Below are 202,323 nucleotides of genomic sequence, written 5' to 3' on the forward strand. Positions count from 1 at the left end.
TCAGTTTTGAATATTTTGTAATCAGAGGCATGTGCTACGAGTACATGTGCAGAATAGATTTAGCCATTACTTACCGTTTACTTACGTCCGCAATAATGCACTCGCTCGTTGACCATCCTTCGTATTGTCCGCGCGGTCTGCTGGCAAATAGAGTCGTCGCAATGCTGCATACTGTTTGCGCTTCCACTTTGTAGACTCAATAGCAATCTTTAGTGCTATAGCGCGGTAGCTATTAAATCCTTGTTATGTGGTTAAATATTTGACGAAAGCCGCGCACCCCGGTGCGATGTTTGTGTCGCAGCATGCGGATGCCAGCAGCCAGCGTGGCACGCACTCGGCCAGCAGTGGCAGACTTTTGTCATCTCCTTTAATCCGTTCGTTTCGCCAGCACGCTCGCGTCGTTATTGTCCGAAGCGACACTTTGAAAACGACTGAACGGAAAGAATGAAAATCTGATCGCACCTTGTTAGAAGCTGGTCAGTTGGTTTGAACAGTGTCTATCTTGCTAGTTGTTTGTTGTCCGCTTCGCAAGGCAAATGCCATTGTCAATGGTCAGTTGGACTATGAAAATGTGTTTAATGCGTTTAGAAGCATACCTAATTGTTGTGGTAGATAATCGGCATTTAAGGAACATTTGCCTAGATTTTTATTTGAAATGGGTTGATCTGAATTTTACGGAACACTCTGGTACTTTATATAGGTAGGTACTTAGATCCTAATTAATTCATATCATATAAAAGAAAAGTTTGTCCCTGCGTGTGCCATTGACAAGTATTTAACACTGGTCACTTATTACAACGTAATTGACATGAAAGGTGCAAAAGATTACAGCGGTCAAGCAGACTGGGTTGTTGACAAATAGTAAAATCACCAACTTGAACAAAGATTACACACAATGTGAATCTATCGACAAATAATGCCTATCTACTCTTAGGTACAAATGTTTTACATACCTAATTATAAAATTATAGGTAATGTCAATTTCAGTACCAAAACAAAAAAAAAAACGAATTTAAATGATTATCAGTTAGAATAAAGCAACTACCTCTGCTAAACCACATTGCTCTATTTTAATTAATTCAGCTACTATTAAATTAACGACTTTTTAATTTTTATCATTTCGACTTTTTTTTGTTAATGAAATAAAGATACATATTAAGCATCAGTACCTAACACCTACGATAAGGTTATTACACAACAATCTAGTTCAAGATTCATGTAGGTACATATTATTTGGAGGTTGTTTTTATTGTTCCGGGCACCGCGTTTAATGAGTAGGGTGCTTCTTGGTAGTTCAAAGATAAAACGAAATAAAACTCAAATAAAGCTTTACCAAGTAATTAAAATACAATAAAAGCTTTACAATCTTTGTTTGACATGGTGTGACATTGCGTTTATTATCTACATCATCGTTTTGTATTTGACCATTCGGCTCTTTACCATCACCAATGCCTTCGGTTAAGGGCCAAAGTGGTGAATATTCAATTGACTATAAAACGTGCCGACGGGCACATGCATCAAGTCGAACGAACGTACACAACGCATGTCGTGCAAGTTTGCCCACCGCATTTCACGCCTTTCTAGTTCACATAATCTTATTTCTATAATTTTATTTCTATTCATTTGATCCAATTCAAATCAAATAAAAGTAAATTGTGCACACATTATACCTATGTTTGTGTTTTGCTTGTACAAATCAAGTCATAAGATTAAAATATCTAGGACTCCAAATCTACTCCGGTCTGAGGAGATCCAAGTAAAAACCGTTGGAAGTCCGAGTAAAACAAAGTGAACTTTTACTCGCCGTTTGAAAACAATGCCAGTAAATCACTCTGTGCATCGCGCACCGGCACCGGATTACAGGCGCGCGTAAATCACTGCCAGAGGAGAGGTTTGCTGACACGAGTGAAAGAATATTCCTGTGTTTTGCGCATGTGTGTCGTGTGCATGCGCGATGCTGATTTGTGTTGTCTCTCAGGTGTTGCGAGAGCAAACGTTTTAAGTTTTTAAGTTTTGGTCGACTCAAATCGTGAAATCCGATTTATAAAATGTATATTAAATTATTGTTAAAGCGAATCCAGTAAGGAAACTGGAAATACTTGAAACCTCATAGAACAAGGTTTGCATAGAAAAAGAATGACACGGTTATCTGAAGCTCTTGTCAAATGTTTTGCTTGCCAAACAAAATGATGCTGTCCCGATGGGCGAGAAACCCTACATGAGTATCCTCACAGGTTAGGAACTGTAGTCGATTTAATTATAAATTAAAGCAAATTATATTAGATTTAGATTTATGACGATTTTCAGTCACGAGTTTTATAATTAAAATAGCCGCGTAAAAAATGCATGTTAATTAAAGCTCACGACCGACCAGCACACATTTTATTCCGATCGACACTAAATTTCCATCGCTAACTCGGTAGTAATTCTTTCAACAGTGTCACACCACATTGGCGGCATAGTAGGTACCTACCTACAGGCGCATGATCGCGCTCACGTATAGATGATCCACAATTTTTCACTATAATTAGTCGAAAGCTGAAATACGCAAAAATCCACTTGAGAGCGCTTTGACGCATAATAATCTGGTGTAATATCATTGGCATGCGCTGCGCGCTTTGCTCGAATGTTGATATATCTTTGCATATACATCAACGGCTCACCGGCTACCGTCTTTACATATCCCAAGCCTGCAGAAATGACCCACCGATCACTGCCGAAGTCAACGCATTACTCTTTGGTTAGGCATTCAAACCATCGGTAATGTAACGCCGACTTGATCAAATATCAGCTACCGAAGTCAAGTGGACGTACCATGAGGACATTTAAACAATCCGCATAGTCTGGGTATACATGGATAAAGTTTATATATTTTCTGACTGAAAGGAGCACTTAAACGCATTGGAGTCACAAGTAGAACCAGAGACGACCAATATCTTAAAGTTGTAGTTGCTGATCTTGGACGGCATACTCCGAAGTTGATCGCTTTGTAAAACGTCAAAACCACATTTCTTCGGGTTCCTCTACTTTGCAAGACCCAATATATTTAATTGCTCAGAATTTAACCACAAAGTGCATTTCAAATATTCTCTATGTAAATAACGACTTCAATTAATGTTTTACTTGGCGTTTAAGTCTTAAATAAAAATAAAACCTAACATGCACAAAACGCTATGGAAAAGTAGGTTATTATAAAGTGTTTTCTATTTCCTTTGGTAGGTATATTCTTTTAGGTAATGTGTTGACGTATAACAGGTTGTTGCGTTTGTTTTGTTTTGGTACACGTAGTGGTATGGTAATGCACAGGCTGAAATAGATCATATTCCCATTAACACATGCAAATGAACGGCAAACGAAACGATCGTGAGCACAAGCATAATCTATCAACCTTTGCAAGAAGCGCAGTACAAGTTCACTCACTAGACTAGTCACCACAGAATAAAATTGTACTCGTAGTCGTTCGTACCTAAGTAGGTACGAAACGTACACGGCGCTTAGTTTTTAGTTTTAGTTTTTATCGTATAGACGCGCTTCCTATAGGTATGCTCGGTTGCCGGTTGATGGTTCTTCATGGGCTGTTGTTTACAGTGTGTGCGTGTTTGCGAGTGCGCCACGTTTTGCGTGGATTATAAGTAGATCGTAAATCGCGAGCTTGTCGGCGGTCGGATGTGAATGATTTACACGGGACCGAGGCATCCGTTCGTTCGGGGTCCTGTATGTGTTGTGTGAGTTTATACCGAGTAAAAACCGAGTAAAACGCGGCGCGTTGTATAAAATCTCTGCGAAAGTAATTTCGACCTGAAGGCGCAAGCAACTAAAGTGTTATCTGTTCTTTAAGCGCTCTGCTTGCCTGCCAAAGAAAGTCGTATGCAAATGAGAATTTAAAAAAAACTAACGAAATCGAAATTAAATTTTTCTTATCTTCAGGTACAAGTCTATTTGAAATTGCATACACGTTATGATAGTTTCCTACATTGGGGTTTTAAAACAAGGAAAGTGGAAATAAATTATTTTTAAACCTATCAGAATTTCTTATCTGTGAGCCCCAGAATCGGTCGTATTTTTGACATATCCTCGTACCCGGGCTATCAGATTACAAATCGCCGTTTATTTCGATAGCATCCAGCACGTCCTGCCTAAACACACCTAAACGTTCTACGGATGTGGGGTGAAACGGAGCGAAGCGTTTGGTTCATTAATTACCTGCTCTTGACTTGCCCCATAGTTTCGAGCCGATGCCGACCATCAACATTCCAAATTATATCAAGTAACAAAGTGGGTTCAAGTCGCAAACGTAAACTAACATATTCACATTCGTTGGGGAAAATTTTCTCAGGGAAGTTTTTGTAATCACCAAATTGCAAGCACAAAATAAAACAACAATAAATAAATATTTAAATTCAAAAGGTTGGCTTTAAAAAGAATACTTAAATTTGATGTGTTCAATTGATATGTTTCTTTTCAGCTGGTTTTAATCAACATTAAAAGGGCGCCTAGGAAAGAAATTCATGTGAGTGAAGAGGTGATGTGAATTCGGTTCGGATGAATGAAATATTTATATTAAGCAGTTTGTTTAGATGCTGCCACAGGATGGCTGCGTGAAGTGGCAGCGTAGGGCAGATAGTGATCAATTACGTGAGCTTTTTCTGCTTTGCCATTCTGCATTTTTCATTCATAGACACACACACAACCATTGAGTGGCCACTTTCCTACCGTAGTTCTCAGCTCTCGGGGTTACATTGTTTGGGTAAATTATTATGGCAACTTTGTACTTGCAACTTGCTGTGATACGTGTAGAAAAATATTGAATTGAAAAGTATGGGAAATTATCGGCAAAGAAAATAAAAGTTGAACTCATAAATATGAGTATCAAAAATGCTTCAAAGATGTATGTCGGAGTATATTGAATTGCCTAAGGGCAACTTGCTATGACAATTTATATATTCGGAATGGTTTAACAGTTGTAGGTATATTATACAATAACACTTAATATAATTCACTGTGCACTTAGTACACTCGAGCGTATTATGATCGTAAACCGTATTTATTTCAATTGCCGTTTGTAATGCCGCCCATTTAAATTCAATTAGACACGAAAGACGATGTTCTTTTACGAAACAAAAAGCACAATAATATATATATATATATATATGTATAGGAAAATTTTGTAATTAAGTGCAAGCGGCACAGTGTTATGAATTTTAAATCCAGTGCCTACCTCTTTCCGTTATGTGTCCTACACGTTCTACGAAGTCAATGCAGTGTCTAATTTGCCATCAGTGAGCATGAGTGTCTTACCGCAATTTGTACTGTTTCTTCGCTCATCTTCCTCAGTTGCAGCGGCCACATTTGCAGATTGCAAACAATTAAGATCACCTAAAAGAAGAACACGTCTAAATATTCAATTAGCGTTATCAATGGAAGTAGCTTAAGGTGCACGAGATGTAAAAAGATATTGAGAATGAGTCGAGCAATAAACACATTATTAGACACTTGTTGCATTAAGCCAACATGAGTTGTTTTAAAATGGAATAAGTAGTAGGTATATACCTACTTATTATATGACTACTCCTGTTGGAAGGCTTAACAGATATTTAAAAGTATAAGTTAGTATGTTCTGTATTTGCCCAAACAACAATAAGTAAACTCCGATTTCTCAATTAGTTAGATACAATATTTTTTACAGATTCCTCTGTAATAAGAGGCTTGAATATCCAGTTAATAAAAAAATTTGTGACATAAATCGAGTAAGTGCACACATTTTGCAAATAAATGACATTTCATGCTGCGTGAGCCCCGTCAGTCTTCACAGTTCTCCACAGACTTGATGTTATCAATGAGTATCTATTTAAATAACAGGTGTCGATCAATGCGCGCTGCGTGGTGTGTACAAAAGACTTACGCGCCACTCGTGCGTATTCATTTGCATGCTCTTGTACAGCACATGCGCTTACACGTTACATGCGTTTTTCAGCGTGTATGCATACACACACAACGGTGAAACTATGATATGCAATATACAAGTACTCCTGGGTTCTTTAGCATTGTAGAGATACAAGATGCCAGCTAGCACAGGAAGTAGGTACCTATCAGTCAAGTGGATGGACGTTCGATCATACAGACATCAGAAAATGATACCTCCATCTAGCATTGTAGCGGAGAATTGATGATTTCCATGCATTGCTTTACATATATGCATCCGTTACTAATTCAGAGGAGCGCCATGCAAATGACATTCATGTGCTGATTGGTAACGCAATCATTTCTTCGAAAATATAATGAAAAATGTAGAAAAATATTTTTTCAAATAGATAGTGTTTTGTTTAGATACTCACCATTGATGTCACCTAAATGAGAAATAATTTCGAGAAAAGTAAAAAAAATTACAAGCTCAAATGTTATTTTGAACATTTTATTAGAAAATAATTTAAGAATAATTATGTTCTGCATTGTATACCTACATGAATAAATAGTTTTGTATACCTACATATTGTCTATAGTTTTCAAAATCATTTATGATGTTCAATGGAACTAGGGCTTCACACGAGACGAGACTGGACGAGACTATCAAAGGTATCGTCTCGGTCTCGGTATCGTCTCGGAAAAGCGATACGAGACCGAGACGATACGAGAAAAGTCTCGGTATCGTGTGAAGCCTTAAGTAGAACTCAGTTTTAGATCTTTGCTGTTCAAAAGTTTAATCATTTAATTGCTAATTGCTTTTATTGTAAAGTAAGTCCAAAATACATACATAGTTTAAAATATTAATTTTTGATTGCATCACTTTTAATTGAAAATATATTTTTTAATGTTTCAAAATTTTAAACGTTAATGTATACTAGGGTACAATAATCGAGTTGATTTGTGTTGAAAGTAAGCGGCGCACGTCTACAATTCCTAACTTACCCAGATGTTTACAATATCTTTGCTTCAAGAAGTACAGAAAAACACAAAAATATGTCTCCGGATGGGTAAACAAAGACAAAATTTCATAAAACTTTCAAAAAGTCAAAAAGGTCATGATATTCGGTTACTAACTTGTGCTTTTGAATATACAAAAGAAATATTTCACAGATGGTCATATATTGGATTTCATATATTGGACCTTTTCTCATTTTTCTAATAACAACTTCGTAAAAAAATGTAACGAGACCAATAACGAGACCAAAAACGAGACTCGGACTGTGGTATCGGTATCGCCGAGAAATTGATAACACACGTCTCGTCTCGGTATCGTCTCGCTTTTCCGAGACGAGAACGAGACGATACGAGAAAAGTCTCGGTATCGCGTGAAGCCCTAAATGGAACAAAAATTATCATTTTAATACGCCAGCAGTTGCTTATATTTATTTTGGCAGCCCGTTCGAGATGCATCTAATTATTTGATTTTGAGGATGAGGAAGCATGCGTTATTTGTAAGCAAAGATCGAAATGAATTATTGTAAACGTTCGTCGCAGTGCGCGCCACAGCAAACATTAGCAACGCTTATTAAATTATGACTTCGCATCTAGAGCAATTTTTAACGAGCACTTCACATCATGAATTCACCGTCGTTTCGACGCATCGATGCGATGCTAGAGGAGAGATTTTTGGTGTAAGTTATACACACAAGAGGCAGGAAATTATCACGCAGCATTATGCATTATACATCATCTTAATTTTAACTCAAACTCAGAGCGTACGAATGTAGAAACGGATATAAATGCGTGGCACTGCTTGGAAATGCATGAATATCAGTGTCACATCAAACGAGTGCAACGATCAAACATGCTGAAGACAAAATGTGAAAAATGCACGTTACTGTGCCTCAGATAAAAAAATAACTTCATTTTCTTTTGATATTTATAAACAAGTTCAAGGAAACCATGATAATTTGAAAGTTAAATATTATTTGTAACATATATGAATTTTGTATTGACTATAAAGCAGATCTCATCATGCGTAAAAAATTATATCAATTATATATTTAATATCCAAATTAAATATGTATAGCTATAGGTAGGTATAGCTATATAGTATACCGTGATTGTTGCTTCTTTATTTGTTAAAAATAAGAACAGGTTTAAACATAACTACCTTTATTATCTTCAACCAAAGTTGAGGCTGAAACAATGGCGCAAAGTAAAATCAATAATATTCGATCAAAAAGGAATCAAAGTTCATAGTGATTTACCTTTATATTCAATCAAAATTGACATACGTTATTATTTTTATCGCTCCATGGTACAATCAATCCAATTTCATTGATCCAATGAAAAAGTAGGTATACCTAACAAATTTTACTTTAATTTGGGATTGGTAGCTGTCTTCATATTATTCAAAATAAAACTTGTATTTTTATTTATTTATCCATTATTCTGTATAAATATACTTAAAAAATAAATGCAATAGCAAATATAGCCTCTGTAGTTATTTAAATAAAAATTAATCTAGTGAAATTAACATGCCGCCAGTCATTATCATCCACAGTTTATTGGCACGACATTTATTAATACCATTCCGCTTGAGACTATGTGCCAACGGTTACACCGCTGTGTTGTTGTATTTAAATATTGTTTGAAATGCAAAATGCCCCCAGTCGGCAAAAAGTGCAAAGTGTCTTGACACGCACCTTCGCCGGTTCCACTTTAATTATTAACAAACACACGCTCGCATAATACGAATAAATAAGGGGAACACGCATGCGAACGCATAATTAGAATACGATCGATATTTGCGTGCGATTGGGCTGATATCATAGATGTCTGTGATAGCAAAAAATGAGATTAAGTTGCGTGTGTCTTATTGCACCTGTCATCGATAATTTCTTCTTTTTTAACAGAGGAAGTCTCTTGACGGTTTTGTCCCTGAGTGACCGTGTCATCATCGTGTATCTTGATAGCGCTATAATGTTTCATATAATCAAAAGATATAAAAGATATGACGTATAAATTTATGTACAATGTTTTAAAAAAATATTTAAAAATTGAGATTTCTGTTAAAATGAAACTTATTTTAATTCACTTTTTGCAGGTGTCTTTGAAGTACAGTAGAATCCGTTTATTATGACTCCGCTTATATTGACCAACCGGTTATTATGACGTACCTACACTACCAAGTTTGGTTTTCATATAAAATTCTGTATAAAAAAAGTCGGATATAATGACTTCGCTTACAGTGACATGTCGCTTATTATGACCCATTTTTAACAGATTATGTCCGGTTATATTGACCAACATGATTCTTTACACCTCCGGTAATGTTCGTTGATACCCGACGACGTTCGACACGTGGCGAACTTTTTATATTTATTGCTACATTTCTTTTATGATTGTCAAATTACTTTTATGTATTTAATATCGGAAAGACCAAATGCTTAAATAATAAATATAAGCATTCGGGCAGCAGCACCTTGACCACGACTTAATCCGTATTTTCCATTAATCCGAATTTGGCGTGGGTCATTCGACAATCTTAATGCTTTTTAAAAAACAAGAACCGCATTAAGCAATCGTTCAATTCAAATGTTTTGAAACCGAAGAGGCTTCGAAAATCACAAGAAAATTAATTAAATGAAAAAACAAAAGCAGACAAAAATTACAGATTACTTGCAGTAAAAAATACACTTGTATGTGTTATAATGTGCTGATTACGTGCAATTTTGATTTTGATTTAATATGTATGTAGGTAATACCTACTAGGTATATGTACATATTTACATAAAAAAGGGTTTTCATTTCTCAAAACGCTTTGTATGACGTCCGCTTATTATGACGTGTTTGTCAATTCCCTTCGATGTCATTATAACCGGACTCTACTGTATTAATATTCAAAATAAACATGAACAATACGTAATCAAATGTTAAAACTATAACAACATTTCGGCGTCTGGGAACTAAATTTGTATAAGGTGGCAAAAACCAAAAATAAACTTCCCACCATTAGGGGGTCCTCCATTGAAATGATCCTACAACGTGCCCCTTCTTGTTTACTGCAACCAAATGAAAACTACACCCCGACGCCCTCAGTATCCGGCGCGCGGTTATAAAAAGGCAGGAAAGCTTTTGGAATACACGTGTCCTCCCACTTAGCGGGATATCACGGATACCAAATGATAATCTAACGAAGGGTTTCTTTTTTAACGACTTTATTCTAAGGATTTGTCTGGTGGTCGGCAGCGCAGGGCTATTATCGAAAAATTGGTGGCGCACTGTTGAATCTCGCTGTCGGGGGAAGCGCTAGTTGCATTCATCAGCGAGGTGCAAACTATGCATGCGGGGTTGTTTGCAAAGCCACCCTTTTCAAGTCATTGCAAGTTTTCTGCGTGGGGAATTAAATAATGTCCAAGCTAGCATATGACGAACGTCGGTTGGTATGATTTCAATGTACCTACGTGAAATGCATTCAGAAGTGGTTTAAATCACTAATTCTAAATTTAACCAAATAAAATATCAAAAATAATATTAATAGAATTAATTTTATAATTTGATTCTTTCTATTGATATACTTATTTCAAACTAAGATCTGTTAGGTCATTAAAAATATAATTTTATAGTTAGTTTTAAACAAATTTTTAGCTTTTGCTGGTTTTAATAGTGTAGATCTGTGGTTTATTTACATAGTACCTTTATTTACATAAAATAAAGCGTCGATTTTGTAAGTTGTAAATTTTCTGTGCTTTATGTCGCAGTGGTCACAGCGAGATTAAAAATAAACTAATCTAGATTTGGTCTAAATGTTTAATTAATACAAATAAAAAGAAGAGTAACTATAGCCGCAAGAAATAGTCTTGTTCCCATGGAAGTAAAATTCATTAAATCCGACTGTAATTTATTACCCGGGATTGAAAAACTAATTCGGCACACTGCTTTGAATTATTCAAAAATTATCAAAGTATTTGCATAATTTTGTTGGTTTGTATAAATATGCTAAACGAGTGATTTTGACATCACAAACTAATTGCTGATAACTCTGGAGTTCACGGCAATTAATGCAATTTAATTTTTATTGATAATTTAATGAAAAAAACTTGAACGATGATAGAAAATAACGAAGGTAAAAAAAATACGTACGACTTAGTTGGGTAGCTGGATGTTGCTATAACAAGTTACGCGCTTTTCACCAACCCTACAATGCGAACGTCTGTTTGGTACAAATGAGGTACGAAAATCTGTACGTCCCCAGGACTTCACCAAACGCAGGCGTCGGGGTCGGCTTAACGACGCGAACGGTCGTTTGTCGTGAGTTTTCCTCTGCGCGGAATAAAAATACGCCTGCATTAAGTCGACGTCGACGGGCGGCGCAGCACGTTTTTATGACACATTTCGAGCCGACGTTTGCGCACCGCCGCCGCCAACGACTGCGACGCCGACCGACGCCTCTCGGAATTCACTAATGAGCTGTTGGCTTGGCATTAGTCGGCGCCGCGCGCGTGCAGGAGAGCGTGTTGCCATAGAAACTTGCACACTTGCCTCGAACGCATGTACACTTTCACACAAAGCTTCGTATCCCTACAGTTTGTTGAGATAGAAAATTGTACATTTTAAGTTCCCTAGACAAGCGACCGAAAAAATCAATGTTTTATGTAAGTGATTAATTTATTTAACTTTGTTTTATTTCGTTTAATTCGTGAATTTTATAAGTTTATTGTTTTAGTTCCTTTTTACTTAGCCTAAACATTTGCGTGAGCACTGTTTGAAAAAGCACACTGTAAAGCTACTTGTACGTGGATCATTGACGCAACGCAAACGTTATTACACAGGTCAACAGTTACCGCTTTTAATTTACCGTTTTGCGTTCGGTTCGTCGTCGAACATCGTGTCAATGAGTCTCGTTTCTTCTAAAATTATATCATAATGTACGAATATTGTTTTAATATTAAAATATTTTTAGGCTTTATATGCTTTATTGTTTTAGTTTTCGTAGTTTGCATTTTGGTAACTCTATTTTTTTTTAAAGGGTAAGAAGATTACAACGAAAACTTACAGAAACAAATACTTTACCATTGTTAAGAGTGACAGCATAATCATTATAGTTTATGGTGCTTATTAGTATTATTATATAGCATGTTTGCATTGAATATTGCTAAACACCTATGGCTTTATACTTCCGTGCCACTTTTTTTCTTCAAATGTTCAACATTGTTGAAGAAATGAATATTCATATGAATTGTTTTATTTTACTGAGACTTTGACGTCGGCGTGGAAATTAATTGTGGGTAATATCTGCGTGCCTGCGCTTGGCAAACAGACCGAAACAAAGTGTCATGACACAAGACATGTCGTTGTTTTCAATCTTTGCTTTGTTTTTATTTTTAGTTGGGTTGTCTTCTGTGGTTAATGTTTATTTACGCGCTCGTGTTCTTCTGCGTTCGATCGATTATATCGAGAGCAAGTCAAAAATGATTGATCTTTTCGTGCGCCGGGTTATAACTTTTGGTCGGGCGTACTCAGTGAGAATGAGAAGATGTTGTCTTGGGGATGATACGATGACTGACGATATCATGCGACAAATCCCACGGTCCAATAGTTGATCAGTTTGCAAATTGTAATTAATTAATGTCACTTGTTCTTCATTGTTTTTTACCTATACCTGCAGTGGAAACTCGATTATCTAACCTTATGCTGATCGCGTATTTGCGATTAATTGAAGTATAGTTAATCTATATATTATAGTTAATCTATTAATATTTTGAACCATTCTCATAAAAAAATAATAAACTATTCGGTTGGCGTTTATTATCAAGATTTTTATTTCAATGCCTTCAATGCGATTTACATTTGTTTATAAAAAATACATTTTAAATTCGAGCATGTTTTTACAATGAATAGAAGAAGTAGTTATTTTCTTGAAACTTTACATTTTTAAGTTGATACGATACATTTAGTTTTAGTAATGCTTTATACATCCTTTAGTATTCTTACTACTACAGGTAGTCTAGCACTAATCAAAAACTAACGGCTGTCTCATCGTAGTATGCATGCATGTTATTTATTCAAATTTAAGAAAAAAGATTTTGTGCACTTTAATCACAGTTTATGTAAAGTGTCTGCACCAGATTTGAATACAAACAACAATATTTAAGGAGGAACTACGTCTTTACTTGTCATTTGCATATTTATTTTAGAAAATATCTTAAAATTTATGGCTTATGTGTAATTGGAATTTAAAACGAAACAATTATTTTTGGTGTGGCGGAGACGAGTTGTTTTGAATAATTTGGTAATTTTGTTATCTTAAAAACTTGAATAATGCTAGTTAATTAGTAAACTTATGATTCAAATGCTAATCTTTGTTGTAAATATGATAATTATTAAACACGAAATATTTCTTATATTATGTTTATAGTTAAAGAAATGTTTAAGTTTCCAATGACAAGATTTCTGTGTGTTTACCTTGCGTTTCCTTTTTTCTACTTCCATCTGTAAAGCGTCAGTTGTTCAACGGTTTTAAGTCATGAAAAGTGGTACTGATTAAAGTACTTTAGTCACGGCCTTTTGTCACGGGATGGAGCTTGCGCCTGCGCATTAAATAATATTTAACTGCATAAAACCACCAACCATATTTTATTTAAATACCTAAACAAATAAATACAAATAAATTTATACTGTGGTCCAGCACGAAGTCGAAAAGAGTCTTACCTCTGGGTTCAAGTTATTATTGTGCACATGAATGTGGGCATCATTCATGCGGCATGTAAAAGTCTTCGTCAGAAGTTAATTCTCCATACGCGAATGGATTGCTCGGTGGTTGCGCATTTTAATAGCGCTCGCGCGTGTTGCCACCTGTCGTATAGCATAGTGCGGTGCGCTTTGGTCCTCGCGGGCTCACGAGCCACTCATTGAAGCCATTTGCATGCATGGGCGCTTCTCGACGTTCGTTCCCTGCTTCATTCATTCATCGGAACCTTTTCCGGCGATAATTTTGGCCGCCTTGTGCCAAAATAACCGCGATTGCCCGATATCGGTCCGTTCCACGCGCACGTATAATAGCAATATGCCAACATTTGTACATATATGGATTATAAGGGACTATCATAATACGGTGTGTATTTTAGTACTATACCTACTTACCCTGAATTTATTGGAAAAAAGAGGAAATTGTTAGGCATCACCGTCATTTTTGTTGCATTTAGTTCTACAATTTTCTAATATATTGATGCATATGTAATACCAGCACCTTGTTTATCTTTAACGTAATGAGCTTTTTTGAAGCGCGTCTACATTGCAAATTTGCGTGCGCCTTAGGCTTTTTATTTTCATCTACATTTGCATGTTAAGTTTCCAGCATATGTATTTGTAAGTATCACATATTGACATGCTTATGAGCTACTGGTCGTACACAATTTTCTTTAATGTCACTTCCAAAGGTGGTCATTATCTTTTACTTGACTGTCAGTTATCTGTCGATTTTTAATTGGTTCATGCGTTAATTTATTTTTGCAAATTTTTCAAATTTAAATAAGAATAAATTAAAACCGAAAAAAAATCCGTCTATTAATTCTATAAGAATATCGGATCCGGGTGTCACATCGCCAATGCCCCGTATCATATCAATTAAAAGTTTCAAAGTCACCCCAGCGAAAGGCTGCAACTTCGATGCTCTAATTACCACCTTAATATTAATGCCACTTTATTAGTTAATTTCTATGATGGTTATTAAATACGTATTTATATAATTATTGTGTTAGCGAAACATGTTCATAAATTTTCTATTGCCACCACCTGTTTAATCGTTGGATAATTTAAACATCATCACCCAAAAACTAAGCTCCAATTGTTTTTGAAGGTGTTAAAGCTAGTCATTGTTGCACTTCTGATATTGAATTGGTGCTATTTGCACTCCCGAAGGTTAAGGCAGATAATGGCTACCGATTCTTGCACCGTGTGCCTTTAAAGTTTCTACCGGCAGCTTTCGATACGAAAGGAACGCCACGCTTGCGTCTTGTGATCGTGGGAAACGCGAGATAAACGCGCGAGCCACCGACGGCAGCCACCGAGACGCGCGAGACCATGAAAGTCTTCGTGCGTTCTTGCCCCATGCTCAATGGTATCGAATCCAAGTCCACGAGCGGCGCACGCATTTTATTATCCGAGTATGCAGTCCACAATGCGGACATTGGACGCGTCACATCAGTGCAACACCAATGATTCATAAAATCACATTGCTATAACGAACGTGGAGCAATGGGAATCAGACCGATGTGAAAACCGGAGCAGTAAACTTGATTTGGCAATAATGCTTCGATGGCAATTTCCCAGATTGTATAATATAAGTTAACACCATTAGGGAATATCGAATAGGTCGAATATGCATATTATAATGCACATATACCTAGTGCATACATATACATATTTTATATGTAGTTATATGTCAAATATATCAAATAATTAAAATGAAACTGAAGTACGACACAACTTAGGTATTATTTAAATTTTCCAGTTTGTTTTAATGTCATATTGATAGCATATTTTACATATTAATGTGTAATAACTAATAGCAGTATCTACTAATTGACGATTAAGCAGAAGATTTGTGTGTGGGAATAAAATGATTGATATCACAAAGTAGTTGCCCCGGTACATAATAATATCAATAATAAAGGGTTTATCGACAAAAGATTTTTCCAATTTTTTTTTTGAGGAAATTTATAGAATGATTTTTTGAGCAAATCAGAAAAAAAAATGCTAAGAATCGATCCAGCAGTTATTACCATCTACCACTCAAGTCATTATGTTGATTTGATGTATTTCATTGTCAATATTTTAAAAATTTGCCATTTTTGTGCTTCCAATTAAATTGTTGGAAGCTGAAAACTAGAGCAATGACGAAAAACAGATTGTAAAAAAGTTTGGAGCAGGCGCCAGTTTATATTTTCACTGGCATGCCTTCGAAGCACATCATTTGCCTTCGCCTGGAGAACGCCAAAATAAGAAACGCCTAAAGTCGGTTATGAATTTGTGTAATTTATGGGCACCATTAAAACTATACGATACTTCCGAAAATAGTAAAAGCGTCATCGTATTTTATGAATAATTAGATTACACACATGCCTCCCGTGCTTGGTGTGTTTTTGAGTTTTGTGTCTAATATTTTTGTGCTTTGTGGTGTGTCAGTGTTTTATAGTGTTATGTTTGTGTGACTTGTTGACAATAGTACCTACTAACTAAACATCACAGCCACATATTATGCCCACAAAGCAAAAAACAATACAGTTAATTCTCTGTAGAATTTGTGTGTGTGTGTGTGTGTGTGTGTGTGTGTTTGTATTTTAGTTAAGAAATTTGTAAATATTTATAAATCTCTAGATCTGTATTTAAATTGTATAGGTAATTAACTTTACAAAATTATATTATTAAGCCTCCAACACGTGTGATCATTAATAATTTGGTCCTGGCGTGGTTTTTCTGCTTTTAAAATTGAAACATCTTCTATGACTCTTTTCGTGTGTGACATTTTATTCTGGTACATCTGGCCCGGTGTTAGAGGCAAACTTCTGAAAGCAACAAGATAACAATTTTATTTCATCGAGACCTGTTTGGCGCTAGCACACTTATCTATTTCTAGAACGGCTTTTAGTTTCAACGTCCGTGCGTTTCGATTCATTCATGTTTCTGCCGATAAAGATGCCATCGGCGTATAAAAGTATTTCAATGCCCATTGGAATTCGGGCACTGCCGAACCCATGTCCACTCTTATCTCACAGTCGAGGGCTGTTTGGATAGTAGGTACGTCACCCGTACAACTCAATACATCAATATTGGGATGGCAACTTCTTCTCGATAAAACCTTACTTGACGTGCTAATAGCTCGACGAGTGGCCAGTTGAGAATTCTTATAAGTGGGAAATTATACTGTGATTTGCAGACCAACACTATCCGCCGAAGACTAAAAGTCGGTTAGTTTGATCTGGCACAGTATGTAATATACGGCCGGATTTGCCTGTACAGCACCTAAAATACAGATTTGTTCTCCAAACAGCAAAAAAAAGTTCAATCAAGTTAATAGATAGATAGTTGGCAGCGCACCTTACTAGCGACGTGTTATAGCATTCTTCATGGCAAGTTCGTTGAGGCAATGGGCAGATTTCGGGATGTCTATACAAGCAAAAGCTTTTGGCTTCTAAGGTAAGAAACCTTTTCAACATTTGTCTCGAGCTGTGCACTTTCCAATCGCACTATCTACCAGCACGTCCCAACGGACAGATTGTAGCATTTATTTTCATATGCTACTGTCCTAAACTTGATCAATAAAAAATTTAATAATAATCTCGGAGAATATTTAAATTAAATATACGAACTATGGATGAAAACTCATTCGCGTTTATAAGCTTCAATGGTGACGCACCGTGTTGCAGACGCAAGTGTTACGATACATAATAATAAAAAATGTAATTGATACCACAATTGGTAGAGATGGCGAAGATATCTTATTAAATCGAATATCCGCTATAAATTGTAATGTTCATAGTTTGTTTTAACGACGTTGAACTTTTTTGCGATTTCCTTTCAACTTTACTCGTGTGTACACAGCTTTGTTTCGTAACTGCTTCTGCGCAGTCGTTTCAACAAATGTACTCACACCCCTAGTGTATTTTCAACTTCTGGAAACATTGACGTTCTTCATTGGAGTTTGCAAATGGACTCCGTATCGCTTACAATTTATTTAAATGCATTTAGCTTTCGTACAAATCGTCGTCTTTCATGGATTGACAATCTGAAGGAGGCATCGCGTTTCGATCTAGACCAGATCGATCGTAACAGATAGGGCCTTCGATCTGTTTGTGATTCCAGACGGACGGATGTTTATTATTTCGATGGGTTGTCCCGTGTGCCAACATTTGCTAAATCCTCGCTGTTAGCAAATAAAAGTACTGAGTGTGAAGTAAGCTATTTTATTCCTCTTAATGTTAAAACAGTTATTACACCAGAGTTTTGACAGTGTGTCAAACTTGCTAAGTCACAGCAAAAGATTTTTACCGGTATGTTTTAGTGTAGACATGTTGTATGTAAATATTCTTACGAGCTGTAAATCGAAACGACCGTAAACATCCAAAAGGTAATTTGAATCCCCCGTATGCTCTTCAACACGGCGCGGCATGCCGCTCCGGTATGGGAAAGGACATAAGTTAAGGTAATAAAGACATTGAAAGTTTATGGCGGCCGTGTGCACAATGTGCGACAAACGAACGCGCGAAGGACATTCAGGATATACACTGTTGCGACGAAATAACAAGCGGAACCGAAGACAAAAAAAAACAAGATTTGAGTAACAGCGGGAGACGCGACTTGTGATGCATAAACGTCGCGATGCGGCAGGGACATGGACCATAATTGTTTTTCAACGAAGCGAAACATAATCGCTTAATATAATTAAAATTAATCGAAACGAGCGCGCTTGAAATTTATTATTTTGTTGATTTATGTATGCCTCTGTTCGGTGGTGTGCGTCTTTACGACGATCCAGCATAGATACATTTTAGTAGTGAGTTGAAAAACTGTTGTAACATTGGGTATTCTTAGAATTTTGCCTCGAAAACATGTTTGATATTTGATTTCGTATGTTACTATTGCGTCGGTGACAGAACAAGACTGATCGACTTTTCAACACGCTTTCCCAGGCTATGGATGCTCGAACGAGTTCAGTCAAGCATTCAATCTGAAATGTGTGCTGGTTATAATATCAATTCATACTTCAATTTATTGCAAAATACAATAAACAATAATTTTTTATCGTTTGTCTACCTGAAACTTTGGAAAAACACCAATTCAAATTTTGTGGTTTGACGTATCTTAATTTTAAAACTGTGCATGTGCCTAATTGGTTTAATTTGGTTTAGTTAAAAAATGTATCAGTATCTCTATACTATACTGAAAAAAAATATAATTTTTATGGTATTATGCACGAGTACCTGTATTATATTTACAAAGCGTCCTATAATTTTGTCCAGAAAACAAATCTAAAAGATGAAATGTTGCACCTAATTTCATTGCAATATAATTATAACCTTATTACATAATGAGTTTTACTGAACTTGGTATATACAGTTATCTCCTCTGTTTGTTTTAATGTATAGATACCAAAGATTCAATAACACCGGATTGCTTGTACAAATTTTTAAATCAATTATTAATATTTAGCATACAACTGTGTGAAGAGCGGTGTAAACTTTATATAATTAACAGCAAATTACAATGCAATTTTAATTGGTTTGTAAAAATATCAACAAATTGGCAAACTATAGCTGTATTGCAATTACAAAGCCCATCTTAAACAACCAGACACGTAAAAAATAAATGAAACAGGAAGGAATTATGAAGGAATTATAAAAATGTGGCTGCATGCATCAATGCATGAAAGTTATACGAATCAGAACACATCCTTGTTTAAATTCACGTCCCGCGAGACTCATTTTACGCCAGAGATTCCTTTCGAAGTTGCTAGCATATTGACGCAAAGCATAATAAATTTCGGAGTTTAACCCAAAATATGAATGAATTAAAATATATTAGCTGTATTCTTATTTAATGCCAGAATGGCTGTGTGTTTTTGAAAAAGAGTAATCCTTAATTAAACTACCAGTAAATGCTTATTAAAAATATGCCTATACTAGCGCAAGCAAAAAGATAAAAATTAAGATATAAATCATTTGTTTAGGCATTTTGCCGTTGCATTGGCGGTCGGTTTGTTCGAAAATTACAAGCGTAATGAATGAAAAGGTGAGAGTGGGCGTTCGACTAGCAACGCACACGCGTGTAATTATCTTGCTTCTACCTGACTTCCCATAATTAAATTTACAAATTGCGGGCGCAAAAAATTACTCCTCGCGCTTGGATATTGTGAATTATGACATTAATGATAATTTTAACGTTTTAGTTCAGCCAAAAATCAATTGCCCTTGTTTTTCTGTTCTTGCTTACCCACACACATCGTAAATAAACCGCAAAACAGCAAAATAATTGTAATAATAATTTTATTCAAGGTTTTCCATTGTACCTGACTATGTACGTAAGTATTACAAACGAACGCAATATACAGATGAAGACGTTGTGGTTCTAACGAAAGTAAAATGTGCAAATTACAATCAGTGCAATTATAATTTGTTTCCACGTGTATTGTGCGAGTATAATGTGTAGATTATTAGTGCTGATTGCAAAGCACATTCTGTATGCGCTGGAAAAATGAACATTTTTGATAGACGCAAAATCTTCGGCAACAAATTGTGTAATTAGTACCGCTTGTAATTATTTGGAAGTGCAGCAAGTTTTTTAATCGCAGCCATCCAATTTGCTGAATATCTAAAAATCTCTGAGAAAGGGTTAGTTAGTGTTATTAAAGGGTCAATTCTCTATTGCCCATGTAATGTTTATGTTTTATTTTAACGTATTATTTATATACTTGCTTCATACGATACATGCAATATGGAACTCACTTTAGAAAACTTAATAAAATGAAAACTGATATTTTTCATTGTTCTTATATTCAAAAATGCATATCAACGCTTCTAACCATTTGTGTTAAATTTTGAACTACGTTTATTAATTAACATTAGTTCTCACAACTTAGAGAACGTGATCATAAAATATTTTCAGTTATATAGGTATTTTATAGGTATAACCTACTATAATCTACAAAAAACGGGGCCAACTTTGTATCCGCTCGTCAAGAACTGTCGTTTTTAATTAATTATTTACTGGATTTAATTCAGTTTTCTTATTAAGAGCGGATTTCGAAGCCCACTAGGGCCACACAAGTAATGATTTTTAAAGCTACAATGCCAATATGATTCTCTAATTGCCATCAAAGTGTTAAAAACATTTTATTTGTATTTTATGTGTATCTTTGCTATTTATAATCAATACATAATATACTTGATGTTTAAAATTAGTGATAGCTTTGTAATAACAGCATTTGATATTATACTTTTTTATTTGAGTAGCCTTGTCTGATTCCTAAAAACGTTCCCCTTTCTGGGCTTCAAACTTTGATATCTTATAGTAATCGTTTGAAGTGGAACGAAAGCATCGCGTTCACATGCGTCCGCAATGAGCTTCCGAGAGAGGAAGTTGTAATTAACAAGAAACCATACCAACCGTGCACATCACACACATGCTCGCGCATTTTAAAAATGATAATGGCATGCGAGCATATTACATATTACTTTAGCCATTACCTTAGCAATTCGATGCCTCCGTCGAGCAAGGTTTCGAACAAGCACACGAGAGTGAAAAATGAATTAAAATTAAAATGAATTATTAACATTATTTAACCGTGGAATTGTTGATATGTCCGTCCAATGTAAATGCTCGTCTGTGTTCATACGAATAAGCATATTATACGATGCCGACATAATATTAAATTCGTTTTTATACGCACGCTCGCGGCACGATGCAGCGAACGCGCGACCTTCTCGGAAATGTCGAAACAACGCGCAGCCGACGACAAACGTCGAAACGCCAACCGTTTGCGCGATGGTTGGACAATGCCGTCCATGTAATTACCGTCTTTAGCCAATGTGCATGTGCTCTTCTTAGAACGTCACCGCCTAGTCTAAAATATTCGCTGATCATTCCTGCACAAGCGCTGTGTAATTTTCTATTGTGCGCGTAAAATCAGTCTGTTATTTTCGGCCGGTAATTCCTAAAATACAAATATATTTATGTAAAATTAAATTACCTACATACACTTGGAGTTATAAATTTTGAGTGGAATTGAAATGTTTATTTCAGCTTAAAATATTGTTAAGTTGATATCTAATTTTGGAATTGGATAAAATGGCGGACAGACAACTATTAAATATCAACAAGCAGTATTATAATATTTGAGAAAGATTTTAAAACTAGCTGAAGATGAAACGTCGCCAAAGTTACAGTAGCCTACTATATGCCATATGGTGTAATGATGTAATAATTTTTAATAAATTTAACTCATCTTTAAAGTGTTAATGTAGGTATGTGTTTAAGTATTCACATAGTGGAATAATTAAAATTAAAACTTTGTCTTGTCATTTCACAGTTTTTCCGACTCAATTTAAAACATCACGTATCAAGTCGAAGCGTCAGTTTGATCACATTCCCAAAACTTTTGTGACATCTTCGGCACAATTTAGATTTTTTCCCGCGCGATAAGAATCGCTATCACATTTTTGTGAATTGAGTGACTCAACAAACTCAACAGCTACACTCCTCTTGTCTTCTTGGATGCTGAGTCAAGCAACGTGTAAATAAATGCAACGCATGTGGGAATAAAAGTTTAGATAATGCAGCGTCATCTTTACGTCGCGGCATAGTCGTCAATTGATGTTCTTCTGATGTTGCAGGTCGTAGTGATGGTTAAACGCCAACCTATAACTACTGTCAGATAGCCTTCATTGACCGGTCTGGTCTTCCACATCGACGCAGGCTTCCTTATGAATTTGATGATGACGCTCAATTATATCAACCATAATCAGATTTTCTCAGAGAATTGAAAATAATTATTATACATAAATCAGTCTTGTCAGTAATGCAAGTAAAAAAGACAATTTATTGTGCCTATAAGAGAATATTGTTTGTTCTGATAAGATTGCACTTATATCTATTGTTACCCAAATCTGTCTGCAATTCATGTAAAAATTTAATTTACTTATTTCCATATTGAATCCGCGTTGTGATACGATATAATTTTATTATTGACATGTTTTGCCAAATTGACATTTTCAAATAGTTCGAAATAAATATTATAATATGATTACCTAAACAAAATGAAAATAAAAATCTTAATTTTTAGACGAAGTTTTATTTCAAAGTTACTCTATAATATATGGGATACTAAAGGTTCATCATATGCAACCCAGAATACGCAACCCAGTTCTCTTTTCTGCCACTGGCTGCGCAACGTTTCAGATCGAACCGATGTCATTATTATTATTACACGTGAACACGTGCTGGTTTGTGAATATTAAATTGAATTCAATTAAATTTAGAAACACTAATATATTTATTTTATTTTCTTTGACGAATACATAATCAATATTGTTAATTTTTATATGTATGTATGTACATATTTATTTGAATTGAAACGTGATAATATCGCTTTTTTAAATTAATTTATTTACTGAAAATTAATTGTGATAAAAAATGGGAAGGTGTTGTGCGGTTCATGGATGTTTTAGTGGCCGAAAGACAAGTAAAAAGGTAGAAAAAGTAGCTTTATTTAAAGCACCAAAAGTGAGTAACCTCAAAATAATATATGAAAAATTTGTGTTATAAACGATTAATTTATAACTTTTAATACTTAAAAAATATCATATTTTCAAATATCTTGTGAAATATATAAATATATTTTTTAAGGATGTAGAATTGTGCAGTAAATGGAGTTCTGCTCTTGGCCAAAAATTGAAAGCCACCAGCTATATTTGTGAATTACATTTTAATTCAAAGGATGTGATTAGATCTGATCAAACGATTCTGAAAGATGGTAGTGTATATGTACACGAATTTCAGAAAGTTCATTTAAGGAAGGAAGCTGCACCCAAGTCTAATATTATTAGTGATAGTGATGAAAGTATAGCAGATATAGATATGGTTGACCACTCAATAAATGATGACTGCAATCATAATCCAGTGGAGACAGATGCAAATACAAATTTTCCGGACGTTGCAAGTACTGTTATTGAAGATGACAATTTACTGGTCGTGAATTCAACAGAGGAATTTTCTTTTCGTTCAATCCAAAATATGTTAGAAGCTCAGCCACTGCGTAAAAATTGGTGTTGGACAGTCATAATAAATTCTTTTATTTCGTTGTCATATATAAGTTCAAAATTGGAATTAGTTTGTCATGTTAAAATTGATGTGAATTTAAAAGTGATGGTAAGAAGCTTCAAATGAAAACCATTGGAATTCAATTATTTAAATAGCATTAACATTTGTCTTCTATTATAGATTATTAATGCAAAAACTAATATTGTTATTGATATGGATGTAAATATCTCATCATTTGCTTGTGTTTGGCAATTATTAGACTCTTTGGAAAATTGCTTTTTCTGTAGTGGAACTGGATACGATGACAAAAAGTATGAATTTAGAAGAGACACATTAATTTATAATAACACAGCTAATAATTAAAATTTTAATGACCGTTTTTAAAATGTAATGCAATTTTTATATATTTTTTTTATTTTTATAGATGTTCAGACACCTGTACGGGTATATTATTGCCGGGGGATAGATATAAACGAATAGTTTTGGAGTACCGATGTATTAATTGTCGAAAATTGAGACGTTTGCTACAAAAACGTAAGACGAAGACAACAAATGATGAAGCTCGAAGGATGAATTTAAAACATCGTTATAAATTACAACGTAGAAAGCTCAATCGCGTTGTTCAAACGGTAAAGTTTTGTTTTTATTTAATTCTTAAATAACATCACGCAATTAAAAAGTATTAATTGCTAATGAGCACTGTTAAGTTGAAAACGCGTAATATGTTTATGAATGTGCTTGAAGTTTATAACTTTATGTACGACAATTCCTGAAAAATAAGAAATTTTTATAATTTCTTTTTCATTAATTCGATTAATATTTTTCATCTTCAACGTTGCACGTTGGCGTGATCGTTTCAAATTGTTTGTATTTGTTTTCTCAAAATTTTTGAACATTTCTTTTTTAGAATAAAAATTTAAAACGACAATTATTACAGTTAAAAAACCATTGTGCTGAAATTAAAGAAAAAGTTTTATCTGAGAAAATTTCTTATGTAGCCGCTTTATAGCACGAAACAGTTAAAAATTGTTTACAGTACCATAATATTTATCGAGAAAGTGAACAATTATGCAATCTAGAACACCAGCTGATGATTTAAGACCTGTTGATGATAATGTTTCGAGAAAGGTCCGTGAAATATTCTTAAAACCATTTTATTGTTGGGTACTAGTTTCGAAATTTGTTATTAAGCCATGATTTATTATTTTTTGATAGGCTATTATTGTCTTTGATACTTACATAAGGAATTGGGAGACTAAGGAATTGAGTCAATCGACGTGGAGAAGCTGGAAAGCTGTTATTTATCAATTACAGCAAGTACCCTGACTGGACCGAAAATTTCTCTCTGATCTACATTGACATTAATAGGTTCTTTACATTCCGAATGTAACTATAATTATTTGATGACCTCTACATTAACATAAGATATGCTCACGGTGAGTCTTTATGCTTTTTTCGTTGATGTTTCACTAATAAGTTTAAAAGTAACTCTTATGATATTTTGTCTTTTTCATTATAATTGCAATATATTTTAACCAGGCCATCATATACCGAGGCAACAGATAGCTTTCGGAATTATTCGTTGAAGTACGTCAAGTCTAACATAATATGGCGAACATCCAAGCGGCAGGACACATTCATATAGAATTACTAAAGCATGCCCCAAAGCAGTTGTTAGTGCTTTTGGTTCTAGGAAGGAAAGGATACCAGAATGGCAGCTTGCAATAATATGCAACATATACACAAAAGGAAGTTAAAAAAACTGCGGTATTAGTGTGCGATATTTTTCAGTGGAAAACCTTGGAAAACCATGGAAAAACTTTGGACGCGCTATAATTGAGAGAAGTGGGAGTGCTCTCCAAGACGAAGAACAATACTGTGGCTTCAGAATGGGGAAGTGGCTCGCTACGCTCAGTCTTAATCAATCTCGTGAGTAAAACTTTCGTTTAGCCAGTCTTGATTTTTGCTGCAATATTTAAAAATAGTTAAACTTTTACATGCTCTAGTGTTAAAAAATATAGTTCTCCCTCCTGAAATAAAATGTACCTATATAATGTAATATTATATGAGGTGGAAATTCATAACTCCTTTGACTTTTTTTTGGCAAAGTTTTGCAACTTAAAAGTTTCTGTACAACAAAATACATTCAAAACAACAAAATCTAGCATATTCAAGTAGTATTTGATAAGGATATATCAATTTATTTTCAAATGAATATAAATAAGTCCAAATATTATTCACATGATAATTTGAAACTTTACCAGTACGAATTACCATATTTTTAACGTTATTCAGAATTTGTTCTTGTTTTTCGAAATATTAATATTATTTATTTTATTCTAGGAATATTACCACATAATATCATATCGTACAATAATGGTAATCTGACAAAAAACACGTACAAAAGCAATGAAATTCCTAGTTCAAAACAGTTTCGAACACTGCTGAACACCAAAAGTATATAGCAGAAATAAAATATTAATATAGATTTGGCTGTAAAATATTTACACTACGTTTGAAAATAATATAAGATGAAACTGTTTAGAATTTTGACTATTTTGCTTCCTATTGCATTGGTTTCCGGAAGTTCCGAATGGGGATTAGAAGATTTTATTGATCTCATTCCACTTGAAGAGATTACAAAAATAGCTGAGAAATATATTGCAACCGATCCCGAAGTACAACGAGTTTGGCTGTACTTGCATCGATCTAAATGGGCTGAGGTTGTACGAACTATATATGATCATCCCACTTGGAAGGAATTGAAAGCTTACACTATAGACGCTGGAATTGATTTGACCCCCCTCATTGCGCCGTTTCAAAATATTAATATCAAAATGGTTAAACCTGTATGTACCGGCAATAACCAAGCCACTGGTGGCATGCGAAAATTTATGGATGAAATCAACAAAATATTTCCAGCACGTGAACTAACGTATCTTTTTATCAATAAGATAGGCACGAACATTGATATGTTAAACTTCTGGGTAAGAATTACAGAAGACAGCACTCACCTAATGGTCGAAGATATTCTTGCACTTCCTGAAGTTCAACGTATAGGTCGCATCCTCCGGGGCATGAATATCAATTATAGCAAAGTTTTGCAGTTTGTATATGATATGTGCGGTTGGGGTCAGTTTACGAGCACAGCATAATTGACCTGTAAAGAAATAAATCTTATATACAACTTGTCTGTGCGGGTGTGTATGATTGAATTTCTCCTAAACGGTTGGCCCAATTTTGATAAAATTTTGTGTGTTTTCCGGTTGATTAGTGGTTCGTCAGTTTTTTTCAAAAATAAAAAAAATGCATTCATTTATTTTGAATTAATACATTCTAGCAGCATCTACATTTGAAGCTTTGAGTTATGTGTAAAAATTGCTATTCGTTTAGATAGGGTGGTGCATGCGCAGTTGCGTGTACGTGTGACACACGGACACTGTCATTTAAGTGCGTGACCATACATTGACACATAGCCAATCACTCACTGCCTCATATGCACACCACACTTTTTGATACACTTTGTATATTCTTGAGGTACTCAAAAGAAACCTCAGATGGCGCAATAATGCATGTTTTCGCTAAAAATATTCCTGCGAGTGAAAGTCGGCGTGCCCAGTTGTTGTGTAGCCGGCACGCAACTCTTACTTCGTGCGATAAGTACTAATACTTAAATGGATATTCGTCTTTCGTGTTGTAAATTCGTTTTTTCGCGTTATATTTGCTGGAATTTAGTGTTAATAGACGGGTTTTAGTCGCTAAATATTTATCGCGGGTGTACTTCGGAATTCAATGTTTTGTGAGTTTATTACAGTTTCGCGTGTATCTGGGATCGGTTGCCGTCGGACGCCAGTCGTCCATGTTGTGTGATTGTAAATAATATTTTGGAGTTGTGCGAACCAGTTTTGTCTTCAGCTGAACACGACGGGCGGCTGTTCTATCTGGTAAATATTATTATTTAAATAATTATGGCAAATAAGACAATTTTTAAGGCAAAGTTTGGGTTCCTCCGGAACTCGGATTCATATCAACATTGTCCGAAATTGTATAAATAATGTTTTATTTCTTGTTTATTTCAGTATCTACTCGCATTTGATTTACGGTGTTCGATACACTGGTGAGTGAAATTTTTCATCGTTCATAGTATCTATTTTTCGATTTTACGGTTTTCCTGCAATTAGAGAACTTTTAGTTAATTAGAAAGTCCTCCTGTGTATTTTATTTTAGTAAAATTTTACTCTTGAATTCATAGTTTCCCCACAATTTGATCAAATGTGAACTCACATTTTCCACAGAAAAATAAAATTTGATAATTTTAAGTTTTTTTTTGGATGTTGCCATAAACCGTTCTCTTGATCATTTTATTTTAGTAAAATTTTACTGTTGGACTCATAGTTTACCCGTAATTTGGTCAAATGATATAATACTTTTCAGCAGAAAACTTTCAGTTGAAATTTATATTTTTTTCTAGTGAAGTTGCAATAAAACGTTTTTACGAGCCTCTTATTTTAGTATAAACTAGCTGACCCGGCAAACTTTGTTCCGCCTCGCTTTGCTCTTGTGATTGAGAAGTCGAGTCATACTAACACGGCGCTTTTCACGTGCAATTTATTGTTTTTCTTCAGTCCTTTCATTCGAAATCCTTCGAATCCTAGTAGCGTTACGGTTTTGTCGGATAAGATTTGATCGTGTTGGTCGCTGCATGTTGAGTGGCGAAGCTACGAAGCATTGCACAAAGAAGAGACGGTGAAAACTCGATTAGTATCTTCCAAAGAAGTTTTCACTTCAAAAAGTATTAAAACAAAGTATCCTACACTTACAAAATCTTATCCATTCAAACTCATCAATCGGGCAACTTCCAACTCGTACAAACACACACACACGTCTATGCTTAGGGGGAAGCTATGAAGCATCGCATAAAGAGGAGACGGAGACAGTGGCGGATTACGGCCTAGGCGCACTAGGCGCGCGCCTAGGGCCCCGGCTGCCTGGGGGGCCCCCGCCGCGCTGCCTGAGGGGCCCCTGGCACTTATATGTCCCATATAGACATAGTAATTCCACAAATACTTCATCAGTTCGTATTGACCTCAGCCTTTATGAATAGCGTATTGGTTTTCACTTGGCGCCCAAAACGGCATTTCACACGTGTTTGCAAAGCAACCGTCACGGATATATAGCTGACTTAAAACTTTTTATCTCCGATTTTATTTCTTTATGACAAACTGTTTAAAATAAAATTTGGATGTTTTCTGCCACGAATTTTTGTGACCTTTTCTTGAATATTGCATTAGAAAGTTGTAGCTATAATGCGAGTAGTATATTGCCAATTTTTTTAAATTTCCAACATCTGTGGAGGAGATGAGTTGAGGAATATTCCATTGAGGTTGTAAAAAAGCGGGTAACTCTCTTTTTTGGAATATTAATTATTTCGTCTTTCTATCATTTTTTCACATCTGCGGAACACGTTGTACCAACGTTTATCCTCCTACAATTTTTATCTACATTTTTGGGGTGGTAGTTGGATTAAAAAAAACAGAGAGTGGTCAGTGAGTCTTGAATCACAACCCCGACAACACTAGTTCTACAAAAGTTTTTTCTCGAAGTTTTGTGCATAGATGATTTGGCGTGGGTGATTTTCAAAACTTCAGTCAATAATCAACAAGAGCTTCTATAAAGGTACATCGTTAATATTTCTTATTATATTTATTATTTATTATTATTTGTTATTTCTTATAATTTTTACAAAACATATTTGTGCAATATTTGTGTAATTATTTTGCAATTTAAAATGCAACGAACATATTTATCCGGCGCGGAAAAGCGAAAACTGAAAGTACAAAAGGAAAAAAGAAATGATCTTCAAAAAAATTCCTTGTCATCATATTTAATACGACCATCATTAAATCAGGATAATCCTCCCCAAAGCACATCAGAGCAGATTAACACGGCAAATCATGTTGAAATTAAAAAACAGGTAGACAACCTAGACGTGGGTGATACAGTGGACGACAGAAAGGAACATCACACCACAAAATTTCCAAGTGATATTGCTTTGTGGCCAGAAAAATAAGTGAAAGTATGATAGAATATTTCATAGTTAACATTCCCCAGAACTTTGGGAATATTGAAAATTTGAAAACCGAATTTGTTGACAGAAACAGAAAATACTTTAGAAATTTTACTAATGCTAATTTCTATTGCACTAAAGTTAATGGTTCTAAAGAAATAAGAGAATGGTTAAAGTTTTCAGACACGAGCAAATGCATTTACTGTTATGTATGTAAATTATTTTCAAAATCGTCAAAACTTACAACTGGTTTCGATGATTGGAAAAATGTGAATACAGTTTTGAGAGAACACGAACATTCTGAGAGTCACGTCAGTGCAATGCTTGGTCTAAAAAGAAGATCTTCAATTGTGGGACGTGTAGATACCGAACTTGCTAAAAAAGTGGATACACAAGTCATTTATTGGCGCGAGATATTAAAGCGCATAATTGCAACAGTAAAATTTCTAGCTAGTATGGGCATTGCATTCCGAGGACATCGAGAAGATACGGAATCAAAAAGAAGGGGGAATTTCTTATCATGTATTGATTATTTGGCGGAATTCGATAATTTTTAAAGGAACATCTAAATAGATACGGACAACCTGGGAAAGGACATGTTAGTTACCTGTCATCTACAATTTGTAACGAATTTATTTCTTTGATGTCTAATGAAGTACTTCATAGTATTATTTCTGAAGTAAAGGAAGCTATCTATTTCTCAATAATTGTGGATTCTACACCTGATATTACACATGTCGACCAACTAACATTTGTTCTGCGATATGTGGACAAAACTGGTATAGTAAGAGAAAGATTTTTTGAATTTATTAAACTTCTTGGACATGATTCTTCAACATTAGAAGAAATTGTACTTAGAAAGTTACATGATTATGGCTTAGATATCACAAACTGTAGGGGCCAATCTTATGATAACGCTGCTAACATGCCTGGTAAGTACAGTGGATTACAGGCACGCATAAAACAACATTCCAAATCAGCTGAATTCATACCATGTGGAAGTCATTCTTTAAATTTGGCGGGGAATACTGCAGCGGAATCTTGTTCTGGAGCATTACAGTATTTTATGTTTTTGCAAAATATATATACTTTCTTTGCTGCATCTACAAGACGGTGGAATATTTTAACTGAATGCATGAAGGATAAGAATTCTAAAAGTATCAAGAGAATAATTGATACACGATGGTCCGCAAGAGCTGACGCTGTTTTAGCCCTAAGACTCAATTATCATGATATTTACCAATCGTTGATAAAGGTAACCACAGATCCCAATGAAAAACCAATTTCAAAATTAGAAGCAAAAAATTATCAAAAGAGTTCGATCAATTTGAGACGGCACTGTTAACAATTTTCTGGAACAAACTCCTACAGAGAATCGAAATTACCAGCAAATACTTACAGGAACCAAAGACAAATATTCTTAATAGTGTTAGTTTATTAAAATCATTAAACGAATTTATAACAGAGGTCAGAAATAATTTCGAAACTGTTGAAGAGGAGGCTAAATCCCTAACAGCTCATCATTCTTATAAAGAGATGAGACAAAGAAAACGCAAATATCCATATGATGAAACGAACAAAAATGATACAGCATTTTCGTCAAGAAATTTTTATTGTCAACATTTTTTATGTTGTATGTGATGTATTAACATCAGAAATTACTCGAAGGAGCGATGTCTATATCAATGTTCTTAACGATTTTAAAATTTTCTTTGATTTAAAATTAAGCCGTGTTGAGACTAATAATTGTGTAGAGCGATTATTGTCTAAGTATGAAAAAGATATTGAGCCAGAATATTTCACTGATGAGTTAAATCATTTTCTAAAATACATACAAGAAGAAAATATTAGAGATCCACATGAAATGTATGCAACATTAAATAATGGTCTAAAATCAACTTTTCCAAATATACACACAATACTGCAAATTTTTTTGACCTTGCCCGTTTCTAATGCAAGTGGAGAAAGGACATTTTCAGTTTTAAAACGAGTCAAAAACTATCTGCGCAATAGTCTTTCACAAGAGCACTTAAATGACTTCGCATTAATGTTCATAGAAAATGATATTTTTAAAAAACTAGAGTACGACAAAATTATTGAAATCTTTGCCCAAGAGAAGGCAAGAAAAGTAAATTTGTAATTTGTATTTAAATACGATTACCGTTTTTGAGCACACGTACGATGAACTCGAGAACCAAGATAGCATTGAAAACGATAATCCCATCGCGGATAGTATGGCAGAAAATTTTACCTGTGATATTTCGATCGGTCCTGAAAACAATTAACGCACAACACCTGGTCCATTGCGAAGAGCGAATCGGAAGATAATCCATTAAATTTTGGAATAGTGCGTGTGGATTAGGCCTACTGGGGATACCACGATAAAAAACGCGCCACGTACTCTACCTCATGGTGGTGTGGAAATGAGTTTTTGGCACAAACGAATGTTGAAATAGACTTTGCGGCGCCCGTACGCTAAAACTATTAATTTTACTGGGCTAATAACCGTTTTTGAAAATTTTCGGATTTAGGGGCCCCAAACTTGATTTGCGCCTAGGGCCCCACTGAAGCATAATCCGCCACTGGACGGAGATAATAGAAAACATTATATTTGTGTGCTCTTTTTCTCCCGTAGGCTAAACCATATAAGCGAATATGTTTGTTTCCAAAAAGTATCCTAGTAACCTTCTCCAAACAAAAACAACAACCGGTCGACTTCAACCCACACGTACACACATACACACGTCTATGCTTAGGGGGAAGCTACGAATTGCACAAAGGGGAGACGGAGATAAAAAAAACATTATATTTTTGTGCTCTTTTTTTCCCGTAGGCTAAACCATATAAGCGAATATGTTTGTTTCCTTTTAGTGTCGTTTAGTGTTCTCTAAAGGAGTTTTCACTTCAAAAAGTATCCTAGTAACCTTCTCCAAACAAAAACATCAACCGGTCAACTTCAACCCACACGTACACACATACACACGTCTATGCTACGAAGCATCGCACAAAGAGGAGACGGGGATAATAGAAAAACTATGTATTCGCGTTCTCTTATTCTCCCGCAAGCTAATCCATATACGCAAATATGTTGGTCTCTTTTTAGTGTCGTTTAGTGCCCTTTTAGAAAATTTTTCTCTTCAAAAAGTATCCTATTACCTTCTCCTGGCCCTAAGCTACCTCCCCACCAATTTTTAGCTAAATTGGATTAGCCGTTCTTTAGTTATAAAGGAGTTTTCTACCCTTTGAGAAACATTTATTAGAATTTTTTCAAATTTTTTCTAACCTCAAAAGAGTTATAAATTTTAAAAAATAATGACAATTTAATTTTCAAATAGCCATAACTCTTTCCAAAATTGACCTATTGATACGTTTTTTTCTTGAATATTTTTACTTTTAAATGAAGTTTTTGAAGAAGTAGGCAAATTTTTTTTAAATAATTGGAACTATAAAATAATCGCGTTTTTTGAGTAAAATTATAATTTTTTCAAAGTTCGACACTATAAAAAAACTTTTTCTTTTGTCAAAAAAAAACTTCAAATTTTTTGACAACTTTTCCCGCTAATCCCAGATTGGGCCGATTTTATTTTATATTTTACTAGCGACCTGCCCCGGCTTCGCACGGAAGTAAAAAACCGCATCAAAATCCGTTGCGTAGTTTCAATGATTTAAGCATACAAAGAGACAGACAGAGAAAGCGACTTTCCTTCTCCAAACAAAAACATCAACCGGTCAACTTCAACCCACACGTACACACATACACACGTCTATGCTTGGAGGGGGAAGCTACGAAGCATCGCACAAAGAGCAGACGGGAATAATCGAAAACTTTGTATTTACGACATCACATTAGAAACCTCAAAAATAACAGTACTTCTCCACTATTTAATGGATGTTATTATACATACAAACCTTCCTCTTGAATCACTCTATCTATTAAAAAAAACGGCATCAAAATCCGTTGCGTAGTTTCAAATATTTAAGCGAACAAAGGGACCGGAAAAAAAGCGACTTTACTTTATACTATGTAGTGATATAATTAATTGAAAGTAGAAAATTGTCATTTGCGGGACGTAATTTTTTTTTAATTAAATTTAAAAAAATATAAAATAATATCGACCCACTCCGGAATTAGTGGGAGTAGTTGTCAAATTAATTGAAGTTTTTTTTGACAAAAGAAAAATTTTCATTTAAAATGGCGAATTCGAAAAAATTACATACAATTTTCTAAAATGGCAAAAAAAAAATTTCGAATACTATGGATCTCTTATTAAATAAATATTATTCTATTATTATATGGTATGATATTTTCTATTCATTGGCTTTTTCTACGATTGTAATTACTAAGTTTAATGATTAATACTGGTAACATTTAAAAACAATTCAATTAATTATTAATTAATTGCTTTTCTGGGGCTTAAATATCTTACAAATCCTATGTTAAAATTGGAATCTTAATTATTAGAAGCAACAATCAACACAATGTATCAAAAACATGATACAAGAAAATAATTTAACTACATTTATTTAATAAAATATAATATAGCCAAAAAAATTTTTGTCACTTTTGAAAATTGTGATTTTTTCGAAGTTCGCCATTTTAAATGAAAATTTTTCTTATGTCAAAAAAAACTTCAATTAATTTGACAACTACTCCCACTAATTCCGGAGTGGGTCGATATTATTTTATATTTTTTTAAAACTTAATTTTAAAAAATTACGTCCCGCAAATGACAATTTTCTACTTTCAATTAATTATATAAAATATAAAATAAAATCGGCCCAATCTGGGATTAGCGGGAAAAGTTGTCAAAAAATTTGAAGTTTTATTATTTTTTTTTTTTTACAAAAGAAAAAGTTTTTTTTATAGTGTCGAACTTTGAAAAAATTATAATTTTACTCAAAAAACGCGATTATTTTATAGTTCCAATTATTTAAAAACAAATTTGCCTACTTCTTCAAAAACTTCATTCAAAAGCAAAAATATTCAAGAAAAAAACGTATCAATAGGTCAATTTTTAAATTAAATTGTCATTATTTTTTAAAATTCATAACTTTTTTGAGGTTAGAAAAAAAAAATTGAAAAAATTGAATTGAAAAATTTCCCACCCTATTTAATATATACATAAACAGAGCACTCAAAAACTGGAGAAATCAGTGCCATAGGATGGGCGTAGAACTAAGTGAGGACAGGAATCTATACACAGTACACTTCGCTGATGATCAGGTGGTACTCGCGCAAGAAAAGGAAGATCTGGAATTCATGACGAGAAAACTGCTAAAAGAATACGAGAAATGGGGCTTAACAGTAAACCAGACCAAAACTAAATATCTCTGTGTAGGAAACCAAGATGAAACACCATTGCAGCTGGAAGACGGAAACGTGATTGAAATCTGTCAGGAGTATACATACTTAGGAACAACAATAACAACAAGCGGTAGAACAGAGCCCGAAATAAAGAACAGAATACAACAGGGCAAGAAAGTTATCGGATGCTTAAACCCAATCTTGTGGGCCCAAAATATCTCGAAAAAAAATAAAAAACTCCTATTCAACGCCGTGCTGAAAAACATCACGCTGTATGGCTGCGAAGCATGGCAAATAAACAAACAGACGGAAAACGATTTAAGGGTCTTAGAACTTGACTATTGGCGAAGATCAGCCAGGAAATCACGACTGGACAAGGTACCAAATGATGAAATAAAGAGGATCATGGAAGTTGACGACGAACTAATCAACGAGTTGCAGAGGAAACAACTGGAGTGGTACGGCCATGTAGAGCGAATGTCTGAAGAACGTCTCCCAAAACTAATCAAGAACTGGATACCATGGGAAAATAGAAAGAGAGGACGCCCGAAAACAACCTGGATAGAAGGCATTCACAGGTATATGTCCCAAAGAAACCTCACAGAAGGGGACTGGAACAACAGAGATGAATGGAGACAAAGGACCAGAAGGCGTATAACGCTATAGCCTGGAAAATGATGATGATGATGAAATAATTCTAATAAACGTTTCTCAAAGGGTAGAAAAGAATGGAAAAGTTTCAGCTAAATCAAAAAGGGTCGGGTTCAAAAGTGGTCGATTTGGCATGGAATACCCCATATATAGATTGTCTTTAGACTTCAGTTGGAATTGTTCATTGCTAAAATATAAACCTAAGTAGTATAGCAATACATGTTCAAATTAAATATCACTTAAATATTTGATGTAAAATCGGTCAATCTTTTAGCATAAGAAATAATAATTTCATGAATTTAATTTAATTGTTTTATTAATTTTATTAATCTAAATTCCGGGACTCCTATCCGTACCATTCATAGATGGCACTTACCTGAATTATAAATCATATAATAGAATTGTATTCTTTATTTCTATATTTATCGGCAAACGTTGGCATTCGATACGAGAATTGTGTTTGTTTTGAACACAATTTACACTTTGTTACTGAATGCCCGTGTGTCGTCGTTGCCATCCCCGCACGCCGCACGTCGTCGCGTCGTTAGTTTAGTGATCGCAGGTAACATGCCTGTTTCTATTCACGCACAAGATCGCGTGTCATCGGCGGGCCGCTTCGCGCATCTATTTCTTTTACCTGCGGGGTTCATGCTGCAGGCACATTATCTTATTGGGGACTGTCGCATCGTTTCTTGCGCTATCGATGGATTGCAGCCAGTTTCGTGCCGGTCGCTGGCGTATCTAGACGTATTTCGGGCGACTCGTACTGTTTTTTCGGATTCATATTTTCTAAATTTGCATTGTATTCAGTCATCAATACAATTTAGTGGTAACATGCATCTGCAGTGTTTTGTTAATGAATAATTTGTGCATTTAATATCCATAATTTGTATATGTTTGCGTTTGATGTTTACATTCCAAATGAATATTGTTGCCATGATGTTTCCCGTCATTAGGAGGTCACTGCATTGGTAAGTTTTTATTTAAATATATTATTTTGACCTGCGTGTTGCAATAGCTCGCAAATTTAGGGTGCTTTGTTTATTTTAATTGCGGGTAATATAGAAAACGCAGAACACGACAAAGTTTGCCCGTTTTTCGCGTTTTTCAAAACTCACGGTGGAAAACACGCCATATCTCGGGAACCTTTCGTGATATTTTGGTTTTTCTTTATTTTATGATAGGGCAAGAGTGTATTTTTAAAATGCACCCCTGAACCCCCGCGAAATGCGCTCGTAACTGCCTCAAAATGGCCCCCAAAGTTAGGCCTTTTTTTGCAATTTTCAAAATACGAGGTGGAAAACAGGCCATATCTCGGAAACCCTTTGTCATATTTACCCTTTTTATTTATTTTATGATATGGCAAGAGTGCTTTTTCAAAATGCAGCCCTGAACTCCTACGAAATTTGATCGTAACTGCCTCAAAATGACCGCCAAAGTTACGCTTTTTTTTGCAATTTTCAAAAGACGCGGTGGAAAACTGGCCATATCTAGGGAACCCTTTGTCATATTTTAGCTGTTTCTTTATTTTATGATAAGAAAAGAGTGTATTTTTAAAATGTACTCCTGACCCCACACGAAATTCGGTCGTAACTGCCGCAAAATGTCCCCCAAAGTTAGGCCTTTTCTTGCAATTTTCCAATCACGCGGTGGAAAACAGGCCATATCTCGGGAACCCTTTGTCATATTTTCTCTTTTTATTTATTTTATGATATGGCAAGAGTACATTTTTAAAATGCACCCTTGAAGCTTTGCGAAATTCGATCGTAACTGCGATCAAAGTGGCCGCCAAAGTTTCGCCTTTTTTTGCAATTTTCAAAACACGCGCTGGAAAACAGGCCATATCTCTGGAACCCTTTGTCATATTTTAGCTATTTCCTTATTTTATGATAGGAAAAGAGGGCATTTTTAAAATGCACCCCTGACCCCCCACGTAATTCGGTCGTAACTGCCGCAAAATGGCCGCCAAAGTTTGCCCTTTACTTGCAATTTTCAAAACACGCGGTGGAAAACAGGCCGTATCTCGGGAACCCTTTGTCATATGTTCTCTTTTTCTTTATTTTATTGTAGGGCAAGAGTGCATTTTTAAAATGCACCCCTGAAGCTCTGCGAAATTCGGTCTTAAATGCCTGAAAATGGCCGCCAAAGTTACGCCTTTTCTTGCAATTTTCAAAACAGGCGGTGGAAAACAGGCCATATCTCGGGAACCCTTTGTCATATTTTAGTTTTTTCTCTATTTTATTGTATAGCAAGAGTACGTTTTTAAAATGAACCCTTGAAGCTTTGCGAAATTCGGTCGTAACTGCCTCAAAATGGCCGCCAAAGTTACGCCTTTTCTTGCAATTTTCGCCATATCTTGGGAACCCTTTTGTCATATTTTGGTTTTTTCTTTATTTTATTGTATGGCAAGAGTACATTTTAAAAATGCAATGTTTACACTGCACGCTCGCGATATACAGGTATACATGTACCTTCAACGTCTTGCAACGTGTGTTGGGATATTATTTCGCTTTTTCGGTCTATCTGTGTCCTCGTTGTATTTGGTATTTTGTCCCGGGAACATGGACAATGTTCGGCGTGGAAGCGGGGAAAGAACGGTAAAGTGCAGACTTTCCTTATTTTCTTTTTCTGAAATTGCTGTCCCCGTTTAATTCACCTATTTGTGCAAGCAAGGTCTTTGCTTACTCACGGTTAGAACGTTATCTTATTTTGTTATTGTTGTTAACTTTTTTGTTTATCTAACCCTGTCTAGTATTACTGTAGTTAAATGTAATTTAATTTTAGTTATTGGTGAATTCTGCGCCAAATATTTAACTGAAGATCATCTTCTGACTACCAGCAATGGCCTCCGTATTGTCTATGTTCCAGCGACCTTCATGCACAGCGAGAGAGAAAGGTAAAGTGCACATTTTCATTATTTTTATTTACTGGAATTTCATTTAATTTATCATCACATGTATTTTTATTGCCATATCAAATTTAATTTTAGGAATATTATTATAGAAATTAATTTTGAGCGTGAAACAGCCACAGATGCATACTGTGGTGGAGAATGCACTCGAGAATCGCCTACCACGACATCAACCAATGAACACCTTCCAGCCTGGTGGAGAGCAACTGCGTTTCGACGGGATGCGATACCTCTATAATTTATCGCTATCTTGAAAACACTTCTTGCGCACACACATTATTTTTTAAACCAGTACAAATAATGCGCACAGGGAATGACCAACTTCCTTTTACACCACAAACGCATTCTTTTAATTCACTTATAATTAGAATTGTATATATTTAGGGACCTTTGACGGTTGATTTGATGAATGCTTGTGGAATAACATGCAATGTAAACTTTTTATAACGATAATCACTAAGATTAGCTGGTTTAAGGACGGATCTTATTCGTCCAGCCATTTGCCACAAACCAACCTTCTTGTACAAACTTTAGCGACATAAAAACGGTTATCAAGAGTTTACATTGTAATGCACATACGCCTGACGACATTTATTATATTATTGCTTCTCATGCCAATGGGACGACTTTGCGTTTTATTTGTTGTAGTAATGCGGATAAGGGTGTTTGGTAGTTGCAGCACTGATGTCTAGCTTTAACTCGCAAAAGGGACGTCTCTATAGGTGTTAAATTAAATGCTCCGTGAGGTAGTATTAATTTGTTGCGAGAATGACGCATTGGTAAATCCGAAAATTGGGGTGTTAAATGGGATTTTCTTATGCAAAGTGAAATTGTTAGAGTTTTTTCGCGAGAGACGCGACTTAGAAATTTCCGCGCGATCTTTAGTGATGTCAAATTAAATTCACCGTCGGGTTGTATTCGTTTGATGCAGGAATTCGACCTGCAACCCGAAAAAATTTGCTTAAAAGAGTGATTTCTTCACTATTTTTCGTGAAGTGTTTGTATTTATCGAGTTTGCACGCGATTTCGGCGGCTTATGCTACAAAGCGCGGCGCCTAGAGATGCGGAATTAAATTCTCCATCGGGTAGTATTGCAAGTTTACGAGTATATTATGATACCAAAAACCAATACTAGAATTATCTACCTGCTGTCCCCAACTAGATGTTTACGTCGGCTGACAATTTGTGAACACGTGTTTTATTTGTGCGTCTATCTGCATAGTTATTAATCGGGTTTCTTGAGATGTTAATGTACTCGTAATAGCATGGATAGAATTTAGCATTGATAGATGTATGCGACGTGTAATTAATAAGTTATCGCGCGTGGAAGTATAAATTAAGTTGTTCTTTCAATGTGCGCACGTGTTTTCAGTCGCCCGTCGGTTATCTCTGGTCGATACGAAGAATTCTTACTGGATTTATAAACTTTGGTGCATTTTTTAATTAATTCAATCGTGGAAATATACTACGATTGTTTCCCGTGTGGAATGAAGTCCGTAAAATCTTTTCCGTATCAGTTTGTGAAGTTTAAACATTCAAGTAAGTGTAACTTGTAACTTAGGTAACTTTTACAAGTAACGTTGAACACAGGTACTTAAATTTCTTGTAACATAATTAAATTTGTGTATGTACTATCTTGATTATATGAGTTGGAATAAAATTTAATTTAATAGTATATTTTGAAGCAGTTATCTCTCTGTGTTCCTATGGTTGTTTTCAGAATTAGATTTAAAGATCATATTTGATTATCCATGTTTGAAATGCGTACAAGTGATAGATAAATGTTGTTTTTAAAAAGCGGAGATAAAGAACAACATTAATACCTGAAACGAATAGCGTTTGATAAGTGAGCGTTGTGGCTCAAGTGGCATGTGCATATGCTAGCATGCTGGAGGTTCATGGATCGAATCTCAGTTGTAGAAGGCAATTTTATTAAATAATAAGAAATTTAAGAAATGTGGGTTGCATACCACAAAAAGTCAAGATTCGAATGATTCAAAACTAACTTGAAAAGCAGAGTACAACAAAGCAACAACAATAGGAATAAGTATAGAAGATGGTGGAGGAGTTAGGAAAATGAGTAAGTAGAGAGCAGCAGGAGAGAATAGGAAAAATAAGAAGAGAAAAAGAATAGAGTATAGAGTACTACAGGGGTGACGGAATTTTTAAATTTTTTGGCCACGTGTCGTTATAAGACAGTCTACAGGTCGATCAGAGCGCCCACTGCTTCGGTGCGTCCATTGCTCCCGGCCCATCCTACAGCTACGATGTCTCTGCGCTTCATCCCCAGGATTCTCAGGCATATCAACAATTTTTATGGTGGGGGATCACCCCCAGAGAGAGGGAACTCCTTATAAGGTCTTGTTCAAATATTTCTAAGTTTTAAGTCGCCTCAAGAGAGGCGACACTTAAAAATATTCTTACAAGTTCTGACCTGTAGCTGAAATGAAAGAAGGAGCACACAAATCACACAGGATACCTAAACAATTTTTATAGTGGGGATCATCCCCTGAGAGAGGGAACTCTCCTAGAGACCTGTGCCTGAAATGAAAGAAGGGGTATACAAATCAAAGAAGTAAATATATCATACTACTTCTTTATTAACAATAGAATACAAGTTCAGATTTTACAAGTCAACAAAATTCATGTTGCCATATTGAAACAGGACTTACGACCTGCTTAGCCGCGCACATGCCAGCAAGTACTACTTCATAAAGTTCTACCGGTATAATAAAAATAGTAAATAGCCAATTTTCTAGGTGAGTGAAAATGGAAACAAATATACAGGGTGTTACAATTTAAAGTGCAAACAAAAAACTCACTATTGACCTTGTTCGTTTTCACTCGACAATCAAAAAAACTAATTTACAGGGCGTTTCAAAAAGAAAACAACTGGTTTGTTTTGTTGGAGAAAACTTGTGACACAATCCGTGTTGGAGACGACAATTTCCTGATTAATTTTACTTAAATTGTAAAATAAACCGATATATCTAATTATGATCAGACGAAACAGAACTAATTGTGATGAACACGCGCGATTTACCCGGCGTCCGATATAACACTACAATGTGCCCAGTCTACGGCGACAACACGCGGTCACCATCAGTTTGCGAAATGCTTGCTGAACGCGACCCTGGAGATAGGTGGTTTCATTTTGCTTGTTGGCTGCACGCAACTCAAAACAATTACTGAAGCAGATTCCAAATATTTCGAATTTTCACTAGTTTTATTTTCCCGATTTTTGTAGTCGTATGGTATCTAATAAAAAATTTCCCGTATATTAAGAATTTGCAATTCATTCTTTTCTATCGCTTTTATTTTACAATATCGCGGTAAATGACAGTTCATAATGTTTAATTCATCGCAGGAAGACAATACACATGTTCTCGACAATATGAAAACTTACTTGGCAAGCCCCTTGCACGGCAATATGTGTAGCTGAATATCTAGTTGAATATATGTATATTCCAAATTGGAGTTAGCACATGGAAACAGTACACAAAACATTAAATTCACATTTTATAATAAATAATTCCATCTTCGAATTGATTCAATGGTTAATTCACTCCAAATACCATTAAGTATTGATCGAATACGGCGAGAATCACTGAATTAAATAATTAAGAACAAAGGTAAAGCCGACCACACCGTCCGACGGCAAGAATAAAACTATTTGCCAAATGTCGCCGTTGATGTCAGCAGCATGCAGTATACCGTTTGCCTCAGGTAACATTGCGCGGCAACACACAAACCCAAACACTGATAACACGCACTACAAAAAACGAAAACAAGTCTTGAATTTATGTGTATACAAACCAAATTCAATAAAATCAAACGTAAACATTAACTAAATAACTCAAAACTTGTCGCAATTATCTTCTTTCACTACTTCTGCAATATGTTTTGTTATCTTAAAAGTCATTTATTAATTTTATTACAGTGGAATCCCGGTAATCCAACAATCACTTTACAGGGCAGTGTCGGATGAGCGAATTTGTCGGATTATAGAGGACTGCCTAAGACCCCGGAATTTTTTTACAAAAGAGTACCTTGTAATCCGACCATGTCGGATTATCGGGATTCCACTGCAATTTACAATCTACAATTTTTATATTAATTAGAGTCACGTAAATCATTCGCTTTAAATCTAGAATGTTAAAAGTTAAGTGAAAAGACTTAAACGTTTACATGTGGCATAGTTTTCAAATCCATATTATACAAGATTAAAATAAATATCACCGCATTTGGTGCTTTGTCCGTAAATAAAAGTGAGTGAGATGAGAAATTATCACATTCCACACGTCGCATTGACGTCACTTGTTTTTAAAAAACAATAGTTTTGCTTTAAAAATTACCTGTAAAATTTATTTATTAAAAACCAAAGTCCTATAAAGATATCACCAGACTACTACTCCTATACTACTAGTGTATTATTGCTATATTACTGCTATTGCTATACTACTACTTCTATATCCTATACAATATTACTATACTACTTCTATAAGACATACTACCTATCTACTAGCTATGATTTCTTATGCTGACAGAGTACCAAATTTTACATCAAATATTTAAGTGATATCTGCTTAAGTGATATGCTGATGATAAAAATGATTTGCTGATGATGACTTTTATAATAAGATTCTTCATATCCTAAGGAATATTTGCTTAAGTTTACGATGCCAATATAAACAGCAAAATGTGATTTTATTCCAAGAAATAAAGATTCGATATCTGCAAATAAACAAACTTATCTCTTGTGCAAAATCGCGTGATCGCACACGGGCACGGTGTGCACTCACTACACCGACAAGCAATATTTAACGCGAAAACGTGCATCGAAGTGCCATCTAACCAACTATCTAGTAACGGCAGGTTTAAATTCAAAACACATTTTATCAAATCGCAATATTGCTTGCATTTATACTCTATGATATAATATAATAATATGTGTGAATATAGGAGAAAAACAAACATTCTGTGCGGAGTATCGAAATGGTGAGATAAAAGATACTTACTCAAGCCCAACGGGACCTCCTAAGGATGAGAAACAACATGGCAGTACTATGTATCCGATTGATCTAGCAACCGACAACGTCACACAATAACCGAAAATAAAACCGCAGCATTCTTGTAATTTGAAATATAAACATCAAAAGCGAGCAAAAAAATAACATAGTTAAATTAGAAATCAAAAAAGTAAAATTTTAATTCATAAGAAAAAATGGGCAAGGGGAATGTAAGTTTACATTTAGTAAAATTAGGGAAAAGCTATGAGTCCTAGATTAAAATTTTACTATGATAAAATGTTTCACTGAAATTTCCGCAAAAAGAAGTTTAAGATATTCATTCTCTAATTGCAGGAAAACTGTAAAATGCAAAAATAGATACTATGAACTATGAACGTCGTGTTCTGCTGAAGACAAAAGTGGTTCGCACAACTCCAAAATATTATTTACAATCACACAACATGGCCGACTGGCGTCCGACGGCAACCGATCCCAGATACATGCGAAACTGTATTAAACACCCAAAACATTGAATTCCGAAGACACACGCGATAAATATTTAGCGACTAAAACCCGTCAATTAACACTAAATTCCAGCAAATATAACGCGATATAACGAATTTACAACACGAAACATGAATATCCATTTAAGTATTAGTACTCATCGCACGAAGTAAGAGTTGCGTGCCGGCTACACAACAACTGGGCACGCCGACTTTCACTCGCAGGAATATTTTTAGCGAAAACATGCATTATTGCGCCATCTGAGGTTTCTTTTGAGTACCTCAAGAATATACAAAGTGTATCAAAAAGTGTGGCGTGCATATGAGGCAGTGAGTGATTGGCTATGTGTGTCAGTGTATGGTGACGCACTTAAATGGCAGTGCCGTGTGTCACACGCACACGCAACTGCGCATGCACCACCCTATCTAAACGAATAGCGATTTTTACATATAACTTAAAGCTTCAAATGTAGATGTCGCTAAAATGTATTAATTCAAAATAAATGAATTAAATTTTGCAATATTAATGCAAATATTCATCAATTTAGCAATAAATAAACATTATAGACTGCATAAATAGTCAATGAAAGTTTATATTATATAAAATCACATATTTTCTATAAAATTGAATCAAAACTCTTCCAAAACTACAAAAAAGCATAAAAACATTCAAATTTTACTTCTTTAGTAATCTACTCTTGAAAGTAAATACCTATATTATTTTAGTTAATAAAATATACGGTGGCCGGAATCAAGTCACTTCTACCGCAAACAAATACAACCCGACGGAGAATTTAATTCCGCATCTTTCGATGCCACGCTGAACTTGCTGAGCCGCCAAAATCGCGTACAAACCCGTAAAAAGACAAATATTTCTTGAAAAAAGGTGACAAAGCGGTAAATCACCTTTTTATGCAAATTTTCGTGGGTTGCAGATCGAATTCCTGCAACAGACGGGGAATTTAATTCTACATCTCTAGATGCCCCGCTAAAGTTTGTGCGCCGCCCCGTTCGTGCGAAATGATTAAAAAGATGATGTATGCAGCACGAACACGAGTGTATAAAAGAAGCAAGTAATGATACCTTACCAGTATTTTATGCGTTGCAACACTTCGACAAGGGCATTATATATTTTATTTTAAATCGGAAGTCGACCGACGAAGCGAATCAAATTCGCATTCAATTTTAGCTCATGACTGCGATCGGAACTCGAAAGCGATTGCTAAAACAAAGAAGAGAACGAGAGTTAAAACCAGCCCCCTTCAACTCCGTGTTACAGAAAACGACTCAATGTTGTCGCTATTTGCAGAGAGTGTATATTTACAGAGAAGTATAGTTGCAACGGTGGCAATATAGTTGCGTAGTTTAGCCATATGTACTAAAATTATGCGACACACACGCTAACCCTTGCGAGCCTTTCTCCCATTTAAGTGACAGGGGGCTGGTATGAATCTGCCGCTAACGCAGGCAGATTTAAAGTCAAGTAGCCGGGAGTCAGGCAGATATTAAAAACAAAGCAGGCAGTCTTAGAGTGTTGCTGGAAGTTAATAGGATTGAAAGGTGAAGAACGTAGTCGGAAACAAACGAGATTGGTTGTATTAAGTTGAATAGATCGGAGTAAAAGAAATAGAATAGAATACTTGGGTTGTGGTGATAATATTGTGCAACATTTTTAACTTATAAATGGATTTTAACTGAGAGAGTTTTAGTCTATTTGCACTGAGTTTATTGATGAATCGACAATTGTTTCGCCGGTGAGGGCATCGTCAGTGACCCTAACTTCGGAGTTCAGATACTATGTATAAAATGTTTTCGGCTGGCAAAAACAATTAAAAAATATTTGCAACCTACAAAATTTCTTTGATAATCCTGACGATGCCCTCACCGGCGAAACAATTGTTGATTCATCAATAAACTAGTGCAAATAAACTAAAACCCTCTCAGTTAAAATCCATTTATAAAATAGAATGGAGTTAAAATATTAAGCCAGCCTCCGGAGTCTTCTGGTTCTGGTTGTTGTTTTCGAGATAAATTGGGAAACCATGACGGCATATTCGAATGAGGCTATTTTTACGTACTTCACGAGAAAAGCATAGCCCATAAAATTGAGCGCATATCGTTGCAGGCAATCGACAGAATGAGCCGGTGTGCCTTTCAATGTGGTAGGTGAATTTTCGCAATCTGCCTGGGTTGTAGTGGGTGAGACCAGGTACAACGCCAGCATTGCCCTAAGTTTTAGAAATTCGTGCTCCTAACATTGGTGTTATCTGCATTGTGTGCTCTTCTGAGTTAACTAGTCAACTGAAGAAATGTATTAGGAATGTGAATATTAGTAAATATTTGTTAGCCATCTGGGTCAATAAATAGTTCCCCTTCAAGAGAACTTATTTAGCTGTAACTTAATTGAGACAGGTTGTATAAACGTCGCAAAGAATCCCCCACAGCCAATTTGATGTTTGTTCCTCTTCCTGGCAGACCGCAAAAGTGCGATTTCAACAAAAACTGAAATAGAGCACGGAAGGGAACATTAGCTCAGCTTCTTAGATTAGTTTGCAATTTGCCACTCCTCGATGGCATATTAATTATAAATTAAATGGGTAGGTCATTTATGTACAGTGTCACAAACTTCCTATAAGATTACTTAGTGTTGATATATACTTGCCTGATATTTGTTCAACACCGGCCTTGCTATCTTCATTGCTGACTCTCCGACAAGGATTTTGTAATTTTTAAATAACAATCAGTGATCTGAATACTTAACGGAATGGAGGACTCAACTGTATACCATTAAGGTTATGAAGATATGTGTTAACAGTCTATCAATGTCAGATTCGTCAGTGTCAGCTTAGGAAGTTCTGCAAGTCCACGTCAGTCTTCGCAGTTTCTGAGAGATATAAGACATCTGGCGGTGTGTTTATTGCACTAATGAATAGAATCTTCAAATCGTTTGCATCACAATTAGCGATATCGAAATTTCCACAAGATTAATGCAAACATCGAGGATCACTGAAGCTCTCCGCCGCATCCTCAGTTAATCTAAAACATTTATAACGCATTGTAAATTCAGTTGCGCCGTAGCCAAACATTTATAATTTTTCTATTACCTTAATGCATTGGGGATCTTTTCCAAAAATTTAATGCGCTCGGCATCCCCCAGTCTGTAGAATTGTAGAGCAAGTACCTACTTTTGTACCTACTAAGGTTCAGGTTTAGGTTATGGGCCCTAATCCATCCACACATTATATACACACGTTATACTGATTTCTTCATGGCGGAACGTACCTGCACAAAACAGAAGACGGTTGTATAACTTGTACTTCAATGCGGAAGTAGGAAATAAAATACCGCATTAAAATTTCCCTATTCTTTGGAACAAATTGCGTCAGTATTTGTTGAAACTTGGCAAGCTGAGCTAAACAGTTCTTTAATTCAAAAGAAAAGTCGAAAACACCATGCCGTGAATAAGATAATTTCTGACTTTGAATGTGAATGTGAGCGATAATCGTGATAATCTTTGGCAAACAATCAACAATGCTCCAACGCAGTTTACACAAGCAAGGTTTGAAAAGTAAAACATATCTAGACACCTAATGTGCAATACTGCCATCATAAACGCTAAAACAGCTTTAAAGACAAAACGACATATTGTTGTTGATATATTGTTACTTGCCAACACAAGAAGTTTGTTCATGTTCTGAATAAGTGTGATTTATTTTCGTTTTCTTCTCTTTGTCTTCTTCTCGCAGAAAGTGAAAATTAATCCAATTGTGACTTAAGAAACTGAAGAGTGACAGATTTCTTGCGCAACGTGCAAATACCTGTGTGTACGATATCCTACGCGTTTCCACAATTTTGTTCTGATTCGACTCGATGACTGTGGCTCTAGATAATCAAAATATGTCGAAGTATTTAGTCACGCTTCTACCGAACGTCGATAAGACTAACATTTTACACGTATGGCAATGTAAAAGAATCAACGACATAGGACGAGGTTTATTTAATTTCAAGCTATTTAAACACCGCACTTTCACTTGACGTGTTCTTGTCGTGAATTAAATGAATTATGTTTCTATAAATGCGATATAAATGATCTTTTATGACACCTGCGGTTAAAAAATAGAACTATGGAAAGCTAAAATAGCAAGTCCGTAAAATTATACTATTCGTATATGACTATTACAATACAAATGATTAGTATAATACAAAGTTAGGAAAATGGTGAAAAACCCAACTTGTATGATATTAATGTTCAAGAAGATCATTATTCATGAAGCTTTAAAACTGTTTGGGAGTTCAAAGCGTTCCGTTGCAAATAATTGTAGACATAAGTAATATGAACCTGGTTGTCCAGGGTCTTTTAGAGTATAAGTTCTTTCAATACTCTATTTTATGTCTACCTATTCACATTTCCAATTTCAATTACTTTATTTTATTGTCAATCCGTAAACTAGTCCGCACACAGGTATGCATCCCGATGCAAACTTATCTGAAGTGCACATAAATTGATCGGATTTTCATGAATTAATACTCATATATTCTGTGTCGCCCGCAAGGATATTTCAAATTGTGGTTTACTTTTCTCTAAGTTACATTTGTTGCAAGTCTTTTGGAGTTTACCTAGCGTCTTCAGCAACATTTTCCAATGATTGCATGACTCGAAAAAAAATATTATTGTTTCACAATTCTTTCCCTTTCAACCTTTCTTGATGTAGTTTTTTTAATCAACAATTGAATACAACGAAGCACGCGAAGCGTTAAAACTCGGCTAGTGTAGCGTACTAAGTATATAGCACGGAGAGTAAAAGTTTGAACAATTACAAGCTTCGTAGCACCAGCCGTAAAAAGGTTTGGTGGTAAAAGTTATATATAGCGAGGATGACACGAATGGGATCTCACTTTAATGTCACCATGATCAAGTTCTGTATAAGTTTTATAGCAATGGCAAAAAAATAGTGTTGTGCTGTCGGTAAGAAATTTTGTCGCCGGGCAAGAAGATTGCAAGTGCATCAGCGTACCAAAGTTTTCATACACTTTTTGTGAACAGTCAGCGCGGCAAAAGTTGTGCGTCAGAGTTGGCGAACTAATTTATAATCATGTTAAAAGTGCAACACATTCACACTTTGTTGAGGTGTACAATCCTGCTGATGTTGACAAATTTCCCACGTGAGATTTATGGCAGTCAGGCCACGCGTCTTCGCAATTTGCAAGGCACTCCATTTCTACCTCTTTGGAATTCCGGGCATTACAATAATATTAACAGAATCGTACCAACATCCACGGGGTCTCCAAGACGAGTACGTGCACCGATATTACAACAAGATAATTATTCATTTAACAATCGACAAAGTCGGTGTAAGTCCGGATTATTTCAGTGGTACTAAAAATAAATGAAAATAAATGTTTTATCTGTTTCAAGTCCTATCGTTATTTACATTCGTCCAGTTTAGCAACCAGGAGTGCATGGGCGCGACAGGCGATAATGGTACTTGTTTGACTGCGCAGCAATGTCAACAAAGAGGTGGATCATCCAGTGGACCTTGTGCTGGTGGCTACGGAATGTGCTGCGTGTGTGAGTGCTTTCTAGCAATCTGGAATTAATGATAATGTTATAACTATAATATCTAATAATTATAATTATAATTATATTATTAGAAGATATTTAGGCTCATAGTCAAATAGTTTTGTATATATAATCATAACTCTTAAGCCCTCTTATCGAAATTGCGGGTCGATGTGTTATTCTAGTTCTCGCCACATGTGGAATGACGGTTCGTGAGAATGGTACTTACTTCGTGCACAGTGGTTATCCAACTATCTACGATGGAACCGGCTCTTGTCAGATCACGCTGATGAAGATGAACCTCAACGTCTGTCAGTACAGGTGAACGTGTAAAGTTAAACTTTGTAGGATGCGAAGGGAAGCTTCAATTCCCCCAAGAAGATGCTGGCAATAATGCATCCTCCAAAGTCAAGCGAGTCGATAAAATAAATTAAGAAAGTTTTAGTTTAGTTTACCTTACTAGACCTTAATGTAGTGCATTATTTATTACAAAAAGCAAAGAAAGAAAATAGAAAACTTATAATGTACTTCCTTAATATAACGGTAGTAATTGATTTTGGCTAGAATTCTAATTCGAAGAGCATCTTAATTTTACAGACTGGATTTCGATCAGTTTCAAATAATGGGCCCGGAAATACAAAATAATATTTGCAACAACGACCAATTTATCGTCTCCGGAAGTAGCCCCGTGCCGCCCATTTGCGGATTGAACTCCGGCAACCACAGTAAGATTTTTATCGAATGAGTAAAAATTTAAATTTGAAATGCGATGCATAAATACATACTTACATTTTGCATGACTTTGCAGTGTATATCGATGCTGGATCAGGTGCCTCAAATCCAATTACGCTGTCAGTTATAACGAGCGGCCCGTCATATCGACGCAGCTGGAAAATACGTGTCACACAGATTCCATGCAACTCGCCAGTTAAAGGTATTTTCATAAAAAATTATATTATTTATTGTAAGAACAATAACAAATAGCAGATCATAACAAAAAGATGACTGTATTAAACACTAACCATAAACTGAAGTATAGATGAACATTTGATACCTTAATACTTGTACCAAAGCATTCAATCAGGTAGCAGTCCAGAATTCGTTGTCTTTGTATATAAAATACCCCATATTTATTTCCAGTTGAATAAGTACAGTTACATCTTATGTCTTAAACAAAATTTTAACTAAATCCTATCTTCTGAGCTTGATTGCAAATGTACTTTCTATGCGGGTTAATTAAATTAATGGCAAACGTTTGAGTTAATTAACACTCAATTATAAATTCCGTTTCTTTTGCTTTAATTTACTTATTAAATTTCAGATTTGATTCTCTATGATAAAAATTCAGAATCCAAGCAAAACATCAAACATTTCAGAAATAAATGCATTGCGTTATGTATTAAATTTATTATTATAAATGTTTATCTCCGTTTTATATAAACTTTAAAAGCCTAATTGATAATCAATATCATTGTATACACATATATAACGCCTCAAGTTGGCATGTTTGCATTAGTGGTGCTACGGTTACCGCTGCGGTTTTTCGCTTCTGGGGAAGTTTCGTCCTCGTTGTTGTATCACAGCTGTGCGAAACCCTCGCTCTACAAACACTTTACGCGTTCATGGGATGCATCTATTTAAAATCACTGATCTAGAATCTTGCGTTTATATATCCTTCGCTTCATCACTTTTGTTTACGTCTGCGAGGCATTTACGTAAGGTGTTTTTTATATTAACACCTTCATCAATATCAATCTCAAAGAATATTACCTTCCTATCTAAGACAAAGCATTATTCTTTGCTTTTTTTAAATTTGAAACGCAAAATTGACTGGGTTAACGTAGCATATAAATGATTTAATTCTGATGTTCTCATAGCGCTTCCTAAACACCGACTTTAACAATTTTAAAGGATTGATGTTGTGCCCATTTTAATAAAAGTTTTAAGCGTCCTCAAGCATCCATTCAGCCCTAACCAGTGCTCATTCGTCTTCGATTTTCTTTTAGCCGGTTTCACCGCGCGTTGCAAGAAACTGGTGCAGAACGAGAAAGAGAGAAATTCATTACAACGTGTATATAAATGTGTTTGAAATACGCTTTGGGACTTAAACGAAAATAATTTCCCTAGCCTATTTTCTGTCCAGTGATTCAAGGCTTTAATTAAAAAATCTTCCATTAAGAATATTTATCCCTGTCCGACGGAATATTTAGTATAATAATACGATGCCAATGAAGATATAAAATTTTAATTTCTATATTTTATTTCTTTGAAATCTATTTATGTGTATATACGAGTATATAAGTTTTCTACTTTCCAGCCGAAGACGGGTGCCTGCAGTATTTCACAGGAGTTGCAGGCCAGATAATGTCCTTTAATTACGAACCGACAAGCGGGTTGCACTTGTCCAATCAGGACTACAGTATCTGCGTTCGCACCGAGAAGAATTTCTGCGGCGTACAGTACACGCAATGCCCAGACACAGGTCGGTACAAAGTAATTTAATTTTACTTTATTTTGATGATGCACTCAGTCACCCCGTGTTGCTACGATATTGTGCGCTCGCTATTAATTCTGTGCGCATGATGCATCCAATTATTTTAAACAAGATGCACTGCTAATGAAATTAGTCTGCGTGTGATGTACACATCGTGTTTGCAGGGCGTCGTTGTATTGTCGCATTGCGCATGGTGTGACATTGCACTTTCGCAACAGTTTCTCTACAGAAGCGATATGCAACGACACGAATACAGTTTGAAAGAAAAAGAAAAAATATAGATATAATCCTAGTGATTTAATACTAATATTTTTTCTACTGCCACCTTTAAAGCACGGGCCTAAAGTACTTTAGTCACGGGCGTTAGTCACGGAGTCTATCCATGACAATACCGATAACTCACACACACCACTAGATGTTTTAGATGTTTTGCTGGTACGCCATTCTATCCAACTTGAAACTACTGTTTCTTAATTACGTTTCAGTTAATAATCGTTCGGTATCGTTCACATTGAGCGGAAACACTGCAAATAACAACGCCGTGCCTGCAATGGTAGGCAGTACGGGAACTGGTAACTTCTGTCAGAACGATTACCTTATTATTCCAATGGTAATGAATGTGGGCCGGCCAGTAACCGGGGCGTCTGCCACCGTCGATCGGGTATGCGGTGGGACGCTAGCTGCAGACGTCACGCTCCAGTCAACGCCTGTCCGAAGTAAGTACCCATAATTCCAGACTGCAACCATTATAGAAAACTATTACTATTCATCGCACCGGTTCGATCTAGCGCGCGCGCGCCAATTTAATAATTTGCGGTCTTTGATTATTTACCCAAAGGTAATGTGAAGCCGTTCCGATTGTACTTCCACACGGACGCACGTGAAACCCCACAGGATCAGGGCAATCGTGGGTTCTGCCTCAACTACGTCCAACAACCATGTACAAACACTTTGGCATAAAGTCATTTGCTAAATATGAAAGCTAGTTTAGACGTTGTTAATCAGTTTTATTTTGTGGATTTATTTAAGAGAAATGGTGTTTTAATTGTTTTTGACGTTGTAATTTTGTATATTGTTATACTTTGTACTTCAATAAAAAGAATAATTTTAGACGAAGCTCGATCGAGGAGGAATATATTTTGAAACATAAATTCCCAACTTGTTAAACTTTATGAAGAATCTATTTAGATCTCCGATTACATTCAATTTGCTTTAAGCAAATAAATACGTATACTGTGAGTGTGCGTCGGAAAGCATTTGTTCAGATTATGGCACATGTTCAGTAAATCTTAAATTGAAACCTTTATATATTCCAAACAAATACACAATTCTTCTTTCGAAACAATTATTTGAGATGGCATAAATTTGATTAACCATTCTACTACATTTCATATTGGGAAGCACGTGTTTTCTTGCTGAAATAATTAATAAATTGGACCGAAACAACAAAGCGACACACACGCACACTCAATTTATACTTTACCTAAAATTTCGATGTATGAAAAGTTCTGCATAGTAAAGTTGTAAACAAGTTTAGCAAGCAATTGAATTGTTGTACTTATACGCATTTCATTTAGCCACATTTTCAAAACATTGATTTGGTTCTGTTTATGTACACATAGATTATAAAACATTTTGATTCTAAACCTCCATATTTGTAATTTAGACTCTTCTGAATTCAAAATAATTCCAAATTCATGTTATTCTATCCACAGTTGACCATAATTTCTTGCATTAATAATAAATTTATGAAGTTTGAGTTCTAGTAATGCGATACAATATGATAGAAGTATGTAATATTTAATAAACTCTGTAGACCTTGAGTCCGTCACAATCGAATCAATACTTTACGAAGTTATTCCATCAGGTGCAATTACATGCCATACATTATTAATAAATATATAGCCACGATTTGTCTTTGACTACATCTTCATAGGAAATGTAACTAGCACTAGATTTTAAATTAAATAGTATTAATTGAAAATTATGATTTTGTAAGTATTGCATTTAAATTAAATTCATTTAAATAAAACCTATTGCATTAAAAGTTATATGTACGAAAATATTCCTCGGCAAGTTATAAATAAATTTTAATTTTCTTAGATTCAATTCAATTTTCTGTATTATTTGCGTCTAGGAGTAGGAATTTTCACATACGGGTTGAATGCCGCAGTAATTGCAACCCTTAGAATGCATTTTACGTTTTCGAGTGCATATTGTAGAATGGTGTTGCAATAAATCGCTTCATAAATTTTGAAAGCAACAGCGATAAAATCGACCGGAAGGTTATCGCCAAAGAGTGTAAACTGCTGAAATATGCATCGACGTAAACGAGATTTATTCTCGTAGCTTCCGCTGGTGGATGGTAGCTAATAAATTATCGCTTCGCTGACCACAACGACAGGTGGATGCAATTAGTTTATCAAATCAATATAATATTTGAACAAATATAAATGCACAAGCTTACAACGTTTATTCAAATATTCAGTTTTGACAAACATCAACAAAGTTTTGGTAACGCATGCGCCAACGAATTAAAACATGATTTTCTTATAGGTATTTCAACTATTCTTAGTGTGAATTTGCTTTGTTAACTTATTTTACACATAATCATTCATAGGTTGTAACGAGCATAGGCAATAAGCTGTACATACGAGTTCAGATCAAATAAGAGTTGAAAAACCGAGGTGCTAAGATTATTAGTGATTAATATAATAATAAATAATGTGATGTTTTCGAAATATGATTGCATATTTTGTATTCATGTGTTTGGTGAAGTTTATACCTAAAACTGATTAAACCAAACTACTCTGTGTAATTTTCCAGTTAATTCCCAGAAGTCAATACATTTCAATATTAAATTACTAGTCTACTTATATATCTTTGTCACACGATCAAAGTGTTCGAAATCGTAAATGTTGTCATTAAGTGCTTTGCAACGCTGCCAACGTCGCAAATATCACATTTTTATGATGAGTTCTTTTAGGTTTTGACCAATTTGATAAAAGTGACCCAGTTCCAAACGTAGTGCTAAAACTGCATACATAATTGCAAAACTCCACTCAAATGTCGACAATTTAAATATTTCATTTTTGTATTATTCCCCGAATGAATATTTACTGACCCCGCTTAGTTTATAGTAATAACATTGCATGTTTCATTTACAAATTTTAATATGTATCTAAATTGGTGTTTAATCTGTTTCCCAATCATTTTTCCATATGGCGGTCGTATGGAATTCCATTTCGTTGCGAGATTTAAAAATCTCCAATACTTTGCGAAAAATATCCGCAGAAGATTTTTGTAAAAATTCGGCTTATTTGCATAAGAGTCAGAATTGGAGTAAAACTGATATCACAATATGCAATCACAAAATTAGGACACCTTCAACCAGCTCGACGTAATCGACTTATTAAATAGATACCGCTCTAGCTTGTATGCTCAAATTACCAGGCGTTATCAGAAAATATCGAGGTTTAATCTATTTATATTCAATAAACATTTCTCAAGTGTACTAGGTGTATATATATATAAATATACCACAACACAAAATATGATGCCATTTAAAGTTACAGTAAATTCGTAAATCGAAAATAATGTATAGTGTATTATTATCATTAAATCTTTGGACAATTGTTTGATTGGTTGAGTACCAAGTACCAAAATGTCGCTAGTTGTAGATTACAGAGTGCGACGTGCAAAATCTAAACTTTTCCAGCGCTTCTGTACGTGCCCTGTTACTGTCCCCTCGACTGCATGAAGTATGTCATCATGTCGATCGGCAAAGGAAACACGATTGTCGAATTCTTCTCCGCCGAAATCGTATTTAGAGTCTGGAAAATTCACATTCGACACACATGTCAACAAATGAGCAAAAAAAATTCAAACCCAAACCACGCAATCAAACGTCGCGTAAAAAATAAAGAGGCGGTAAATATACTCTAAATTAATTAAAACAAGCATAACTTGCGTAAAAATGTTAGTAATAAGAATTTATCAGCACAGATGTAGTAAATTTAGAAATGTGAGAATTGATGTGTGATTTAAATTAAATTAACTCTGTTATCCTTCCTCCTTCCACCCAATTTAAGCAATGTCTTCAAGCAATACTATTCTCCTGGATTCTCAACAATAATTTTTCAACCGGTCGATACAGATACAGATAGATATAAAAATGATACAGAATTTTTTCAACGAAATTGTTTCAAAAGAATAATATAACGCTATGAAAAATATTCAACGTCACTCTTTGCACGTCTGTTGAAGACCTTAATGGCTAGGCATATAAGAATATAGACGAAAAATAAACACTTTCAACCATCAAGTCCTGGTCCCATGAGAGATGCAAAAAGTGGCATAAAGTAATTTTTATTTTCGAATTTGCATTTTTATGTTTACATTATAAGTCGCAGGAGAGCGAAAAAGAATGGTAGGGCGGATAAAAAGTTGATTTACATCTTTTTTTACAACAAATTTTTATGAGCATCATAAACCGAAAATATCATTCTTTCACTACGTTTAGATGTACATATTTAATTCGCGTGTTTAAATCACACTTCAATTTTCAATTATTCAAAAATAAATCCCGATTTGTTTTATCTTACAAAACTTGTAAGTAATTTATATTCCATTTTATATATTAATCTAGCTTGTTTTAATTATTCGCATTTAATCGACCGCATAGTTTGCAAGCACACACTGCACAGGCAAACAAGAAACATTTCGAGCTGAATGACAAAATGACAAATGATGTATGGTAATACATCGCCATATTACGAAGTTTAAGCACAAACCTGAAGCACATATTGCGTATGATAAAAAAGTGGGTGGCAATTCTCGATGTACAAAAGCATTAAATTAATACATAATGACACAATGATTACTTCGGTAAAAAGACATTAACCTACAACTCTATTATTTATTTAAAACATCGGCCAAAAATAGTTTAGTTGGTGTATAGTGCGAGAAAACTATTATATTCACACGAATCAAAACACACTAAATGTATGTAAAATCGTATCAAACTTAAATTATGACTACAGCCACCCAGTACGCACTGCTGCATACATTTTTGCACTTGTTAGATGCTACAATGCGCAATTGTAATGAGCGGTGCATGTTCAATGTACACTTTTTGTAGCTTGATTTATATATACAGTGCCAACTTTTTCCAAGATGAGGGTGCCAGCCGATCCAGTTTGGCAAACGACACGTCACGCTCAGATCATGGGGCCAGGTAGATTTGCTTTAATGAAGTACGTTTGTAAAATAAACAGCGTCAACGACGCTGTGTTAAATACAAATATGTGCAAAAAAGCAACATACAAAAACAGCATTTTTGTGCAGTACAGATTTTCTTTGGGAAGGTTTGTGGTTGAAATCTTCAGATAGCAGTAGATATATTTATTTGAAGATTAAAAGTCCAAGTTACACATATGTCTTTGCATCTTGATAAATATTCATATACTTATTTATGTATATAAGTAATAAGTGTAATAATCTTGTGTGCAAAAATTGCAAATTGCAACAAATCTTAAAACTACACACGCTTGTTGTGAATGATTTGCGTGAGATCATAAAATCTTAATATTATATTGTAATGATACTATATACCTAACAAAATTTATATAAAAAAAGAGGATGGTAAATGAGTAGACATATGTACTGAGTATTGTGTGTGAGGTCTGTGTGCGTGTGTGTATGTGTGCGCGAGGGTGTGTGAGAATTGTGTGATCTACCAAACATCAACCAAACACCGCAATACTATAAAATCGTTTTGTTTCCTATAAGATGTTTCCGCTTGGTCAGACTTATACCCCTAACATAATCATCTAGTAATCAGCATAGGCCTTATGCAAATAATCTAACCTAAGATAGGTATAGCGTTTTATCGAAGCTTGAAATACGGTAAACATAATTTCATACTTGCAAATATGCTTTCATTACACGTCAATTACGTCACGTTTGTATTCTCGTTAATTCACGTGTGCAAAAAACAACACCTCATTAATTACTTTCGGCGTGCCGGTCGAGGTTCGTGCACGCCACACGTTGGTGGTGAACAAATCGTTCACAGACGCACAATGGAAAAGTCGGTGTTTCGCTCACCTCGGTGCCACATCGTCGCCGAAAGGCCCCGAAAACTTGCTGCTGTCGGCAAAACGCAAACAGTGCGACGATGTGGTACACAGAAACGCCGAGTTTTCCTATAACGCACGACAGCGATTAACCAACCCACAGTAAGCGCGGTTTACATTTCGAGGGTTTCGAGTTGATTAATTTCTGGGCGGCATTAGGCGACGTGCTACCAACTCGACAATGGTATTTCTGAATTATCGCAATAAGTTTCGGCGTCAATGTTGTAGGATATTTTTCGATATATAGACCCTAGTTGCCTATGCATTCAATTTACCTTAGAATAAGTTTGCGTCCACATCTAAATACTTGATTAAGAATAGGAATATAATTTATTTTTATTATAATTAAGTTAGTGTCTGCCCTCTTAATGTACCTTCTAGAACCTAGAACACGAATATTTAGTGTTTTTTTATGTTTGTTATTCTACGTCGATAAATTCGAAAGTACACACTCGCACAAAATTTGCGATATGAATAGCATTGATTTCATGATATGCTAAAAGTTATTTGAAAACATCTAGACATGTTTAACATTTGTGAATCCTTTATTCTATGGCGTCCTCTTGCTTTTCATTTTCGGTTTTCGCAACGAATTTCGACAAAACGCTTTGGTTTTGCTCAGTGGTGTTAGATTCCGTTGTTTGAAGCGTTTTCTCGCAATTGTCACAAAGAGAATTTTTGTATCAACTTTCAATGCCTTGTGTTTTTGACATTAACTGAAAATGATTATCTGTAAATGTCAAAATTATCTAATATAATAGTCTATTATCAAGTGGTCTAAACGGGAGGTTTTTGGCACTAGATTGATTGAGAGCTTTTGTATTTTAAATCTTCGAAATTAGCTCGCACACTACTGGGAAAAGTAAGGTGAGAAATACAGTGCTCCGCGCCGGGCCACGCCCGACTGACGGCGCATGGCATTTCACATATTCTTGTGCTGCAAGAACTTTAGTCACGATCTTGGTCATCTGTGTTTAAAGTACCACTTTTTGTGCCTTAAAACCGTGAAAAAACTGGCACTTTAAAAGTAGAAGTAGAAAAAATATTAAATGTGCAAAAGAATTTTTAATTTTTATTTAAATATTTGACGTGGAAATAAAAGTTATATGGTTAATCGTTGTGTAATAAATGTAATAAAAATGTTTCAAATTCCTTTAGGAGGCGCACAAAGGATAACAACTGCGTGACTGCATTCAGCACAATTTCGTTATAAATATAGTCAATTTTTCCTCACTTTAGGATTATAAATTAAAGCCTACTTAAACAAAAATTTACAATATTTTTCTAACTTCGTGCTTTAATTAGTACGTTTAGTGATTACCACAGAAGTTTTGATGGCTTTTTGTTTCGTTTTAATAGCGTCGTTATCAGCAATTTATAGTGATAATATCATATTTGCAGTCTCCTGTTCAATTAATTTTGCACTCGATTAAATTTCATTATAAACACACCCAAGCGCTAGGGGCAGCTGAAATGGATCTCGACAATGAAACGAATGCGTGTTTGGTTATGTTTGGTGCTTCATATGTTCGCACAAAACGTACGTATAATTATCGCAATACGTAAATATCTTAGAATAGTATCAGTGCTGGTTTGATTGATTACTTTTTAAAGTTCAATGTTAATTGGCACACATTCCAAACTTGCAAGTTTTATATTTAAGTTGTGTTGTTCTTGTAATTATATACCAATAAGTGTCCTGGGGTAAATATTATAAATACATGTGACTAGATATTTGTTTGTTGTGTTAGTATTAATGTGCTTTCCCATTTGTGCCGCACGTTTGATAAGTGATCATGGGAAATTCAACTCCTTTCCCTTAATAAAATACGACAGTATATCAATTGGCAGCGGGAATACAATCGTCGAATTCTTCTCCGACGATATCGTGTTCAGAGTCTAATGAAACAAGAGGCAAGAAGTAAATGTTAGTGATATCCACGCTGAGTTTGTGCGAATTATTTACATTAATTTACAACATGCATTCTCACGCTCAATGAAGAAAACTTTATACAGGATTAATTAAATTGAACCAAGCAAATATTTGTTGTAAAATTTGTATATCATACGAGAATGGTTGAATAAAATTAACTAAGCATTTGTTGGTTCACTTTTGATTACATTTTGTGTTATTTTCCTAACGCAAAATGTTTTGATGATGCGCAGTTTTTTTTTTAATTTCACAAAGATTAAAAATAAATTGTTTGCATTTTCTGTGTATTATACACGGCCGTTAAACCGTTTAGCATTGGAAAACAAAATGAAAACCCTTATAAAGCTTGCCAGCCATGTATGTACTCGCGAGTAGCACAAAGCTAGATTACTAAGCAACAAATTTACATCGCACAAGATTGCGAATTTGCTCACAATCCTAACCAGTGAGAGAAACAGTCGAACATTCAACTCGCACGCAAATGCAAAGTTTTGTCTTGTACGCAAATGCCTGGTTATTGAATGCCACTCTTGATGCATTTTCATTATCGTGCACGCGACGAACAGATATAAAAAAGTCACATTCATACAATTGTAACCACCATGTATTGAATCAAATCCAAACTTCACTGAAGCAACAACTAGAACATCACCGGTTTGATATCATGGTGATTACAAAACCTCAATTTCAACTCAAATTAGCCACCACAAAACTATACGATATCATGCAAAAACATCTAGTTTTGTTTTACCTGCAAATAGCGGAGTTGAAGCGCAGCGGGAGAATCGCCTATAATCTCGGAGGCTTCGCGAAGAGCGCGTGATGCCTTCTGCTCGCCCTCGGCAGCAATGACTTTGGCACGTGCCTCACGCGAAGCTTCGGCTTCCGCCGCCATCGCACGTTGTAGTTGCACCGGCAAACGTACATCCTTGCTGCAAACAACAATTGCAAGTTCAGAGTGGCATAGTTTCACTCCAGAATATAAAATAAATATAATTATCTCACATTTCAACTCGTTCGACGTTGATACCCCATGAATCAGTCGCTTCGTCGAGTAGGGCCTTCATGTGCTGCGAGATGCTCTCACGTTCGCTGAGTATCTCGTGCAAAGGGCGCTGTCCCATGATGTTCCTTAATGTAGTCTGCGCCAGCAAGCGAGTCGAATGATGTGCATTTTCTACATTGGCGATAGATACTGTTGCATTGGAAACTCGATAGTAGACTACAGCGTCGACCGACACCGTGACACTGTCCTTTGTTAGAACCTACATTAAAAAAGAATTCCTGAAGTTTAAGACACACTGGGACACACTTCGGCGACAGTGCAGGATGACTAACCTCTTGCGGCGGAATGTCATATGTCCTTGTACGCAGATCGACTCTTGCATAAGCATCAATGCATGGCAAGATGAAAAAGATGCCTGTTTGCAAAGACAAAGCAAGTAAATACCAGGAATAAAATCAATATCAGTAGAAAGGTTTCATAATGGTGATTTAATCGTGACTTAGAGTGTTATATAAAGGAAGATATAGGTGATATAGATTCTTTCTTGAATTCAATTCAAGAAACAAGAAAGTCATGTAAAAATAATTATATTTTCACTAAAAACTTCGTAGACGAAGTCGCCAGCAACAAATGAGGCAAGATTGGGAAACTCGTACCATATAAACAAAATTGGCTCTGTTCTTCACGATTTATAATTCTTTAACACAATTGACCCCAACATAACCTAACATACGAGTAAAAGAAGGTTTGAAAGGTTGTATGTAATTGGTAAATGTTAATAAACGTAAATGTTAGTTCAAATAAAAAAAAACTGTAATAGAAACAGGTGGAAAGTTATGAAAATTATGTACGTACCGGGACCTTTAGCGCCGCCTGAGAGCAGACGACCGAGACGGAATATTACGGCGCGCTCGTACTCCTGAACGACCTGAGAAATCAAATTTTAATAAATTAAAAAAACGTTCTCTTTGAACCAAATAAATTGTACACAATTCTACCACCGAATGAATTTACATATTAGATATGAAATTTCAAACTTTATTAGGTTCAATGTGATGCATTATTTGGGTCACTGACAACTTAAACTTGACATTAAAACCCCCAATATCGTTACAACGGCATACGATCATCATTTTACAATTCAATCAACATACGTAAACTTAAAATTTATTTCAAAAATTTAAAATCTTCGTTCAATCTCCAGTTTATCTTCATAGTACTGTTTCTGTGCTTTAAATGCTTTATTGATTGATTCCCTGGCGCATTCCAAACCTCTTCTGATTGCAGTCATGTCAACACTGTTGCTGGCAGCCCATTTGCGTATTTTACGCAGGCAATCGCAGTCCATTGGATTCATATCAAGCATCAAGTCCTTTACGCTGAGATTCGAAAGAAATATATCACTAATGCAAGTGAGCATATTTTCATTCAAAGACAACCTCCCCAGTTTGACACCTTGCAAGGTAGTGTCTGAAAGAGCAACAATTTTATTCTGATCCAACCAAAGTGCCTCAATTTCGTCGATATTGCGGAACGCCAGAGGATGCACGTCGTTAATTTGATTTTCGCTGAGCCACAACTGAATTTTCTGTTTACGTGTCGATGACTCGGCCAGATGTTTCAACGCATCCTTGGGCAAAGATTTCACCTGGTTGCGGTCCAAGACAATGCGGTATACCAACGGTGAATTTGAGAACCAGGCCGGATCAAACTTGGTGATACGATTGTCGCTTAACTCCACCGTTTGTAGCTTGGGCATGTTGTCAAATGCACTACTGTCCACATCGCTGATTTGATTATTCGTCAAATTGACGCGTCTGATGTTGAGGTTATTGAAGACACCAGCCGGTAGTTGTTTAATTTCATTGTCGGTAAGATCGAGAACACGCAACTCGTCGCTACCTTCAAATGAGCCAGGTGCAATTGATTTCAAATTGCTATTTTTAATCATCAGAGTGTCTAGTTTTTTGAGATGAGCCAGTGCTCCATTGCACAGCTCGTCAATCTTCTGATTTTCGATTTCCACTTTGTATGCGTCGCTGAGGTCAGTTTTGGATGTGAGTGTCACTATCTGCGGGTCATTTTCGCTGCCGGTGTAAATCGTCGCTTTTACATTTTCGAACGGATTACAGTTTTTCAGTGAAGCACCGAATGAAACTGCAACCAGTGCGAACAGAGTTACGATTCTATACATATTATAGGCTGACTGATGTAATATTTATTCCAAGTTTGTTTATATACAACTTTAGTATCAGATGAAATTTATAATTAATGCTATATAGATAACATGTAACCCTCAATTCTCAGAACGGCTGACCGGCAAAAGTTCGTAAACAAGCTTATAGACTCTGATAAAAAAAGTTCTTATAATTGAAATGCAAAATACTTCTCAGAAAAGTGAATTAAAAACATATACACATACCTATATCTGTAGGAATAAAAAATAAAATGAAAAAAATCTTGATTTAAGAAAACAGTAATATTTTCTCTAAGTACTCGTAGCTACTAACTATTGCTTGCTCTAAATTACTTGGAAACGCACAATAATCATTAGGTTTTTCCCAATTTAATGTTGTATCAATATACACAGCATCCAAATAATTTCACGAACATCAAAATAGTACTTAATTGATACGTTCATGTTTACATTGAATATTTGCACCACAATTACACGCTGTACAGAGTACAATTGATTTCAGTATGCTCGAGGACTTCAATGATCATTTACGAGTGACTTACTCGTATGTACACTTAGTAATGAGTAATGCACCGTGGCAGCAAGGTTAGCAATAATCGTACTAATATTTACACACAATTATTTGCAATTATAAAATAGCCACCATTAGCTGCAAATTAGGTTGCAATTACACCACGACATGCAATGCCAAGAGTTATAGGAATATAATGTAATTTTGATTACGAAGCCAAGATATGTATAAAAAATAAAACAACAAACAAATATAATGCTTGTGTAATTATCTCGGATATTAATACATATTTTGCGTTAAATTATTTATTGTCTTGTAGCACTTTGAGGAAGCCTGGCGCATTGGTATTTACAGTCTGGATAGCCTCTTGCGTAAATTATGCTGCCTTAATTGCAATTCCTAAAAGCAACGCGGAAATGTGTACCAGCGCGGAGAGAAAATATGCGACATTTATATGGGCATTGTATTGGATATTTGCGGTTGGCTGCTGAAACTTGTTTAATCTCTACATTTACAAATGCGAACGGATAATGCATAGCATGTTAATTTGTTATAGGTCTTCTTTATCAGAAAGACGTTTAATCAATACCCAAAAGAAAAAAACAAAAATAAAACAAGAAATCCACAGATGAATACGAAAATGCGTCACAAATGGCCCACTTTCTCTTTCTCTTACGATGCGCATGGTCAAAAAACATCACAAGACTGCATTCGCATCGTTAACACCATATATTACTGTATCGCCGTAATAATAAACAACTACCTATATTTTTACTCATCACCTTTCTGTATAAATAATTTTTGTTCGTAAAGTGTTTGCCATATTAAAAATTCATCGAAAATTTTGCAATTGAATGAAAATATTTGACGAATCATTATCAAACGTATGTGCAAGCCTATGACTTAATTGTATTACGTAAACTGTTAAAAATCTATCAAACAAAACGATTAAGCGACGCGAGTGCCTAGACATCTGATGAGGCAATAAGTCATTCGCAATGTTGGCTTCAAACGCGTCGAACAACTGCGAAATCAAAAGGGCGACCTGTTGATTCTGGCGTCAGTGGCAAGAAATTTTTATTGATTTTCAACCATTTTTGTCACATCCCAGCTATATAGTGAAACACACTTCACTTTTCCAATCCCTTCGTCATAGTTTCTATAGTGGATCTACAAAATTCTATTTTTTAAAATAGAATTTAGATGTGGTTGATTGAAATAGCAAAACCATTGATTAAAATTGATTACAATTACAAATTATTACTTATCCGCTATTACTCAATCAAAATTCACGTTACTGGAGGTATTTTAACGAACCAACCATTTCCTAGCAAATAGACATTGTATTTTATTTGGATTAAAATTATAATTAATTAAAGAGTTGACCTTGTGCACGCAATTGTGTACAAATGAAACATCCCAAGTTCATAAATATGTATATAAATTAAAAATCGATGACTTGAGCACATTTAGCAAATATGACACCATAGTCGCATTCGCCATTGAAATTATAATTAAAACTTAACATTGTGTATAGCGTACAGGTTGAAAATTAATTCCACTCAGAAGCAATAATATAATTCGCTGATGCCTCTTGTGGAGCCAACAGACCGCATCACCCGCCGAGCGTACGCCATTCATTAGCGATGCTAAGACGCGCATACGACCGCACATAAATAATCTATTATACAGTCACTTCACAACATCTTCACATGTCGCATGCCGCACCATACAAAGTCTATGCATGTTAACGCGAAGACAATTTCATACTCGTTCGGTATTATTAACGTGCTAAGTTATGTACAAATTAACCTTTCGTTAATATACTCGAATCCATAAAACACACTTGTTGTTCACCAGCACGCAGCACCAGCATCGTCTTAGCAGAGCGCATTGCTTCATTTCCATTTCGCAAATTGCCTGCTAGCCTACTCTCATGGCTGTCCCTGTGCTCGTCTTGAACACGTCGTGTTTTACCGGCTACGACTTCAGTCGACGCGCGGCTACGAAGAGTGAACCATCAAACTCAAGATAATCGCGAACCACACCAACCAAGTGGTGCTCACCGGTCAAAATAATGCAAAGTTGGCAATTTTATTATGCGTTTGCTTTGTGCACAACGTGCATCTTCGGTGGGTCGTCCTCTGCTGCATCAACTGTCCCGTATAAACCTTCACCAGCATTCAACTGCAGCGAACCCTTTCGTAACGTGACGGCTCTAGTCTATGCCGATCCTAATCCGGATGCCAACTTTACACTATACACCATTCAGGATTATCGCAATGAGTTACAAGCTGTCTATCGACTGGATTTAGAGCCGATAAACATCATCCCTAAATTGTGCAATGGTTCTATTACAAAATTTCCGCTCATGAGGCATCTAAAGCTGGTGCTCACTAGCATCGGGGACATTGAACCTGGATCATTTGAAGACCTTCCCAAGTTAACCCATCTTGATCTCAGCTACAACAAACTTCAAGTTATCGATCGGTACATCTTTAATAATCTTCCATTAACTGAACTCAGACTAGCAGGAAATAAAATTTACAATATAGATCCTGAAGCATTCGACAACATGACGAGCCTCGCTTTGTTGGATTTGAGTTTTAACAAGGTGCAATATATGGACGAAATGTGGTTCAAAAATACTCCAAAATTGACAACCTTGAATTTTATCTACAATTTGATTCCTGCTCTGGAAGCGCACAGTTTCAAGCACCTGGAAGGCACTAAAATGACTGTGAATTTGATGTTTATGAACAACAGCATCACCAATATCCATCGCGATGCATTCAAAGGCTTGAAATCAATGGGCAAGCTATGGCTCACGGGTAATAAGCTGCGCTTCATTGATGACCAATTATTCAACAACGTGAGCGCCATTGATGCGCTAAATCTGGAAGACAACGAGCTATTCTGTTTGTCCGAGCGATTGCTGAAGGACACGCGCGTTAAGGAGATCCATCTGTCGGGCAATCCCATTATTTGCAACTGCATGACGAAGTTAGAACAATGGAGCGTGCAGACCAACACAAAGACCTACAACAGCGCCAAGGATCTTAAGCGCTGCGGAGTGTCCTCCAGGTTTATTCAAACAACTACAGCAAAACCTGAGGGTGTGCTAGTCGAATTATAGTTATTCATTCGAGCAATTCATATTTCAATTGTATGTATGTTTCTAAAGTTAGATTTGTGAAATAAATTTTTGCTACAAAGGGTCCAGGTGAATTATTTGGGCAATGTTGGCGAGGGAGTGTCAAATATATTATGCCACAATAAGCTGTATGTCGTGACTTTGTTCAAATTCATAAGACACCGGCTTGGTGATGTGTCCAGAGGTATCCCCCATTATCCCACGATGATATTAAGGCTTGATAGCAAAAACTGTGTCCGTACATCAGAGGTTTATTTGTCCACATTGTTTACTTATCATTGTAAGCTTTATGCTGCTTCACGAAGTGTTTTGTAAATTTAAATGCTTTTTGGCGCACTAAAGTTTAATGTCTGCCGAGAACAATAGTATAAAGTTTCAGCTTAAAGTTAAAGTTAAACAAAAAGTAGCAAACGAAATTCCTATCTAAGATTGATTTACTAATGGGTTGTTTAATGACTTATTTATAAATAATATTAATACTAGTTTTGATCTTCCCAATATTAATTCAAACCAATGCATAAGATTTTCCTTTTAGAAATCTTGTGATACATCCAGGCTCAAACAACTAACCATTTCGTCTTCATACTACCTTTCCTGTTTCACATGATACTATTTCGTTTGGCACTGTGATTTTTAGATCTTCACTACAGTTGAAGTTAAAAGCTTACCTTGAAGCAAATGAAGAGCGAAAATGGCATCGTGAGCACGACGAGGACCCATGATAGGCCAGTAAGGATTTTCCCGCAAGTCTTCGATTCCTCGACGACTTGCTCAGCTGTAAAAACAAGTAGAAAATTAATTATAAGTTCGGGTTACAGAATCCAGTAACCTATTTAAATCTAGCTTCAGCTGGTGATATGTATTGTATAGAAGATTTTGAGGCAAAAGCATACTTTGTAGAATATTTAACAAAACTTCAAGTAGCAAGGCACGCAATCAATTATAAAACGCGGTGGCAACTGCTCTACAAGTGGCATTTAAATGACAATGCGGAGTGATTTGACTTATTCTAATACCCGATTTAAATATATTATAAAGTTGTATTCCAAATCAACAACGAATTGATGTGATCATTAAAAAAATTCCATCGAATCATTGAAAATACGATTCGCAAATACAAAGGTTTGCATTATTCCAGTGCCCGGGCGGCATGCCGTCAGCGTCCACGCCGCATGGGAGTAATAGATATAAACGCGAAAACGAAAGAGATTGTAACGAATTCAAATTTACATTTACCTGTTCGTGCCTAATTTACATAACAACGCTAAAATGCGCCTCGTGCAAATTTACAGCGCCACACATGGGTGTACATCGATCACGATCTTCTGATGACAGTAATGATAAATAGATATAAATATGTACCATCATCGGAGAGGATCAAGTTGTATGGCGTAACCTCAAGGTGATATCAATCTAAGTTGTAGAAAAAAGGCAGAGTTGCTATATGCGTACCACATCATAACTTCTGAGGCAGTTTTCTTGGGCATTAATACGAATAGGAATTTTAACAAACATTGTGATTTACTATTGTTATTTACTGATTATTGAAGTTGCTATTTAATTTTTTAATGTTTTATTAATAAATTATTGTGATATGAAGGTTTTCCTAAAACCTGAGTTCCGCGCAGGTACCGACACAAAAATACCCACATATCAGATATAATATCACATATTTTGTTTAAAAGTTTAGTTATCCAGACATGGCTGAAAAGTCTATGAGTATATACCCTTTTATTCCCTTTTTAGGAGGTTTCTAACCGATCCCAAATATAAAGAAGCCTTCACGACCACCAACGGTGTTGAGGAAGTTGCCGAAGCGTGCAGAGCGGGCGTTTAATCTTATTACTAAACATACGTATAGTAGGAATGTATTTACAGGGAAATTTTAATTTTCCGTCATATGAGCATTAAGGCTATATAATCCAATAATATGAATCTAATTCATTTAAATTTTTGAATTTTAATTCATTTTTAAAAAAATCGAAGCAAAGGGTGTCGCTAGTGTCGCTGGTGAAACGCGCTCTTTATTTATTAATCGGTTTACTAATTAGTCTCAGAGCAATTTTGGTATTATTTCCATTCAACAGGTAAATGAAACCAAACAGTGATTAATGATAACTCATGTACAGTAATTAAGCAAAAAACAAAATGAAGCAAGTTTCCCAATATTACGTCATTAACTTCAGTGCGGAATGAATTCATTTGTCTCGTATTAGTGTTGTTTTCACACGTGTCTGAAAATCATTTTCGGGTTTATGATGCTTCCGAGGACTGATAGCGATTGATTATTTCCTTCTGTCAAACAAATGTGGATCTACCGCGTAAATCAATATTGAATTGGCGTTATCATACTATCGGGTTAATGAAAATACAGGGAAATACTCGAAACTAAAGAGTAACTAAGAGCGTTGAAATAAAACAAGTATCATATACCCAGTAACTTTGCCAGTTTTTAATAGTAGCTATGAGAGGAAAATATGAAAGCCGTTTAGAAATTGTTACCCTCACATTTGCAGCACTTTGGATCGAACGTGCAAACTCCAACTGCGCGTTTGTCCCCTGACACACCAACGCGGCAATAAAATTTTCACTCAAGTAGACGTTTGCGAATAACTTGTCATAACCTTTTCTACATTGTTGTGTACTTACTTGCATTTAATTATTAAATTATTAGAGCAGATAAAAAATTTTCATTGCATATTTAATTTTTTTTAAGAATTCTGGAAATTCTTTACATAGTAGAAATCCTGTACATACATGTACCATTCCACTACCAATAAAGGTGAATTGAATAGTAAACCCTCGATCTCACATGGGGAATATATTAGTACCAAGTTCTAATCAACGAAATAAAGAAGAATTAAACAATCAAATTTGGAATATCGGTGCTTGACTGTAATCATAAGTTTCTCTTATTCAATAATTTTGAAATAAAATAAATACGTTAGCTTTGAATATGGAATTTCTGTGAAAGAGTTGGAAATAATCGGTACCCGACATATATCATTCAGCTTCACACTAATAGCTTTATTCCAGAGAAAACCAAGGTGCGGTTTTGCGGTTTTTTAAAACTAAACTTTAAAATTGCATGCAGTAGTACAATCTCGAGATTCGTTTATACATATTTTGGGTACAGTTTAATTCATATAATAATTTTATAATACGTTTTACACGTTTCTAGCGCATAATCGTGAGATGGGATCATGACCGCTATTACGTTATTATTTTAAATTAAGAATTGTGCACAACTATTATATAACGTAATGAGCAGCGTAGCCTCATTAAATATGATTAAAGTTACAGAATCAACCAAAACCCCTAATGCTGGTGCATTTCTCAGCTACATTTTAATTGTACTGCGACTGGTTGCCTATAATAATTTAACGTATTTTAGTTTGAGTTTGAGATTTATATTGTTCATATTGCAACAATCTCAACTTTTGTTGAAAATAGAAAGGCGTGTTTGTTCCTCTTGCCAGGTTTGAGACTATCAAACCACATACAATAAACGTGGCCCATTCATTGCGTACTCTTGGGACTTGTACACGACGTCATGAAATTCGCAGTCTATTAGGAAGGATAAGTATAAGATACGCTAAAAGCTAAACTGCTAAAATTATAAATTACGAAAGTTAGTTTTATAGTACACTAGGAATTAACTTTCGAAATTTTATCATTTATAAATACCAAGTCAAAAGCGTTGTGCAACTTTCACCCGGCAGATATTGCGTTTTAACAAATGTTGAAGTCTTGTCATTCGCACTCCAACCACGCCAAGGGTATGAATGCTGAAAGGATTTGCGTGAACACGTCACTTTTCATTCAAAACATTCAACATCCAACTTCAACTTGCTGCCCATGTCCGCTACTCCCTTAATTAACAATTGGCTAAAATGTTAAACTGAAATTAAACAAGCTTAGAGGCGTACTAAATAATAATTAGAAAAGTAGCTTCTATTGGGCACAATTTTTATACAATAGTAGGAAAGGAGCAAGATGTGTGTAATTTATTTCCCGCATGTTCAGGAATGTTTATGCTTACATTAGTATGCATATTTGCACGGTGTTGCGCACTCATGCGCGAGATTCGTTTGTTTCGAGGGTCCAGTATAAGCCGACAATTTAAAGAATAAATAATACACTAGTCCCCGGAAATGCACCTGAGCGTCCTTTTTGCACGATACAAAGCGGAAAACGAGGCTGCAAACTTCAGAAAGAAATATCATACTTAACTCGGCGAGGTTTTATTCGCGAGTGCCCCAGAAATGAAAAATCCTTGTAATATTAGTCTATCTCAAATAAAATTTACAACCAAATAACATTTAGCCCCCTTTAGATGGTACTAAGAGGAATATATACATTAGCAAAAACCGGTTCTATGGCTAAAAACATCCCAATAAACATATTACTCTATTCACGTGTTTAGGTAGGATAAATAGAAACCCATGTCGGGTCGATCAAGTCGGTCTCAGCAATTTCAGAGTTTAATATCAACTTACTAACTATTTACAATAACTATGCAAAATAAATAAAATTATCTGCGTTCGCACTCTTAACTCTATCAGCCGGTTGATATAGGTACTAACTCTAACCTAACCTCTACGCTCTACACTCGGTTAATCCAACGAAATTTATGCTGAGGTGGTAGGACTGCGATGATACCGGACGTTGCAGCTTTCCCGATATAAAGTTATGATTGGTGGTTACTTGCAAATAACAATACGTAGTAAAGCATTCCGAAATCATGTAGAAATTAAAATATACCTACTATAAAGTTTACAATACAAAAATCTATATCATTTTGAGAAAACTTATAATCCCAGTTGCGTATTCGTATTTCGCTCAGTTAGCTAAATTCATCTAAACATACACAACATTTCAAACCGTAAATAGTGATATTGGCATTGTACACCACAAATGTATTGCATGATAATTTGCTACCAGAAGAACACTTCAATAGGTATATATGCCCGTCAAATTAAAAAAAAAGAATCTTGAGAGTTTCACAAAGTTTCTTTCATTTCTGAAAACCAAAAATTGACTTATCGGAAAAGCAGGTGAAACTGAATTAAATATGAAAAGCTCGTGGACTTGCTTGTGACATTTCGATCAGGTCCGAAGGCAAAATTGACCCAACAAAAGTTTGACTTGTTTCCATCTCAACTTCTTAGAGTAGTTTTACCACCCTGGCATTTCCAAGCCTCTTTTGGGTTTGCGTAAAAATGTTTTTGAAATATTGACTAACGTAAACAAATGTTTACCATCTTTATGTTGGAGAAAGTCATTTGAGAAATGCGTAAAATTAATCATCAACCAAAATCGACTATTAATTGTGTCTTAGTGCTTTGGAAGATGGCATTGCCATGACACGATAAGATCACAAAGTCGGCGCCGCGTCTTGTTCGGTCGCGCCCAAAATATCATAAACAAGTCATTGTCATGTACGCTTACCCTACACTCCACTATACCATCGCGAAAATATAAAGAACAAAGAAACACTTTTCGGCGTTGGTCTAATAGTTGTTTGTATGGTCAACCATAGTAGTGGTCTATTGTTATTCTAGTAATCTCCCTCGCACGAAGCTACGCTCGACTCATATACTTACTTCGTTATTGATCAAAATTTGCAAGTAATATAACTATGTTTGCAAAATTAATAGTTAATTGTTATATATAACAGATGAACTATTAAAATTATGGAATTTTATTTGTCGGTTTTACGCTTTTCCATTTCAGTTGCGAACGTGACAATAGTCCCAGTCCCGGAGGAGTATTGCCAAAACAGCGTGCGTGCATCCAATGTTAATTGTTGCTCTTGTAATTAAACACGCGGTTTGTAATTGGAGAGCCCGTCCCGAACTGAAACGTGATGCTTTTAAACACCGCACGCTAGCGATCGGTTCACTAAAGAGGCCATTGTGTGTGTTGGTTCATACTGCGCCATAGTAATCGGAAATGGAACGAAGATAAATGTTTGGGCCATATTTTCCCACTCGAATGCGGGAAAAGAATTATAACGTCAGTTAGTATTTGTACGATATATTAAAACTAGCGACCCGCCCCGGCTTCGCACGGTTGCAATACTGATACTAAATACACTACAGAAAAACTGTGAACGTTGTGGTATAAAATATATAGCCCATGTAATTAAAATCGATCCAGTAGTTTTGATTTATTCATTACTGCCCCTGGCCCGCACGCGTTAAATTTGGAGTAAAACAATCCCCCTTTCCCTATACCATGAAGATTTCCTGCTATCTTTGGAATATCTAAATTCATACACTACATTTTTACTTATTTACTTTTCACATTTTATAGTATGTGCCGCAGTAAAAAATATCTAAATTCTTACCATTTAGAAACAAAAGATAATCAACAATCATAAAAAACAAAATATACCTATTCTATTCAGTTCTTTTTTTTTTTACTGAAATACCTCTAATTTATATTTTAAAACTACTATCATACAATTATTTATCGTAACTTACTTATAATTACTGATACGTTGTCGCGCTGAAAAGAACGTTTTTATTACCTAAGTATTGCTATTTTCCTCGCTGGAGAGCTCCGATATAATAAACGTGCCCGATCGCTGCGAAATTCAAAGTGCTACAGAGAAAACCGCGGCCGGCCGGTACCGCCGAAAACGCTACGTCCGCAATTTTTAAAAAATCCGTTGCGTAGTTTCAAAGATTTAAGCATACAAAGGGACAGACAGAGAAAGCGACTTTCCTTCTCCAAACAAAAACATCAACCGATCAACTTCAACCCACACGTACACCCATGCACACGTCTGTGCTTAGGGGGGGGAAGCTACGAAGCATCGCACAAAGAGTAGACGGCAGAGTTTACAACATCATATTAGAAACCTCAAAAATAACAGTACTTCTCCACTATTTAATGGATGTTATTATACATACAAACCTTCCTCTTGAATTACTCTATCTATTAAAAAAAACCGCATCAAAATCCGTTGCGTAGTTTCAAAGATTTAAACATACAAAAAAAAAGCGACTTTACTTTATACTATGTAGTGATACGCATGGGTAGAATATGATATCCGTTGTCAATCCAATTTATTCTATTTTTAGAACTTTTATTACGTTTTGGAAGTATATATCCATTAAGTAAAATCGTGAATCAAACAAAAAAATCATACCAATAATATCCAAAGAAAAAAATATGTAGTTTCAAAAAAAATTAAAGAAGCACGCTTTAATTGGACTAAAACGTTAAAAATAATAAAATTTGATACAAGTAAATGTTAGAACTTTAGTTTTTAAATGATAATTACTCTTTGAAATGATCGAGAATATTAAATTTTCGATGGAAGAAAAACTTTATTAAACTTACTTACATACTTATACTTTATTATTATTTATTAATTTATTTTTTGAGGATTGGCAGGCTTATTTTTGAGTTTTTCTTCCATCGAAAATTTAACATTCTCGATCATTTCAAAGAGTAATTATCATTTAAAAACTAAAGTTCTAACATTCATCTATGTGACAAAATAGAGCTTTTTTAAATAGTAATTCATAACTTTTATATTGTTAAAGTAGATAGAAACATATTATTTTGTTTCAAATATTCTCCAAATAATGCAGTTTATTTAATTGCATTTAAATAACGATGTTATCGGTCGTTTCAATATAATATTAATGATTTTAGCAAGTAAAATCATCGTAGTCAAATGCTTACCATATTATAACTATTGTTTATTATTGTATTGTCATCTATCCTTCATTCACTTCCAAAATTTCAAATTATTTAAACTTCAGTTGATGAAAATTAATTCCATTAAATAGATATTTACAGGTAAAACTAATAAAAAGCATGTAAAAGGAACAGACAACAAAGACAAAATAAATTTATAGTTCAACGATCCCATAACAAGCAATAAGCTACATGGGTTTCAATATATTGGGTATCAAAGGATATTTCCTACTACGGATACCACCAAACAAAACTCGGTGTAAGTGCGTCACCTATGCCTTTCTAAAAAGTCACACATCAGCGCATCAACCCACGATAGATAATTTTAGACTATCTACGTAGCATCACAAACCTACAAATACCACCACCAAAAATACAATATATCCACACAGGGTTGTGCTATCAACTGAAAAATCAGAAACAGAAAAAAATGATAAAGCTCGTTAACGGTAGGTAGTATTATAGTAAATGGTTGAATTAACCCCCGAAAATTGTCACGAGAGTGCAGTGAAGATGAGCGACAACAGAGCGATTATCAGCGTGACGTCATTGATTGACGTGGTGACAATCTTTTAAGCGCTTTCAAATGGAAAATAGCATCGATCCAAATGACACGCCAAGTAATGACGTCACTTTATAGTAAAAACCTTGGCATAATTTACATTCCAGGAACTCGTAACAGTTACACCCACCCGATATAACCACTGAAACGATAGGTTAACTCAAACATAATCATGCGCAATGTTTGTTAAATTGGTCAAGAAATCAATTTAAAATGACGTGGATATCAAGTATTGTATATTGGAATGGGCGTATACCAGTTATGTATCTACACCGTCAATAACATTTTTAACATTAATTTAAAAAAAAAAGAGAAATGTTAATATTTTTGTTTATTTGTATTAACAAATAAACAACATACATGAACACAACACACTTCATCCTATATTTCTGCGTCCAAAATTTGCCTGTTTGTTTCCAAGATCAAAAATTTTTCTGTACCAAAACTGTATCAAAATTGAATTAAAGGTTTTTGCGTGAAAACTTAGCAAATAAACAAACAAACATTTGCATTTATAATATTAATTAAGATAGGAACACAATACACATTGGAAGAAATATATTTCTAAAGAGCTTCTGCGTTCTGTGTAAAGCAATGCGAGTAAATCAAAACAAACACGATTCATTGTGATACCCTTAACTTTCGATTACGCTTCTCTTAACTAAGCCTGGATACACACTTTCATGACGAATTGAATTGACGAAAAAATGTCCTCAAACACACGATTTACAAATATTTTACTAACTCGGTGCAATGGATACAAGTCTATTATGCCCAGATAGTCTTTCCAGCTCAAAATCACTTATTTACTTGGCATATTTTAAAATACAAAAACAAAAATTTCCAATTCAGTTCAGCACGTGACCTTTCACTACAAAACAACGCAATTATTTAACCTCAAATAATATATTTTACTTTATCCATAGCGAAAGCAAGTCAACAAGTATCTTTTTAGCATGGTTAAAGTAGACAATTACCTTTACCTTTACATCGCAATTTTTCTTGTTTAAAAAAACGTTATATACTTTGCATTCTATATTTAATTAATGTACAGGTAAGTGTTGGATTTTTGGAATTGTTAATGCTAATTACCTTCAGTCATTATTCCCCTTCACGGCGTCCACACATACGCTTTCAGCCGCGTCGCGTCGACCGCCCTTATCTCTACTCTAAATGTTCTCGAGCTCTATGCAATAGTCGTTATCGACGGCGCACGCACAACTGATGCTAGGCGGCCGGAGGCGAGCGCACCTTCGCCAGATTTCCGCGCAACCGCCGCTGCAGCCGCGGCGCGGCCACCGACGCCACCAGCTCGCTCGCCGTATCAAGACTGCTACGAAATGTCTGACCGAAAATTCCGCCGCGCAATTACTCCAGCGCACGTCCTCTTTCAATTCAACTCTCCATAATATAATAAAAAAAGAAATATTGTTTTTGGCGATTTAAAAAATGGAAGAATATAATTTTTAAATTTAAAATATTTTTATAAATTATGAAATTGCGAATGGGTTTTAATTATTCACAATTTTAACAAACTTAACACAAACAGTGTATAAAATTAAATTGAGTAAACGAAACGGAATAATAAATGCATTGCATATTAAGTCTTTTGTTTGCATATAATTCGAAAAGCAGATGAATCAACGCTTCATTGCACAATGCGCTGCAATCCAATTCTAAAGCATATATCTAAATAAGAATTTAATTGCATTGCGGCTAATATCAAATAACAAAAATAAATCGCCCCCGCCATATGAACTAACCAATCCGAAATGTTGCTATGCAAAGGAGTTATTCTTATAGTGTTTATAATGTCAAACTTTACTGCTGATCCTTAATTATGCATATGCTTATAAATCCTTGATGTTCTAATGTGTTTACAAACATTTTCTTTAGAATTATCATACTTCAGTAGACACACAACATCAGGGAACATATTTGATGGGTCGATATATTTCTGGACTTATTTTATAAAACATATGCGACGTCATCTAGAATTATATAAAAACATTAATGAATAAAACCTAGACATTCAATAAAATATTAATAAAATCCATAGCGAGTATTAATTGTAAAAGTGGTTTGACCTTCAGGTAAAATATACCTCGTTATATTAATATATTTATGATTATGGTATATTGGAAGGATTTTTAGTCCATATTTAAACTATTCTTTGATATAATATATGACGATCGAAAATACTTATCAATTGTATAAGCTTAATTCGGAAAGGAAACGTCAAAAAGAATTTGACAAAATATAAGAAGAGAACAGTTGAGAACTAAACATCCAAATATGGAGCATCAATATTGGTGAGTTCTTAAAAAGTGTATTTTATAAGATTTGATTAGTTTTTTAATTAAATGTATAAAACGGTTTTCATGATAGCACAGCATAAAACACAACATTGGGAATTGTGCAGAATCAAACAAAATTATCCTATACTGTCTTTTCAGCATTTTTATAATGCATACCAAAATATAAAATAAGGGTGGTGCTACTGTTGCTTTCGACGTACGGTGTCAAATTTGTATCGCGTGATCAAATTCCCGCAACGACAGGAACATGCCACCAGTGATTGTTATATTTTCCTTTTAGCTTGAGTTTTCAATTGCATCGTTTACTGTGCAATCCTTGAACTTAAACTATGAAAACAATACTCCTTCGAAAGCTGCGATGTGGAGTGAGGTAATTGAAGTCAAACAACTTTTTCACTTAGTTTTTTTTTTTGATCCAGCTCACTTATATTTGTTCTGATTTAATGTTATAACAATAAATAAAATATTGTCGCATAAAAATGCAACATAAAAATAACTTGTTGCCAGTATGTTGCATGTTATCTCGAAAATCAGTGCATAGCTAATGAAAAACACACAGGTGCTGTGTTTAGTCACTAATACAATTGTAATGGGTTTTTCTGTAATGATATATTACTTTGTTTTTATTTCTATATTCCAAAATTATACCCTAATCAATAGCGCTGACCTTATATACATTAAATATCCGGTAAATGTTGTATGTTATGATGCATTTGATGAAATCAATAAATAAATCACTAAAATAACATTACAGAAAACTAGAAAAACACGGTTCTATTAATTTAAAAACTGAAACGCACGCACAAAAACACACACGAACACACGGTTAGTGCACGATTACCATTGCTATACATGCTGACCGTAGTCGCATACGAGGGGCGCTGCTGATGTTTCTGCAAGACTGTCGCATTACCGTTAATCATCGTTGGTGGCAATGCTACGTGGTCCAACCCCTTGTGTTCGCTAATTCCAAAGAGCTGGCAATGTTCCCAACGCGTACAACGCTCGGGCGATAGGTTCCACACTTTTCTATAATGCAGGACCGGCGCGTGTACCTTCAACCCACCCGACAGATGCTGGCCTGACCTGAACACACCAGCGCATGCACTGCCACAAACTTATTGAAAACCGTTAATTAATATTAAATTACAGCTGCAATTCAATGCAATTGTTTTATACTTTCAGGGTATCACAACGCGTTGTGCACTGCTCACTAGGTGAGTCGCTAGCGTTATGACGGTCGATGGTTTGATGTTGTTTCCATATTTTACTGACCAACGAATGACATGCGTTGTGTTTTCGTCGACGTCGTCGCGTGTGGTTCGCTCGCGGCTTTATGCTTTATGTTTCGATTAGACTTTCTCGTTAACACATTCACATGCACTCGGAAAATTTATACACATGCACACACGGCGTTTATTAGAACGAAGTTCTTTCATTTTTATATTACATTCGCAGAAAATATGAACTTGTGATGAGGCACTTCGCATTATATTATTTCCGATGAAACAAAATCAAATTGAAGAATTGATGCTCATATAAATACTCGTACTCGTATACTGCGACTGCTTCAATATAAAACGTTTTTTCTGCATCGACTTAAAAACTACATAATGTACGCATCCTTCAATAAATAATAAACAGATTAATGATTGCAGATACAGTTTAGGAAATTAAAGAAAGAAATTATTAATGACTAATTTAACACGCGCGACATCAATCAACATCTATACAATAACATGTTATTGATTATTATTTATTGTGGGCGTTAAATGTCATCCTTGTTTAAAATAATGACCCGGTAAAAACGTAATCTGTTAATAATTTAGGGAATGATTAAAGATTAAAGATAATGCATTTATTACTAATTATAATATAACAAGTAGTTTTAATTTAGCGTTTTTGTTTTTAAAAACTTAATAATAAAAGTTTTGCCAGACATATTTTTATAATTTATTTATTCATATATTTATAATTTCATAAATATATTCCACAAATTTCTTCAATTGACGTGGCAAAAATTACATTGAAAAACTCAATTATTAAATATTTATTTGTTGTAATAGCTATATGTTCCAAAAGTGACGCATGTTCATAGGTACATATTGTTTTGGTACAAATGTTATTGCGGGTCAAATAATATATCCTAAAAATGATTTATTACTTTTAGTAATACAAGCTTAACCAAAAAAATTGAAACATATGTGTGGTTACCTATATATTGGATTTATTTAAAATTCTGCACTTTGTTTTGAGTACACATGTTTCGAGGGCATCGTCAGTGACCCTTACTTGCGGAGTTCAGACACTGTGTATAAAATGTTTTCGACAGGCAAAAACAAATAAAAAAATATTTGCAAACTACAAAATTTCTTTGATACACAATAGTATAATAGTTATTTTTTTTAAAACTTGATAACCCGCTTGTTTAGCTGCAACACTACACTTGCTGTGAGTTCTTTAAAGAGCAAGTTAAATATATAAACAAAAAAATTCGCTTAAAAAATAATAACTATATTGAGCTAAAAATAAGAACAAGATTCAATATCCACGAAGTACCTACTCGTATATTAGGTACGAGTATAACACTATTATTAGTTTCTATTACTTTTAAGCAAAATAATTTTCTTCGTTTTAAAATTATTATTATTATCAATTTGTTGCTTCAAATGTGACTAGTTAATTAATTTAATATTTTATATCACAATCTTTTTGTTTTTAAAATAGAGTGTGCGCTCTTATCTCATTCAAGATACAGTTCATTAACAGCACAAACATAAATAAAAACATAATGCCTGTAAAAATGCACCCACTCAGAAAAACCAGAGTTATTATAAAATATAGTTAAAATATAAAGAAAAGAAAATAAAAACAAAATGGCATATGATTAATAATTTAGCAAGAATCTTGTATTCGTATACACGTATACACTGAGCTTTCATCGTTATCTTTTGGTTTCAAACTTAGGTCCTGGCATGAACCCTTTAAACTAGAAGTCATGATTTTGCATTTGGACCTCACATATTAAATGTTTGTCGAAATAAAGCATAAGGCGCATAATATGTATCTAGGTTTAAGTAAAATAATTTATATAAACACTTATAAAACTTGATTAATGGTGTTTAAGCATGCCAGACCCTTGCCTTCTTGATAATTAATTTTCCGCCGCAATCACCCACAAATTGTTTTTGCAGGTACTGCAGTTTTAATACCCATTCTAACATTCATTATTAAAAATTACATAATTAGGAAAAACATGAAGCTGATGTAGACTTTGTACACTGAGGTATAAAGATGTACTGTTAATAAAATCTTGCCTCTGTTCTAATATTCTTCGCATGTATGCTTCGGATGCACTGCGACACAATGAAATGCTAAGGAGTATTCCCACCGCTCTTCTTTAATACATACTTGTAGCATACCCATTTTATCATTGCCCCAAAGCAGCTATATATTCTTGTGGACCGTGAAAGAACGATATAAAAAAGAAGTGAGTTTTGGGGTTTGTCATCGTTAATTATTCAAACATCCTGTGCGCATAGGGAAATATAAGACTTTTTCTATCTCCAGTGGGCGTAAATTTGGTCAACTCTAGTATGAGAATATTTTTAGGTTTACACAACTCTAGAAACTGTTATTTGGATTTAATTAGTGACACAAGCTGTAATCAGGCTATGGTGGATTCTGCACAGTTTCTATTCGTGTTATTCCTCCATGATTTGTGCAAAGAGAAAACGAAAAAGTAACCACCTAATGCAAACAGTAGCTCAAAGTGGTTGGCAATGTGTACAGGATCCAGGGTGGTTCGTTAAGCTCGGGAACGCATCAAGCATCCTGGCTGGCGCAAAGATAGGAGGAAAATTGCGCAAATTACTCCCTCAACCAGCAAATCGCCGGCTCCTCTGATCCATTGAGGAGATACCGTCTGACAGAGTGCAGCTAGACGAAAAGCAGACCTAACTATGGTTTGCCGCAAATATTGTGGTATGAATGTATGTTTTGCAAAATAATTATTTGACCAAATTGAAAGGGAATTGCAAACAGTACAACTCTCTTGACAAATTGCTCATTTTTTATGTTACTTATAGGAATCTCGAATTATTAATTAGATTAACTTTGAACTTTGAACCAAATTTACTTATGAATACTCGACTATCATCCACTTTAATCACAGAGCAAATAATTTCAGGGTAGACCGACTTCTTATTTCGTAGCTGCACGAGTTTGTACTCAGCTCAAAATAGAAACATTTCAAATTTTGTACCAGGATGGTTAAAGCAACCACTCTGCAAGGTTTGAATATTTTATTATCCAAACTAGTTTAAGCTCAGTTACAACTCGTTTGGGATCTGCACTAAATCCAGATTGAGACATTTTTAGTCATGTAACCAAAATATTTGTATAAGCAAAGTACAACATCATATACGTAACAGCTGAAAATACAAATATCTTTTTGCATCAGATCTCAAAATAAATTTAACTGTATTATTAACTTTTCAAGTATGTACCTAAATCATCAAAAACTATTAGCATTGAGCATTGTTGCCTAGCGTTCAGAAATTGATAATATTGAATCGATTTACATGCCTTTTTGTAATAGTGTATCGGATAATGAATAACAGATAACCTTCCATCGGAAACATGACATATCGTTATATTTTTGTACTTTAATAATGTATTTCATTATTCTATTGACTCACCATGATGTGGTTCACCTACAACAAAGAAAAACACTGGTCAATATTCTTCTATATTATAAACAAATAAATGTATTTCATTATTAATGTATAAATCAATTTTTTAATATTTAATTACAATGTTATTTATACCTCCGAAGACGTGCTTTGTATAGTCCTCCCTCTGATGCCCATTGGTAACGTTCGCCATGGCCGGATGTACTCGCCGTTCCTGAAGTTCCACAATGCCGGTGGGGCTAAAACCAACAATGTTAATTAATCACCGGTTTCCACATTTACGCGCTAATATAATTCCCCCGGAAGTCAATGCTAATTACACTTACTGTTTAAAAAAATCCACGCGCGTGGTACAGGGTTTGTTAAGAGGCAATTTGACTTGTGAACGATTTTGAGGCGAAACAAGAGAGAGGGGACACTAATTGGTCATGTAAATCCGTTGGAAAATAATGTTTAATAAGTAGAAATCGCGTATGCAAATTAGGCAAATAGGTTACTATTTAATATTTTGTAAACAAACATTCAATCCACTAATATTGTGATAACAAAGCAATTAACAACAAAACTTCATTCTGTTGTTAAACTGTCGCGTTGGCATGACTAACTACTAATTCAAAAAAATAGTTGTGTAGTAATGTACAGGGAGAATATAATAGAATAGAATATAAAACTATTTAGCAATAATTTAAAAACATATTTTAGTGGTGTTGTATGTTTGTACAACTGCCGAACACAATTTTAGTGTCGACAAATACAACAATAGTTTTTTTTAGAATTTAATTCAGCTCTATTGAAACAAAAATAATACAATTAATCACAACGCCATAAATAAACTCGTATAAAAAGGTTGTTTTTATAGTAAAAAAAATAATGTTTCAAGTATTAAAAGAATGACAACTGCTGAAAACAATTATTTCTAAATAATTTACTTTTTATTCAGGGACTAATATCAATGAATAAATTATACTTACAGTCCATCATTACTTAAATAGAACTATTTCCCAGAACTATTTCACGCATGTAATTTATAGGCGATTAATATTTGATTATAGAAACACAGTGTATAATGAACTACAACTTTTTAATTATTAAATTTCAGATTGTGCATTTCACACGGTTCTTACAAATTAAAGGCCATAGAACTTGACGACTTGCAAAAGAATGAGATTTAAAGAATACAAAATCTAGTACATTAATATTACTTAGGTAGTATTCTGGTGGTATTTCTTGGTATTATTATTTTTTCTTTAGTAAATTAAACATAACAATAGATTAGGCTTTAATATCTAATTTTGATGGTTCTGTTTAATTATGGTATACATTTGATTCCATTTATAATCATACACTCTGCCTAATTAGTAAGATTATAATCACTATTTAATCTAATAAATAAGAGAAACATATAAGTCTACATTAATCAACATTTGCAATTACATATATTACACCAATTTAGAAGCAGTACTAGAAAGTTTATTGTGCGACAATGTCCGATATATACACATCACTGGTGTGGTCACAATTGAATTATAAATACATGCAACGTTGCTACAGCAACACCAAACAAACATTGCTGCTCAGCGAGTTTCTTTATGGGAACAGCTAGTAGAAAATTGCGTTTCCATTATTTTACAATAATTTTCAGTTTAAATAATAGTTAAAATGGTTATTTAAAATTTTCTCCCAACTACTTATGGTCAAATAAATTCGTATGATGGCAGTGCAACTAATGAGTGTAATATTGCATAGCTGCGTTGTTCTACCTATCCTAAAAGAAATACATTATACGCCCAAGCACTGATCGTTCGTTTGTAACCATATTGCTACTGTTTTTGTACATATTTCTAGGCTTTTATTGATCACAACATTCACGCGAGGTTTGTTCTGACGTTCATTATATTGTAATATTGATGTCGATCGACAACAATTTTACATATTGCCCATATCATGCATACATTTCTGTGTAACGAATTATAAGTCGCAGTAGATTTTGGTATAAAAATCAATTTGACCCAACTTGTTAGGTAGTAATTGGATAAATACGGATAAAAATAAATAAAATTAAGGGAATTATTACAGTTAAACATTAAGCCAAATTACTAGCTAGTTGCAGTTTTCAAAATCTAATAAATTATAGCTGAACTTTTTTGTGTCAAAGTAATGCCACGTGTCTCGTAAAGTAATTAATGAAAAAAAGTATATTCCACGTAGTGCGTATTAATAAATCACACTAAAAAGCAGTTACTAACTTCTGTTTTAGCCGTTGGTTTATACGCCATTAGGTGACATTATTGATTGTCACTCTAGGAATATTAGACTTCTCTCTCATTGAATTGTTTAAAATATATTGATTGATATAGTAACACTAAAGTTAAACTAACACGTGACAAACTGCTTTAGAAGGTGTATAAAATTCAGAAACTTAATAGTGAGTATGTAATTATAATGGTATAAAATAGTAACGTCGGTATAGCAGTACCTACTTCACGAACGGCTAAAGCCGTGACTAAAGTACCTACTTTAGTTTCGAGTTTTAGTCACGGGGTAGAGCTTGCGCCTGCGCCAACGATACAGCACAAAGTAGACGGCTTCCATACGTCGGCAGTCCAAGCTCAAAAGAACGCCTAGCGCTCCACGGCTCAGCGCAGCACGCCTGGCGTGGCACGACCAAGCGCGGCGCGTTCGCGTGTGCGAACTCCCATGCGATTATAGCCTTGCATTTTCCGATAGTGTACAAACAAAATTCGAAGTTTTACAATACAAAAGTTTAATTTAAAAAACGTGGAAATGGAGTGGAAATAGAAAAAATAGCGTAAGCGTCACGTTGCTAAACGTTGTTAAACAGAGCAGTTTAGTACACTTGATACTTAATATACTATTAAAGTATTGCTTTTAGCTAATGCTAAGCAGCAATGTAGAAACGGCTTTTTCTTTTCGTTTTATTTTGTAAATTTTATAGTTTCTGAAATTTCCTTAATGTCTCTAATAAACTTAAGCATTCGGGTAGCAAACAGACTTTTCTATATAAGCAAATTTGAATTCTTTCCATGTAACGGTTCGCTAATTTGCTATTCGTGTACCTGTACCAGTACTAGCCATTTACCCAAGTTTCGCCGAATCCAAAACAAAACAACAATATCACATGACCAATCATTTCTATTAAGTTCTATCAGTTGTACATGTTGATACATGTTGACGTGTTACCTACACGTTTGAGTGCAATTAATTTTGATATTTCCCACTGTTTTTTTTTTATTATATACACAACAATTACAAATAATTGAGATCCGTATATGTTGTGCAATATATTTTGGTTCCACAAATAAAGAATTATTAATATTGCAAATATTCATAATATAGGTAATAAATTATTTCAATATCAATTTTAGAAAAAGGTCACTGCTAAATTCAAAATAAATACAGAATCCAACGCACCGCAAATATTTTGTTCGTCCGGAGTCCTCAATTGGTTGATTAAAAACAATGAATATAGGCGGTTGCAGACATTAAGTGCAAATTGTGATGTGCGCGCTGATACGAAATGAAAATATAGGCGCAGCATATTTACCAATGCGTATGCGTTGTATTTGGCCAACCGCCAATTGTACCAATTTTTAACCTACTCTTCATAGTTCTAGCCGCTGCTCCCAGGCCACTGCCTCGCAAAAATAAACACTAATTGTGCATTCCAATTCGCGAATATTGAGTACTAAATATTCAGTCGCCAAATAGACACACGACTTTATTCAAACTAGTTCAAAATTTTCCCGCATCAACTGTACTTATTATTAAAAAAAAAACAAGACACAAATAAACATTCACTTACTTTCAAACTATCCCAAAAAATATATTTACGGTCCCAGTATAAACAACGAGAAGTGTGAGATGGAGTAGATACTTGGTCAAGTTGCACTATCTGATGTAGACAGATGAGAATGATATAATTCACTACTTCTAATAACAAACGAAACAGCAAAAATTGTTTTGTCACAACGACTTCGTCCACGCAGCAGCAAGAATAGTTGTGTCGCCGTTTTCAGTGTTCTGAGGCTAGTCTAGTCGCGCCGCTTCGACGCGTTGATATTTTTCCTATTAGCTTGTATATGTGAGTATACGTCAGCCGTGCACTACACTCGCATATTCATAGACTAACAGGGTCCTCGCGCACACGTGAATACAGCGCACAGTTATGAGAAAATTGAAAATGACATGCACGACTAGAAGGCGAATGTGTTTTGTTTGACTGTGGTGTGTTGTTTGAAGTCGACGTAAAATGCACGAATAGTTACGAGGTATGCGCGCGCTGGTGGTGGCGGCGACGTTGGCGGCGGCCGCTACCCTACGTTGTGTTCCGATGTGTTAGTACTGCAACTAACGTGTGTACTCGCGTCGTGTCGTTGCGATAACAACTGAACGGCGTGCGAACGCTCTAGTCGGCCAGCCGTTGTTGCTGTCGCCAACGTCGCGAGCGCATCAGAAGGGTGTTAACGCGAGAAGGGTACCGATGGCGGCAGACACGCAACAGGAGATTTCGAATATTTGCGAAACCAGAAATGTTGGAGATTGAATTAAATTACTGTGTTAATTTATACATTAAACGCCAATTAATTAACGCCAAATTTCATCAGTAATGTCTGTCGTTAAACGGCTGATAGGTTTTAGCGAAGATCCTTAAATTTCTTACACGGTCGAGTTCAAATCAGCATATCAGTTTATGGATCGATTGTGAGTTAAGCTTCGATATATGTTCAATATGACGCCCGTATAAAAATCGAATGTACCGATTTATGAACATCCGATATTGTGCATTCTGACTTGTTCATCCATTACATTAAACGCTGCTATTATTACTACTATGATGGTCGCATTTTTTTATTACATGGTTAATTTGATTTTACTTTCATGTGTGAACTAGTTTTGAGAATCACGCAATATCAAATCATCCAACATATTATTATGTTGTAATGTTATTGTAATGTTTTGGATAATATAGATGATGCTGTACGCGGCAAATAAGGTTAATACTTTAATCTATAAAATTTGCCGAAATGTCCGTGTAGTGATAGGCTGATGTACACAACCGACACGTTAGTCAGTGTTTTTTTATGCGCATTGGTGCGATACTTTGTAAGATACGTAATATTGCGGGTTGAGAAAAAATTAAAAGCATAATTTTCTTTAATCACAACTTTGTTGCAACCGGGTAACAATAAATTATTCTATTTTGCATATAATCCTATCATAGAAACATTTTTGATTAAAAATTCTATCGCATTGTTTTTATAAACAGTCTCTTGTACATATGTTTTTCCTCCATTATTTTTGTAGGAAAATCTTAAACAGGAATTCATATTCGGGCTATATATTGTAAATATTTTACTAAAAATTGCTCATTTTTAGTTTACATAGCGGGAAAATAATGCCTGTTCAATTGTTAAACAATTTATAAAGATATAATTATTTATAGTGCGCTACAGGAATCAATTTTGAATAATTTATAAATTCCTATCACGGTACTTAAATGGAATTCCTTGACTGAAATTATGCTCGATTTTTTTTTTCTGTCTACAGGTATGAACTAGTGCGTAGCAATTTCCCTTTGTCCTCACTGATGACTTTGTATCACATTGTGAATACTCACCATTATTATTCACATTAATGATCTGTTTTTTTTTTCATCACCTTAATATCGCGTTTAAATTGACTTTAAAATTTGATGCGATTTTGGTTCGAACGATTAAGTTTTGAATTGATATTGAGTTGAGATGATAATCTGCTCATGATATACGTGTTGTTGCAAAAATGAATATGGTTATGAGATTTTAAATCAATTGAAGAGTTTGTTGGGTTATAAAGTGGATTATTCCGGACAATGTATTTTGGTTTTTATGTTGTTGTCAGATTATTCAATAATAATAATTAAGCGATTTATATAGCTGCAGCCTTAATATAAACTAAAAAATCAATATTTGAGTGAAAACCCTACATCTCCTAGCGCCCTTAAAACGTGACTCGATATCACGACAAACGTAGAGCGAAATTTGTTCTTAATATTTAGTTTGCTAAATCTCAATGTTTGGTTAGTTTTTTGTTCCTCGATGTAACGGCATCTCTTTAAAAAGTGATTTAAAGAGATAAAGAGATGCCGAAGTTCGTTTACCTTAAAAGCTATATATAAATATTTTCGTAATAACTCTATAAGCAAAGTATCAAAGAAAGAAACGACGAAAAAATAGATGGAGCTTAAGGCAGAAAGACAATGTGGTTATGGCCACAATAGGTGGTAAGCTCAAACAATTTATACTAATTATATTATTACTCGTATATAATATACATATATATTCTTAGAAGTGTCCAATGTGTAAGAAAATTTTTATTAAACCTAAAATTACACTTCAGGAATAATATCTTACTTGAAATTGACAAAAACGTATGTTGCTTTAAAAGACTGAAAGTAGATTTTATCTTATTCACGAAAAACTTCACAACTACATTCACGAATATAAACGATTTTGGATTCGGTTAATTTAGAAAGAAAATAAAACCGGTCTAAAACAGTTATTTAACATGTATTTACTTCACATACCCTCTTTTCAAAAGCGTTTCTATTATACTTTATTAGAGTACAACTGATTTTAAAGAATTGCTCTTATCTATCATCATAAGATGCTCTACTTTACCCGAATTTCCTTCAGTACTTTTAAGTAGTTACGTTAATGTACTTGACTATAATTTTCCCTATTATCTGCAATCTTGTAACTGAGCGACTGAGGCAAAAGTATAATTTTATACTCCTATTTAAATAATTATACTTCCTATCGTTTTTTTCTATAATTGTGTAACCATTTGGCGCTTAATAGGTATCTAAACTACTTCAAAACCTCTACTATTAAGTTTAACCTTTAATTATATTTGCATTTCGGATCACCCATCTAAGCAATTAAAAAAAAATTAAATTTTCCATACATAGCTTCGGAAATATTGTACAAAGATATTTAAAACATTTTCTATCCGCACCCTACACTGAGACTAATTATTTTATAGCACCTAACTTGATTCGTAGCCGCAAAATAATAGTTTATACTTTTTTGAGAACTTAAATATGGTAACTTTAATAAATGATTGTCAATAGAGATATGATCATAATCTATTAATTATTCTATGTGACGCAAAATATTTTAATTGTGTACAATGCAATATTGCACTATATTTCTGAATTAATTAAACAAGAAATAAGTGATAAGCATACATACAAAATATCATGGTTCTCACATAGCAATCATATCAGGTGTAATTATGCGATCGATCAACTATACTTATGAATGCAGACAGCCAAAAATATATCGGTACGTGTTGTAATTTGACATTGGAAATATCTAACCAAACCGACCGAAAAAATAAAATAATTTACATAATTTGGAACCCATTTTAGATATTAATATAAATAATACGCTTGGTGAGTCTTAAGTGTCATATACATGTGAGTGAATTTTAGATGTTCGTTTATTAGTAAATTCCTACTCTATTCTACACGCAATCTGCCAAAATGGCTTAGCCATCCGCCGAATCGCCATCGAGTAATTACCATATGGCTCGACTCTGACTCTGGCTACTGTCTACTGACTATTGTCCACTGCCTACTATCAACAGATACAACAGATGCTCGAAATGTGTTGAATCTAATGTCTTCTGACTCCAGTTCCTGACTGACTGAATACTGCTACTGTTTACTCTCTACAGCCGTTCCCTAACGCCGACCGATGTTAGGAAACCTCGTCTGTTGATAATTAGAAATTACTCAATTTATACGAATCGAACAAAAGAGGATCGAGCTGCTGAATCTCGCCGGCTTCGTCTTCATTCATAACCCTCTGGACGTAACATATAGGCTGGTATTAGTCTAATAAAACAAATATATGAGCTGAGGTTTATCACACTTAATTCCTAACAAATGAAACTTATTCTTTTGCAAATCATTGATCAATATAATTTATAGAGGATAACAGAACAATCTGCTAAATTCATATGACCCCAAATTAAAGACTAAAATTTTGCGCAAATATTGAAATCATCATAAAAATCGTTTGATATGGGAAATCATCATGATTGTTATGATATAATTTGGTCAAACAAATATAAATATCTATATGTTGTTTTTACAGGAGATTATGTCAAGGGTGTCAAACTACTTTATTCAACTACTTGAAAGTAAATGGAACGTACAACATTCTCAAATAGGTATACGAGTATATGATTTAAATCAAAGTTAAACTGAAATGACCAAAATAACACCTGACACTGAATCAATGAGGAGCTGGAATTCCAACATGTGAACCTCGAACTTTTGGCATTCCGGAAGTGGTCGAATCCACCATCTAGTGAATTAAACAAATTAGTAACAATAATTAGACTTATTAACGTGCAATTAATTTCCAAACGTACGGATATAGTATAGTATGGAAAATGAAACAACACCCATTAGTGTTTGCCGCCATGTGTGATTACTCGCATTAGCTTGTTGTATAAAACCACCTCAATACGCCTGACCTAAATCTAGCACATTGCGTGATAACTTGAAATTTCCTCTCCATTCATATGTGTCGTGGCTATGCCAGGATTATATCTGTGAGAGTACAAGAGATGCGGAATGTTCAAAATTACTCATGATGTTGTAGTTTGCTTGATTATTGTCCCATAGCTGCCAGTTCCTGTGCCACGAGGTATCCCAATCATTTAATTATACATCGCACCCACCTACATACAACAGGCAAATACTCATTTGCTGGAAAGACCGGGCCGCAATGTCAATAATGTATTGATGTAAACGACAGTGTATGCTTGTTGCACTTAATAGTACCTACCTCTTGAATAAAACAAGAAATTTGAAAATAAAGCATTTTCTAATGCGCCACCCGTTAAACACACATTTTCCCCAGAAAAATTAAATTTGTAAATTAAAAGTTTTTTATTTCGGAAATTGGTATAGAAGGGCTCCCTGAGCATTTTATTTTAATAAAATTTAACTTTTGGACTCATAGCTTTCCTGCAATTTGTTCAAATGTGAGGTCACATTTTCCATAGAGAAATCAAATATGGAAATTTAAAGTTTTTATTTTGAATGATCCCGTAAGAAGTGCTCCTGAACATTTTATTTAAATCAAATTTTACTCTTGGACCCATAGTTTTCTCGCAATTTGATCAAATGTGAACTCACATTTTCCACAGAAAAATAAAATTTGATAATTTAAAGTTTTTATTTTGGATATTGCTATAAACAGTTCTCCTGATCATTTTGTTTTAGTAAAATTGAAAATCATTCACCATGAGAAATTAGAATTACACCACTCGAATTTTAATTTTTGATTAGTTTTAATAATTGTAATTGCGGGACTAGTATCTGTAGCATTCAGAGATGGCACTTGCCTGAACTAAAAATAGAATTTTATTCTTTATTTCTATATTTATCAGCAAACGTTTTCATTCGATACAAGAATTGTGTTTGTTTTGAACACAATTTACACTTTCTTATCGAATGCCCGTGTGTCGTCGTTGCCATCCCCTCACGCCACACGTTGTCTCGTCCTTAGTTTAGTTGTGATCGCAGGTACCTAACATGCCTGTTGCAATTCACACACAAGGTTGCGTGTTATCGGTGGATCGTTTTGCGCACCTATTACTTTTACCTGCGTGGTTCATGCTGCAGGCACGTTGTCTTATTGGAGACTGTCGCATCGTTTCTTGCGCTATCGATGGATTGCAGGCAGTTTCGGGCCGGTCGCTGGCGTATCTAGACGTATTCGTACTTCACGCGACTCATATCGGTTTATCGGACTCATATTTTCTTAATTTGCATTGTATTTGGTCATCAATAGACTATTTAGTTGTAACATACATCTGCCGTGTTTTGTTAATGATTAATTTGTGCGTTTAATACCCATAATTTTTATATGTTTGCGTTTGATGTTTACATTCCAAATGCATATTGTTGCCATGATGTTTCCCGTCATTAGGAGGTTCCTTCGTACTTGAGTAAGTAACTTAGCACTGCATTGGTAAGTTTTTATTAAGTTATATTATTCAGTTAAATGTTTTATGACCTGCGTGTTGCAATAGCTCGCGAATTAAGGATGTCTTGTTTATTTTAATAGCGGGTAATATAGAAAACGAAGAACAAGACAAAGTTTGCCCCTTTTTCGCGTTTTTTAAAACACACGGCGGAAAACAGGCCATATCAAGGGAACCCTTTGTCATATTTTATCTTTTTATTTATTTTATTATATGGCAAGAGTGCATTATCAAAATGCACCCTTGAACTCCTGCGAAATTTGATCGTTATAGCCTCAAAATAGCCGCCAAGCTTTACCCTTTTCTTGCATTTCTTAAAACACGCGCCTGAAAACAGGCCATATCTCGGGAACCCTTTGTCATATTTTAGTTTTTTATTTATTTTATGGTATGGCAAGAGTACATTTTTAAAATGCACCTTTGAAGCTTTGCGGAATTCGATCGTAGCTGTCTCAAAATGGCCGCCAAAGTTATGCGTTTTTTTGCAATTTTAAAAACACGCGCAGGAAAACAGGCCATATCTCGGGAACCCTTTGTCATATTTTAGCTGTGTCTTTATTTTATGAAAGGAAAAGAGTGCATTTTTAAAATGCACCCCTGATCCCCCCCCCCCCGAAGTTCGGTCGTAACTGCAGCAAAATGGCCGCCAAAGTTAGGCCTTTTCTTGCAATTTTCAAATCACGCGGTGGAAAACAGGCCATATCTCGGGAACCCTTTGTCATATTTTCTCTTTTTATTTACTTTATGATATGACAAGAGTGCATTTTCAAAATGCACCCCTGAACTCCTTCGAAATTTGATCGTAACTACCTCAAAATGGCCTAAAAAATTACGCTTTTTCTCGCAATTTTTGAAACACGCGGTAGAAAGCGAACCATATCTTGCGAATCCTTTGTCATATTTTTGTTTTTTCTTTATTTTATTGTACGGCAAGAGGGCATTTTTAATATGAACTCCTGAAGCCCCGCGAAATTCTTTCGTAATTGCCTCATAATGGCCGCAAAATTTTGCCCTTTTCTTGTACTTCTTAAAACGCGCGGTGGAAAACAGGCCTTATCTCGAGAACCCTTTGTCATATTTTAATGTATTATTTATTTTATTATAAGGCTAGAGTACATTTTTAAAAGGCACTCTTGAAGCTTTGCGAAATTCGATCGTAGCTACCTCAAAATGGCCGCCAAATTTACGCCTTTTTTTGCAATTTTCAAAACACGCGCTGGAAAACAAGCCATATCTCGGGAACCCTTTGTCATATTTTAGCTGTTTCTTTAGTTTATGATAGGAAACGAGTGCATCTTTAAAATGCACCCCTGACCCCCCTCGAAATTCAGTCATAACTGTCACAAAATGGCCCCCAAAGTTAGGCCTTTTCTTGCAATTTTCTAATCACGCGGTGGAAAACAGGCCATATTTCGGGAACCCTTTATCATATTTTCTCTTTTTATTTACTTTATGATATGACAAGAGTGCATTTTCAAAATTCACCCCTGAACTCCTTCAAAATTTAATCGTAACTGCCTCAAAATGGCCGCCAAAGTTATGCCTTTTCTCGCAATTTTCGAAACACGCGGTAGAGAGCGAACCATATCTTGCGAACCCTTTGTCATATTTTAGTGTTTTCTTTATTTTACTGTAGGGCAAGAGTGCATTTATAATATGAACCCCTGAAGCCCCGCGTAATTCGGTCGTAATTGCCTCAAAATGGCCACCAAGGTTTGCCCTTTTCTTGCATTTTTTAAAACACGCGGTGGAAAACAGGCCTTATCTCGAGAACCCTTTGTCATATTTGAGTTTTTTATTTATTTTATTGTATGGCAAGAGTACATTTTTAAAATACACCCTTGAAGCTTTGCGAAATTCAATCGTAACTGACTCAAAATGGCCGCCAAAGTTACGCCTTTTTTGCAATTTTCGAAACACGCGGTGGAAAACAGGCCTTATCTCGAGAACCCTTCGTCATATTTTAACTTTTTATTTATTTTATTGTAGGGCAAGAGTGCATTTTTAAAATGCACCCTTGAAGCCTTGCGAAATTTGATCGTAACTGCCTCAAAATGGCCGCCAAAATTACGCCTTTTCTTGCAATATTTGCCATATCTTGGGAACTCTTTGTCATATTTTAGTTTTTTCTTTATTTTATTGTATGGCAAGAGTACATTTTAAAAATGCACCCTTGAAGCTTTGCGAAATTCGATCGTAACTGCCTCAAAATGGCCGCCAAAGTTTCGCCTTTTTTTTGCAATTTTTAAAACACGCGCTGGAAAATAGGTCATATCTCGGGAACCCTTTGTCATATTTGAGCTGTTTCTTTATTTTATGATAGGAAAAGAGTGCATTTTTAAAATGCACCCCTGAACTCCTGCAAAATTCGGTCGTAACTGCCTCAAAATCGCCGCCAAAGTTACGCCTTTTCTTGCAATTTTCAAAACACGCAAACTGAGCGCAGTTTTGTGCCGATCGTGAAATGAGTCGGACGTGTTTTTCGCGGCTGGTCATTTTAGTTTGAGTTTGTAATTTGGCAAATCGCATTCATTTCGATTTTCCATCGACTGCATTTAGTTATTACTTACATGCTTAGTGTTTTATTAGTGGATAATAGGGCGTCAAATATTAGTACAGTCATTTGGTGCTAAAAATGTGGTTGCTTGGAAAATAGTGCGGGATTGTTGAAAATTGGTATTCATATAGATTTCGAGGTGCTCTTTACGAATTTCAACTTTGCCACCTCGTATCTTGTTCGCTCGAGCCACCATCTTGAAAAATGGTGTCAAAAACAGTTTTTGGCCATATCTCCTTTCCGACTCAATTTACGATAAATATATCTATATAATAAATTAAAGTAGAGAAAATTTCCTATAATTTATGTAAGTACCTTTTTCTTGTAAAATTAATAGTTTTAGCGTACGGGCGCCACAAAGTCTACTGCTATTTTTGCTTGCTATGATTTGAGGGTGGTCCTGCTCCCCCTCGCTTGTTTGAAAGTTTCGCCGGCCGAGTTTACTTTTGTTTTATTATTTCTTCATTGAGTCATTATTTAATATTTATTGTTCTGAATAGTCGTGTTGTTTGCAGTTTTGATGCCATGGTTGATAACGTAAATTGTTTTATTTGTAAAACTCCATTGCAAGATAGTGAAGTGATTGAAGTGAAAGAAAAGGGATTGGAAACCTTTCGTAAGTCAAGCATTAAAAGAAAGGATAATAAGGGTAAACTTTTAGAGGGATTGAGATCGGTAGTTGTTCACGAGATATGTCGGAAACGATATAATAATGAGAAACTAATTAAAAAGGAAAGTGTTGTCACGACTTTTCAACCACAACTGCGATCCACGTGCCCGACATTCTCATTTAAAGATCAATGTATTTTGGACGCTGCTGAAATAACAGCAGAATTTATAGCGAAATAAAAACGGACGCATTTGAGTGATCGAAATATTGTGTATAGCGTACATAAATTATTGATGAAAAACACTATTTCAGAACGTCCTAGAGCACGTAATGATGATTAGGGTAGAGCGATTGTTGAATGCCTCGAGCGTGTTTATGATTTGGTCGCAGCCAATGCACAGTATCACAATTCGTGCTTGTTATCGGCGAAGATGTAGATCTTCTTATTCTTTTAACGGCACTATCAATGTGTTCAAACATATATTAGCTAAAACTAGAAAAAGGAAAAATTTTGCAACAAATCTATTCAACCAAAAGCATGATCGATCAAACAGCGGCAGATCACATATTATTCTTACACGCTTTTTGTGGCTGTGATACAACATCTGCACTCTTTCATCAAGGAAAATTAAAATGTATTAATGTACACAGCAAAAATCCATACTTAAACGAAGTTATCCAGGTATTCAAAAACCCAAAGGCTGGTACAGAGATCATGGCTACAGCTGGCGAATTCTTCCTTCTTAAATTATACTGTAACAGTGATGTGAAAACTATGCAAAATATGTCTTCAAACATCTATAGATATGCCAGCTTCACAAAATCAGCATACAAAAATAAATTTAATATTGCATCGCTACCACCAACTGAAGCCGCAGCCCAACAACATTCGTTCAGAACTTATCACCAAGTTAAGTAGTAGTATGGGAATGAACTAAATGCAGAACAATGGGGATGGAAAAGAAAAAAGAATGGGCTAATTCCTGTCATCACACTTGAGTCCCCAGCTCCCGAAACATTGTTAAAACTAATATCTTGCAAATGCAAAAATTAGGATTAGGCCTACTGGGGATATCAAGATAAAAAAACAAACGCGCCACGTACTCTACCTCATGGTGGTGTGGAAATGAGTTTTGGCGAAAATTAATGTTGAAGTAGACTTTGCGGCGCCCGTACGCTAAATCTATTAATTTTACAAGAAAAAGGTACTTACATAAATTATAGGAAATTTTCTCTAGTTTAATTTATTATATAGATATATTTATCGTAAATTGAGTCGGAAAGGAGATATGGTCAAAAAACTGTTTTTTGACACCATTTTTCCAAGATGGTGGCTCGAGCGAACAAGATACGAGGTGGCAAAGTTGAAATTCGTAAAGAGCACCTCGAAATCTATATGAATACCAATTTTCAACAATCCCGCACTATTTTCCAGGCAAAACTACCAAATGACTGGGCTATATACACAATCGTTAATTTTTATTTGCGTTTGTTGTGCGTGATGCAAGATGGCCGCGTGCTATCAACTTGTTTACACTGCACGCTCGCGATATACAGGTAGCATGTACCTGCAACGTCTTGCAACGTGTGTTGGGATATTATTTCGTATAATTGTGGTCTATCAGTGTCGTTGCGTTTGGTATTTTATCCAGGGAACATGGACAATGTTCTGCGTGAAAGCGGGGAAAAAACGGTAAAGTGCAGACTTTCTTTATTTTCTTTTTCTGAAATTGCTGTCCTCGTTTAATTCACCTATTTGTGCAAGCAAGGTCTTTGCTTACGCAAAGTTAGAACGGTATCTTATTTTGTTACTGTTGTGAACTTTTTTGTTTATCTAGCCGTCTCTAGAATTACCGTAGTTAAATGTGATTTAATTTTAGTTCTTGGTGAATTCTGCGCCAAATATTTACCCGAAGATCATCTTCTGGCTACCAGCAATGGCCTCCGTATTGTCCATGTTCCAGCGAGCTTCATGCACCGCGAGAAAGGAAGGTAAAGTGCACATTTTCATTATTTTTGTTTACTGGAATTTCATTTAATTTATACGCGGCAGTTACCTTAGCATCACATGTACGTATTTTTAGTACCATATCAAATTTAATTTTAGAAATATTATTATAGAAATTAATTTTGAGCGTATAACACCCACAGATGTATACTGCGGTGGAGAATGCACTTGAAAATCGCCTACCACGCCATCAACCAAGGAACATCTTCCAGCCTGGTGGAGAGCAACTGCGTTTCGACGGGATGCGATACCTCTATAATTATCAAGTTTATCAAGAGTTTACATTGTATTGCACATACGCCTGACGACTTTTACTGTATTTTATTATTGCTTCTCGTGTAAATGGGACGACCTTGCGTTTTATTTGTTGTAGTAATGCGGATAAGGGTATTTGGTAGTTGCAGCATTGTTGTCTAGCTTTAACTCGCAAAAGGGACGTCCCTAGAGTTGATAAATTAAATTCTCCGTTAAATTGTATTAATTTGTTACAGGAATGGCGCTTTGATAAATTCGAAAATTGGGGTATTAAGTGGGATTTTCACATGCAGAGTGAAATTGTTAGAGTTGTTTCGGTATAGCTCGCGAAAGAGGCGGCTTAGAAATTTCCGCGCGATCTTTTAAGATGTCAAATTAAAGTCTCCGTTGGGTGGTATTTATTTGATGCAGAAATTCGTACAACCCGGGAAAAATCGCATAAACGGGTGATCATTTCACCTTTTCTCGGGAAATCTTTCCATTTTTTCAGGTTTGCTCGCTACCTTGGCGGCTCAGTAACTTAAGCGCGGCGTCTAGGGATGCGGAATAAAATTCACCATCGGGTAGTATTGCAAGTTTATATTATGATACCAAAAACCAATACTACAATTATCTACCTGCTGTCCCCAACTAGACGTTAACGTCGACTGACAATTCTCTTTTCTGCTTAGTCGGTCGTGCGCGGTGGTGTCGTGAACATGTGTTTTGTTTGTGCGTCTATCTGCATAGTTATTAATCGGGTTTCTTGAGATGTTAATGTAATAGTGGCATGAATGTCAGCAAGTATGGCATGTCATTGAATTGTCGCCCATGAAATCCGAAAGTGAGTGGTTTTATCCCAAACCCCTACTATAGAATTCTTGCAGGTCTAAGTTCGGTTGTGCGTTGCGTAGTAGTGTGCACATGTTTCGTAAGTCGGTCGGTTCTCGTGGCGCATTTTCACGTTTCTTGGGGTTATAAATCGGTAGTTTAATTAATATCGGTCAGCATGGATAGAATTTAGCATTGATAAATGTATGCGACGTGTAATTAATAAGTTATCGCGCGTGGAAGTATAAATTAAGTTGTTCTTTCAATGTGCGCACGTGTTTTCAGTCGCCCGTCGGTTATCTCTCGTCGATACGAAGAATTCTTACTGGATTTATAAACTTTTGTGCATTTTTTAAATAATTCAATCGTGGAAATATACTACGATTGTTTCCCGTGTGGAATGAAGTCCGTAAAATCTTTTCCGTATCAGTTTGTGAAGTTTAAACATTCAAGTAAGTGTAACTTGTAACTTAGGTAACTTTTGCAAGTAACGTTGAACACAGGTACTTAAATTTCATGTAACATAATTAAATGGACTGTTTTAATTATATGAGTTGGAATAAAATTTAATTTAATAGTATATTTTGAAGCAGTTATCTCTCTGTGTTCCTATGGTCGTTTTCAGAATTAGATTTAAAGATCATATTTGATTACCCGTGTTTGAAATGCGTACAAGCGATATATAAATGTTGTTGTTTTTAAAAAGCGGAGATAAAGAAAAACATTAATACCTGAAACGAATAGAGTTTGATAAGTGAGCGTTGTGGCTCAGGTGGCGTGTGCATATGCTAGTATGCTGGAGGTTCATGGATCGAATCTCAGTTGTAGAAGGCAATTTTATTAAATAATAAGAAATTTAAGAAATGTGGGTTGCATACGACAAAAATTCAAGATTCAAATGATTCAGAACTAACTTGAAAAGCAGAGTACAACAAAGCAACAACAATAGGAATAAGTGTAGAAGATAGTGGAGGAGTAAGGAAAATGAGTAAGTAGAGAGCAGCAGCAGGAGAGAATTGGAGAAATAAGAAGAGAGTAGAGTACAGGGGTGACGGAATTTTTAAATTTTTTGGCCACGTGTCGTTATAAGACAGTCTACAGTCTACTGCTTCGGTGCGTCCATTGCTCCCGGCCCATCCTACAGCTACGATGTCTCTGCGCTTCATCCCCAGGATTCTCAGGCATATCAACAATTTTTATGGTGGGGGATCACCCCCAGAGAGAGGGAACTCCTTATAAGGACAATCCTTATAAGGTCTTGTTCAAATATTTCTAAGTTTTAAGTCGTCTCAAGAGAGGCGACACTTAAAAATATTCTTACAAGTTCTGACCTGCAGCTGAAATGAAAGAAGGAGCACACAAATCACACAGGATACCTAAACAATTTTTATAGTGGGGATCATCCCCTGAGAGAGGGAACTCTCCTAGAGACCTGTGCCTGAAATGATAGAAAGGGTATACAAATCAAAGAAGTAAATATATCATACTACTTCTTTATTAACAATAGAATACAAGTTTAGATTTTACAAGTCAACAAATTCATGTCGCCATATTCAAATAGGACTTACGACCTGCTTAGCCGCGCACATATCAGTAAGTACTACTTCATAAAGTTCTACCGCGATAATGAAAATAGTAAATAGCCAATTTTCTAGGTGAATGAAAAATGGAAACAAATGTACAGGGTGTTACAAAAGGAAAATTTAAAGTGCAAACAAAAAACTCACTTGACTCACCTTGTTCGTTTTCACTCGACAATCAAGAAAACTAATGTACAAGGTGTTTCAAAAAGAAAACAACTTCCTTTTAAAATATACACCAACGACAAACCTTTAAACACTACAAATATGGTTATATATTCACATGACATAAAGGGAAATTAATATACAAGTGTTGCAAAAGAAAATTCATAGATCGGAACAAGACACTCCAAAACAATAAATACAGCTCATTTATGCATGGATGTCAAAGGAAATTAAAATACAGAGTGTCTCAAATAGAAAATTGCCACTTGCAATTGAAAAACAACCAAAACCTACAAGTATAGCATATGTTCATTCAATGAAAAGGAATGCACAGAGTGTGAGAGAAAGAAAATCCAAAGTTCAAGAAAGACACGAACCAAAACTACAAAGACAATCAATTATCCACGTAACACCAGGATACAGAAATGGGCAGGATGTTATACAAAGAAAACAATTTATAATAAGATGTAATATTATTTTTGTAATAGGCGCGCTTGAGATGCTAGCGGATGGTCGACGGATCGCCATAAATTTACACTAAGACACGTTAATTGTTGATGAAATACAAATAGATTTAGCATATTAATGCTATTAGTGTGACTTGTAATGGAAACAAAGATTCGCGATTGATTATCTTGTTTTGTAGGCGAAAACTTGTGATACAATCCGTGTTGGAGACGACAATTTCCTGATTAATTTTACTTAAATTGTAGCTATTATACTTGCTAATTGAGAACCAACAAGTTCTATTCCAAAATCGAATTCAGTATAATTGTGATGAACACGCGCGATTTATCCGGCGTCCGATATAAAACTACAATGTGCCCAGTCTACGGCGACAACACGCGGTCACCCTGGAGATAGGTGGTTTAATTTTGCTTGTTGGCTGCCCGCAACTCAAAACAATTACTGAAGCAGATTCCAAATATTTCGAATTTTCTATCTGTTTCGTTCTACCGATGTTAGTTAATGAGATATTGAGAAACACGAGTTTTATTTTCTCGATTTTTGTATGGTATCTAATAAAAAAAATCCCGTAGATTAAGAATTTGCAATTCATTCTTTTCTATCGCTTTTATTTTACAATATCGCGGTAAATGACAGTTCATAATGTTTAATTCGTCGCAGAAAGACAATACACATGTTCTCGACAATATGAAAACTTACTTGGCAAGCCCCTTGCACCGCAATATGTGAATCTGAATATCTAGTTGAATATATGTATATTCAACAGTACACAAAACATTAAATTCACATTTTATAATAAATAATTCCATCTTCGAATTGATTCAATGGTTAATTCACTCCAAATACCATTAAGTATTGATCGAATACGGCGAGAATCACTGAATTAAATAATTAAGAACACAGGTAAAGCCAACCACACCGTCCGACGGCAATAATAAGACTATTTGCCAAATGTCGCCGTTGATGTCAGCAGCATGCAGAGTACCATTTGCCTCAGGTAACATTGCGCGCAGCAACACACAAACCCAAACACTGATAACACGCATTACAAAAAACGAAAACAAGTCTTGAATTTATGTGTATACAAACCAAATTCAATAAAATCAAACGTAAACATTAACTAAATAACTCAAAACTTGTCGCAATTATCTTCTTTCACTACTTATGCAATATATTTTGCTATCGTAAAAGTCATTTATAAATTTTATTAATTAGAGTCACGTAAATCATTCGCTTTAAATCTAGAATGTTAAAAGTTAAGTGAAAAGACTTAAACGTTTACATGTGGCATGGTTTTCAAATCCATATTATATAAGATTAAAATAAATATCATCGCATTCGGTGCTTTGTCCGAACTGCAACGTAAATAAAAGTGAGTGGGTAAAGAAATTATCACATTCCACACGTTGCTATCGCTATTGCTAATGCAAATCTGAGAGATGAAATTTTAATTCTTAAGAAAAAATTGCTTGATACTATTTATCGACGATTTTCGATAATAAATATCTCTTAAACTAAAAGAGATAGCATCCAACGCATTGCTAACTACGAAAGATTGGAAAATTCTCTATCAGATAAAAATATAAAATAATTATATTTCCATTAGTTAAAGGTCGAAAAACGCGACGAAAAGTGCTAAAAAGTGACATTTTTCAATTTTTGCCCATTTTTTTCAATCGCGAATATCTCGTAAACTAAAAGAGATAAATAGGATCTGATCGCAGCGTCTTAATCTACTGATTATTCTCTATAATATAGGATAGTTAAAACGGAAATCTAAGAGATAAAATTTTAATTCTTAAGAAAAAATTGCCAAGGGGGGGTGCTTGATACTTTTTATCGACGATTTTCGATAATTAATATCTCTTAAACTAAAAGAGATAGGAACCAACGAATTGCTGATTACGAAAGATTGGAATATTCTATATCAGATAAAAATATAAAATAGTTATATTTCCAAGAGTAAAAGATCTAAAAACGCCAATAAAAGTACCAAAAAGTGACATTTTTCGATTTTTGCCCATTTTATTCAATCGCGAATATCTCGTAAACTAAAAGAGATAATTAGGATCGAATCGCAGCATCTTAATCTACGGACTATTCTCTATAAGATAACTTCTAATGGTCGAAATAGCTATCCACATCAGGTTTGACAAATATTTGTATTAACTTGCAATGGTTTAGTAATACATCGTTTTCACAACGATATTGTGAGGGTATAGCGTACAGTAAGTGTTTACTTAACTTTACTTGCAGGAAAACCGTAAAATGCAAAAATAGATACTATGAACGATGAAAATTTCCACTCACCAGAGTACCAAACACCGTAAATCAAATGCGAGTAGATACTGAAATAAACAAGAAACAAAACATTAGTTATACAATTTCGGACAATGTTGAAATGAATCCGAGTTCCGGAGAAACCCAAACTTTGCCTTACCTTAAACATTCTCTTATTTGCCATAATTATTTAAATAATAATATTTACCAGGTAGAACAGCCGCCCGTCGTGTTCTGCTGAAGACAAAAGTGGTTCGCACAACTCCAAAATATTATTTACAATCACACAACATGGCCGACTGGCGTCCGACGGCAAGTGATCCCAGATACATGCGAAACTGTATTAAACACACAAAACATTGAATTCCGGAGATTACACACGCGATAAATATTTTGCGACTAAAACCCGTAAATTAATACTAAATTCCAGCAAATATAACGCGTTATAACGAATTTACAACACGAAACACGAATATCCATTTAAGTATTAGTACTTATCGCACGAAGTAAGAGTTGCGTGCCGGCTACACAACAACTGGGCACGCCGACTTTCACTCGTAGGAATATTTTTAGCAAAAACATGCATTATTGCGCCATCTGAGGTTACTTTTGAGTACCTCAAGAAAATACAAAGAGACCTAGCGCCACCCAAAAAACAATGTTAATTGTTTTCTTAAAATATTGGAGGTCTTGAAAGCTACTATACCCATAAGATGGTATATTAATTCTACATGGATGGAATAATTTTGCTGAACCTCCAGTTCATAGCATTAAATATTATAATAGAAAGAGTATTTCAAGTCAAAATGAATTATGACGTTACCAGTACTAAAATGTTCTAAACTTCCAAGTCTGGGACATTCTTAATCATCATCTTTCGTATTAAGCAAGCTAATTGAATGCGACTGTTTTTCAGTGAAATAAATTAAACTGTTTTCAAGACTACTATCTTCATACGAAGAGAAATTAAAGAATTATTAAAATAGTATTTGTCAAAGCAAAAATTTTACTGGATTAGGTATGCTACTTTTTAATGCAATCTACGAGGACGAAGACCAGGGCAAAAATCAGTAAATTGTAACTTAGTGAAATTATTTAAATAAATTGAAAAATACGGCTCCATATAACCTACCTCGTTATAGTTTGCTCGAAATAAAAAGTTGCGCACCAGCAAGCAACGCAATACCGAGATAAGATCGAGTAAAATATTACATTCCTAGAATTGGTGCAGTAGCTTAATGTATTTTGAAAAACGTAATAAGTTTTATTTAGTTAATGTATATTTACTTGGCACAAATTGCTCCACAATAAGCGCAACGCAAACTAAATCTAATCAGAAAATAAACAATAAGTACAATAATACAAAAAATACAATAAAATTAACGAACTCTCTTCATTAAACAACACGAAATTCCTATTCAAATTTATAGTAAGTACAACAGGGTTATTACAGAAATTCTTAATTAAGTTTGGGTGTTATCCCAAATAAATACAATATGTCAAGTTGTAAAGAAGAGAATATGATGAATGTGAATTGCTTGAAATACTTATTTAAAGATTTTGCTCACTCCGAACGACCAAAAATATTCTAACAGTAAACAGTGCTTAAGAGAATATACTATGCTAATTAAATTTTTGCATTCCTCACAAATCTGTGGGAATATTTTAGTACTTTTAATTACAATATTAAATTTGATTCCTTTTTAGAGTAAAATTATCACAAATGAAATGTTTCAAAAAATGGTATCAATAGAATATCTTGATTTTGTTGACTAAATAGGATTCTTCTCTTATAAGTACATACTTAAACAATTTTAAGTACAAGTAGATAACTATAATTCTAAAACACTAGCAACCTCTGCACATAGTTTTATCATTCTTCAAAAAGTTTTGCATACTTGGTTTTGTTATAAACGATCGTCAATTATATGCACCATAAACTATAATGATAAAAATATTCTTTATATAATATATTTTTACTCATATTAATCTGTTAGATACTATAACGTTAATGTTTTGTATGTGGACCCATTTTTTCAAATTTTTTAAAATCCATTCAATGCTAATATAAATTTTCACTGTTTTAAATGACAACGCTTACGCGTTCAGGGGTTTCGATACACCCTTCTACTTAAGTAATTGGCATCTGATTATAATTTTAAACGCTATATATAAGTGAGGAGTAAAGTAAATATCTCCCTCCCCTATAAGAAAATTAAAACGGTTTTTTTCAATCAACATTGCACTTTGTTTAGGCACTTAGCTAAAACGCTTTCATGTCCGAGAAACATACATAACAAAATAAACTACAATTTAAATCTAAGTAACAGTCTTCAGTATGCTTCTCTCGAATAAGTATAATCTCTGCCCTATTTACTATCAACCTGCATATCATTGGTATTCACGTAGTTGTCTTTTAATATAACTTAACATAAGGAACGACGCCATTTTTCAATATCGTTGGTGCGCCCATTAAATATATTGTAAATTCCTGATAATATATTTTTGACTAGAAACATCTTGAAATGTAACTTAAGTGACCAATGATGATGTCGCGTTGAGATTATGATTGTGCTGCTGCGTCTGCGCAAACGTATAATGAAATTGTTTGCTATGAACATGATGTAATGTGTAATTCCACAGTTGGCGAATTTGAGCTGCTTTCAAGTCGGCTGGGCCATAGAGGTAAGGCTTACTTTCATTCCATTCATGAAGAGAATCCAATGCTTTCTTGCTCATTACCCAATCTTTATTGTTCGATAACGTAATATTGGCCTTCTCACGTAGTACCCCGGTAATTACCACATCGTCAATCCAAAAATATGAAGACTTCTGCAGTTCCACGTAAATTTTAAATAATACATCGGGTGAGTACAGTACAGACCAGCCAGGACACATATCTGGGTAGTAATTTTCGCGGTATTCCGAAAATTTCACACGCCATTTGGAACGATACGAACGATTCACTACGGGCTTCTCACGAAGATTACAGAACATTAAATCTTTACCACCATGAGGACTCAACTCTTCATGTAGAAAATCTTTCAAGGTGATAAGATTTACAAAAACGTCATCGTCTGTCTTAAGGATATATTTGGCTGAGGGGCAATGATAAATGGCATATTTGAAGACCATGGCGTGCTTATAAGTTACGTTCTCGTATGAATCGACGAAATTGCCTTGAACAAAGTCGGCAAAGGTTTCGTTTTCGGCGTTCAACTTCGCCTGTAACTTCCTGTCCATTTCTCCAAGAACAAACAGTAGCACAACGTTATCCATCTTCTGGCCCCATGTCTCGCGAATCACCTTTCGACGATGCACGTTTTTAGGATCGGAATGTATCAAGATCAAAAGCAGCGGAGATGTCTCGTTGCAGGCGTTGTTCATGATTGTAAAATTAAAGTTGTTCATATCAATAAGTTGATGATAATCATCTGGCAATAATACGTTTAACGGGTACTCGTAAGTGACATTTGCATCGCTGATCCAATTAGCGGCAAATTGGGAGGGCGGTGTGCTGACTTCCAAAAGGTAGGACGGCGTCGGCGGTCCGGGACCCGTGATCAGTTGCCAAACAGAGAGGCATACCAGAAGCGAAAAGCAGCACAGGACTACCGTATTAGGTCTCATCCGTCGGTCCAACATATTTGTGAAACCTAGAAGCACACAAATAAAACATGAAACGCATGTACTCACTTAATCACATTAAGTCTTCACCAATTTCATTATTCGCTAAAAATAGTATCAGTTTAATAATTATTTTCGAGACTAAATATATCACGCATGTAAAAAATTGTAACCATTAGACGAATTCAAATACAATTTATGCATTTAAAACGCCTACTTTCCACTCCTCGTTAATTTAAAAGGCCTACTTTACAAAATTATTATATTATCTTTTCAGTTAGTTTAGTTCATTAAAACTTCCAAAAACTTGCTATAGTTGGTGTTGTTGTACATTTAAAATTTAGGTATTTTTGAGCAATAGAATTTGAAAAAAGTTAAGTAGGTACAGATTATTTACTTTAGTAAGTTACAAAGTTTACTTTACGTGAGTAGACCCACTGAATCGAATGTTTAATCATCTTTGATAGTGGATTATTTTTCTTTTTATTGCCATGTTCAGGAGACAATCAACAGCACAATATGCAGATTAAATAGAAACTCAATTTCTATAACTGTCGATCCTCAAATCATGTGACCTGGTATCAAAGGTGCAAGACCTTGTTTGGCTCAGTGTCAGATGACCACAAACAAACAAAATGCATTAATAACATGCACCACAAGTACGGGGACTGAGTTGAGGACAAAAATTTAATAACACTACAAAACCGTGACCGTATTTTTTACGATTGTCAATGAATTTGCGGATTCTGACAGATACACATCTTTTGACATGTATATGTTACAGGAAATGTGCGTTGGGGGGTAAATGTGGATTCAACGTACACTTTCTCTCTATAAAAATACATTGAAAGTAAATTTTTCTTTATATATTCACATTTGCCGTCATGAGTCAGTAAATTATAGTTGAACAAGGCGCAGAGCTATATTTTATGGCGTGGACAGGCTTCTAGCCCTTATTTTATTTCTATTTAATGTATTAAAGAACTGTTTTAGAAATAAATTATGTATTTTAATTTGAGTTTTATAGTCTACTTGTAGATTATAAAATCATTTCATTAATTTCAACCAGTTACTAGATGAACGTTTTCTAATTTTCTTTTAATAAATTAATCAGAATTAATTCGGACTATTAAATTTACAGAAGTACATTTGGTGTTTTGTTGGGTGCCGATGTATATGCAATCTTTACTCAAAGTACTCAAGTACCCCAGCTGTTCCGCCTATTGCCATTTCCAAATTGTATCACAATATTATAAAAATACGGCATTCAAAATTAAAATGAGTAATTATCTTCATAAACTCAAAATGACAACTTTGTATATTAATATTAAACATTTTGCGTAGCACTTAAATTAATCATGTATCATTTATCTTTATGGCTTGTTAAATCCTTGGAAAGCACAAATGGTAAATAAACTCGCTAATTTGATAGATTTTACTGCTTTATGAACCTGCATAAACTAGATGAAACTATAGATATATAAAAAAAGAGGTGCAAGTTTACAACTTTACAAGTTTTCCCAACATTACAAGCCCTTCTTGAGCACATATCATTTAGAATACCTAAACGTAATAAACACACCTTAATTTCTGTTCCACCATTCAGTACATAACTCAACGCCTAAATAAATTAATAGCCCGACCAAGGAAACATTTCATTCGAAAAGAATAACTTCCCACAAAATAACCACTAATTCTGATCTGTAATTCACATTCACATTCATTTGTTTTCATTAATATTGCCACATACAGTAGACTTCTTGACCACCTTCATCGCTACCCACAACAAGTCATTAGCACTAATTATTTTATCGGCAAATGTACTTTATGCGCTTCAGACAGCTCATATAGGTAACCACGAACTGATAGCAATCATATTAAAATGCAAATGGTCTCGTGTGACATTAAACAAATATGAATTATTAATACATTTAGCTGTATATATTGTGCAGCTCAAATTATAAATGCAATTATGATAGAAACAAAGCGAGCAACAGTCCAAGCATGCAACAGCATAAACACGAAGCACGATAAAGGTGAACTATATTCATTCAAACAACGAAAACAACACATCAATCAGTCGCTTGCAACACACACATCGTCGAATATGCACCAAGTATTTCACACCTACGGCGGAAACTTACATTGAATTACATTTTATGTTTGCGAACAAAATTTCGTGTTAATATTAAGTCCAATTCTAATAAAAAAAGACGACAAGGACGCGATATGCGTGCAACCGCTTCACCTAAAAATACTCTCCATCTCCACCCGTACACTATTATGTTTGTTTGTTCAGTGGAGAACGTGGGACGTTCAAGCAATGTATGCTATAGAAGTTGCCTCACATAGCACATGCACATGCGCCGTTAAAACAATATGCAATATGTAAAGCCGATATTTATCATTGTTCAAACGCACTGAAACGGAGAACTAGCAAAACATAACGAGCACGATGCATTTGCCATATATTAATTATTAAGCATGTTTCATCACATTTAATAGTACACCGCTACTCCAACTGACCACCTACTAACAAAATTTTGCAACGAAAATTATCTTTTCGCGTAATTTAACAAACTATATACCTATGCAAGATGATTTACACGAAATGTTAAATTTATTCTATTATTTCGCATGAATCGGGGTTTTGCTACATTGAAACCACTTTAACCACTTTAAAACCAAATATAATAATTAATTAACCTGATGTAAAAAAAACTTCTAATAACAATAATATAAATTGAATATATAAATAATAAATATAAATTGAAACATAGGAACCAAAGATATAATTCGATAGGCAAATGCGGTTATTGATCGCATTGTCGAAGTTTGCATGCATTTGCCGAAGTCAACCGGAGTAATTTTTCCACAAATTAACCAGAATATAATTATGAACTAAAATATACTTTATCAATGACTTATATGAATATTTTTCTTGAAATTTATATCTGTTCATTGCAGAACAGTATGCATATGTAAAATGAAACTTATAATCATACAATCTTATCATCATTTAATGAAGTCGCCACCTAAACGATAAAATTAATGTTTCATAGCCTGGCCGAATATATTACTACAATAATAAATTCAGTTTATATATTCTCAAATAGTCTATAGATAAAAAACATAAAAGAATATTTTTTTCATGGACATTACAATGTTAAATGAATGACACCGCGTATGTATTGCAGCTGCTTTTCTTACATTTGAATATTTAATAATAAGCGAGAGATGTAATAATAGCGCCATGTATTTCTATACCCGCATCGAACATACAGATACAAACACAAACTGCCAGTGAGTTTGCTGGTTGCTAGTTATCAGTTCTTACCTGATAGCCAAGCCAGCAGGGCCCAGAAATACAAATGACCAGAGCACAGACAGAATCGATAGAGAAACGTGTATGTATACTTTGAAGGGGCTGCGTTACCCGCCCACCTTATCGAAGAATATTACAACGGCATTGTCGGAGGGGTGGGACAACTAATTAATAAGTCAACACGCATCCAAACGCACACCACACCAAGAGACAAATTCGTCAAATAAAGGGATGAGACTTGACAACTGTGGCACCAACAACAAGAACATAAGAAATTCATAACTAATGCAAGGGCGCCGCTGTCGCAACACGTCAATGCCAAGTGTTAATTTCAAGCAATTAAGATCTACGTACACTACTGTTGCGTGCAATAAATAATTCAAAGTTTTTACAAATGGAGAATTAATCAAATAGAAAACTCGATAATAGGCTAATAAAACATAGGCACAATGCTCAAAATAAACTTCAAAAGTAGTTTAGGTTGAAACAAAGTGACATGACCTCAGCGTGTAAACATGATCAACATTAACTTAACCCAGTTTCCCAATTATGTGCTTATTTGTGAAGTAATTTAATTGCTTTATTCATAAGAAATTAACCTTAGACTTCAATGACAAACAACGCCACTATATGAGTTCAAACACAAGAAAACTATAATACTTTACCCGAGGTAGACCCTCAAATGATGGTCTCAAGTCACTTGCAATTTTGTAGCCATCTTAATGCACCATGTATCAACCTCGACCCTCAGATTCAGACGATTGGCTTCGTCTCTTCTGTAAGGCTTTTACGTGCGACCGTCGACGGCGCCGTTCGACAGACTAGACGTGACTAACAGGTGTTTAATGAACAGACCGCCTCGCGTCGCCGCCCGACTAGTAATAGTGTCGCACCGTAAGCATGTGCATGTTATGCGTTTTACGTAAACCGACGTGTGCACGGCAACAGCATGCGTTATCAGTATGCGTTAATGAAGTTTTGATCTATCTTCAATAACTACGATGTCATAAAATGCTATGTCTTGGCGCACGATATTAGATACTGAAAGTAAATTATAGATAAATTCTAGAACTCATAATGATAATTGTGCACTTGTTTTGATGACCTGGAACAATAGCCGCTCTGTCATTCGCCATCGTAATCGCATAAGAATTACGAGTATAAACATGTATAACAAATAGTATAACCAGAAAGTTGTTGTTAAATAATGTTGACTCGTTTTGCCCAACCGTATTAATTAATTTTAGTCGCACAAAAGTTACGGGTGGATGAAAACTACATACCTAATTTTCATTTTAATCTGATCGTTACATGGTTATATTATACAAGTGTTTAATGTAAGCGTATACCATTTATGTATACATTTATTTCGTATACCATATGTGGTCATGTCCAGTAAGCATTCTTCATTTTAAAGATTGAATTCCACAAGCGCAAATTGCAAATCTCAATGTTAGTTTGGAATCAGTCCCCCTTTTTTAGCACACCCCCATCTTTTTAAGTTTAAATAACTTTCCAGTAATGCAAATACGTTCGTATGACGTTAATTTTCAAAAATGTCCGACTTGATAGATAAACATAGTCCTCAAAAATAGGTCACCACAAATACAATACTTGTAACTATTTATGTGTTGTTTCCGTGTCTAGTAACAACTCGTGTTTATAATTTTTAAAAGTGAAAAAGTTTGTGTTTGTAAAAATTGTAACGATTCTTATCTGGCAAGCATATTTTTAAATATAAATACAGTAACCAATACCTAGTAACTGTGCAAATATTTTCCGTTAGATTCTTCTAGGATACGCGAACAGAATATTCTTGATTTTTAACATCAGCAACGCCTGATATAGTTTAACAGCTCGCCAACATCCAGCCCTTATGCAATATTTAGGTTAAAAGCAAGCCGGCTCCAACTCTTCAATTTGAAAGTAACAAATCCCGGGTTTTTTATAAGGTTTTGAATACATTCTACAATGTAATTAATATACTCACGTTTTTATCGCGAATCCATCTCGATAAACATCTCAAGATATTCAGTCAATCGATGTCGCACTTTGATTTTGACCACCGCGTAACGAGCACCCTGTAGGGCGTGTTGGCACGTCATTGAGCGTCGGGCGCACACGAGTCTGGATGCTGCCTCGCTCTCGGCCGCTTTTCGATATCGATCCGACGCTCTCAAGCGCTCTTCTTGTATACTCTGGCGCCAGCGTAGGGAATCGCCACGCCACAATCCACACTTCCACAATCACAATCCCATTCGCGCGGCGCCACGCACCGGACGAAGATTTTGTCAGCAACAAAAATGTTAAGCAGCGCGCGTGTGTATGACACGTCTATGACGTTGTCGCGGACGTTTCAACGGTTTTTTCCTAACACTGATCGCACTCCATGCATAACACATGTTTCTCTGGTGCGATGCATTTTAATTTAAAGGTGTATTCACCAACGTGTAGCACGACCCCCCGCCCGATTGTATGAGGAACGGTAGGAATTGAATGCCGGCTCGATGTCGATTGTTTGGCATGCGAACGCAACCTACGCGCTTGCCAACGTGCCAGACCAAATAGTAAACTGCGAAGTTCGTGGCCGCGCTGTAGCTGCAGTCACCACGCGCGCTCAAGAACGTTGCCGTTAACTGAAGCGGTCGAAACACGCCGCCCGTTCTTTCACTCAACCGTTACTTCTTCAAGGCTTCCAGTACTCCCGGACGCTGCCACGGGGATTCCAAACGGCAACGTCGCACCCGGCCTTTTTTCTAGCAAGGGTTCAGTTTCCAAGAATTTACGTCCATAGGTCCCTTAAATTTTGTTAAGACGACGCATGTAAACGCCCACAATAAAAATTTACTACCGTGTATTGCGGTTGGTGCACGCGGCCGGTGCTGACTGATGCATTGCAACAGCTAAAGTTGAAAATGTGAAATGCCACGAGAATTCACCCTACATGCTGGAGGTCACTTTGAGTTCAACCAATATCGTCGGACTAATCGACACGCACATGCAAATTGCACTGAATTCAAAGGGATAATGATATGTCTTCACTTTTTATGTCCAGTTTGTGTTCAAATTGCCGCACCGATCCACAAGCGCAGGAGTTTTAGCTAGCTGGTAAACATTTGGTAAAAGTTCTTTTTCGTTCGAAAACTTTATTTAAGGTCAGGCAAAGGGCCGAATTCTCTAGGTGCTTTATGGCTGTAATTCACAACTGTTTCCGCATTATTTCCACGCTAAACATTATTTTACCTGTGTCTAATGATATCATCTGCATTGTATTCCGCGTCCAATAAAAACTACCGCTCGATTGGTATCAGCAGTTATTATTTATTCCCATCTCGCCCGAGCATTATTTAGTGTACTGAATCCTTAATATGTGAAAACCGTAATTATGGTTTCAAAAATAATACGGAAACTCTCATATTATTACCACTGCCATCTTCAGCAGCTTAAATGAACTATTACAGACTACTACTTTGGCTATTTCACTATTTGAATTGTATCACCTAGGAAACAATATAAATCATTACAAACAAAACATTTCTGTGAAATAAACATTTAGTCTAACACAGCAAACAAAGCATCATTTGCGTTGACTGGGTTGGCTGTACAATTAAATTTAAATGTCTAAATTTGATTTAGACGATCCCTTGGGGGATTTGCTCTCTAATGGGAGTGATGATAGTTTCTTCGATAATCCCAAACCAAAAACTAAACGTCCAAGTACAGCAAAAAGTCCCGAAAAGAAATCGGTAAGTGATTTGTTTGGTCTAGAAGATGCACCTGCCCCCATTGACCGAGCATCACGTGCGAAAGACGATTGGTTGGGTTTGGAAACTCAAAAAACATCTTCGACAACAATACCTTCGTCCCCAGTTAAAGCAAAAGCAAAGCCTGCAAAGAAAATAAGTTTTGAAGATGATGACGATATTCTCAATACCTTGGGCCTGGAGAAAAAGGCAGAGCCAAAGAAGAACGACGCGAAAAAATCATCCTTAATGGAAAGCATTCTCGGTCAACAGAAAACCAAGGAAGACAATAAACAGTTTTTATCCTTGGATGATCTACTTCAAGAGAGTAAAGGAAAGAAACATGATATGCCGGCAACGGTAACACAATCGGCTTCACAACTAACCGATAAGTCTACGATAGGCATGTCTTCGCTGGATACAACGCGGGAGGGACGCCGAGGACGGGTGAGAAGTGCTAATATTTCTGACCCTTTAGGGCTATTACAGAACAATCAACAATCTGTCGAACTTGAAGCAAAACCACGGAGGCGAGACCTTACATCAACCATAGAGTCGAAACCCGAACATCCAACTGAAATTATTCAGCCCATATCCGCCAAATCTAACTTAGGTGATGTTTCCGATTGGTTGGGTGGCACTCAAGTAAAAAAAGTTGAAACAGAAAACACAGTCGTCCCACCAGCAAATGTATCATCGGTCCTAAGCACTTCCGCATTTCCACCACATGCAGATCCAACTAATACAAGCCACATGCCAATGCAAGGATCTATAGATAATTTACTAACTCAACAAAAGCTAGCGGCGTCGCACATTGAATATCAAAATACTTCCATAGCTTTGCAACAACAAGAATCACAACTTTTGATGGCTCTTCAATTAAAAAAATACGAAGATAACATGGGTGATATGCAACGAAAGCAGCAAGAAATACTTATGAAACAAGAGCAGCAATTTAACACGCTCCTAGATAAACAATTCACAAAACAGCAAATTATGGAAAACAATATGCGATTACAACAAGAACGTATTAATAATCACATTCAAATGTTAATTTCACAACCGGCCATTTCATCCGCACTCAGTCCAAAAGAAATGGAGCGATTAGATGATCTGCAAAGGACTTCTACAGACGAAATGATAAAGCAATACGAAGAAATTGTCGTGAATCTTAAGCAACGGCATCATGAAGAGATATTTTTATTGGAAGAAAGTTATAAAAAACAAATTTCTACCTTGGAGCAATCAATGGAGTCAGTCGAGAATCATTTAAAAATGGAACTAGATTCATTGACCTCCAAACAAAAGGATAAAGTCGACGCCATGGAAGAAGAATTTAAAATAGAACTTGGAAGATACCAGAAAAAAATTGAAGAACAACATCAATTACACGATGCTGAGATACGGCAAATGAGAGAAAATAGTAACAGAGTTGTTGAGGAAGTGAAGTATGAATACAACACTATAATTGAAAATCTTAAATCTTCCAAGAACTTGGAGCATTCAGTACTGACGGATGCACACGAGTACACTCAGAAATTGGACGCAAGTTTGAAACTGTTAGATATCAATAGTAGGTCAATATTAGATATAAAAGAAAAAGTTCACGGAGATTACAATGTCTTGAGTCTGGCAAGGGAAGAAAGTCTCAAAGCAAAACAGCAAGAAATTGAATGTAAGATAATTTGTAAGATTTATTTCAAATGAAAATTTATATTTATTAAATTATAGCTATGCGAGTAACTTTAGAAAAAGCTCGGGAATTAGCTGACCAAGAGCGTGCGCAACTCATGGCCGTGGTGCGAAATTTGGAATTAAAACTAGCCGAACACAGTCAAAACACAAGAGAGGAACGCTTTGCTCTCCAACAAGCGGCGTCTACTTTAGCGGCACGGGCAGCAGCTCTCGATAGGGAAGCAGATTTCAATAGGCAATCGTTGGAACGTGAAAGACAACAACTGAAAGTACAAAAAAGGCATAAAATTATATTTTGTTGTTAATTTTTGTTTATGTTAAGGTTCTTCGTGAAACTATTCTTGCCGAGCAAGAAAAATCTCTTCATGAGCTCACAGAAGAAAAAATTCAACTCCACTCTGAGCGGGTCCGCCTTGAAACAGCTTCTAAACTAAATCCAAACTACGATGCTCAACGTGCGAAAGCAGAAGTCGAGGCAGCAATTCAAGTCGCAAAAGAAGCAGCCGAGATGACAGACAGGGAACGCGAAAATTTAATAAAGCAAATACGTGAAATCGAAACTTTGAAACGCACATTGTTGGATAAGGAATCTAGACTGAAGAATCGCGAACGTGACCTGGACGTTGCCATGGAGCACGCCAATCGCAAGAACTTGCTCGGCGAAAAAGCACTTGAAGATGCCCGCATAATTCAGATGAATTACAATGATAAGCTGCGCGAGATGCAAGCGCAGATCAGCTCGATGAATATGCGAGAGAGGAAGCTGGCCGAAGATAAAATTGCTATATCGAAAGAAAGACTGACGTTGCATAGCAATGCCAGGCAACTCAAAAAGTGTGGGCTGTGCGCAGTGGAGAATCACCAGATCAACGAAGATCACGAAAGCAATTTATCAGAGCCTGTCGAGCACGATATGCCACGATTTATTAGTGTAAGTTTGACGTAATGTTTTACTTACTTTCAGTTTACACACTTTTTGTTCCGTTCACTTTTGATATTCGTATCTTCACGTGCACGTCGTTACATTTCGGTACTGCCAACGAATGTTAATGACAATTTTCATTATTCAATGATAAATATAACTTGTTTTGTTGTAGGTTAGCGACGCTGACATGTTCAGACTGCAGCTGCAAATGAGCGAAGAGCAGTTGAGCTCTAATCAAGATATAGAAAAATTTAGTGCCTTCAGAGGATGACTGACGTTTCAAAGTTTTTATTTTACTTTGAAATAGTGTTATGAGTTTTAATTTTTAAATAAACATGTAGCCCTGTACTAATCTATGCCTCATATTATAAGAGTGCAAAAATAAGTTAAGACTGATTATAATTTATTCTATTTGGAAATAAATGAGATATTAATGATTCAAGTACAATTGATTTTAGGAACAAATAATGTAATAATGCTTACATGAATTTTCTGAGAAAATGATCAATTATTTAGACAACTTAATCAATATAACACGATTCAATTAAGACACTCCATGCGAAGGCGTCCACTTGCAAACACATGCGTCATGAATCATTCATAATTATTTAAAAGTAAAGAAAATATATTTAAAAGTCTGTCTGAAGACTTGTTTTTAAAATATAGGCCGATCTACTACTCTTGTCTCCATTACAGTATTATAAATTACAAATATCTTCAATACGAACAATAATTACAAACACTAATTAACAATATAATTCTCTTGCAATAGTTAACATACGAAACCGAATGGCTTGAGCGATTTTAGTGTTCGAATCGGCCGCAATGATTCACACATTAACGTGGCATTAAAATTTAGTCTGATTCAGCAATACAAGTACACTTGGTTTATTATGATCATCGCAATTGCAACCAATGCACTGAACTGCATTTATATCAGCATAAATTACAATAAAATATATCCAGTGATCACAGCACCTAATCACAAAATGGACGGACCATTGAGCTAACAAATTAAATTCCGAATATTTTGTCATGATTATCAAAAACAAAATCATAACTATAAATACGCGCTAGTAGTCGGTACAAATTTTTCTTCCATATGGAAAATTGCAATGAACTCTACTGGTTCTTGCAACTTTATAAAAAACTGTTTTTTACTAGCAATAAAATTATTGTAACTTCACGTACACCTTCAATGTTTTCGACTCACTTTTCCATAGGGTTAATAAGAAAATTAAACAGATCTTCGATTCACTTCAAGCAATTGAGGACATTTTTCCACGATGTTGAGCAGAATACCATCGATATAACTGCGAAGTTGCGAGTTCACGTCTTGCTGCTCTTTGAGAGCATGTTGCATCTAAAAACAAATTATCTGTTAGACACAATATTTAAACATGTGCGCCATTCAATGTCAAGGTTCAATCGTATTTTGTTCACATCACATAAATAAAACACGGTGCTTCTAGGCTTTGGTGTGTAAATGTTTTCATGCAAAAAGTGCAAGCAAACGTGCGTACCTTAGCTAAAGCATCATCGTCTCCGTGAAAATCGCACTAAAATCAAAGAAAAACACATGTAAAAGCCACCGATACTTCACGTGCGACACCACATTTAAGAGGAGCATAAAAATCGAAAATATTTCCGTGTCGATTTTTGTTATAAAAAGTATTAGATTTTCGATCAATATTGTGCTTGCTATAGATTTTGACAATTATAAACTAACCCCAGTATGCATTATTCTAAGCCTAAATCCAAGTTATATTTACCTCATCGTGAGTCATTTCATCAAGTTCAGCAGCCAAACTCAAGCCAGCTGTGAGTTGTCTGCCTTTCTCAACACCAGCGTGTAAAATGCTGGCCTGCAGCTCTTCATTGCTGTCTTGCAATTGCTGATTTAATTCTCTCAGCGACGCCATCTCCTCGTGCAGCTCGTCTAAGCGCAGAGCTTCCGGCGACGTGGTCGGTAACGCTGGAGTGCGCACCTCCGCTCGCAAACGCTCTACTTCGCGAGATAGCTCTTCGATTAGTTGGCTCTGGGCTTCGTTGGCTTTTATCAGTCTTCTCTCCTGTTCTTTATATTTATGCTCATCTTCCTTAAGTAGTGAAATTTCGTGCCGAAAGTCTAGTAGCTGGTCCGACAATTCCTTCCGCTCGTTCTCCAACTTCTCAACGCGCACGCGTTGGCGTTGCGCTTCGTCCTTGTGCGTGTTTGCTTCCGTTTCTGCTGCGTGTTGGCGGATGCTTGAATTTTCTAATTGTAGGACCTTTTCGCGATCGAGTCTGGCAATGAGTTCTTTCGTTCTGCGTTGTTCGTCCTAAAATTATATTAAATTATTGGTGATGAGCAGAAGCAAATATGAAATATGGGGTACACACATGTATTCGTTCATCAGCGCGCATTTCGGCATCTCTGAGTTGCTCCTCCAGCATGATGACTCTCGCTTGAAGAGCCGCATTATCGGCTTTGGCACGAGTATATCGCTCATCATTGTGCGTTGCTGAATCTTGCAGGACACCCATTTGTTGCTGAAGCAGTTGCACCTGCGCATAAAGAGAAATAAGTCACTAAATATTTATGAGCATTCTTCATCCACGGAATAGTTCAAATACTCGTATCATAATTTCAATGAGATCCGCTTCCGCTTTCCTATTCTATTTCCCGCTGACAACGAAAAAATGCAAGCGTATCGCAAGGCAATTACGCAACAAACTTATTTAAATATTTACTTTGTGGTTTACGTCTACCAAATGGCTCTTCGTCCTATGGGTGTAAACTGAAGGTGTTTTAAGTAATCCCTGTGGGATGACGCCTTGTGAAGGCCCGACAAACTCAAACTGCCCTTCCCACATGTCGTAATCCAAGTCGGGCGTTTTCATAGCGCCTCTGTCTTCCGTTTCCGGTTCAGCTTCGCCATTGCACTCGTCCTCTTCAAGCTCTGAGTCGCGATACTCGTCCTCACCGTCGCTCATGGTCACCAAGAGGTTTATAAAACCCGCCCACCCTTGAATACTATTTCACTTAAATGGATAGCATTTTTGAAAATCCGCGCCCCAAATGCGATAACCTTAAGTTTACGCGCCTCAGCAAAATGCGCGACCGCTAAAGTTTATTTCATGACTGACGCGATCGCAATACCATTCTATTTGCGTTCGAAACCACACTCGCTATTCGCTAACGTACTATTTTTCTACGCCGGTTCAAATGCAAACATAAATTATTTTTAGTTTTTTTACTCATAACACGTATAATCGTTTCGTCTCAATTTCGAATTTGCTTGGTGCCTATAAAGATGTTGTTTGCGTTGAAATTAGTTTACTGATCGATGACAACACCAAAAGTATCAGACAGCATATCATCACAGTACTTAGTCACTATCTCTTAGTCACACTGCATAATTTTCAGCTTTAAGGTTTGCACTACAACGGTTTAGACAAATTCTGCACTATTCGTGGAACACGTTGAGAAAGCGTCCGAGCTTATTTGTTTAAATAAATACTGCGGTATGTGAATTCGAGGAGCGTCGCACAAACCGCGCCTCACTTACTCAGTGAGCATCGCCAAACGACGACAATGCGACTGCTCCCGACTCGCCCAATCATTCAGCCCGATAAATGAACGTATAGAACTCGTGACGTCAGGACGTGTGCAAGTTAGGCAATAAGCATGAACATATTATCACAACCTAATATGTGTGTGTAAAGTGTACAGTTTGTTTTGATAAATTCATTTGCGGCAAGATAAATTGTGAATGTCGCTTGGTGGGATGCGCGAGAAATGCTACTCTACTGCACAAATTAAAAGTAATAGGTCGATAAATATGCACCGATTATTAAATCAAAATGGTGTCAATTCATTAAACTTGAGACAATAAAAGAAATTGAATAAAAATACACCAATGGCTTTCACGACCGTAGGTATATTTGGTTAGGGCAGCGAATATGCTTAGTGAATGCTTATCGAGTTTAGACAGTTTATAAGCAATCAATCCCTCCCATCCGGTAGAACGCCGGAAACGATTGCCTGCATTCAACGTTTTTTGTCTCCTCTCTTGAATGTTAATGAATACAAATTCTTGAAAACAAATTTTAAAATATTCTTCGAATGTGAGCATTGCTGCATAATAAATTATGATTTTCTTCTTTTCATAATTATACCTTACTTTCTTTATTAATATTTACTTGTTTATCCGTTCACACATTAGGAACAACGTAAATGTGGGAAAAATGACGTCAAGCCGCAGATTACGCAATAACTAATGCACGTGTAATAAATATGAGAAAATGTGACCTATTGTTCTCTTCTAAAGCATTATCCAATTATTTGCATATTATGCAAAGCCGCGTGAATTGCAATCGCTTAAGATAAATTTAATTAACCATTATAAAGCTAAATGTACATACGTATGTATATTCAAGAAAACAATGTATATTTACCTTATGATTTAAATCAAGAACATCTTCTTCGAGTGAAGCATCTGAATACATGTCATCCGCTGTATCACAGTTGCTGCTGCGCCCAGACGAGTTGAAGCTGGAGCTGCGATAAAGTTGGCTGTAAACATTATTTGGGAATGATGAACGAGGAAGAACTAGTATTGGCCGTAAAGTTATTTAAAGACATCAAACACATGTATGTTAGAAAGAGGAAAGAGCATATAAGCTTAAATGGTCGCTGATTAGTAGAGGTAGTATTTAATACTCTCACTAATCAAAATATGTATGAAATTTGTTATTAATACATCTTCCTTTTACCACACCTACACAAACTTGTTTACCTTGCTAGAGCATTCGATGTGATTTGTTGTTGACGTTTTCCAGCACTGAAATCGAACAAACAATTTAATAATACCAAATTGATAAGACTGTTTTAATATTTGTCAATGTAAATTTCCAAATGCGAGCCAGCAACATTAATACATGCTTTTAGATTTATTCCCACAAATTTTATGTAGTCCATTTTAGTATTTCACTGAGTCAGACTGTTTTATAACTTTCTTTTTTATTGAGAGGAAAATGTGTCGCGTGATTGCGCCGCAAACAGCGCGAGCACTATACACCTACACGATGACATTTGCCATAACTACAAGTCCATCACTAAAACTAGAAACATTCACCTTGTGAATAAGGAATATGTATTGTGCGTTGACTCAGAAATTTCCCTACCACTATTCTAAACAGAGCTCACACCGAACATATCGGTATAGTTAGTTGCATACAGCTAGTTGAATTTAAATCAGATGTACATGAGGCCTGCGCGCGCAGCTTAAACCATGATATTTAAGTTTGAGCAACGCGACTGTTAGGATGTTAGGAACTGGCTGTTTCGAAAGTTATTATTTGCATCCGATGTGTCATTAACATTTTGTGTATTTTTGTATTTGCGTATTACTGCCAACACCAATGCTTTGGGTGAAATTTCATTTTTCTACAGAATTATAAATCTACTCTAGAAAGTAAAGTAAATTAGCAAAAATTCACAACACGTGATCAATGAAAAACAGCAGATAGTATAATCTGAATGCATTTTTATTAAACTGGCTACAATACTATGTTGACATTGTAAAACAAAATTCTACTTATTTGAATCTTATAAGAATATGCACAAACCGAACAAATGTAAGGATTCTAAACCTTCAAAGGACAATAGATACTAAGTAACTATTAAAACAAAGAAAGGAAAGAAATCACTATAGACTACCTATCATATATTTGTTGTTGTATCTATAATTTTACGAAATCATGTTTATAATAACCATGTCAATTATATCAAGCGATAGAAGATCCGCCTCAGCTTGACTAACCGCACGAATGCGCAAGAAGCGGCAATCCTATGTGTGTTGTATTATTTTATTGAATTGCATCGCATTGCACGATTCGTCCGAGGAAATTTCATGTTTTTATTTCGCAGTATTTTCGAAAGTCAGTATCAATTACAGTGAAATTATAATTTGAAATTACAAAGCTCACCTAAACACATGTTCATAGCTCAGCTCAACAAATGAAGATATTAATAACATTGGTAAATTATTATTACTTAGAGAGTATTATTAGTTGGTATCATAATATATCTTCCCTTACAAATGTTAAATAAATATTATTTTGATAGACTTACTGTCGGAAAGATCCCCATCGACGATTTGGAAGATTATCTGAATGATTGCTCTGCGTACGTCGCAAACTGGTGCGTAACCAGGTGTGGCGATTGATGGCCGCATTGCCGGAAGGACTTCGGATTCCATCACTAGAAAAAAAAGCACCATAATTATTTTATTATGTGATAGCTACGAAAAATCAATACAACGACCTAAATAAAAATTAAATATTGCTTTTGGTCAACGCTATTTTGATTCTCATATATTTCAACACATAAAGTTCCTTTTACGAGAGAACCATTGTAAGACTTTTTTTCGAGCTTTTAAAAACGCCATGAGAAATATTTCTGCGACATTCCAAACCTTGTGCATGTCCAGCCAAATATCAACCATGTTCACTGCAACCATTGGCAAGTTTTAATTGATAGCATATCTTAACGACAAATATTGCATTAATTAAGTGTCTACCAGTTATTATGACTTGTATAATTTTTATTTGTTTTTTTTTTACGCGATGATTGCGTTTACAGGTAACCTATTATACGAATTAACCAACATATACCGTTTAATAATGTAGAAACTCAGCTTCCTATACACTCACGACAATAATAAATAAATAATTACTAATTATGACATCAACATGTGAGCAGAGACCAGGAAGCACTGATATTTACAATAACGAATTACCTTGACAGGCAGCAACTCACAACTACATCAACTCAGGCATAACGTCCAGTGTTTGAATTATTATTTACCACGTTGAACAATAAAATTTGTTCGTAAAACTCTTCCTAATTGTTCTTATTGCAAGTAGAATTCACGAAAAATATAACTTAAGCTAAGTTAAGTTAAGAAAGTCGTTCCACAAACAAATACCGTCCGATCATAGAACTTGCTGGAAAGTACGTATAAGTAGGTAGTGTAATAAGAAACGGACATGATTGTTTTTCATAATACGGTCGTTATTTTGTCTCTTCGTTCTTTGTACCTCATTAATGTGGGCCTTCGCTGAACTGCTCTTAAGGTTTCAAGATTTATTCAGTTCAACTGGTCGTGCGAGTTTAAAACGTAAGTCGGAAGACATGCATTAATCACAAGGCTGTCTGTATGCAGGATGCCAGAACCAAGGCGCTTGAAACCTAACGAAACTCGATATAGTCAACACGAAACTTACGTGAAAATAAAGAAATGAAGAACTAGAAGGTACAGGAAGTCATCGTCGCCATCATCACCATCGGTCACACACACACACACACACACACACGCACTCACATGGCTAACCAAACACAGAATACACTTCTGCTAAGTAACATCAGATGGATTCCACAAGGAGAAAGTTTATCTCGGCCGGTTTTACACAAACACTGACGGTTTAAAATCAAAGAAGCGACAAAGGAAACAACACTGGACATTTTGAAGTCTTACACCGATAAACAAAATACTGCAGAGACAAGAAAACAGATTACGGCGATTATAACGTTCATAATCAGCGTTACATAATCATATGTTTAAAACTTGAGATTGAAAGAATTCTAGCGAGTACAGCACACCTTCGTACCATGTGGTACAATGCACCAACACTCCGATATTTATAAGGCAAGAACTCGAGAACCCCACTTAAGTCGACACGAAAAGGTATGACTCATTCACTTCTGCCTCTACATAGATAGCCCACGGATAAGTCATAAATTACATAATACCAACAGTTTGCAAGTAAAATATAAACATGGTACATAGAATAAATGAGTGCGCAACAGAATATGAAGGTATTAGGAACAAATTAGCGTCAACATTCGCTTAAATTTTTCCATTAAAGCACACACAAAAATACAGTTCACACTAGCAAAAGAAACAGAGTAGGTATAGAAGGTTATATTAAGTAATAACGATTCAACTACAACCGAAATAAGGTTAAAATGCGCTTATTTACATTGTTCAATTCAGACCTCAGTTTTTCAAATTAAAATTTTTATAAAATGTTGTTAGCGGAGTCTGGGCATAATAACTTAATGAAAAAAGTGATTATTAAGATTTTTTCTATATAAAAAAATAAAGTCTAAAACCAGTTTGCTTGTTTGCTTTTTTCTTCTCCTTGTAGTTATTTCTTGTAGTTGATATAGACTGTGAGTCAATTATCGCACCTATTTCATAGTTTTAGGACTGTTCGACACGTCAAACAAGAAAAAGACTACAGCTATTTATAGGCGATCGATTGTACCTACTGCACACAAATACCTAGTTCAAAAATAAGTGCGAGACACTTAAAAACATAGAACAAGAAATGCACATCAAATAGAGGTAACAGCGGCACAGAAATAGAGGTAACAAATAGATAATCTATAAAGTTATATTAATGTCTATCGAATGCCAGCGGTTACTGAAATTAATTAAGTTTCGTGTCAATTTTTATGTCATTCAAGGTAAATTGTGTTGTTAAAACAGGGTCTTGTTCATTATTTATTATACAATTCAGAGAAGAAAAGTAGATTTTCGTAAATTTCCTATTCCATGACCTTGTTTCGGGTCATGAAAATTGGGCACACTGGGTCAATTCTAACACATTAGAAAATTTCCAAATTCCATTAGTTGCGCCAAGTTCAATTTTCATAGTCCACTATTTCATCATTATAATAAATGGAAGGTACATACCTTCAAGATATTATTTAGTTGCGTGAATAATAAATAGTAAAGAAAAGAAGACTTGACTTACTTGCTGGGTCGATCAGCAGCGATGCCCGAATCGGCGTCGTTGTCGGGCGTTTCGCCTTCACCTTCATGCTCAAAGCACTCGTAATTGTCGCCATCCGAAAGCGAGGAGCACTGACTCTTGCTGACGGCGTCGCTGGGTCGAGGGCTGGTCGGCGGGCTGAGAATGAACCGTGAGTCTGCGCTGCCGGCACCTCCCAGCGTTGCCGATTCCGTTGCCGTGGTAACCGGTGACATCATGCTTTCTACAAAGAAGATACATCAGAAAGTTAACAACGTGATACTTATTTATAACGCTGTAGGAACATCCAATTATTTAAGAGAAACGGAATTGTCCGCTGTGATTGTGCGAAACGCTTTAAACGAAAACTATGTATCATCGCCGGAATGTCCCCCAAGGTATATTAATCGCAAGTCCTGTTACTTGTACTTTTTGTAGTATGCGTTTTGCACGAGAAAATAAAATCCAGTAAAGACTGTTATACGTGCTATACGCTGGTCCCTGATATTTATTGCAAACACAGCAGCGCATCAACGTAAAAAGCGTTACAATGGTGAAGTCATACAATGAATGTGGGTCAACAGACGCTGTTTAGCAGCCAACTAGCATATCTTCGTTTGCAAACTTGCAAATAAAGCACGACGTATACCTAGAGACGTACTACAACCTTATAACCGTATCGTTTATTTCACGCTTCAAACGTACCGGGATATTCAATCTTGCAACCAAATTTTTGTTTAAATGTTTTGCCTAAATTATGCAATACCATATTGATTTGTACATTGGTTTAAATATTTGTTTGTTTGGACTATTTGTTTAGACTAGTGATAACGTAATTTTTCTTCCAGCTTCGCATTAAGCATTAAAATTTATATCGTGTAGTGATGCAAATTTTGTGGAATTGTCTTGAATTGATGTTCAGATTTACTATGTACAAACAAATCTAACAGCAGACCTGCAAATCAACATTCTTATGCCTTTTTTTTCTTGTCTTCTTTGCTACATTTCCGCACTTCAATCGTTGAATTTATTATGCATAGTAGAGATTCATCGCAAAAACTTCACTCTCTACTAATACTTCATTTACTGTTGTTCATAAATCAGCACTCAAAGCATACTGACTTTCGACAGTAATTTGCAGCACGAGCAACATAATTACCTAGATTTCAGCAACAATATATAATGCACTATGCCGAACTATTCGAACGAAATGATGAGCGATGCCGCATAGTATATTGTTCGCGCTCAATAAATGCATCATCGCTTTGAAATACGCGTATACACGCTCAACTACATTGTTCGAAGCTACACTTTCTCCCATTGCAATTGACTTCCCCAGTTACTGTCTCTTCGAGCACACTTTTTTCGCAATTGCCGCGCGCGGCGAACAACAATAAAAGTTAACGTTGTGAATACCGTTAAATAGTGTTTAATCGTTTATAGAAAGTTCATTAAGTTCGATTAAAAGTATTTCAAATCACTGCCTATATGCTCAGTGTTAGTGTCAGTCATTTACTTGATGTTTCAAGCCCTATGGATAAAATTTCGTTTGTTCTCAATGTTGGCAAGTTGTGTAAGTTGGTAAGGGGCACTGGATAGGTAATCGATAAAGTTACGAGTGTCAATTAACAACTATCAAGTCAGGAAACCTTATAAGAAAGTTCAGCTCAAAAAATACAAAGCGTTGTGGGCAATAGCAAATGCGGGTACTTGCGACACTATTAGAAACGAACCGCAGATAATACAAAAGACGCAACTAGATTGCGCGAGTTACCGTTAACCTACATTCCGAACGCGTTTCAAAAAGAGCATTTGTAATTCATGGCAAAATCCGCACGCTGACATCGCCGTCTTTATTGCTGCGACGGAGCTAATAAGCATCAACATGGAGACATTGAAGGCGATCTAAATACAAAGTTACATCTGCCGAACATTTGCATTTGCTTGACACAAAACCTAAACCAAAACTAGTTTGACACATAAAAGCTAATCGAGCACAATATCGATTTAAATAATTAATATGTCTACGCATAGTTATTAGGTTTAGTATATCTAGGATCATTGTATAAAACTAATCGACTTCTGAACAAAAATATGTAGTATGATCAACGTAAAGGTCAATACAAAGTGTGTATAAACAGCGTTCGTGGAAATGTGACGAGTCCTTGAACTCTTTCTCGCGATGCACGTGCAACTCACCTGGGGTGCAACAGAGCCAACGCCTCATTTTAAATTAAACAAAACACGCGACTAGCCAAAGTGCCGCCACTTGATTAGCATTTGCACGTAATTGCATTCTTTTGCATACCGTGCAAGGTTACAAGGCCTTCCAACTATCAACAGCGAAAACGCATTATGTTATTATTAAGAATCGAAAATAAAGCAACACATTCAACTTTTGACTTTGAGTTTTCGTTTTGATACCATTGTTTATCAAAGTATTATAACAGGTTGTTATGCATTGCTGTATCGTGAATTCTGACCAATCAAAACACAATGGTGTGTTTAATGGTCGTTGACGTAAAAAAATTGGTTGCAATTCGATGTTGCACAGGCCGATCATAAATAATTAAAATAACAATGCGTTGTTATTGCATCGATTGTTTTGCATGTTGAGGCGGCACATGATGTACGTGTCCAGGTTCAAACCGCTGTACTCGCTGTTTGCGATAGTGACGCACTGCAAACAATTCAGCCGGTCCTTCCCATGATTGCATACGACGCATTTAAATAATTCAGCACATTCGATATTCATAACTTACAAGTTACGAGTTAATTATGTTTACACATGATAATAAATAGATAGTCTACCAAAAATAATGCATGCTTAGTTTATACTTTATTCAGTTGATAATACCACATATATAAAACAAATCATGTTTAACACGAATCTAACACAATACGTAACTAAAACCAAAATTCAAAAATAAAAATAAAACAATAACTTTACTTTAATAATATAATCAGTGATTCCGATTTTTGAAATCAAACAGTTGAAGTTGAAGCCATTTAAACGAAACGCAATGCAGAAAAACTAAATACAGGAACAAAAACAATTTTGTCTTATTATTCAAACTGTTCAAGAAGTCTGATTTCACTAAATTTAGAATTTCTCTTGTTCACTCTCATTAGAACACGTTTTCAGTTATTAAGAATAATTCTATGTAAAGTAATTATGTTAATTACAAAGAAATTGTGATTTAAATTAAGTGTGAACTCGGCATTTTCGCTTACATGTATCGCATTCCCATGAAATCGATGAAGAAAAGTTTAGATGTGACTTTTCCTCATTTAATATTAAAATAATGTTAATAGCGAGGCTTTTCTTAGCCGCTTTTGACTTCCGCTTGGCGTTAATGCATCTTAATTTATCATAATTAAAGTAAATGCAATGCGATTTCTCTTCCTCATTTATTTTATATGCTTTTAATTTATATAATTAAAGCGCCATTGGTAAATATTATGAATAAATGTAATTAAAAGTAAAAATACCTCAGTGCATTTTGTATACCACATAATTAATAACCTGAAAGGGTAATTATGAGCACAAAATTAGAACAAGGATCACTTCGAGTCTACTAATTCCAGTGAGGTATTTTACGCCTTGTTAAAAGTAAGGAATTCAAAGGAAAAAATTAAAACGTGCCGCATCCGAATCGTCACATTTCAAAACAGTAAATTTAACCACCAATTTCTCACCACCACATCATATAATTACTTTCATTAGTACTCGTATGCTTTTTGACGATTGCTTCCTTCTTTAACTAAGTATAGTGTTTTCAACAAAGAATTTCAAAAGATAAGAACAAATCAAAATCAATGTAAAATAGCATTCATTCATTGTTATTCTTGTAAGATCGTGATGTACAACTACAAATCTCAATAACGAGAAAACAAGATATTAGAAAAAGTTGTTGTATGCAGAAACATGTAGAAAAACAATTTGAATCCATGTACAAATCGTCAACAACTTCTTTGTTCTATTATTTCTGTGTCTATTTTAGATGTCAGCTTGAGGAATACTTGCTGTCGCATGTCACTCTTCTATTTCAAGATCTATTTATATTTGTATTCGCAAATGTTAAAAGGGATGCGGTTTTCTACAATACCTATACACTATCTACTTGAGTTTGCTATTCAATTTGAACCGATCTTGCAAGACTACTCGTATTCTATTATTGTTCTATTTAATTTTATTCTACCAAACAAAAAAGTGCAATAAATCTTGTGCCGACAATAGCTAGGGTAAAACAAAACTTACGTGAACTAAACCTAGAACGAAGGCAACTGGGTCTGACTTTGCCTATAAATACCTACGAATTAAGGGCATCAGTCTTGCGTGTTGATATCAAGTCAATGTCAAGAGTTATGTGTGCCACTTGAATGCAAAACGTGCACAATGTCTGATACTATTTCTCCTCACATAAATAGAAAACGACAAACAAACAAAAAAGTTTTTTTGCCGTTTTTGTAAATCTAAAACATATAAAGAGTGACCGTATATCGAGATATGGGTATGTTTATTAAAATATAACTGAATATCTGTTACTTATGAGTAAAAGTAAAATTTTACGTATGTTATGTAGTTCAAGGTCCAAGATATTAATTTACGTTCGGCACACCACTAATTAATTCCAAAATCATTGTAATAAAACGTATTGTAAACAAGAATTCCAAATATTTTGCATTTAATAACAACGCTTATTTTTTGTTTCGTAGGTATGTTTAAGGAGGCAGCTGTTCCTTGCACTCAAACAATTAATGTTTTACTTGAGAACGAACCCCGGAAGTTGCTACAGTGTGCAATAAAAATGTAAAGAAAGACAATAAAGATGAACCACCCACAACTCCCCTAAATATTCAATTTCATTCCAAGCAGCTGAAACGAAAAAAACATGTGGATGATTCATTATTTCAGGTTGAAATACAACACCAGGTACTGAGTTGACGGAAAGAAGACTACTTCAAACAAGTACTTACCCGTTGCCCTTGCTACCGCTTGCCGGATATGAAAATCCATGAAAATTTCAAGAAGTATCATTTTACAAGACCAGGCCCAACAAGAAGAATTGAAATATCAATTTTAAAAGTATATATCTTTTTGTGCCTAATCATTTTCGAAGTGAAATATAATGAAAGAAAGCGTACGTTTTTAAAACAATAACATTCGTACATGATTGGTGTAAATATAAGAGAAACCAAATTATAAAGGTAAAAGTGTACAATTACAATTACTATAATTTCACATCTGACTTCTTCACATAGTTTCTTCCTATGAAGAGAGATTTTATGCATTCTGTGCGGTGCCGCTAAACCGAAATAAGTAAAAGTAACATAAATTTCTATCGCGTATGTAAAATAAAACAAAGATCTATACAGTTTTTCAACTTCCACGTTAAAGTGCCAGTTTTCCACGGTTTTGAGACATAAAAAGTGGTACTTTAAACACAGACGGCCAAGACCGTGACTAAAGACCGTTAGTCACGGTGTGGAGCTTACGCCTGCGCATTTGCCTACGGTGCAGCACAAGACCATATAAAATGCCTTGCGCCGTCAGTAACACTTCCATTTTGCGCTGCTGGTGTCGGTGCGGCGCGAAATTTATAACCTTACGTTTCTCAGTAATGAGCAAGCAAACCGTATATAAAGGACGCATATTGATATATCTATTATAAATTCGCGGTTATTGTTTCCAATTTGTTCAACAATAGCAAACAATCAACTTAAGATGATTCGTTAAATTTGTGTGTACTATCTACATCACGTTAGAAAATACTGCAAAACAATGATAACAGTACCGTATGGCTGGCGATGTAAAAAAAAAACCATAGATAATTGAGCGTAAATTCAATAAAACAAAGTTTTCTGCGATTAACACAACATGCACATGTTATACTCGTATGTTCAGGCACTGGAGCAGAGCAGATGCGTGTAATTAAACGCTGTATCGTAGATCACGCCTATCCAAAAGCAGAAAATATTCAATTTCTAATTCAATCTGTTTATGTCTGAATTGTGGGCAGATTACTTTTGAATTCAAAGTATTTATCTAGAGCAGCTGCTGAAATTCGGACCCAAGCTATAGAATGTTATTTCAGTATTTATATAGGTACCAACCTACAGCTCTGTTTTAAAAAATGAAAATAGCTCGTACCGACACTGCACTCAACCCTCGGAAAATGAATAAAAATAGACTTTAATTTGAGCATTTTACAAAATCACTGTATTGAAAAGTTAAAACCTGACTTTTAACACACATTTAAAAGCAGTAAATATATAAATACATCTTTGAACTGTTTAGTCAAGAAGAAAGTTCTAATTCCAAATATATAAATGAATTCTTTGCATCCAAGAAATTTATGAGTTTATCAAATCGTGCAAAACGTTTAAATTTTATTATTGAAAAAATCATAATAATAAAAGTAATTGTGCATGCTTTACATACAAAAAACAAGATGTTTCACACATTAAATAAGTGAAACTTTGCAACATTTGAAAGTTAGCGAAGGCGACGTCATAAAGCACGAATAACAATTAGCGATAATAGTTAATGAATATTTGACGCACGAAGGCGTATAAACAAATTTCAAATTTAAATGTGTGTTAGCATTTTCAAAATTTTGTTGAATAGATTGTTTCCAAATAGCATTTCCAGTTTTGAAAATTAAATTCATGAAAATGTGATAAAGGCGATAATCTCCATTGTTTCACTGACAATCTTACCAAAATTAACAGAACAGTGGAACAAATAATGGTGTTTTAAATTTCTAGTTAGATAAGTACACCGTTTGACAAAAACATGAATATCATTGCAACTACAAATCTACCCAAACGACAATTTGGAAGTGCGACTAGGTAATATAATATTTAAATGACCACAGATTGCAAAAGGCCTTGTCACGAGTAAATATTTCTGCTGAAATTAAAATAGCTAAAAACAGAAATGCATGAGCAATGCATAGATATCAGTTTCGTTGGTGAGTGCTGGTTTTAAATGCGGTCAAGTAGATAATACATCAAATAATAGGGGTGCTTATCATACTTTTGCATTTTGCCTACTTTCACCTGATATATTAGCGTACATTGTTTTATTTTGTGTCGCGTGTATTACCTTGTTTAAAATATAAGTTTAATATTTAGAGCATTTCCACTATTTGTTGCATTGTTCGACATACGACAGTTACAAATATGGTACCATGAATATAATAAAATTGATAACAAAAATACTGATAAATGTAAGTTTTAAAGGAGGGGATAGTGGGCTAAAATACCACATTCCAAATGTAAATCTACAATTGAAAGCCGAAACAAATACTTCCTGCAAGAGTAAATCTGTAGGTGCGAAGTGAAATAAATATTCATGATGACTCATACCGATATACTGCAGAATACACAATCATTCTATATTTTTAAAAATTACACAATGGCGCACCTTGATCACGAATAATGAACAAAGCACCGCGCACATTTTCAGAGAACTGCAATAATTGCACAATATCAACGTTTGCAATGCGAAACTGCCCTTTAACGAATGCTATTGGTTACTACAGAAAATCTTAACCTGATATTGCATCTATACTCGCATTTAACTTTCTTTTCAGAATTCATCATCAGCACATACGTGTGGCAAGCAACGGCGATATCACGACCGTGAAAATACCGGCGTTCTCTTAATAGCCCACGAGAGTCGTATAGTCACGTAGTGAAAACAGTAAAATAAAAGATATACGAACATTATCAAAATATGGCAACGCAACAAGCCTTCAGAACATTTTGAAAGAACTTATAGGTCATAGGAGTTCAGAACGTAAGAACGTAATGTTCCGTTCTTAAAATATATTTCTATGCAATTCCGTACATTTTTGTTAATAATAGTGTATTCATAAGTTACTTTATAAATCTCATGGTCTGAAGATATTTTATATCATTTTACTAGTTTAGCGTTTTAGTAAAGTGGACAAACAAATTCGCTGCTCGAGGGATGATGAAGAATTACTATTTGTTCCATTACCAAACACAACCAAACCTGGGAACTATGTTCAAACGAACAAAATTCACCCACAACAAACCGTTATATAGCCTCCCCCATGTTTGATCGTTTTTGAGTCAGGTGTTCAGTCATCCCTGACACCCCCACTCAAACTTCTAGTTGTGGTAAAAAAAACTATTTCCTAGGTGCTACCAAAGTGCAAATTAGAACCTAACTGTACAGTTTGACAATTCCATTTTCCGTCAAATGATATTAACGATACCGAATGTATCTAATGTGTTTTATCACGCTTCTTTGTTATGAATGGAATTTCAAACTGGAGGCAGTACTCTTAACGGCACTTGGGAAGTGTTTAAAGATTTTAAACGGTTTAACAGAACGCATCGTTCTTTATGCGAATCGTAAAACCTTCATGTTTCTTGCAGCTTTAGCAATTGCCACGGTATCTTCTTGGATATTTCACACACGGTCCTACCTTAATTATAAAGGTATTTAAAATTACTCTAATATAAATGGAATGCTGTATGTTGTAGTTATAGAATGTTGTTATAGTATTTATATAACCTCTATTACCAAATTATCCGTTAACACCGGCACTACTACCATATACGAAAATTATCGTCCGAATGTCCAAGAATCTGCTTTAAATGACTGGTTATAACTGTACAAACCTAACTTTCCCTTCTCATTCTATTGGAGGTAGCAATCTACCTGTCGTAATGCAATTCCGTGAAGATTGTTGTATGCATAAAAATGATTTGTATCCTACTTCAAATGAATATCAGTACCAAGATATGCTATAAGAATATGCAAAACAAGACTGTGAAGTATTTTCTTAATTGTTTTACCTGTGTGTCAGTGCAGAATCGTGAAATTTCCCTCAGAGCTCCCAACAATAATACACTTTCGGCTAGTCTTATATCATAAAACAAAGCCCGAACGTAAAAACGAGTCCGTTCTCTTCTTCCACGCTTCGCTCCTTTCGTCACTACTTTTTTTTTATTATTATTCCTCGTAGGCACGCACTCACAAGGTTCACCTCACAACTCTCTCGGCGCTCTCAACAGACACGAAATACCGAATTTAGACAAACGAACGGACAGGTACAAGTCAAGCGAAGGTAAGCGCCGTGTGTTCGCTGCTAGGCGAGTTTAAATAGCAGACAGCAATGCATACACCGTTGCACACCGATTGTTTATTCGTTAATTGCCGCCAGTGTTTTCGTTCTCGGCAGTGGACGGATCGTGCTGTTGTTCGTTAGGAAAACATGATGTTCTGAACGAAAACAAGAACGGAAAACAGCCGCAGCAGATGACGGTTTGGAACACTAAAGTCGGCGAGTTCCGCGCTACATGCACCTGCCGCAACGTGTGGGAACGAACTGAGGCGGCCAGGAATTTTTAGGCTCGACGGCGAAGCGAACGACGACGCAAGCAAAGCAAGGTAAACGCAAACCCGTGGAAGAGGATAGTGGGGGACCTCGCGTTTCTAGAAACGAGTTTGCGCTGAAGCGCTGACTACTTGCTTGCTACGAGCGTGCAATTTCACCTGTTGAAACTATTTGAAAATACGAAATTTTGTTTTCGCTTTACCGCCATTTTAACTATCGTTGTTTATTACTGTTATCGTGAAAAAAAAAACAGTCAACAAACGCACAATTGATTTTGGATCGGTGTTCGTTGAGTCGTTGATTCAGAGTAATTATCAGCGACCATCAATAGTGGGGTAACAATTTTGATTTTATGAAATTTTACTACAAATTTTAAAAACTCATTTCAATAATGTTTTTTTAATATTTTCAACATAATGTACATTTAAGACAAAAATTCAGTTTTATTTATACTCTATTGTTTTATTATTTATTTCTACTCACAAACAGGAAGAAAAAAATCTATATTTGAGCGCTTTCTATTTTCGTATTTTCTACAATTTCTGCTATACTATTAAATTTACACTACATTTACTCAGTCCAAACAACAGAACTGCACGCTTTTGTTGTTATATTTAATTAAAACAAAAAATTTGTTTGAAATGTACCATTCACGCTTCCATTATTATTAATTCATGTTTCCATACAAAACAGTGAGTCCAAGCACTCGAATACATGGAATAGAAAACGAATTGAATAATTCATTGCGTTATTTTAAATTTATATTAAGGTATCAGTCGTTGTGTAAAATATTCGAAATTGATTCGAACGAACGGCTCTGCGTATGATTAGAGAAACCGAACGCATATTTTGAAATAACAAAACCACAATCACACTCCACAAAATTCAATATAGTAGTTAAGTACAAATAAAATTGAAATTACATTTATTTAGTCATATATGAAGCAATTTCAAGTGTTGAAATGTAATCAGGTAGACTTTGAAATCGTACACTCGTGCGTATATTGTATTCAAAAATTTAAATTTGTTAAAAAAACGTGGGAAAATGCTAATTTATAGACATTAACCCAAGATTGTAACCGTAAACAGACACCGAAAAATAACAGGGAATTAAAAACCCCGTGTAGCCGGAAATGAATATCTGTATAGGTATGTATATTGTTTTAAATGGTAGTAAATATATGTGGTAATATAATAGAAGATGTAACGGGCTACATGTACCAGGTGAGTCATTAATGAATCGTAGGAGTTAACTTTATATGCCTGCGAGTTGTCTTGACATTTCCAGTTTAATATCTGTAGCTATGTAAGCTATGTAAGTGGTATTGTGTTGATGATCTTGAAATTCCATTCATGACAGCCTTACACACCGATTATATACAAGTAAATATTTACTTGAATATTTACTTGTTGGATCTGCGATTAGACTTGCAGCGCCGCAATAAAAGAAACAAGTAATATTCTGTTACATTGTAAGTAAAATACAAGACGTATTCATCGGAGCGCGACCAGCCGACGTGTACTTATATTTATCCGCCTCTAGGCTCTGTGAAGAAGTGTAGTTTATAGGTAGTGCAATGTGCGATTGTACCTTGTGAATGTTTGAATATCATGAGTCTCAGGATGCTCTCCACACGACTTTTACAACTTTTATTATCGCTGCGGCGATTTTTTGCCATTTGCAACATAGGAAGGCGGGCAATTATGCAGGAATGTACAGCCCTACAATAATAAATGATTAACGTTGTGTGTATCCTGCGTTCCTTGAATTTCTCACATTTATTACATCTATTGATACATTTCTTTCTTATTTAAAAATACGAAGGCCATTAGTAATTTTAATTGTATACTGATGTTTTAGGTTCCTCACTGTACGCAAAGAATGAATAAGAAAAATAAAGAATACACGTCTCTTTATCATTCGCGTTTTCCAAACCGTCTTATTGATAATGCTTGTAATCATGGAAATCATGTACCTACTAATCAGTTCCTAATTGTATCAAATATTAAAATATGATGGTTATTGTCAAGAAATACAAAAGAAATGGAAACTGATACAATACTAATCAAAATACTTATTTAGTATCTTTGTTACGCATATATGTAGGTATTCCTTCATTTAAAAGTTTTAATTTACTGTTTGGCACCAAGCTTTGAATTAACTAGTTAATGTTGGATGCTGCATTTAAATTTCAATTGTTCATTGTTTTATTGATGAAGAACAATTATGTTGTGACTTAATTTGGATGAAAATAATTGTTTGAAAGTTAGTGTGTAGTATCAAATTAGTTTACACAATATAACAATCCTTAAATGTTCAATTGCTTGTGGTATGTGGGTAATTCGAATCATGTGTAACTGAAAAATTAATACAATTTTAAATGACGTGTGAATTTGGATCTATCTCTTACATTGCAAATTATACGTATATAGCTTTACGTTATTGAAACTATTAAGAGAGAGAAATATTAAAGTTGTTGTTTTGCTAATGAAATAAGTATAAATAATGCAATATCAAATAAAACGCTATGCAACCCAATGTACATTATTCTACGACGGTTGAATATATTCTACATTGAGGATTAAATGGTTTTGTAACTGTGCTTTCATACTTTTAAAGCATCACAGATCGTTAAAGTCTTTAAATTGTGCGGGTAATTAATAAACATCTTTATACGTAAATTTCAAAATTAAACGGTCTAATGTAGGTTACTAGTTTCTCGTATGTGTAATTCTTTATAAATTTCTTTATAATCATTCTTTAATGGATTTTTGATTCAAAACTGAATACATTTTTGTTGTGATATAAGTGTAATCGATTATTATGTTTTTTTTAAATGTCTTGATTAAAACTGGAATGATATGATATATTTGTCCAATTTAAGTGTTTATTGTTTTCCGGTAATTACAGTTATGAACTTTTATTTGAAACCTTAAAATACTGAAAGTACTCATTTAGAAATTAGGAAATAAGTTATAAAAGACGTTATTTAATGAACTCAATAATATGTTTTTCCTTTTATTCACTGAGGTTTCTTACATACTTATAACATTAGTCTCATTTGCTTTAAGACACGCCATTAGCATCAGTTTCTCATCATTCATGAATTCACATACTACCCACATACGCTTGTAATATCTAATCAATTTTGAATTACACTCAAATGAAATACCATTAACCAGTTTATAATTGCAAATTAGAATTTCGCAGCTGATTGTACACTCGAATAGCACTCACTTGTAATTCAGCCGTTCTTGTTACAGCGTTTAGTCTTTCCTCTTTTGTTATATTATTTTTAGCTTGTGCTTTTATATAGCGCGTTACGGCAATTACGCATGAAAACGCATAATGCGAATTTAATAACATAAGGAAACTGTTAAGGATTTCGCAAACACGTAAAATCATTAAGATTTTAAAAATGTTTTCTATTTTACGTTTAATGCGAAGCAATCAACGATGTTTTAAAAGTTTTTAATACAAAATACTAAAGACATTAATATAGAAGTTTAAAAATAAGTTTTTAGCGGGATATTTATTTATAGTTAACAATTGGTAATATTAAAAGAAGTACTTACCGCGTGAGACCATGATTTTCTCCTGCAATTGATTTTGCCGCAACATTAAACGAACACCGGAGGAGAATTCCTTAAAGGACAACGTCCCTTTGCCGCTGCTATCCAACTGGTTGAATATGAGACCCAGATCCTAAAATCGATAATTTAATCGGTCAAACATATGGAGATAATAATTTCGAAATTTTCAGCATTTAGCTAACGGCACTCTTGGTTATTAATAAGTATTTTGATTAGATTTTACGCGGTAATGTTTGAGTAAAATATTTAAAACTATTCAATAAAACTAAAGAAAATGACATTTTCCAACAGCGTTGGCAAATATACGGTATTAAAAAACAATTAATTGAAAGTTCCATTCGTGCTTTAAGGCAAAAAAATAAATTTAAAAGAATACACCTAATATCAGTGATTTTATGTTATAGTCATCATGTCAAATATTTATTTAATATTTAATTTACGCTTTAAAGTAAAATTGATCATAAATAATGCGTACGAAACTGATTTTGACCGTAACCATATAATTGCAACAATTATATAAACCAAATATATTTAGAGCAAGACATTGAAATTGAAATCTGATCTAGTTAGTCACCTACGTGCTTGATATCTGAATAATGAAATTCAAAGTTGTAATAAAGAAAATGCTGGATAAAATTATATTTTTAGTAATATAATTGTATGTCTATACTTATGATTTGAAAAAGTAATTCCTTCTTATGATTTCCTCAATTCGTAATTAAATTGTAGTGCAATTATTCCATTTGTTCGATAACTTTCTATTGCTGCCAATATCAATAAAACAGAAAATTTCAATTAGATGTGCTATTGCTTTTAATCATAATTTTCACAATTTTATTACTTCATTCTTATGCTATAACTCTATTTTCCGTAGCCTCATGAAATTTCCTACATTTTACAACTTGAGGAATATAGTTATTTGAAAATCTAAGAAATAAAATGCCGGAGTTATCAAGTCAGTGAGGCAAAAACGCAAAGAAACAAGGAAATTGAATGACACATGGAAACGGACTGGTGATATAAAAATTACAACTTGTAACAAACTTTCTAATTCAATTACAGTGATTTTCGTTACTTGATTCGAAAAGTCACAATGTATGGCCACCTTATATTCTTTAGTTACTATCGATGATATCGGCGGTCATTGGCGTTACGTAAAATTAGATCGATGTTTTTCCATGTCGAGCGTAAATAGTGCGAACAGCGATCAGAGTTGAATGCTCTCAATTATGTGGAAAACATAACGTTGTAGACAATGAATGGTATTTCCTCTAATCTAATCGGCACACGCGACTTACCTTCCGTAGAGATTTGTTATTTAAATGCAAAAATCTCGATGTGCGAAAGTAAAAAAAAAAAAACAACGAATTTAGTGTTTGCTTCAAACACTTATTTAAACGGTTATTGCAATTTTTTCTTAGACTAATAAAGTAAAACACCTAGGCATACTAGAAAGTATCAACAATTAAATAATAATCGTGAATGGGAAGAGAAATAAAATGTTCCCATGAAATTAAAATTGATTTATTTGATTTTAAATTTCAAACAACTTTTAAGTAAAATATAAACTTGTAATGAGTACATAGCTAAAGGAGACGTGGTTACTAATGTCACAAAATATCAATAAATATTTTTATAAAGAAAAAGGCAACTGCACGCGGAGTTCCCAAGCGGTCTCCCATCCAAGTACTACCCGCGCCCGACGTTGCTTGACTTCGGTGATCGGACGAGAACCGGTATATTCAACGTGGTATGGCCGTTGCCTATTAGTATAAGTATTAATATAAGTATTTAATAACAAATTCCTTTTTGAAATCTTTCAGCAAATTGCCGTTTTACCTTGCCTCTTCTATCCTGGGTAAAATATAAAAAAAGTCTTGTATAATTAAAACTTCACTTTGTATCACGCATGCATCACTTTTCAATTTCTAGTTTCACTCTTATATTGTATAATGATTTTTATTGCAAATATAGCAATAAGTCGTTTTGCTTCATCAAAATGAATGCAAAATTACATGATGTGAATGAGTACATCATAATATTCATGCATACTCGTAAATCTATTTGGAAAAGGCGAATTTGATTAATTTATTTTACATAATTTACCTATATTTACGAAACTTTTACATGTGGCTATTTTCACTTTGCGAAGAGCAATAATGTTACTTTATTTTATTGTGATTGTAATTTTACGCTCTTAATCCATTTTAATTAAGCTGTAATTGTGATATCAATCAGAGCGAATAGTCAACTAATGCAGCAACAACTATACAAAGAAATCAACACAAATGAGAGTTTATAACTTAACTTTTGATTGTGACTAAATGAAACTAAAAAAAAAAGCAAAACATAAACATTCTAATTAGAGCAACGCGTTAGTGTTTATGGATTATTTCTTTTTACTTTTTTATAAAGAGTTTGTTACCATGTCAGCGACATTCATTGTTAACTAATCACGTTGCCATTCTGACCGCATGATATAGTCTGGCGCAATTGAAAATTATAACCAGCAAAATGCCATCGGATTCACCAAGCGGAAAGAACAACACATGATGCAAGTACAAAAGAACGAAAAACAAACGATTGATCCAGCGGATGTCACCTATACCAATGCGAACGCGTTGGACATTCACAATATAAACGCGATGCATCAATTAAATTACGCATCAAAAACCATGAAACTAATGATATTAGGAACCACGTTTAAACAAAGCCATCAAAGACACGTTAAATATTTTCAAATTAACCAGTCATATTTAAAAATAAATAACAAGTTACGAGTGACTGAAGTTATAAGTTTAATTTTGTATAATTGGGGAATGCCATCAAGTTGATTGCATGTTACAGGATGCTCCAAACCTTGACAGCAATACTTCTACATGATACCTACCTACGTATTTGTAGCAATTATTGTAAAAATCCATTAATTCACATTAAAAACGCGTTTTTCCAAGGACGCTGAACACACCGACATTCTTATTGACACACAAATTTAATTTCAATATAAACCACACAATATAATCACAAATAAATACAATGCATACGCTTATATGAATTAACAACACAATATTCATCGTATTGCAAGTTTTATATTCACAGAAAATATCGATCGCGAATGAAAATGACCGAAACTACCAGCTATCAACTTTGTGACGTTTGAATAATGACGCTATTCATGGAAAATGAAAAAGAGCCCGAGACACGTGTAGTTATGCGAAAATCAATAATACACAGTAAAATTAGTCATTTATGGTGCAAGTTCATACCGTATACACTTAAGTTACAAACAATATCCATAATTTGTAATATGTACCTGATCTGATCCATCCTTGGCATAAGCTTTAGCCAACTCCAACAAATATTCGATATTCACTTCACCGGAATTTTCAGGATCGCAAAGTTTAAAAACGTCCATCAATTGTTTCATCGATACATGCGAACGGTTTGTCCTTTTCACCGGCATCATTGCACATATTCCGTTATCATATCACATGGTAATTTATAAGAGTAATACAAGTATTAAAAGGTAACTATCAATATTTATAATAGGCAAGCAAATCACATTAGTTACAGCTTAAATAATTTGTATAAGTATATTAACTATTGCCTGCAAAATGAACACATTGTTTAACAATCACACGCACTTGAATACGAGTAAAGCTTAATAATCTTTGTTGGAATATAGCAGCAAATTGAAACACGTTCGTCCGCTACCGCCACTTCCACAAGACTGGTCGTCCGCGTATAATTGAACAAGTGCGGAGTTCTTCTATATTGAAGGAGCATGTACGCGTGAATATTTTACCAGTGTATACACCAGACTGTAAAGACTAATTTACGTATAAAAAGTTTTGTGTGAATGTGGAATGTAGTTTTGTTTCGATAATTGTATACTATTCTCACCAATGATATTAATTCGTAAAGTCATGTGACCTAACATAATAGTGCCGTAAAATAAATTAAGAGAAGTACTATATATTCAAGCACTATTTAAGTACATGCGCATTGATTGCAGTTGATGTTCAAATAGATATACAATTCATACAAGTCCAAACGGCCTTGTTAATTGTAATTATGTACTAGGTGTAGCAGTTGTAAGCCAGTAATACGCACAAATAGAATTTCGATGCATTATGGTAAGACAAACTTGATTCCTCATATTTAAATCCCTTAGAAGTTTAGATTACGCAAAATATTACGCCTCTGGATCAATTGTGGACAATTTCATTAATTTATTAATGTTGGCATAAATATATTTTTATAGGGAAATATAGTGACCACAATTAGGTATAACAATCCTCAACATCGTCTTCAATTGGTTTACAATCGAAACATCAATATGTGTGAATTTGCAACATTTTTCTTCTAGGCATAATTGCAATTATGTCCTTCAACCTCGATAAACTCACGTTGCGTGCATAATAATTGTTGCAATTACGTAAATCGTACTCTATAAATAACATGATATCATATGATAACTTTACTGCATTATTCCCGTTACGCAAAACCACGTAGTTTTGAGAAAATTTAATTGTGTTAATCAATGCAAAAATACAATTCATTAGAGTGTTATGTGAGCTGTAACAACAAACAAAGTAATTATTCATTGCACCAATTGGACATTGTTTTAGCAGGTGTATCATTCTATAACTATACTTAGGTATAGCTATGTTTCACAAAAATGTATTAATTTCCGTACATTCCAACAGAAGACAGAAACGGGAACGTGTTAAGTCCTGAAACCATGCAAAACTAAACTTTGAAAATGAATGCTATTGATTTTAAATAAAATGCATAAATACGTTTATAATTAAACTGAAATATTTAAGAAAATAACTGCAATAATTTACATACTGTTGTAAAAAAGGGTAATGTGCATGTGCACCATGTTTTTAATAATTGCAATATTATAGGAATGTAATGTCTCCTACATTTAAATATACCAATTTCTATAAATAAACTGTTGACTAGTAGCCGACTATAAAACTTGCAAATGTAACATCCTGCATCATCCATCCTACCTACCATCCCCGACACTTTATATAAATCACCACAACTTTATTTGAATGTATTGGAATATTCATTTGTGTTTAGTAAGCAGATTAATAAAAACATGTATATGTACTTTATTCTGTTTTGCAAGATTTAGAATTAACATTTACAATTATGTAATTCAAATCACACTTGTATCTAAACGGCTTGAAAGCTTATATGACACTCGGGTGATTAAATGCGCAATAATAATTACGTTTTGAATCATTCAACCTTCCAATAACTAAGTAGTTAAAAGTTTGCGCAACTGCAATTTGGTGCGCGGACAATTATATTTTTGCTTTCAGCCCACCTACCTGTCGCACGCGCACGGAGAGAAACCGTTAAGACAGTGCGGATATAAAAATTGAATGTATGTCAAACTATACAGTAGCACCGTCACACCGCCAAGAACCGAATGTAATCATCCGGTTAAATAATATTGAATTGTTAATGAAAAAGCATTAACCGTTGTCGTATGACAGTTCGTTGTTTTAGTTTAGTTCTTTTGCGTTAACACACTTTTAATTGTTTCACTGCGTCAACATTTATTTAGGTTTGAGTGTTTTTATATCTGAGTAATTTGTTTTAACAAAATGGCCACGTTAAACAAGTACCACTAGCTCGTATGTGCAAACTACGAGTTTAACTTTAATTTAAAGAAAAATGTTTGTCTATTCTTTAAAAAATTATTTACCTACTTCACAAGCTAAAAGTTGAACTTGTTGATTGAAATTAATAATTAGCATGAAAATCCATATCGCAACTCATACATAGTGACTAATTTTTGTCCAAATATGAAATATACGTCTAACACTACTACGGTGTGATACAATGTTGATCATCTGTGCTATGCAGATTGAGTATGGTGGGTGTAGTACATATATCTAATCTATAGCACGGTGCACGGTTAGAGTGGTTAAACTTCTTCAATGTTCAACGGTTATGACATAAGATTAGCAGTTATAGTTTCGTTGTAAAAAAACATCAATATCAACTGTCACAATGAACAAAATGTCATCCGTAACAATTAAATTTATTCGCACCAATTTCAACAAACATCCAATCATCTCGAATAGCGTAATTTATGGAGCGCTGTTTCTAGGTGCTGAATGTACACAACAAGTATTAACCAAACGGACTCTTGTGAGTATAAACCACAGCAATTATATATGATATAATATATAATATATGTAATATATGTTTTTGCTAGACTGATGAACCAAAAGTTCTCGATGTAACATCGTTGACACGTTATGCTTTATTTGGAACGGCAATTCAAGGTCCTTTGCTTACTGTCTGGTACGAATTTATTTAACAAATACACATTTGTTATAGGCAACCCAATGGTCGCGCACTAAACATGTATGTACGGTTTACAGGTTCAAATGGCTCGACTCGAAATTCATTGGGAAATCTCTAACTGTAGTCGGTAAAAAACTGGTCTTAGATCAGACAATAGCCGCGTCGGGGGGAGCTCCTTCTTTTCTACTTAGCTATGAGTATAATGGAAGGGAAGCAAGATGTTTTCGAAGAGTGTAGGAGCAAGTTTGTGGAATCTTATAAAAGTAGTTGTTTGTTTTGGATTCCAGCACAAGTGGTCAATTTTTTGATGGTACCCCGGCGTTTAGAGTTATTTATTTTGGGGTTGCTAGCTTTGCTTGGGTTAATATTTTATGTTATATTAAGCGCCAAGATTATTAATTCTTAATTTCAATTTAATGTATATGTAAACAAATAGTTTAAATGTGAATACAATTCAAACAAAATTCATAGTTAGAGCATTATTGTATTGAATACTGTGTCAAGCGCAAAATGTAAATTTATGGTATGGTTTAATCAACAGCGTGGTATATTTAAACTAAACGATTCAATTGAATATGATAGTCTATTCCTCATTTATGAGTCAGTATTCTTGAACCCAGCACAAAGGCAGCATAATGTGTTGAGTGTCGTGAAAAACATTTTGTTTCCTGAAGTTTTTAATTTAAAAAATGTGTGATAATAAGTGATGATAATTTCAATATAATTGAAATTTAATACTTGAAACCTACACCGAACGCAAACAAAACTTGCCTGTCACAACCCATGTTTGCTTTGTAAGTACTTACTCGTACATAGGAGCGCGACTGCTGGTATAAAGTGGAATTATTCGTCTAATAATCTGTGCACGATAAAATTGTTAACGGAATAGACCTGTTGGTAAACTAGATATGTGCGTTCCGTGAGTTTTGTGAAGCTACAAGCAGCATACATTGTAATCCAACTTATTCCATCTCAAATAATACTGTAAATGTATTATTCCGTAAAACTCCTACAAGCCAAAAATAAAACTTCACGTTAAAGATAATATAATTGTTTCATTTGTGGTGGTTTATCAAAAATGTCTAAACTAGTCAATTTTATACGAGTGAATTTCACTAAACATCCAATCATTTCGAATGGAATCATCTATGGTACCCTATTCTTTGGTGCAGAATGCTCGCAACAAATTTTAACGAAAAAATATCTCGTAAGTATTTGACATTGTTTTCTTCAATTTATTTTCTGCTTTGCTATAATCATTTGCTTTGTAAACTGCAATAAATTTTAATGTTTCTAGGTGGACAAGCCAACGAACCTCGACCAACCGACGCTAGCGCGCTACGCATTCTATGGAACCGCAATTCAAGGTCCCCTATTAACCGTTTGGTAAATTATTCTATTATGCTCATGTGTAATAAACTGAATATATTCACTGGTGTTGGAAGTTACTTAGTACAATGCCACGTCTGTTTAAAAGATAGTTTGTTGTAATGTATGCAACCGAATATACATCGTTTAAATTTCAATTGCAGGTATAAATGGCTAGACTCTAAATTCGTCGGTACTGCATTGAAAGTCGTCGGCAAAAAGTTATTTGTGGACCAATTCATCTCTGTACCGCCATTACTGTTCATATTTTATACATGTAAGAGATACAAACATAAAGGTTTATAAATTTGTTATGGATAATTTTTATTTTGCAGCGATGAGTATAATGGAAGGAAAATCAGATATATTCCTTGAATTCCGTACTAAATTTGAACAAACATTTAAAAATAGTTGTATGTTTTGGTTGCCTGTGCAGACAGTGAACTTCCTTTTGGTTCCACCTGCATTTAGGGTGATTTATATTGGTACCGCAAGTTTTGCTTGGGTTAACATTTTATGTTATATTAAAAGACAAGAATATTAATATCTGAATTTATCATAGTTTGTAAATCAGAGTAGTTGCATTTAAAGGTGTGCTTGTTGAGCGAGACAAGAATCGCCAAAGAGACTATCTATTTATGTAAACATTATTTTGTTATATTATGATCAAAAGCTATAATTTGTCTGATGACGACAAATACGATACTAAATGTAGATTTATTTACAATCTTAACTTATTTTCTTGTTTCGATAAGTATTCAATAAATTAATAAAATAATAATGAAGCATTTTTTTATTTCTTAATATTTACCATTTAAACACATTCACCATCTCATCTAATTTAGTCTGAGTGAGATGTTTTAAGGATATAGTGAAGTGATAATTGTATTAAAAAATAAGATATTAGTAAACACGATTAAAATATAGGTATATGAGGTAAATTATTCATTAACTATTATATTGCATGATTCTATGAGAGTATAAATATTTCTTAACGGGTAATGACAAATTTAAAACTTTGGAAATAAATTTGAGCAAGTGAGTAGAAATTCAGACGACACACAATTCAAAAACGCAGTGCAGTGTGAAGATACCGTTTCGTTATTAATAAAGTATCAATTGGAATTGTTGGTCTAATGACCATAAAAATATTTTTTCTACTTCCACCTTTAAAGCGCTAGTTTTTCCATGGTTTTAGACACAAAAAGTGGTACTTTAAACATGAACGATCTAGGCTGTGAATAATATACTTTACTCACGAGTTTTATTCACGAGACAAAGTTTTAACTGAGTTAAAGCTCCATTTATAAGTTAAAATGTTGCACAAAATTTTTCACCACAACCCAAGTATTATTGAGTAGTAGTAGTAGTGAATGAAAAAACTATATTTCCATGTCCTACCTCGTAATATAGTAGATTAAACTATTCTAAATAAATACCTTTTGACAGTTTAAAAGATGGCAATTTTCTTCAATATCACGTGAAAACCACATGAGCATATTTGCCTACAAAAGTGAATATTGAGTATGGGTGTGCTGATATACTTACGTAATTTTGAATATAAATCACAAATTGCAAATAAGTTTATAGAGCACAACCAAGATTGCAGTAGATTAATATTGAATGCTAGAATGCTAGAATTAATATATTATTACTTACAATTGATGCGAATATAAAAGATTTAAATCATCTTTAATAATGACTATAGATAAATTATCTAACGTTTGAATAAAAATAACCTTGAGGAAATTCGTGTATTGTCACTTTTTATAATGTCTGATATTTAATGTTAAATGCAGAAGTAAATCGCGAGACATTTACAATTCAACCGAGTGGGGAAAATTGCATATCACTAATGAAACAATCTTTAGAAGCAAAAGCAAACTTAAATATTATTGTTGTTTCTCCGTAAACGCAGACGCTTGTAAAAACTACCTTCTAAATCCTTTGAGTGATCAGGAACGTTTTTGCTCATAAAGTTAATTACTGATAATGTGAAATAAAGCAGGTCAAGTGAATTTGTAAACATACATTAAAATATAATAAACATTTAAATTCAAAAAATTGTTCTAAATGTCAGGTAACGTTTTAGTGTGACGTAGTATCGCATGACTTCTGAGATCCAGCGGAATCTTAGCAAGGATAGTAGGTAACAGCAAGAAACAGTCTTCAGAACGCACAAAAAACATCAATAAACCAAAACAAAAATATCCAAAAGAGTACAACAAGCTTAATTCGGATCGAGCGGAATGTTTTGGTCGCTTCAAGGCAAATGAGATTTTAGAGCTGCATCAAAAACACTTGTTGCACTTGATTGCAGTTCTTGTGGTACTGTAGTGACAATTGCATTCGCAGTTTTGCCGTGCGAATCATTCGAAATGTTTGAAGGCTTGCGCTGTTTCCTAAGTGTCGGTAAGTATTTTGCATACTTTGGAATAAATAAAATCGATTTGTAATAATATAATTCTAATGAAATTATAGATACTCTTTTAGTTCCGCTGTATACATATTGTGGAGCTAAAGTAATATAGTAAGTAATATTTATTTAATTGGTATAATAAACTATAATATTTTTAGCTAGTGTTCAGACTATCAAATGATGACCACATAACAAAAATTATCTTCGTTGCACTATTACGACTGCTATTTACGTTAGTTGTTACACCACTACTATTGGTGGCATTTTTGTTATTTTCAATACTAGCTGATGTTGTACGTTTTATTGCAAAACTATATTTTCGCGGTGATTTTGTGGATTTTGCAACTGGCGGCGATGCAATGTACTCCGATGATCATAGAATAGGAAAAGGGATAATTCCAGCTGTCTACTATATCGAAGAAAAATACGCGGATTCAGCCCATCTTTTAATGGAACATATAAAATCTGCCTCATTAAAAGCACAAACAAATCATCCAAGATTACGATGCATACAAAAGAAATTTTTGTGTTACATCTTCTTTCTAAGATCTCCGCCTATTGGATTAGATTTTATTACATATTTTGACGATTATAAAAGTGACGATGATTTCCAAAATATTTTGAATGAAAAAATTGGAAGTGTTTTGCCATTGAATAATACATTTTTATGGGAAATTACCATTGGCAAGAAATCGGTAAAAGTGCAAGACAAGAATTGTATTCCGTTGTTGTTTCGTTTACATCATTCACTTGGGGATGGTGTGACATTAATGACATTGCTAATGACAAATTACGCTGAAAATGGATGTGAAAATATTCGAGTTCTATGTGATAACTTGAAGAAACTGCAAATGCGCGGTACCTCGAAGAAATCACCAAAAAGAATGTATAATGTCATTGATGATTTTATGAAATCTTTGTTAACATTTATAAACTACATTTGGAACAAAGAGTTCTATTTTGGGTTTGACTTCTTAAGGGATGCTGAAGTAAAATATTCATGGCACAATGAACCCAGTGGTGATATATCTTTGCACATGGTAGGAATTGATCAAAATAAACAATTTGTTGAAAAAGTGAAGGAAATTAAAAACAAATTGAATGTGTCATTTAATGATGTAATTTTGGGTGTAATAGCTGCAAGTTTTACCAAACATTTTCTACAAAACAAACAGGTAAGCTATAAAACATAATAACTTATCGCAATTAATTTCTTGGATGATACTAAGGTCTGTCCTCCTACTATCGTCACGCTCAATCCATACAACTTAAATGCAAACAATTTCAATGATCTGCTTAGTTTTAATGCATTAAAAGAACCAGTAACCAAGTTAGGCAATAAATTCACCATTGGAATGATATCTTTACCCATAAAAGAAGAATATCTAAAGGACCCAAAGATGTTTATTACCGAACAACATAAAATTACTAAGTACTTGAAACACTCTGTGGATTTCCAGGTATGATTATTTTAAAATACATAACTAATTTACGAACTTATTTAATTATGTATGTTTCAGTATATGTTTTGGATGGTGCATAAAATAGTATCAATTGTACCACTACCTATTGTGATTCCGCTTCACAATTTATACCGTCCATCAACGTTGGTCACAAATTTACCGCCGCTGACTGCTGTTAGAATTATTGACCACGACATCGTTGACATGATGCTTTCTTCTGTTCATTGCTATGATGTCTCCACTTGCATTAGTATATTCTCATACAATAACAATTTTCACGTATCCACAATGATGGATAAAAATTGCATAAATTTTGAACAACAAAAAATATTTAGCAATAATATTTTCGATTTTGTTGATCAGATTTATGAAAAGTTGTAAATATTGGTTTTACATGTAATTTGTATAATAATATTTTCGACAACATAATTGTGCAAGAAATATTTCGAAAAAGTTAAAAGTAGATACTGCGCAAACATTTTTTATGGTAGAATGTGTTGAATTTGCAAGTACACGTTATAAATAATACAACGGTTATGCAACCTAAGTTTAAATCGTATGAGCCGATGTTAATTGATGGGCAAATATTAATTATGATTTTATAATAGCCTCTTTTGATGACAGTAGCATAAAACTCAAAAACATGTTTTTAACTTTATTTTTAATTGCTTGTAATTGAAGTAATTTGCAAAATGCTGGTTGGTATTAAATCGGTAATATGTCAAGAATCTTTATTGATACCTGTATTTCTTTACGGATTGATTAAGGTAATTATATAATATAATTTATTAATGACTTTTAAACTTATAAACGTATACTTATGTATTTTTTAGTTGTTATTACCATCTGCTGAAAGCGATGGTGACCTAAAGAAAATAGTTGTAAATGTTGTTAGACCACTTCTTGCTCTTATACTCACGGGGCCATTGTTTACAGTGCTGTGCTTATGTGCATGTTATTTTGAAATCGCTAGAATTCTAGCGAAATTAAAGTATAGTAATCGGTACGTTGAGCATTTTCTTGGTGCCGATGCAGTGTGGTCGTACGATCAACGCATTGGTAGTAGTGTCATCACACAGGTCAGCTTATTCGAAGACCAAGGACCTGATACTCCAGAAAGAATCTATAATTTTTTCCGTGCAAAACACGTCGAAGTTATCAAAACGCATCCACGATTTGGATGTATCCGCGAAAGTTTTATGGGCTATTTTTATTTTATCAAAGAAAACGTGGATATTGACGAAATTTTCGTTTATTTGGATGATTACCAAAATTACAATGAATTCCATTCAATTGTAACCGAATTAAGCAGTAAATCAATGCCATGTGGTGGGAAATATATGATGCAAATATGCTTTGGTAAAACACTAATAGAAGTTGAACCAGGACGTTTTGTTTATCCTGTTATTACTCGTTCTCATCATTCAATAATGGATGGGGTGACTATGACTGCATTCATATGTACTTCATACGTGAATAATGGATATAATGTTACAAAAGATATGTTTAATGACTTACTGAAAATGTTTAAACAAGAAGCATACATTCAAAAACAAAGGAACGAACATGTTGAAAAGAAATCAAGTTTATGGGACAGAATATGGAATAAAAATGTGTACTTCCATCACAATGTACTACAACACGTTGAGCCAGAAAATGTTTTACACCATGGTCCAATTAGTACTAAAAAACTATTAAAATTAAAACTGGAAGGTCCTGATGGGAAATACTTCGGCAAAATTAAAGAGATCAAGAAGCATTTAAACGTTTCGCATTCCGATGTTGTGTTGGGAGCTGTTGCAGCAAGTCTTACAGAATATTATGCAACACATGATCTAGTAAACCAATTGTTTATCATTATAAACTCTTTAAAATAATTTGAAGTATTTTCTAGACACATCCGTCATTTATTTCAACTGGAACTACCTTTTTCTTAAAGGGCATTGATTTTAACGATTTGGTTCAAATGCATGACAACCAACCCATCACAAATCTTGGCAATAAATTTACAGTGGGTCATTCAAAAATTCCACTTAATGCAGAATTTTTAAACGATCCCAAACAATTTGTCCATGCGCTATACCAACAATCAACATCACTCAGAAAAGCTTTAGATATGCTGGTAAAATATTATTCGAGCGCTTTTTAAGTATTAAAAATTTTCATTTCAGTTTTTTTATTGGATACTGAACATTAACTGCACTATTGTGCCTCAAGCCTTGGCTAGTCCAATTTTAGACTTGTTTGATTGCACAACAATAACAACCAATGTGCCTGGAACAGGAGATTTGGTCTTCTCCAATGGCAGTAAACTTGTTGATGCATGGGCTTGGTCTATTCACTACAAACAAATAGGTGTTTGCATTGGAATTTATACGTTTAATAATCGTCTACGCATTACTCTACATGTGGATGAACAATTCCTAAAGAATGAAGATAATGGTCAAGAGATTTGTGAGAACTTCTTTAAATATATTGATAAAATATATGAATCGTTATAGATAGTAATTGCAACAATAGTAAAACATTAGCTAAACATTTGATTTTGAACTATATGATAACGAACACAATAAAAGATAGAATACTCATACAATACTCATACATTACCCATTACTCCCATGGAATGTCGTCAAAGCCATTCTAGTAGTTTTACCAGTTACTAACATTAGCTAGTTGAGCGAAAAACTTTTGTCGTAATCGGTTCGTACTAAGAAATTTCTTCGGTGCTGCTCAGAATCGACCCACAAGCATTGCCATGGAATAATTATGTCTTCGAACTTCACGCACGAATCGAAGCAAAGACACGCTTCTTTCAGCTCAACAGCTGATCCGAACGTACTGTCAGTCTGGCTTCCCCTTTCGGCAGAATGCTGGTTCGCAGTTGACCATAAAGACAGCTGTTTTGACGCGGTTGCGATTGTATATGTTCTCCTCATTTGGGCAGAGGGCGCGCTTAGCCTCACTGAGATTTAAGAGCGCACTAGAAAGGTTTAAAATTATACTTTATTCATATGTGATTTATTTGGATTACAAGTTTTTGAGTTGGGTTGATCCGTTTCTTCTCGAGAGTATCGTCTGAAACTGAATAAATGTTAACGTATTCTAAAACAAATATAAATATTAAACAATTAATATCGATTATGACTTGTTTGCTTAAACTACTAGAGATATTTTATTGCTACTATGCCCACAAAATGAAGCATTATTTTTTTAACAATGCAGAGTGTTTGTAAATAGATATTCTGCATTAAAAATTTAGTTTAATTAGAATAAGTCTGTTTTCAATAAAACACGAATGTCTATTATAATATTAAGTGGGTAGCTCATCTTTTGTAATACCGAGTAATACAAAGCTAGTTTTAGACGTACAGAGCATTTCAATGATTTGTTATAGAAATTTATCGGTCCGCCAGAAATCTAGCTTAACCAGTGAACTTCGAACAGCTTTTTTCATGAATAATTTCCAAATTCATAAAGTACTTCTTTTGATGTTTAAAGAAGAATGTATATATACACATGCCATAAAAAGGCATTAATAACTTGTGCCACTTTTTTCTAATTACGCAAATAAAGTTGTAGGCAAAAATCTAGTTCTTATATAAAAATGGTTAAAAGAGTCTTATGACATCCATATTACCATGTATCATTTTCACATACGTATGTCAAATTTACTAACATATTCAATAAAATAAAAACATAAAATGACGAAAGTGAACCATTTGAGCTGTTTTAATATGAACTTTTGAACAAGTAACTTGACTAAAATGCTTGAAGGGTTTCGACTTCTTTGTTGCAAAGAAACACTTCTTTTGCCAGTGTTTATATATGGAAGCATTAAGGTAAGATTAACATAACAATAACAATTTAAATATTAAATAAATTTTTAATTTTAGCAAATATTCCAAGTATCTTCAAATCAAGAACCTGTGACCAAAATAATCCTATTTATATTTCGTTTGTGTCTATCTTTATTCTTATGCATACCTGTCGCGTGTTTTGTTATTTGTATGGGCTACTACTTTGAAATTGCTAGAAGCTGTGCCGCTTTTAAATTTGATCCTAACTATGTAGGATATTGCAAGGGTAAAGATGCTCTTTTTTCGTATGATAACGAGTGTGGCAACACCGTGATTCATGCTATGCTAACAGTTGAAGATTCAGGTCCAGATACACCGGCCAAACTACTTCAAATGCTCCGAGAACAAACCATAAATAATGTTTTACCACATTATCCACTTTTATCATGTACAAGAGAAAGTTTTATGGGTTATTTGCATTACGTCCATAAGGAACACTTAGACATTGAACGACTTATCAACTATATGGATGATTATCAAGACAATGCAGAATTCCGGCACGTTCTTAATAAGCTTGTGAGTGCGCCTTTGCCGTATGATAATAAATTCATGTGGGAAATTTGCTGTGGCAAACAACTTATCGAAACGGCTACAGGTAAATGGGGATATCCTGTTGCATTTCGGATTCATCATACTTGTATGGATGGTGTGACATTGATTACATTTATTCAGTGCCATTACGCAACCGATGGCATGCAAAATATAAAAGCGTTTCATAATATTCTTTCCACGTTGAAACCATTCGACTCGAAATTAAATTTTGTACAAAATATTATAAAACATGTCAGGAAATTATGGGATAGTGGAGTATATTATCATCATAAAGTAAATCTGCATAATGAGCCAACGTCTCCATTACATACTGAAAACCCAAGTGGATGCGATAAACTTATTGGTGTTTCTTTAGAATCCACACCGGGCGAAATTATTGCAATGATCAAATTTATCAGATTCAAATTAAAGGTTACGTTTTCAGACATTATCAATGGAGCAGTAGCTGCAGCTATAACTGAATATTTCGTTATTCACAATTTGGTAATTATCATCAAATTTTTAAATTAATTTCAATTTTGAAATGAATTAATGTTTTCAGGATTTTCCACCGTTTTTTACCATACTGAATCCAACACTTCCAGAATTAAAAAAATTCATATCGGTGCAAGATGGATATTCTCTTATAGAACTAGGAAATAAAACAACAGCTGCATTGATTAGACTGCCGCTGAAAAAACAGTTTCTTGACAACCCAGAAAAATTTATCCTAGCTGCAAATAAAGAAAGTAAATCGGTCCAAGACGCACTTGATTTAAAAGTACTCAAATTCTACTAAAAAATGAACTGTTTTAATATATGCCATTCTTTGTAGTTTCTTCATTGGGCTGGCAACGCGTTTGGTACACTAATACCTCAATCACTGTTTCAACGACTTACTGAAGGGTACGACTGTACAACTGCAGTTTCGAACATCCCGGCAGTGCAACCACCGACACTGCACGGTGGTCATCGTGTCATTGATGTATTTGGCTCGGCAGCTCATGTGAAAAAACTTCGCTCGTCAGTGACCCTGTTAATATTCGAAAATCGCATGAACTTTACCTTTACCGTTGACAAACAGTTTTTGCCCGCCGATGAACATGTGGATGAAATTTGCAAAAGCATTTCGAAATACGTTCATAAAATTTATCACAACTTACAGTCATAGTGAATATTTTTGTTTTTGTTTTTACCACTTTGATATTAGCTTACACCAATATATAAAACCTAAAAATCTAGTACTTTTTTAATCTTTAAGCGATGGTGGCATTTTAATTTTCAAATAGCCATAACTTTTCCCAAAATTTCCCGGATAATTTTTATTTTTGAATGAATCTTTCGAAAAAGTGGACATTGTGATTTTTACGAAGATTGTCATTTATTTTTTTTTGTCAAAAAAACCTTCAATTTTTTAACAACTTTTCCCGCTAATACCAGAACCGTTTTATTTTATATTTTTTCTATTTAATTAAAAAAAAAAATTTATTGTTATTTGCTGGACGTAAAGAATTTTTTTTTGTAAACGCATCCACCACACATGATTTAATGCTATTTACAACAGATATTCCCAACATATTAAACGTCATGCGGATAACCTTTACCTTTCATTAATCTTAAAATAACCACACCATTAAATAAACATATCTTACATAATAATTAACAACTTAACAAAAAATTGATTACCATCTTATCTGTCCAACTACATCTGAATTTATGTTCTGACGTACATGCAAATGGCAAATAATGCGAAAACTTCAAATTATAACAAACCTTGTAAAGATATCCCAATTGTTTCTGAGTATACCTGTTTCATAAATTGAATAAAAAATAGTCCCACGTTTAACATTCATAATTTTTGTTTGGGCACTCATAAAAGTATTGTTTATACCAAAACTCCCAAATCTCACTATGCATTCCAATCGGTAAGTTATTATACGCGTTAATGAAATGTTTACAATCAGTCATCAAAGAATTGTTCGTCAGTGCACATCGTGATTGTTGATGTGAAAGGTGTACATACTTTTAAAAATTCCGTCCGACTATTTATAAAGTGCACTCTGCACTAACAGTCACGCATAATTACTAGCGGTTGAAATGATATTAATTTTGATGACAGAAACTAGCGCATCAAAATTTAATTCCGGTTTGATTACAGAAAATTGCTAAAAGATAATTGGCGTATTTGTACACTATTTAAAATACAATTTATACTCGACCACTCTAGATGCGCTAATATTAGACACAGTTACAAGTCTCGAATTACACCGAATTTATCAAGATGGTCAACGGATTCAAAAGTTTATACTGTGTTGGTAAGTAGTACCTATTATTATATTATTATTGAAGTATATTGTATCATTTATATAATATTTAGAATCACTTACAATTCCTCTGCTGACCTACGCGCTTATAAAAGTAAGTTTTGGCAAATGTTTGAACTATTTCACAGATTTATGTCTTTTATTCGTAGCTGGCGATTCCAATTCCAACGAATAGTAATCATGTTATACAAATGTCAATATTTCTTCTTAGAATCACCTTAACAATTATCGGAGTCTGTCTATTGACTTTGTTTATTCTTTTGTGTGCTTGCTACTTTGAGCTCGTCAAGCTTTTAGCAAAAATAAAGTTTCGAGATGCGTACTACGACGTTTTTGTTGGGGCTGATGCAACATGGACAAGCAACTCAAGAGAATGCAAGAGTATTATTCAAGTTATGTATCTTTTCGAAAACTCTCCAAATACACCTGAAAAAATGAAACACTTATTCACAGATCCAGAGTTTCAAGCAACTATATTAAAGAATCATCCACGGTTGTCATGTGTACAAAAATATTTTCTTGGATACAGTTTCTACGTCAAAATAAAAGTGAATTACACAAAAGTAGTTAGATATTTTGAAGATTACAACACTTTGCAAGAGTTTAATATGCTTATCAATAAGACAACCACAAGAGGATTACCATACAACGACGAATTCATGTGGGAAGTCCTCATTGGCAAAAAACCAATTCAATTGGAAATCGGCAAATGGCAAATTCCTTTAGTGACACGTTATCATCATAGTATTACTGATGGAATTGCATTGTCCATGTTTATGATGACAACATACTCAAAAAATGGAATGGAACGATACAAATCGGAGTGTGACCGATATAACAAGTGCTTCTCTATTGATAAAAGTAAACCAAGAGAGGGTTTTAATTTAACCAAGTTTATCAACAAGTGTAAAAGTATTCTGAACAAAGATATTTTCTACCATTATGATATGTTGCGCTATAAAGAACAATCTAATATACTACACAGGCAGTTGTCAGGCGAGAAAGTTGTGTGTTTCAGCCTCGAAAGCGAAGATGATCATTTGTTGGAAAAAATCAAAAAAACCAAACGAGCTTTGAACGTTTCATTTGGTGATGTCATTTTAAGTGCAATAAGTGCTGCTTTTACAGAATACTACAACAAATTTGACAAATGTCCACCAAAACAGATTTTATCTAGTAATCCTTATTTCTTGAAAACAGCTGAATTAGAAACACTGGTAACAGTTAACTCAAATGGCGACCCAGTTACTCAATTAGGAAATAAGTTTACACTGGGATTTATTCAGCTACCCACGGATATCAAACTATTAGCAAATCCTATTCAAATCATCGATGAATTACATGCACACACTCAAAATTTGAAGAACAGCATGGATTTTTCTGTAAGTTTATTGGATTGTGTTTTTATTCGATTACTTGAATATGTTTCGCAAATTATTTTATTTTAGTTGATGTATTGGCTCTTCAATATTTTTGCAACAGTGGTACCAAAACCATTTGCGCTTTTGGTCTCGGAATTTTTTGACTGCACGACAATAATTACAAATGTACCTGGGGTAATGTCACTTAGTTATCGCAACGATTGTAAAGTGGAAAATATGTTCGTGTGGACCAACAACTTTAATCGAACCGGAGTCACTATTACGCTTTTCACTTATGACAATATGATGCGTGTAACTGTGCATGTGGATAAAAATCTCATTGAAAATATTAATGATATACAAAAACTTTCAGATAATATTTTGCGTTATATAAAAATTTTGCATGATAAAGCCATTAATCGTAAAATTATAGAATGAACAAATTATTTTATTTGCAGAAGTATGCCAAATAAACATTGCTCTGACGTAATTACACATCACAATTAATCATATTATGATATTTTTTAATGTGAGAAACATTGTAATAAAACGAACAATCATAGAACTAAAATACTGACGTCAACACGATAATTGACAAAGTAGGAATAACTTACTGTATAATTACTATTGTTAGTATTATGATTCTAGCAATTTAGTTTGTAAAGTCTTAATTGTTAAAATACAAATTGTTAAATTTTGTACCTATTTATTCTATGTTAAAATAGTTTTTCACTTTTGCCACAATCCAGTAAAATCATTGAATACTGAACTTGTGAACCGGTGTAAGCAAAATTTAAGATGATTGTGTCAAAGGGATTACAAGCTTATTTTTCGTTAGGTCTATCAATGTTTAAAAAATAACATGGTTCTTATCTAATTTATTACTTTCTAATTACAGAAAACTGTCTTCAATGCATTTGGTTTCTTCAATTTTGTTTGGTGAGTATTTTAAATCGTTGTGTCGTGTTTTACAATAAATTATTTAATTTTAAATTTCAGAGAGTAGATCCAAATAAAGGAACTTATTCATTACCAGTAAAGCTATTATTAACGCTATTGCAGCTTGTGGCGTTTTTAATACTTGGAATAGTTGGTCAACTCTTTCTGTTTACTTTTGCTTTGGTTCATGATATTGTTTATACATATTTAAAATTGAAATATGGTGAACGTTGCAACTTAATGAGCGGTTTCGATAAAATAAATTGCACAGATGAACAAGTAATAGAAACTGCTCTCTTACTACACGAACATAAAACACCTGAAACAGCTGAAGAGTTAAAAAAGCACTACACAGAGACTTTCAAGGAAGTATTAAAGTCGCATCCTCGGCTAAGATGTATGCTACGCAAATGTTTCAATTATAATTATCTACTTGAAACCAATATCAAGGTAGAAGATGGAATTGAATATATTGAAGATTATTCAAACAGAGAGGAATTTCATGAAAAGCTAGAAGCGATATTTATTTCGAACCTGCCAAATAATATGTTATGGAAAGTTTATATCGGAAAAACACCAATCTTTTGCATGCCACATGATGTGGAATCAAAGATTCCCGTTGTTTTGAGATTTCACCACTGTGTTACAGATGGGATGTCAATGCTTGTTTTTATAAATACCTGTTTTATGAAAGACGGGGTAAATAATCAAAGAAAAAATGCAAGGAACTTGAGGCTATGTTTAGAAACAGCAAGTTTATAAAAAATGATTCAAAAGTTTCATTTTATAAGCATATCATGCTATCCATAGAATTGGTTTCTAATTATTTAAAAAAGAATTTGTTTACAATGAATGGTTTAATTCTGAAACTGAACATTTGTTTAGATATGGAAAACCATTTTTTCCGAAAAAATATGTGTGTTGGGTAGCGGAAAAACCAGAAAATAATGCTATTAAAAAAATTAAACGTATCAAAGGAAAATATCCAAATACAACTTTTTTAGACGTAATCAAAACTGCAATGTCCGCAAGTATTGCTGAATATTTTAAAAACCAAAATAAGGTAAGTTAAAAATAATAATCCTGCAAAATATCTAACTTGGTAAGACGACTAATAAGGAAATAATAAGGAAAAAGTATATCTTTTATAATTTTCTTTACTAATTTCAGCTACCTCCTAACCATATGTTAACAATAGATGTATTCTTTACTAAACCTGCCCACTTTGAATCTCTGGTTTACATCAACAACTTGAACCAGCCAACAATTGCTTTAAACAATAATCTTCAAATTTGCCTGAAGAAACTTTCTATGTACTCTCATACGAACCATCAAAATCTACACGAACTACTTCAGGACATTGTGGATGAAAGTAAACGAGTGGAGAATTCTACAGCCATACAAGTATTTATTGCACTAATTGTGCACTGTTATATGTTAGTAATACTGTGACATTGTTTTATAGAGCACAAACTTTGCATGCAATACATTTTCTGACCTTGCACCAGATTTTCTACGAAAGCAAGCTTTAAATTTAACTTCTGGTTGTTCACTTGGAGTCACCAATCTCTTTGGACTAAACACTTGTCAAACTAAAAATGGGTACGCTGTAACGGATGCTATGGTTTGGGGAAGCAATATGGATAATTTTGCTCCCATACTATTTACTCTCTTTCCTTTTGATGGTTCATTAAGAATTGGGTGTCAATGCTATCAATCCGTGATACCCAATAGAAAAGATGTGGACCAACTACTTGAAAACATTTTCAAATATATTGACATTTTAGATGAAAATCTAGAATCGGTTGCAACTTCAACATCAAATTAAAAATGCATTTGCAACACAATTGAAAATGTCGGTTCAAGGGCACTCCAGCTCTAATTCTATGGCTTCACTTTTCAATATCTGTGTTAGTGAGTAATTGAATTATTGTCTTTATCCTCAATAAAAGCATAAACTGAACGAACATACTCATCACACTTTTGGCAGTTCCTAGATATACCGTTAGTGCCCCTAATCATCCAAAATGATGAATTTCATAGTGAAACAAATAAATATTACAAATAAAACCTCAGATTTATTCGACAGTCACAACGACCACAGTGATTTTCCACATGGATTTATTCTGGTCTCAACGGTGGTTTTATTGCCGCTCGTAAACAGTTTTCGAAATGCAAAAACAGTAAAAACCTTACTTTTGTCATCATTCCTCATATCTTTATCGTAATTTTATATGTTGCAGTCAAAATTTCGTCCGGATTGTGTGTCACAACTTCCTATGCTGGTTCAGCTAAACGGATATATAATTATAACGACAATCCTGCTTCCGTTGCTGACCATTTTAGGGGCAATTTGCTGGACATTCAAATCAGCAGTTATCGTGTGGTTGCGACTTCGCCACAAAGATAAATTTAAGGGTTTATTAAGCGGTCCGGACACTCTATGGACCCTGGAGGATTATTCCACAAGTGTGGTAAATATCTTACTAGTTGTGCGTCACGAGAGTGCAGAATTGTTTTCACGACTAGTAATTAAAAAGTTGCAAGTATTAAGGGACGATCCAAAATTGTGGAAGTTGAAATGCGGCTATTCATCCTGCATGGGATACACGTATTTACTAACAAATCAGGATGTGAATGGCGGCGCTCCATGTGTGCACAAACTAGATTCAGCTTTTTATGCAAATCGGGAGGTTCTGCAAGCATCGCTAAGTGATTTCGCATCAATTGAAATTGGTGGTGGGAATTTGTGGGAAGCGTATATTGGTGCCGAGAAAATAGCATGGGGAAACAAAAGAAATTGTTATCCACTAATTGTACGCTTTCATCATGTACTAGGAGATGGGCATGCCCTGTTGCAGCTCATACAAAAAAGTTTCAGTCCGGCGAATACGAGTACAACCGGCGTAAAATTAAAACCACGACTGCAAACAAAGCAGCCCAAAGAGCACGACAGCGATAATGATTTTGCACAGAGAATGGTAAAGATCACAATACGTATCATGCATTCGATGCACCTATTTTATAAGCTCCCACAAATAATCATTGAGCTTTTATCAAAAAGGGCTGATAATAATTGCTTACATCATCCTGGTATGCAATCTTCCCTTTCCGGTGTTAAAATTGTCGCCTGGAAGGTAGAAAAAGGGTACAAGTATGTCAATCGTGTGAAAGAAATAAAACGACGAATTGGTGCCGCATTTATCGATATTATCGCTGCAAGTGTTAGTTATTCATTAAACAAATTTTTCACAAAGAAAGTATAGATAATAGAATATTCAGTAATTAAAAAACTATACGATTGTTCATTTTTAGAACAGAAATGTGGAACATGTAAATGTTGTAATACCCGCGCTTCCACACACTGCAAGCATCGTAAACATAAACGCTAGCGAAAACGTGCTAACTAATCGATTTTCTGTTGGTATTTTGAAATTGCCCGTGCACGCAGTCATCGGTATCGAAGATAATCGAAGCTGTTACTGGAGATGTGCGCAAACAATCGCAAATTTGTACAATTTGCGTTCGAGTTTCGAGTTTCAAATAAACTACTGGTTAATGGAAATCGTCATGGGCGTCGTGCCCCGTAATATAATGAAATTGCTATTAAGAGAATCCTTCCGTCTAAGCACGTTAGTTATCAGTAATTTGCCAGGTCCAAAACGCATTTATTTGGATGAAGGAGACTGTGAAAGCTTCGTGGAGGATATTGTATTTTGGGTGCCTCAGCGTGGTCTAACAGGTCGGGTAGCTTGAATATTATATGTCCTCAACTATATCTAATGATATCTAATGAATATAGTTGAATTTTTTAATTAAAGGCAAGCTTAAGTAATAATGGTAGTAATTTCAGGAGTCAGCATTTCGATATTCACATATGATGACCGATTTCAATTAGGTTTGTCAATAGATAAACTTTATGGAGTTACACAACAGGAGGCGGAGGTAATGCTGGAATCTATATTTGATTATATCGATCGTCTGCATGAAGACCTTGTTAAAAATGTTTAAATGGTAATATTATAACAACTTCAAATAAGTCATCAGTGTCCATAAATTAGGTATTTAAAATAACTTACGAAATTCTAGGAAAGCCTATATAATTTACTTCTATTTTGTCTTTTCAGACTTCACTTAATGATAAATGAATGTTGTTACAAACATTTTTAATTTGAATAATTATTCAATCATAAAAAATTAACGTTTCAATTAAAACTTGTAATGGGATTACCGAAGTTTTGCTTTTTCCGGCAGTGCAGAGTAATTATTTTCGCCCGATGCATCTACGGTGCGCTTCAATTCCTCACGGTCTTGGCTTCGTATTATCAGAATCAATCCGAGTAGAATTAAGCCAGCGCCAGTCCACCAAAACAAACTAGTAACTTCTCTGAAGATCACCAATCCATAGATCGCCTGTAAAGTGTAAGCAAATTTGAGTGAGTAATATCCTATGCAACATAGGAAGCAAAGCAAATAAGCAAATGGGTGTTAGAACGCAATGAAGTAATAATTACCGATAATAAGTAATTAGTGGCGGCGCTGATCACAGTCGCCGAAAGGGAGGACTGAGAGACGTGTAACGCCTTCACATAGAAAGTCCACACCATCCCGTTTGCAAGAACCATCAGCGCAAAGCACACCAATCTAATTATAATGATTTCCTGCAATTTCACAAGTCCTGATTGAGAATTCCCTTTAAAGTTGCCATTTCAGAGGTACAAAAGAGAACATAATTATACGTAGTTTGAATGAGAGTAGTTACTCTAAGTTTCTAAGTGGAAACCTGGAAACTATTTGCGCAATTTACGAAGCAGAACTGACCTCGAATTGCGGCAACCCAGTTAGCTTGCCGAACAAACTGGCTGCCGATGCAGCGGCGCCGGAGAACACCGCAAAATGCCTCTGCGTCGTCATGTTATCGAACGGATCTCTCACACTACTGATATACGTCAGACACGTTGCACCAGATCAAGCGCAAATTACATTGCCCCTGGAAACCCTCACTTATCGCCTCGTATAATTGATGTTTTTGTTGAGAGTGCCACTTCGCGTTGTAATTAACATTACATTTGTGAGTATTACACTCATTACGCGCTGCTGGCGCAATCGTTATCTGCGTGAAGGGAATTAAACTGACTAGCCGGATATACCTTGGTTACAACTCGCGTGGAATGTGTTTTATCTGTCAGTTCAGTAATAATAATAGCACTTGAATATTAAAATTACAAACATCGCCTGATTTGTAACCACAAATTCAGGGAGTGGTGGTTGATTGAATATTCTTTCAGCTGATTCACTGTAGGAACAGTGCACGTTTTCCACTTGACTTTTCCGAATAGTATAGGATTAGGGCAAACCATTCAAATCTAAGCTGTGCCGGTCGATAATGTTCGAGTGATTCCGATGTAATACGAACGTAGCGCATATGTGCACGCTTACAGGTTAAACCCCTTGTCTGTGCGTTGAATAGTTTGAATTTTCTTTCTGGATTTCACTCGAGTTCGTTCCAAACCGGTGCGCGCCAGGTCGAGCCGCCGGCGTTAGTGGCAAAGAAACAAGCAGCCCTCTGCAACTAGTCGACGAAAGGTCGCCCGGAACGGATGCGCCCAGGAAGCGCGAGCGCGCAGTACGAATGGTCGTTCGCGTCAGAGCTCTGCGCTCGTCGCACACCGATTCAAAACCGCGCCGAAGGTGGAAGCATACAGACAATAATCCTCGCGGTGCGCGGTGCGCCATGTCCGTGTCGGTTCGCGTGGTTTTGTGATAACTCCACGCGAGTTGCACGCATTCTCACCGACAACGTTGAGTGGGGGGCCGCACGTTTTTAACGGTTTCTCTAGTCTGCAACACACGGCCGCGCAGTAACGCGCTCTTGGTGAATGGTAAAGTTAAGCTCGAAGGTAGCGCACTAAACGCGACAGGTAAATCAAGTTTACCTGCGTGCGCACGCGAAGTGCCGTGAGTACCCGAGTCAAGCACATCAGATCAAATCGCGCAAGAAATTAAAAACGAACGGGATAGAAGAATCTCTTTTTAGTTTGAACTGTTGTAACCGTTTGGAAGGAGAAGAACGGCAACATCACACGATACCTACGTTGCAATACAGACACCGGTTACCTCCAACTTTCTGCGGAGCGCAGTTTCTTTCCGACTCTTGTGAGTTGTCGGCGCTTCGCGTGTGCGGTCCGCGCCTCGTTGGGTGGTGGCGTTATGTGGTGAACCGCGTGTGCCGTTCGCCGGGCGCAAACAGAATAATGTAAATATCGCGCGAATAACAATATAGATAACCGGAGCTGTGCAACCTGTGCATGTGTATGTGTGTTTTTGTGTGAATTTACACGTCAGCCGCGCGTTTTGTTCGCTCGCTAGGTTTACCAGTAATAATAGTTTACCAGAGGAGAGAAGGTAAACTGAAATGCACTGGACCTTATCCGGGCACCGTACGATTCAGTTGTGTGCAAAATTCTGCACAGCGAATCGGCGCACGGCAACAAGACCAGCAACAAAGCAACTCACGCCGGTACTGCGTTACAACAAACGTCATAATAACCGCTGGAGATCTTAACGGCTGCCAAGCACCAACAATCTGTTTCCACCAACAATCACAAAGTGGATAACTTTATGCGGTGCATAAATTGCAACAAATTTGCGTGCGCGCTGCAAAGCTAAAACAAACCAGTCAACTGGAAAGTCAATATTAGTCGATAATTTTCATGCCACAAAGCATGATAAGTTTAAACAAATAAATATTTTTTGTGTACAATTGTGAACATCGATGGTGTGTGTGTGAATGTGTGTTACTATTGATATAATATACGTGAGAGGAGCGTGGAATTTGTACAAAAATGCGGCTAACCTGTTTGGAAAGGTGAGAGACTTGTCTTCTTCTCGCATGCTCTTGTACTCTATACTTGTGTTTACCAAGCGTTGTCTAGCCGGGAGCATTCATAGAATCTCTCGAGGGACAACAAAAAATTTGATGAAAAAGTAGAGATAAAATTTCGCAGCTGAGGATACAATGCGTACGTTAAAAAAAGTAATCCCTTTTACAATCTACTGAATCCCGCGCGTTTGTCAAAAAGCAATATACGATAGTCTGGAATCCGTTTAGAGGAGTTCCAAATTCCGTAAACCCGTAACGTTCCATTTTTATATGGCACTGACTCGGACAAACCCTCATTGAGCCCGTCTCGTCTGCCGAGCTGTATGAAGTTGATGCAGGACTTTTAAACCAGCTCGACTGACATCAAAATCAAACTCGTCCACGTTATATTATAGCCTTAAAAAGTACAAAAAAAAATGCACAAGTGTGCATCCTGTAATCTGCATGTAAAGGAACAAGGATTAATACGTCGTAGTACGATATCACGTCATGCGGGTCTTGGTCACGTTAGGTTGTATTTTTAACTTCCTTCCGCATGACATAATTAGGCAGAAGAGCGCCGTATAAGGATGAGTGTGTGAGGATGCTCCGTTTTAAACGCTCGCGACATTGGGCTCATTAACATACACTCTGTCAGTCGGTCTTCCCTATTATAAGAGACTAATTATAAACGTTCAAACGGAAGTTATAAAATTAACCTTATAAGAGTGACATCGATCAAGACAAATTCGAATGTTTGCACTAACGTAATTACCTACATGTGAAACAACAAATTTTTTTATTATATTAGTTTTAATGAATAATAATATCTACTGACAATTTTCGGCGTTACGGTATCATTGTCGACCAATTTTTTTTGGTGGTAAAAAACAAACCGGAAGTCTCGTTTTATGCGAACAAACCACTGGACTGTGTATTGCTGCTAGCGTTGTAGAAGTCTGTGCAAACTCCAAACCTACTCATCCAATCAACGCACATTCATGGCCTACTCCAACTTGTTTCAACCTACTCACGTTCATTTCGTTCTTTTGTTTATGTTACTGCTTGCAAAACTTGCATTATACACATTTTTTTGCGAGCGTGATTTTGCATGCATGTACTTCACGTCGTACTTCATAATGTTTCGATATGGTATATTAATTAACATTAACAATAATATTTTTTAACAATGAACCTACGCTTAAGGAGACTTTAAGCAACCAAATGCCTAAACGCGTTTATAGTTTTAACATGGTAATGTTTATTCGCACTACCTGCTTTACCGCACAATTTTTAACATATAGCTTGTGTCTGCTATTACACAACATGCTATTTCAAAGACTATCGTACATGCCGAACATAAAAAACTATCCAATAATTCGCAATAAAAGGTAATGAGTAATGTTTATTAATAAAGAATGAATATAAGCATTTAATGACTAGTCTGGTCTGTTTTGCTGCTGACTGCACTTTGTACACAGACAAATAAATCATCGTTCACTATGAACTTCATTCACCTGCGTTATGAATGTGTGTTGAGATGGAAAATGTAAAGAGTTAGGATTTTTTAATTTCTTGTTTTCCATAATTTCATGCGTCGCTTGTTGCACATTAGCATGTGAATTGGATTGGATCAACTGTGTGTGTGTGTGCTCGTGGAAGGGTGAATGGTTTAATTATCGGAAAATTGGTGAATGGCATTTGACGTATTCGGTTTGCATCAGATATTCCACCAAAAGGAATTAATACATGCACAGATTCAATTGCCAAACTGAAAATCTCCACAAAAAAGATTTTGTAGGCACTTCTTTGTTTTAGTTTGATCATTTGCTGCATGTGACTAAATAAGGCGTATACGTTTTTTTGGAAAAGGAGGTCAAATTGGACCCTTGGGGGTAAAATGGGTTTTGTAAAATTTTTAATGTCTAAAAATATGTAGGGGCAAAATAGGCCCTAAAAATTTATCACATTAAAAGTATTTAGGAGGTAAAATGGACTTGCCTAGTCTTTAAAAAGCAGCGATCATTTTAAACTAGTGGTTTGCAAAATTTTAACCAAAATTATAACCAAAAACTCAACAGAAGGCCAAAAAAGTGAAGCAAGCTGAAAAAGTGGCATTTTAAAAATTTTTGAAAGGGGGCTCCCCTTTGCCCCACATTATCATTTTTTTTTATTTTTAATTAACAGAGTAAATTAAGGCCAAATTCTTGACAAGGGACTAAAAAAATAAAACAAGTGACAAAAAACTGCGTATTAAGGCTTATTTTGCTTTTTTTCCTATCTGCTGCATTATAATCACTTGGTTAAACGATGACAAAAAATCAACCTCAATCTGTTTTGTTTGATAACAACCTATTTACTTGGACTATAATACGCTGAAAATTGCATTTTATGAAGGGCCAGCTAATATTGCATTAATACTTCCCCCTGACCTTCATGCTTTTACTTCTAAAGCACTTTTCTTATCTGCACATTAAACAATAGGTAATATTTTTAGGTTTGAAGTAAAAAAGATTGAATGCGGCCGTTATGTGAGTGTCTTTAGATAATTTTATTAATTTAAAGAAAAAACCGGAACAATACCACGTTTTTGCAACAGCTTTTTCCATTCTTTTAAGTGTATAGAGATGAATGAAAGAAAACAACAACAAACACGCTTATTTCTTGGGAAATTTCAGGAAATCAATTGAGAGGCGGGGAAGTGAAGTGCATCATCCGAGAGGCGAACAAGCCACATTGAATCACTCTCATCTCGATGATGCTTTACACTTCACTTGTATTATCATCTCGACGCCGCGTCGATGCATTTTCTATTGATTGACAATCTTTCATATCTGCTTGTAGAAAGGGTGAGCACACGGTCGAGGGAGATAATAAATTTCAATACTTTCATTGCATTCTGGTCATGCTATTTTTAGCTACTTCTAAAATTATAATATTCTATTTTAACCTTTTTCATTTTAGCCAAATGGGCATTATTGTGAAAGTTTAGTTCAATGAAATATGTGCTTTTTATGCGTTCTATGTATTAAGCGACATTATTTTATATGCATGTCAATTAACTGGGACTCATCAATCTGGCAGTCATTTTTATTACTCTGCACACTTTGTACCTAGATACTGCGGTAAAAAATCACATACATCAATTTGGATAAAAAGCTGTTTAAAAAGTGCTTATGTAAGCCGCTGATTGTAGGAATACGGTCGACTTTGCGTGCCCTTACTTTATATTGTCTGTGCATTCGTGAAACATGTTCTGATAACGCAGCATTTTTTTTAAATATGTATTAATATAATCCGGTTGGTATATATTTATTTAAGTTTAAAATGAAAACGTGACTACTGGATTTTCCTACGTGTTCGTTATGCATACATCAAATAAATTCTAAAATTTTATCAGCATGCTATAGCCACATTCTAGTTTCAAATTTACAATGGCATCCATCTGAAAAGTTAATTATTTTTTGCTGCAAATGTAAAATAAAAAGCTTGAACTTTTGGTGGATGTAAAATAAATATCAGTACCTATATTAAAAATATAGACCACTAACTTATTTGGTAATGATTATGTTATTTTATTGGATTTTCGCAAGCTCACCCGCGAAATAACATTGATCGCAAAGGGACCGGATTCCGGAGTGTAATTTGTCGGTAACTCGATATGCTGCTATGATGCATGAACGAAACGCCAACGAGGGGCGAAGACAGAGCATTGAAAACTAATGCGAAAACGCATAAAACATGAAACTCCGAAGTGCGCCGTGACAAATTGCCCTTTCGCTCGGTTGTGCTGCTGATTTCCCAAGCAGTATTCAACGTGTCACATAATTTCCGACAAAAGATTCATAAGAATTATTTATCAATCTGCTGCTGCTGCTCGTGTATGGTTAAAAACATTGATGACATGAAAATAATGCATGAGATAGGATGTGTTATTCTTGGTCCACGCTAACAAAACGAAACAATCACATTTTATTCATGCGCGATATCCGTTAGTGGAATAGTGTGTAGGTGGCCAACATTGTGTCAAATGATGTGTGTTCTGTGTTCCATTTCTGAGCGCATGCATAAATGTATACGACCATTTGAATTACGAATGCATATTATTAATATTTATATATATTCGAGTATATAGGAAGCTCACGCGCTAAATAATATTGATGATTGATTTGCTGTTTTTTTAAATTTTTATTTACAAACATGCTTTTGCAAATGCTACATAGTCTTGTTTAATTGATATTTTACTAGAAGTGAGCAGAGTAAGAAAATTTCCATTTATAGTAGTGCTTAATTTGAGTGTGTTAAAATGATCAAGTCAATAGAAACTAGTTAGGAGTTCGTTTGAACGAAAGCGCAAATTAAAAGTCCACATCAGTTAATGAACAATCGATTGCCACCTCAGCACTCGCCAAGTTTCTTACATTTTCATACTGAGATGTATGTCATCTAGGTGCAGCAACAGCTGGCAAAAAAGACCGCGAGAATGTTCTATCCACTTACATACATCTCTTGGTACAATCAGAGAGAGCCTTTACCTTAGAAATAATTGTTGAAATCGATACGCTAGAGTTATTTAATAATTTTGATATTAAAAGGGAATGTACCCGTTGGGTTTATTTTGCTGCATAACACAAAAAAACTGTTTTAATAATTATAATATTTTCTGTTGTATTTCTAAAATTCTGCGAACAACGGCGCACGGTTTACAACGTTCTCGATCATGCACGTCGCTTATTAGGTACATTAGGGTGGTCCTTAAAATGCATTTTTTTAATTTCTTTGCTCCCAGGGGCTTAAACGCTTTCAAATCGATAAAAAATAATTTCCTGAAAATTTGAGCTCTTAATATTAACTTTAAGATAGTCCGCACTCTCAGATAAGGTTTTTATGGAGATTACTTGGCAGAAAATGGATTTTAAGTAACAAATCGCGACATATTTATTGTAAATTTAATTCTCCATGTAAAAAATACCTCATACATATTTACTATTCGAATACTAAGCCTTAATCTTTTTTCATATTATCCACTATTGCAGATTTTCGAGTATCACCATAATATTGCTTATATTCTGATAAAAATTGAACAATAAACTCCTATTTGCTATTATTTGCTATATATTCTAAATAGTATCAAATCAATAGGTGCAGTAAATATGTATGAGGTATTTTTTACATGGAGAATTAAATTTACAATAAATATGTCACGGTTTGTTACTTAAAATCCATTTTCTGCCAAGTAATCTCCATAAAAACCTTATCTGAGAGTGCGGACTATCTTAAAGTTAATATTAAGAGCTCAAATTTTCAGGGAATTTTTTTTAACGATTTGAAAGCGTTTAAGGCCCTGGGAGCAAAGAAATTCAAGAAAATGCATTTTAAGGACCACCCTAAGGTACATGCCCCAGATGAAATACCTACAATTGCATGCTGACATGTAATCTAGGTAACGAGTGATACTCCATGGTAATACGGTCGAAACCAAAGCCAAAAACCTAAAAAAATGTCACTTTCCGAATACCACGCAATTGCAGAGGAATTTTATGCCTGACTATGATTTAAGGTGCTGCACATTCCGGAATTGCTAGAATAATGATTTCTGTTCTGGACGCAAACGGTCACAAGTTAGCTCGAGGCTTTGTGACCAATTCTGGCGAGCATGATTCGTGTGCAACTGACATAAACGTAGATCAACGTATCCATCACGGATGGATGTGTTCCGAGAGTTACGTTGTTGCAAGATTTGGTCATCCATAAAAATTGATTACGCGTTTGCATTTGATTCGTGTTTGCTATTTCAGCAAGTTTTCCTTGCTTGATGTATTTCGTGATTGTTTGCGGGTGCCCAATTTCAAAAATTCAAACAACAGTCAAAAAAAATTGACATGTAGGTAGTATGTACGAGTAGTGTAGCCACTGACTTTATGAATATTGTTTAATTGCTTTCGAAATTAAATGTAATTTGCAACGAAACTGAATAAACTTTCTCAGAATAGTAAAAATTTCTTTTGTTGTAATTTTATAATAACTTTGTGATGCGCACTATTATTTGGTTTCCCAAGCAAATAGCGATATTAAAAATGCTGGGATCAGTTCGCCCTTTGCAGCATTACGTTTAGTTCACTGATACGCGATGTAATGTAACTTCATTATTTTACTTCCATTATTACTTCCCGGTTTCCGCCGCGTGTATGTGTTTCTGTGTGGCCCTGTGCCGCAGCGAAATCACAAAATGCGTTTATTTGAAATTATCCGCGAAGGTCGGGCCCGAGAATGGAAGTCTCCGGATGGATGCCTTCCGGCTGCTTTTCAGCTGATGCGAAAAGGATTATGCAAAGCGGACGTAATGAGCAAAATTTATATTGAAATCGTCAACACCAAACCAGTTCTGAAAATTTGCGAAGAATGAAAACGTAACGTTATAATGTAACATAGTGCAAGCACAGTTTTCCAACCACTATTCAACAAGATGACGTTGAAGTCGAAGCATTTTATATTGACAATTTCAATGTATTTTTTAAAATTTATTTTTACTAGTTAAAATTAAAATATGTCGAATATAACAATTTGTGCAGTGTCGAAACAAACTCACGATTGCTACAACCTTGCAGTGCAAAAAAGGCGAGCTGATAACACGATAAGTAAACATTGACATTCAATTTTCAATCGTGTATACTGCGACGTATACAAATATCTAACTAACAACACTGCGTTCAACAACAAAAACTGAGTCAAAAAAATTGAAAAATAAAAAAAAAACCAACATTACGCAATTCAATGCAATTTTCGGATTGTGTTGCAACGGGTGGATCAACGACTCAACAACAATCAGTTTATTAGCAAATATTATATTTATTCAATTACTAACTTTAGATAAAAATTTGAACCAACTTTGATACCCATTGATGAACCTTATGCAACATTGACCTAATGGCCAATTTGTTAATTAAAATATATATCGTTTGTTAGTATTCTACAAATTAATTAACATCTAATTTTGTACTGTACTTTATGCCAGTTTATATTCTATGAAATGTAACAGCATATTAAAATGAATACTTCGACCGATTTACACCATTCCGGGATTAGAATTTTAATAATTAATAAACAAGCGTAAACAATCGAGGCATAACCGGAAACGTTTCTGCACACTCGTTTGGTTTTTGATATTAATTAGTTATTGGTTGTTCATATACCTGTTGGTCAATTAAAATTATGAACTAATTTCAGAGTATCTCAAGCTTGCATTCTTTTTTATGCGTGCCGCACACTTTTAGCTCAATTAATGGGCTATAAACTACAATAATTCAATGTAGCGTGCGGTGGAAATTTATGTCGATTAAATGGAGGCAATTTTTCTGTTGCTTGCGTTCTATGCTTTTGTGCTTAAGCTTTTGTGCCGTTAGAAACATTTAGAACACCATTTTGCCTGCCCGAGAACTAGATAATTTATATTTTCTCATTGGGTGGATATTTCATAGTTTCAATCTGTTCTCTGTATCAAAAACATGTATAAATTTGGGAATCAAAGGACATTTTTTAAATCACCCACGACATTAGATTAATATACTTTTAACGTCACCTCAACGTGAAAATAGAGTGGAAGAAAAAAATAGTGTAAGCATCACGTCTCTAAACGCTGTTAAATACTGGATAAAAACTCGCTACTAAGGCCGTGACTAAAGTAGTTTATAGAGCTCCCGCATGTGTCGGTGCAGTACAAGGCTATATGAAACCTACTCTTATGTATTTAACATTGCCCAATAGAATGCGAAAACCATTAAAAGTTTGAAATATAAAAGTTCACTAACAGAAATCTATACGTGAAAATAGAATGAATGTAGAAAAACTTGCGTGTGGATCACTCTGCTATACTTTCGTAAACACTCGGTTTATTACACGATCGCTTCGCACGTGCTTAAGCAATCTGGTGACTAAAGTGCGGTTTAGTCCACTGGACACTTAATATACTATTTCCGTATAAGTGCGTTCTACTTTTTGCTTTGACTTTTATATGCCCAGAAGTGTATTTTGAAAGTTTAATTTGCAATATAAAATGTATAAATGTAAATAAAAAATTACCGATTAAATGACATTTAAATCCAGATTAATTAGTGGCACTTTTATTAGTGGTATAAAAGTGCAGAAACATGTTGCATGAAAATGCGACAGAAACATGCTACCGTAGAACATTCGTTTTCATCATGTAAAAATGTTGGCCGTTTAATGCATGAAAATGTTCTGCGTCGTATCGTTCTAAACTGCTCCGTGCGCAGATGTTTCATACAGTCACAATCCGTTTGCTCGTAAAATTTTGTTGTATTCTATTATTTTGTGGATTGCTTTTTTTGTTCTCTTCACATTCGTAAAAAATACATACGGTACAACGTATAGTATTAATTTGTTATTCACTGAATTCCACTTTTTATTTGCATTTCTTATGCGAAATGATTTTTGTTTCGATTATTAGCATATCAATATTATTTATCACATAGTATTTATTGTTTTTATCACATATAGGTACTATCAATATGCATTTATTCCTATAGAACACGGAATATCTCAATTTAGAATCCCATTTCATTAAATTGTCAACGACAGATTCGTGTTTTCGATGTTCAATTTATAATAAAATGTTTAAATATCAAAAATATATTAAAATACCATTTATTTTAATATAATATATTTTTATATTCAGCAGTTGTGAGTGCGTATCTTTTCACCAACATAAAAAAAGTCAAGATTGAATTTCTACAATTGATTTTTGTCCATTTGTAACAGTCGAAAATTAGCACTTACGAGTAGTACCACTACCTGGCAGTGAATTATAAACTGTGAGCAGACTCATGTTTGCTACATATCAAGTTTGCTGCAATTGCTACATGGATTTGTTCTCACCTAACCTTTATTGTGCCATAAATACTCAACCATAATGCAATAACCAAATATTGAAATTTATTAATTAAATAGCGAAGTAAAAATATGCTTCGTATAAATATAACTTCTGGCATGATATTTAAATAGTCAACATAAATCAACTTTTACTTAATTATTGCAGATTGTTTCACTCAACTCGCATTCTTTATTAATTATTGTTTTTCACATCAAATTGATTTCATAGTTAAACAATACAAAATGATTCAAGAAATAAATGTGAAACTTTGTTATTCATTTTGTGTAAAGCATTCATCCAACGCGTTGTGAAATGTGTAGCGACAGGCAATAATTAATTGTCTCGTCAAGTCATCTAGTTGTCTATTCATGCTAATTGCTTTGTTTTTTTCAATATTGATTCATTTTGTGCGATTGTTTTGTTCTGTTCGTTTCCACACTTTTAGTTCCCCATTATTCACGTTCTGTTCTACCATTCACGCTATTGTTATTAATCAAATATTTTAATTGTGTTAATTGCAATTAACAATAAAAACATACACCATTGCGGAGTACCGCATGCCACGATAAATGTTTGCACACCTGAAAGCCGAAAGCAATTTCGAATTACACTACGAGTAGTTCGCATGTGCGGAAAAAGAAACCACAAACAAAGCAATATAAGATTTAGAAGCAGAGTGCAAAAGAGGTTTTGTCGTGATAATGCTACAGAGTGCACAAAATTCTGTATTGGTGTGGAAAATATTTTGTTTAACTATCTATTTTAGTTCTACGTTTACGTGTTTGGTACTTGCCAGAATAATTGCGTTGTCAGCTGTACATTATGAATTGTGTCGTGGTGCAGTTGAAGATGAAATAATATTGGATTGAAATGAAATTGCATTCGTACACATTGCCATCTAGGGCGATTGTGTCGATGTTCTTGTTTGCTCTACCAACGCAGATAAATATGAAGGTACTCCCAATCTGGTCTCTCCGTTAAATTCCGGTAATGCCATATCCGTACTGCACTGCCGCCACAAACACCTACATAGTCAACATTAACAAACGAATTTTGTTTTCTATTTGTCGTTTTAGGCATGAGGTTTTGATCAACATGCAGCATCGTATGGCTAACAATTGCATATGTGTAACATATAACGGTTTTTTAAAATTACAATTAATTATTGCTTCATCAATGTTTATGAAACATGAATTAAACGGATAAACATGAATTATGTATATTATTATATTTTATTTCATGGAAGCATATTCTGAAGGGACACTGTTTTAAATACTTTTTCAAAAATTTGGAAGGAATTATGAAAGTAATTTCAATTTTAAACCTAACGTAGGTTGAATCGGCATTTGAAAAGTTAAGTTAACTTAGATATAAATCGAAACAGGGACAATGAATTGAATATAAGTAGCTTTGGTACAAATATATACTCCTTTTTTTGCTTCGGTTTTTTATTACTTTGTCTAATAATATTATCATAACGCTTCATTGTGAAGTTTATTTTAACTTCAGGCGAGTCACTTTAAGTGAAATATGTTAGCACCTTGGCAGTGAAGGCTCGGCTTCGAGGGAATGTCGTTAAAGAGGAAATATGTTGTCATAAAGCTGGGGTACTACACCCAAGAAGCAGTCGAAAAGCTGAGTGGAAACTGGAGTACCGATGCACGTATATGAAGGGTAGTGTTGTGGAAATATGTGATAAAGAAAATATAAACCGGGTGTGAAGGAATACTCTGAGTTCGAGGTACGTCTGGAAAATATTCTACTAGGTGCAGGAATTATTTTATATATGACAAGTTTTTCAGTGGTTTAGTACATGTTTAAATTAAAGTTAGTAGTAAATTTATATTTTGAAACAAAGAATTCAGATACTTAATATTAAATTTTACTTATCAAGAATTTGTTTGCAGTTTTCTATTTTTTTTTCGTTCTTATTACTACTTAAAAGGCATAAAATATTATCCAAACCGTTATGTTTTGTATTTCAACTTTGTACGCAACTACCATGTGGAGTAGACAGAGCGAAGCTTGCTGCTGTTGTCGCAATAACTGAATTTATTATGAGCTGCCTGTAATTATGCATGCAGCGATCGTTTTCATCGCATTGCAAAACCGGGAAACACCGGGTTGGCACAGCAGGGGGCTTTTAAAAAGCTTTCTTAATACTTCAGAAGTTTACTCTCCTTGCAGTTTTTATAATACTGGCAATGCTTTTTCAACTTGTTACTCGTTCTGTACGTGAGCTTGAAGCACACACTAGTTTGAAGAGACTGGCTTAATACCGACCAATATTTACCATGGAAAATTTGAGTTTTCTTTAAGGATTGGATAGATTTTACAGAAGAAGATTTTAAGGCCTTAAGTGGTTGCTTAGTTTTGCATCATAGTTTATTTATCTTTTTTACACATCTTTCTTCCAACGAAGTTATTAGTACGTGTTTGCTACATTCTGGAAAAGTATTTAGTACTGACGAAACTGTGGTGTACTGACGAACAGACTCTGAACGAATTGAAAATTGTTAAAGTTGAATTACACCAAAAAGGGAGTGGAAGAGTAGTCGATGACAGCAAAATAGCGCGGGCTTACATATTCATTATTCAAGGACTTGAGCTGCACCGCTTTGCTTTCTTTTTGGCTGCTACAACCAACCCTCATGTTTTGTTCCTTTTTGAATTGGCGTGTCTTGTTGTGCGTTGCAAATTTTTGATTTATTTCCATGGCTATCGAATATTCTTCAAACCGTCTCCACCTTAATAACCTTTTTGTTATTCTGCACAGTTTTCTTGGATAAATATATCTATTGCTTCTAGAATTCGTTGAATTTGAGAAAATATTATGTTAGAAAATTGGGGAAAAGGCGAATGTGAATGTGGTCTAAAAAATTCAGACGGAAAAACAAATACGTGACTTGGATGTAGATAACAATTAGATTACCATTTTATATAGGTATACTTCCTAATAGTTTTAAAGTTATAAAATTGACGATGCATATGACGGCATTGTCATTACAATGGCTAATGTTTCTGTGCTATTTTTGAAACAAAATATGCTACTTTTTTTTCCATAATTGCATTGTTGTATACACCAATAGTATACATAATTGCAAGAAACAAATATGTGTTTGATTCACACATTAGGAAGTTCATTTTTACTTGTTGTGAAACAGTATACGAGTGGTTTTGCCTCTGCCGTATATTTCTCAACTATAATTACGCTTTTTATTTCGTTCCTATTTTATCTTTGTTTTTTTTTTATGTTTCACTACTATGCGAAGTTGCAACTCAGTTCGAACGTGAACCACCACAAATGTAAAATAAATGTACCTACTAAAAGTAAAAATACAACATTTTATTTTGTTTCAAGATTATTTCCAACTGTATACTGCACATTACTTGCGCTTTCATTTTCACTACACACGTCTTCTTGGTAATGACATTTTACTTTAATGTTCAAGAGCAAAATTTAGATTCTTCAACTTTACATGAAAATCTCATAATGATATATGATAAACTTAATTTTGTGTAGCTCTTGTGAATGTTTCAAAGCGCGTTCCAATTTTAACCAATTAAAATAATTTTTAAGCTGAAAAATAATTTCACTATATTTTTGTTTTTGTTCCACTTGGTAATACTTTAAATAACTTGAATTCTACCCAAAACTTTCCAGAAAGTTGTTTGAACGCGAAGATTGTAAAGAATTGTCGTGGATAATTCCTCGAGCTTTGGCTTTCGTTTCGGTCTTCACTCAGTTCATCGTGTTAGCGCGCGACTCGAATATGTGAGAAACTGTTTGATGAAATCCTGTTTTCTCAAGGATATATTATTTTTTATACGTGTCTTTAGTAATTTTGCGTGCAGTGTTTGATATCTTCATAAGTCTTTAGCATTTCATGTTGATTGCTTCATAACTACAGCAGTGCTATCTATTGTACGTAGTAATTAAAATTTATTTTAATCTGACGGGGTGTGTGTGAGACATATACGAGTATATAAAACTCAGCCCTTCGCTCGAGTTTTTATCACTGTAAAGAATCACTAAGGAAAGTAGAACATCAGAAACTCGCGTGCACTTGATGCAATACGGTGAGGGCAGCGGAAAATAGGTTTACGACTATATTTTACAAAACTGCAAGGCCCATCTGAAGATTCATTTCTATTTATAGCAGTACAATTGTGGGCGCATCCCAACAACCCTTTGGCACACTTCTCTCAATCGCAATGCGGCGTCTTGAGTGTCATTCTCGAGATCACAACTTTCAGCGAGCCGACGTAGTTCTACCGCACTCACTGTTGGCTTTAGCGCTTATTGCGATGATCTTCTTCTTCTTCTTCTTTTGTAGGCATATTGCCTGTTCCTACTTCAGACAGGGTTTAGGTGGTCGCTCCATCTCTTTCGGGGTCTTCCCAGGGATCGCTTTCCCCTTGGCGATTTGTCCCTGGCTATTCGGACTATTCTGGTTTCGTCCATCCGTTCTATGTGTTCGTTCCACTCGATTTTGCGTCTTTTGCACCATTGTGTTATGTCTTCTATGTTGTTGCACGCTCTTCTGATGTCTTCGTTCTTTATCCGGTCGAGCAGTGTTTTGCCATCTATGTTTCTTAGTGTCCTCATTTCCGCGGTGGTGAGCAATCTCTGTGTGGTTGTCGTCTCTGCACGCGTTTCTGCCGAGTATGTAAATATGGGCCTGACTACTGCCTTGTAGATGGAAACTTTCGTCTCTGTTCTTAGATGTTTGTTGTCCCAAATCGTGTTCCTTAGGCATCCTGCTATTCTCAGGCCCTTTTCAACTTGCTCTGCTACTTCTTTTCCACTCCTCCACTGCTGGATATGTTTATACCAAGATATCGGAACTCGCTCACTTGTTGTACGATTTGTCCATCGACTTCAAGTTTGCATCTTATTGGATGTGGTGCGATGACCATGCATTTGGTTTTTTCTGTTGCTATCTCCATGTTGAGGGCTTTGCTGGCAATGTTAAACTGGTGAATCATGCGTTGTAGGTTGTCTTCGCTATCGGAAATTAGCACGGCATCGTCCGCGTAGCACACAACTTTCAGCTCTTTCCCCCCCATCTGGTATCCTTTACAGCGTCGGACTCTTGCAATTATCTCTTCCATGATGAAGTTGAATAGCAGGGGGCTTAGGGAATCGCCTTGTCTTACCCCTGTTCCTACTTTTATGGGGTCTGTGCGTTGTTCGGCTATTGCTAGTTGCAGTTCGTTGTTGTTGTAGATGTCCCTTATAGTATTGATGATATCAGATGCGATGTTTCTTTTTCGGAGTATGCTGGTTATGTCTTGGAGCTGCACTCTGTCAAACGCTTTCCTTAGGTCCACGAAGGAAAGAAAAGCCGGTTTGTTCCACTCCACGGCTTTTTCCTTCACCTGTCTTATTATGAATATTGCGTCGTTACAGGACCTTCCTTTCCTGAAGCCCTGTTGTTCGTCTGATAGTGTGGTGTGTGCTAATATCTTGTTCGCTAGTAATCGAGTTGTTAGTTTCAGGGTGGTGTTTAGCAGAGCTATTCCTCGATAGTTGGATGGTTCTTGCTTATCTCCTTTCTTAAACATCATTATTAGTGTGCTCAATTTCCATTCAGTTGGTACTCTCTGATGCTTCAGGATGATGTTGATAAGTTTCGTAATTTCGGCCGCGAGCACTTCTTCGCCGTATTTCAGGAGGTCATTGGGTATTCCGTCCGGGCCACTGGCTTTTCTGTTTCTGAGTTTAGCGAGTTCTGTTTCCACCTCAGATATGCTTACTATGGTTGGTTCATCAGGTTGTATGTTGACTGAGATATTAGGTTTCTCCTGGTTTGTGTCCCGGTATAGATGTTTGATGTAGTTTATCCAGGTCTCTTTGTCTATTCCCTTTGCTTGTACCAGTTCTGTGAGCTCTTTTCTCTGGTTTCTTATGGTCTTCCATACTGTCTTTTGGGTTCCATAGAAGTCATGTTCTAGTTGTTTTGAGAAGATCCTCCAGTGTTCGGATTTCGTCTTCCGTACTAACTCGTGCGTTTCTCTGCGGATTTGTTTGTAACTTTCGTATGATTCTTGCGTTCTTTGCGTGAGGTGTTGAATGTGTGCCTGCTTTTTTTTCCTTGCATTTCATTTTGATTTCCTCGGTGAACCATGGAGTTCTCTTAGCAAAAGGATTCGGTTTCTTGATGATCTTCCTGCCTAGCGCTTCTTCGGCAGCCTGTTGTATGTTGCTTTTCAGCCTTTCCCATGCCGTATCAACGTTATCTCCTTCTTGTATGTTGTTGTTTGTAACTTTCTCCTTCAGTCTGTTTGCATATAGTTCTCTGGTTGTTTGGTCAGCTAGTCCTTCTGTTTTTATTTTTGTGCGCTCTTCGCATGTTTTTGCTTGTTTCTTTTGGAGGGATATTAGTCTCAGCTTCCCAATCACGAGGGCATGATCGCTTCCTATGTCTGCCGAGGTTAAGCTTCTTACATCTAATATGCTGGTTGGTGGAATTACTCGGTTTGTCACAATGAAGTCGATTGTTGATGTGTGTCCCCTTGAGTTACAATACGTGTGTTTGTGTTGTTGTTTGTGTTCGTAATATGTGTTATTTATTCGTAGTTCGTTGATTGTGCATAGGTTAGTCATCAGCGTTCCATTTTCGTTTTCTGTTTCCTCGTTGAATCTCTGCTTAACTCCGGGTATGATTCTGTTGCCAATCCTTGAGTTAAAGTCTCCTAGGATGATAGTCGCTTCGTTCTTATGGCTGTCTAAAACATGTTGCAGTGAGTTAAAGAATTCTTCTCTTACGTCTTGGGGTCTGCAGTTTTCTGGAGCGTAAATACTTATAATGTTGGTGCGTTTCCTGTCTAGCAGCAGTTTTGCGTGTATTATTCTGGCTGAAACGTACGTGATGTCTATAATGTGATCTACTAACTTTTGTGAAACATGATTGCGACTCCTTTTTTTGCTCGCTCGTTCCTCTCTACACCGCTGTATGCTAGTAGATAATCTCCAACTACTGCCTGACCTTTTCCCTTTTTCTTAGTTTCTTGAAGTGCGCAGATATCAATGTGGTGGTTTCTTAATTCTTGCTCCATTTCTTGGTCTCTTCTGTTGAGCGATTTTATGTTCCATGTGGCGATTTTAAGGTTATGTTTTGTAATCTTCTCTTTGTCCGTGTACTTTGCTTGGGTTGTCGTCGTTGATCTGTCCGTAACCGAGGCCCTTGTCTGGTTCTATGAGCACTGATGTTTTTTACGTAGGGTAGGTCGCTGGCCTCACCCTACAACCCTCCTTCTTTGTCCGGGCTTGGGACCGGCGTCGGTGTGTGATGCAGCGACGGCGAAGTTTGCGATGATGAAATATTCAATGCAATCCGTCCCCACTTTCGACGCCTGCGAGTTTCGATTTGCATATGTATGTTACGGCGATTTCCTAGACTGGGTCGGGTTCAATCAACTTTATCTGCTTGCAAAAATATTCATAGATCAAAAGTGAAACCTATTTCAAAGTAAAAAATATTATATATAATAATACGGTGACTGTTTGATCTACATATATATGCTCATGTTTCCACTTGAGAATTTAGTTGAATAATTCATGGAATACCTTCTAATTATTTTTGTTTTGGTTTTAAATCTAGTTAAAAAGTTTCAAACTTTTTTTTCTATTGATACACATACACTAGGCTGCTGCTCGATTTGAAAGCATGCTGTCGAAAGCAGTATTCATTTTCGTGGATGTTTTTTTCACTTTCGATAACAGTTGCATTACGTTGCGCCCTTGCGCCCTACCTACGTTTGCCTTGTCGTACCGCTTGATGTTTGCACCATGGTTGGCGGCGACGCTGGTGGGAGCACAGACCCTTTGGAATAATGAACCTATTTCCAGGCCATTACACCCCACGACTGGGTGCTGTCGGTGCCGCCCATGCATATCTAAAGTAAGCCCTTGTCATGCCACGCACCACCATGCACGGCTCGTAACCTGATTGCAATTCGTTTTCTTCACAATGTGGAATACTTTATGAATAGGCTTAATTTTATACGTTTTGCTGTCTTCTTTTATCCATGGCTTAAGTTACTGGGAGTTAATGGTACTCGTGATGATAAAATGCCTTATTACAAAAATTCGTCTTTTATATATTAGTTTGTTTTTGCTAGGCACTGTAATAATCAAATGAGCAAAAAATGTAGCTTAAGTTACATGACTTCTCATAAAGCTGAAAATTTGTTGACATTGAGATTATTTTGATGCGTTTTCCCCTAATATTCCCAATGTTTTCTGATAGCCGTTTGAAATATTACTCCTCATTATATGCTCAATACCTGAAATATATATACAACACGCTCAACTTTGGCTGTGGTTTTGATTGGTTACATGATCTATAATTTTCGAGCGATTTTTGAATTGTTATTAGGTATAATATTAACCTCTTCAAATTTTCAGCACCATGTGAATAAATTTAACTTGTTCGACTTTTTTGCAAATATAACTGTGCTACACACAGACACTTAAATTAATAAACATTATGTATTATGTACACTATATACTATGCACAAATAAAAAGAGCAGGTATTAGAACCGTGTTTACAACTGACTCATTAAAGTTGGTATTTTTACCAAAAACAATTATTTACGACCGTGCAAACTCGCACTTTGTTATTGCAATATTTGTATTTTATGGTTGGTTTAACCTTCTATTGAGTTAAGTCAGCTCTTAACTTCATGCTGCTTGCCAGTGTGCCACTGATAGTGATGAGCAATTTCCCTTCGGGCATGCAGTTTCAAGGATTGCCGTGCTTTCCATCAGCCATTACATTTCCGCTTAGATAAAGCGCATAACATGTGGTGGCAGCTCACGATTTCTCATTCCAATGTAGCACTTAGCCCACTCATATTACCTATATCTGTCCATCAATAAAAAAAAATATAATTTATATGTTCACATATTTGTTTGCGATGTGCCTAATGCCTTGTACTTAGTAGGTATAAACTAACCGTTTAGGATGTAATAGTTTGGCCACACATTTTATATCAAATGCAGAACATCTGATTACGAGTGGCTCAAAAGGTATTACTAAATTACATTTATAATTAAAAAAAAACTGTATTTATACGAAATTTTAGTTTGTGTTAAAATCGTTTGAAATATTACAACATATTTATATACTGTATTTACTGAAGCTAGGCAGGTTGTCATGTAATACCTACTAACCATGGTCCCCAGTGTCGTCTGCGGCGTGTAAACATTGTATATAATTATATTCATTACAATAATTCACGACGTGACAAGTGACAAGTTTGAGTTTGTTCTGGTTTTCCAAATTAAACATACCTACACGCGTTGCTTGTTATCAAGTTCAGCAGCTGCGTTTAGCATCGATTATTAAATTAGCAGTAAATGTTGCTAATTTAATTAACACCAAAAAATCTCCACTTTAATCAAACCTGGCACTATATATTTATAACATTGGTAAATTTAGAATGGCTGAATAAGTGTTATATTGACGATAAATAATTGATGGAATATATCTCATAGGATGAATAAGATATTGGACAATGATAAACGTAATGTTTTTGTATACAACTCAGACTTTGGCGACGATAGCTCAATTTCGACAAGTGATAAGATAACTATCTGGCTTTGATGAAAGTGCAGTCGGGCTCCATTCTCGTTCGCGTGATAATTTGATATCATCGCGATTAGTTTCCACGACGTATGATTTATTAAAATATATCGCAAACGTCGTGGCACCAGTTCTTTACTAATTTTGCATGTGATTTATTTATTAGTTATAATAAAATTGCCAAATTAGAAGTCATGTAAGTGTGATCGTGAGACTTTTACATTTTTATTTGTGATTTAGTGAAAAGTGCGAGATTTAAAAAGTGTGATGACACCATGACAACCGATTGAGCTCAGCGTAGAATTGTATTCACACGAACGCATTTACACGCGGCCAAATTGCCACGATGTTCCGCGAAACCATTATTGTATAAATTTAACAACAATCATGAAGGATGGTGCGATAATGGCTAATTAACATAACTATTATATGATTCAAATGCGCTTGGCAAATTTGGCGTTTTTATAGGTTAATAGTATTAACTAATTTGTAGCATGATAAGCATATGCACTTCTGGATTAACTAATTTTGCGTTTTTGATTTTAGGTGGAAGATTTTATGTGTGGTACCTGCTCTGCGTCATTTTGAGTACGACGCGTGTGTACATTCCCAATCATAAAGCGATTAGGCGCCGCATATTGCTGCGCCATTCAAACAATTCCGCTGAAAGGACAATAAAGTCTGGTGAAACATACCCCGCTCAAAATGGAGCACTCCGAACTGGTTAAGGACATGGTCATCACCGAACAGATGTCGACGCAGGATCGCCTTCGTCAGGCGAAGCATCGTCGAATGCAGCAGCTTAAGATTTGGCAGATGCGAGAAAGGGAGAACTCGCGCAAAACGACTAAAAAGTCTACCAAAAGGCACATTGTCTTCGATGAAAGCGTTGTGTTATTGGAGGCGGCGGCGAGGAACGACATTGACGAAGGTACGAGTTATATAAGTATACAAACAGCGCGCATTCGAACTCCACCGAAAGGTTTTAGCTTAATTTGCATTTTTTTCATCTATTTAATTCTCCTAACTTTTAACTTCAGATTTATTAATTCATATTGAATGAACAATTTTATAAAAATGTGGACGGATTATACATATATTCACTTGAAGATAAATTCGCTAGATAGATAAGTAGCGAATATTTTCTACATTGTTTTACATTATTTCGAATAATACTTTGAACATTCCAAAACATTAGTTTTCGCATTTTTGGTTCATCAAAAAACTTGATGGCTGGGATGTATTCCAATTTAATTGTTTTATTTGAAATGCGCAACTCACAAACAAACTAGGAATTTCAATTAATCATTTTCGGGGTTTCTTGGCACATGAAAACAATACAGAACAAGTCGTGTAAACCACCGTGCAACCGGCTAATCACCAAACGAGACTAATTCAGCCATTCTGCTATTTGAGGTGACTCTCTGGTGCGGGCACACAACTCATGGCAATACAAAGTTGCTAAATTGACATAAATATATACTACTAATGATAAATACTTATGATAAATCATAAATTTTATTGCTAAACTAGGTAAACATATGAGTAACATTTCTATTTTAGTTTTATGAATTAAATAAATAAGAATTTAATCATGAATATAACTTATCGTTCGATAATAAACACTTGAAGAGTAAAATTAAATATAAAAATAAAAATAATAATTGCATGAAACATTTAATTAAAGCGAATGAAATCAGTTGGGTTTCCATATCGTTTGATATGAATGCATGATAATAAACTTATCTAGACTTGGTGAAAGTTTGGTTTGTTTGTATATCATACACGCTATTAATTAACTCTCTAATTATTTGGCATTTTATCAATGGTTATTAGTTTGTGCGTGCGATTATTTTATTACAATTCAATTAAAGTTCCAGTTATGTACTTATGATATTTAATGAATGAAATAATTACATTTCTACGCCCAGCAATGTTTTTAACCTTAATGGTTCACTTTTTCGAATTACATTATTAAAATGAATCATGAAATCTTCCACTGCAGGTAATTCATTCTGATATGGCCAGGATCAATTTGTAATTAACATATTTTAATCGATATCAGCTTACTTGTCAAGCGCAAAATTGAAAGTAGCATGTATATTGCATAAATTGGAATCTGTCAGTGTAGAAACATAATAGTTGTATTACCTACCATGTTGAAAAACATACAATCTACTCGTATTTTCGAACAAATTTAATAATCAGCGCCACCTCCTTTATATTTATTGTTACTGCTTTACCCAAAAAGTTATTCAATTTTTCATCATTTCAGAGTTGTTTTTATAGTACGTTTGTTCAACTCATAAATAAACAACTTTGCTCTGAAAGGACCCTCTAAAATGCTGAAAGTAGAGTAATTTCGGCTCGAAACTTTGATCGTTTTACCCATTTTGCCATATTTTCGATGCAGCATGGCTTAGCAGTGGTTCGAATCGGAACTTGAATGTACAACACAAGTTTTTCTACCTTCTAGCATGATTGCATGAATCATGAAGTGCACGATTTATTTTGTGGCTGAATTTTTATGCCACATTGATACATGAAAATTGATACTGAAAATGATTCACAATATTTTTCAAATATAGTTTTCCGGCTCGATATCGAAATGTAATTAAACATTAAAGTGGTAATTTATATTATCTTATTTTTCTTCTGTTGGCCTTACGGTCACTATTCACAATTGGCTATTAGCCTGTTTTTTCATTCAGACTTGGCTGGGAACTATGAGCATATACACATTCCCTTTTTGTGGTTGCAAGCCGATGCCAAAGGTGAAGAAGCCTTCTGTCACGACACGAAGTCATCCGTGTTGGTATGGTTGCTAGAGCGTACAGAGATTTTTAAATATCAATTTCCTAGGGAGATTTATATCAAGAACTTTAGTTAAAATGTTTCGAAATTGCAAGGTTTATATAAAAAGTGTTTACTATCGGTAATACGATTTTACTTTTCGTCTCGTCCAATTTTGGTAATATCGGAGCTAACGTCGAATTGCGTCTTCAATTTTCTTTTGTCGCGTCGCTTTATATTGCTGATATTCGATAACACAACTCTAGCAGCACCTTTGTCAGGCTGGGGCTTTCGCTGTAAGTTCTGTGGAGTGTAGAGAAATAAGCGGTAATCCAATTCCCAAATGTGTCAACATGTTTAGCGACAAATTGCACGCGGTGCGGATGAGACTTCTTACATGCGGCATTATCTGGATATATTCAATGAATTGGTGTTTTTCAAACAAATGAATTGATCAAATTGTGAAGCATCTTTTTTTACATCGGAATTATATTTTCAGCTCCAATTATAGTTTATCCGTAATCGAAATGAATTACTTTTTGTCAAAATGGCGATTTTTCTATCAGAATGAAGGTGTCATATTCTCTTGGACGCCAACAGTAAATTAGACTATTGTTTACCCGATCAATTTTTATGAGCCTAAAAGCTCTAATAGCATATTCGAATTGCATCGTTCTTCTACCATTCTTTCGTAAACCAGGATAAGAAAGAAGAATGATTGCGCAAAATTGAGACAAAAAGTTTTCTAAATCATCGATACGGACCGAACGTAAATATAAGAACGACGGCGATAGCGACTGTAGGGAAACGTATTCTGTTTCACATTCTGTTTTACCGTTTCTGCATTGCGGACGCGAATGGCGCTGACGCGTAAACGAGAACATTTCCCAGTCGTGGATTTTTCGAATGGTCCGGGAAGCCACATCTGCGGTTTCCGCTTTAGATTAACTCTCACCCACAAAGTGGATGTTCGAACCTGACTAACGTCTGCGATTTTTCCGATATCGGCATATGCCTTAGAGCTGCTGTTATTTATATTTTTGTTTGTAGATACCATGTCCGAAAAGAGCTATAAATGGCGATATTTGAAAATGAGCAGGTTTAAAAAAATGTGCATGATTTTACCTCTGATAATAAAGTTTCAAAAAACTACCCACATCTCTTGCAACATCACGTAACAATTTTATTAATTGTAATAGTAAATCTAACACTTTTGTTTGTATTTATTATTAAATTTGCCTATAAACAATATGTGCTAAATTAAATGTTTAAAAAAACTTTGGTTTACTACTGTATGTCGTGATTGAGAAAGGTAATTCTTCTGTAGGCTTTCTACATTCACAGGTCATGAAAAGTAGATTTTTAAACTGAATTAGTTAATGTAGAAGTTGAAAATTAGCTGTTTAGTTTGTAACTAATATAATATGGGCCAAGTTAATCTATTAGGGAAACTTTATGACATTTTCCCTTAGAAGAGAATGTACGCCACATAACTTGAGAACTTGATCATATATTGTATAAGTAACAATATCTTTATACAGGAAAACCATCTTATGAAAATATTTATAAAGTTAATTTTCAAAGTGTTCTACTTTACTGAGTTTTAAATTCATTATAGATACCCCTACCTTGCAACTAATAACGTTTAATAACGTTTCTATTGACAAGGATCGCAGGGATGGACGTTAGCTCGTGGTGTAGGACGAGTCCTTGAAACACAAATAATTCTTAAACTGCTAGATAACAAAGAAAACATTACAAAATAAGCTGCATTATTGAGCAATGTGTCGAATCATCCCGAAGTTTTCCAAACTAAGAATTTTATTTATTTATTTAGTACCCGAAGATAAAATAATTAGTGAACCAGCTTTTGACGTGATTTAACACGCCATTTCAAAAGTTAACAATTCTACTTAAAACATGGCTTACTTTTCGTTTCCCATAGATATGCATTATGTATGCAACATTTCTTTCCCGGTGTGTAGTAAAATTGTATTAATTTTTGGCGAGCAGTGTTCAAACTGTAATTGCGATCAAGATGTTTCACAATGATAATTTTTTCCTCACCATACAGTTGCTCTTCTGCACGCTCAGAGTATCAATTAGTAAGCGAGCTTCCTGCACAATGGAGTGTAATTATTTTCACTTTAATGTGTGATCTTTACGTGATTTTTATTTCCTGATAGCTGGATTATGCTCACCTTTTTGGGTTATTGTGCCATTTTCATTGTAATTTCAGCTTTAGATTTCTGTATTTTGATTCAATGTGAATAAGTAGTATTTATCTGATTGAACCTAGGTTTCTACAATTTTATCACGTTGTAAAATTTTGCGAACCAATTACAGTTTAATACCTTTAAGCCAGGTGAATTTCTTATCATTTGAACCTTTTGAAAATAAATATTTTTCTCACGAATAATTTTTGGCGGATTTGCTATCACCGATCAATTTAACGCATTTAACTATATCTACCCCTTGCTTTCCGATTATATAGTTGTGTTGGTATAGCACTGCAAGATGAAATGGTGAAAAGACAACTGTCATTTACGCCATGTAAGACTTACTCAACTAAACACGCATAGAATTTCGTCGAATTGCGTTTTTTGAGAAAGCGCTTCCTACTTCAACGATTTACGACCTGTTTTAATAACATCAACGAGTTTGCAATACCGTGAGTCGCTTGTTTCGCGCGAACGCAGTTGGCCGCGCTCGATAAATTCGCATGCGTCTTTTGCGCCGTGTTCGAACCAATGGATTATGTAGTTCTGGAAAGTGTTTTATGCTCATTTGCTCAATGCAGAGTAGTGGTATGCAAATCCTACAAGCTTCTGTTGTACACTCTATTACCTGGCCACGTAAAATTGAGGTAATCCATTGTTTGGTTATATTGTCGATGCAGGAAAATGTTACATCGTGGGGAAATTTTGATTTGGACGCGATATCAAAGTCTATCATAAGGTGGCATGCGATCAGCGGATTATGGTTAGTGTGTCAGGATAATTTTTACTGCGCTCATTTTATAGCGGATAATTATTTGTAATGTTGGAATATTTTATATACCTATGCCCTACTTTTCTCTGAACAATAAAATTCTGGAAATTGATTGAGAATGATAATGAATGTTAGTAGCATTAGCAAAAAGGGAAGAAGACTTTTTGCCTAAATAATAGGCTTAAAATATTCATGGTCTAATGTTCTAATTTTACGTTATAATGAAATTATCGAGGTATTTATACTTATAATGAGCAGTAAAAATAACAAATATTTAATAAGTTGTTTTTTTGTTTACAATGCCAGCCTATTTATAAATTTATCATGTTTTGAATAATCTTCTTGTATTGTGTGATTACAGTCCGACGTCTGTTGATGAAAGGCGTCAATCCAAATTCAAGCAACGAGGACGGATTGACGGCCCTGCATCAGTGCTGCATCGACGACAACGAATCGATGCTGCAACTACTTCTAGAGTACGGCGCCAATGTAAACGCGGAGGACAGCGAAAAGTGGACGCCGCTTCATGCTGCCGCCACATGTGGACATTTAAAACTAATCAAGTACTGCAAATATCTTATCTACTCTAATATAAGGTAGATAGAAGTTGAATTATTCCATTTCTTATGTTTTAGAATATTAATAGGGAGAGGGGCAAATTTATTGGCTGTGAACGCCGACGGCAACATGCCGTACGATATTTGCGAGGATGATAAGGCGTTGGACTACATTGAAAGCGAAATGGCTCGGCGGGGAGTTACACAACAGCTGATCGACGACACGCGAGCGCAGACCGAAAAGCGGATGCTGGACGACCTGCAACGCATTGCGGTAAACGGGGGTGATTTGGAAGTGCCGGACGCTCAGAATGCCACACCGGTAAGTTATTGATACTCATTGCTCCAATCTTTCTGTGTTGTCAAAAAAACGTATCAAAGGAATAGATACTTTTTTATGTTCGGATTCTTCCTTAGACATTTCAACAATGGATTAAACTTTCGGTTGCAAAGATATATTTATTCAATTAGACGCAATCCCAAAAGAAGTTTACAGAAGATATTTTAAAATATCAAAATCTCTATGATTGCTTGTTAAAGCTTTTCGTACATCCCATTGTTCAATATTTGAATTGCCTATTTTATAACCTAGTTCGAATTTTAGTTAATTTTTATAATTCTAATTTATTTTTTATATATCTACTGGATGCTCGACAGAGTATGAATGAGTGTAAATGTAAAGAGATGGAAAACTGTCATATTAATTTATGAGATTATAATTTAAGTACCCCCTACATTAAATCAAAGTCCATTACTTAATTTGCACACATACCAGATGTAATCCATTGTAATACTTGCGCTGAAATTAATTAATTTAGCACATAGCGGAGGCTAAGTGAGAATTAATTCCCTACTTTCAACGTCTATTAATATTAATACAGATAATTGAATTCATCAACACGGGATTTATATACGAATACATGAAATTGTGATGATCTTCATTTATACCCGCAATATAAAGCTATGAAAACAATGCCTTGCTGCTAAATGATTTAAGATGGAAATTGATTATGCCGCGACAATGTGTGATTGTAATACGTGTTGAAGACATTGAATGCGATTTGCATACATCTCTATTATACAGCGCTTGAATTTCATGATTATAGTAAGCGAGGAATGAGAATACGTGCTGTAAGAAGAAATCACCTCACAGCATTTCGTTATGTTATTTGAAAGTCTGAAATGATGAGCAGTATTAAGAGTACATTTTCTTTTTTTTCTGGTTATTTGAGTTTATCGAATAGTTTTAACAAATGACAGTTTCAGGAATATTTATAATTTATTCGTTTTCTTTTCTTTACATTTATTTCCCTAAATTTTCAACCCCTCAAGAAAATATTTTGAGTGTTTGAAAGTTAAAATAAATTGTAATATTTTGGAACAAATCTTACTCAGACATTGCGCGATAAATTTTCAAACATTTTATGAGTTCAAATTCTATGAGTTGATTGTGTTGCGTAACTTTTCAGCTTTGCTTTAGACGCTGCCGCTGTCGGAAAATTCGCGTTGAAGGCAGAAAGTCGAAAACATTATGATTAACATTATTCATTCCGAAAGTTTTCCATTACTGAATTCTTCCAAATTAAGGCATGTTCGACAATGGGCTCATATTTTTCAGTGCTCGTTTGCTTAGACTAACTATGTCGATGTGAATTTGAAAACAAAATTATTTCTGCTACAATACTCGTACTTATATTTAACTGAAAAGTTGAAATGCAAAAAGCTATCCATAATTCGGCGAAATTACTATCGGAATCATAATTACATTGAGGAAGGGTCGATTCCAATTAACTGGTAGAAACGATCAGGAATCGAAAGGAATATTAAGCTGTCTTTTAATTTAGAAATTAAATGAAGTTGTATGGACGGGTAAACGCTCTACGAGAGTATGATGGGTCGATGCGTTTCGAGGTGCCTTGACTTGGCTGGCTTTGGAGCTCGTAAATGTCAACCAGGATATCGATTATAAAATACGGATGGGCACTTGGTTTCTGCCCCCACTGAGCCTTTAAGGTGCTAAGATATAGTTAAACGAAACGTTCGGGACCTAAACAATTGTTTGTTTTCGCACACGCTTTTGTAACTGCTTAGACGTAGTTGGAGTCTTTTCTTTGTTTCCAGTGTTTGCTTTTTCCCAATCGAGGTTCAAGCATTTCGCTTTATTTTAGACGCAGCTAACCATTAGTTTTTTTTCGTATGCCCGTGCGCGAGGTTTGAAAACTTTCTTTTTTCCTTGGGAGTTCTGTCTTTTTACTTTGTTTTCGACTCACATATAATGCGAGTTCCTGATTAAACAGTTTCAAGCACATATATTGTTTTTGTACAATGTTTTTCGGCAGTTATGTGATGAGTTGGTTTTCAGACAAAACAGCTAAAAAACGTGTTCGTAAGATTAACGAACCTTGCAAACACACGGCTGCATGGGTCCCGATTTATTTCACGTCTAATTTAGCAAGGGGATTTAATTTGTGTTATTTTTTGTATCTTTTCGGTAATTGAGTAAAAATGGCACTAAATTGTTAACATCTGCTGTGTAGCATCGAAAACAAATTAAAAAGAAATGGTTCGAGTTTTTAGCAACTATGCTATGCAAAGAAAGAAATCACAGTTTTTGTAATATATTCAATTTGTTCCCTTTTATTTCATTTTGCTAAATTGAATTTTAGGTTTACCGCTGAAAAGGGACGCAGAGTTAACACACACGACTTCAACAATTGAAATCGCGTTTTCATGTGTGTTTTTTGCTGAATTTTCTAGGTTTATCGTACCTTCTTTTAATAGCTGCGCGGAGAGCAGGCCTTATATTCTCGACTCTGATGGCGCAGGCGGTTTGTGTAGCCGGCGCCTCCGCAAATTGAATTGATGTTGAAATTGAATTGAATTGGGATACAGTTCGCACTGCCTTTTGAGAATAAATATGAAAAGATATAAATTGAGATAAATCACAATTTATATTTTTTTATTGATTAATGAATATTTTTATTTATTCAATTTAATTGTCTTTTATATTGGAAACAAAATTTCCATTTTCTTTAAGTTTCTTTAGGCCCAAGTTTTAAAAGTAAACAAGTAAATTATTCATCTATACTAATGTATTTAAACAGAGAATTTCTAATTACCTTCATCTACTTTTCCGTGCTTGTGCCTTTAATAAAATATTAATAAATCAAGCACGAAGTAAACAATATTTTCTAACTACATGATTTTGCGAGAAAGCGTAGGAAAACGTAGGAACTTTCATCAAATTAACAACGTATCAGCCTAAGAGGCGAAATGCGATTTTATTGCTCAATCTTTAGCGTTACTATCGAACCCTATATCGTCTTGACGTAATCCTCATTTTATTATCTCATAAAATCCGAACGGATTGTCAATATGTTCACACTATGTTGAATGAGAAAGTTTGATTTGGGGATTAATTTTTTTTAAATTTCAGCTCCATATTGCTGCAGCAAACGGTTACATGTCAGTAGTCGAGTTCCTCTTAAAAAATAACGTAAATACGGATGTCAAGGACAAGGACGACTGGCGGCCGGCTCATGCAGCAGCTTGTTGGGGACACGTAAGTTAAATACAATTTAATTAAAGTACGATTTTTTTTTAATGCATAATTTTAAATTTAAAATTCTTATTTCGTACTGCGCTACTATTCATAAATCACTTTAACAAAATGAAACTTATATACAAGCTACAATTTCCTAGTCCAGTCATTTAATCGCTATAGGCGCCTGCAAAGGATGCGTATTGTTTGTTCAGACGAACGGTTATTAACAACATCGCCCTTAGACTCGAGACTCGACCATTGTTTACTTGTTTTTCCCATAGTCACGAAACGACTGTGCCGTTCTGTGATGAATAGTTTGCAGGCTATGCAAGCTATTAAGGGCAGACACTGAATAGATCGATAATAATTAACCGTTCTCAACTATGTCATGTTGCAGCTAGAAGTGCTGGAGCTCCTGGAGCTCAACGGGGCAGATCTTACGGCCAAGAATAAACACGAGGAAACGCCTGCAGGTAAATCCTACTTGAAAATTTAGCACATACTCACACAAATAGCTTAGAAACGAAGTCCAATATTACATATGATAACATAATACGTTCATGGTATTTTATCTTTTTTTTTTTTTTAGATATTTGTGAAGATCAGGAAATGAAAGATAGGATTACTGAACTAATTATGGAGCAGGAGCATAAACGTGCTGCTGAAGCCCAGAAAAGAACAAAGGTGAAAAGGACGCAAAGCAGCAATACAAGGACACAGTCTGTGCGGCGAACGTCGTTGCGTGATAAGGGCCAGACGGCTCGGAGGGACGCGGCCGAGGAGTTACGCTTTAGGCGAGAGGCGGTACAGGTAAGTTTGCAGAGTTGTATTTCACATTAGCGATGTATTATTGCGTTGCGTTTTAATCTAATGGAACGTGTCCTATTTACGGTTGAACATTGTAGTTAGCACACGCTCATATGTCTATGTTGTTGCCAAAAGGATCCAGAAAATTTGGTAACATTCTGAATATTTGAGTGAAGTTTATCTTGCAGTAGGGCCTTAAAACGTTAGGATGCGTGATGCATGATGGAAGTATTTGCACACATAGCTGTAAATCTTTCTAGAAAGGGATGACACAAACATTGATATGATTAGATTTGCAGCGATGAGTTTAAGTATCATACCCGTAGGAAAGGGTAAATCAGAGATTTTCTCGAGGATTTCGATTAAAGAGATTAATTATGCTTTATAGAAAAATATTTTCTTGAAGATTTTTTATACATGAAAATGTACTAAAATCGTATTTTCTGTAAAGAATATATTTAAGAAACTTTTTTCTAACTTCGCATTTCGCTGCTTTCTTAACTAACATCTTCGTCTTGCTCAAATAAAAGAAAAGTAACAGATAGCGCTTGAATCATGCGTCCTAAAAGTTTTTCAATAAATTCGGCCGTTTTCAAGTCTTTCAAATGAAAAGAACATGCAAAACACAATCATACTAAATGCTGCGCGTCTTTGAACCGCAATGGTACTCGCTTACATTCAATTTCATGAAGTAATGAGTTGTAGAAACTTAAATTTAACAAACTCATAGTTTACGTTGATCCAAATTGTTTATAGTACCCTCTGCACCATAATAATGAAATTTTGACTATATGCAATTGATTATGTTGCAAATTGCTATCTAAACTAATTACATTAGTATTTACACAACGCTGCGGCCGCAGCGTAAACATAATATGTAATGCGTCTTCGATTAACGTAACATGAAACATCGCACACCATGTACTAGTGTAGCACGCTCTTCCTAATTATTAAAATCACAATTAAGCCAACCGCATACACGGTGTACTCATTATTCATTTGCTACATGTTTTTATTATTCATTCTACGTTTGAACAATCAAGCGAGTAGAAGAACATGCAACTTCTTACGGCAAATAACGTTTGCGCTGTGTATAACTTCAATCTTCTTGCAGCCTTATTGAATATTGTTTGAAGTGTGAAGAACGTTCTACTTTACATTTAGCTGAATGGAACTTGTATAAGAATTTTAATTATACATTTGAATTACTTATCTTGTTCATTTGTTTTGGTTTTGTTTTTGCATATTATTAGTTTTAGTATGGTACCATCAATGGCAAAGCATTTTGTGTTGTAACAAAATGCACCTGCATCTATTTATTACAGTTGCTTTCGGAATTGCCCCGTTTTGCCAACTTTACTATCGAGATTTATACGTTTTATGTTTTATGCGCTTTAATATTGGCAGGAAATGCAGCGGATATTGCAAAACGGCATGGCACAATCAACAATGTAATGTCGTAACTTGAACTGCAAGTATTCATAATATAGGGAGTGATAATTACAAGGATTTATAATTAATTAAAACCACATTTAACGATTGCACGTGGTCAAAGAAAATCGAAATCGAGATAGTGAAACTAGCAAGTACTATGTAAACAAACAATTTATTTATATGAACGCAATGATACATTGCACTCTAATTAACGTAATAATTAATTCAGTTTTGTTTGTTAATTATTTTTTTAATTTCTTAATACGCGTTTTCGTAATTTCTCTTTTTATTTTAATTGATACGCAATATACACGAAATGTGACATAGTAAGAGTTGTTATTTTTAAATGCACATTGTCTCAGCCATTATAGGATTAATTAAAGGTACATACACATTTTATTGTCGAAAATATAAAAATGCGTAATTCAAATATAATGCAATACATTAAAATTGGCAATAACATGCCGATCATAACATTGTCTAACACGCAATTACTCATAGTATACGAAGCTCATATATGCGTTTTGACGACGTGCCATCGACACTCCTAGAACTGCGCAACCCATGCAGGAATATTAAATCGCTCACTTTGGTGCGTTACCACCTGAGTGGTACCTGAGTGGCTGCTTGTTCAACCTTCTTGTGCGCCGTTTCGCGTCTTTACAACATCGAACTCATTCCACCATGATACTATTTCACTTTTTGTTTTTAATGCGATTCAGTTTTTTTCTTTTCACTTAATTTTCGTCGAGCTTTCGTGGTGTATGTTTCGAGCGTGGCGTCAAGCAAAATTGCAATTTAAAACGTGCGCTGCGATAAAGTGCTTTGGGCTATTTGTAATAAATGCATGTCGCCTGCAGTGCAATTTAGTGAGCGTTTCTTGAGAAGTGCAGTGTTTATTATCAACACTTTGTTGAACTTCGGCATTGCACACTACTGTGCTCAAAGAATTTTTGGTGCAACTGTTTGTTATGTACTTCGTAATCCCATTCCACGGGTGTTCGGACGTGTCCGCGACGGGAACGCTGTATTAACTTAGACAACTGTAAAAAGGGCGCACCAGGATGAAGCGTACTAAGAAAAACACCGGCGTTATTTTGGTTTCGTTCAAAGTAAGTCCTGAAGCCTGGATTAACAAAAAAGAACGGAAATAAATTATAAATTTATTTCAAATAATAACTTCAAACCCTTGTAGTGAATATATTTATACATTAGATTTGAAAATTGTAATTTTAGGGGGTTTATACTTTTTTACCTTGAAACATTATAAAATCATTATTATACATGGGCGATTTGTTTACATACCGGCTATTTTTGGAAGTTTTTGTTTGCCACAGAATTGCTCTGTGACACTGCTCTTGCTCTGAATTATGTTCTTCCCTGTAATCAAACAATAGTTAATCGACGGAATAAGCGAGTTGGAAACAATGAACAAGCGTGCCGAAACACTACGACTGTTATAAACATCCAAGATAAACATAAACTATTTCAATCCCTCTTCACAAACAAATAGAATTAAATATAAAGTACACTACAGTATTCGCAACATAAGTTGAAGGAAACATCTTCCGCTAAGCTATTAACTTAATGTTTGCTTCAGTTTGTTGTTACACGGAATTAATATAAAACAACAGCAGCTAACGCGCGTGTGCCAATCAATTACCTACATTTATTACTTTTACATTTGAACTTTATGAAATACTATCTAGTTATCCATACACCTGGAACGCTACTGTTCAGTGAATGTATGTATTCTAACCGGGAATATTAGATTGATTAAATACCTTGTATATGATGAACACATTTGAAATAGTCTTCATATCAGAATTATGACTGCTTATATGCGACTGGATCAGGATTTATTATGTTTTGATTTATAATTTGGTTTATTAAAGATACTTTAATATGAAATATATTTCAAATCTAGTAACATATATGTACTTATCGTGAAATTTTGATTTTTAGGGACTCAACACGGACGAACAATTAGTCCAAATGAACGGTTCGTTACAAAATGGCATTACGCCTCAAGTCAACAATAATCACCATGCTAAAGAACCAAACAACGAGCGAAGTCTAGTGGCTGCCAACATGAATAGCTTGGAGGGGTTGGAACGGCGTGCTCCCGATGGCAAAGACGATGATGACGATGGCCTAGTCGAAGAGGTAATCGAGTGTAAAAACGATAAAGGATATAACAGCAACGGTGACGCAAAGGTTACTGTCGTCCACGTATTGGTGACAATTAATGGCACGGGAACGCTCGCCGATCTTAAAAAGCAGCGCATGCAAATGCGTACTTCCAGCGCTCCGGACATTAACAGCCCGGGTTCGCCAGTGAGCACCATCTCTGATGGTGGCGACTCCAACACTGCAGCCGCAGCCGCTGCGGCGATGGCCGGTCTCCTTAAGTTCACGACTGATGAGGTGGTTGGAGCGGAAAAGCCAAGAAAGTGTTGTGTTATCGTTTAGCGCGGTTTTATTTTTTTAAATATTTTCCGAAATTAGGCAAACTTACAAAATAACATTTATGGAAAATACATTGATAAAATTTGAAAATCAGTGCTTGAAAGTCTGAATTTATATATTATTGAATTATGAACCTAAATGATCCTGCTAATTAAAATTGCAAGATGAATTTTATTTAATTGTTTTATAAGCATTGTTCATTACTTGATTTTAACTGAGATTCCAAGATAATTATAAAAGCACGTGCAATGAACGTGGTAACTCTTTGAACAAATGTGAAGCACCAAACGGAAACGAAACATTCCCAATGTAAAATACAGTACCAGTTATGATGTGATTACAGATACATTCTAAGGATGATTGAACATTTTTCGTATTTTTTATTCTTTTTTAAAACATCCAATATATTTGGCATTGCCTCTATTAGCTTTAATTGTTTTCAACAACTATTTCACAAAATTGTTTACAAACAATAACGAAAACATCAAAAATTAGCAGTTATCAAATAATGGTTTCGAGGAAACGGCTTTTGTTCAATTGTACACTTAGAATTCTTAAATATGTGAATTGGTTCATAATTTTGTAAAACGTAATTGACGAAATTTTTGTTTGTACATAGAAAATAAGATTGTAACCATAAGCAGAAGGAAGCATAATGTAAATTTCTATACATATTATTTATTTCTTAGCGAGCAAATATTTTATGTAATGAAGAAAACAGGAGCCGTCTCGGGCGTATCGCATGCAATTTTATTTATAATTACCAGTTCATTATAAAGGACACACTCCGCACATTAGTTTTTACATACATAGATTACATAACTATTCAGCATTTTGTATCATAATCATGTTCTATAAAGCAGTTAAAAATATATAAAGTTTGAGGCAAATTGTAACTGTTAAATTCAGCAAATGTTGTGAATTTATATATACTGAATTGTTATGTGACGGTAGAAGAGACATAAGGTGAAGAACACACTAATTACAATTACTCGGTCTAATTAAGAGACGATGAATACTAAGTACTTGAAAATGAGAGAAAAATAAAGTTTCAAGTCAAATAAAATTGATATTGTTTCTTATAGAGTAAGAGTCAGTAAACCTATTGCAATTCGTGCACAAGGTCGTGTGCCATCGACGCGCCGGTTTTTGCGCATCTCTTGCTTTCTTATCTTAAACATGTCGCGTCGTTGCTTGTTCGGTTAAGGCATGTGTTATCGATGGCTTGCAGCCAGTTTCGTGCCGGTCGCTGTTTGATCCAGGCGTGTTTTGACCGACTCGAATTGTTTGTTCAGACTTTTGCTTTCTAAATTTGCATTATATTCAATCCTCAATCCAGTATATAATTGCAACTACTATAGTAATGTTATATATTACTTGCGCGATTAATGTACATTATTGTTAAAAAGTGGTGGTTTATGTTTTATCGAGTTTCGTGTGCATACTTATGCAAGTTACAAAGTTCGGTGTCGGTCGCTAATGAATCATATATAGGATCATCATTATCCTCGCCTAAGTTACTTTTAATTCAACAACACATATTGTATTTTTTTATATTGCGTGAATATATTATTCATAAACCTTATGACATGTTACAACTTCATAGGTACTTGCTGTACACTGGCGACTGATGCGCACAACAATCCGTAAGTTTATAATTCAATCATACTTTTTCATTATAATTTATACGACAAACATGTATTGCCTTTTGCCCTTCTCGAATATTTTAAGACTTGCGTTGGAAAACTGCTCATATTTTGCGATGGTTTCGTGATTTTTTTTTTCTTCCATTTCTACTAGCGCAAGCATGTTTTTGGATGATGAACCCTTTGCTTTGCATCTTGCGCATTGCAAGATAGCCGCTTGCTTTCAACTTGTTTACACTGCACGTTCGCTGAGATACAAATTATATTCGCGATTCGTGTCGAGCGATTTTTTTATATTAACAGAGTTTATCTATTAGTTCACGTATTGATCAAATATAATTCATTTATTTGTTCGGATCGGGCTCGCGAATTAGAACTTGTTTAACTTCGATTCACTTGTGTTATTTAAGGATTAATTAATCAGATTCCTAGTGAGCGATTCAAAGGAACACTTATTTAAACCTTTAATTGTTTATTAACTGAAGTTGAGAATACAATAATCCGGTACATGTTAGTTGGCGCGCTATTTATACGTTTTTACACATTTTAAAAAGTTGCATTGTATTTTAATTTAGTTGAAAACACACGGCGAGAAGTCATGATTTATGAACGCGGCGTTTTCGAAATTAGAAACTCTAACATTAATACTCGTTTTCTAGGTCTGTTATATTTACGTCGAAAGATGAAACAATAGGATGCGGCGCAACTGAGCAGAATGCATTTGTCCAGACTGCGACTGTTTTAGTGAAATATCCATTGCAACGGTGTTATGGATGTGCGAATTTTAAGTCTTTACGTTCTCGATATGAATAATTGTATATATTATTTATAATGTTTGTAAATAAAACACAATATAATATTACAATCTCTTTCATATTACTTTTTGGTATTATCCTCCCTGTCGTTTTCAGTATTGATGTATTAAGTCATATTGCATATAAGTCTTAGGCGCGTGCAGCGTGTGCAACATAGCTTAACTTAGCATGGTGTTATTGTTTTTAAAAAGTTGAATAAAGTAAAAACATAAATAGAAGAATCAAATAACAATAATAAAAACACTCGGTGGTCGAGTGGATACGTGCACCTGCTGGCATGCTAGTAGACACGGATCGAATCTCAGGTAGAAAAGGCATTTTTCTCAAATATAAAAATAACAGGTGTAATTTGGGTTGCATATATGAATTGCAACCAAATATAAGAGAAATTGAAATACAAGTGAAGGCAATAGAGAAGTAAGAAAAGTAAGTGGAGAAACGCATAGAAGAAATAGAAGAAGAAGAATGAGAAGTTGAGAGGATAGAAGGAAGAGAACAGAGTAGAGAGGAGGAGGAGATAGAAGAAAGAGAACAGGAGTGGATCAGATTTTTAAATTTTTTGGCCCGTGTCGTTAGACAGTCTAAGTCACTGATTCGATGTGTCCATTGCTCCCGGCCCACCCTACAGCTTCGATGTCTCTGCGCTTCATCCCCGGAATTATCAGGCATATCAACAATTTTTATGGTGGGGGATCATCCCCAGAGAGAGGGAACTCCTTATAAGGACAATCCTTGTAAGGTCTTGTTCAAATATTTCTAAGTTTCAAGTCGCCTCAAGAGAGGTGACACTCAAAAATATTCTTACAAGTTCTGACCTGTACCTGAAATGAAAGAAGGAGTACACAAATCATACAAGATACCTTAACAATTTTTATAGTGGGGATCATCCCCTGAGAGAGGGAACTCTCATAGAGACCTGTACCTGAAATGATAGAAGGGGTACACATAATCAAACACACACATCAAAGAACTCGGTATATCT

At 34.9% G+C, this 202,323-nt stretch overlaps 14 protein-coding genes, 4 long non-coding RNA genes, 1 other non-coding gene and 1 pseudogene across 40 annotated transcripts; 12 read left to right on the forward strand and 8 right to left on the reverse strand.

The window, feature by feature from the left end:
* Positions 1 to 22,855: 22,855 nt before the first annotated feature.
* Positions 22,856 to 26,917, forward strand: LOC135794109 (protein G12-like). Of its 3 annotated transcripts, XM_065305263.1 has the most exons (8): positions 22,856 to 23,187; positions 23,311 to 23,832; positions 23,905 to 24,035; positions 24,149 to 24,353; positions 24,632 to 24,852; positions 24,940 to 25,160; positions 25,264 to 25,653; positions 26,068 to 26,257. In XM_065305263.1, the coding sequence occupies exons 1-5, from the start codon at positions 23,098 to 23,100 to the stop codon at positions 24,731 to 24,733; spliced, it is 1,050 nt and encodes a 349-aa protein (XP_065161335.1). In that variant the 5' UTR covers positions 22,856 to 23,097; the 3' UTR covers positions 24,734 to 24,852; positions 24,940 to 25,160; positions 25,264 to 25,653; positions 26,068 to 26,257. The 3 variants fall into 3 exon arrangements, with proteins under 3 accessions (XP_065161335.1, XP_065161333.1, XP_065161336.1); XM_065305261.1 differs by lacking the exon at positions 24,632 to 24,852; XM_065305264.1 differs by lacking the exons at positions 22,856 to 23,187; positions 23,311 to 23,832; positions 23,905 to 24,035; positions 24,149 to 24,353 and having other exon boundaries at positions 24,436 to 24,852; positions 26,068 to 26,917.
* A 423-nt stretch (positions 26,918 to 27,340) lies between these two features.
* LOC135794052 (uncharacterized) lies at positions 27,341 to 40,331 on the forward strand. 2 transcript variants are annotated; one of them, XR_010548778.1, is made up of 4 exons: positions 27,341 to 27,668; positions 27,804 to 27,841; positions 38,532 to 38,643; positions 38,737 to 40,331. It is a non-coding gene; the product is annotated as an uncharacterized lncRNA (long non-coding RNA). The 2 variants fall into 2 exon arrangements; XR_010548779.1 differs by having other exon boundaries at positions 38,751 to 40,331.
* A 4,416-nt stretch (positions 40,332 to 44,747) lies between these two features.
* LOC135794243 (uncharacterized) lies at positions 44,748 to 47,209 on the reverse strand. Its single transcript, XR_010548842.1, has 3 exons — positions 46,833 to 47,209; positions 45,259 to 45,392; positions 44,748 to 45,114 (listed from the first exon to the last, which is right to left on the reverse strand). It is a non-coding gene; the product is annotated as an uncharacterized lncRNA (long non-coding RNA).
* A 2,054-nt stretch (positions 47,210 to 49,263) lies between these two features.
* On the forward strand, positions 49,264 to 53,340 carry LOC135794873 (uncharacterized). Its single transcript, XM_065306343.1, has 8 exons — positions 49,264 to 49,522; positions 49,587 to 49,739; positions 49,916 to 50,051; positions 50,328 to 50,455; positions 50,539 to 50,664; positions 52,048 to 52,212; positions 52,710 to 52,940; positions 53,063 to 53,340. Exons 1-8 carry the CDS (start codon positions 49,264 to 49,266, stop codon positions 53,182 to 53,184), a joined length of 1,320 nt encoding a protein of 439 aa, XP_065162415.1. The 3' UTR covers positions 53,185 to 53,340.
* LOC135794877 (uncharacterized) lies at positions 49,407 to 50,097 on the reverse strand. The gene is made up of 3 exons (XR_010548974.1): positions 49,960 to 50,097; positions 49,603 to 49,758; positions 49,407 to 49,547 (listed from the first exon to the last, which is right to left on the reverse strand). It is a non-coding gene; the product is annotated as an uncharacterized lncRNA (long non-coding RNA).
* Positions 53,341 to 55,693: 2,353 nt separating the features above from the next.
* LOC135794876 (band 7 protein AGAP004871) lies at positions 55,694 to 86,828 on the reverse strand. Of its 6 annotated transcripts, XM_065306348.1 has the most exons (9): positions 86,276 to 86,828; positions 82,588 to 82,691; positions 82,459 to 82,473; positions 67,831 to 67,937; positions 62,156 to 62,228; positions 61,633 to 61,715; positions 61,300 to 61,559; positions 61,046 to 61,226; positions 57,613 to 60,260 (listed from the first exon to the last, which is right to left on the reverse strand). In XM_065306348.1, exons 2-9 carry the CDS (start codon positions 82,643 to 82,645, stop codon positions 60,156 to 60,158), a joined length of 882 nt encoding a protein of 293 aa, XP_065162420.1. In that variant the 5' UTR covers positions 82,646 to 82,691; positions 86,276 to 86,828; the 3' UTR covers positions 57,613 to 60,155. The 6 variants fall into 6 exon arrangements, with proteins under 6 accessions (XP_065162422.1, XP_065162420.1, XP_065162419.1 ...); XM_065306347.1 differs by lacking the exons at positions 82,459 to 82,473; positions 82,588 to 82,691; positions 86,276 to 86,828 and adding exons at positions 78,600 to 78,875; positions 78,938 to 79,024; XM_065306350.1 differs by lacking the exons at positions 57,613 to 60,260; positions 82,459 to 82,473; positions 82,588 to 82,691; positions 86,276 to 86,828 and adding exons at positions 55,694 to 56,057; positions 78,600 to 79,016.
* Positions 62,318 to 63,522, reverse strand: LOC135794875 (leucine-rich repeat-containing protein 70-like). The gene has a single exon (XM_065306345.1). The coding sequence runs from the start codon at positions 63,492 to 63,494 to the stop codon at positions 62,481 to 62,483; it is 1,014 nt and encodes a 337-aa protein (XP_065162417.1). The 5' UTR covers positions 63,495 to 63,522; the 3' UTR covers positions 62,318 to 62,480.
* Positions 65,837 to 67,226, forward strand: LOC135794874 (leucine-rich repeats and immunoglobulin-like domains protein 3). The gene has a single exon (XM_065306344.1). It carries the CDS (start codon positions 66,086 to 66,088, stop codon positions 67,142 to 67,144), a length of 1,059 nt encoding a protein of 352 aa, XP_065162416.1. The 5' UTR covers positions 65,837 to 66,085; the 3' UTR covers positions 67,145 to 67,226.
* A 5,400-nt stretch (positions 86,829 to 92,228) lies between the features above and the next one.
* LOC135793792 (uncharacterized) lies at positions 92,229 to 99,332 on the forward strand. The gene is made up of 3 exons (XR_010548715.1): positions 92,229 to 92,478; positions 97,562 to 97,673; positions 97,803 to 99,332. It is a non-coding gene; the product is annotated as an uncharacterized lncRNA (long non-coding RNA).
* A 5,177-nt stretch (positions 99,333 to 104,509) lies between these two features.
* Positions 104,510 to 113,054, reverse strand: LOC135793752 (beta-1,3-galactosyltransferase 5). Of its 5 annotated transcripts, none has more exons than XM_065304832.1 (2): positions 112,190 to 113,054; positions 104,510 to 106,903 (listed from the first exon to the last, which is right to left on the reverse strand). In XM_065304832.1, the coding sequence occupies exon 2, from the start codon at positions 106,890 to 106,892 to the stop codon at positions 105,780 to 105,782; it is 1,113 nt and encodes a 370-aa protein (XP_065160904.1). In that variant the 5' UTR covers positions 106,893 to 106,903; positions 112,190 to 113,054; the 3' UTR covers positions 104,510 to 105,779. The 5 variants fall into 5 exon arrangements, with proteins under 5 accessions (XP_065160904.1, XP_065160905.1, XP_065160907.1 ...); XM_065304833.1 differs by lacking the exon at positions 112,190 to 113,054 and adding an exon at positions 110,865 to 111,149; XM_065304835.1 differs by lacking the exon at positions 112,190 to 113,054 and adding an exon at positions 109,019 to 109,042.
* A 519-nt stretch (positions 113,055 to 113,573) lies between these two features.
* Positions 113,574 to 116,999, forward strand: LOC135793746 (fas-binding factor 1 twitchy). Its single transcript, XM_065304817.1, has 4 exons — positions 113,574 to 115,617; positions 115,674 to 115,906; positions 115,960 to 116,568; positions 116,735 to 116,999. The coding sequence occupies exons 1-4, from the start codon at positions 113,817 to 113,819 to the stop codon at positions 116,831 to 116,833; spliced, it is 2,742 nt and encodes a 913-aa protein (XP_065160889.1). The 5' UTR covers positions 113,574 to 113,816; the 3' UTR covers positions 116,834 to 116,999.
* On the reverse strand, positions 116,945 to 152,774 carry nuf (rab11 family-interacting protein nuf). 5 transcript variants are annotated; one of them, XM_065304822.1, is made up of 10 exons: positions 152,535 to 152,774; positions 138,324 to 138,453; positions 125,371 to 125,611; positions 122,681 to 122,809; positions 121,344 to 121,388; positions 121,003 to 121,120; positions 118,945 to 119,109; positions 118,335 to 118,883; positions 118,086 to 118,121; positions 116,945 to 117,925 (listed from the first exon to the last, which is right to left on the reverse strand). In XM_065304822.1, exons 2-10 carry the CDS (start codon positions 138,367 to 138,369, stop codon positions 117,800 to 117,802), a joined length of 1,455 nt encoding a protein of 484 aa, XP_065160894.1. In that variant the 5' UTR covers positions 138,370 to 138,453; positions 152,535 to 152,774; the 3' UTR covers positions 116,945 to 117,799. The 5 variants fall into 5 exon arrangements, with proteins under 5 accessions (XP_065160894.1, XP_065160892.1, XP_065160891.1 ...); XM_065304820.1 differs by lacking the exon at positions 152,535 to 152,774 and adding an exon at positions 141,655 to 142,063 and having other exon boundaries at positions 121,003 to 121,105; XM_065304819.1 differs by lacking the exon at positions 152,535 to 152,774 and adding an exon at positions 141,655 to 142,063.
* On the reverse strand, positions 139,987 to 140,105 carry LOC135795068 (5S ribosomal RNA). The gene has a single exon (XR_010549022.1). It is a non-coding gene; the product is annotated as a 5S ribosomal RNA (ribosomal RNA).
* LOC135793754 (mpv17-like protein) lies at positions 144,208 to 146,826 on the forward strand. Its single transcript, XM_065304836.1, has 6 exons — positions 144,208 to 144,518; positions 144,586 to 144,674; positions 144,755 to 145,884; positions 145,975 to 146,063; positions 146,210 to 146,322; positions 146,381 to 146,826. The coding sequence occupies exons 3-6, from the start codon at positions 145,756 to 145,758 to the stop codon at positions 146,587 to 146,589; spliced, it is 540 nt and encodes a 179-aa protein (XP_065160908.1). The 5' UTR covers positions 144,208 to 144,518; positions 144,586 to 144,674; positions 144,755 to 145,755; the 3' UTR covers positions 146,590 to 146,826.
* LOC135793750 (uncharacterized) lies at positions 146,899 to 150,655 on the forward strand. 3 transcript variants are annotated; one of them, XM_065304826.1, is made up of 6 exons: positions 146,899 to 146,981; positions 148,138 to 148,457; positions 148,527 to 148,567; positions 148,623 to 149,639; positions 149,694 to 149,924; positions 149,985 to 150,655. In XM_065304826.1, exons 2-6 carry the CDS (start codon positions 148,424 to 148,426, stop codon positions 150,306 to 150,308), a joined length of 1,647 nt encoding a protein of 548 aa, XP_065160898.1. In that variant the 5' UTR covers positions 146,899 to 146,981; positions 148,138 to 148,423; the 3' UTR covers positions 150,309 to 150,655. The 3 variants fall into 3 exon arrangements, with proteins under 3 accessions (XP_065160898.1, XP_065160897.1, XP_065160899.1); XM_065304825.1 differs by lacking the exon at positions 146,899 to 146,981 and adding an exon at positions 147,905 to 148,053; XM_065304827.1 differs by lacking the exons at positions 146,899 to 146,981; positions 148,138 to 148,457 and having other exon boundaries at positions 148,627 to 149,639.
* On the forward strand, positions 150,566 to 158,699 carry LOC135794586 (uncharacterized). The gene is made up of 12 exons (XM_065305913.1): positions 150,566 to 150,694; positions 150,761 to 151,765; positions 151,822 to 152,049; positions 152,099 to 152,422; positions 153,821 to 154,819; positions 154,878 to 155,096; positions 155,151 to 155,485; positions 156,150 to 156,240; positions 156,558 to 156,630; positions 156,693 to 156,733; positions 156,789 to 158,021; positions 158,088 to 158,699. Exons 1-12 carry the CDS (start codon positions 150,620 to 150,622, stop codon positions 158,436 to 158,438), a joined length of 4,974 nt encoding a protein of 1,657 aa, XP_065161985.1. The 5' UTR covers positions 150,566 to 150,619; the 3' UTR covers positions 158,439 to 158,699.
* A 39-nt stretch (positions 158,700 to 158,738) lies between these two features.
* Positions 158,739 to 160,902, forward strand: LOC135793756 (uncharacterized; annotated as a pseudogene).
* LOC135793747 (uncharacterized) lies at positions 160,889 to 163,166 on the forward strand. Of its 2 annotated transcripts, XR_010548710.1 has the most exons (5): positions 160,889 to 161,122; positions 161,183 to 162,199; positions 162,255 to 162,681; positions 162,793 to 163,000; positions 163,067 to 163,166. XR_010548710.1 is itself a non-coding variant. In XM_065304818.1 (4 exons), the coding sequence occupies exons 1-4, from the start codon at positions 160,967 to 160,969 to the stop codon at positions 162,948 to 162,950; spliced, it is 1,758 nt and encodes a 585-aa protein (XP_065160890.1). In that variant the 5' UTR covers positions 160,889 to 160,966; the 3' UTR covers positions 162,951 to 163,166. The 2 variants fall into 2 exon arrangements, 1 of the variants encoding a protein (XP_065160890.1); XM_065304818.1 differs by having other exon boundaries at positions 162,793 to 163,166.
* Positions 163,023 to 164,607, reverse strand: LOC135793755 (uncharacterized). Its single transcript, XM_065304838.1, has 3 exons — positions 163,761 to 164,607; positions 163,454 to 163,600; positions 163,023 to 163,352 (listed from the first exon to the last, which is right to left on the reverse strand). The coding sequence occupies exons 1-3, from the start codon at positions 163,851 to 163,853 to the stop codon at positions 163,167 to 163,169; spliced, it is 426 nt and encodes a 141-aa protein (XP_065160910.1). The 5' UTR covers positions 163,854 to 164,607; the 3' UTR covers positions 163,023 to 163,166.
* Positions 164,608 to 164,787: 180 nt separating this feature from the next.
* Positions 164,788 to 199,946, forward strand: MYPT-75D (Myosin phosphatase targeting subunit 75D). Of its 3 annotated transcripts, none has more exons than XM_065304828.1 (8): positions 164,788 to 165,807; positions 184,832 to 185,216; positions 190,431 to 190,632; positions 190,705 to 190,948; positions 194,063 to 194,188; positions 194,568 to 194,643; positions 194,760 to 194,980; positions 198,377 to 199,946. In XM_065304828.1, exons 2-8 carry the CDS (start codon positions 184,991 to 184,993, stop codon positions 198,881 to 198,883), a joined length of 1,602 nt encoding a protein of 533 aa, XP_065160900.1. In that variant the 5' UTR covers positions 164,788 to 165,807; positions 184,832 to 184,990; the 3' UTR covers positions 198,884 to 199,946. The 3 variants fall into 3 exon arrangements, with proteins under 3 accessions (XP_065160900.1, XP_065160901.1, XP_065160902.1); XM_065304829.1 differs by lacking the exon at positions 164,788 to 165,807 and adding an exon at positions 184,327 to 184,481; XM_065304830.1 differs by lacking the exon at positions 164,788 to 165,807 and adding an exon at positions 184,519 to 184,753.
* Positions 199,947 to 202,323: the final 2,377 nt, after the last annotated feature.

This window comes from Atheta coriaria, unplaced genomic scaffold (assembly GCF_025399875.1).
Source record: "Atheta coriaria isolate IRGN ID8LTWV9N9 unplaced genomic scaffold, Caltech_Dcor_3.1 hic_scaffold_6_pilon, whole genome shotgun sequence".
NCBI lineage: Eukaryota > Metazoa > Arthropoda > Insecta > Coleoptera > Staphylinidae > Dalotia > Dalotia coriaria.

Excerpts from the sequence above, each read along its gene's own strand:
- LOC135793755 (XM_065304838.1), bottom strand. The coding sequence starts at position 163,853 with ATGACGACGCAGAGGCATTTTGCGGTGTTCTCCGGCGCCGCTGCATCG. Across the intron at positions 163,601-163,760 it reads CTGGGTTGCCGCAATTCGAG|GAAATCATTATAATTAGATT; the intron begins GTCAGTTCTGCT and ends GTGAAATTGCAG. Across the intron at positions 163,353-163,453 it reads CCACTAATTACTTATTATCG|GCGATCTATGGATTGGTGAT; the intron begins GTAATTATTACT and ends TACACTTTACAG.
- LOC135794876 (XM_065306347.1), bottom strand. The coding sequence starts at position 78,681 with ATGATTAACGGTAATGCGACAGTCTTGCAGAAACATCAGCAGCGCCCC. Across the intron at positions 67,938-78,599 it reads GGTCAGCATGTATAGCAATG|CTGAGCAAGTCGTCGAGGAA; the intron begins GTAATCGTGCAC and ends TTGTTTTTACAG. Across the intron at positions 62,229-67,830 it reads CGCTCTTCATTTGCTTCAAG|GTCGTTCAGGAGTACGAGCG; the intron begins GTAAGCTTTTAA and ends TTGATTTCTCAG.
- LOC135794109 (XM_065305261.1), top strand. The coding sequence starts at position 23,098 with ATGGGAAGGTGTTGTGCGGTTCATGGATGTTTTAGTGGCCGAAAGACA. Across the intron at positions 23,833-23,904 it reads ATGTGAATTTAAAAGTGATG|ATTATTAATGCAAAAACTAA; the intron begins GTAAGAAGCTTC and ends CTTCTATTATAG. Across the intron at positions 24,036-24,148 it reads ACTGGATACGATGACAAAAA|ATGTTCAGACACCTGTACGG; the intron begins GTATGAATTTAG and ends TTATTTTTATAG.
- LOC135794875 (XM_065306345.1), bottom strand. The coding sequence starts at position 63,494 with ATGTATAGAATCGTAACTCTGTTCGCACTGGTTGCAGTTTCATTCGGT.
- LOC135793747 (XM_065304818.1), top strand. The coding sequence starts at position 160,967 with ATGATGAATTTCATAGTGAAACAAATAAATATTACAAATAAAACCTCA. Across the intron at positions 162,200-162,254 it reads ACAAATTTTTCACAAAGAAA|AACAGAAATGTGGAACATGT; the intron begins GTATAGATAATA and ends GTTCATTTTTAG. Across the intron at positions 162,682-162,792 it reads GCCTCAGCGTGGTCTAACAG|GAGTCAGCATTTCGATATTC; the intron begins GTCGGGTAGCTT and ends TAGTAATTTCAG.
- LOC135794874 (XM_065306344.1), top strand. The coding sequence starts at position 66,086 with ATGCAAAGTTGGCAATTTTATTATGCGTTTGCTTTGTGCACAACGTGC.
- MYPT-75D (XM_065304828.1), top strand. The coding sequence starts at position 184,991 with ATGGAGCACTCCGAACTGGTTAAGGACATGGTCATCACCGAACAGATG. Across the intron at positions 190,949-194,062 it reads ACGCTCAGAATGCCACACCG|CTCCATATTGCTGCAGCAAA; the intron begins GTAAGTTATTGA and ends TTTAAATTTCAG. Across the intron at positions 194,644-194,759 it reads ACACGAGGAAACGCCTGCAG|ATATTTGTGAAGATCAGGAA; the intron begins GTAAATCCTACT and ends TTTTTTTTTTAG.
- LOC135793754 (XM_065304836.1), top strand. The coding sequence starts at position 145,756 with ATGTCTAAACTAGTCAATTTTATACGAGTGAATTTCACTAAACATCCA. Across the intron at positions 146,064-146,209 it reads GGTCCCCTATTAACCGTTTG|GTATAAATGGCTAGACTCTA; the intron begins GTAAATTATTCT and ends TTTCAATTGCAG. Across the intron at positions 146,323-146,380 it reads ACTGTTCATATTTTATACAT|CGATGAGTATAATGGAAGGA; the intron begins GTAAGAGATACA and ends TTTATTTTGCAG.
- LOC135794873 (XM_065306343.1), top strand. The coding sequence starts at position 49,264 with ATGTTAAAAGTGCAACACATTCACACTTTGTTGAGGTGTACAATCCTG. Across the intron at positions 49,523-49,586 it reads TAACAATCGACAAAGTCGGT|TCCTATCGTTATTTACATTC; the intron begins GTAAGTCCGGAT and ends ATCTGTTTCAAG. Across the intron at positions 52,213-52,709 it reads CACGCAATGCCCAGACACAG|TTAATAATCGTTCGGTATCG; the intron begins GTCGGTACAAAG and ends ATTACGTTTCAG.
- LOC135794586 (XM_065305913.1), top strand. The coding sequence starts at position 150,620 with ATGCTGGTTGGTATTAAATCGGTAATATGTCAAGAATCTTTATTGATA. Across the intron at positions 152,050-152,098 it reads GAAAAGCTTTAGATATGCTG|TTTTTTTATTGGATACTGAA; the intron begins GTAAAATATTAT and ends TTTTCATTTCAG. Across the intron at positions 156,734-156,788 it reads TGACCTACGCGCTTATAAAA|CTGGCGATTCCAATTCCAAC; the intron begins GTAAGTTTTGGC and ends TTTTATTCGTAG.
- LOC135793752 (XM_065304831.1), bottom strand. The coding sequence starts at position 107,332 with ATGATTAAACATTCGATTCAGTGGGTCTACTCAC. Across the intron at positions 106,904-107,298 it reads GATTCAGTGGGTCTACTCAC|GTTTCACAAATATGTTGGAC; the intron begins GTAAAGTAAACT and ends GTGTGCTTCTAG.
- LOC135793750 (XM_065304826.1), top strand. The coding sequence starts at position 148,424 with ATGTTTGAAGGCTTGCGCTGTTTCCTAAGTGTCG. Across the intron at positions 148,568-148,622 it reads ATACATATTGTGGAGCTAAA|CTAGTGTTCAGACTATCAAA; the intron begins GTAATATAGTAA and ends TAATATTTTTAG. Across the intron at positions 149,640-149,693 it reads ATTTTCTACAAAACAAACAG|GTCTGTCCTCCTACTATCGT; the intron begins GTAAGCTATAAA and ends GATGATACTAAG.
- nuf (XM_065304819.1), bottom strand. The coding sequence starts at position 141,807 with ATGATGCCGGTGAAAAGGACAAACCGTTCGCATGTATCGATGAAACAA. Across the intron at positions 119,110-121,002 it reads TTCTTGATTTAAATCATAAG|GTGCAACTGCTTCAGCAACA; the intron begins GTAAATATACAT and ends CTTTATGCGCAG. Across the intron at positions 118,884-118,944 it reads GCGCTGATGAACGAATACAT|GACGAACAACGCAGAACGAA; the intron begins GTGTGTACCCCA and ends ATATAATTTTAG.
- LOC135793746 (XM_065304817.1), top strand. The coding sequence starts at position 113,817 with ATGTCTAAATTTGATTTAGACGATCCCTTGGGGGATTTGCTCTCTAAT. Across the intron at positions 115,907-115,959 it reads GTGAAAGACAACAACTGAAA|GTTCTTCGTGAAACTATTCT; the intron begins GTACAAAAAAGG and ends GTTTATGTTAAG. Across the intron at positions 116,569-116,734 it reads ATATGCCACGATTTATTAGT|GTTAGCGACGCTGACATGTT; the intron begins GTAAGTTTGACG and ends GTTTTGTTGTAG.